General features: G+C 38.7%; 9 protein-coding genes across 11 annotated transcripts in view; 7 read left to right on the top strand and 2 right to left on the bottom strand.

Moving 5' to 3' along the window:
• The first annotated feature begins 12,492 nt into the window (after nucleotides 1–12,492).
• Nucleotides 12,493–32,382, top strand: LOC117293178 (aminoacyl tRNA synthase complex-interacting multifunctional protein 1-like). The gene is made up of 7 exons (XM_033775397.1): nucleotides 12,493–12,567; nucleotides 14,621–14,766; nucleotides 20,003–20,110; nucleotides 21,702–21,869; nucleotides 22,812–23,011; nucleotides 27,896–28,064; nucleotides 31,456–32,382. Coding segments are annotated over exons 1-7 (963 nt in total). The 5' UTR covers nucleotides 12,493–12,565; the 3' UTR covers nucleotides 31,626–32,382.
• Nucleotides 32,383–36,603: 4,221 nt separating this feature from the next.
• On the top strand, nucleotides 36,604–50,229 carry LOC117293743 (glutathione S-transferase C-terminal domain-containing protein-like). The gene is given in 9 exon segments (XM_033776171.1): nucleotides 36,604–36,673; nucleotides 38,830–39,900; nucleotides 40,799–42,036; nucleotides 43,084–43,229; nucleotides 43,702–43,814; nucleotides 45,710–45,883; nucleotides 46,748–46,915; nucleotides 48,081–48,150; nucleotides 48,692–50,229. Coding segments are annotated over 8 exon segments (2,838 nt in total). The 5' UTR covers nucleotides 36,604–36,673; nucleotides 38,830–39,114; the 3' UTR covers nucleotides 48,835–50,229.
• Nucleotides 50,230–50,326: 97 nt separating this feature from the next.
• LOC117293469 (phthioceranic/hydroxyphthioceranic acid synthase-like) lies at nucleotides 50,327–62,151 on the bottom strand. The gene is made up of 4 exons (XM_033775818.1): nucleotides 61,734–62,151; nucleotides 59,833–61,331; nucleotides 58,692–58,785; nucleotides 50,327–58,074 (listed from the first exon to the last, which is right to left on the bottom strand). Exons 1-4 carry the CDS (start codon nucleotides 62,149–62,151, stop codon nucleotides 52,265–52,267), a joined length of 7,821 nt encoding a protein of 2,606 aa, XP_033631709.1. The 3' UTR covers nucleotides 50,327–52,264.
• Nucleotides 62,152–75,758: 13,607 nt separating this feature from the next.
• LOC117293780 (leucine--tRNA ligase, cytoplasmic-like) lies at nucleotides 75,759–107,231 on the top strand. Its single transcript, XM_033776219.1, has 23 exons — nucleotides 75,759–75,852; nucleotides 77,381–77,549; nucleotides 78,199–78,286; nucleotides 79,556–79,636; nucleotides 80,235–80,384; nucleotides 81,374–81,535; nucleotides 82,381–82,625; nucleotides 83,824–84,049; nucleotides 84,607–84,771; nucleotides 85,370–85,564; nucleotides 87,686–87,915; nucleotides 89,023–89,105; nucleotides 89,730–89,868; nucleotides 91,951–92,288; nucleotides 95,713–95,990; nucleotides 96,354–96,494; nucleotides 98,077–98,217; nucleotides 99,021–99,128; nucleotides 100,675–100,785; nucleotides 101,996–102,100; nucleotides 104,424–104,519; nucleotides 105,393–105,525; nucleotides 106,856–107,231. The coding sequence occupies exons 2-23, from the start codon at nucleotides 77,407–77,409 to the stop codon at nucleotides 107,059–107,061; spliced, it is 3,564 nt and encodes a 1,187-aa protein (XP_033632110.1). The 5' UTR covers nucleotides 75,759–75,852; nucleotides 77,381–77,406; the 3' UTR covers nucleotides 107,062–107,231.
• Nucleotides 107,232–112,678: 5,447 nt separating this feature from the next.
• LOC117293829 (serine/threonine-protein phosphatase with EF-hands 2-like) lies at nucleotides 112,679–207,268 on the top strand. Its single transcript, XM_033776285.1, has 16 exons — nucleotides 112,679–112,843; nucleotides 136,552–136,851; nucleotides 143,321–143,496; nucleotides 164,224–164,351; nucleotides 180,345–180,435; nucleotides 180,882–181,148; nucleotides 183,144–183,190; nucleotides 189,939–190,105; nucleotides 196,102–196,141; nucleotides 197,251–197,412; nucleotides 200,516–200,803; nucleotides 202,777–202,919; nucleotides 203,499–203,605; nucleotides 204,077–204,180; nucleotides 205,999–206,140; nucleotides 206,738–207,268. Exons 3-16 carry the CDS (start codon nucleotides 143,442–143,444, stop codon nucleotides 207,004–207,006), a joined length of 2,010 nt encoding a protein of 669 aa, XP_033632176.1. The 5' UTR covers nucleotides 112,679–112,843; nucleotides 136,552–136,851; nucleotides 143,321–143,441; the 3' UTR covers nucleotides 207,007–207,268.
• Nucleotides 207,269–217,434: 10,166 nt separating this feature from the next.
• LOC117293844 (mitochondrial import inner membrane translocase subunit Tim10 B-like) lies at nucleotides 217,435–220,038 on the bottom strand. Its single transcript, XM_033776302.1, has 3 exons — nucleotides 219,850–220,038; nucleotides 219,449–219,544; nucleotides 217,435–217,958 (listed from the first exon to the last, which is right to left on the bottom strand). The coding sequence occupies exons 1-3, from the start codon at nucleotides 219,871–219,873 to the stop codon at nucleotides 217,566–217,568; spliced, it is 513 nt and encodes a 170-aa protein (XP_033632193.1). The 5' UTR covers nucleotides 219,874–220,038; the 3' UTR covers nucleotides 217,435–217,565.
• A 165-nt stretch (nucleotides 220,039–220,203) lies between these two features.
• On the top strand, nucleotides 220,204–251,667 carry LOC117293615 (arfaptin-2-like). Of its 3 annotated transcripts, none has more exons than XM_033775976.1 (8): nucleotides 220,204–220,384; nucleotides 226,091–226,277; nucleotides 231,965–231,997; nucleotides 238,372–238,550; nucleotides 243,185–243,376; nucleotides 247,024–247,250; nucleotides 248,653–248,827; nucleotides 249,644–251,667. In XM_033775976.1, exons 2-8 carry the CDS (start codon nucleotides 226,127–226,129, stop codon nucleotides 249,794–249,796), a joined length of 1,110 nt encoding a protein of 369 aa, XP_033631867.1. In that variant the 5' UTR covers nucleotides 220,204–220,384; nucleotides 226,091–226,126; the 3' UTR covers nucleotides 249,797–251,667. The 3 variants fall into 3 exon arrangements, with proteins under 3 accessions (XP_033631867.1, XP_033631865.1, XP_033631866.1); XM_033775974.1 differs by having other exon boundaries at nucleotides 226,091–226,400; XM_033775975.1 differs by lacking the exon at nucleotides 231,965–231,997 and having other exon boundaries at nucleotides 226,091–226,400.
• Nucleotides 251,668–257,609: 5,942 nt separating this feature from the next.
• Nucleotides 257,610–277,747, top strand: LOC117294064 (telomeric repeat-binding factor 2-interacting protein 1-like). The gene is made up of 15 exons (XM_033776582.1): nucleotides 257,610–257,797; nucleotides 259,469–259,524; nucleotides 261,164–261,271; nucleotides 262,101–262,169; nucleotides 263,429–263,540; nucleotides 265,408–265,846; nucleotides 267,099–267,256; nucleotides 268,176–268,300; nucleotides 268,604–268,833; nucleotides 270,654–270,793; nucleotides 271,427–271,542; nucleotides 272,467–272,642; nucleotides 275,184–275,266; nucleotides 276,361–276,475; nucleotides 277,503–277,747. The coding sequence occupies exons 1-15, from the start codon at nucleotides 257,675–257,677 to the stop codon at nucleotides 277,628–277,630; spliced, it is 2,178 nt and encodes a 725-aa protein (XP_033632473.1). The 5' UTR covers nucleotides 257,610–257,674; the 3' UTR covers nucleotides 277,631–277,747.
• A 5,960-nt stretch (nucleotides 277,748–283,707) lies between these two features.
• Nucleotides 283,708–288,358, top strand: part of LOC117293407 (ATP-dependent (S)-NAD(P)H-hydrate dehydratase-like) — a 22,606-nt gene continuing 17,955 nt past the window's right edge. Inside the window, exons 1-4 of the mRNA XM_033775728.1 lie at nucleotides 283,708–283,874; nucleotides 285,828–286,027; nucleotides 286,868–286,956; nucleotides 288,092–288,200. Coding sequence (XP_033631619.1) covers nucleotides 283,751–283,874; nucleotides 285,828–286,027; nucleotides 286,868–286,956; nucleotides 288,092–288,200 — 522 coding nt within the window. The 5' untranslated portion in view covers nucleotides 283,708–283,750. The remainder of the gene's footprint in view (nucleotides 283,875–285,827; nucleotides 286,028–286,867; nucleotides 286,957–288,091; nucleotides 288,201–288,358) is intronic.

Below are 288,358 nucleotides of genomic sequence, written 5' to 3'. Positions count from 1 at the left end.
ATCGGTCATCGAACTTGCGAGATAATAATGAAAGAAAAAAACACCCTTGTCACACGAAGTTGTGTGCGTTTAGATGGTTGATTTCGAGACCTCAAGTTCTAAACTTGAGGTCTCGAAATCAAATTCGTGGAAAATTACTTCTTTCTCGAAAACTATGGCACTTCAGAGGGAGCCGTTTCCCACAAGGTTTTATACCATCAACCTCTCCCCATTACTCGTCACCAAGACAGGTTTTATGCTAATAATTATTTTGAGTAATTACCAATAGTGTCCACTGCCTTTAAACATAATATTATATTCGTGTGCAATAATCTCATGTTAATTACACAACCCATGGTATCAAAGCATAGGTGCAAGAACAAGATAAAGCAAGTAAATGAACTCTTTAAAACACAAAAATAATGTCTTACATTATTCCCTTTAAGGTACGAAACCAGCGCGTGTGGACGTATGAAACTAAACACATTTTGATGTGCAATTATAATCTCGTGTAATGGACACAACACGTGGAATCAAAGTGTGTGCAAAAAAGCGAGCGAATTGAAGTCAATGAACTCTTCAACACCACAAAATAATGCTAAATGTCTTACACATTGTTTTACTAAACCAGTGTCTGTAAGTATGAAAACGACGTAGAGGTGCAAAACAAGAGAATGGCAGTCAATGAAGGCTAAATATTACATCATTATCTTTCTGTAATGAGGCTCTGGGAAATTTGCAATTGTAATCGCAAATTCCTTCACCAATTATGTTAGGTAATTGCTGCGAATGAAGTTTTCCAGGCTCCATCTGACGTAGTTCTCAAGAAAGAAGTAATTGTCCACGAATTTGATTTCGAGACCTCATAATTAGATTTCCGGTCCCGAAATCAAGCATCTGAAAGCACACAACTTCGTGTAACAAGGGTGTTTTATCTTTCATTATTATCTCGCAAGTTCGACGACCAATTGAGTTCAAATTTTCACAGGTTTGTTATTTTATGCATATGTTGAGATACACCAAGTGAGAAGACTGGTCTTTGACAATTACCAATAGTGTCCAGTGTCTTGAAACATTGCGAAAATTGGGGAAACATGGAAACACATTCTTTGAAATCTGTGCGTAAAATGTTGTGTTGGTGCACCTGCGACTTACACTTTTGTTAATGTGTTCCCAGCAACCCACGTTTCAAAAACGAATATTCGGATGCGGTGCATGTGTGGTTGGTCTTTAAACAACATACCTGACTTCGAGACTACACCGGCTCTTTCCAGAGCTACCACTTCCGCAAAAGAGATGTACACATGGTTGTACCCGCACGTTTACTATTTATTTATAGTTTCTTCCAATTTATCCACACCATGCAAGCTTCAAACAAAACATACCTGGCTTGATTCAGGGATATCCAGTGAAGTCCTTATACTGTCTCCATAGATTGAAAAGGCACCACAAATTGCTGTTCCTTAAACTCACTCCTCCAATTCCATACGTTCCATCGTCACAGATCCAAGCCTAAGACTAAAATAAACCAACTGGTTGTTGCACATCGTCTTTTAAACCAAACTGCGAGACTTCTTTCGCCAGTTACTTCCAATCTGACTCTTCCATAGGAATGATAGCTCCCCGCTCTCCGTGTTGCTCTGTTCAGCGACCAAGCCATTTCATCACTCCTGCTCATGCGCGTTGCATGACAATTTTCCTTGCAATGTCAGAAAGTGCAATTTATTATTCATGCTTAAAAACCATTACAAAATGCGTTTAGGTGTTTATGTTCAAAACAATCCTGCCAGTATAACTTTGGTATTGGTATAAGTTATTATGACCAAAATATATCGCAAGAAATGTGCACCCTAAAGAAGTTTTGTAATGTACATCTAAGACTGTTTTTTGTTTTTTTTGTGGGGGTTTCCCCTAAATGTGCTCCTAAAAGCTAACAAAACAGTGACCTAACTTTAACCTGACGAAAGTTTATTCAACATTAAAAAAAAATGATACCTCCCGAACTAGGCCATGGAGGTTTCCCTTGTTTGCATGACCCACAAAAAGATAATCAATTTCCAAAGGGGTTGCATGTTTACATTTTCGTTTGTCGTCAATGACTTGGGGCGTTCCACTCAAAAAATTCAAATGCAAATCGGCTGGATAGCACGTTATACAAAGGTATCCAGCACGAATACCTTAGAAGCACTCACCACTATTGGTAACCAGCAATGGAGTGCTGTTGATAGTATAAAACACTGTGAGAAACGGCTACCTCTGAAGTAAAGTAGTTTTAAACTTGTGCCAGAGTAATGAAGTTGTATGTCCTATGTCTTATAATTAGGGATTTAGTTTTGGATAATTCCATTTCATCACCGTCGGTAATATCACTTTGGGGAGTTGATGGTGTTTGGTGCAGTTATTCAGTCTATTTTCGTTCGAGCCATAATACTAAACGCACAGTACATGTTGACAAAGAAAACATAATCGACGACATGGTGCTGATGCGGATAAATTTATTATGGCATTACGTATATATCATGCCCTGTCGACTTTATTTGTCAAACAACCCATGATTATTGGTACAAGGGGAGAATACTCGTATAAACAAAAAGCCAGCACGCAACACAAAGATGAAATAGGGACAGGGGTTCACTTCAGGGCAGAGGAAGTATTTTGGAGATAACCGTGCTCTCTGTGTGCCCAATTTCATAGAGCTGCTTAAGCACAAAAAGTAGCTAAGCACAACAAAATTATGCTTACCCGAATAAGGTTACCAGCCTAAGATTGCATGTCTAGATGACAAATCGTGCGTGGTTCCTGCACAATTCTGTACAGCAAACAATGTTAAGCTATTATTTCCCCTGAACAGGGTTAAATATTTCCTGGGAATAAGTTTTTTCCAAAGAAATTCCCGGTAGCTTTTTTTTTATTGTAGTGACCAAAAGTTCCCGGGAATTTCCCAAATTTACTCAGGTTTGTTATTTAATGCATATGTTGGGATACACCAAGTGAAAATACCGCCTTTGGACAATAACAAAAGGTGTCCACACACAGAGGAAAGATTACACAACTTGTGTAAAATATTACCTGTTTTAGATGTAGTGGGCGAACACCATAACTATTAGGTAAAACTTTACCCAACAGGCGTTGGGTAATATCTTGCTTAATAGCTGTGTAAAAGTTTACATAAATATTGGGTAGTTTTCTTTACTGAATTGTTGGGTAAACCCACTCATGTAAAATATTACTTAATTGTGACGTAAGACTTTACCGCTTTACAATGTAAATAGTTGTGTAAAACTTTACATCAATATTGGGTATTTTTTTTACTGAATTGCTGGGTATAAATCCACTCATGTAAAATAATTACTCAATTTTGAAGTATAGATTTTACCGATTTTTAATGTAAACTGTGTGCCTTTAAAACTGGTAATAATATACACAATGCTTGTGTTGAATACTAGCAAAGTGTTATTTCATGGAGTTTAGGGCTGTAATAAATGGACACATCATAAATACTGAGACTTGGCGACTACAACATGAATTTCAAGATAACAACTTTTTAATAAAAATTTAATGGTAATAATATTAACAATCCAAAACATCACATGTGCAAAAATGGGTTTTCTGTATGTTTCATAATCAGTCAACAATTTCAGTGAATTTAAAAAATTACAAAAAATCTACCTAATTGGCAAGGTCAGAATAAATACTTCCAGGCTAACACAGTTTAAACTGTAAGGTTGTTCCATAAATCAAAACTATCACAACTATCACATCTCTTATGATTTTGATACTTTATTGCAAACAATTTGTGCAAGAACTTCTTTAACTACAATGCTTCTGGAATGGTCAAATTACATTAATTGGCAAGGTCAGAATAAATACTTCCAGGCTAACACAGCTTAAAGAAGAACTCCAAGGTCAAATTCAATTTTGGGTTTGAACAATTTGTATGGGGAATTATTGGTTTATCCTAATTGTCGCTAAGCAATCAAAACGGTGTTGAATTTGACATTTTGACAAATTTGACAAAAACTGGAAGGGTATTGAATACAAATTTGAATTTGACCTTTGAGTTCCTATTTAAACTGTAAGGTTGTTCCATAAATCCAAACTATCACAACTATCACATCTCTTATGATTTTGATACGTATTTGCAAACATTTTGTGCAAGAACTTTCACTGCACCACCCGAGTTTCTGAAAACCAATTTTTCAAGATTCTTGCAGTAAACAACTGGAATCGTAGTTCAATTTTTAACAGATAGCTTAATATTTATGCACAATTTTTTACCCTTTTGGTAATGTTTGTATAAAAGTACAAGCTCCCATTGGGAACAATAATCAGCTCTCGAATATTTTTTTGTAAGGATAAAATGGACACAATAGCTTTTCAAGGCTTTTATCTGGCTCAATGCTCATACTAATTAAATGCGAAGGCGTTAGTTTTCGACAATATCATCAATCATTAATGATGAATAAATACAGTTTCCTTTGTGCTTACTAATTAGTATGAGCTAAATTATTTCATCGAAGCTAATGACGATGAAATAATTTAGCTCATACCAATTAGTAAACACAAAGGAAACTGTATTTATTCATCATTAATATTGATATTGTCGAAAACTAACGCCTTCGCATTTAATTAGTTTGAGCATTGAGTCAGATTAAAGCCTTGAAAAGCTATTGTGTCCATTTTATCCTTCCAAAAAAATATTCGAGAGCCGATTATTGTTCCCAATGGGAGCTTGTACTTTTATACAAACATTACCGAAAGGGTAAAAAATTGTGCATAAATATTAAGCTATCTTTTAAAAATTGAACTACGATTCCAGTTATTTACTGCAAGAATCTTGAAAAATTGGTTTTCAGAAACTCGGGCGGTGCAGGGACTAGAGGGTTAACTACAATGCTTCTGGAATGGTCAAATTACATTAATTGGCAAGGTCAGAATAAATACTTCCAGGCTAACACAGCTTAAAGAAGAACTCCAAGGTAAAAATTCAATTTTGGGTTTGAACAATTTGTATGGGGAATTATTGGTTTATCCTCATTGTCGCTAAGCAATCAAAACGGCGTTGAATTTGACATTTTGACAAATTTGACAAAACTGGAAGGGTGTTGAATACAAATTTGAATTTGACCTTTGAGTTCCTATTTAAACTGTAAGGTTGTTCCATAAATCCAAACTATCACAACTATCACATCTCTTATGATTTTGATACGTATTTGCAAACATTTTGTGCAAGAACTTTCACTGCACCACCCGAGTTTCTGAAAACCAATTTTTCAAGATTCTTGCAGTAAACAACTGGAATCGTAGTTCAATTTTTAACAGATAGCTTAATATTTATGCACAATTTTTTACCCTTTTGGTAATGTTTGTATAAAAGTACAAGCTCCCATTGGGAACAATAATCAGCTCTCGAATATTTTTTTGTAAGGATAAAATGGACACAATAGCTTTTCAAGGCTTTTATCTGGCTCAATGCTCATACTAATTAAATGCGAAGGCGTTAGTTTTCGACAATATCATCAATCATTAATGATGAATAAATACAGTTTCCTTTGTGCTTACTAATTAGTATGAGCTAAATTATTTCATCGAAGCTAATGACGATGAAATAATTTAGCTCATACCAATTAGTAAACACAAAGGAAACTGTATTTATTCATCATTAATATTGATATTGTCGAAAACTAACGCCTTCGCATTTAATTAGTTTGAGCATTGAGTCAGATTAAAGCCTTGAAAAGCTATTGTGTCCATTTTATCCTTCCAAAAAAATATTCGAGAGCCGATTATTGTTCCCAATGGGAGCTTGTACTTTTATACAAACATTACCGAAAGGGTAAAAAATTGTGCATAAATATTAAGCTATCTTTTAAAAATTGAACTACGATTCCAGTTATTTACTGCAAGAATCTTGAAAAATTGGTTTTCAGAAACTCGGGCGGTGCAGGGACTAGAGGGTTAACTACAATGCTTCTGGAATGGTCAAATTACATTAATTGGCAAGGTCAGAATAAATACTTCCAGGCTAACACAGCTTAAAGAAGAACTCCAAGGTAAAAATTCAATTTTGGGTTTGAACAATTTGTATGGGGAATTATTGGTTTATCCTCATTGTCGCTAAGCAATCAAAACGGCGTTGAATTTGACATTTTGACAAATTTGACAAAACTGGAAGGGTGTTGAATACAAATTTGAATTTGACCTTTGAGTTCCTATTTAAACTGTAAGGTTGTTCCATAAATCCAAACTATCACAACTATCACATCTCTTATGATTTTGATACGTATTTGCAAACATTTTGTGCAAGAACTTTCACTGCACCACCCGAGTTTCTGAAAACCAATTTTTCAAGATTCTTGCAGTAAACAACTGGAATCGTAGTTCAATTTTTAACAGATAGCTTAATATTTATGCACAATTTTTTACCCTTTTGGTAATGTTTGTATAAAGTACAAGCTCCCATTGGGAACAATAATCAGCTCTCGAATATTTTTTTGTAAGGATAAAATGGACACAATAGCTTTTCAAGGCTTTTATCTGGCTCAATGCTCATACTAATTAAATGCGAAGGCGTTAGTTTTCGACAATATCATCAATCATTAATGATGAATAAATACAGTTTCCTTTGTGCTTACTAATTAGTATGAGCTAAATTATTTCATCGAAGCTAATGACGATGAAATAATTTAGCTCATACCAATTAGTAAACACAAAGGAAACTGTATTTATTCATCATTAATATTGATATTGTCGAAAACTAACGCCTTCGCATTTAATTAGTTTGAGCATTGAGTCAGATTAAAGCCTTGAAAAGCTATTGTGTCTTTTATTCTTCCAAAAAAATATTCGAGAGCCGATTATTGTTCCCAATGGGAGCTTGTACTTTTATACAAACATTACCGAAGGGTAAAAAATTGTGCATAAATATTAAGCTATCTTTTAAAAATTGAACTACGATTCCAGTTATTTACTGCAAGAATCTTGAAAAATTGGTTTTCAGAAACTCGGGCGGTGCAGGGACTAGAGGGTTAACTACAATGCTTCTGGAATGGTCAAATTACATTAATTGGCAAGGTCAGAATAAATACTTCCAGGCTTACACAGCTTAAAGAGGAACTCCAAGGTAAAAATTCAATTTTGGGTTTGAACAATTTGTATGGGGAATTATTGGTTTATCCTCATTGTCGCTAAGCAATCAAAACGGCGTTGAATTTGACATTTTGACAAATTTGACAAAACTGGAAGGGTGTTGAATACAAATTTGAATTTGACCTTTGAGTTCCTATTTAAACTGTAAGGTTGTTCCATAAATCCAAACTATCACATTTATCACATCTCTTATGATTTTGATACGTATTTGCAAACATTTTGTGCAAGAACTTCTTTAACTACAATGCTTATGGAATGGTCAACATTAATCAGATGCATCATGAGATGAACAGTAAGCCCTGAACTCTCGAATAGTGCTGCTCTTCACACCGCCTTTGAGTTCAAACACAACCAATTCAATGAACTCCCAAACGCCAGAACACTCCTCCTGGAAGCTCAAGTCGAAGACAAAATGTGTTTTGAAACACACATCCAGTGCTTTCACAAGGGATGACTGTTCAAATGCATTTGCTCAAAAATTACGAACACTTGCTGTGGAGCCAGTGCAGACCCACCTAATATCAGCATGGTTGCGATCTGGTGTCCCTGTTGATGTCTTTCAAATACTGGTCCAAACTTGTGTTTTCCTGCATAAAGGGGAATAATATTAAACACAATAGGTTAAATTTCAATGGGGGTGCAGTACAAATTGTATGACACGTGTATATTGTCTGTAATGAACTTAAAGTATTGTAATATTACAATTAAACCAATTTTGCTGTAAAATAATGATTTAATCTGATTGTCTTAAGGATGGGGTACACACAATGTCAGATTAAACCATTATTTTATATCAATAGTGGTTTAATTATCATATTACAACACTTCAATAGAGACAACGTTCCAGTACTGCAATGTATGTGCAATACAATTTGTACATGATGTACATGCACATAAATTTAAAAAAGTACAAATACAAATTGAAATAAAATAAAATAAATAAACAAATACATAGGGGCTTAAAAAATAAACAAATCAACAAAAGGTTCAATGATGGAGACTTGCAGTTCTGGAATAAGGTGATAGGATCCCAGGAGGAGAGATAATTTTGGTGCTATATATGCAATCCCACATAACAGTAGGCTACCTGAAAACTTTGATTTTTCTTGATCTTTATCTGATTTTTCTTTTTGTTCTTTTTCTTTCGTCCTTTTTTTTTGTGTGGGGGGGGGGGGGGGTGAGATTTCTTGAATAATTCCTTTAACAGGTTAAAATAAACAAAGGGTAGATGTGTTTGTGCGATTCCCCTCTCCCAGAATTTGCATTTTAAGTCAGTTGTATCATTTGTCAGTATCTTGTAAAGACAAAATGTTGAAAAGTTATTTGATTGTTCTTCTGAACAAATGAGAGATTAAAGTTAGCCCAATCATTGGCCTGATGCACCGTGGCTGTATGCAGTGGTGGTGCTTTAACACAGTGGCGATGTACATGTGTACAATGGTCTTCAACGATGCATGCTGTACGTGTACTATGTGCACAATACGGGGACCATTGATCAGACCTACGTATGTATTTGTGATATTCAAGTCACTGTTCAAAAGTGTTGTCAGTCAAAATATGACGTTCAACTGTCCCTTTATCTGTGTTAACTCGTGCTAACGAGTCGTGTATAGTCTATCACTACAGATAATAACATCAATACAGAAATCTGTTATAGTACTTACCTTCAAACGTCTCAACTAAATGAGGGAAGTTCCACTCAAGAAGTTTTTTCCTTCATGAGATCCATTTCGTTACGTTGTGTGTGGTTACACTGTGGTACTGCAGAGCGCGACCCCAGCAGACAAGTCACACGCTGCGTATTTTGCACAATACTTGAGTAAAATATCGTGGTTTACTATAAAACACCATGTAAACTTTTACAACCAGTTCAGTAAAATTTGCATAATATGTGTTTAAAGTTGCTAAGTTATGTAAACTATTAGTTTTACTAACTATTTGAGTAGTTTTTTATTTACACAAACATTTTGTTTAAATTTTTCATTAATTTTTTACTTATGTTAAGTATTTTTTTACTTAACACATTTAACATAACTTTTTTTTTACCATTCTTTTTCTGAGTGCAGTGCCTTTAAAGACTTGTACAATCCAAGATAGTTGCGAGAGAGCCGTTTCGTTATATCACCGCGACAGAAGTGTTAAGGACTTGTCCAATCAAATTGGGCGGGGCACATTACGACAAAGTCTTAAAGGAACACGTTGCCTTGGATCGGTCGAGTTGGTCTTTGAAAAGCGTTTGTAACCGTTTGTTATAAAATGCATATGAGTAGAAAGATGTAAAAGTAGAATACAATGATCCACACAAACATGCCTCGAAATCGCACGGTTTTCCTTTTACCTCGTCGACTAACACGGTCGGCCATTTATGGGAGTCAAATTTTTGACTCCCATAAATGGCCGACCGTGTTAGTTTGTATCAGTAAAAGGAAAACCACGCAATTTCGAGGAAAACTTGTGTGGATCATTGTATTCTACTTTTAAAACATCTTTCCAACCATATGCATTTTAAAAAAAATGGTTACAAACGCTTTATATAGACCAACTCGTCCGATCCAAGGCAACGTGTTCCTTTAAGCTTATCGTGCAAGTTAGCTTGCTTCTACAACTTGGGTGGGGGGGGGGGGGGGGTGGTGGAACCAAACTCGCGTAACTGGTGAAAGATGATCATCTACTGTAAAACTGACAGGACAGTTGCCAGTGATGTTGATGACAAATAAAGAAGATGTTTGAATCAATCACGCTGTTTTATCAGTCGATACTACTCAAACCAATCATTTTCCGGTGTTTTTCTAGAAAAAGCAATCAATTATTTTGTTATGTGGTGTATGTTTTTACTGAGATTAGAAAATGTGGGGAAATAACTCCTCAACCTCAATTATTGTATCACTCCATAAATTGTTCCTATTATACCTCCCCCAGGTATTGTTAGCAGGATTTGAAACTTTGCCAGGGAGTAAGCGTGGTCCAATTTCATGAAGCTGCTAAGCAGAAAATTCTGCTTAGCAATCTTCTTGGCTTAGCAAGAACTGATCGAGGTACCTTTCACAGCAAATGGTATCTGAATGGTGTTCTGGATGGTCATCTTTTTTTGCTAAGCAACCGTTGTTGTGCTTAGCAGGTTTTTGTGGCTTTATGAAACAAAGTAATTTTATCCATAGAAGGACAAAAATTGTCAGTATCACCATAGTGATTTGTACTGTGACATCGTACTTATTTAAGCAACTACGATTGATTTGCATTTACGATTAATATTTAGCTATTTTGTGAAATCGGCCCAGGACCGTTCTCTCCAAAACCAAGCAGTCTCCCGTATTTCAAAACCTACTCCGTGACGGTTTAAGCAAGACAAGTTCTCAGTGAACAGGCTAACAGTTGTAAGCTTTTAATTATTGTCCAATTATTTGTTATTTGTTTGTGTATAATCATATAGAAAAGAACACAGGTATAATAGAATGGGCTAAATTTAAATTATTAGCATTATTATTTACGCAAAGAGTAGATACAATACTTTGTTACTGCAAATTGAATGTAAAAAAATAATTATTTCAAAGAATAATCAATTAAAATATTAAAATTAAAGTGCATTGTTACGGACCTGTGAGTAATTTTTTTCCAGATGGATTTTTTTTTTTAATTAACAAAAACCAAGCAGGGGTGAAATTGGTTTGACTCGTTTGATGTATTTTTACTCATTAACAGCAGACAGATGTATGCTTACAGTTCATAGAACTGTAAGCACAATTATTGTTATTTAGTCAGTAAAAGTTCCAGTAAGAGGCTTCCACTGTCATTAAAGGCACTGGACACTATTGGTTATTACTCAAAATAATAGTTAGCATATTACAAAATTACTTGGTAACGAGCAATGGAGAGAAAAGCTGTTGATCTTATAAAAAATTGTGAGAAACGGCTCCCTCTGAAGTAACGTAGTTTTATGAGAAAGAAGTATGTTCTCACTAATATAATTGCATTGAATTCCAGACCTCAGCTGATGTCTCGAATTCAAGCATCTGTTTATTCTACCATTATTCTTTCGCAACTTTGACGACCAATGGATTTCAAATTTGTACAGGTTTGTTATGTGATGCATGTGTTGAGATACACCAAGTGAGGATACTGGTCTTTGATAATTACCAATAGTGTCCACTGTCTTTAAGTGAAAAAGGTGTTACTGTTAGGCTAAGCTTGAACATACAGCTACAGGGTGCGGCAATAAATCATACCCTGCTAAACCGTTGAGGCATTTCACGTGCTAGAACATGGATGTAACACACACCTCTAATGCAACGGTCGAATGTAGCGCAACACATTGATAACTTACAGCATTTCACTACAACTTGCTCAACCTTTGAAATTCGATCACTTTGATCACTTGAAGCATGGAGGAAGGATTCCTTCCTCCATGCTTGAAGCGTGGCAGATTTTTAAAGTGCAGGCCTACACTCAACGGCTGCCTTTAATGTGGTAGTCTCTTCTCAAGTGATGAAAAAGTTACATCTATAATTGTAGCTGGAATGTCTGAGAAAGTCATTGAAATGGTCTAAGCTGGGAGAGCGGTGATCTAAAATATACCTGTTTCGTTTGAGGCATCACTTAGTAATGCACTTTGGCGCTCGACATCGGGTATGGTGCCCCCCCCCCCCTTCCCTTAACGGTCTTCACTGTGCTTAAGAATCCCAGGAACTCTTCATTTTGATTTTGGGGTGGGGAGTATTCCTGCATAGGTGGAAACATCGTATTAAAGACACTGGCCACCTTTTGTAATTGTCAAAGACCAGTATTCTCACTTGGTGTACCTCAACACTATGCATAAATTAATAACAAACCTGAAATTGCTCGTCGAAGTTGCGAGAGAATAATGGAGGAAAAACACCTTTGTCGCACAAGTGTGTGCTTTCAGATGCTTGAATTCGAGACCTATAGTTGAGGTCTCGAAATCACTTCAAAACTTTTAGCGAGAATTTACTTCTTTACTTTAGAGTAGAGGGAGTGTGTTTCTCACCAACATCTCTCCATTGCTCGTTTTACCAAGTAAGTTTTTATGCTAACAACTATTTTGAGTAATTACCCAAAGTGTAGGCCTACAGTATTGTCGGGGGGGGGGGTACCCTAGTTTCGGGCATGGTATAGTCCGACACTCTTTGATGCTCTTTGCAACACTTTTAGCAGTTGTCGTAGCTTACCGCCCATTCGGAACGGCCCCAGCCTTGCCCGCTCAGTGCGGTAATTATTCCATTTAAAAAAATATTATTGCGCGAGGCATGGAAGCTGCAGCGCCACCAAGCGATGAAAATCATCACATGTCTGGTACCTAGAAATACTAAACACGTTATAACATGGTGATGATTAATAGTCTGGACCCATGGAACACGAAAGTTGCCAACACACACATGTCCCACTGCAGTTGTTGTATGATTTGAGCTGAACTTTGAGGCATATGTAAGTTGTGTATTTCAGTTTTAGAGGGAATAATATTGTCTAACCTCCACTTTATAACTGTTTATCTTCTCGATTTTCCAATTTGCTTTTGTTTTGATGATTGATGGTTCTTATTTTCCCAAAAATAAAATAGAGAGGTAGCCAACATTTATTTAGTTAATCATTCATTCATTCATTCAATTCAAACTGATATTTATTTCCATACTCCATGAAAACAGAGTACAAACAAAGTTTTTAAGGAATAACCAATAAACAAATCTATTCAATGAGGGTTAGAATCATTAGGAAGTGGGATGATTTTTTTTTAACAGAATTTCTTTTTTTTACACCAAAATATTTCGGAATGTTGGCTCCAATTTTGTTTTGACCCCACTTAATCCCCCTTATTTAGGTCAAGTTATAATTTATATCCTTACCTAATACCTGGCCAGAAAAAAAAGTTTGACAGACAGATAACAGAATTTAAGCAGAACTTGAAACTTTCCTCTTTTTTTATTTGTATAATCATGATGCATTTTTCAATCTAGTGTATATCAAATCCATCATGTCCATTATTGTATTGTATTGTTGTAGTTTAAATTTATATTTCGTTTGCAATTCTATTCTAAACTGTAGGCCTAATTCATTGTACTTTATTGTTTATTGTATTGCAATATATTGTTATTTTTTATTGTTTTCAGTTCAGTTTAATTTATTTTTTAACACTAAGACGGCGTGCGTTCGTTTATTATTATTTTTTCATTTCATGCAAAACTGCACCTTAAAAAGTTATTGTAATGTATGTTTTATGGATAACTTTCCGTATGGCGCCACCACTTTTTCACTAATTTTTACAAAAAGGGATATAACAATCAGGTAAATTAGATACTATATTATTTTATTTCGAATGAAAAGGTGGTGGCGCCATACGGAACCTTTTCCTTTTTTATTGCTATGTAATTTCATTTTAAATATTTTTTCACTTTTTTATTTTATATTTTTTATTTCAAACTAAACTCAAAATTTGCATTAGTTTTAGGGTAAAGAATATTAATTTTGGATTTACCATGTACACTGGTTTTGTTAGCACTGTATACTCAGTACTTTCCAAGACCTGTGAAAACAATCACATGCATATTACTCGGGTGGGATTTGAACCCGCTACCTTTGCAATTTCGACCTGTGCAATTCTAGAGCAGTGTCTTATGCGACTAAAATGTGGTTGGTTTTTTTTTGCATTGAATTGTTCATGTTTTTATTTTGGGTAAGGCCAAATTAATTTACTGTTGTATGTTTCATTTAATAATATTTATTTTTATTTCTTGCAACACTAGCAGTTTTTGTTTTACTCTATTGCATAGTAGGCGAAAGTACAATCAATAAATGTCAAGCAATAATAAAAGCATATAGATATTAAAAATATCATGGGTTTTGAGACATTGCATGGTGAGGTAACAATGCATTAACACCATGTGTGTATCTACTTGCCAAGGTATATTAAGGCCAAGTAAAAAAAGAAACATGTTTAGCGTCCCCGCCCGCTTCCTTTTTACAGGCCGCTTCCTTTTTTATTTTATTTTTTATTTTAATTTGTTGATGCACATTTTCTTTTTTTTTCTTTTTTGGGTATTTTAAATGATCTCAGCAAAAACAATCTGAATGTCTTGTCTGAATGCCTCGACTTAATTGTTTCATTTATGTTTTGTGTATTTCAGCAGTAGAAAAAACAATGGATATTTGACATTTTAACAGAATGGCGGCCATCTTGAAATAAAAAATAAAAAGCCCCTCTTCCTCCTTTTTTTGAAAAACCCGGACGTGAAACATGTTTTTTTTTACTCGGCCTAAATTCTTTTGAGAACTTATCTTGCTTTATATTCTACTACGCGAGGGAACTGCCCTGCATTTTAACCACTATCAGCCATTTTGAGATGGTAGCTCAATGTACAATGTAACTATAACACTATTTGGTTTGGGTTAAAAAAAACAAATCTATGTGCAGCAGCAGCAGACATAAAGTGGTAAAGTAAAATTGAACCTTAATTTTGATGTTTTTTTCTTTCTTTTGTAACAGGTTTTTGGTTCGTGGCTTCCAGTGCACTCGTCTAACCATGTCTGCAAATTCAACCATAGTCAATCGCCTACAGCAGCGAGCTCAACAAGCCGATGACATCATCGCTAGATTGAAACTTCAACTTGCAGACCTGAAGAAAACAGCTGGTAAGGTTACTCAGATTTGTTTTTTAAAAAAACTAGATGTTTCTAGCAACTGTCGTGACACCTGGGCCCAATTTCATGGCTCTGCTTACCGCCGAATTCTGGCTGGGCTTACGACGTCAATCCTCGATCGAAGATCGAAACATCGAACACACCTACGTGCAAGTACATAAAAGTCCTAGTCGTGAGTTTGTATGTTCCGAAAAAAGGTTTTTGATTGCATTTTTCCGGCAATGTCGACCAGGTGTATTGCTGCTGAAAGCAGCAAAATAACTAAAGATGGGGTCAGTTTGCAAAGTGGTCCGGTCCACTGCATTTTCCAGCGCTGTGCAGCAAACACTTTGAGCCGTCGTGCTTCGAGAATCCGGAATACATCACACATTTTTACATGAAGAGACAAGTTCTTTTCTAAAACATGACGCCATCTCAACAGTTTTTCCAGCTAGTGGGAAGTCGAAGAAGGTACCTGAAAGAAGTGACAAACCTAACGTGAAAAAAATCTGGTATTGTTTCAATTTTGAGGGCATGTTTTAAGCTTGCGCCAAGCGTCACTATCCTGTGTTGGCACTGCATGCGATTAACCGTGCTGGGTAATCCGAGTGGACCGTCCGCACAGCAGCCATACAGTGCGTGCAGTCTGCTCCGTGACTGTAGTTCCGTACATAGGCATCATACCGATCAGGTATCCAAAACGTAATGTACGGGGCCAGACTACTAATTTTCTCTTCAAATATCTCCCCTCGGTTGACGTCACGAACAGCGCTCTCTCGGGTCGGGCCTACTTTTAAATTTGTAAATAAAATGGAAACTAATTTTTTAGAACCTTAGTTAACCGTTTATTCATATTCCACTCATCAAAACACATATTTTAGTGACAAAAGCTTTGTTTTGACAAAATACCACTTCCAGATGACTTTAAGTGATTAATTTTTATGCGAAAGTGATTTGGAAGGACTTTGAATAATGAAATAAGGAGTAGCAGGGTCTGAGTCGTGTGATTAAGGAGCAATCACCTTGACTCGTGACTCATTCATAAATATCATTCAGTTAGAAACATCCAAAAGCTTTAAAAAGTTGAGAACAAATCTAAACATTTTAGCCTGAGCTCGTCTCAACACAGCGTCTATCCATGTTTCCCAAGTTTAGAACTTTATGCTTAGGTTTTAAATATCACACACAAGTTTAAATTTTTCGGCAGCCGTATGCAACCTACCAACTTAAATTGTGCCAAGACATGTGCGCACTTCACGCTAAACACTCCCCACTGTGTTTAGATTGCACGTTTAAGAATTGATGAACTTCACGCTAAACACTCCCCACTGTGTTTAGATTGCACATTTAAGAATTGATGAACTGTCTCAGATATGTTATCAAATTTATGAATGTTATTTGTTTGACTATCTAAAACAGCATATTTTTAACAGAGGGATATTTCTCTAGGGGATTGGTGCACTATTTTAGGCCTGGACTTTCTTCATCTTTTAAAGGGCTAGTCCATTTTCGTTTTGAAAAGGACAATTCCATTGGAAAATCTTAACGCCAATGGGTAACTTTTGAAGGGGCACCAAGGCCAAGACAGTGGCTTGCATGTAATTTCAGACCTGAATCTTTCCAACTCGCGGTACAATCAGCGATCTTGTTATTAAAACTGATCATTTTGTTTGTGGTTAAAGGCAGTGGACACTATTGGTAATTACTCAAAATAATTATCAGCATAACACCTCACTTGGTAACAAGTAATGGGGAGAGGTTGACAGTATAAAACATTGTGAGAAACAGCTCCTTCTGAAGCAACGTAGTTTTCGTGAAAAAAAGTATTTTTCCACGAATTTGATTTCGAGACCTCAGATTTAGAATTTGAGGTCTCAAAATCAAGCATCTGAAAGCACACAACTTCGTTTGACATGGGTGTTTCTTCTTTCATTATTATCTCGCAACTTCGATGACCGATTGAGCTGAAATTCTCATAGGTTTGTTATTTCATGCATACATGTATATGATAAGATACACCAAATGAGAAGACTGGTCTTTGACAATTACCAGTAGTGTCCTCTGTCTTGAAATACAATTACATGCCTGAGACTTACGTGACTCAGTTGGAAATTCCTCCCACCCACCTTCCCCCGCTTAAGGTACTTTATGTGTGTACAGTTGCTTGTAAACTGTGTCTGTGTAAATATATTTTTGCCGATAGGCTTCTGGCACCAGAGCATATGCATTTAAAATGGCATTCTTAACTGTGGCATAATCAGATGACTGATCTTCTGAGAGAACTGCGAAAACCTCCTGAGCTTTACCAATAAAAATACTCTGTAGCACATTTCTCAATCAGGAAAAAAACTGTTCACCAACTTGGGCACAGTGTTGAAGCCTGCTTTCTGCCTTGACTTAAAGGAACAGTACAGAATTGGTTTTGCAAACACAATCAGTTGCTGGCAGTGTAAGAACTTTTTGTAATCCACCATATTACATAAACTGACAAACCTGTAGAAGTTTGAGATCGATCGGCCATCTGGGTCTCAAGAAAATTGTACCTCAGGTCTCTGCAGTGCGTGGCCAATTAAAGTGAAGGTGACTCCGGGTGGTTGTTACAGGTGTTGCACATGGTGGCCTAGTTAAAAATGGCCAGTAGGCATTTTTTGGAAATGACAAATGAGAAAATATGTGTTGACAATTCGATGGTAGAGAGGCGGTGGTAATAAGAGGCTTGACTTTCAAGTACAAGTAAAATGATAATTTTCTGAACTGCAGTGGAGTGGTAATCATGGTGACATCGTCATGGTGACATCATCATGTTGTTCAGTGCCTACCTGTGCATTGTAACGAGTTCCAGTTGGTTTCCATTGTTGAGCATTTTGAGTTGCGTGTCACTCTTGCATTGCAGCGTGTTCTGAGCATCGTTAAGTTGGTCCCATGTTCACAGAGTTGTTTTGTTCTTATCACGGTAGAACGTCCACGGAGGAACTGTTTTGAATTGATTAAAGCCCTGTAGTCTAATGGAATATGATTTGAGACAAAAGAGACCCCCCCTTGGTAATTACACCTGCGTGTGACTGCATCTGGTTTGGGTTTCACATTCCAGCTGATTTCCCTGTGGATTTTTGCCCAAAACCTCATGATTAGATATAAAACCAACCAGTCACGGCAGATGTGTCAGCCTGCACTTTTTCCCTGCCCTAGAAATATTGACATGTTTCAGTGAAAGTTCGGATCACAACCCTAAAAGCATGTTTATATTTAAAGGCACTGCAGCCGAATTTCACACTAGGATTAATACTATCTCGAGTAAGGACGAGTAACTAATCCTAACTTAGGATAGGTTTAATACGTCCTAATGTCTAAGGATACAGAACTTAACTCGTCATAAGTCCTAAGATTAATCCTAAGTTAGGAAGAGTTTTGTGAGCTTTACGCCTTGGGTAATTGTCAAAGACCAGTATTCTCACTTGGTGTATCCCAACATATGCTCAAAATAACAAATCTGTGAAAATTTGACCGATTGGTCATCAATGTTGCGAGTTAATAATGGAAGAACCCCCCTGTTCCACAAATTTGTGTGCTTTCGGATGCCTAAATGCCTAAAAAAGACTTCAGGTCTGAAGTCTTTTAATATTGTGAGAGAAATTACCTCTTCTCAAAAACCATGTTACTTCAGATGGAGCAGACTCTCACAATTTTGTGATACTGTCAACAGCTCCCAATTGCTTGTTACCAAGTAGGTTTTTATGCTAACATTTATTTTGAGTAATTACCAACAGTGTCCAGTGCCTTTAACCCACAAAATAAAAAAAGCTCTCACAACTGTGATGTGTTGACTCCTCAATTATCGCTTCAAATTCCACCTAATTTCCCCCTCTGGCTCCCTCCCCCTTCCTCCCAAAACTCCTCCAGATTTATGTGTATAAAGTACCCAGTCATTTTAGTGCACGTCTATGTTTTAGAAATTTACATGGTTCAATGAAAGATCAAACGCCTCCAGGCTCCAAGAACTCTGAATGCATAGACCAAATCGCAAATAATCAGTCCATGCCTTCGAGGCTATTAATGTGGTGCATGCTGGTCTAGCTAGCGCTGGTCTAGGCAGCTAATATACAAATATTGTCTGCTTCGAGTGCTATGGTTAAAACTACTACCCCCAAGTTGATCCCTGGAGCATGCGCAGAGGGAAAATGGAACAGTCTGGGGATCACCGAGGGAGTCAGAGTTTTAACCATAGCACGAGTAAAAGCAGTCAATATTTGTTTTAATAACACCCCAACAGACTATTTATCATCATCGTACACATAACGATCGTACGCGCGTTTCAGATACACAGATGCACAACTGATTGGAGAACTGGGTACTGCACGCCGCGTGATAGTCGTCGGACTATCACACGGCAACTGATGCACTATCACACGGCCGCCGTTTCTAGTAAAGCTAAGACATCATGTGACGCGCTCTAAACCAATGAAAAGGCAATATTTGTAAGGGGTGTTATAAAACACGTCATTCAACAGTTAACGATTGTGCAGGCCTGATACTTCACAGAGGCCACAAAGACGATTGCCTCCATGCCCCCTGGTCATTGCCTTGGTGCCCCTTTACCAAGGAGAAAATGCCTTGGTGCCCAATTTGCCCTTTCAAAAACGAAGCAGTCAGTCCTGGAAATGTTCATATTTAGCGCAGAGCATACATGTGCATGAAGTATGCCCTCACAAATATTCCAATATCATGTATTTCCACAACTTGAATTTTCACACCGGGGTGCAGGCCCGACGCCAGAGATTTTACTATCGGGCCAGTAATCTTGTTAAAGGACAAGTCCGGCTGTGTTGTGTTTTTCATTTCAATAATCAATATCTTGCTGTGTAACATTTTAAGAACCAGAAACTTGTTCTTCAGGAGTTGACTTTGAGTCCCATAAATACCTTTCAATCGGAGACTTTCTGGGACGATAGAGGGCAGCAGACTTACCGGGTAAGTCCATTGTTCTCAGAATTATGCGCATGTTCAGAACTACGTAAACAATGGAAATTTACTGCCACCTAGCGTTGGAAAGTCTCCTATTGGAGACTATTAGATGGTCCTTTTTCACAGTTCTCGCCTACATGTATGCGTGCATTACTGAGCATGCGTGTACCCGCTCAGAGCCGCAAACGCAAAAGTTTGCTCACCATTATAAAGCTGTGAGATTTTGCTCTGGCCATGGGCTTTGTGTTTATTGTAATGTTCCTTTTCTCTTTTCTATCTGTTGCAGCTGGTGGTGGAAATGACGCTACCGTCCTGCAAGCTGAAAATACCAAACTGCAGGCGGACATTAAAAATGCCCTGAACAAGCTGGTTGCACTGGAAAACAGTCATGGAAGTAAGTGATGGATGAGCATTCAGGCCCTATTTCTCAAAGACACTGGACACTATTGGTAATTGTCAAAGACCAGTCTTCTCACTTGGTGTATCTCAACAATGCATAAAATAGCAAACCTGTGAAAATTCTAGCTCAATTGGTCGTCGAAGTTGCGAGATATCTATGAAAGAAAAAACACCCTTGTCACACGAAGTTGTGTGCTTTCATTCAGATGCTTGATTTCGAGGCTTAAAATCTAATTCTGAGGTCTCGAAAATTACTTCTTTCTCGAAAACTACATTGCTTCAGAGGGAGCCGTTTCTCACAATGTTTTATACTATCAACGGCTTCCCATTACTCGTTACCAAGTTTTAAGGTTTTATGCTAATTTTGAGTAATTATCAATAGTGTCCACTGCCTTTAAAGCTGCTAAGCAGAAAAAAAACCTTCTTAGCAAATTTGAGTGGGGCGCCAGTCACAACAATTTAAACTAAGCAGCAGTTTGGCTGGTAACTTGTGCTGAGTAAGATTCATCTGTTCAAAGCAAATGTTTTGAATACAGGTTGTAACCAGGGCCCAATATCATAAAGCGTTTTGCAGAAAAGACCGCTTGATGAATTTCTTTGCCGATCAGCGGGGCACCAGTCACAACAATAACCTTCACTACCGTGGAGTGAGTTCTTAATTGGTCTCTCAACGTTTCAACCAGCTTGCTCTCTAGCCATCAACAGAAGACGACAGTTGTTGTTATAATTTGTTTTGGAGAAGACATCTTTATTAAAAAACATGTACATTGCTTTTACATAATTCCCAAGCTGATTGATCAATCTCTACCTTCAAATCAAGATGTTCATTTTCAGGCCTGGAATTTCACCTTTGAAAGGGCAAGGCCATTTTCGTTTTGCAAAGGGGCTTCCATTGGAAAATAATTAAGTTAATGGGAATATTTTAAGGGGCACCAATGCTAAGACCAGGGGCAACAAAGGGCAAGGCCATTTTTATTTTGCAAAGGGCACATCCATTGGAAATACTTAAATTCAAAGGGAATCTTTTGAATCGCACCAAGGCTAAAGACCAGGGTCAACAAAGGGCAAGGCTATTTTTGTTTTGCAAAGGGCACATCCATTGGAAATACTTAAATTCAAAGGGAATCTTTTGAATCGCACCAAGGCTAAGACCAGGGGCAACAAAGGGCAAGGCTATTTTTGTTTTGCAAAGGGCACATCCATTGGAAATACTTAAATTCAAAGGGAATCTTTTGAATCGCACCAAGGCTAAAGACCAGGGTCAACAAAGGGCAAGGCCATTTTCATTTTACAAAGGGCACTTCCAGTGGAAAATCTTAAAGTCAATGGGAATCTTTTGAAGGGACACCAAGGCCAAGACCAAGGGCAATGGAGGCCATTGCCTCTGTGACCTTAGTGTACATCCGGGCATGTATTTGACTGGGAATCTATTTGTTTGGTTTGTCTACAGTTTTTCGGAATTCTTTGCCAAACTCTAGTACCAACCCGGCCAGTGCACCGTGCAACAGAATTCTGGTTGATCAATCTCTACCTTCAAATCAAGATGTTTTTTTGACAGTGAATCTATTTGTTTGATTTCTTTACAGTTCTTCAAATTCCTTTGCCAAACGCAAGTCCCAGCCCGGCCACCAACGTGTCATGCAACAACATTCCAAAACAAGAGATCGCAGCCAGTGTCAAAGGTCAGACGATGGATGATGATCAGTCTAAGCCGAAGCAGGCCAAAAAGAAACAGGCCAAAGCGGAGAAAAAAGGTAAAGAAACACCTGGTTGATGGATTTGAGTTACGGACTGATGAGCTCGTGTACTCTATCGAGGCCTTTGGCCGGTGTCTTATTCAACAGCTGCACGCTAGGACAAATATTTCAATAGATACTGGGGTGCTATCTGAATGTGTGCGGAACATTCCTGCTGGCCGTGAACCTCGTTCTTAAAAAGATGAGACAAAATGTCCCCCAATTAAAGGAAAACTTCAGTAGTTTCTAGTGGAGCATTTATGAAAATTGCTCTCAATTGTTGTAGTAATTACAGGCTACTAGTTGAGTTGCCATGTAATTTATATTGTGTGAGACTGTTTCCTTGCTTGGTCGTTACATGATGAATTTGCTAAGCAATTTTGTTATCAGGATGGCAATTTGGAGGCAGAACCATTCCTTATAGTCCCAATTCAGTTTATATTACAAGGTCAAGCATTCCAATCTTAAATTAAAGACACTGGACACTATTAGTAATCACTCAAAATAACTGTACGTATAAAAACTTACTTAGTAATGTGGAGAAACGGCTCCCTCTGAAGTAGTACAGTTTTTGAGAAAGGGGTAATTTTCCACAAATTTGTAGAAGGCAATATAGTCTCATTTTACCACCGAGTTGGTTCAGGCCTTCCAGCAACCTGTAGTGAATAACCTGCTTTAAATTAAAGGCGCTGGACACTATTGGTAATTACTCAAAATAATTGTAAGCATAAAAACTTACTTGGTAATGAGCAATTGAGAGCTGTTGATAGTTTAAAACATTGTGAGAGCCCGGCAAAGTACTGAATATACAGTGCTAACACACATCGGTGTATACGGGTAATACCAAAAATGATCATTCATTATCCCCCGTGCAAGTTACCATCTATTGCGATACCGGCTGCTAAAAATAGGATTCAAACTGTCCATCTTCTCTAACATGTCGTTCACTTGTTTCAATAGAGAAGAAAGAGGGCGCTGGTCCCCCGGGTGCACCGGTAGCCGAGCCTGATATCACCGCGGTGGATCTCCGGATTGGTCGTATACTGGAGGTGAAGAGACACCCCGATGCGGACACGCTTTACATCGAGCAGATTGAACTGGGCGAGGGCTCTCCGAGGACCGTCGTCTCAGGATTGGTTAATCATGTCAAGATCGAAGAGGTAAGTCAGTTTCGGTTAGAAATTAACTAAAACTTACCTGAGCCAAATTTCACTGGGCTGCTTAAGCATAACATGCAGCTAAGCACAGCAAAATTATGCTTACCAGGATAAGGTTACCACCCACAGTAACATTACATTTCATGTGTACAATTTCTGATTGGTATCCTGCTTCATTTTTGCTAAGCAAAAAATATTTGGACAATAAAGTCAGCTAAAGCAGCTCTATGAAATTTGGCCCTGATCAGTTTTCCCTTTGGCTTATTACTTTTTATTGTGTGACATTTCTTAACACTTCTGTCCTTAAAGGCAGTGGACACTGTTGGTAATTACTCAAAATAGTTGTTGGCATGAAAACTTACTTGGCAACGAGTAATAGGGAGAGGTTGATAGTATAAAACATAGTGAGAAACTGCTCCCTCTGAATTGATGTAGTTTTCGAGAATTTTTTTTTTTCGACGTAATTGACTTTGAGACCTCAGATTTAGAATATGAGGTTTCGAAATCAAGCATCTGAAAGCACACAACTTCGTGTGACAAGGGTATTTTTTCTTTCATTATTTTAACGCAACTTCAATGCCTATTGAGCTAATATTTTCACAGGTTTGTTATTTTGTGCATATTTTGAGATACACCAAAGGAGAAGACTGGTCTATGACAATTACCAATTGCCACAGTGTCCAGTGTCTTTAAATTAAGCGAGACATTTAATCATGATTGCTGCGTTCTTTGGGTGGGGCATAAAGCTGAAGGTCCTGTGTGTTGTGTAATGCAATGTAAAATAACTTTCTCAAGATGACTTTAATAGCATACTGATCAAAACGTCGAGTTTAAACCAGCGGTTCTTTTCAGAACCACCCCAACTCATTTACAGATAGTCATTACATGGTGTTACCGCAAACCTTTCCATATCGTATTTCCACCATGCAAAGTTTCAGAGCCTACGTAAAATAACTTGTTGTATAAGGAAGGGGTTCCTGGTTTGATTGGCTGCATATTTCATATTCTTAAGACTTCATGGCAGCAATAAATCCTAAGACTTGAGGGCAGCAATAACTCTAAGACTTAATAAGGGCAGCAATAATTCCTTGGACTTGAGGGCAGCAATATTTCCTAAGACTGGAGGGCAGCAATATTTCCTAAGACTGAAGGGCAGCAATAATTCATAAGACTTGATTAATTTATATTTAAAGTCTATGTGTAATTTTTGACCAACGACCAGGGGCAACAGAGGTCATAGTCTTTTTTGAAGGAGGTGGGAGTCTTTTTATTCAGTTTGCACAATTTTTTATTGTATTTACCTGCAACTGCAAGTCATGCAATTGGTGTTCTTCAGAGATATTGTATTGTGACTCGCGTACTGTTGTTAATTGCTGTGTACAAAATCAATCATTTTTAATGGTCGATAATTTTTTAGCTAGGTGAATTTTCTTGTGAAGCTCTTAAAAAGGTAAACTTTACAAACATTTAAAAAAAAAAAAAATTTGCCCAAATCCATCAGTTTTTGCTAGATTGTATTCTCAAATCACATACTCTTTTCTTTAGAATGAGGCCCTAAAGACCACGGAAGAGAGACCCCTGAACTTTTTTAACCCCATGGTAGACTGGGCTTAAGACAGGTACCTGCCATTCAGGTCTAATGATTCCATTGGATACAATGATATCATTGGCTAAACGTGCAATGACATGAGCTTTCCATAAATGCCCAAATAGTACACTCCTATCACATCCGCCATAGAATTTGACTGCGAATCTCCATGTGAAAGGAATGTAGGTCAAAGGTGCATGTACACACAGGCTGTAGGCCAGTCTCTGGCATTATTTAGGACCCTCAAAGTGTGACATCAGATGTTCAGGCTCACCCCATGGTTCCCTGGCGTACTTTTTCAATTTTTTTTATTCATTTTATTTATTCCATAATGCAACAAAGACATACAAATACAATAAATCACAGAAAAAGCAACCAACATAATTAAAAACACCTCAAGGGCAGTATACAAGAAAACCACCGACAGAAGACAAACAGAAAGGGACAACAAAAAGACCAAGGACTTAAGACAGTACCAACTAGACATCTAAACATCATATAAACCGGGCAGAAAACTGTAATTAAAGCCAGTGGACACTATTGGTAATTGTCAAAGACTAGCCTTCAGAGTTGGTGTATCTCAAAATATGCATAAAATAACAAACCTGTGAAAATTTGAGCTCAATCGGTCATCGAACTTGCGAGATAATAATGAAAGAAAAAACACCCTTGTTGCACGAAGTTCTGTGCGTTTAGATGGTTGATTTTGAGACCTCAAGTTCTAAACTTGAGGTCTCGAAATCAAATTCGTGGAAAATTGCTTCTTTCTCGAAAAACTATAGCACTTCAGAGGGAGCCGTTTCTCACTATGTTTTATACCATCAACCTCTCCCCATTACTCGTCACCAAGAAAGGTTTTATGCTAATAAATATTTTGAGTAATTACCAGTAGTGGCCACTGCCTTTAAAACATATTAACCCATATAACCCTTGCATACTTTTACACTGTATCCCTATTTGATGGGATACCTGATCAGGGGTGACTATGATTCCCATGGTATGTGCCCATTTGCCGGGGCAGATAGGGGCGAAAGCGATCTTAGTGTGAAAAGGCCAAACGTTATTCCCTGTGAGGAAACACTGGGGAATACGGTAGTGTGAAAAAAATACGGCTGGCTAGTCACCAACAAAAATTTAGGGCAAACCCTGATGGACAGTAGGGTTAAAAATAGCTAGGGTTATACATGTAATGTTGGTAATTGTAGATTTTTCATAACTACCAATACTTTGTTAATGCATTTGGGATGTGCAATACTTTGGGGAAATAGATTCTATTTAGTATTATGCTAGTGCATGTACACCAGCAACATTTGTTTGTTTTCCCCGCAGATTTGTTATCATAACTATCGTGTGCACTTTCCGTAATGGAAAACCCAGTGGCAATTGTCGAATGAAAAGACACCAGTTCTAAGATACATTTGTGAGAAGGGCTTGTCTTTCTGTCCCCGCTTTGATCTCCAAGATTATAATATTGCTTCCGATATGGAGGAGAAATTTAAATCAAACAGAGTGGATGGTTATTATCGAGAGATTCAGCAGGCTACAACAGCATTCCAAAGGCTATAAATAATAGATGTTCATTATTATTATTAAAACTAGGATGTAGCACATCAATTCAAATTTTACAATTTGAATGAATGTTGCTCTGACCCTTAAAGGCACTGAATCCTTTGGTAATTGTCAAAGACCAATTTTCTCACTTGGTGTATCCCAACATGCATAAAATAACAAACCTGTGAAAACTTGGACTCAAATCAAAGTTGCAAGAAAATAATGAAGGAACAAAAACATTCTGGTTGCACAAGTTTGTGTGCTTTCAGATGCCTAATAAAAGGCTTCAGGCCTTAAGTCTTTTAATTGTTAATATTTTGGGTGAGAAATACCTCTTTCTCAACAACTACCCAGTTCATGTATTTTACTTTAGAGGGAGCTGTTCTCACACATTTGTTAACTTATGCACAGTATGTTTAGATACATGTATACCGAAGGTGTCCAGTGCCTTTAAACCATAGAACTATTTTTTCTATCTGCACTTTGGTTTTAATTCATAGGTTTTCTGGAATTATGTCGATCACTCCACCTTCGGAAATGTACAAAAATGTTGAATTGATCACGTATATTACGCATGACCCAGTTTTAGTTGAGTGGAAAGCACTGTAAGCGTCTCCACAGTCGCTGAGGAATCAATTCCCGCCTTGATGCATCATTTGCTTAACAGAACATCAGTTTGATGGAAACGCCAAATTGAAATTCATATTAATGGCTGATAACTATTCAATTGGAATTGGAGACCTCGCTTTTATAATCAACTTATACCGCTGAGAACCGTGGCACACATACTTATAAAACATCTGATCAATGCTTTACAACTCCAACCCCTTCCCCTACAACCTCATTCCCATCTTCGGTCATCCCAGGGGTACAGTTCCTATTAAGGGAAGTGCTTTCACTTTTTAGATTAAGCGGGAAGAACCACAACCTGAGAAAAATGCCAACAAATTCATTCCTGTCGGGCAAGTTCATTTTAGTGCAATCATGTTTCAGTACTGACTGTTATGCCTTAAAGGAACATGTTGCCTTTGATCGGTCGAGTGGGTCTCAAAAGAGCGTATCAAACCGTTTGGTTATGGATTGCATATGGTCAGAAAGATGTATTAAAAGTAAAATATAACAATCCACACAAGTATGCCTCGAAGTTGCACGGTTTTCCTTTTGCGTCGCGAACTAACACTGTCGGCCATTTACGGGAGTCAAAAATTTGACTCCCATGAATGGCCGACCGTGTTAGTCGATGACGTAAAAGGAAAACCATGCAATTTCGAGGCATGTTTGTGTGTATCATTATATTCTACTTTTAAAATATCTTTCTAATCATGCATTCTATAACAAACGGTTTCGAACGCTTTTCAAAGACCAACTCGACCGATCCAAGGCAACATGTTCCTAAAGTTTAGTGCAATTATATTTCAGTAAGGCATAACACACTGGAGTTTCTAAAGTAATTTAGGTATCTTAATGTGATCATGAGTTCCGTCAATGTTGTTGTTCATAATAATAAAAGTAGAAAATAATAAAAATATTTATAGGCCCCTATAGCGCCAAAACCTGTAAAAGACAAATGCTTACATAAAATTGACATAAAATAATGTTTTTAAAAACTTCTTTTTTGGGGGGGGGGAAATTTTTAGAATTTACTTTAAAATCATCAGTAAGTGCCAAAGGGGTTCAGTGCCTTTCAAACTGCTGTTTGTGTACTCATGTCCAACTTTGGTTTCCTGTATTTCTATTCTTGTCTTCAGATGGAGAATCGTATGGTGATCCTATGCTGTAATCTAAAACCAGCTAAGATGAGGGGCGTTCTCAGCCAGGCAATGGTCATGTGTGCTGCCACGCCCGATAAGGTGGAGCTATTGATACCTCCCAAGGGTGTGGAGCCGGGAGATCGAGTCAGCTGCGAGGGATATGAACGTAAGCTAACATCATACAAAACTAAGATTTTGTTTCAATTCCTTTGTTAAATTTTGTTAGTCTTTTTAACATACATGGTTTATCTCAAATTGGCAATTTTAAAAAGGCACATACTTAGTTAGTAGAATTTGAAACTTTGCATGGTGGAAATACGAGACCTCCATGAATATAGTAAGGTTTATGTAATGATAATCTCAAAATGATTTGGGGTGGTTCAACTCGGCACTATGATCAGTATGCTCTGATCGTCTTTAAGACTTTCTCCTGAGGGAAAGAAGGCCTCGACTGTCCTATGCCTCAACCATCTTATGAGGAAAAACACAGTTACTATGTCATTTTCATTTGTAGGATGATTGAGGAAATGCCTCAACCATCTTAGAAAAAAACAGTAAATATGTTTTTTTCATTCCCAGGATGGTTAAGGAAATGCCTCGACCATCCTAGGAGGAAAACACAGTTACAGTTATTTTTTTATTCCTAGGATAGTTAAGGAAATGCCTCAACCACCCTATGAGGAAAAACACAGTTCCATGTATTTTTGTATTCCTAAGATACATGTAGTTAGGGAAATGCCTCAACCATCATATGAGAAAAAAGGCATAATTACCTTGTACTTTTTAACCCTATGACAGTAAAGGAAATGCTTATATTATCCTAGAAAAAATACTTTGACTACATGTTTCTATGAATCCTAGCTAATTTCAGGAAAACCTCAAGCTTATTAGGAGAAGAATTTGATGCACTTTTTTGTTTAGTTTGAGGAGAAAAAATCGCAAACAAAAAGAAGACTTTTTTTTGGTATTATTTTTGAAAATATACTATACTTTCTTTTAATTTAATGTTTTCGTACTTTACTTAGATAGACCCATGCAAACTTGAAATCGCTGCTAAATTGTTTTTTTCTTTTCTTGGTGGATGGCAGTGCTATGATCAGTCTTTTTCATAAACCGTAATTTTTTTGCTTATAATGTGTACTGTATCACTACCAGGCATAAGAAAGCTGAACCACCTTTTTCACTGTTGCCCCCATATTACCCAATTCACCTTAAGGCCGAGTTATAGTCGGTCGCGCGATGGTCGGGCGTCGGAAATCTAGACGCGCGATCATAAAAAGACACGGTTTTTAGGCCTCAATCTTAGGATTGCGCGCAAGATTTTTTTCTGCGCGCGACCATCGCACGACCGACTATAAACCGGCCTTAATGTCATCGTCACAATAATGTCGGTTGCACCATATTGTGGTAGTCAATACGTGTTTGACAGTGTAGTAGTCCTTATTTTAGGCGACTTGGCATTTACACGCTAAATCATAGAATCATTTCTTTTTAGATTGTTCAATTTTAAGCTTTGCATGGTGTGGAGAATAGGAGTAACTATATGAATAGTAGACTTGCGGAGTACAACCATGTGTAAAATCTCTTGTTTGGGGAGTGTTGGCTCTGAAAAGAGCCGGTTTTGGTCTCTGCGTTTCGAAATAAGAAATTACCCCCTTTCTCAAAACTATGTTACTTCAGAGGGAGCCGTTTTTCACAATGTTTTATACAATCAACAGCTCTTCATTGCTCATTACCAATTAAGTTTTTATGCTAACAATTATTTTGATCAGAACCAAACGTCGTGTCCAGTGCCCTTTGAAACCAGGAGTGCTCTTTGGTGTAGGGCTAAAATAATACAGGAGCGCAATGTCTCTGAAGAGTCAACAGGTGTTTTCAAGTGCAATCAGAGTTCCCGACAAACGACCCCAACAAATGGCTCAAGTGGCACTGATATAAATCCCCCCTCCCCCCCCCCAACACTTTTCCTTTTCATGGCAATCTTGTCAAGTAAGGCACTCATAGGCCGTCCTTACGGGGATTACAGATCCAGTTAACGCTGGTCAAGTGGTATTAGGAGGTGGTGAAAAACCAACACTGGGGCGTCCCCTAAGATGGCATAGGGAAATCACTGATGATGCCTGATTGCTGCCAATGGAGATATTAGATCGGTGTAGATTTTGTGCATGTACTGGGTTAAAGGAACACGTTGCCTTGGATCGGTCGAGTTGGTCTTTGAAAAGCAATAGTAATCATTTGTTCTAAATTTCGGAGTCGGGAGAAAATAACGGGAAAACCTACCCTTGTTTCCGTACGTTTCGCCGTGTCATGACATGTGTTTAAAATAAATTTGCAATTCTCGATATCGAGAATTGATAATTGTTTTAATGTTTTTTCAAAAAGTAAAGCATTTCATAGAATAGTATTTCAAGAGAAGTCTTTCACCTTTACATTTACCTTCTGTAAACCCTGTAAGTTATTTGTAAATCTGTGATTTTTTTAATGATTTTTTTTCTGTACCGAAAGTGTCCAATGGCTTTAAACTGTTTCTGTGATGCCACTGTATTGTTGAAATTATTTTTACGAATCTTACGAAGCATTTCATAGAATAGTATTTCAAGAGAAGTCTTTGGTAACTGTGTCACTTTAGTAACACAATTTATTGTTAGCTAAGCAAACTGAGTTGCAAGCACTATATAATGCCTCTATATTTTGTAAAATAATTATAAAATGTGACTAACCGTCTTTTGTTAACGTACACATGTATGCAATTAGATAAACACACTGGTGTTGTTACTATTGAGAAACCCAATTCATTGTACTCGCCTTCAGCTCGTACATTCTATTCACGAATCTACACTTTCTCGCCCATTCTCCTTAACATAATCATCACAAAATTCAAATGCGTTTATAATATAATACCAAATTTTGGCAGTAAAAATGTCAACAGAAATAACCTGAAACAGAACATTTAGTTTTGTTTTTAGAAATAAGGATACTGTGTTTTAAGACAGTGGACACTATTGGTAATTGTCAAAGACTAGTCTTCACAGTTTGTGTATCTCAACATATGCATAAAATAACAAACCTGTGAAAATTTGAGCTCAATCGGTCATCGAACTTGTGAGATAATGATGAAAGAAAAAAACACCCTTGTCACAAGAAGTTGTGTGCGTTTAGATGGTTGATTTTGAGACCTCAAGTTCTAAACTTGAGGTCTCGAAATCAAATTCGTGGAAAATTACTTCTTTCTCGAAAACTATGGCACTTCAGAGGGAGCCGTTTCCCACAATGTTTTATACCGTCAACCTCTCCCCATTACTACTCGTCACCAAGAAAGGTTTTATGCTAATAATTATTTTGAGTAATTACCAATAGTGTCCACTGCCTTTAACATACTGCATTTGAAAATTTCATATCCGGACATGACCTTTACTTTGACCGGGTCTCACGCCTATGCATACAACTGCAAACATTGAGCGAAGTAAACACTTTAGGTTATTAACAATACAATCAGTATCTCATGTAAATAGAACTTTGTTCACTGACTAAACAATGTTAACGTAAATTTCTTTCAGTGGGTGCCTTTCCGCCCCAGATGAATCCCAAGAAGAAGATATTTGAGCAGATTAAGCCACATCTACGGACCAACGCCAGCAAGGTGGCATGCTATAAGGGAGGACCCTTCAAGGTAGAAGGCAAGGGTGTTTGCGTCGCCCCAAGCCTTATTGATGCAGAGGTGCGCTGAGGAGCGACAAAGTTCTTTCTTGTCAAAGTCTTCTCCAGAGAAATCTTTAAAAGAAAAAAGTAAGACCTTCCAAATAGACCTGGGCGACTAGTGAAATTTACTACTCGACTAATTTCTTATTTCCAAGATGCAGTGCAGTTTAATGTTTGCCACGGGCGCAATAGTAAAATTCATGCTGAAAGGATTGTGTCACTGATGTATGATTGTGTTTCGTAAGTGAATTATTTTGACGTGAATAGTCATGAGCGACACATTTGAATCTCAAACAGGTAGTCGCAACTATTTTTGTAGTAGTCATGGTGGCATGATTAATCGAGTAATTGAATAACAAAATCCTGAATAGTCTAGTAACAATAATGAAAGCATTTATACAGTGCTCTTACTTTACACAAAGGTATCGGGAGCTTTACACAAACCTGAAGCAGAAAAACATTGCAGAACTCAAAACATTCCGACTCATTCTTTCAGAGAGTACCCCGGGGAGAAAGGAAAAGAAAACAGAAATAACTGTATATAACTGTATTGACCCAATTCACCTGACGTGATCATCAGAATAATCTTGCATGCACCTTATTGGTGGGCAATGTCACTGTCCATTGACATTTTCCAATAGTTTTTAAAGTCTGCCATCTTGAAACCAAGCCTAACCGAGCCAACAAGTCGGTTAATGTTTTAGTCAGAACAGCCCATAGAGTTATATATAAGAACTAGAGGCTGCACTGGCCTATATACGCGACCCGGCATGCGCGCAGGCGGCCATTTTGTAAGTTGACAAAACAGGCATCGCACAGCGTGTGTTTATGCGGCCATTTTGTAAGTTGACAAAACAGCATCGCGTAGCGTCAATAAACATAAACTTCATTGTGTGTTTCATATTCACCGCGTTTACAGAATGGCGTGGGCGTGTCTCCTTGCGGTCCCGTCGCGTTTGTGCAAGAGGCATCACCGGTGCGCCCTCTAGTTCTTATATATAACTCTACGGAACAGCCTTGTCACTGCAGTTCAACTGAACACGCAGAAACTCTCAGCCAAAATTCACTCCTGCTTCTTGGTCAAATATATCTGTGTTTTAAACACGAGATCCAATTAATTTAGTTTAATTACGCAAACATATATTCCATTTTTTGTCTGTCTAACTGGGTTAATGAATAAACGAGAGAAGACACTGAATTTAAAATCAGACATTTTGGATGTTTTATTCAGTGGTTTTTGTCTCTCTGGGATTGAACCAACTGGCTCAGGGAAAAATAAATTGTCCGGAAAGGAAATTGCGTTTTTGGCAATTTAATTGCTGATCCATATTTAAGAGGTAACCAGTCAACACTGGGTGTTTGGCTGGTAAATAATAAAGGCACTGGATACGTTTGGTAATTGTCAAAGACCATTATCTCACTTGGTGTGCATAAAATAACCTATCTGTGACCATTTGGGCTCGATCAGTCATCAAAGTTTGAAGAAAATAATGAAAGAAAAAAAAACCTTGTTATACAAATTTGTGTGCTTTCATTCGCCTAAGAAATGCTTTAGGCCTGAAGTCTTTCTCAGATTCAAATATTGAGTGAGAAATTACCTCTTTCTCAAAAAACTAAGTTATTTCGGAGGGAGCCGTTTCTCACAATGTTTTAAACTGTCAACAGCTCTCAATTGCTCGTTACCAAATGAGTTTGTATGCTTATGTTGAATGTTGCCTCTGAGAAGAGCTAGTGTTTTTCACTCGCATTACTCTGGTTGTCTCGCAATGTGAATGCATCAGTAGACAAAACTACACGCTTCACCGGTCAAGCATAACTCAGTTCCTCCCAGTGTAAACTTGGATTCATTCAACAGTGCTTAATCCCAAGCATGACTGAGCAGCCAATCCAGCATCCTCACAAGAACGAGTCAAGCAAATTGTTCAAAACATTTTTCAGAACGGCCCAACACCTCTCAAGGCGTCCACTCAATCCGAAAGAGATTTTTGTTTTTTCTGCATGGTTGCACCTAAAAGTGTTACTAGAAATAGTTTAATTTCTCAGACATGACTACATGATGTGTTGATGCCCATTTAATTTTGACAGGTTGGAGAATGGGAATGGATGTGTAGTCTTCCATAGACGTATCCTTTCAGGGAAATTGTTGCTAAAATTAATCTATTTCTCCGAAAGAGATTTTTGTTTTTTCTGCATGGTTGCACCTAAAAGTGTTACTAGAAATAGTTTAATTTCTCAGACATGACTACATGATGTGTTGATGCCCATTTAATTTTGACAGGTTGGAGAATGGGAATGGATGTGTAGTCTTCCATAGACGTATCCTTTCAGGGAAATTGTTGCTAAATTAATCTATTTCTCCGAAAGAGATTTTTGTTTTTTCTGCATGGTTGCACCTAAAAGTGTTACTAGAAATAGTTTAATTTCTCAGACATGACTACATGATGTGTTGATGCCCATTTAATTTTGACAGGTTGGAGAATGGGAATGGATGTGTAGTCTTCCATAGACGTATCCTTTCAGGGAAATTGTTGCTAAAATTAATCTATTTCTCCAAGTGGCCATGTTCATCTAGATGTACCCCAGAGAGCATAATGTCAATGGCAATCCTGCTTGCTGGTAATCCTGTGGGATTTCGTTTGACGCGTACACTTTTATTAATTGTCTCATTACGTAACGCCAAATCAATCAGCCTGGGGTAAAATAACAAACTTTTTGACTCCCCGTGGAGTTGGAGCCAGAAAGTACTTTCATCTCTGGTTCGATTTCATTAAGCTTGCTTTGCAAATTGATTTGCCCAGTGAAAATAAAAGGTGACCAGTTACAAGTAATGGATGGTAACATGTTTTCGTAAGCAAGATTGCTTAGCACACCTGTGTGCTAAGCAGCTCTATGAACCTCATAGAGCCGCTATAGCGGAAAATACCAGGGCCTAATTTCATAAAGACCATGTGAACTTTGTTAACAATTAGTGTGACCTTGTACATTCTTTGGGTATTCTGGCAGGCTAGATACTGCACTGGTCATATGGAAAAATTGACATTTTGTGTCATAGTTTGCACATAAATACCAGTATTAGGAAAGTAAAAGATTGACAAGATTTTAGATGTGCCCCCTTTCATCATATCAAAAGTTGATAAGAATCAGACAGAACAATCTCCATAAACTATAAGATCGCATGTTTTCTTCCATTAGGCTGTGTACAAATCGTGCCTGTCCAGGCTCTAGTGGCACAGTCACAGGTCACATCGTCTATATAAACTTGTTAAGCACAGAAAAATCTTGCTCAACAGAAACTTGAACTAGCCAAAACTCCATTAAGTTTACATTGGTGCAACTAGTTCCTCTCTTCTGCTTAGCAAAGAAACTTGCTTAGCAGAACTTCCTGCTTAAAAGCTTTGTGAAACTTGGCCTTTGTCATATTGTACCTTTATTTGCAACTGGTCCTGGTTATTTTTGCTTAGCAGTAAAATGTTCATATTGTCTGCTTATAAACAGCTGTGAAATTTTGCCATTGACCCAGTTTTCTTAAAGCGTAAACAAGTCTTGCTTAGCAGACTTAAATGGGTTTCCATTCCCCAATAAATAAACAAATAAATACATATGTAAGTTATAGAAAAAAATTAAAAATAAAGTAGAAACAACGGTCATTAGGGTACAAGTCCCCCCCCCCCCCTCTAGTCAATTTATCTCTATTGAAACCCAATTTATTTAAAATTTACCAAGTTAGTTGCCATAATCAGGGATGAGATTGTTCAGACTTTTGGCTGAATTCAGACTTTTTATGTCGGCCTGGTGAAGAAAATCAGACAATATTTGTTTCCAGGAAATAAAGAAATCCTGGTATACTTCTCAAGTTCTTTGGATACTGTTTCCAAAAGCTCCGTGGAATCTATAACCCCAGGGGTTACCAAAAGGTAGAAATGTCATCATTTCAACATACCTTTGAATTTGTACCCTAGTTTCAGACTTTTTCGTTAGTAATGACTCTCACCCCTGCAAATTATTTAGTACTTCATAAGTTGTTTTTTTATGGGAGTTTTTTTCTTCAAAGTTTCCATGTATGGTATATTCAGGGGAGCCATGCCCTCATTGTACAGTCTGCTGACATTCATTTATGTTTCATTATCCCTGCACCACAACAAGTGTGCGTGATTTCCTGCTACAATTAGATTATAGAACATAGTGGGGGAAATTGTTCAGGTAAATTAACTTTAGACGCACTTTGGTTTGTGGTCAACACTTGTGTTGTTGGAAAGGCAGGTTTTTAATTCCCATGGGAATCACTTGCATAGTTTATTGTATTATCTCCGTAAGTCTATTATATTGGGAAGTAATTGAATTATTTCAACCACCCCCCCCCCTTTAGAAAAGCAAAAACAATCCAAACACATCCAACAAATTAATTAACTCAATAGTATTTATTTACTGCAAATTACTAAATAAAGTTGCAAGAAAAACAAAAACAATCCAAACACATCCAACAAATTAATTAACTCAATAGTATTTATTTACTGCAAATTACTAAATAAAGTTGCAAGAAAAACAAAAACAAATCCAAACACATCCAACAAATTAATTAACTCAACAGTATTGGTTTATGGTTCAGTGCAATGTGTGTCAAATTCCGTGATTAAAAAAAACACTATCATTGACAAAATTATTTGAACATTAAGATAGTTAATTCCCTTCTTTTTAAATGCTCAAATAATTTCTTCATTGATAGTATTTTTTTATCACAGAATTTGACACACATTGCACTGTACCATAAACCCTTATTGGGTAACATCTGGTAAAAATATCACATAATTAATTCTAATCTAGCTATTAGTGTGTAATTAACAGAGCATATGCATGGGGGTGGAGCAACCCCTTTCCCCCAACCATTCAAAAGCCTTTGGCTGTTTTGGGTTTTTGTGGGGGTTGAAAATGACCACGCCCCCTTCTTTTACACACCACAGTTGTCAATTTGATCGACTCTTGAGGGCGCTGTTCATTTTGCTGCACGTGGGAGCTGCTGCTGTGAAGAAAACAACATTGGAGTTTTGAAAACGTCGAATTCGTCAATGTTACGGTCAGGTAAGTCATTAAAAAAAGTAGAATTTCTTATTGTATTTTAGCATAGTATATTGCTACATTCTTTCTTAAGAGTTATTGGAAAGAATTCGTGAAGCAAATGTTTAGGTTGTCTGCAACGCTGCGCCGGTTGAGTGTTTCTCGACGTGCTTGTTGAAATGAAATGAAATGAAAGTTGAATTCTTCCGCCCGCCTCGCTCGTCGTGCCATTCGATCCTATGTAGCTAGCAGGTATTGCCTTACGTTACGGATTTATTGCTGTATCCTGCCACCACTTTTTCATTCGTTTTGCAATCTAATTCGAATGAGATATTCCTTTTTGTACAAATAAGCAGAAAATTGGTGGCAGAATACGAAATGTTTTCAACAACAAAAACTAAGCAATACAAATTAATTATATTCAACTTTCTTCAAGTGTTGACTGGTATAAAAACTATAATTGAATGATATAATTATCTTTCAAGTTTCAGTTACGTTCATTATTGAAATGTCCTCGAGCTCACCCATGAACCAAATAAAACGACACTTCTTGAGTAATTGGTTAAGTTTTGAAGCAGTTTAGTACTGTATGTACATGGAGCTACCTCCATGGTCTGTAGTTGTTTTAATATTGGTCCTGTAAAAATGTTGGGCCACGAGTCTTGTGGATTTTTTCATCCAAATTTGAGCCTGCCAATTGAATCATGTGTTTTTTAATCCATAGCAAATATGTCCACACAGGAAGAATAGGATAACTTTCCGTATGGCGCCACCACTTTTTCACTCATTTTTACAAAAAGGGATAAATCATTGAGGTAAATTAGATACTATTTTATTTCATATCGAATGAAAAAGTGGTGGCGCCATACGGAAACTTTTCCGAAGAATAATCTACATTCAAAAACACAATCTGAGAAACATTACTGACAGTAAAAATTCTCAGGTATATCCTTTTATAACACCACACATTGCTTTTGAAGTGAAATGTTTCTCGGAACGCTTTACTATTGTAAGCTGCTGTAGGCTTCTTACCAAAAGTTGTTATATTGCCATTAATTTTAAAGCCATTGGACACTTTCGGTAAACAGTATTGTCCAAGGCCCACACTTAGTGTATCACAACTTCTATATAAACTAACAAACCTGTGAAAATTTAGATTCAATCGGACGCCGGAGTCAGGAGAAAATAACCGGAAAATCAACCCTTGTATCCGCACGTTTCGCCGTGTCATGACATGCGTTTAAAATAAATTTGTAATTCTCTATATCGAGAATTGATATTGTTTTACTTTTTTCTCAAAAAGTAAAGCATTTCATGGAATAATATTTCAAGACTACCTTCTGTAAACCCTGTAAGTTATTTGTAAATCTGTGATTTTTTTTTCCTGTACCGAAAGGGTCCAATGGCTTTAAGAGTGATTACCGAATGTGACAGGCTCTACAAAAATGAGTCCCTTGTCGCACAACCCACTTTCCAGTACAGGGGTGTTTTAATGTGGTTTTATGATTCTTTAGGGTTTATATTTTCAGCCCTTGTTTTTGATCGATGGGGGTGAATAAAACATGTACTTGTTGTTCATCCCCTAGACATCAATAGTTGATGTTTTTATTAAACGGCTGTTTCCCCAGTATGGGTCTTTTTGAGATTGTGACATAATCAATTTTTTTAAATGTCATAACTTTTGAACCAAACACCACACAAGTGTGTAAGATATCAAACTGAAGCTTGTTGTATGTTCTTTTCAGCTTCGTGTAAAACCCAATAAGTTAATTTCCCCCATGTGACTCAATTTTGCAGAGCCCATAACAAATGTCTGTGGAAACTTAGAATCAATTTGTCATTGAAGTAGCAAGAGAATAATGAAAGAACAAACACAATTGTAGTGTTGGTTGTACACATTTATGTGTGTGCTTTCAGATGTCCATATAAAAAAAGGCTTCATGCCTGAAGTCATTTAATGTTTGAGTGAGAAATTACCTCTTTCTAAAATAATACGTTACTTCAGAGGGAGCCAATTCTCACAATGTTTCATACTTTCAACAGCTCTCCATTGCTGCTTATCAAATAGGTTTTTAAGCTAACAACTATCTTTAGTAGTTACTACAGCGTCCAGTGCCTTTAAATAAACATCTTCACGTGGTCTTTGAAATATTGATTTTCTTCTTCTTATTTAAAGGCAGGTAACGAGTTTCAAGACATTGGAATCAGAAACAACACCCTTTAATTTCAACCTGGAATGCATGACGGCTTGAGACCGTCTTTTCCCTACAACCTTGAGTTGTTCATCGTCTACAACGTTGAGTTGTTCATCGTCTACAACTTTGAGTTGTTCATCGTCTACAAAGCCACAATAAGTCTGCTACAATTGTACAAATTACATCACAGGCTGTAGTGAGTGCTACTTGTAAAAACATGTTCTCATAAAGTCTCATATTTTCTCAAAAACATTGTGAATAACTCAAATTATGCAATTGGATAGCCAGGAGGACAAAATGGCAGCAATCCAGAAAGAAAAGCTGTATATTCCTATGGTTGGAAGCGACCTGCCACCACAGAGCAGAACCGTGATATTTTTAAGTCAGTATTGCGGGTATGATTCCTTTGATGTAGTTCTTGTCCAGACTGCTACCCCTAAAAAGTCTAGCAAGGATGAAGAAGATTTTACTAAAGATAAAACAAAATCTGATTCTTGGGACGGACCCACCAATGATGTTGATGGCTCTTCTGTGTGGGAAAAGGCTATTGAAGAGCCTTCTGGTGGAATTTTAGAGGCTGTTGGGGAGCCTTCTTCTGGGATGTCAAAGACTTCTGACTGTTTGGGTGGATCTGCCAAGGCTGTTGAAGAGCCTTCTTGTGGAATTTCAGAGGCTGTTGGGGAGCCTTCCTCTGGGCTGTCCAAGACTGCTGAATGTTCTCCTGGACCTGCCAATGCTGTTGAAGAGCCTTCTGCTACACCTATGCTTGGACATACTTTCAGCCCTCCATCAGGAGATGACTTCCAAGACTACATGATCAAAGACGTGGCCAGGAAGTTTTCAGAAGTCTCGTTGAAACCAACCTGTTCCGCTCTAAACCTGGAATACACTTTGAAGGATATCAAGGACGTTGATTGGCTTGTGCAGCAGTGTCAGCTACCAGCAATTGTGGGAGCCGGAAGCTTGACGTGCTACTCTGGACTGTGTGCTGTACTGAGGTGAATAGTTCATAAAGGACATGAACGTCACCAAGATAAGAACCTAGATGCCCTATTGGTAAGATAAGATATTATGCTATAAATGTACAACTACATAAGTAAAGTCTTGTTTTATTTTCTTGGAATTGACTAAATAATTTTCCCTTTAGAGTATAACCCGATTCATACTTCCCGCGAATTGTGAATGTAGTAGGAATTGTGACTTCACAAATTCGCAACAGACAATTTGCAACAGTTGAAATGTGCTATACTCCTGCGAAAAATTCGCTGCGGAAACAACCCTGTGACGTCACAATTCGCTTCGTACTCGGAAGTATGAACCGGGCTAAACTGCTGGCCCAAAGAAACCCTGACTTAACAAGGCCAATTTAAAGGAACACTACAGACTTGGTTTTGCTAGCAAAACAGTTGCTGGCAGTGTAAGCACTTTATGTAATCCACCATATACATAAACTGACAAACCTGTAGAAGTTTGAGATCGATCGGCCATCTGGGTCACGAGAGAACAGTGAAAAACCGATTACAATTTTGCATTGCATCGATGCCAAAACAAAACTGAGCGATAAACTCCAAACGCGAAACTGGATTATTTATTTATAATCAAATATGAAATTTCAGACAGAAATATTTCAAGGGATGTTTTCTACTATCATCATCATTAGACTGTGTAAGTTTTATGTAAATTTGTGATCTTCACGATTTTGTTTTCTTACCAATTCTGTAACGTTCCTTTAAGAGAGCAAAGATTCCCTTTGAAGCACCAAAAAAATAACTGCTTTGTGAAAGTTTTAACTTTCTCTAAATGGCTGTTGCGTAAATGTGCGATTCCTCCCCAAAGTATGTGTAGTCCTTTTACATCCAACTGCCATGTTACCAACTGTTCTACTGATTGTTTTTCACAGGGTTTGACTTTGAGAGTACTATCACCAACTGTTCTATTTGTTGCTTTTTTGCAGGGTTTCAGACAGTCTTCCCTGAAGAAGTGCAGCGAGGTCAGTCCATGGACCAAACTCTGTGAGATAGACATCTATCAAAATCCCACAGCTGAAGATGCCACCCCTGAAGGAATCCTTCAGCTGGAGCACAGACTTGCAAGTTCCCCTGTACTGTCTTGTAAACTGACTAAGCTCATCGGTAAGAAGAAACGTAAACTCAAGACCCCTCAAGATAGTAAGGTAAGGCTGGAGGAAATGCCAGACTCTGTCTTTCAAAGTGGAACTCTGAACTTGATTGACAAGCGGAAAATGAAAACGGCCAAGCAGTTGCACAAGGAACGAGTCCGTCAAAGTAAGAAACTTTTGGGGCAATCGGAAAATCCCAACAATCGGAAAAATGATCCTGGTTTGAAAGATAAGGAGAGTGAATCGAGGGCGGAGTCTGCTGGTGACAGAGCCTGCGCATCGTTGAATGATCGTCAGACTCCTACTGATGATAGAAAGGTTGACAACGAGAAGGGAACAACTCTGGTTGCATCACACAGTCGAACTAAAGAACTTGAACATCATGCAACCCAAGAACATTGTGGCTCTTCATCAAATGAGACACCTTGCACTGTGGAAAAACAACCTAGCACTGATCAGCTAGCAGCTGGCGTTAGAACAATGACTCAAGAGCAACCCTATGACCAAGATAAAGAACAACTACTTGAAATTCTCACACCATCTGAACAAATTGGTTCTGCAACGTGTAAATCAGAAAAATCTTCTGTGGAATTACAAGCGGCGACAAGAACAGATGCGACAAGTCATCAAACACGTAACAAACAGGAAAAAGCTCAAGATTCCTCAGATGGCCAAACTGCAGAGTCTCTACTCAGAGTTCTTTCAGCTAAAGAACGAAGTGCCACTATTTCAGATAAGACGAGTCCGGGTGCAGAATTGCCACATGCTGCTGTTGAGCCTCGGTTTGCTGAGGGTCCGTATGTCACCCTTACAGACTTTGCACTCCTCCACTCCGTCCACTCTTACCTGCACGGTCGATTGGATAAGGTCAAAGGTGGTGACATCTCCTGGGATATTCCATTAGTGTTTAGGTGGTATCGGAGGATGTGGGAGGTGCCAGGTGTGAGGGACTGTGCAGAGAGGTGTGGAATGAAGGAGGTCATGGTTGCTGATGGATTGAGGCTGGTCGATTGTATAGCAGTGAAGACAACAGAGAGCAAAGTGGAGGAAGTTAAACCGGCCAAAATAAATAGGTATGAGTTATTAGAATAGGTGACAAATTTAATTTTCCTACTTGAACTTCTGAAAGCGTTGCGGTACCCCGCTTCTAAAACACAGGATTCTAACTGGCTATCGGGTAATTTAGGTGGTCTAGTTTGTAAGACACTGCTCTAGAATTGCAAAGGTTGTAGGTTCAAATCCCAACCGAGATGCCTGTGGGTTTTTTTTTTCACAGGACTCCGAAAAGTACTGATCCTACAGTGCTAACACACATCGTTAAACCAAAATTAATATGTAAAATACCCCTTTGCTTAGTCTGCCATTAATAATAATAACTAGCTCCTATATTGCACATTCATAAATACCTAAGACAGTTTATCCATTCTGATTGGTCGAGAGGGCATCACGAGGGGTTGTTTGAACGGATGATATAACACCAGTAAAAAGTGTTATAACATGGGCGTGACACGCGCGCTTGCACCTGTGCGTATAAGACAGTTTCTTCATTCCTATTGGTCGAGAGCAACGGCTGAAACAGTTGTGTAACATCACGCGATACGCGAGACGCGCACAGCATCTCCTTATAAGGAGTTGTTTACCCGAGGGCCTAACCATTTCATAGCTGGAGGGGTGTTGTGTTGAAAGAAATCATTGAATAATTATAATTTTTGCATTTATTTTACCTTTTGACCAAAAAGTGTTTAAACCACTAGTTGAAAACCTCTTCACCACACATTGATTCCCTTATTTTATGTTACCTTCTCATTGCGCTTTACATAAGTGTCTTGGTCATTGGGCCATTAACATTCCTGTAATCTTTCTCAGCCCCCTGGGGAGCATACAGCTAAACAAAGATATTGACAAAATAGGGAGACCACTAAGGTCAGGGCTTGACAGCTCAGTTGGTAGAGTGCTGGCTTGTAAGTTGCTTCCAATCATTGAATCTTTGTTCAACAAAAAATTGTAATAATATAGTTTTAAAATCAAGGAGCTTTCATACTGAAAATAATCGTCTTTTTGTTTTCGTGGTAATTACTGAATCTTATGTTTTGTCGATAATTGGGTTTCTGTTCTCACAGTTCTACTCCTCATGCGAAGTCCAATCTCAAAGCTGTCGGGGAGAAACTGGAGTCATGTGAGATTAAGATCGTTGTTGAGGAATTCCCGTGCGATGACATCCATCTACCCTGGGACGCATTCCCAGCTGACATAAACCCCTCCCAAGGTATGCAATCATAATATGACATTGCTATTTATTGCTATTTATTGTTATTAACTGCATTTGTGATGTAATCAAGCAAAATGAGTCGTTTGTCGACCGCGGTATATTTTAAATCTTTTGGTACATTTGAAAATAATTGTAATGGCTTCTGAAGGCCGAGTTATAGCCGGTCGTGCAATGGTCGGGCGATGGAAATCTTGATGCACGATAAAAAAGGACACAGTTTTTAGGCCTCAGCGACGACTATAAACTAGGATAGCGCGTTAAGATTTCCATCGGGCGACAGACTATAAACCGGCCTTTACAATAGCGCTCTTGATGTGATTATAACTCAACAAAATTGAAAGTCAGTATTTTAACATAATTTGTTTCTTCCACAATGCGAAGTTTCAAATCGTAACATTTTTTCTTGTGAGATACCTTACATGTATCAGGTACAAATTAATCTGGGAAGTTTGTGTGCAATTTGTTGTAGATGTTTCTGAGGATAGAGCAAGGCACAAACGGGAGCAGATTGAGAGCTTGGTAGCAGCAGTCAAGACTCTTAGTAAACCAGGAGACATCATTGTTGACTTCTGCAGTGGTGGGGTAAGTTAAAACTGCTTGCCATATCTACCCATCAGACCAAGGCCAAGTCATGGGTATCAGATTGGCTAGTCGGTGGTTACTTTCACTGCCTTTCACCTCTGTGGACCCAGGTTCGAATCCCACCTCAGGCCCACTCTTGATTATCTACCAATCAGATTAAGGCCACGCATTCTAGTAATGGCACTTCAGTGGGTTTTTCTCTGCCTTCCACCTCTGCCAACCCCCCCATTCGATTCCAAACTCATACCCCCGAACAATTTATGCTGATTGGCTAACTGAAAGTGACTGCTCTGCGCATACGGCTGTTGAAACTTTCAAATGCTTGGAGGGCCCAGTCTAATTGGCAATTCACTTCAAATGAGGCCGTGTCCGAAACGACGACTTCGGCTACAGCTACGTCTAGATCAGCGTGTCTACCAGTGTTGAAGAATAGCAGACGCGGGCGATCTAGCCGTAGCTGTAGCCGAAGTCGCCGTTTCGGACACGGCCTAAATCTTATTTTTACATGTTTTTACACCGCTTTGACTAGTATCTTGCTCATTTGTGCTGAGCAGAAAGTTGCTCAGCAGTTTTACCTGGGCCCCATTTTATGGAGCTGCTTAAAGCCAGTGGACACTTTTGGTAAATGTCAAACATATGCATAAAATAACAAACCTTTGAAAATTTGAGCTTGATTGGTCGTCGGAGTTGCGAGATAACTATGAAAGAAAAAAGCACCCTTGTCACACCAAGTTGTGTGCTTTCAAATGCTTGATTTCGGGACCTCAAATTCTAAACTCGAGGTCTCAAAATCAAATTCGTGGAAAATTACTTCTTTGTCGAAAACTACTCCATTTCAAAGGGAGCCGTTTCTCACAATGTTTTATACTACCAACCTCTCCCCTTTACTCGTTACCAAGTAAGGTTTTATTCTAATAATTATTTTGAGCAATTACCAATAGTGTCCACTGCCTTTAAGCATAAAAAAATCTCTTAGCAATTTTCTGCTAAGTAGGGTACTAGTCACAGATGGTACATGTACATGAGCAAAAGGAGAAATTGGCTTGTAATAAAATCTGGTAAGCAGAATATTGTTGTGCTGAGCTTGTGTTTTTTGTGTGCTTGAAGCAGCGCTATGAAATTGGGCCCTGCTGTTCTTGTAATTGATGTCTAAAAACTTTGTGTATGGCCCAGTTCCATGCTTGAGGTAATCCAAAATATTGCCCCACACCTTTTTTTTTATTGAGGTGTCGGCAATTTATTTCATTTACCCATTACCCGACTTTTTCCTGGAAACCTCAGTATAGTCACTAAGGTGTTTAAAATTACTTCGTCATTCCATAATGGTGAATTCTGCTGTGGGCAATTATTGATTTTGTGCGCGTGTTTCCACACCTTTCAACAAATGGAATCTGATGTGTTCAGTCACTCATTTTTTGTTCATAATGGTTTATGGTGACTTTATTAATTGTCGGTCACAGCGCCTTTCTGTCTGAAACCATGGTTTCTTGGTGTTAGGATTAAGACTTATTTGGTAACGAGCATTGGGGAGCTGTTGATAGGATACAACATTGTGAGAAATGACTCCCTTTGAAGTAACATAGTTTTAAAGTAAGAGGTAATTTCTCACTCAAATATTAAAAGACTTCAGGCATGTTTTTAGGCATCTGAAAGCACACAAACTTATGCAATAAGGGTGTTTTTTCTCTTGTTATTTCATTGCGACTTGGATGACCAATTCAGCCAAATTTTCACAGACTTGTTATTTTATGTATATATTGTGATACACCAAGTGAGGATACTGGTCTTTGATAATTACCAAAGGTGTCCAGTGTCTTTAAGGCTGCTAAAGGTCTTGAATAGGTTACACAATCTTGGGGGATAACTTATTTGTATTTTTATGTTTTATATTTCAGGGTCATGTTGGAATTGTTCTTGCTCACTGTCTACCAGACTGTCACATCATCATGGTGGAGAACAATGAGGAATCAGTGAAGCGTGCAGAGACTAGGGTACAGGGGACCAGACTGACTAACCTGTCTCTATTTCAGTGCAATTTGAATTACTACACTGGAGTGTTTAACATTGGGGTAAGTTGAAAACTCACTTTTATTGCCAAGTATTTTATAAACCATTTAAAAAGTGGCTCCAAGATCAACAAGTTCAGTTTTGTGATCCACCATTTTTCCAAAAGATTATGAGTCCTTATAAAGGTTTAAGTTAAAGGTATCTACCCACCCTCACATTAAAATTTGTCAAGTACTATTTTTGTCAAAATAAAAAAAACTTTTCTGACGTCACATTTCAAGTGGTCTGTATCTGGAGTGTTTAACATTGGGTACGTTGAAAAATAAATACATTGAATAATTATTGACGAGTACAGTCATAAACCATTAATTATAGTCCTTACTTAGGCTTTTTGGAACGGCTTAAACTCGAAACACTCTTGTTCCCTTGGGAGAACAGCTGTCACTTTCATGGCTCTACTTAACGGAAATTGAAAAATTGGTGTTTGCTGTAGAATAAAATTCTGTGCTTTGCTTTTGCGTGTATATACTTCATGTTATTTCTTTGCTTACACAGCTAGCGCTGAAATTTAGACAATCCAGTTATTGAAAGAGTTGTGACCATTTGCAACTAGAAGCCATTTTGTGTCCACAAGTTGCACTGGGGAATACAGGTTATGCAGCATTTGGTCCAGCAACCACGTCACCAAAGAAAAAGGTCCCTCTATGTCGCAACTCTTTCAATACACAGCTCTGGGGTAACCCACTCAGTGTAACTGATCATTTTGGGCCCTTATCAAGTTTATTAAAAAATAGGAATAGTACATACAAACAAAAAGATTATTTTGTTGGCAATGTAAAGAACCGTTTGTAATAGTCAGAAATGTTCCTTTCTCTTACCCTGACTTAACAAATTTATTTTAATTTTGATTCTTGTGACATGTACAGGTAGCCCTTCATGCTTGTGGAGTAGCGACAGATCTTGTCTTAGAGAAATGTCTGAAGAGTTTAGCTTCTATCGTCTGCTCTCCTTGTTGCTATGGGTCGGCACGAGACTCTCATCTTATCAAGTACCCGAGGAGTCTATGCTTCAGGAACTCACCTTTAAACTACGAGGTCAGTTTTTAAAGAAATTTAAACCTGTTTCAGACAGGTGCGCCAGAGTTGCGCCGGACAAAATAGATTAGAAGCGCCTCTAGGTCGACCCAAATAAATTGGCAAAGTTATCATAACATTGACATTGGCTCAGCTCATGACAAGATCAATGTCTGCAACCAAGGTGCTCCAGAGTCGTTCCGAACGACTATAACAGTTGACCTTTTGACTTCTAGAGTGTCCAGTCGGCTCTAACTGTTTAAGACGTCAAACTTTTCATGTACTTAATTCAGAATTTGATTCAGCACGACTCTGGAGTGCCTGTCGGTGTTACTTCTCAAAAAAGGCTAGAATCTTATCTTTATTTTTGGTATTGAGTGTGACTAGCCGGGCAAATCCTGGCTCTTTTCCTGCAAATGGAAATGTGTTGAAGGTTTGACGTCACTTGGCTGTTTTCACTGCGAATGTTTTGCAGTAGTTGAGCACATTTCAACTGATGCAAATTATTTGTTGCGGATTTGTGTATCACATCCGCAGGAACTTTGAGCCGGGCTTTACCAGGCATTGTCCTGGGGGGGGGGGGGGGGGGGGGGTGCATGTGTGGGCTGATATTTTGATCTCATTTGGGGGGGGGGGGGCAAGAGGGGGGAAGGGTTTGTATGGGTCGTAATTTTCTTTTCCCCCGCTCTCTATATATATTTTTTTAAATGGTATTGTATATTTTATTGCTCCTTCATTGCTTTTGGTATTCTTCTGTGTATTTTTAGTTCCAATGTTTTATGTGATTTTAATGGTTAACTTGTAATTGTTCATTGCGCCTTTGATCTGTGTTGCATTCCCACACTTTTGAGCCTTTAATTTTGGTTGTCTCTTTTTCTAATTTGTATGGCTCTCTGCATTTTAAACTGTGTATTTTTATATTTTATTGTTTACTTCCTAGATGATTTAATGCTTTAATATTTTTATTGTTCTTTATCATGCGCCTTTGAACGGGTTTGCCTTGAATTGCCGCAGTATAAATAAATGGTTATTATTATATTATTATTTTATGATTGGGGGGGGGGGGGGGTGGTTGCACCGCTTAGTGTGACGTAAGTTCTATTCTAAACCACCTGGGCCAGATTTCATGTAACAATTGTTTGATTTTGTTCAAGTGTTTGATTGTTTGATTGTGTTTTGATTCTAGGATCATTTGTTAGTTGGTCACACTGCTGAGCAAACTTCCAGGAACTTTCAAACTGAAATGGCTAAACAAGGTGAGTGGAAAGCTTAAAAATTCAGGGAAGGAATTTGATGGGTCATTCGCTAATAGTTTCAGTTTTAGGCTGTATCTGATTTGGCAGCCACAGCCCTGGCTGTGATTATAAAAGGCAGCTGGCCTTAAAGGCACTGGACACTATTGGTCATTGTTAAAAATAACTGTTAGCTTAAAAACTAACTTGGTAATGAGCAATGGGGAGCTGTTTATAGTATAAAACATTGTGAGAAATGGCTCCCTCTGAAGTAAACATAGTTTTTGAGATAGAGGTAATTTCTTACTCAAATAATAAAAGACTTTTTAAGGCCTTACGCAAATTTGTGCACAAGGGTGTTTTTTTTCTTCTTCATTATTCTCTTGCAACTTAGATGACCACTTGAGTCCAAGTTTTCATAGATTTGTTCTATTATGCATGTTGAGATACACCAAGTGATAATACTGGTCTTTGACAACTTGCAAAGGTGTCCAGTGTCTTTAAAGTCAAAGGTGCACATAGATGTCTTTATTGTAGTAATTTGTTTTCCTTATTGCTTTCACAGCTAAACTATGCATGTCAATAATTGACACTGATCGTGCTGAGGCAGCAAGAGAACGAGGCTATGAGGTACATCTGTGCTCACTAAGCCCTCCTACATGCTCCCCTAAGAACAACCTCCTGATCGGTAAGCCTCTACTCCATTGATGCAGCTAGACTGTGAGGCATCTACTTAGTCAGCCCATCCACACTGAGGCAGCAAGAGAACGAGACTATGAGGTACATCTCTGCTCACTAAGCTCTCCTACATGCTCCCCTAAGAACAACCTCCTGATCGGTAAGCCTCTACTGCAATGATGCTGCTAGACAGTGAGGCATCAGGCTGTGAGGTACTCAATGGTTGACATGGCCCACCTTCTTCCTAACCAAAGGGTACCCTCCTGAACAGTAAGCCTTCATAGCACTGAAGCTACAAGAGACGAGGCTGTGAGGTGCTCAATGGTTGACATGGCCCACCTACTTCCTAACCAAAGGGTACCCTCCTGAACAGTAAGCCTTCATAGTACTGAAGCTACAAGAGACGAGGCTGTGAGGTACTCAATGGTTGGCATGGCCCACCTACTTCCTAACCAAAGGGTACCCTCCTGAACAGTAAGCCTTCATAGCACTGAAGCTACAAGAGACGAGGCTGTGAGGTACTCAATGGTTGACATGGCCCACCTTCTTCCTAACCAAAGGGTACCCTCCTGAACAGTAAGCCTTCATAGCACTGAAGCTACAAGAGACGAGGCTGTGAGGTACTCAATGGCTGACATGCCCCGCCCTCTTCCGAACCAAAGGAACCTCCATAGCACTGAAGCTCAAGATCAGTTATCTTCCGGATCTCTGGTAAGCACAAATCTCATCAAATTATTGGATATATTTGTCAATAGAATTGGCTTTGTGTTCATGCTATGGGATGTGAGGTAGGTTGACCTAAATGTACATATAGGTTAGCACGAACTTAAAATTTTACATGCACACATTTGTTTTTAGCCTTCAGGGCCCAATTTCATAGAACCGCTTAAGCACACAAATTTGCTTAGCGCTACAAAATTATGCTTACCAAAATAAGGTTACCAGCCAGACTACCACGTAACATGTTCAATTTGTGAGTGGTATCCTGCTTATTTTGGCTTAGCAGAAAACCTTAATGCATTGTTGTCTGCTTAATCAGCTCTATGAAATTAAGCCCTGGTCACAAACATGTCTCCACCCCAGTTCATACTTACTGCAAAAGCGAATTGAATGCGATATAAATTTTGACGTCACAAATTATTCACAGGGAAAACGGAGCTGTGACGGCATAATTTGTATCGCATAAATTTGCAGTGTAAAGGAGTGTGAACTGGGCTTTAGATGCACGACGGCACTCAAGATTATTACACTAATTCCAAAATAAATGTTAGCATTTGAGAAAGACTCTGCTAGGGTCGGAACATCAGGCCATTAACTTTTTTTTTTGCATTTTCTCAAGATATAATAGCGTTTAGAGTTTTGGGGTTTCATGGAAAACATGTTTTGCTTTGATAATTAGGATTTGAAACTATGGATGGTAAAGATAGAATCGCCTAAGGACTAATTCATTTTCCAAGTGAAAGTAGCCAAGAAAATAAAACCTAAAGATCACAAAAGAAGTAGGAATTCATAAAACGTTCAATCTGTTTTATATTATTTTTATTGAAAAATGTTCAAAGGCTACAGCCTTTCCTTTACAATTACTCAGAGCTACGATATTTCTTTTTTCCAAACAAATGTGGTAAAAATAATTATCATTTTAAGTTGCTTGTATTGCTAAAAATATGCAAGGTCAGACATTAGCCTTGGACAATAATATATGGATAAACGTAAGCATTAATTTTTCGGAAAAGGAAAAATGGGTCATAGATAAGTGAAACAATTGCAGAGATTTTTTTCTTTTTTTCAGAGGCACAATTTTTGTCTTTCTTTTCTGAAACACTTCTTAGGTAATTTGCATGCAGCGATAATATAATTTATTAATTATAACTTACAAAAAACTTAACTATTATATAATTATTATTTAGTTTAGTATTGCACAAACTCGGCCAACCTTCTGCTCTGCACTCGTTAAAGTTAGAGCATTTACTATTTTAATTTTATTTTATATTAATTCAATTTTACTGTCTGAAAATCCATAATTATATGAGGAATCCTTAAAGACATTTTAAAAATAGAAATACAATGTACATTAATCGAGAACAAAACATTAAAATCTTGACTTAAATTGGAACATCTCATGGATCCATAAAAAAAAATTGTGGCAAATATTATTTTAATTCTTTATGACTGTACTTACTAACTTCAAATAATTAAATATGAGCTGATTCAACACATCCAAATCACAAAACCTTTATAAACCTTTATTTTATAACTCCAATTAAAACTAGCTTGCCCTCAAGGCTGCGATGTATTTGCTCTCAACATTTTTCATGCTCGGAGATCTAGTGGTTAAGATATTTGGTGTAGAATGTGACAGTTCTGGGTTTGAATCCCATCCAAGAAGTATTCCATTGTTTTGTTTTTTCGGCTGGACTGAGCGCACTGAGAATACAGCGTTAGGATAAAACACACTTAAACAAATAAATTTTAAACAGCCGGATCGACCAACATCTTCCACAGGCCAGCCAATCCCAGAAATCTTGCTTTCTCATAAGATGGTGATTCCACTGGTCTACCTTTTAAATCATGTTTCTTTGGAATTACATTCTGTGATATGTGTAAGACAGTTTTCGTGGTACAATTACTTTGGAATGTATGCATAATATCATGTCTCTGAAAAGCTTGATTTTTTTAGACTGGTTTATAACATAGTTATAGTTAATTGGACACTAAGTGTTTTTCGTAACGCAGGCAGTATAACATGTACTTAAAAATAATTTCTCACATTTTTTTTCTGATTTTAGGATTTTTCTTAGAAGAAGAAAAGCAGTAACCAAAGGGAAAAAGACATCGTCCACATAGTGTCAAAATTTTGTTAATGTAATCCTATTTCTGATGGTGCGCATATTCTACAAAACTCCTGAATTGTAACATCTCAGGGGTTTTATGTCTAGAATAAGGGGAACCCAGCTCAGCAAGCCTTTTTTAGGAATGTTCATGTACGTCATGTGTGATCCCCATAACAAATATTATCCTGTAACAAATATCTGCCAAGGAATCATACATGTAGGCAGTGAATCAGGCCGTTTCTAAATATGGCTGTGGCCGTTGCTATGGCTGAATCCACATTTTAACCTGCGTTGAAAGATAGGCTGCCCTTAGCAACAGCCTCAGCCGAATCTGACACAGCCTCAGTCACAAACAGTACACATAACTTTTTTCTTTGGTTTGTAGTCTTATTCTTGTAAGCTAAAATGTTTTAGGCATGGTTAGTTTGTGCTTTACGGTGTGCTCATGGAACTGAAGATGCATGCATTATACTAGCATTGTTTTTGTCAGCCTTAGGCCACAGAGGTTTTGAAGTGCGTTAACAAATCTTTAAATAAGACTGTCCGATGCTATTTAATTTAAGTAGCCTTGGCCATAACAAGCAACCTAATATGCTTTGTGTTGTTTGTTTTCAATACTGTAAAGATTACTAACTGAAACTTGATCGTGGTTTTGGCACTGGTTTACCAACGTGGTATGAGGACGCACTGGCAGAAGCCCCGTCGGATGGTCCTGCCTCTGAAGCCTCTGCATCCACACCAAGGGAGTAGCTCCGCACCTTCTTTTTCTCAGGCGGAGAATCCTGTTTCTGGGGCTGACTCAGGGTACTGGCAATCTCCTTAAGAATAGTCTTTCCCGCGGTGAGGATGTACATATGCTTCCCTGGGAGGATCAACTTCTTGAAGTTGCTCTCGCTGGTGATCTGCTTAGTCCATTCGTCCAAGAGAGTTGGATTGACGAAAGGGTCATTCTTGCCTCCGAAGATGGTCATGTTGCATGGTAAGCGATCTCGATGGCGGCATCTGTACTTCTTGCAAGTCATAATAGAAGCCTCAATGCTAGGAACCAGACGCATCATCAGGCGTGGGTTGCTGATGGTGCTCTGGTCCAGGAAGCTGAACCGTACCGGGAAAGGCTCTGTGATCTTCATTGGGTCCCCTCTGGAAGAGATCATTCGCTGCATCTTACGGAAGGCCGAGCTGGAGATATTAAGCTCTTCAGGATGTGGATAGGATTGAGTCGGTGCATACCAAGCACTAATGAAGAGATGGTTTGGAAGCATATCATGGTTCTTCCACAGAAGCTGTGCAAGCTCAAAGGCAGTGAGACCTCCCAAGCTGTGGCCGAAGAATGAAAAATTTCCCTTGTGCAAATGAGGCAAGAGTGCATCTGCGAGACGTTGGACGACATCAGACAAGTTATGTGATGGTTTCTCATTCTCACGGCCCTCCCAACCAGGCATCTGCAGGGAGATAATCTGCACATTGTTCTGGCTGAGGTGTTGCTGCCATGCTGCAAACATGGATGGTCCACCACCAACAGAAGGAAAGCAGACGAGCTGATGTGAAGGCTTCTGAACCTTGTCGTCTATTCTGAACCACAACTGATGACTAGCAGTTCCCATTGTGTCCTCGCTGGATGCCGCTTGTTGTTCTTCTGTTGCACTGCTCATTACTTTAGTGTAGACATTCTGCGTTAAGTCCTTCACTGTTAGAGTGTCGTTCAGCAACTCCATGGCTGTCATGGTCACTCCAAAGCTCTCTTGAATTACCGCACTTAGTTCAGTTGACATATGGGAATCCAACCCAATGGAAAGAAGAGTAGCTTCTTGACAGACATCTGCACTGAGACCAAGACGCTGGACAAGATGATCCGACAATGTCTTGAAAATCAACTCATGAGCCTCTACTCTGGAAAGCAGGCGGATTCTAATCTGGATATCATTATCTGTTGCCAGGAAGCTCTCCCGATTTGGGAAAAGAGACTTTAGGACCGAGAAGGTACCAGCTGGTTCACTGAAGTGGTGTGATAACATGGGACTGTTTGCTTTTGCATATTCCTTCTTGTTCACTGCGCCAGTGAGACCAAGTTGTGGGTAGTCCGTTGCAAGAATGCACCCAAGACCCTTCAGTATCTCTGAGGGTGGTAGGCTCTGCATGCCCATTTTCTCCCAGTGGCTGACAAAGCCAGCCCTAGCCGCGTGGCCAGCAGTGTTGATGATACCAGGACAGATGACAGTGGCTGGAAGGCCTAACTTTCGCCTCATGCTGCAAAGACTCGCCAAGAATGTATTAGCAGCGCAGTAAGCCCCTTGTCCCTCATTTCCCAACATCTCCACTATCGAAGACATCATGACAAAGTAGCGAACCGAAAAACCCATTTTCAGCGTGAGTTGATGCAGAACTAAAGCACCATATGCTTTGGGGATCATCACCTTGTTCCAAGTCTCTGTTGTGACTTGTCTCAAATGGCAGTCGTTATATACCACTGCACAGTGAAAGATTCCCTCTAGTGGCAGATCTTCATTGTCACGTATAGCAGCGAGAGCTTTCTCTACTTCGTGATCTTTAGACATATCAACTTTGAGGTGAGTTATACGGGCCCCTGTATCCCGGAATGACTTGAATTTCAGCACAGCTTCCTCCTCTGGAGTGGATCTCGATATGATGTAAATGTGACGGGCACCAGACTTAACTAACCACTCAACAGTCATCAGCCCGAAGCCTCTTGACCCACCTGTTACCAAGTAAGCTGCATCACCGTTGGCTGTGAAATTGATGTCATCAAAGTCTAGGGTAGTGGGGATGCTTTCCTCATCAATGCACACAGTCATGTCCTCTATGGTGGCATGTGGAGAACGAGAAAGCTTAGATATTGGAGCAGTTGGGACTGTGAGAGTCTTGAGTGCCTGGAAGCCGTTATGGACACTAAACATCTGTAGTAGACGAATCATTGAGTCCTGAAGTCTAGGTTTCATTTGGTCAAAGCGACCCAGCCCCATGTCGATGGATAGGAAGTATATATTTGGTGGCATAACATTGAGGCGAGACTCTGATGGGCCATTTCGGCCGTGGATGTGTACTATTGTACCAAAAGGGCTAAGTTTGCCGACAAGCTTCTTGAGGTTGTTACTGTCTTGTGGCATCTCACCTGCAAACAGGAGAACATCAACAGAACCATCATTGATAAGGGTATGGAAGTTATCCCCTGATGTGATGACCACACGAGAGTCACCCAGGATACCAAGGAGCTTCTCCACAGGGAGGATGTTGTCATCGTCAGTCTCCACATGAAGAAACACATTGGCACCTTGCTCCAGAGCGAGATGCGTGGTGGCCAATCCAACCCTGTCTCGTAGAGATGAGAGACATATGATCACTGAGCCATTCTCGTTAAGCTTCAGTGTATCATGGAAGGCAACAAATGCTGGCAGGTAGTCCCTGACGATATTAATCGCCTCAACAGGGGTCAGGTTTGCTGGGATGGGTACAAGTTCACTGGCGTTCGCCCAGATTGTAGCCTTTATCTTGCCACCAGATCGTAGACCAAGCACATTGTGTCTCATTCTGAACAGTACCTGAAGCTCTTCGCTGCAGTTGTTGATCTTCCCAGCAAACAGATAGCTGAGACCTGTTGATTTTTCCGGAGCATCCTTTTGCTGTTGGACAGAGAATGCTGAGAGCCTGACTGCAATGTCCTCTGAGCTTGTCACCTTAGGTGCTTCTTGGTTTTGCTTCACCACGAGCCGCTTCTGCTTGAGTGTGTCGTCCACATCCACTTGCCAGTTTGAAGAGAGAGTAGGTGCTGAGAAGCTAGACTGAGGTTGCATGACAATTCGTAGAGCCTGTGCTTCAAATGCCAGTTCTTTCGTATGATCAACAGCTTGCATTGGCATTTTGCGTCGTAGAGCCACAAAGTTTTCATCTGTTGGTGCTGATCGCATATATTGGTACAACCATTCAGCAGACTCCTCTGGATCAAGCAAAGAGGGCAAATCAACAGTTACCAAGGGAAACTCTGGGTCTTCGTGCATGAGGGTGAGATTAACGGCACTTGCAGGCGCCATCATTGGGTCTGCTATGTCAGTGTCATGGACAGCGTGTGCTGCCCGTGTGACCATCCACAATCTTGGCTTCACCTTGGCATCATGTTTGACAATGGCTCGGTAAAGACTTATTGGAGATGTAGCTGTCATAGTCTGGGCCTCCTCAAAGTTGTCTATGTTAATGCTTGACAGGGATCCAAGTTGTTTTGTGTCAAGTGTTGAGAGCATGATGAGATCAGTTACTTGACCTAGTGACCGTAGAACACGTCTGAACCTCTCGTCCCCGTCAACAAGGATTCTTGGGTCCAGCACGCTTACAACACTTTCCATCTCCATTCGCCTCTTGAGTTCGGTGGAAACCCCTTGCTTGTCTTTGATGATGATGATCGCCCCAGGGTTCTCCGACCCAATAGCGCTGAGAGGCCGAGAATGCATTCGCTTCATGGGTATTTGGTGGAGGGCTGTCTCTGAGAAATCAACATGGATTGGTGCCCACTCTCGCCTCCAAAGCTGCACTTTCTCATCGGGCTCATTGGAGTGAACATTCTCAAAGGCCAGTCTGTCAACTTGAGCAAAAACCCACTGGTTGGTGGCATCCGCTGCTACAACATCCCCAACTGTTTCCCCTTTCTCAACATGGGTCATCCGAACATGGAATGCTACCTGTGAGGGAGCAGTACCTTTCACTCGTACCTTCTGAACAGACCTTGGTACCTGGAACCATGTCTTGAAAACATTGTGGTTGTTTCGAGCCTTCTCTTGTTCCAGAAACATCTGACAAATTCCAATCCCTTGAAACATGCTGTCTAACAAGGCCGGATGGAAGACATACTGACGGAATTCCTTCTCAAGTGCTTCTGGAATAGATGCGTACAGCAAGGCCTCGCTGTAGTCTGGACTGAAGTATGCTGTGTTGACACATCTGAAGGTATCCCCCAAATGAAACCCACCCTTCCAAAGTCTGGCGTAGAACTCTTCTTGTTGGACCTCGTAAGGGCACTTGCGCCGTATGTCATCAATAGCCAATTTCAGACAGTGGAACTGGTCTTCAAGTTGATGGTAGGACAATCTAGACTTCCCAGGTATGTCGATGCTGGCTTTACCATGCAGAGTCCATTTCTCATCGGCCTGATTGAAGCTTCGGAGTGCAAACTGAGCTTCCCTTGGCTTTGTGACCACAGTGCTCTCGAGCATGCCCTTCATATCAGATGGGAAAATGAACCTTTCAAACGAGGCATCTCTGAGTGTGATGGTCTCACTATCGGGATACATGGCCTTGGAAGCCGCAAGCATGATTTCAGTCTGTCCTGCAGCTGGGATAACAATGTTACCCTGGAGTTTGTGATCTCGTAGCCATGGCACTGTGGCCATGCTGTACTTGGCACACCACACCCGAGGCCCATTATCGGTGCTGAAATGAGACAGGCTCTGTGATTTCCCTAACAGGGGATGATTCTTAGCGGGGAAACGGAACATCTTCAGACTCTTCTCAGTGGTTCCAGAGCACAGGACTCTCTGCCAGGGATATGTAGGCAGAGACATGACTTTGAAATCGCCATCCCTGAATAACAAGTTCAGGTCGATGGGATAGCCTTCCACGTGGAGCCTTGCCAGAGACCGGAGAATATTCACCTTGTCGTCTGCTACATCCCTAATATCAGATGGCCGTCTCAATGAGCCTGTTACAAAGCGTTTGTTGGATGCTGGGTTAGCTGATAGGCAATCCCGTATGGCTGGCGACAGGGATGGATGGGGGCTGACTTCCAAAAAGCTGGTGTATCCCTCCTTCAGGAGCTTCTCACATGCCCCACGGAAGAGGACGCTCTGCCTGATGTTCTTCCACCAGTACTCTGGACTGTTTGCCGTCTCCCGGTCTAGATACTCGTTGGTAACAGTTGACATCATGGGAATAACAGGGTTGTTGATAATGCTGTCCTTATTAGAGGTCTCTAGAAACTTTGCCTTCTTCAGGAAGTCCTTCTTGATGTCGTCTTGTTGGTAGCTGTGGTAGGCATTCTGGACTTTGAGGGTCACGCATCGGATACCATCTCTCTTAAGAGTATCAACAAACCTGGCCACTGACTCACAATCCCCAGACAGAACAACCTGCGTTGGGCTGTTCACTGCGGCAACGTCGATGACACTTAAAAACTCACTGTTCTCTAAACGAGCCTGGACCTCCTCAACGGCATGTAGAACGGCCACCATTGCGCCAAGACCGCTTGTCTTGCGGAGTTGTCTGCCACGTATGTAAATTAACTTAACGGCGTCCTCCAATGAAATGAGAGCAGCGGCGTAAGCAGCTGCTACCTCGCCGATACTTTGGCCAATGATTGCGTCCGGTGTCACACCACGCATTCGGAAGAGCTCAGCCAAGGCAATTTGAACAGAGCAGATGCAGGGCTGTGCGATTTCTATGGAAGACAAAATACAAAGCAAAAGTATACGTTGAGTATTTGCAGTCTAAAATAAATAATAAATTTTAAAGAGATAACCTAAACTTGAGATAATGTCGTTCGAGGCATATGGCTGCGAGATCTAGTTTGCCGAATTCAAGTTCTGGTGGCTGAATCACTACAATGTGGGTTTGAATCTTTGTACAGGCAAATTGTGTTCTTCAACAAGACACTTCTAAAACTTATTGAATCTGGCGAGTAATGAAGTACAAGTGCAAGTGCGTAGTCTTTTTACTACAATTTGAAAAGAATCTTGTTGAATGTTTTGGGCAGTATGGCTCGTTTGATATATGTTTTTTTTCTTTCTTTTTTCTTGTGTAATTCATGTTTTGTTAGGCGGTGTTATTGTTTGTTTTGATGTTTGTACCACCAGTACTCACTTGGAATTTTTTTGAACACGATTAAGTAGGTGTTTTTATAATATTTAATAGTCTTTAACTACTATCATATAGTTCTTTTTTTTCATCTATTAGACTAACACGGCTATCCTCATTATATGTACCATCAGTGGCACCAAATGTAGGCGTCTTTAGTTCAGCAATTTCTTGATATTGGTAAAAAGGAAAAGCACAAACCTGTTTGTTTGATTTTTTCGCGGTCTGTTTCTTTGCTCAGCATGTGGAGTAGGGACCACTTGGCACCACACTTGATTAGAATCTTGTCAATCCTCTGTAGTAAAAAAATAAAAAAAATAATTCATTTTACTTTTGGAAAAGATGGTGAAGAATATGAATCCATTTGTAAACAAAGCACACATATTTAATAATTTTATCGGTATCCTTGATGCACATTTTCATCTATTAGAGCACATACAGAAATTATTTTTGTATTTATTTATTTATATAGACAGGGTAACAGATTTGCAACTGCTACCCCTTGAAGGATTCTATGTACAAACAGTAAAAAAGAAAATGGTCAAATACAGAGCAATAAGAAAATCCATAAAAAGTTAATTTAACTAATTGAGAAGCAAACATGTAAGAACGAAGACTACTTTAAAACTAACATAAACAAAAGCATGTGAATGTAAAAAGAGCAAAATTCAGGCTAAACAATACGGACAGTACTCTTTGTCAGGTTACAGACAGTTTTGAAACACGATGTCTGAACCCAAATAGGCCAGCAACCGTTTTCACGAAATGCTATGATTAATCCTATCTTGAGTTAGGACGTGTTCAATACGACCTAACATCTATGGTTACGGAACACTTGTTTTAAAGGCAGTGGACACTATTGGTAATTACTCAAAATAATTATTAGCATTTAAAACCTTACTTGGTGACGAGTAATGGGGAGAGGTTGGTGGTATAAAACATTTTGAGAACTGGCTCCCTCTGAAGTGACGCAGTTTTCGAGAAAGAAGTAATTTTCCACGAATTTGATTTCGAAACCTCAGATTTAGAATTTGAGGTCTCGAAATCAACCATCTAAACGCACACAACTTTGTGTGACAAGGGTGTTTTTTCTTTCATTATTATCTCACAACTTTGACGACTAATTGAGCTCAAATTTTCACAGATTTGTTATTTTATGCATATGTTGAGATACACCAAGTGAGAAGACTGGTCTTTGACAATTACCAATAGTGTCCACTGTCTTTAAGTCCTAAGATTAATCCTAAGTTAGGAAGAGTGTGGTGAAATCGATGGCAGGATGATGTACAAACCAACACTTATATGGAATTTAATTAAAATATATATTTTTCGATATACTCACCCTGATAACACTCCTGAACTGCGGCTCGTCTTCCATGAGCTGCCTGGCCATTCCCCACCACTGTGTCCCCATTCCACTGAAGACAAACACCAGCCTGTGCCCGTTGTGGCCTTCCGGTGTCTTCCCCTCAATCACGTTATATGCAACTCTGGGATCATGCTCAACCTTCAGGCGGATTTGCTCGGCTGCTTCCCGAGCCGTCCTGGCAATGACACCAATCCTATACTGATGATGGGTGGAACGTACTGCCCCCGTGCAAAGGGCATTGCTGAACGCCCTGGAGTCATTCCCGATGATGTTGTTTAGGTAGCTGATCCAGTCTTGCATCCGCTGTCGTAGAGCATCCTTACTAGCGGCAGACAGGAAGAGTATCATGGGCACGATTGTCTCTCGCTCAGGCTGCACCTGTGGTTGTGGAGGGGATGAACTCGACCCTCGGTCTCCTTTCGTTGGTGATTGGGCAGGACCTTCGAGGACAAGATGAGCATTCGCTCCACCGAAGCCAAAGGAGCTACAACCAGCAAGTTTCTTGGCTCCTTTCGGCCAGCGAGTCAGCTCAGCTGGTACTCGCATATTCAACCCTTCAAAGTCAACATTTTCGTTTCCCTGTCTGAAATGAACAACTTTAGGGATCTGTCCGTAGTATACGCTCAGGGCTGTCTTTATGATTCCCGCTACACCAGCGGCCCCTTCAGCATGACCAATGTTGGACTTGACGGAGCCAATGTAGAGTGGAGGGTGCTCAGGCTTGCGGTTAAGACTCATTGCCTCGCCCAGTGCATTAGCTTCAGTCCTGTCCCCGATCTGTGTGCCAGTGCCGTGTGCCTCAACGTAGGCGACATCCTCCGGGTCGGTCATGGCATGTTTATAAGCAATCTCAGCAAGGGACACTTGGGCGTCGAAGCTAGGGTTGGCGATTCCTGGTGTCCTGCCATCATTATGAAGGGCGCCACCACGTAACACTGCATAGACCCTGTCGCCATCTTCAAGTGCCTGGCGAAGTGGTTTCAGTATCACAGCCCCGGCTCCTTCACCGCGTGCGTAGCCATCAGCTGAGCGGTCAAAACTCTTGCTTTTACCGTCCGGGGACAGCATCCCTGCCTGGCAGAATCCAATACTCGTCACAGGAAGGAGGGAGATGTTGACACCACCTGCAACGGCCATGTCGCAGTCCCCGTTACGAATCGCCTCGCAGGCTGTGTGTATCGAATACAGTGATGAAGAGCACGCGGTATCGATAATGAAGCTTGGCCCGCGGAAGTCAAACTCGTATGAGATCCGATTGGCAGCCATACAGGAGTTGGTCCCGGAGTTAGTGTACTGGTTGATGTTCTCGTTTGGCATGGCCACGAGGACGCCATACTCGCTGGCGGTGACACCCATGTAGACCCCGGTCTTGGACCCTCGAACTGTAGCTACAGGAATACCTGCGTCTTCAAGACCCTCCCAGACGACCTCAAGCATCAGACGGACCTGGGGATCCAGTTGGTTGGCTTCCTCTGTTTCAATACAAAAAAGGACACATAATGTTATGCGGATAATACCAAAGTATCCAAACAGCTTGATCACTAATTTTTACTGAAAGGGGATAATGATAACGCTATATTTGTTGAATATTCTTTTCGAAACGTTGAGATCATACCGGTTCTTTTCAAAGCCAATACTCCAGTACATGGTTGTACCGGCAAGGTTACTACTATTTATTTATAGTTTCTTCCTATATGTCGGTTGAAGTTATGAGTAAGAGAATAGGTAACTTTGTCTTCTGCATTGAAATATAACCCAAGTGAAATCAGTTGCCCTTGGGATTCAACACAATGAAAACAACATATAATTTATTTTTTGCACATAATGTTTCTAAAGATTCTATAAACAACGAGTTATCTACTTTGATCACTCACCTGGTGAAATCTTGAAGAACTGTCTGTCAAACATCTCAGGATTGTTGGCCAAGTACCCAGCACACTTGTTGAACATCTTCCCGGGCAACTTTTTACCTGGATACAGGAAGAAGGAGCTGTCAAAACGATCAGCTGGAGGAGGCGTTGTGCAGTCCAACCCCTTTGCCAACACCTCCCAGAACTTCCGGACGCAGTCGATGCCGTTGGCATAGCGGCAGCCTATACCCACAATCGCCACTTTGCGGTCTATGGGCATTGATGGGTCATCGTTGCCGACATGTGCTCGCCGACTCTGCTTGAGGGACGCCTCTTGCTCGACTGGTAGCCCGCCTGGGAGTTTGGTGTTTTTGCGGATCTTGAATGAGCGGCGCATGTGTCTTGGTTTCTTGGTGTAGTTGGCTTTAGCTGTTTCTTCCATTTTGAATTCTTTAAGTGTACACTGATATCTGTGGAAAGAAGTGACAAGTAGTTTGTAATTGAGTGAAGTTTTATCCTGGAGGTATAACCAGTACCACATTTCATAGTAATTTATTCGCTTAGTATTCTCCAAGTAATAAATAGTTCTTATTTAGCACATTTCACAATAACGTCTCGATGCGCTTTACATAAGTGCCCTGGATCCAATTTCATAGAGCTGCTAAGCACAAAAATTTGCTGAGCATGAAATTTCTTCCTTGATAAAAATAGGATTGACAACCAAATTTTCATGTGATGCATATTGCCTGTCACTGGTATTCAGCTGTTGTTTGCTTATCCTGAAAATCACGTGGAAATTTTGTTGGTAATCCTGTTTTTGTCAAGGCAAAAGTTTCATCATCATTGGGCCAATAACATTCATTTTTATTCTTTCTCAGCTCCCTGGGGAGTATACAGCCCTGAGCTGTTTCATGCCCAGGATTCAAACTCACTCTGATGTTATGGGACAATGTGTGAACTTTATAGCTGAAACGTGTGTATAAGCAAAATACCACATTTCATAAACGACTAAGAAGATTCGGCAGTGTTTGCTTAGCAAATAATTCGCTAAGCATTCTCCAAGTGTGACCAATCACTGTCTTGCATAAAGCGGGCCAATGTGTGAGCTTTATATCAGAAAAGTTTGTGAAAGCAGTCAAGAAGGTTTGGCAGTACTTGTTAAGCAATTTATTTGCTCAGCATTCTATTAGTGTGACAAGCAGTCTAGAGTTATGAGCCAACATTCAGGCATGGTGTTCTTCCTACTTTTTAGCCCTTGAAATTTGTGATTACATGAATTCTATGTAAGAGCATACATGTGTGCATGTAGGTCAGCCCTTGAACTCCATAAGAAATTCCTTCTTTTTTCCAAGGGCCAAATATCATGCCTAAACATTATAAGTAACCCGCCCTGTTTTGGAAAGTTTTCAACTTGGGCTTTGTGGTATGTCTTGGCACAGAGCTTTCTTCGCCAAGAAGGTACCTATTAACACTGGAAGGGACCCCGTACATGATTAACTCGTACTTGATTGCGTATTTGATCTATATGTGTCCATATCTTGGCAGTTGTTTTTGACTTAATGACGGATATCAGTTACTTACATATGGTGTTGATTTCCTTTGAGGACAAAATAGTAAACATGTCAGGAATCAAAGGAGTAGATGAGGATTGACTGACGTCAACCTGTGATGACTTTTGTGGTTTTAAAGGTGTACTTTATCTTGGTTTTTTGGCAGAGTCAATCCATTCTAATATTTTGATACATTTTTTTGACCGAAGTCAACTTGTGATGACTTTTGTGGTTTTAAAGGTGTACTTTATCTGGTTTTTTGGCAGAGTCAATCCATTCTAATATTTTGATACATTTTTTTGACCGAAGTCAACTTGTGATGACTTTTGTGGTTTTAAAGGTGTACTTTATCTGGTTTTTGGCAGAGTCAATCCATTCTGATATTTTTATTTATTAGTTTGTTTATTTATTTATTTTTATTTTTTTTTCTCTTGCTTTGAAGCTATACAGCTTCATTTATTCACCACCAACAACGACAAAACAAACCATTATATACATCAATATTGCAAGAACAAAGTCCACACAAAATGCTATTGTACAGAAGTTGATGATAAATACCACTTTTTCCACTTTCATAGTTCACTTTCTGTACGGGTTCTGTTGTTTAAAAGGGTTTTGAGATGAATGTGTAGTCCTTGTTAATAATTGCTTTACCCTTTGTTTAATATTTCCTGTTAGCTGCCGTAATAATACACTTGTAACGAACCCCAGGTCCTAGGACTCTTTAGAAGTTATTCAAATCTTGAAGTTATAAGTAAGTACAAGTAACTTGAGATAAGACTAGTCTCAACTCTTCTTTAATTCCACCCAGTACCAACTCATTGAAAATTAGTTTAAGTATTTGCAATGCATCACAACCAATAGTCATGTCTTAATGCCAAACTTCCTGGAGCTATTTCAAACCGCTGATGATTTCAATCATCCACGTCCATAACCTCAACATTTCTTTTTTTTTTCTTTTTTTCCTGTGATTTTTTTCGCCGAGCACAAGCAAGATTCATTTCATATTAGAAACAGGTTTGTTAGAAACAAATTACCTGCCTAAATTCCTGTGATTTATATGTTGTTTTTAATAGTTTCCCCATATGACTTTAATTACAGGAACTGATGGACACTACTGTTAATTACTCAAAATAATTGTTAGCATAAAACCTTACTTGGTAACTAGCAAGGGAGAACTGTTGATAGTATAAAACCTTGTGAGAAATGGCTCCCTCTGAAGTAACATAGTTTTTGATAAAGAGGTAATTCCTCACTCAAATAGTAAAATACTTTGGGCCTGAAGTCTTTAACTAGGCATCTAAATGCACACAGATTTGTGCATAAAGGGTGGTTTTTTTTTTTCATTATTATCTTGCAACTTGATGACCAATTGAGTCCAAATGTTCACAAGATTTGATGTTGGGATACACCAAGTGAGAATACTGGACTTGACAATTACCAAAGTTGTCTAGTGCCTTTCTTATATGAACTTTTTATCATGCAATTTGAATTTGGTTTATCCATGAGTCTATGATCTAGACAGACGGCAGTAGCCGTTTCTATTTTTGTACACCGTCTCAGGATGACTGTGTACATGAAGTTTAAAGCCATTGGACCCTTTCGGTAAACACTTTTGTCCAAGGCCCACACTTCGTGAATCACAACTTCTATATCAAATAACAAACCTGTGAAAATTAAGGCTCAATCGGTCATCGGAGTCTGGAGAAAATAACGGGAAAACCCACCCGTGTATCCGCGATTTTCGCCGTGTCATGACATGTGTTTAAAATAACTCCGTAATTCTCGCTAACGAGAATTTATATTGTTTTACTGTTTTCTCAAAAAGTAAAGCATTTCATGGAATAATATTTCAAGGGAAGTCTTTCACCACTACCTTCTGTAAACCCTGTAAGTTATTTGTAAATCTGTGAACTTTTTTTTTTTTTTCTGTACCAAAAGGGTCCAATGGCTTTAAACCAACAATTTTTAGCCGGTACTGCCATCTAGGTTTAGAGATACATGTACTGAGCCCTGAGCTTTTTGTATTTACCGAAAGATGTTGAATTTGCATCGGTATAGAATATTCATTTTGGTTTCACCCAGTTACACCGATGTGTGTTAGCACTGTATACTCGGTACTTTCCCGAATTCTGTGTCAACAAATCTCAGGCATATTACTTGGGTGGGATTCGAACCCATGACCTTTGCAATTCTAGAGCAGTGTCTTACCAACTTGACCACCGAGGTTGCCTGGTAGCTGAGGCAGCTTGAATAAAATTCATGATTGAAGTCGCTTTGACAGACTTAGGATAAAAGTAACTACTTAAACTATGTTAAAGGGGGTCATTTCAAGTTCATACTGCCATACGTATATCTTAAAGGCACTGGACACCTTTGGTAATTGTCAAAGACCAGTATTCTCACTTTGTGTATCCCAACATATGCCACCATACAATAACAAATCTGTGAACACTTTGGTTCAATTGGTCATCAAAGTTGCATGAAATTAATGAAAGAAAAAACACCCTTGTTGCACAAATCCGTTTACTTTCAGATGCCTCAGATTTTAGTTCAAGAAATAACCTCTTTTTTCAAAAACTACATTACTTCAGAGGGAGTCTTTTCTCACAATGTTTTATACTATCAACAGCTCTCCATTTCTCGTTACCAAGTAAGTTTTTATGCTAGTATATAATTTGAGTATATACCAATAGTGGCTGGTGCCTTTAAGGAACTTGAGATCCCTGACGGGAAATATCCCCAAAGCACCACATGAAACTAAGCTCCCCTACACTGCGCCCCTGTTTCGTTGTTTCTATAAGAGGTGCAGTGACTCACTGAGCCCCCTACACCAGGCAGGAAACGCTGAAAATTTCACGGCAAGGTTCCTCGACTTTTTCACGGCACATTAACTGCCAGGGATTTTTGTCGTGTATCCCTTGTTAGATCAGCAGACAAGATATGCTACTGAAGTTGAACTGGCACAGTCTTTTATCATGTTGCCTTTAGTCCTATTCACACGACAGCACTTTAACTGGGGTCCCTGGCTTAATTTTAGCATGGTTGTAAAACATTGCAATGTTTGATAATATTGTACAAGGAAACTTGGACAGTAAAAACTGTTCTTCCTTTCACACAAGGTAACATTTTCTATCATGCTACTATTTAGCAAGGGACCCTTGCTAACTTACTCTCGTGTGAAAGGGGCTTTTCACTTCAGGCAAAAAGAGTCCAACCTTGCAAGCTATGTATTACATATTTCTTAGAAGAAAAATTGCAAGATAAACCAAACAAAATCTACCTGGCAAGTAGATACACACATGGTGTTACTGCAAACCAAATATATATTGATACCTCACACCAAATATATATTGATACCTCACCATGCAATGCCTCAAATTTCATAAACCATTTTTCTGATGACTATTTAGAAAAAAGGGTTTTATTTTATTGTATTGCATTGTACTATGGGTCACTATTGCCCAGTTTCATAGAGCTGCTTAAGCAGAAACCATTTCTCAACAATCTGCTCAGCAAAATAAGCAGGACACCAGTAACAGATTGTACATGTCACATGCTATTTTGGTTGGTAACCCTGATCTGGTTAGAACAAGTGTTTGTGCTTAGCTTCTTTGTGTGTCTAAGCAGCAGCTGCATCCCATGAAATTGGGTCCAGTAACCAATTCCACAGAGCTGCTTTTAAGCACAGCAATATCATGGTTACCAGAATATGGTTACCGGCCAAAACATTTGTTACCGGTGACTGGTATTCTGCTCATTTTTGCTAAGCAGAAAACAGTTAAGCATGTTCTGCTCAAGCTCTTTAAACTTGGGCTTTGGTAGGTCTACCAATGAATAGTGTCCAAATATAGGCTTATAGTATTATGCCAACGTTTTAATATTATGACAGCTCACTGATGTAATGCTCATATCATTTATTCCTCCAGGGAATTATAACAAACTGAATTACTGTCAAAGATTTACTGTCAAAGACTTACTGTCAAAGGCAAAGAGTTTTTGAAGACCCCCCCCCCCCCGAAAAAACAAATAATACTAATAGAAATAAAAAATCACTATTAATCAATTGCATCATAAATTCTTCACCCAACCACAAAGTTGGTTTGATGTTATTTACATCGCAAACTAGAGGATACCAAACCAAAGACTTGTATCTCTTCCCAAAACCAATGATGTCAAACTTATGTAACATTTCTTTATTTCTCCATGGAATTTGTGATTGGTATTCACTTTTGACCCAGTCTTCTTCTTAGCGTGTCCACACACAGTAGATATTGTGTTTCAGCCAGAACTGGGCCCAATTTCATGGCTCTGCTTACCGTAAGCACAGATCGGGGCTTTCGGAAGCAGGGAATTCTGTGCTTACGGCAAGCATATTTCATTGGTTAGCGGCGAATTTTTGCTTCTGCATGTTTACTAGGCACTCCGTGTTACTACTAGGCATTCTACGCTTACAAGGCTAGCGTAGAAATTCGGCGCTTTCATGTAAGCAGGGAATCGTGATCGTAAGCGCAGAATTCGGCGGTAAGCAGAGCCATGAGATTGAGCCCTGGACACAGTTCCTAGCAAACAAGGGCCCCAGTCTTCAATATATTGACCCAATTTGTAAATGCTATCATCACAATAATCCTGGATGTGACATGTTATGAGTTTGATGGCATGTAGGCCTATGTTGCAAACTAGAGGAAACTAAATACGTGTACTCTTCCAAAACTTTTGATGCAAATCTTACGTAACATTCCTTTATTTCTCAACTGAACTTTAGTGAATGATTACTTACTTATTGACCATATTCTCCGAGGCTGATGTTATCATCACAAAAAGCTTGGTTTTTTTTTAGTCACAAGTTGGTTTGATGGCATGAACCATACAAACTATATGATACCAAAGACATGTACTCTTCCAAAAACCAACGTAAAACTTAAAGTACTCCTTTATTTCTCCACAGAACTCGTGATTGGTAATTTACTTATTGACCCAGTTCACCTGGGCCCAATTTCATGGAGCTGCTAAGCACAAAAATTTGCTTAGGATGACATTTCTTCCTTGATAAAAACAGTATTACCAACCAAACTTACATTTGTTGCATGCATTGTTGCTTTCTAACTGGTATTCAGCTGCTGTTTGCTTGTCCTGAAAATCACTTGGGAGATTTGGTTGGCATTCCTGTTTTTATCAAGGGAGAAATTTAATGCTAAGCATGTTTTTGTGCTTAGCAGCGCTATGAAATTGAGTCCTGATATCATCATCACATACAAATCTTGGTTGTGACATTTTAGGAGTCAATGTCCTCTTGTTTGTGTAGTTAACCTGCTTACCATAATAGACCTTATCGCAAATACCAATGCGCAAGCGCAGACTGTTGAATGAGGTGCATTGTGGGATAGATATGGATCAAATTTGGATACCAGCTAGACCACAATGCACCTAATTCCAAGCTTTACGCGCGCGCCCCAGTATTTGCGGAAAGGTCTATGTTCAAACGTAGTTTTGGCGCGCAGTTGTACTGGCAAAATGGCGAGCATGGCAAGCAGTTTTGACTTTTCCATTGTTGATGATAAACGATGGTTGCTTTGTTTCCAAAGGTATTTTTGAACAGTTTTGTTGTTTGCAATGGTTTTTTGAACAGTTTTGTGACATTGTTATACAAACTGTGGCCATCATCTGTTTTTGTTTTGCATTGATGGCTTTCCAGAGTTGTTCAACCTCGGTTGGCGAAAACTCTTGCTGTGACGTCACGATAGGATTGTTGGTGCAGTAATTGTTGCAGGGTTACACTCCAAAAAAACGTTTATATACTAATTTGATCAGTTTCGAATGATTGATTATAACTAACATAAAGCAATCCCCACTCCTCCCTAAATAACGCCACAACGCAATTGTCTTAAGGGTATAATTTAATGATAAAGCAATGAGGTCGAGTTGTCTATTGTATTGGATTATGTTTTCTCTACAAAGCAGTGAACATTGATTACCCTTTTTCCCCTTAATGATTGAAAAACCTTCCCGATATCAATCTCCTATCATTGAATAACCAAAATTGAATCTTCTCTCTTGTTTTTTTTTTTTAATCATTAAATAAATACAACTGATAAGTTTATGTTCTAGATTAAACCAACCAACCCAATAATAGTGTAGGTGGTAACGACGTTAACTGTGCCCCATGTCAACGACCGGAAAGTGTTTGGTACCAAACCTACGTAAACTCTCAAAAGTTTACTAACAAAGAGTCATTTTAACAGTTTTACTCAAAGTACTGCATCTCTTTGGCTCCTTGTCTGGTGGATGTTCCCCGTCCTATCATCTGAACTGTTTTAAGAGGCCGAATATAAATTCCTGCCTCCAGCTCTCCTGAGTTATTTTCATGTTTAAAGGCAGAGGACACTATTGGTAATTGTCAAAGACTAGCCTTCACAGTTGGTGTATCTCAACATATGCATAAAATAACTAACCTGTGAAAATTTGTGCTCAATCGGTCATCAAAGTTGCGAGATAATAATGAAAGAAGAAAACACCCTTGTCACACGAAGTTGTGTGCGTTTAGATGGTTGATTTCGAGACCTCAAATTCTAAATCTGAGGTCTCGAAATCAAATTCGTTGAAAATGACTTCTTTCTCGAAAACTATGGCACTTCAGAGGGAGCCGTTTCTCACAATGTTTTATACTATCAACCTCTCCCTATCAATCGTAATCAAGAAAGGTTTTATGCTAATAATTATTTTGAGTAATTACCGATAGTGTCCACTGCCTTTAATCATTTTCTTCTTGTAGGCCCCTTACCTAGAGTTGCTTTAGCCTTATTTGGGGCGAACTTGCATACATTTTTAAACACAACTTTGAAGGTCCCAATACATCAGAGCTGAACCCCTTTTAGTTTAACCTCCTTTTAGGTTTTTTCTCGAGGAAGGAAAAGGTAGGTTTCTGTTTTACCGGGGAGCCTGTAAATTGATTGATGAAGTTCGCATGTTTCTAAATTTGCCTTTATAGTTAAATTGTCTAATCATCTTAGTTAACACCTGTTCCTCCTAAATGCCTTCTACAATATTTTGTAGATATGAATGCCGTAATTTGACATCTATCCCCCTGTAACTTAAATAGCTCCCTCACCTTTTACTGCCATCAAACTGGCAATATATATCTTGTTCTTTCAATTTTCTTGTCCCCTTTCGTTATTCAACCTATCTCGAGGATTACAAACCTTCAATCTTTCTCCCTAAACATTTTCTTTAATCGTAGTTTGCCTTGATTGTTTCCCAAATCACTAATTGTTGTGATCACAAGTTGTTCACACGAGTGTTTATCCCCACTCGTACTTTCAAACCTGTTTCATGGGTACTTTGCTATTCACCTTTAAATCACTTCATTATAGTGTTTACAAGTCTACCGGAAAAATGATTTTTGAATGTACATGTATACTACTCTTAGCATTATATAACATTTTCAGATCTGAATTATTGAACATAGGCGATAACGTTTTAGCATAAGCATTTCTAACTACGGTCACCGGTAGTAAGTCTAGGTTGTTTGCAGCCGCCATTACATTTTTCTTTCTTATAGACGACTTCACTGATGTGCCAAATCGGCAATGTTAGTTCCACGTGAATTTTAAGTCAATTTTTATTCATGAACATCGTTGGATATTCATGAACATCGTTGAATAATCATGAACAAGGTGCGTCTTACGTGTATAATAATTCAGTGTAACTTACCTGTTGTTTGGAATTGATAGAGAATCAGTTTTCAATCCTGGTCATCTCAGCTCAGACAGAACCCTTGAACCAAATCCATGTATGTCGTTCCAAAACAAAGTCAACTTTTAGGTCTCAGAGACGATAGCGAAGCTACGGCACCGAACAATCCGACCAGCGGAAAACAGGACGGCAAGAACCCGAGAGAAACTGTCTATTCTCCGGGTGGTTGTCGGCAACCTCTTGACTCGACTTCCAAAGAACACGGTGTCTTTGTACCCCCGGTGCCTAAAGTAGTCCCCAACACTCAGCCCTCGTGATCTACCGAACAGTGGCTGAAGCACCGACAGAAAAATTAATCTAATTTCTGGCTTTGATGTTCCTTCCACACTGCAGTGTCTGGGTACACACACTATGGCTTGGTGTATTAAGTAGAGTTGAGTGACTTTCCGATGACTAAGTTCCGAAGGGGTATTACGTGTTGCCTGCTTTACTTGTTGATGCTACTGTAAAGTTGTAAGTGCATCCGTGTCTGTAGGATGTACACAACAAACAGTCATTAACAACCTGTTTAACCTTTCTACTACTCTTTAGCCCCCGTTTGAGGGTGTGGTTTGATACAGGCCAACTCGTACCCATTGTTTGGCAGGCCATGCCCCACCCTTTTTAGGGACTCCTGTCACCCTAGTTTACCCCCCCCCACCCCATTCACTTTCATGTTCCCATTCTATTGTTCACATCTTTACTCTGTATTAAACGTGTCGCAGAAAAAAGCCGGACTCTAATTTTCCTTTGCGGTCTCAACTTTATTTCATTATTTTTTGCATGAACAATCGCAATAAACGTATTTAGATATTTGATCGTGTTTGTTGTGCTGTCATTATAAGCCTTGAAGAAAAGCTCTGCTAGGGTTGACACGTCGGGTCATTTACGATTTGTGAACAAGAAGTCCTTTAGGTTGATAAGTGAGTTTTTTGCAACGGCTAATTCTACTTGCTGCCTTTTTTCCCTGCCAAATCAATTATGATAGACTTATGGTAATGCCTCTGTTGTGTCGGTAACTTTAAAGGAAGGGTCATACTTTGGTAATGACCTCGTAAAAATGTTTGTATGATTGTGTATCCTTTTTGGGGATTATTTTTCCTGCATGGACTTTCTCTCTGGATTTTCAGCAATATCTGAAAATGCGACCACCTTTAAATGAACTTTTCAGGTTTTAGTTTTATATACATATTTATAAAGGATTATACAATCAAACTGTTTCAAAAACAAAGGTATACTTTGCCTTTAAAGGAACATTACAGAAGTTGCTGGCGGTGTAAGCACTTTATGTAATCCACCATAATTTACACAAACATGTAGAAGTTTGAGATCGATCAGCCATCTGGGTCACGAGAAAATAGTGAAAAACCGACTTCAAATTTTGCATTGCATCAATGCCATACAAAAATTAATAAAAACGCTTACTGAGCAATTAACTCCAAACGCGAAATTAGATTATTTATTTCTCATTAAATATGACATTCCAGACAGAAATATTTCAAGGGATGTTTTCTACTATCACCATCATTAGACTTTGTAAGTTTTATGTAAATCTGTGATCCTCACGATTTTTGTTTCTTACCAATTTTGTAGCGTGCGTATCTTCCACCTTACTTTGGGTAGTTCTTAAATATACATTTTTGCGAAGCAGTTCGTTCTACCCGTGCCAAACTCGTGTTTATTTATCTGAATCAAGAATTATGGACGTCAGTTTTTATAGCCACTCAGATAATGCGAATTTCCCCTTTGCTTTAAAGTTATTTGAAAGTTAAAAGCAGCTTAAGTGTGGCGGTTATCCTCATTTCTGGGTGTCTCAATTGTGTAAACGCCACATCAATTTACAATCAACTCCAAACTTTAAGTGCTAAAGAAGCCAATATTGTTTCTTTTTGTTTCTTTTGAGTACACTTTGATCGTGAAATTCACCTGAAGAGTTTACCTTTAACTTTGGTATAAATGCAAAATTTCCTGTGATAGGATAGGCGTTTCTTAAGGCACAACTTGGAAATCACAAACATATGGGTTTGTTCCCACATGGGCATAGTCCACAGGTGGGCTTTTTAAAACTGTGATTTGGGATTAGACTGTTAACAAGTTCTCACAAGAAATCACAAACATGTGGGGTGCGTTCCAACATGGGTGCTATCCACAGGTGGGCTTTTTAAAACCTTGATTTGGGATTAAAATGTTAACTAGTGTTGTCGGTGTACTTCGCAAGAAAGCACCAATCGCGCCCGAGCACATTGAATGTTCTTAAGGTAATCCCTTCATAAGATAATCACATAGGCTCAAGATTAAAGGATGGTGGGCCTGCGCTTAACCAATCATGTGATAATTGCATATACTGCTTTAGAACTAAGTGGGAGGAAGTGTGTACTTAGTAGACTGGTCTCGGGCTGGGTCTGGGACCGGAACCAGCCCATATGTGTTCCCCTATAATTGATTCTGTCCGGGATCAATGAGCTTGCGACTTGATTTACGTCTGACTTCATGTGTTTATGACTTGGGGACACAATGGCTGGGTATATATTTTTTTTATAGCAGGATAGAAACATTACATTAGGTGCTGTGGCCATCTTGGTCTGGTACCCTGTACGCAAACAAGTTTCTTCAATGTACAAAGCTACACAAACTACTGGTAAACCCAACTACTTATAGAACGATACTAAAAGAGAAATGGCAAATTGCAAAAACAGGAAGCTTGATGATTATGCAAGGCATTTAGTAGGTACAACCAATTAAATAGCCTGATGATAGGAAAGCCGGCCCTTGCTCGATAAAATATTCCTACTTTTTTCCAATGACCAAAATATTATGCCTGCCACTACTAGCCAACCACTATGCTATCCGCAAAGTCTCCAAAATTGCGTTGTTGTTTGTAGACATGCTTCAAGCTTACTAATCGTTGCTAAGCAAGTAAATTTGTTGTCGATTTAAATTATTTTACTGCAATTGCTAGTAGACCTTTAGCCAGCCACACCTTGGAGTCGGGCTTGTGTCGGACGAGCAACTACCAATATCCGTCCGGGACCAAACAGAGGCGGTGGCCCCTTCACAGATCTCCCCAATATCCGCTCCAAACAATACCCCATAAATTTCCCAAAGCATGATGGTTCCGCACTGGTATAATTTTCACAAGTATGCCGGCATGTTTCTTTTAACTTAATTTCCCCACACACAATGACCGGTGGTTATTAATTGGCTATACCAAACCCATATAGGGCGATTGTCCATTACGGTCATCATGGGTACACGCCCCAAGAGGGTTCCGGTATAATTAAATTTATTTATACAAGACCTTGTTTACTTGCAAAACTGACCACAAAACGGTCCCCAGTGATGATTAGGGACAAACAAAACAAACCCATCACGGAGTTATACGCCTGTGATTTGTTGACAGAGCTCGGGAAAGTACTGAGTTTACAGAGCTATTACACATCGGTGAAAGGGTGAAACCAAAAACAATATGGATAACAATACGCTTTTGATATTGTGCAACTTTAGAACAACTGTTCATTTTAATAATTGTCAATGTGCTGCTTCTTGCGGTTGCATTTTTATATAATAAGAGAAAGAAAACCAAGCTTTATACACTGCCGTTTTAGACCAAGACGTATTACAATTTCCTTGTTGATTGTCTTGCAGAATGTTCACAAATTTATACCGCGTTTTGTATTTTAATTTTTTAAAACACTCCCGCCAATATTATACTATCTTTTGAAAACGATTCCTGGTCGAAATATAAACCCGCGTGCTCGTGCGTTTTGGAAATAGTGAGACGGTTGTCGCCCGTGTGAGTGTGTAAGTGTCGATACAAAGCGGCAAATGTACGAAATGTCCGGCACCATAAAGTGGACATGAGAGGGCGATACGTTGCCTCACCCCAAGGATCTAGTCTAGTGTGAACGCCATGGCACTAAATCAGGACAGTCGGCAACCCCCCCCCCCCAATCCCACTCCATCTGAATGTTGGTACCCCCCCCCCCGCCCTATGCAAATGCATCTATTTTGTCAAGTACGGACGAACATCATTGAGAGCAGCTAATCCCCTAACCTTTATATTTTTTTCTCACCTGAAAGGCAAAGTGTTCAACACACCAAATTAATTGTCTTTTCCAGCGCTATTATTATATTATAAAAACAACTAACATAACCTCAGGAGAGCGTCCTTGCACGAGGCGAAGCTGAGAGACCGCTCCGATATCACCCCTTCCAACTTCAGTTATGATGCACAATATTATGAAAGTCGTAACTATACTTGTATTTTGTCATTTTGTAGCCATTATACACTTTCGGTAAACAGCATTTTCCAAGTCCCACACTTCTTGTATCACAAATAACAAACCTGTGAAAATATAGGCTCAATCGGTCATCGGAGTCGGGAGAAAATAACGGGAAAACCCACCCGTGTTTCCTCGCGTTTCGCCGTGTCATGACATGTGTTTAAAATAAATCCGAAATTCTCGCTGTCAAGAATTGATATTGTTTTAATGTTTTCTCAAAAAATAAAGCATTTCATGGAACAATATTTCAAGAGAAGTATTTCACCATTACTATACGTTCTGTAAACCCTATAAGTTGTTTGTAAATCTGTGAACTTGTTTTTTTTTTCCTGTACCGAAAGTGTATAACGTTGTATAAACTAAACTAATGAGTAAAAAATGTCCCCCCCGCCCCCCCCCCCCCCCCACGTGGGCGGGAGGCTATAAAATTAAAGACCGTGTCCAAATTGTATTCCTCTTGAGGGCGCTGTTGACATTTCATTAGATTGCATCAGGGATGCACGTCGTCGTCTTTTTCTTCACATGTTCAAGAAACTTTGTTGATTTTGCTAACATTCTTGACATTCTGAACAGCTAAAGGTAAGAAAATGCAGTGTTTATCAAACGTGGCTTTCTTACATTGGGTTATTCTTGGAATTGGATGGTCTTTAACGTTGACAAATAAATGATTGGTTCACGAAGCCAGCCTGTACGCCCAATTTACGGACAAGCAACGATGAACACGTCGAGTGTGTATTTGGATTTCCGTTTATTTAACCCATTTATTTAACAGGTACATCACGTGGATACGTTTACCCAGGGGCAAACCTTAGTAGGATGGCCGTGTGTCCATTGCACATGAGGAGTTCACCTGGGTGGGCTAACCAATTATTTAGCGCTTGTGTGCAATGCACTGGTCTGACTCTACTCTGATGTGATGCAAAACACAAGTAATCTTTACTCATTGCTGTTCAGTGTCACTGTGTACATGTATGTACAGTAACAGGGCAATGAAGAAAGGTCATTGTTTAAAAAAAGTTCCTGTAACTTTGTGACTATTTTGTTTTGTTACAAAATAGCCTACACCTTTTTAATTGAGCCATGGATGGTACCATGGAGGGATAACTTTCCGTATGGCGCCACCACTTTTTCACTCATTTTTACAAAAAGGGATATATCAATCAGGTAAATAAGTTCCTAAATTATTTTATATCGAATGAAAAAGTGGTGGCGCCATACGGAAAGGAAATGCACTTTTTTTTTTTGCAGGATAATTTTAAAATAAAGTTACAATAAATTTATAAAAATATTATAGTATCTAATTTACCTCGATGAGATATCTCCTTTTGTAAAAATTAGTGAAAAAGTGGTGGCGCCATACGGAGAGTTATCCCACATTTTCTTGTTTATTTTGTGTTTATTATGTATTTTTACTAATTTAAAACTCTTTTAAGAGAGAGCTGTAAATTCGATGTACTCATTTGTAAAAATTATATATTATTGTTTGAAAGGTCAGTATTATAGTAATACACAATTACACAGCTGCCTACAAATTCAATGCATGTAGGTAGAATTTACGAGGGAAGTAACATGAGGTCAATCACCCGGGTGAGCTTAATACAAGGTGAAGATCGTAAAAAGTAAATGTAAATTTGCTCACACAACTTTTAAATTAAACGTTCTCGAATATGACAAAAAATTATATTTCAGATTTGTTTTTATCTACAATTACAATTACACTGGACACTTTTGGTAATTGTCAAACACAAGTCTTCTCGCTCAGTGTATCTCAACCCATGCATAAAATAACAAACCTGTGAAAATTTGGTCGAAGCTTAATTGGTCGAAGTTGGGAGATAATATTGAAAGAAACAACACGCTTGCTACACAAAATTACTTCTTTCTCGAAAACTACGTTACTTCAGAGGGAGCCGTTTCTCACAATGTTTTATACTATCAACAGCTCTCCATTACTCTTTACCAAGTAAGGTTTTATGCTAATAATTATTTTGAGTAATTACCAATAGTGTCCACTGCCTTTAAGAAGATTTCAGCCTACGATTAGACAATGGCGTTTTTTATCCTTTCAAATAATGTATAAAACCTTTAATCTTTCACAATTTATCAGCAGGTTGATAACATTTCTCGTCATCCATGGCTGATGTAAGCAGCGAGGTACGGCGTAAGGGCACTGCCAAGGTCCGGGCTCTACAAGAGATTGAGAGAACCGTCCGGGAACGATGGGATCGGGAGAAGATCTTTGAGGAGGATGCACCGAGCGGGGTCAAAGGTCCTGGGTAAGATAGAACATTGCTGGGCTAAGCCTGTGCGTTTCTGATTATTTTTTTGTAAACGTGTGACTGTTTCTATAACGGCAGTTATACGTGTAACTGACAACCATTAACACAACCGCGCATGAGATCAGAAAATATTGCCTACAATAATTACACGTAGCAATAACCAGCAGAATGCTACCAGTCACAGATAGTACAAGTCATCCACTCAGGACAATAAGATATAGAAAGGTTTGCGGTAACACCATGTAATGACTATCTCTAATGAGTTGGGGTGGTTCTGAAAAGAACCGTTGGTTTCAACTCGACGTTTCAATCAGTATGCTCTGATCGTCTTCTGGATGGATTTGTATGTATGGATTTCAGCAAATTGCTTATTTTGAATAATCTTTTGCTCCTGGTAAATGGAGTTATCAAGAGTGGTCTTCAAAGTCATGAAAGTAATTGTTGGCAAAGAGAAATATTCAGCTTCTAAGAAAAAAACTAGCTTGTAGATTTTGATTGATTTATACTAATTTTTCACTAAGCGACCTATTGATTATTACGAGAATGAAATTATAATTAAGGACCTTGTAGCACTGAGCCGACACAGTGACATTATCTTTTGGCCTGGGTAGTTGTTGTTATTTACTCATAATCATTTTCTCTCCAGGAAAGATAAATACATGGTGACCTTCCCATATCCTTATATGAACGGCAGGCTTCATTTGGGCCACACGTTCTCATTGTCTAAGTGTGAGGTGAGTGTACAATTATCTTCTCTCCTAAGTTTAAGACTCATCACTTCAAATCTGCTTACATTTAGTCCCTTGCACTTGTCATTTCCAGATAAAATTCTGTGTCATAAATTTGTCTTTACTTTGTACACTATTGGTAATTGTCAAAGACTAGTCTTCTCATTCCATGTATCTCAACATATGCATAAAATAACAAACCTGTGAAAATTTGAGCTCAATTGGTTGTTGAAGTTGTGTGCTTTCAGATGCTTGATTTGGAGACCTCAAATTCTAAATCTGAGGTCTCGAAATCGAATTTGTGGAAAATTACTTCTTTCTCAAAAACTACATTACTTCAGAGGGAGCTGTTTCTCACAATGTTTTATACTATCAACCTCTCCCATTACCAAGTAAGGTTTTATGCCAATAATTATTTTGAGTAGTTACCAATAGTGTCCACTGCCTTTAAGCGCCTAGGCTACTAGAATGATGGCACTTGATTGATTATTTGTATGCAATTGCAATACATGTGCATGCAAAAGTAATGCTCCCCAAACAAAGTAAAGGCTAGGTCACACTGAACTAGTTCTCAAAACGTCTGATCCCGTCCTTAAGAAAAATCATATAAGGGGTCTTGTAAGGGGTTTGGTTTGATATAGCTTTGGTATAGCATTGGTATAGCTTTGGTATAGCTTTGGTATAGCTTTGGTATAGCTTTGATATAGCATATAGCTTTGGTCGCAAGTTGGTTTGGTTTGTTGCACGTCCTTCTTGTTTTAAGTCTGTGCTACTCTGTCTAATTGCAGGACATGATGGTTGCCCAAATTTTTTTTTGAACCGTCGATTCCACAAAACTCTTCCTAACTTAAGACTAATCTTAGGACTTAGGGCGAGTCCCAACCCTGTGCTGTAGCATGCAGACATTAATTAAGATTAATCCTAATCTAGGACGAGAGTTAGGATGAGTTACTCGTCCTAACTCGAGATAAGACGAGTCCTAACTCTTTGTGAAATCGACGGTAGGAGCACCATCTTGATCAAAATTGTCCGAGCCTGTCTAAGAAGTTCATAACAGATCGTAAAAAGTTTCTACACTGTCCACTCTCTTTGTGCACAGTTTAATTCCTTTTGGCTTCATTTTTTCCAGAACGTAGTTAGAACGAGCTCAGTGTAATGGGGGCTAACCTGAACTGTTCATTTCCAGCCTTTATTTATTTCAAACAGTAGAAAAACAACGCAATTCAACTGCATGTGTAACCATTCATAGTTTTGTGTATTCCTTTTTTCTGTCAGTTTTCTGTTGCGTACCAGCGTCTGAAGGGAAAGCGATGTCTGTTCCCGTTTGCCTTCCATTGTACTGGCATGCCAATCAAGGTAAGAAAATCACCATCAAAACATGAAACCTAAATTCGGTCACGGGCTCTTTTTTTTAGCACTTCATATTTCCCTTTTCTAAAATGACCTTCAGAGCCTCAGGTTCCGTGTAGTAAGTCGGGTTTTGTGGACTAAGTCAAGTTTCGCGGACTATTTTTATTTCCACCTTGGTCGCTCTCCCCACATCACTTTTCATAATGACAAAAATTTAGCTTTGTATGTTTTGTATTTTTCTTCCCTTCATGCCAAGTGTATTCAATGTCTAGATTTTTTTGACTAGTCGATACGCTCACTCTATGCATCTATGTTTAGTGATCCTTTAACCCTAGGTTTGTGTCTTTAACGTCTGTTACATCGTGAGATATATGTAGGGCAGTTAGACTATAGGTAAACATTTGAGCACAGGAACGCCTGCCGTTGTTATGGTTTGAATCAGCTAAAGTGACATTTTTTGCTTTTGTGAACTGACACACAAGTTGCATTTACCGTTATAATGCTTGGCACACAGAAAGCTCAAATGTCATCGGGAACTGACATCAGGAACTTCAAATGATAACTCATATTGCATGTATTGTAATATGTATAATCTTTTGTTCAGGCTTGCGCTGACAAGTTGAAGAGAGAGATGTCCGAGTTTGGTTGTCCTCCGATCTTCCCTAAGGAGATTGAGGGTGAAGATGAGATCGACAAGAAGGCATCACAACAAGAGAGTGACATCATCATCAAGGACAAGTCCAAAGGAAAAAAGGTAATTTTCTGAGAAGATCTGTCGAAAGGGTGTGGGTACTTTAAGCGTGCGCGATATCACGATATTATCGAATATCGCGATATTAATTTGGAAACGATTTCGATATCGGATGGATTTGGTTTAATCGAAATATCGATATAATCGCGATATATCGCGATATCGATTAAATATCGTGATGTGTTTGCTAGCTGAGACATCTTGCACCCCATAGGTTTGGAGTAAAACCAGAAGAATAGGTCATTAGAACACCTCTCTTATGCCATGACTGTCTCTTCTACAACTTTCACTTGGAGTTTGAAGACTGATGATGTCAAATTTAATTAATCGCGATTATATCGAATATCGCGATATATTGTCGGCGATATATCGTGAATAAAATAAATCGATATCGCCCAAGCTTTGGGTACTTTTTGTATGACATAATGTCCACTAACAAATTACACTTAAACAGTTTGTAGATAACAATGGTAGAAAGCTTCCCTTAAAATATTACCTACTGAGGTGCTGTAGTTTTTGAGAAATGAATAAAAAAAACTTTCTCCTGAAGACAATCGAAGCATACTGATCGAAACGTTGACTTGTTAACCACTGGTTCTTTTTTAGAACCAACACTACTCAAAAGAGATACTCACTTTGTGTTACCGCAAACCTCTCTTTAGTTTAATTCCACCATGCAAAGTAACAATTTCCTTGATAATTTCCGCCGCACGGCAAAAATTATTTTAGCTTGTCAACGGATTTAGGTTACTCTCTTGAAAACTTTGCTCTGTGATTAACTTGACGACTAGTGAAGCTGAAACCTTCACAGGTAAATAAAGTACATATATCTTTTTTCACAGTGAATAGGGATTCATGTCATGGCCAAAAATTTGATCAAAACGGTATCAAAACCCTATAAGTGGGGAAATTATTTTTTAAATGTGTGTTAATTGATGACCACTTCTTGAAGTATTGCTTCTAACAACTCAACGATTATGTTTCATTTACAGAGCAAACTATTAGCTAAGACCGGCCCAGCCAAGTTTCAGTGGCAGATCATGCAGTCCCTGGATATACCAGAAGAGGAGATCCCCCTGTTTGCTCACACTGACCACTGGCTGGAATACTTCCCACCATTGGCCAAGAAGGATCTGCACATGATGGGACTCAAGGTGGGTGCCACTCACAAATAAATTAGTATTTTAAAAACAAAACGGATGCTCAGTGATTTTCCTGAATTCTGTGAAAAAAATCATAGGCATATTACTCTGGTGGCATACACCGATGTGGGTTAGCACTGTATACTCAGTACTTTCCGAGTCCTGTGAAAAAATATCACATGCCCGTGATATTTTTGTGATTTTTTTTTTTCACAGGACTCGCAAAAGTACCGAGTATACAGTGCTAACACACATCGGTGTATGGGTAAAAACCAAAATTAATATTCTGTATTCCCGATGCAAATTTAACATCTATTACATCTTCTTCATGTTTCCTGTCTCCATTTGTAAAAGTTAATTCTGACTGTAACTGTTTGTGTAAGGGCCAGACTATTTTGTATTATATTACAGACTTATTTTTGTTGCATTGATTTGAATGGAAGGAAATCATAGTGTGCGTTTTTATGTGAAACATCACATAACAAGTGGGGACCTGAAAAACAAAAGTAGGCCACACAATTTAGGAATTTAAATACTGTGTGGACTTATCTCACAGTGTTTTTTTTAGAGTGTTGAAGAACAGGATTTGTCTAAAGAAATGTCCACAGAGTGTGTGCAACACAGACCTGTGTGTTTGTGTGGTAATACCTTGCGGATATCAAAACAAAATGGCAGAAACAAAAGGTCCATAATTGGGAACTCTAAAGACTGGGGTGCTCCACAATAAATCCTTTTTTATCTAAAGGTTTCCCCAGTGCTTTTGGAGTGGTGCCTAGTGCTCCAACCACCACAGGGACTACTTTAACTTTCACCCGTATTATTAGTAATATATATATATATATTTGTTTTTTTTACAGACTGACTGGAGACGTAGCTTCATCACAACCGACGCAAACCCCTACTATGATTCCTTCGTGCGGTGGCATTTCCTAACCCTAAAGAAAGCCGGCAAGGTGAAGTTTGGCAAACGCAACACCATCTACTCCCCGAAGGACGGACAGCCGTGTATGGATCACGACAGACAATCCGGAGAGGGAGTTGGACCTCAGGAATACACTCTGATTAAGATGAAGGCAATCAAACCATACCCTGAAAGACTCAAGTAAGTCTTAGGAACTATTGCTGCCCTCAAGTCTTGGGAATTATTGCTGCCCTCAAGTCTTAGGAATTTGCACTGCCCTCAAGTCTTAGGAGTTATTGCAGCCCTCAAGTCTTATGAATTATTGCTGCCCTCAAGTCTTCTGAATTATTGCTGCCCTCAAGTCTTCTGAATTATTGCTGCCCTCAAGTCTTAGGAATTATTGCTGCCCTCAAGTCTTAGGAATTATTGCTGCCCCAAGTAAGTCTTTGGAATAATTGCTGCCCTCAAGTCTTAGCAATTAGCACTGCCCCCAAGTAAGTCTTAGGAATTATTGCTGCCCTCAAGTCTTAGCAATTAGCACTGCCCTCAAGTCTTAGGAATTATTGCTGCCCCCAAGTAAGTCTTAGGAATTATTGCTGCCCCTAGTAAGTCGTATGAATTATTGCTACCCTTAAGTGTTGGGAATTATTGCTCCCCTCGGGTCTTAGGAATTATTGCTGCCCTCAAGTCTTAGGAATTATTGCTGCCCCAAGTAAGTCTTTGGAATAATTGCTGCCCTCAAGTCTTAGCAATTAGCACTGCCCCCGAGTAAGTCTTAGGAATTATTGCTGCCCTCAAGTCTTAGCAATTAGCACTGCCCTCAGGTCTTAGGAATTATTGCTGCCCCCAAGTAAGTCTTAGGAATTATTGCTGCCCCTAGTAAGTCGCAGGAATTATTGCTACCCTTAAGTGTTGGGAATTATTGCTGCCCTCAAGTCTTGGCAATTAGCACTGCCCTCAAGTCTTAGGAATTATTGCTGCCCCCAAGTAAGTCTTAGGAATTATTGCTGCCCCTAGTAAGTCGTAGGAATTATTGCTACCCTTAAGTGTTAGGAATTATTGCCCCCCTCGGGTCTTAGGAATTATTGCTGCCCCCAAGTAAGTCTTAGGAATTATTGCTTCCCTCAAGTCTTAGGAATTATTGCTGCCCACAAGTAAGTCTTAGGAATTATTGCTGCCCCTAGTAAGTCTTAGGAATTATTGCTACCCTCAAGTCTTAGGAATTATTGCTGCCCCCAAGTAAGTCTTAGGAATTATTGCTGCCCTTAAGTCTTAGGAATTATTGCTCCCGTCAGGTCTTAGGACATATTGCTGCCCTCAATATAACCCCTGAACCAGGTAAAATGACGTCACCAAAAAACTGAATTTACTGTTATCCCTGTTTCTTCAAAACACGCAGGAAACTATCAAGTAAAAGCATCTTCTTGGTGGCTGCAACCCTGAGGCCTGAAACCATGTACGGTCAGACCAACTGCTGGGTTCGACCAGACATGAAATACATTGCATATGAAACCAAGCAAGGAGAAGTGTTTATCAGTACACACCGAGCGGCAAGGAATATGTCTTACCAAGGCATCCTGAAGGAAGAGGGGAAGGTGACTGTCTTGGTAGATCTCGTTGGCCAGGTAAGATTGTTATCCATTTTAAGAAAGCCCAGCGACTGACAGGCGCTCCAGAGTCGCCCCAAACCCTGAATCAAGTACACAAAGACTTTGACGTCTGAAACAGTTAGGAGCCACTGGATGTGCTAGAAGTCAAAAGACCAACTGTTGCAGTCTTTTGGAACGACTGAGGAGCGCCTTGGTTTCAGATTTCAATCTTGTCATGAGATGAACCTAATGTTAATGTTATGTTAAGTCGCCTGTCTGAAACCAAGGTTTATTTGGGTCGACCTAGAGTCGCTCCTAATCTATTTGGTTTGGCGCAACTCTGGCGCGCTGTCTGAAACGGTTGTTAGAGCATTGAATTCAAGTTCTTGTGGTTAATCCAGCTGCGGGGGTGTGGTTTGAATTTCAGTCATGACACTTGTGTCCTTGAGCAAGATGCCTTGCTAAAATTGCTTCTCGTCGCCCAGGTATCTGTGAAGATAGAGGTTGGTATTGTGTTTGAAAAAGCCTTCGGAGCGTTGAAAAGATTAAAGAAATAATATCTAAAATTTGGGTGTATCTGTTTCTACATGTAGGATATAATGGGAATGGGACTGAGTGCTCCTTTAACCTCTTATAAAGTGATCTACACTCTGCCGATGTTGACCATCAAGGAAGGGAAAGGGTCAGGGGTCGTCACCAGCGTCCCGTCAGACTCGCCAGACGATTATGCCGCCCTCAGGGATCTCAAGAACAAGAAGGTGATTATTAGTCTTAAAAATTAAGAGCAGTATTGGCGTGTCATGGCCTTGCGGTTAAGAGCTCCGTATTTGTGATTTCTTGGTGTTTCTGATCAGCAGGTGGGTTCGAGTCCAAGTTGTGACACATGTGTCCTTAAGCAAGACACTTAACTATGACTTTCGTAGAACCATCATAAAAGTATAAGAACCCAGTGCACTTATCGAAAAGAGATGTGTTTGGTTGCATATTGCATAACAGCGCCTTGTAAGCCATTACATGGTGCTATTTACAATAATTTAGGTTATCATTAGTTTTTAAAAAATAAAAAAGCATTTTTGTTTTTAAAGTGTTTTGGGTACTTTTTGTTTGTCGCAAAACACAAAGTTCACAGATTTACATTTAACGTGCATCGTTTGAAGATAATTATAGTAGAAAGCTTCCCTTAATATATTACTTGCTGAGGTGCTGTAGCTTTTGAGAATTAATTTTAAAAAAAATCACAAAAATATTTTGTTGCTGATTGATACCAAAACTATTTACAGCATGTGTACAACGTATTTACCATAATTTTGTATACACACTGACCATGAGTTGAATTTTTGATTTTATCACTGCCAGGAGTTCCGTGCCAAGTATGGACTGAAGGACGAGGCAGTTTTGCCCTTTGACCCCATCCCGATCATCGACATCCCCGGTATGGGTAGCCTAGCTGCCGTCAAAGCTTGCGACGATCTGAAGATTAAGAGTCAGAACGATAAGGACAAGCTGGCGGAGGCCAAGGAGATGGTTTACCTCAAAGGTTTTTATGAAGGGGTAAGAACATTTTTTGTCTGTTTCCGTTTTGTTCCATCAATCTTTCTGATAATAAAACATTGTATTTCATGGGTAGAGTCAATTACTCACTCTTATCCATGCCTTCATTACCATCCGATTGGATTACTGTAATGGTCTATTCTATGGTGCCACTGCAACTCACATTGAGAAACTACAGCGAATTCAAAATGCCGCCGCCAGACTTTCCACAGGTTCATCCAAGTTCTGTCACATGAAACCTATCCTACGTCAACTGAACTGGCTACCCATCAGGTCCCAGATTGAATACCAAGTACACTTCTCGCCTTCAATTGCATCCACAGTCTAGCTCCTCCCTACCTATCTGAACTTATAACTATCATGCAACCATCCCGCTAATCCCTTCGCTCCACCCATCTCCTAAGATGCTACCCACACTTGGTGATAGAGCCTTCACTACTGCCGCTCCCAAACTGTGGAGTAATTTTCCAATACCTCTTCGTAATCAACACTCTGTCAATAGACTGTATTGAATATGACGTCACCGTTCAAAATATCTGACCTACAAGATGGCACCTGTGCGTGCGTGTTTGCGTGCATGTGCCGTAGAAATCAAACCGGGAATGTTGCCTGCTGCATGCTTCGATGGTGTACGCGTTTGGACGCGCATACGGTTTACCCTACAAGATGGCGACTTTTCATAGCAAAAAGGGGCTATTCAATACGGTCTTTATGTTCAAAACACTGCTCAAAACTCACCTGTTCTGTTAACAATATCACTGTCAGGCGCGTTTGAACTTGTGTATCATGTGTATATGGAAAATGCGCTATATAAATACATCTTTATTATTTGTTTGATCATGTTTTGCTTGTACTTGATTATCATTTACAATGTTCACCTTGACTACGTCTTGTGAGGAATTTACTGGTGTCTCAGGTAAGCTTGGGCGATATTGCTTTTATTATCCCACGATATATCGTCAAAAAAGTATCGCGATAGTCGATTAAATCGCGATTTATATTTGAAGTACAAAATTCTGACATTTTACTATGCCCAATTTTCATACTTCAAAAACTGAAACAAATCGAGGTATGGCTCTGTGAGGTGTACTGTCTAGCGACTGAAGAGCCATAGTCGGTCTTGGGTGTGGAAGAGGCCATGCTTTTAGGTCTCGCTTCAGAAACCGGAGCCTGGAGGGAGCGGTTGTAGAGCAGGGTCCAAGGTACCGGAAGCTAGAGGCCCGGAAGGCGTAGCTCCAGGACGCTTATGTGGTGTATGTTTATCCTTCCTGGGCTTTTTAATGCTTGGGTTAAAGACTGGAGGCCCTGCAGGGTCAGCCCTAACAAGCATGCCTGAAGTGCCAGTGCCCCGGAGAGCGTGTCCCCAGCAAGAGCATCATCATTAAGCATTGGGACTGGAGGCTGGAGAGGCACAGCCCTAGCATTAACATCTGAAATGTTACCAGGAGCCAGAGAAACAGAAAGCATGCCCCCGGTAAAGGAAACAGAAATATCTCTCCCAGTAGAATCTCCGAGGCCGAAGCCGTGCCAACAGCGCAGTGCGTCTCTTTTTTCTTTTTTTTTTTTTCTTTTTTTCACTCAAAGTTTCTTGTCTTACGAGTGAAGAAATCAAACGTGGTAAAGATTAATTAATAATAAAGACGATAAAAACTTTGTATACTCTTGTCCTTATAAACCTTTACAAAAGAACAGAGAATCTGGAAGCTTGTACAATACATTCGAAGACGTATACTAGAGAACACTAGAAAAAAAGAGGTCGAGTTATGCAATACATGGGGACAGGCATAGGGAATGTATGGGCTCTTGAGGGCGCTGTTGTTGTGTGGTAAAACATAATCTAGTGAAAGTTTATGGCTAGGGCAAATATGCAATTGTAGGTTTACAGGTAATTATCGTCCCTTCGTGGACTCCCCAAATCACCTTTGATTTGGGGGAGGTTATGATGAAGACTTGCTAGTTTTACATGTACTTGAATAGTTGGCGGTGTTAGTATAAATTTTGTAAAATTTTCTTGGAGAGCGACATGATCGATCCATCGAACTGAAAAATCTACCTGGCATGTAGATACACACATGGTGTTTCCACAAACCAGTTATTTATTGAAATGTTTCTGTTACAAAGGTCATGATTGTGGAAGAAGTCAAAGGTCAGAAGGTTCAAGACGTCAAGAAGGTCGTCCAGAAGAAGATGCTTGACAAAGGAGAAGCTTTGATGTACCTTGAACCCGAGAAGAAGATAATGTCTCGCTCTGGGGACGAGTGCGTGGTGGCTCTGTGTGACCAGTGGTATTTGGACTATGGAGAGGAGGTCTGGAAGAAACAGACGACCACAGCCATGGAGAAAATGGAGCTGTAAGTAATTTATGTGTGAAAGTTTACCTTTGGATTTTGGAACCATTTTATTGTTCAAAGGCAGTGGACACTATTGGTAATTACTCAAAATAATTATTAGCACAGAACCTTTCTTTTTAAAGAGTAATGGGGAGAGGTTGATAGTATTCAACATTGTGAGACACAGCTCCCTCTGAAGTGACGTAGTTTTCGAGGAAGAAGTAATTTTCCATAAATTTGATTTTGAGACCTCAGATCTAGAATTTGAGGTCTCGAAATCAAGCATCTGAAAGCACACAACTTCGTGTGACCTTGGTGCGACAAGGGTGTTTTTTCTTTCATTAATATCTCGCAATTTCGACGACAATTGAGCTCAAATTTTCACAGGTTTGTTATTTTATGCATATGTTGAGATACACCAACTGTGACAATTACCAAAAGTGTCCAGTGTCTTTAAGTAACAAGATGCAGTCAATTCTTTCTGTGTAAGTTGTGCATATCGTACTAGTACCCCTCACACACGAGCCTTTTGTTAAGGCCTTTGTGGCTTGGAGAGCTGCGATCCAAAGTGACTGGAACTGTAGACCACGCACGCCAAGCAACAACTTGTATGAAGTTTTTAATATTTTCTTTATAATCTCGATTTGTGCTCTTTATAATCTCGATTTGTGCTACACAAATGGTAGCAAAATTGCAAACCAATCATTTTGTATTTTTGTTCTTAGAAATTTCCTTAAAGCCTTTGGACCCTTTCGGTAAACAGTATTGTCCAAGGACCACACTTAGTGTACCACAACTTCTATATAAAATAACAAACCTGGGAAAATTAGGCTCAATCGGTCATCGGAGTCGGCAGAAAATAACGGGAAAACCCACCATTGTTTCCGCGCGTTTCGCCGTGTCATGACATGTGTTTAAAATAAATCCGTAATTCTCGTTAACGAGAATTGATATCGTTTTGCTGTTTTCTCAAAAAGTAAAGCATTTCATGGAATAATATTTCAAGAGAAGTCTTTCACCACTACCTTCTGTAAACCCTGTAAGTTATTTGTAAATCTGTGAACTTTTTGGTTTTTTTCTGAACCGAAAGGGTCCAATGGCTTTTAATTCTTGTTTTTTTTTGTTCAGGTACTCTGAGGATACCAGAAGGAATTTCCTAGCAACGTTTGATTGGCTGCATGAGCATGCATGTTCACGATCCTATGGACTGGGTAAGTAAGCCACCAATCCTTCCAGATAAAACTAGAATTGACCCCTTGCGTCACACGCGTGACTGATGCCACGCTCACCATTTTGGTGGTCAATAGGTTTACATGTAAACGCGGCGTCGCCTAAAATGCGCAATCTCTGAGTAACACACATTGAAATTGACCACCAAAATGGCGCATCCAAGATTATTCTGATGATGACGTCAGGTGAATTGGGTCATTAGGCATGATAATCTTTCGGATTTTCTCGTCAAAAAAATGTGGTCTTTGAGTTCAGTGTGAATTTGAATTAAAAATGGGGGGGGGGGGTTGGTCCAGGTGGTGTAAGGTGAAACTTTTGATAAAACTAAGTGTTTATTGCAAATATTGTATTGAGAAAAATGCATTGTTTATCAGATGCAGAAAGGGAATGGGTGTGCACATGTTTACTTGCATATTGCGCCACAGCACCCTGTAAACCATTACATGGTGCTATGTAGAAGGAGTAGGTTTCATAGTTCAAACCTAGTCCCACATATCTTGCAGGAAAATACTACATCTTACAGCGCCAGGAACTTCACTTATTGACAGATATAAGCGCTATATTAGAAGACACTATTATTGTTTTTATTGTGTCTTCTTGATCAGGTACTAAGATGCCTTGGGATGAGAAGTACTTGATTGAATCTTTATCTGATTCTACTATCTACATGGCTTATTACACGGTCGCTCATCTACTACAAGATGGTGTCTTTGATGGGTCCGGTACCAGCCCGCTTGCAATCAAGTAAGTGCATCACTCTTAATAGTTTCATCATAATAATTGTGACCCGCTCTGTGAAAATGAGTCAGATGTAGGCAATTTCAGGAATTGAGTTATATGCGTGGCTGGAAAGAACACATCAGCAGCAGGTATTTTGGTTTGTGTCTGAGCTTTGGGGTGTATCGCGTTGCTGAGTTACTCCCGTTTGAAATTAGCCACTACGCCTTTTTTTTATTTTATTTTTTTATACAAATTACAAGTAAAATGATATTTTAAACTACCATTGTGTGCAAAAGGATTCAAATTCGACACAAGTATAAACACAAAATTGTTGTATTCATAGCTTTATTGCCTAAAAGTAAGTGTTCTAAAGGTTAATCATGCAACTAAAGATCTTTAAAATAAAATAAAATATTGGTTTTTTTTAATAATTTTTTTAAATACATTTTCCACATTAAACTGTCCATAACTTAATATTGCATCGGGCGACATGTGACTCATTGTCACAGAGTGGATCACAATTAGTAATAATTTGGGAGGCTAATCATCCTTACGTGTTCGAGAAGCATGCATGCATGCATGCAAGGGCGCCTTTGGCAGCCAGCCACATCAACCCATTATGACCATGGAGCACAGCAGAGAACCAATGCACAACTCAACTCACATATGGCCCTGGCCGGGTATCGAACCAGGGTCACCTTGGTGAGAGGCGAGCGCTTTACGCACAAGCCAACTATGCTATTCAGATCCCGGTATTGCTGAGCAAAAGTTCACCCCAAACCATGTCAGGCCTAAGACTTCACAGAGGCAACGAAGGCGATTGCCTCCATGCCCCCTGGTCATTGCCTTGGTGCCCTTAAAATGCTCCAGTAGAAATGTACAACTTCCTCATAGGGTGCCCTTTACCAAGGAGAAAATGCCTTGGTGCCCTTGCCCTTTCAAAAACGAAGCATACAGGCCTGAATGTGACACAACAGCAGTGTCTTTAGGGCTGGGCGACTAGTGATATTTACTCCTTGACTAGTCACGCCTCAAATTGTCGTGACTTCGACACTAGTTGCGACTAAGTTTTGATTCCCAAGATGCATTGCGGCATGTTTGCCGCAGGCACAATGTAGTAAAATTCATGCTGAAAGGATTGTGTCACTGATGTCTGATTGTGTTTCAAAAGTAAATTATGTTGTTGTGACAAAATTGGTTCACCAAACAAGTAGTCGCGACTATTTTTCTAGTAGTCGTAGCAGCAAGATTAACCGGGTAGTTGAAAAATGGTAGTCTGGACTCAAATTAAGCAATCAGTAGTCGCAAGTACAACACTAGTCGCCCAGGCTTAAGTGTCTTAATTGAGAGAGATTTCAAATTAGTTGTCAAATGTTAGTGAGCAAGATGTACCCGACAGTGTTTTATTTCAGCTTAATAATAATAATAATAATAGTTTGAAATTTATTGATGTTTATTCAAAGTTTTGTCCCTAATGATTTAGACGGGTTGTTTTCCAAATATCAGAGGTATACTTTCCTTTAAATGCACTGGACACCTTGGGTATAATTGTCAAAGACCGGTACTCTAACTTGGTGTATCCCAACATATGCATAAAATAACAAACCTGTGAAAATCTGAACTCAATTGGTCTTCGAAGTTGCAAAAAATGTAAAAATATTGGAAGAAAAAAAGTCCCTTGTCGCACAAATTTGTGTGCTTTCAGATACCCTTGAGTGAGAAATTACCTCTATCTCAAAAACTACATTACTTCAGAGGGAGCCATTTCTCACAATGTTTTATACTATAAACAACTCTCCTTCGCTCATTACCAAGTACGTTTTTATGCTAACAATTATTTTGAGTAATTACCAACAGTGTTTAGTGCCTTTAAAGTGATGTCTGTAATGACATAATTGTTGTCCTACTTAAAAAGCTTCCTAATATATAACTATCTAAATCATTGTAAACTTTCATATCCTAAGATACTAAGTAATACTGTAATTTGAATATAATTCAAAATTTGAATATAATTATCAAACTTTTTAAAATGTGTAAGTGTACATATAGGCCAGCAATGAAATAAATGTGTGCAAATAAATTTATATATTTTTTGTCCATCAACAGACCAGAGCATTTAACTCCTGAAGTTTGGGACTACATCTTCCACTCCAAATCCCATTTCCCCAAATCATCAAAGATTCCACGTCCCTCCCTGGACAAGCTTCGGCAAGAGTTCCAATACTGGTACGGAGTGAACCTGCGGGTATCCGGCAAAGACCTGGTTCCCAACCACCTGACGTACTTCTTGTATAACCACTGCGCTGTCTGGCCCAAGGAGCCAGAGCGCTGGCCGGCAGCGATCCGGACTAACGGCCATCTGATGCTGAACAATGAAAAGATGTCCAAGTCAACGGGGAACTTCCTGACGCTAGCTGGTGCTTTGGAGAAATTCTCTGCCGATGGTAAGATTGAGATATAATGGACTAGCTTCATCCTATGTTAAAGACACTAGATACCTTTGGTAATTGTCAAAGACCAGTCTTCTTACAACATATGCACAAAATGACAAACCTTTTGAAAATTTGAACTCAATTGGTCGTCAAAGTTGCGAGATAATAATGAAAGAAAAAACACACTTGTCATACGAAGTTGTGTGCTTCCAGATGCTTGATTTCAGTCAAAATCAAATTCGTGGAAAATTACTTCTTTCTCAAAAAACTATGTAACTTCATAGGGAGCCGTTTCTCACAATGTTTTATACTATCAACAGCTCTCCATTGCTTGTTACCAAGTGAGGTTTTATGCTAACAATTATTTTAGTACTTACCAATAGTGTCAAGTGCCTTTAAATAACTCCAGTTGGTTCAGAATCTGTAATTCCTCGAGATACTCTCGATGTAGTCCTTTGTTAAATGAGTTACACTGGTTACTGGTTCGACAAAAAAAACATTTAAAGTTCTTTTATTAATATAATAGATGTTAAATTTGCATCGGGGATAAAGAATATTAATTTTGGTTTTTACCCATACACCGATGTGTGTTAGCACTGGAGATACTCTCGATGTAGTCCTTTGTTAAATGAGTTCACTGGTTACTGGTTCGACAAAAAAAACATTTAAAGTTCTTTTATTAATATAATAGATGTTAAATTTGCATCGGGGATAAAGAATATTAATTTTGGTTTTTACCCATACACCGATGTGTGTTAGCACTGTATACTCAGTACTTTCCCGAGTCCTGTGATAAAATATCACTGAGTATACAGTGCTAACACACATCGGTGTATGGGTAAAAACCAAAATTAATATTCTTTATCCCCGATGCAAATTTAACATCTATTATATCGTTGCGGTACCCGCTGCCAAAACATAGGATTCGAACTGCCTCTAGCTGCCGGGCAACCTTGGTAGTCTAGTTGGTAAGACACTGCTCTAGAATTGCAAGGGTCGTGGGTTCGAAGCCCACCCGAGTAACATGCCTGTGATATTTTTTCACAGGACTCGGGAAAGTACTGAGTATACAGTGCTAACACACATCGGTGTATGGGTAAAAACCAAAATTAATATTCTTTTATTAACTTATAAAGCCATTCATGGTTTAGCACCAGCGCACATTCAATAACTCATAACCATGAAATCACTCTCTCAGTTATTATCTACCTTCTCAGGAGTTTACAAGACCACTCATTGTTGTCTCACCCATCTAGGAAATCAAGGGTTACCCTAGTTAATCGGGCATTTGTGTACGCTGCTTCAAAACTATGGAGTAATCTCCCTCCTTGTTTTAGTATAGTGTAGGAGATCTGTGATGAACGAGGGATTTAACTAAAGAAATTCAGCTTTTTTTTAAACGAGATAACAACAAACAAATTCTTATATAGCACATTTCATCAATGCGCTATACATTAGTCCCCTGGTCATTGGGCAAATAACATGCATTTAATCTTTCTCAGCTCCCTATTGGGAGTATACAGCCCGAGCTGCCGTGGCGCTCCAAAGGCTTTTTCATTCACAATATCAACCTCTACCCTCGCAGGTACCCATTTATACCCCTGGGTAAAGAGAAGTAATTATAGTAAAGTATCTTGCTCAAGGACACAAGTGTCACGACCGTGATTCAAACCAACACTCCGGTGACGTAGCATCAGAACTTGATTTCAATGCTGTTAACCACTCGGCCACGATACAGAGCTACATGTTAATTTGAAACTATTGCGGTGACAAATACAAGAAACATTGAGAGTTTTATAATACAAGAAACATTGAGAGTTTTATAATACAAGAAACATCAAGAGTTTTATAATACAAGAAACATTGAGAGTTTTATAATACAAGAAACATTGAGAGTTTTATAATACAAGAAACATTGAGAGTTTTATAATACAAGCAACATTGAGAGTTTTAACATACAAGAAACATTGAGAGTTTTATAGTACAAGAAACATTGAGAGTTTTATCGTACAAGAAACATTGAGAGTTTTATAATACAAGAAACATTGAGAGTTTTATAATACAAGAAACATCAAGAGTTTTATAATACAAGAAACATTGAGAGTTTTATAATACAAGAAACATTGAGAGTTTTATAATACAAGAAACATTGAGAGTTTTATAATACAAGAAACATTGAGAGTTTTATAATACAAGCAACATTGAGAGTTTTAACATACAAGAAACATTGAGAGTTTTATAGTACAAGAAACATTGAGAGTTTTATCGTACAAGAAACATTGAGAGTTTTATAATACAAGAAACATTGAGAGTTTTATAATACAAGAAACATCAAGAGTTTTATAATACAAGCAACATTGAGAGTTTTAACATACAAGAAACATTGAGAGTTTTATAGTACAAGAAACATTGAGAGTTTTATCGTACAAGAAACATTGAGAGTTTTATAATACAAGAAACATCAAGAGTTTTATAATACAAGAAACATTGAGAGTTTTATAATACAAGAAACATTGAGAGTTTTATAGTACAAGAAACATTGAGAGTTTTATAATACAAGAAACATTGAGAGTTTTATAATACAAGAAACATCAAGAGTTTTATAATACAAGAAACATTGAGAGTTTTATAATACAAGAAACATTGAGAGTTTTATAGTACAAGAAACATTGAGAGTTTTATAATACAAGAAACATTGAGAGTTTTATAATACAAGAAACATTGAGAGTTTTATAATACAAGAAACAGTGAGAGTTTTATAATACAAGAAACAGTGAGAGTTTTATAATACAAGAAACATTGAGAGTTTTATAATACAAGAAACATTGAGAGTTTTAACATACAAGAAACATTGAGACTTTTATTATACAAGAAACAGTGAGAGTTTTATAATACAAGAAACAGTGAGAGTTTTATAATACAAGAAACAGTGAGAGTTTTATAATACAAGAAACATTGAGAGTTTTATAATACAAGAAACATTGAGAGTTTTAACATACAAGAAACATTGAGACTTTTATAATACAAGAAACAGTGAGAGTTTTATAATACAAGAAACATTGAGAGTTTTATAATACAAGAAACATTGAGAGTTTTATAATACAAGAAACATTGAGAGTTTTATAATACAAGAAACATTGAGAGTTTTAACATACAAGAAACATTGAGACTTTTATAATACAAGAAACAGTGAGAGTTTTATAATACAAGAAACATTGAGAGTTTTATAATACAAGAAACAGTGAGAGTTTTATAATACAAGAAACATTGAGAGTTTTATAGTACAAGAAACATTGAGAGTTTTATAGTACAAGAAACATTGAGAGTTTTATAATACAAGAAACATTGAGAGTTTTATAATACAAGAAACATTGAGAGTTTTATAGTACAAGAAACATTGAGAGTTTTATAATACAGACATGTTTGTTTTATGTAGGTATGCGTCTAGCGCTCGCCGACGCAGGAGATCAAGCAGTAGAAGATGCTAACTTCATCGAGTCTCTGGCTGACGCCGGCATTCTCCGTCTTTACACCTTCTTAGAGTGGACCAAGGAGATGCTCACGGAGGAGGCTGGTCTCCGTAAGGGACCCAAAGACAGCTTCCATGACCGGGTGTTCACCAGCGAGATAAATTACGGGATTATGGAAGCGGAGAAAGCGTATGAGAAGATGATGTTTAAGGAGGCGCTGAGGATCGGATTCTTTGAGTTTCAGGTCAGTCAGATTGATTAGTAACTACATGTAGTTGTGTCATGTAAGCAGAGCCATGAAATTAGGCCCTGGGCGGATGGTATAGAAATAACAAAAGAGCCTGAGTACCATAAAAACTAATGCAACATTGTTTGGGCTTAATCTGAATGCCTCATGCTCACCTTATTTTGGTTTTTTACGTAGATTAACTATTTTCCCTACCTCTTATGTGCTTATTATTTTGCTCAAATCGATGTGTATTTTGTATATGTTATACAAAATAAGTAGTATGAGATAAGCAGTATGACTATGATATATATGTTGAATTGAAATGAATTCTCTCAAAACAAGCAAATAATTCATGCCATTTTTTCCCCATCTGTCCAGGCTGCCAGAGACAGGTATCGAGAGCGAGCGACTGACGGGATGCACCATGATCTGGTTATGAAATTCATTGAATGTCAAACTCTCTTGCTTGCTCCCATCTGTCCATTTCTCTGCGATCATATATGGGGGCTGCTCAAGCATGTAAGTACATTTGCCTTAAAGACACTGGCCACTATTGGTAATTGTCAAAGACTAGTCTTCTCACTTAGTGTATCTCAACATATGCATTAAAAACAAAGATGTGAAAATTTGAGCTCAATTGGTCGTTGAAGTTCAATGGAAGAAAAAACACCCTTGTCACACGAAGTTGTGTGCTTTCATGTGCTTGATTTCTGAACCTCAAATTGTAAATCTGAGGTCTCAAAATCAAATTCTTGGAAAATTGCTCATTTCTTGAAAACTAGGTTACTTCAGAGGGGGCTGTTTCTCACAATGTTTTATACTATCAACAGCTCTCCAATGATTCTTACCAAGTAAGTTTTTTGGCTACATTTTTTTAAAATTAATTACCAATAGTGTCCACTGCCTTTAAAGGGAAGGTATACCATTGGTAATCGCTCTCAATGCCATTTTAGATGAGGCGATTTACAAGCAACCAATTTCAGGCAGTTTCATCTCCAAAAACAAACCCCCACATGTTTATTTGAATCCAACTTACTTTGGAATAAAATAAGATGTTGTTGGAAAAGTTTCTGTTGTACAGCCGAAGTGTTCCTTTTTTATTGTTATACCTTGGTAACAAACTGTAAAGTTTGATTGGTCGAGAACCAATCACATGACGTGCAACAACAACGCATGTACCATGGCTGCACAGAGCGGAGGGTAACATGAGGTTCGCTAACCGGTGTACATCACCTTGAACGTTCCCAGCGTTGGTCGATTTCCAGCGCTTAGTATGAAACAGCCGCTAGTTCGAGGGAACAGTGAAGATTTGTTTCTTTATTTGACCAACTCTTGTCTGCTTATTAAACTATGCATACTCCGTTGTAATAATGTTTGAAGATGACAACAGAACTTCGAGAAGAGGAATAATAATGTTACCAAGGTATAACAAAAAACAATGTTGAACGCTGTGATTGGGGTCCATGGGTTTTGTTCGCCTCTGGTGCCATTTCCCCCCTCGGGTGTTCAAAACGCCATGGACCCTGTCACAGCATGCAACAATTGTATAATGTAATGCAGTTGGTTGCCTCCAATTGGCCTGTAAAAATTAATCTGTTTGACTTTGCCTCTTATATTATCACAACAAAAACTTTGAGTAAGAAGCTTACAGCACCTTTCGCAAGTAAAAAGCATTTTGAGGAAACATTTCACTTGAAAGTAATGTGGTTATGTAAAAATTACTGCAGTAGCATTTCTCAGATTGTGTGTAGACCTTATGCATTGACGTCATCCAGCCACCATCTTAGAGGTAAAATATTTCATTCATTCATTCATTCATTCAATGGTTTTATTAAAATTCTATTCAATTCGCTGCCAGCAGCAGAATTACATGAACACAGAAAACAATGACGAAACACACATATTTGTACGCGCGGCACACAGTATTGAATGAACATCAACCTCCTTTTGACCTCTAGGTGAGGGCGCCCTACTGAAATGACGTCATGTGCATAAGGTTTATTCCTATTAATTATTATTCTTCCTGTGTGGACATATTCACTTTCCGCAATATCTCCCGAAATCTTCAATATGAATTTTACTTTACCTTTTTTTTCTGTAGAAAGAGTCGATCATGAAGGCTAGATGGCCAAAAGCGGGCAAAGTCGACAATAAACTGCTAAGGTCGTCTGAGTATCTGATGAACTCAGCCCACGAATTCCGTCTACGCTTCAAGAATTTCATGGTGCCTCCCAAGGGAAAGGTAAGATTTGATACAAAGCGTGTCGTACACCGAATTCAAGTTGTGATGGCTGAGTCATCACAATGTGGGTTGGTCGAATTGAATCTCAGTTCTTACAGACTTGTATTAGTAGTGGCTGGTTAATCGTAGAAAAAGGTGTAAATTTAATCCCAAATTTCCTTAGAAGTTAATCTGGGCCAACAGTAAAGAATTGTTTACATCTTAATCTCCCAACAAATGTAATATTTTATCATTAATCCTCAATGATTTTTTTACATTTTGCTTTGTGGGCCACCAAACATGCACTTGTTGGTATGTGACTGTGAAGACAATCTAAAGTGTTCTATTTTTATTACTGGTCCACATGTTCATAAAGCTCTTTAGCAGGAAAATACTGCTTGACAAATATCTTTGCAAAAATTGAGTGGGGCGCCAGCTCCACAATGTAAACTTATTGTAGCTTTGGCTGGTAACCCGTTTCTCTTGAGCAATACTTAGCAAGTTTTTGTGCTTACAGGCTTTATGAAATTGGGCCCAGCCGTCGATTTCACCAAACTCTTCCTAACTTAGGATTATTCTTAGGACTTAAGACGAGTTAAGTTCCGTATGCAGCGGCATAGGAGTCCTGTGCCTTGGATTGAACCAATCCTAAATTAGGATGGGTTACTCGTCCTATCCAGAGATAGGATTAATCCTAGCGTTTCGTGAAATTAGCTGCAGGTCTTAGATTGGGTTGGAAGTGGTATAAAAAAGGGGAACGGTTAACACAATTCGAGCTGTAATGTTTCTGCATTGACATGACTGCTAAATATTTGCTCCTACAGAAAGGTGCAGCCCCACCAGCCAGACCTACCCACGGCACTCTCTATGTGGCCAAGACATACCCCCCATGGCAACATGCTGTACTCTCAACTCTCAAGAAACTGTATGATGTAAGTACACATGATCTTTAAAGGCACTTAACACTATTGGTAATTATTAAAGACCCGTATTCTCACTTGGTGTATCTCAACATATCCATAAAATAACAAACCCGTGAAAATTTTGACTCAATTTGTCATCGAAGTTGCAAGGAAGTAATGGTGAAATAAAATAACAAACACCCTTGTTGCTCACATTTGTGTGCTTTCAGATGCCTTAAAAAGGATTCAGGCCTGAAGTCTGATAATATTTTAGTGAGAAATAACCTCTTTTGAGCTAAATTGGTCATCGAAGTTACAAGAAAATGATGAGTGAAAAAACACCCTTGTTGGACGAATTTGTGTGCTTTCGGATACGAATAAAAGGCTTCTGGCTATAAGTCTTTTATTATATTAGTGAGAAGTTCCCTCTTTCTCAAAAAATATGTTACTTCAGAGGAAGCTGTTTCTCACAATGTTTTTTACTATCAACAGCTCTCCATGGCTCGTTACCAAGTAATGTCTTGGATTTTGTCCAACACATCAATCTCTCCCAAATATTGAAGCTCTGCAAGTCTCACCATATTCAAACTTTCAGGACCTAGTTAGTCCCAACCTTAATGTGTTTTACATATGCACACTCTGTTCTTCAAATGCTTCCGTTTAACCTACAATCCTGGTCACAACTTGTTAGTGGATCGAGGGGGTCTTCTTTTTATTACTTCTCTGCCAGAAAGTTATGGAATCTTTGATCAAGTTCCTTGCTTCTACTCAATGAACCCAAGTCTCGACACTCATGGGGAGACAGGTCTTTTTCTTCAGCTGCGCCACGCAGCTGGAACTCGTTACCACTTAATCTTAGATCTTGTCCCTGTACCACAAAATTAAAATCTCTTCTCAATACTTTATCTTATGTAACAGGTTTTCAAGAACTCATTATGTTGTGTCTGTTTTTCTTTTCATTTTGTTTTTGGTTTTACTGCACCTTGAGCACCCAGCAGGGTGCGCATTACAAGTCTTTATTGTTGTTATTATAAATAAGAGAATAAAAGGGTAGCGACGAGTTCTTACATGTACATGGCCGTTTAAAGCCAGCAGGGTCGAATTGCCTTGTGATAAATGCCCGAGCTGAAGGCGAGAGCCTTTAGCGCACGGCAACGACCATGCAAGGTTTTAAATGGACGTTTAAGAATGAGTCACTACTCTTTTATTCCCATTCATAAATGCCCTTTTGTTAAAAAACGTTAACAAAATACAATTACAGACACTTTGACAGTTGAAAATTTGAGGTTTGAAATATTTTTTCAAAAACTTTGTGAAGAGTCTATTGCGCGTGGGTTGTGTGTACACGCACACGCTTAGAAATAGATTACGTGCACGCGCTTAGAAATATATTACTCGCTGTTGGCTACATGTATGAATTTCGTTCCGCATGATAATCGGAAGCCAGCCGGTTATAAACACTGGTCATTATCAACCGTTTAAACACCCCCACATGACGCGCTCTCCACCAATAGAAGTAGAGAAACTGTTTGGGGTATTTATGAATTGGGTTTTCTTGTTGTGTGTCCACTTTCAGAGTAACTCCAGCAGCTTTCCAGAGAATAAGGAGATTCTTGCCCAGCTCAAATCCAACGAGCTCCTTAAGAAGTTCATGAAGAAGGTCATGCCCTTTGTACAACACGTCAAGGTAAGAGGAGGGAAGCAATATTTCCTTTTGAGGGATGACAGAAGGGGTCAGGCTGGGGTTCCATCCAGGGTTGAATTCATCCAGAGTATTCAAAGAAACAATAATACTAAGTGCCTATTATTACAGCGTTTAAAGACTAGGTCTATGTGTTGTTGACCGCCATTTTTAAGACACTGGACACTATTGGTAATTGTCAAAGACCAGTCCTCTCAACATATGCATAAAATAACAAACCTGTGAAAATTTGAGCTCAATTGGTCATCAAAGTTGTGAGATAATAATAAAGAAAAAAACATCCTTGTCCGTCGAAGTTGTGTGCTTTTAGATGGTTGATTTCGAAACCTCAAATTCTCAATCTGAGGTCTTGAAATCAACTTCGTGGAAAATTACTTCTTTCTCGAAAACTACGTCACTTCAGAGGGAGTTGTTTCTCACAATGTTTTATACTAGCAACCTCTCCCCATTACTCGTTACCAAGTAAGGTTTTATGCTAATAATTATTTTGAGTAATTACCAATAGTGTCCACTGCCTTTAATCACAACACTAGGGGCATATCAAAGCGCTCAGTACAGTAAATTTAGTCCTGCAACGTACATGTATACTAAGCTAAGTAATTAAACCTATTCCTTTATCCCCCAGGTAATGAATTACAAGGTTTCTTGGGAAATATTGCTGCCCTCAAGTGTTTCTAAAGAAAAATTGCTATCTGAGATCTCCTTGATATCACTTGGATATCTGAAATATTGCTGCACTAAAAAATTGTAATGTTTCTTAGGAAATCTTGCTACCTTTTAAGTGTAAGGCAGGAATATTTGTTGCCCTCATATAAGTCTACCAATTTTCTTAGGAATTATAGCTGCCCTCAAATATTTCTTAGGAAATATGGCTGCTCCAAAAAATTTCTTAGGAAGTATTGGTGCCCTCCAAATATTCTTAGGAAATTCTGCTGCCTCAAACTTTTGTAAGGAAATTCTGTCAACCTCAAATTTTCTTAGGAAATTATGCTGCCTTCAAAAATTCCTTAAGAAATACTGCTGCCCTCAAGACTTGGGAAATACTGCTGCCCTCAAAATATTCTCAGGATATACTGCTGCTGTAACAATTTTCTTTGGAAATACTGCTGCCCTAAAAAAACTCTCTGGAAATACTGCTAAAACTGTTCTTACACTGTGAGAGACTAACCGAAAAGATTTGACCATTGTTTTGCAGGAAAACGTGGCAAAATCAGGAGCTAGGGCGATGGATTTGACAATGGAATTTGATGAGAAAGTCGTGTTGGAGACGAACCTTGCGTATCTGACTAGCACTCTTGAGGTAAGTACCATTATGTTAACCATTTAGCCACTGGGTCGGCCTGTTGGATTCAACAGTCACAATGTGCGTTCTGTACAGCTATTTTGAGACACGCAGAAGCCGAATGCTAGTAATTTTACTAATATGCCTTGCGGTAACACTGCTGCGTTACCAAAGACATGCACAGTGATGTTTTTACTCATCTTTTTCGTTCCATCCGAAAAGTATTATTTCGGATGGAATGAAAAAGCATGGTGAGTCATTCAGCGTGCAATTGTACTTTTATTTGCTATCCTCCAATCAAATGACAAGGATCTGCTTGGGTGTTATATAAAGGTTATTATCACCACTCCATTCTGCAATTCTGATTGGTTGATTAGCCCGTACTTGAAGATAATAATCATTATAATATCATGTAAATTATATCACTTTTCTTTGTGTGTGGTAAAAAGAAATGAAAAAAAATGTATGAATGAATTAGTGAGCACAAATACTTAAAAAACAATTGCTCTTTATTAATTTAGGCTCTGCATTCAAAATTACATTCAATACTCGGAACTTGGCAATTTCCGCTCAGGGATATATATGCACACAAAAAAGGTTGATGGTGTGTCGTTATTGTCATCAATTTGTGCTTTCAAGTTCACTGTCGCCCACTTGAACACAAAGGCCTTCAATCATGAACGAGTAATTAACGATCCCTTCCTGAGAGTAAAATGTAACAATTGATACAGTTTAACTCTTTTTTGATGTAGCCTCCTTCAAATGCATTGATATTGATGTTGTTGAGCCGCTATGAAAGGGTTGCCACGGAAACACTTTCATAAACAATCAAATATCCTGGCAACTCATGTATTGTGATAGAAAAAGGCTGCAAGCGCTGGCAACACAAGGATGCATAGTTAATGAGGCACTGATAGTTAGCTTAGTGTTAACCTTGATGACAAAGTTTCTCTGCCTCCTTAAGGATCATTGTTTAAACCACACAGCGTAATAGATGTTCAATTTGTTTGCATGCAGGTCGTGAACAATCCCCTGTTTGGTTTCCCTTCCCTTTTGTTGTTTCTGAGTTCATTGTGTTTGTTGGTCATGTGTGGGGCAGCATGCTTCCGAGCAACAGTAATTTGGTTTACTTTTGTTACCCCTGACCCGCATGATTTGTCTTTGTTTTTTATCCCTTCTGGTTGTCATTCCCATTTGGTTCTGTTTTCCTCCTGCATGCTCCGCCCTCAGCCGCCCTCTTATTGTGTTTATTTTTTGCTTTTGTTTTCTTTTTCAAATAATTTATTTAAGTTAATTTAATTTAACATTACTTATTCCTTTATTTAATTCTTTATTTATTTTCCTTACTTCTTGCTTTTTTATAATTGTTTTTTTTTCCCCCGTTAATGTTCTGTCTTGTGCTATTGTAATTTGTTTGTTGTACCTTGTATTGGTCGAATAAATAATAATAATAATAATAAAAGTTAATATTTCATACTCTAGGAAAAACAAATTGCAGAAAAATGGTCAATGGCCTGATGTTTTGACACTAGCTGAGTCTTTCTCAAAGGCTGAATAATTTTTTTGTTAATGAAAAGTAGTTCATTCCACAAACCAATGGACAGATACAGACAAAGAAATTTTAAGAAGACTAAACTACTTGGGTCTTGTGTTAAAAATTTACCCTTTAATCAGCCGGTTCACTTTGATCTTGTAAAAATTATTGATTTCAATTTCATAACTTCCATGAAAGACGCCACATTGTTTTTTAATTGGAATTTAATTTGATAACATTCTACTTTTGGATGAAAGGAACCTTGTTTGATTACATGACCATGGTTGCCTCATTGACAACGGAAACAAGGGTTTTAAAGGCACTGGAATCCTTTGGTAATTGTCAAAGACAAGTATTCTCACTTGGTTTATCTCAGCATATGCAAAAATAATAAAAAACCTGTGAAAATATGCGCTCAATTGGTCTTCAAGGTTGCAAGAAAATTGTGAGAAAAGAAAACGCCCTTGTTGCACATTAATTTGTGTGCTTTCAGATGCAAAATAACAGATTGTCGGATGTCTTTTATTATTTGAGTGCGAAATTACATCTTTCTCAAAAACTACGTTACTTCTGAGGGAGATGTTTCTCACAATGTTTCTGACAGCCTCATACTCTCTTTATTTTGGTTAACATATATTAACTATTTTCCTCCCATCCTCTATGTTATCATTTTGATTATCCTTGTAATATTTTGTATTTATGTCTTGAGAAGAGTAGTATGAAATAAATCTTTACTTTAATTGAATTGAAGCCAAAATGCAAGCCTTGACATTTGACATTTGAACTTTGACATGTTTGTTTTGACAGCTTGAGGGTCTAGAGGTCAAGTTTAGCGCAGAAGCAACCGAGAAGATTCAAGAGGAATGCTGTCCAGGGAAGCCTTTCTCTCTGTTCAGGACAGAGGTAAGATCTTGTTTTGTAAAGGGACACATTGCCTTGGATCGGGCGAGTTGGTCTATGAAAAGTGTTATAAAAGTAGTTTTAAAAGTAAAATATAATAATCCACAAAAATATGCCTTGAAATTGCACATTTTTTCTTTGCGAACTAACAAGGGCGGCCATTTTGTGCGGTCAAAAATTTGATTCATCAGATAGTTTTGTTTATTTTACATTAATATCAATTTGCATAAGAATTGTTTTTGTTTTAAAAGTTCCCTGTGTGGTGCCATTACACTGTTTTGAACTGTATGCTTTTAAAGAGGGCCTACCTCTGTGTGTTAATTGCTATGTAAATATAGTTGTATTCAATCAAAATTAATCGCGTTAATTAATTTGGTGGCGCTTTAAATATATGGCCGAAACTCTGAAGCAAATTAATTGCCACTATTTTTCAAAGTCATAACCTAACATATAGATGTACAGACCCTTTAAAGGTGCTGGAGACTATTGGTAATTACTCAAAATAATGTTTAGCACAAAAACCCACTTGGTCACCGGTCTTTGACAATTACCAAAGTTGTCCAGTGCCTTTAAGGGCAGACCTTCTATAACTCCTGCAGTCAAGTTCACAAAATCTTGAGTTAGGACGAGTTTATCGTCCTAATTTAGGATGGGTTCAATGCGTCCTAACGTCAATGGATATGGAACTTAACTCGTCCTAAGTCCTGAGGTTAACCCTAAGTTAGGAAGAGTTTGGTGAAATCGACGACAGGGGTTATCAAAAAGTGGAAATGTTATCATTACAACATACCTCCTACGATTCAAATCCAGACTTCTTCATCAACAATTTTTCTCCCCTCTGACCATTCAACACAATCAATTAATGTTTGTTTTTAGCCGAGTGTGACGATCAAGCTGGTGAACCCCCAACCACACAGCGGCCATTTCTCCCTGGATGTTCCTATAATGCAAGGAGATACTGTCGTCAAAGTCGCTAGTCGTATTGTCAAACAAGATAAAGGAATCAAAGGTAGGTAGAATAACAAATAGAAGGGGCCATTTTTCATTTTTAAAATTGTTTGTTTTCTTACCAATATTTTTCAAAGGACAATATGTTTGCCCTTTTTCTTTGCCAAATTTCTTTTTAATAACAGACTCTGACAATGTGTGCCAGATTCCTTTTTTGTATCATCAAAGGCACAATTTAACAATGCCCCTAAATATATCCCCTATCTGACTCGCTATCTTAATTTAAAAGGACAAATACTATTTGGAACCGTTTGATCATTTGAATCTTATATGAATAGATGAATATAATAAAACTAACCTGTGCACATTTTATTTTAAAAGGAGTCATAATTTTAAAGTATATTGCAAAAAATCTGGAGGGGTTATCTCAACGCAATAAAGAATAATCCTTAATTTGAGAAACATATCTGACAGTAGTGTTTCTCAGATTCAAATTTTTTGGGAATTTTTTGTTATCCTTTTCCATAACCACATGATTTTAAGAAAAAACGACTCTCAAAATATATAGCTGTTAAATTTGCTTCGTTTGGTTTGTTTTTACCCATACACCAATGGGTGTTTAATAGCACTGTGTACTCGGTATTTCCCCGAGTCCTTTGAACAAATATCACAGGCATGTTACTCGGGTGGGATTCGAACCCACGACCCTTGCAATTCTAGAGCAGTGTCTTACCAACTACACTACCGAGATTACCCGGTAGCTAGAGGCAGTTTGAATCCTATGTCTTGGCAGCGGTTACTGCAATGATAAATAAAAGATATCTCAAAATGTTTTATACTTCTATACTATTACCATTAATTTTAAGAGTTGTTATCAAACCCTTTATAAAAGCTAATTTAGTATATAATGTAGCACTAGTCATTCATGCATTTAAAGGAACACGTTGCCTTGGATCGCGGACGAGTTGGTCTATAAAAAGCGCTTGTAACCATTTTTTATAAAATGCATATGGTTGGAAAGATGAATACATAGTAGAATACAATGATCCACATAGGTTTGCCTCGAAATTGCGTGGTTTTCCTTTTACTGTGCGAACTAACATGGTCGGCCATTTATGGGAGTCAAATATTTGACTCCCATAAATGGCCGACCGTGTTAGTCGACGAGGTAAAAGGAAAACCGTGCAATTTCGAGGCATGTTTGTGTGGATCATTGTATTCTACTTTTACAACATCTTTCTACCCATATGCATTTTATAAAAAACGGTTACAAACACTTTTCAAAGACCAACTCGACCGATCCAAGGCAACGTGTTCCTTTAAGGTAGATTTTAAACAAAAAATGGGCGAACCAATAATTTGTTTTCTATATTTTTGTTTGCAATCACCAGACGTCAACAGGGTGAAGATCCTTCGGTACACAGATCCAGAGCTGGGACCAAGAAAAGTTCCCAAGTTCCAGCAATTCACAGACGGAAAGACAAGTATAGCTGCAAACGCTACTTTCAGTATTTCTCTCGACACCAAACGAGTATCGGTGTCGGAAAACGGCAAGAGTGCGGATGCTGGAGTTGCGTTGGTCTATATGGTGGAGTAAATCATGTACATTTATTCAGCATTTTCAAAGTAACATGGAGAGATTCAGCCTGCAAGGTTTACGAAGAGTCTGAATTCTTGGCTCAATTTGTCAAGTTTAAGGCACTATCAGTAATTTCTCAAAATAATTATTAGCATAAAACCTTACTTGGTTGCGAGTAATGGGGAGAGGTTGATAGTATAAAACATTGTGAGAAACTGCTCTTTCTGAAGTTATGTAGTTTTCCAGAAAGAAGTAATTTCCCACGAATTTGATTTTGAAACCTCAGATTTAGAATTTGAGGTCTCGAAATCAAGCATCTGAAAGCACACAACTTCGTGTGACAAGGGTGTTTTTTTTCCTTTCATTATTATCTCGTAACTTCGATGACCAATTTTCACAGGTTTGTTATTTTATGCATATGTTGAGATACACCAAGTGAGAAGACTGGTCTTTGACATCAAGTTTCGGAAAATCAAATATCCAATTTACAGGGACGGAGAGCAAACACAATACTTTACATTATTCTTAGTTACCTGTTCATGTTTGTTGTGTTGTCATTTAGCCTTCAAGAAAGTCAGGCCATTAACTTTTTTTTGCACTGATACCATGGGTCCTTTTCATAACACTGATAGTACATCACACCTTGAAGAAAATGCCTCAACTATCATATAAAGGGAAAACATGCCTCAACTATCCTATGAGGAAAAACAACGTGACTTCACCTGTCTTCTTCCCAGGATAGTTAAGGAAATGCCTCAACCATCCTAGGAGAAAAAAACACATCAATGTGTCTTTTTTATTCCTATGATGGTTAAGGAAATGCCTCAACCATCCTAGGAGGAAAAACAGAGTTACAATGTAATTTTATTACTAGGATAGTTAAGGAAATGCCCCAACCATCCTAGGAATAAAGAACACTCTGTTTGTTAATGTGTTTTTTATTCCTAGGATAGGAATTAACTGTCATTATTTTGAGATTTGTAAAACAAATTGTTTAGTTGCTTCACGTTTCGACCCTGGCAGAGCCTGGTCCTGGACACTACTGGTAATTACTCAAAATTATAATTTGCATAAAAACTTTCTTGGTAACGAGCAATGGAGAGCTGTTGATAGTATAAAACATTGTGAAGTAACGCTAGTTTTTGAGAAAGAAGTAATTTGTCACTCAAACATTGAAAGAATACAAACCTTTTATTAGGCATCTGATACAAGGGTGTTTTTCGTTCATTATTCTCATGCAACTTTGATGACCAATTGAGCCCAAATTTTCACATATTTGTTATTTTATGCTTGTTGAGATACACCAAGTGCGAATACTTGTCTTTGACAATTACCGAAGGTGTCCAGTGACTTTAAAGGCAGTGGACACTGTTGGTAATTACTGAAAATAATTATTAGCATAAAACCTTACTTGGTAACGAGCAATGGGGAGAGGTTGATAGTATAAAAACATTGTGAGAAGCGGTTCCCTCTGCAGTAATGTAGTTTTCGAGAAAGAAGTAATTTTCAATGAATTTGATTTCGCGAACTCGGATTTAGATTTTGAGGTCTCAAAATCAAGCATCTGAAAGCGCACAACTTCGGGTAACAAGGGTGTTTTTTTTTCATAGTTATCTCACAACTTTGACAACCACCAATCGTGCTCAAATTTTCACAGGTTTGTTATTTTATGCATATGTTGAGACACACCACGTGAGAAGACTGGTCTTTGACAATTACCAGTGTCCAGTGCCATTAATGTTAGGAACAAGCGCTTAAGAAGCATATAACACTTAAAACCAGATATTTCAAAACTTATGGTATTATCCATTTTGTAAGTTATTGGTGATATTAAAGGGACACTGTCATCATAATCAAAGCTGGACTGTGGCTGTACATGGTATTGTGAACAATAGAGAGTTCATGATTTCATGAACAGCAAATGTCCTTCAATCACGACGATAATGCATCTTTAATTTTTCCTAGATTCCTGATGAAATTTTGATATGAGAGACATAGAGCATTGATTTTCCAGAAACGAGTAAAAAAAAATTATTTCTTCTGGTAAAAAATAGTGAGAAAATTGCTTTTAAGAGAATTTTGTTACAAACTATAAATTACACCAGTTTTACATGATCAATAAGAGGACCAACGTGTAATAATATCTACCTAACTAAAATGGTTGATTGGTTATAAATAATGCAAAGGCTAACTGCTACACAACAGCAAATGACATTGTCATCCAGTATGAGCCGAAACAATGGAAATGACGTTGGGTCAATGAAGTTGATGCTTTCACAAGTCTGTTTACAAACAGACCTCTTTGTTTATTTTGGGTGGTGGATAGATTTTCAAACATTTTGATCAAGAGACTTTTCTTTCTAACCTGGAATGTGATATGGGAAACCCTTCCAATTGTGAAATTGCTTATGTTGTGTCACTGTCATACACACCAATCTGTTTGGCAACACAGAACTCTTTGTCAAACTGTTAAGCACAAAAATCCTGTGATGTCTTCGTTTTCACGAGGAGCAACTCCCTGACAAAATTGTGTGGACTGCCCTGAGCTAATTGAGCAGGGGTCGGGTTGGCTCAAAGGTTTTTTCGACCCCAGTTCAAACCCCACTTCAGACCAGGGCCCAAGTTCATAAAGGATGAAAGCACAAAAGCTTGCTAAGCACAGAAAACTCTTGCTTACCAAGAATATGTAACAAGCCAAAATATGGTACATTTACCATTGCTGTGTAGTGGTACCTCATCAATTTCTTGCTTATCAAAGGAATTTTTAAGCAGAATTTTCTGCTAAACAGCTGTATGAAATTGAGCCCAGAGCTTTGCATGTGGATTAGGGTTTTTTCAGTCCTTTACCTGCCTGATGCGTTTTCCACTTGGGTTTTCCTTCTACATCTAAAACAGAGTATTTCTTCTCATTTCCTAAATTGATTTTAAGGCAGTGAACACTATTGGTAATTACTCAAAATAATTATTAGCATAAAACCTTACTTGGTAACGAGTAATGGGGAGAGGTTGATGGTATAGAACAGCTTCCTCTGGAGTGACGTAGTGTTATGAGAAAAAATTTCTTTTTCATGAATTTGATTTTTCATGATTTTGAGACCTCAGATTTAAAATTTGAGGTCTCGAAATCAAGCATCTGAAAGCTCACAACTTCCGACGACCAATTGAGCCCAAATTTTCACAGGTTTGTTTTTTTTATGCATGTGTTGAGATACACCAAGTGAGAAGACTGGTCTTTGACAAGTACCTATAGTGTCCAGTGTCTTTAATGTAGCTGAAGTAATTATTTCCGCAATTTGGTTTCCCTGTATCAAGTTAAAGCCATTGGACCCTTTCGGTACAGAAACAAACAAAAAATCACAGATTTACAAATAACTTACAGGGTTTACAGAAGGTAATGGTGAAAGACTTCTCTTGAAATATTATTCCATGAAATGCTTTACTTTTTGAAAAAAACAGTAAAACAATATCAATTCTCGATAGCGAGAATTACGGATTTATTTTAAACACATGTCATGACACGGCGAAACGCGCGGATACACGGGTGGGTTTTCCCGTTATTTTCTCCCGACTCCAATGACCGATTTAGCCTAAATTTTCACAGATTTGTTATTTGATATAGAAGTTGTGATACACGAAGTGTGGGCCTTGGACAATACTGTTTACCGAAAGGGTCCAATGGCTTTAAATATTCTGAGATTATATTTTAAAGGAACATTTACATTTCCAAATGTACTTTAAACTTGTGTCTTTTTCTTTCTTTGGGGTTTTGTGGATGTTGATAATCAAGTATTTTAAATTGATTACAATTTGTTATTGCCTTGATTGACGGTTATTGTTATAAGATGGTCACAATATGAAATAAAAACATGATAGTCAAATAATACACTAGATATCAACAATGTTTATGGTTTGTGTTCATTCTGTTTGTGTTTCTGTTTTAGGAAAATTTGTTTGGAAATAGATGTTAAAAATGCAGTTTACACGTGAAGTGATAACCAGGACAGAAATACCAAACTTTGTTTAAACCGTTTAGTGCCGTACAAGTTGAACTTGTGCCCCCCCCCCTTCCAAACCCCCAACAAATACAAAAATATCACTCAATTCTTGTGAGTTAAGCGAAATCTAAATAAAAACACAATTATCTGCAAAGAAATGTTTTTATGAAACACTTGTGTTTACTTTTGAAATTTCCATTTATTGGTCGCAATGTATGAATGTTAAAAACTAGTGGAACTGACACAAAGGAATATGTTTCCTGAAACTACAGACTAGTATTCAGTTTGTTTAAGAAAAGGCACAAAATTCTTGACTTCACAAAGTATTGGTTGGTTTTCACTCAAATTGGATAATCTATTTATAAGATAGAATAGGCACCGTGTAACCAGCACATCAAACCCAGTCATCAAACTTCCGGTAGCTATAATCTTAGGGTCTCTCATTTGAATTGTATTAAATCTGCCATGTACGTTATTAATGGTTCTATTGCTTTAAATATTGTTGTTTGAGTAAAATAAGTTATCATCGTGAATATAATCGCTGGTTTAGGTTTCACTCTTCCTTGTCAAATGTCTCTGTCGTGCCTTAGTTCCTTTTTGACATTGTAATGAATTAGGCGCACGTAACAAGCCATATTAATGTTTGGATGATAATAATTGTAGTACCTATAAACTCTTTAAAAAAAATATATACAATATATTGCAATACTATTGTTGTCTCGCAATTCGAATATTTTCGAGACGCGCAAGAGCTTAACAGAAACTTCTAATTAAGTAATTCCAACAAATTTGATTTCAGTAATAAGAACATAGTTATTTTTTGAGGGGGCACAACGGGCTGCACCATTTTAACAATCTTTTTTTGGACAATATTAAAGCAAAATGTAGCGCTCTACTAAAAAAATTAGTTTTCCAATGGGGGCACTCGCATAAAAAGCATTTAGGTACAGGTGTACAAAATATATATGCTGAAAATTTAAAAATTGATTATTCATTATTTCGCTTTAATCAAAAGGAAGGGAATAGGTCCCCTAATACATAGGCATACATCAGAAAGCTAAGACGAAGCTATTTCTGTACATTATTTGAAGAATGAAACAATAATTTAATCTTGTAAACTAAAACACCTCATTTCAACAGAGGGGGTCACATCCATGGTCACATTATTAAAAGACACCGCGAAAAACTTGATTTCAACCTCGTATTCAAATGAATTTATCGTCCCATTATTTATCAACCCCGTGTATTAAAGTATACACAATTGAGTAGATGAGAGTACAAGGTTGACACGTGCCCCTCCCCCCCCCAATCGCCCGTCACTTTGTTACGGCCTAGTCGATTATATTAAATAGGGGTAATTAGTTGCAAAGTAATTTAATATATACTTTTATAGTTCTTTTTCTTTGTCATAAGGCATTTTAAACCACGTAGGTATATTTAAAGACTTGGATAAAGAAATAAAGATACTCAGATATGCTTAATTTTACCTAAACTACTCAAAACAATACTTTACATTTGTTTTATTAGTGTAGCTCCCCTACAAATAATGGTATAGTCCGAGTAACTGTGCACGCAAGGTGCGTAAACAAGATGCTTGTTGTGATTTTCAGCATACCTCCACAGTGTTTCGTAGTGGAAGGACGTACGGCTCTTACATTGAAGACGTCCAAAACGTCCGTGAAATTGCTCTAAAACCAAGAGAAACTTTGTGATAGTACGACGAGGGACTGGATAACTTGACTGCCCTACATAAAAGAGAGGAAGAATACGTATTAGACGAAGAGGAATTCAGTTAAAATAAAAAGGTAAGCCACATGTTCATTCTTTTTTGGCCGAGTGACACTCCGCCACACACCACACCAAAATTGCCTTGCCTTTTTACCGTCTGCTGTCAACCAAACACAACTTCAATGCAGCCAGTGTAAATGTGTAGCGTTTCTCCACGGTCTTGCTCCCCTATATGGTGCTTTGGTGAGTGTTGTGCACAAATTATTTGCAATTACACTGAGATTTAGTCATGTAAGCACATGTTAATTCCTTTTTGGCTGATTCGGCTGAACGTCTACCGGCGACACTCCGCCACACCACACCAAAATTGCCATGCCCTTTTTACCGTCTGCTGTCTGACCGTCCGTCAAAAAACCAAACACAACCTCATTGCAGTCAGTGACCTCGGGTGTAAAATGTATAGCGTTTCTCCGTAGTGGTGGTGCTGTGGTGGGTGAGTGTTGCTGTTGTGCACAAATTATTTACAAGGATAACTTTCCGTATGGCGCCACCACTTTTTCACTTATTTTTACAAAAATGGATATATCAATGAGGTAAATTAGATACTATAATTATATTATTTCATATCGAATGAAAAAGTGGTGGCGCCATGCGGAAACTTTTCCATTTACAATTACACAGCATTTTACTCGTGTATTGTTAGTTAACCATGTAAACCCCTCTAGCTACGTGTAAAAGTAGGCGCACAGTGGTAGTGTAGCCAAACAAGTGTTCACTTGCCAGGTGGTAAATGAGATTGCCTTTTTGTTGTGTAGTTGTATAATGTACGCCAGTGTAAATATGGAACGACATTCTGAAAAACTGTCTGCACATTTTCACTAATTTTTACAATATTTCATAACAAAGGAAAAAATTGGTGGCAGGATACGGAAACTTGTCCACCCCTTCCTTTTTTTTATTGATTTAAAATTGAATAGTTACAACAAGATTTTTTTCTCTTTTTTTTTCTGTACTTTTTTTATGACAACTTCCCCAAAAATATTTTTGAAATAAATATTAAAAATATTCCATGTGTTCCATTGCAGACAGCCACAAATCTTTCAAATGTTTCAAATGTTTTGACTTGACTTGAGAACAAATTATTTACAAAAATAAACAGAATATTGCCTGAAATTATATGTTGGTTGACCCTTCAGTTTCTTACAACTAAATTTATAACACACATGTGTGGAATATAATAGTGCAGTGCTCAGTAAAAAAAAAAAGGTGCAGAATGGTTGACCCATACATATTCTTTTTACTTCAATCTGTTTTTCCTTTTGATTACCCTCGGAAGAGATCAGTAAAATTCTAAATAGCCTAGAAAAAAATCTATCAAAGCCCATACAACCATTAATAAGTCAGCCCTCATACTTTAACATGGAATTGTCCTACTTTTTTTTCCCAAAGGCTTCAAAGAATCAATCATGCCAAATAAGTTTACTGCCATGTAGAAAATAAAATATATAGAAAAGCCCATACATGTACCTTACAAAAGCCAGCCCTGTACTTTAAACATAATGTTCTACTTTTTTCCCCCAAAGGCTAAGATAGCTTAATAAGTTTACACTCATAAACATGCGATTCCAGGTTTTTTTTTAGGGGAAAACATTACTTGTAATTTACATTTTTTTAAAGGGTGTGTGTAACTTTTGTAGGACAAAAAACACAATGTCCACAGATTAACACTAACTTACACAGTTTTAAATGATAGTAGAAAGCTTCCCTGAAAATATTACGTGCTGAGGTGCTGTAGTTTTGGGGAAATGAGTAAAACAATATCATAAAAATAATTTTTGTCTCATGAGAGTATGAGACGAAAATTATTTTAAGCATTTACAAACGTTTTTTTCATGACATTGTTTTACTCATTTCTCAAAACCTACAGCACCTCAGTAAGTTATATTTGAAGGAAAGCTTTCCACTATCATTATCTTCAAACCCTGTAAGTTTAATGTAAATCTATGGACATTTTGAAAAGGTACCCAAATCCTTTAAAGAAACTTTGTACCCAGGCAACAGTGGCTGTGCAATGGAGACTGACGTCCGTCAATCTCTAACACTATTTAGTGGTATTACAATACTAAACAAGACATACCTCTATGAGTTCAGTTTTCTGTCAACATTTGGAGGTTGTTTGTGGATGTGTAACGCTAGAGTTACCACACTAGTAGTATTAGGGAATGTTTGTAGCCACAGTTATAAAAAGAAACAAAAATGAAGATTGCTCAGCAATTAAAGGTGCGGTCTAGTTCACACACACACTAGTCAGTTATTGGTTCTCATTTTGATTATCCTTAGAAAAAATCAATATCATTCTAAATTAGCCTAGAAAAATCGTTAAAGCCCCATGGACAAACGAACCAAAATATAGGTCAGCCCCTGTACTTAACAGAGTTGTCTTAGTTTGTTTCCAAAGGCTAAGTACCATTCCCAATAAAGTAACTACCGTGTGAGTGCAATTGCAGCACGCAAATTTAACAACCGAGCACTAATTTAGCCTGGGAAGTTTTGAAATGGGCACTTCAAATATTGCGCTTGACTAATCGCAAACAATGCATTTGGGCTCAAGTGCAGAGAGAAATATCACACTGAGAGTACTTTTTTTAATGTATGGGACAATTTATACAAAAAGCAATTATTTTAAAATAGACTTTTAGCTTCTAATATCAGCTGAACAATAGGGGAAAACAACTTGGAGAAGCTTGATAAAATATCCAGGATGTCAGTGGCAGTGCAGTAAAGACTGGCGTCCAACAATATCTAGAAAACAATTTAGCCATTATTACAACACTAAAAATGTTTTTACCTAATTCAGTATTTTTGAGCAGTCACCGTTTGGATGTTGATTTGAAAAAAACTGTTTAGTGATTGCCTACTACTACAGTACTAGACTAGTAGTATAAGGGAATGTAAAAATTTATTCACTAGGTAGCACTAACAATGATCAAAATTATACGCCACGTGAATTGTAATTTCTTTGCTTCACAATCATAGGAAAACATCATGTCTGATAATTTGAAACACGATATTCACTTTTGTGTGAAGTATACTGTATGAACTGGCAGGCTGTGTGATGTGGAGCTTATAAATTTAGACACTGGGTGATGCTGCACCCAACTCAATTGTGCTTGATTGATTTGAAATCTCATTTGACTTGGTATGCTGTATTCTCAACAACCTTGTAAGCAACATATTTTGTCAGCATTTGTACGTATTTTGCACACTGTACAATTGTCAACAGTATCCATTCAGATTAGTTTGCAATACTAATGTTTAAAGACTAATGTTTAAAACCATTTAATGGCGCAGGTTTATGGTCGTAAACCAGAGAGTTATGATGGACCGTGGGCTAAATTAAGGTTAAAATTAGCTCAACATTTGGTTCACCCAAACTGCTTTAATGTTCCCAACTATAGGTGTAGCCCCCCCCTTATCATTTATAAATAGGTCGTACTCATAATTAATTTGTATTAAAAAATAACTGTAAACATACACAATTTAAAATAGTACATCATACATAGTACGTACCTTTCCAAGTATTCAATCAATGCAGTTCTGTCCCAGTGGATTTGAACATGGCACATGCATACACTTGGACCGGCTGGCAGGACCAATCATTTACCACTGAGCAATGTAGTTCTTTAGTCCAACTCTTCAGATTTAAAACAAAACAATTGCAAAGTTTTAACACACTTTGTCCACTGTACAGCTGTATGTAGTCTTACATTAGTTCCAGGGAACATGAACATGAACATTGAAGAATGTGTAGTGTACAACCTGATGCTGTGTATAGCATCAACTACATATACAGGCTAGCTAAGTGCATCCCAATGTGGTATTGGTAGTATTGAATGGTCAGTGGTAGTGTAGTGTACACTTGCAGTGTGGTTGCACTGTGCACACATGCAGTGAAAAAACAAATATCAAATTGAATCAAGAAAAAGTTGCTACTGTTAACAAGGCATTGTTCAAAGGGTTGTGGCTTAGTTAGAATGTTTTGTAATCTTTAGGCACATCAACCATACGGAAGAAACCACTGAGAAACCCATGACTTTCCTGCCTTATTAAACTTGCAAAATAATTGTTTTCTGGATCATCCACATTAACACAACAGCAACAATAACTTGCCTTAACAGTCTTACTTTGGGAAAAAGAGTGTGGAATCTAACCACCAGTGACTTTTTAACTAAAAAAATGTTGTACGCTCCGGTAAGAACGCAAAATTTAAATTTGTGTTCAGTTTCAGGTTTTTTTCCCGGTAGGTTTTCCTCCTAAATGTTTTTGCCATAGTTTAAACCCTACATGTATGATGTAGTTTGCGTTTAGAGTATGGATGCCAAGTCATGGTAAGGCCAAATATAATTATAGTTGATCGTCCCCGCCCCCATCCTTTTTGGGGGCCGCATTTTTTTTGGTGCTATTTTTTCGATTCTTTGTAAAAAAATACAGGAAAAAAAACCAACTTTTTAAATTTGTATTTATTTATTTATTTTAACTCCATCCAAATACGACCCTGTAAATACTAATACAGTAATAGTGTTAACACAGGTTCAAACTGAAGAATTGGTGGCCTGTTTGATTTGAAATAAAAGTAAATAAAAAGACCCTCATCCTCCTCTTTTTTGAAAAATCCGGACGATCAACTGGTATTTGTTTTATTTGGCCTAAGAGCCACCAGTGATAAATTATCCCTTGAGGACAATGTGGTTAATTCATCCTCTTTTGAGTTACTCAGTAGATCACCTCAATGGGGGTGCTTTATGATAGTAATACCCCATTATAGGAATAGAAACACCAGGGTTCCATGGTTCATCCTTGTCTGAGAACTAAGTGGATCACCCCAATGGGGGTGCTTATTATACCTGATACCTAGGAAGCACTAGGGTTCCATTTAACATTGTGAATTACACTGGTATAAGTACATTGTAAATCATGTAGACAATCATGTTTTGTTATCATAGCAACAACGCAAACACTTTTCTTAGAAATTTTTTAGAATTTGAGAACATTGATCCATTACAAATAAGGACTAATTATAAGTTGTTGTTTTCCTGAGTTGTACAAATGTTTCACTAGCGGATGGTTCAATGAACATTTTGTAAATTTTCAGCATGTAGCTATGAGACCCAACTTGGTTCAGGATGGTTTCATGCATAATGTGTACAAATCTATAAATGGAGAAATCTTTAAATTTGTGGAGCAGAATTGTTTTGTGTTTTTCATAAATAATTGGGGCATTTATTTCAAATGTACCACAGCTATAATGCCCAAACAACAATAATTGATGTTGAAATATTTGGGAATTAGCAGAGCAAATTAAATCATTTCACTTAAAAACGCCCAGTCACAGCATTTGTATCCTGCCAGGTTTCAGTCTGTAAATAGAAATAGTGTGTCGGCAGTTTTTGTAAATTTTAAAATAGGGCTCTCAAAATTCAGGCACATTGTTGTGTAAACAAAACAAATGGGGTGTGTCCCCACTGGTAACAATAGCAAGGAAAATTCTCTTGTTTACATCTGTTTGGTTTGCTGTTTATAGTTACCAAGTACACACTCATGTAATTCATGAATGATCAAGTGAATAATTGCCAAAAGACAAGGGCAACAATGATACTGGTAAATGTAAAATAATGAATTGAATATGAAGCCCAATTCATACATGTACTAAATGCTAACGCAAAGCAAATTTGACGCCATAGTTCCATATTCGCAGGGAATGTTTCACCTGCTGATAACACATAGACTAGTTTCTATTTTTCTGCTTACCCTGCTAATTTGCCAAATGAACAAAATTGCTAAGCGCCAACTTTTGGAATTTCTGCTTATAAATGAAAGTGGGCAAAATGTGTCTTTTAAAATGTTCACGACAGCTTCGCATTAAATGTAATATTTGTGCATCTGAAAAACATGCCTTGAGAAACATGTTTTGGGATAATGTACTGTTGATGACAATAAGGCCTGCACTCTGAAGACTTACTTTGTCTCCAGTTGTAATGCTATGCACAGTACATTATCCATAGTCCGAAATGCTGAATACAACCAAGCCTTACCAAGAATTGATAAATAATACACCATACTTCTTAATATTTATTGAATCACCATGTTGATAGACTGCATAATGTACAAAATGGTCCCACTACTGTCTTACAATGTAGCACCATTGTGCAACTAAAACATAATATCGATTGTCTTAGACTTTAAACTGAAGCCTTTGTCTGAATGAATTCATCCATGTTGGCAAAGTTGATTAAATTCTAATTAACTGCAGACTTTATTGAAATGGTTTACGCTGTATGTTTTAATTAATATTGATAAAAAATACAGTGTAGTTTGGTGTGTAATGCAGTTTTGTTTACAGTCCGTTTCTGTGTGGGTTTAGATCTAGGCCTATACCATATCAAAATATTCTGTAGCTTTTGTTACAGAAATAGAGGTATGATCAAGAATAAGTTGTCATTGGTGGCTTTTTGGATTAAAGCATTGTTTCATGGTGCGCCCATCATTGTTTTGTTTTGTCATTTGCTGGGCTATGTGTTCTGTGTCTTACAAAAAGTACCCAAATCCTTTAATAACAAAATTGAATGGTTTTGTACATAATTGGCAGTGACATACAGTGTAAAAGATCACAAGACACTTATCTTGGAAGACTGTAGGTTGACTGTAGGAATTACTGTTTTACAAGCACTCTTGTTTACATGTTTCCACGCTGTAGGAGGCATCCTTGGTCTTATTACAATGAATATGTAATAATAAAAATGAAAAAATCTGGTTACGTCACTGAACAGATCTTATGTCTGCTTGGCAACGACTGATTGTTGATTGTTGATTGTCATAAAAATTAATGCAGCGATGTACCAATTTTTTTTAATGTACATTATGTACTCAACACATAAATGATGCTGATAGTGGATCTTATCTGGAATTTGTAAACTTCTGCATCTAAGTAAAAACACGTTTAGAATTGGGTCTCAATTAATGGTCTATTCAAGCCTGCATACGCACTTCCTTTTATAACATTTGGTTGTTATGGTAATCTGAGAGTTTAAACAGCACACACAACAGATTTAAAAATGGCTAAACGAATTGAGTTGCCAGGCCTTAATATTAAGCTTGGGCGATATCACAATATTATCGAATATCGCAATATTAATTTGGACACAATTTCGATATCGGATGGATTTGGTTTTAATCGAAATATCGATATATCGCGATGTATCGCGATAAATCGATATATCGATTAAATATCGCGATGTATTTGCTAGCTGAGACATCTTGCACCCCATAGGTTTGGAGTAAAACCAGAAGAATAGGTCATTAGAACACCTCTCTTATGCTAGGACTGTCTCTTCTACAACTTTCACTTGGAAGTTTAAGACTGATGATGTCAAATTTCATTAATCGCGATTATATCGAATATCGCGATATATTGTCGGCGATATATCGTGAATAAAATAAATCGATATCGCCCAAGCTTACTTAATATAAGGCACGCTGCAGGAAGAAAAGGAAGACCCAGCTCCAAGGATTCTATTATAATATTAAAATAAAATAACAAATTTCTCCTCAAAATCCTTACCCTCAATTTATATGGCACAATTGTATGTTTTTTTCTTGTTTGGCAGGGTATATATTGTTTGGCTAAGTAATTTGCTACGTATAATCTGGGAACTTGTGATTACTTGTCAAGCAAAAAGCATTCATTGTTTCTGATGTTGTTTCTATGTGGAAAACCTGTCCGCAAATTAAATTACACACCTGAAGCATTAACTGCTCTCGCAGTAATGTCATTCAGTGGGGAGTACCTGTAGCGTCTTCGCATTCCAATTGACTGCTACACAGAGAATTATCTCAGTTTAAAACTTTTGTAAATTTATTCAACAAAAATCAATACCTTCTCTGGAGGATAAATGTCAGCAGTACCATGTAGGATTTTGAACTCTGTTCTTGATCAATGAAGGAGTACCATGTAGGATTTTGAACTCTGTTCTTGATCAATGAAGGAGTACCATGTAGGATTTTGAACTCTGTTCTTGATCAATGAAGGAGTACCATGTAGGATTTTGAACTCTGTTCTTGTTAAATGATGAAGTACCATGTAGGATTTTAAACTCTGTTCTTGATCAATGAAGGAGTACCATGTAGGATTTTGAACTCTGTTCTTGATCAATGAAGGAGTACCATGTAGGATTTTGAACTCTGTTCTTGATCAATGAAGGAGTACCATGTAGGATTTTGAACTCTGTTCTTGATCAATGAAGGAGTACCATGTAGGATTTTGAGCTCTGTTCTTGATCAATGAAGGAGTACCATGTAGGATTTTGAACTCTGTTCTTGATCAATGAAGGAGTACCATGTAGGATTTTGAACTCTGTTCTTGATCAATGAAGGAGTACCATGTAGGATTTTGAACTCTGTTCTTGTTAAATGAAGGAGTACCATGTAGGATTTTGAACTCTGTTCTTGATCAATGAAGGAGTACCATGTAGGATTTTGAACTCTGTTCTTGATCAATGAAGGAGTACCATGTAGGATTTTGAACTCTGTTCTTGATCAATGAAGGAGTACCATGTAGGATTTTGAACTCTGTTCTTGATCAATGAAGGAGTACCATGTAGGATTTTGAACTCTGTTCTTGATCAATGAAGGAGTACCATGTAGGATTTTGAGCTCTGTTCTTGATCAATGAAGGAGTACCATGTAGGATTTTGAACTCTGTTCTTGATCAATGAAGGAGTACCATGTAGGATTTTGAACTCTGTTCTTGATCAATGAAGGAGTACCATGTAGGATTTTGAACTCTGTTCTTGTTAAATGAAGGAGTACCATGTAGGATTTTGAACTCTGTTCTTGATCAATGAAGGAGTACCATGTAGGATTTTGAACTCTGTTCTTGATCAATGAAGGAGTACCATGTAGGATTTTGAACTCTGTTCTTGTTAAATGAAGGAGTACCATGTAGGATTTTGAACTCTGTTCTTGATCAATGAAGGAGTACCATGTAGGATTTTGAGCTCTGTTCTTATTAAATGAAGGAGTACCATGTAGGATTTTGAACTCTGTTGTTGATCAATGTTAGTAGCACCATGGAGGATTTTGTAACATTGAAGAAGCACCTTGTGGGATTGTCTCAAAATGGATTATTGAAAGCAGTCGAAATAAGCTTGGGACATGAATGTGCGCAAATCCCTGAAAAAATGTTGTTGTTTTCCCCCCTGAAGTTTAAACACTAAATTCAAATTACAATCACTCAAGTCAAATTAAGTCCAGACGACCAGGCCCAGCATGCAGGAACATAACTCCTCAGTGCTTGCCTAGCCAGTGTTCTGTTTCATCATGTCCACACAAGACACATCTTTTACCAAGGTTGGGAATTATAGATGCTTCTTTTATGGTTTGTTAATTGAAAACTACTTTTGACAATTTGGGATTAATTGACTCTTCCGAACAACAATGATGTACCTTCCCTAGTGTGTGAATGACCTGAACCTCGTTGTACTGTTTCACCAGTAATGGTTTCTCCCGCTAATGCATTAGTTTCCCATGGGAACGACGTTCAACGATATTTATGACTGTTCTTTTTTGTTTATATGTAGCCATTTAGATCATTTATGCGAGAGCATGGCACCAATGACATGTATGAAGAATGGAAAAAATCAAGAATGCCTCAAAAGTACATTGGTTTATTTAGCGCAAGGCTTAAAAGCTCACAGAGTGTGTTTTATGCTAACCTTCAAGTGATGTTGCTTTGTGGAACTCATTCTTTGATTAGGTTTGATAAGGTTGCTGGTTAAATATTGCAAATGATTTCACAATTTTTATTATTATTAACAGCTTACAATTGCTACCTTTCCACGGATTTTTCATTATTTAACATAATTAAAAGGTTACGATTTGAACATAACTCGTTTTTGTTCATTATAATACATTGGAGGTAATATATAACTGAAAAAGACAAGACTGTTGGACTTGTCCAGTCATGAGTTTACTGGCTAGATGCTCAAAACACTGGCCTCGGACCTGTCATGCTTGTTGGTCAGTGTAAAATTTGAGCCTTTTTTTTCCCTTAGGGCTAAGTAAGTGTACCATGCCTGTATTGTGCACACTGAATGCTAGTATTAACCAGCGATTCATAAATACCTCAGACAGTTTCGCTATTCCTATTGGTGGAGAGCGCGTCATGTGGGTGTGTATAAACCTTTGTTTATGACCGGTAAAAAATGTTAATTCATGGGTTTGAAACGTGACCTCGCACCTGTTCTTATAAGACAGTTTTTTCATTCCTATTGGTCGAGAGCAACGGTGAAACAGTTGTGCCACATCACGCGATACGTGCGATGTGCACAACATTCCCTTTTAAGGAGTTGTTTACCCGAGGGCGGCGGAGGGCTTTACCATTTCATAGCTGGAGGGGTGTTGTGTTGAAAGAAATCATTTAGCAATATTATAGTTTTTGCATTTATTTTTACTTTTTGACCAAAAAGTGATGATGTTTTTGACCGTAAAGGTATTTATGAATGGGAATCAAAGTGTGATGAATCGGTTTTCAACTAGTGGTTTAAACCCGCCAAGGCCTGGTTCTTGATTATTTACCTTGATTTCGTCTCGGTAAAATTATGAAGAACCAGGCCTCGTTAGGATTAAACCACTAGTTGAGAACCTCTTCACCACACATTGATTCCCTCAATTATGAGTTTTGAGCAGCAAAACTGATAGATTTTTGTGTATTATTTTACAATGCCACGCAAAAGAAATCTACCACTGGGTAAAAACAAGCTGTTTATAATACATGGTACGCTTACAAATGCACATCTAGGTAGAAATGGCTAAAAATAGCTTTGCCAAGCACCCCACCCTCAAGGAGATCATGATCCTAACAAGTGTGTCAGTCACTCACTTCATGTTTGCAGCAAATGTCACTGGGCGCCTTAACCTGTCTACACTGAGGGTCATGCTACCTTGGCAACACATGAGCTCAATAAACACTGCCCTGGATAATGAATTTGTGTGTAAACAATGTCCCATATACACCTCAGGGAGACAATGTTGCAGTTGAAGCAATAAAGTACGTAATATGTATAATTGTGAAAAAGAATATTCATTTTGGTTTTACCCTTACACCAAATACTGTATACTCAGTACCCCCCCAGTTTTCCCAAGTTATGTGAACAAAACTCACTAAGCAGACAATGTTGCAGTTGAAGCAATAAAATACATCGTATTGAATGTGAAAAAGAATATTAATTTTGGTTTCCCCTTACACTTCTGTGTATTAGCACTGTATACTCTATACTTTCTTGAGTAGGTAAAGAGTATTTTTCTGTATACTTTCTTGAGTTCTGTGAACAAAATCACAGGCATTTTACTCAAGTGGGATTCGAACCCACAACCTTTGCAATTCTAGAGCAGTATCTTACAACTAAACTGCTCACAAAAAGTAAGGAAACTTTTTTGAATACAGTAAATTTGTTACTATTTAATACTCTCTTTGTATATATGGTATATATCAATGGAAAGCTGAACTGTTCCTCTTTAAAATGATACCACATTTGCAATGATTACATGTTGCTGAACTTGGCTACACGAATAACAATGAGGCAAAGTCACAAATCAAATGTGCCAAAACAGTTCAGCTTTGCATTGATATATACCATATACAAAGAGAGTATTAAACAATAACAAATATACTGGTTTCAAAAAGTTTCCTTACTTTTTGTGAGCAGTTTAGATCGCCGAGATTACCTTGCCAACACATGACCTCAATAAATACTACCCTGGATTATGAATTTGTGTGTAAACATTACTACAGAGCCCTCAGAGAGACAATGTTGCAGTTAAAGGAATATGAACAAGAATATTAATGTTGGTTTTACCTGTACACCTATTTTTATACCCAGTACTTTTCCTGAATACTCTTTACTTTCTTGAGTAGGTTTAGAGTATTTTTCTGTATACTTTCTCAAGTTCTGTGAAAACAAAATCACTGGCATATTACTCTGTGTGATTCGAACCCATGACCTTTCTAATTCTAGATCAGTGTTTCACTAACTAGACCACCGAGATTGTCCGGTAGCTAGAGGCAGTACGAATCCTATATTTTAGCAGCGGATACTTGTATGAACTTGATTAAATACCAGAATTGGATATTATGTGAGATGTACTTTTTGTACTCTGTGACTCTCATCGACTGCTTATTGGATGCATTGTATCATAGCAGGGTAACCTTTTGGTAAATGTCAAAGACCAGGGCGACTTGGTCTATCCCAACACAATAACGCATTCAATAACAAATCTGTGGCAAATTTGGTCTCAACTAGTTATTGAAGGTCCCAGAAACGACTATAAGAAAAAAGAAAAAATCCACACCCTTCTTGCATAGAACTGTGTGCTTTCAGATGTTTGAGAAACTGGCTTTATGCTTATGCTTGGGGTTGAAAATTACCTCTTTCTCTAAACTATATTATTTCAAAGGGATGATTATTAACAATGTTTTATAATATCAACAGATCTCAAGTACTTTTTACCAAGTTTTATGTTCATTAACGTTTAGAGTAATTACCAAAGGTATACCCTTCCTTTAAAAACTAAGATTTACCTTTAAGATGAGTTCTTATTATTGTCATATTGATTTAGGTTATGATATCACACTTTGCTTAGCAATTAAGATTGATACAGTTAAGATAATTTTCACTAGGTATACAACAATTTTCATGAAATTCCACCTTTATATTTTTATACGTCATTTTGTCTTTGCATGCATTACTGAGAACATAAGTCATTTTATGACAAAAATTACAAAAGCTTTTTGTCAGGAACTTAATTCAAATACATTAATATCGGGGGAACAAAGAGAAATTCCTGCATCAGGTAAGATCCCAAATATAGATAGGATTGCTTAATGTGTGTAAAGTCCATCTCTGTGCTTCCTTAGAGATGTTCTTAATTTGTGTACCCAGTCTTTTTGCCGCAATTTCCATTCCGCTAGAGTATGCAATATCTGATCTCCAGGATGATGTACAATAAATCAGGTCGAAAGTCCACAATTTTTCCCCCAGGGTGGCTATTTTTTGTTGTTCACCAGTAGCAAGTACAGGTCCCGCTGAGAGACTCTGAAGGATTTCCTCTTTTCGATATCACCGTAATTTGTCAACTGTGCCTGGCAGACCGGGGTGCCTGGGCAGAGTCCATTCATTGAGTACATTGGTCATCACGGATGACAAGTTGACACAGGTTACACAAATGAGCACACTTCACTTTTCGGTCGGCCTATTTGTTTTAAATATCTTGCTTTTGAAATTCGCTGGCTGAAGTCCTGCTGTGTGTATTAATAATAACAGCATTTAATAGGGCGCACTTTCCCTGTTGAATTTTGCTCTGGTGAAGTAGCCAGAGAAACTTTTAGCAAGTTCTTTGCGAGACGCATGAGTTGGGAGTTATGGGTTTATTTCCTGTGCATGGCAGGCCTGGAATTTCATCTTTGAAAGGGCAAGACCATTTTCATTATGCAAAGAGCACTTCCATTGGAAAATATTGAAGTCAATATGAAACTTTTAGGGGCATCAAGGCAATTTTTACTTGTATTATGGAAATCTGTGTCTGGTTCCAGCACTGTACCATTTAAGAGTCCAACATAACGTACACTGTATGTAGTTAACATCTCCTGAAATGAAGAATTTCTGGAGACATTTAAGATAATTTGTTTAGTCTCCAATATTAACAGCCTTTGAATTTGGTGCAATAACTCCTTGGCCACAACACTTTATAGCTGATTGAAGATTTGAGCAATGTTGGCTGCCTGATACTTCATTCCTGTTAGGGAAAGGACAATGTGTTGTTGACCGCCATTTTTAAGACACTGGACACTATTGGTAATTGTCAAAGACCAGTCTTCTCACGTGGTGTATCTCAACATATGCATGAAATAACAAACCTGTGAAAATTTGAGTTCAATTGGTCGTCGAAGTTGTGAGATAGAAATGAACGAATTTGTGTGCGATTAGTTGGTTGATTTCGAGACCTCAAATTCTAAATCTCAGGTCTCAAAATCAAATTCGTGAAAAAATTACTTCTTTCTCGAAAACTAAGTCACATCAGAGGGAGCCGTTTCTCACAATGTTTTATACCATCAACCTCTCCCCATTACTCGTCACCAAGTAAGGTTTTATGCTAGTTATTTTGAGTAATTACCAAAAGTGTCCACTGCCTTTTAAACCACCCACAAACACCTGAGATGTGCGTTCGCCTATGGTTGGCAACGTTTGCACAAGTTGAATGCAGCCCTGGCCTGTGGTTGTGTCAGTCAGAGGTGTTCTATTAGTTTCAAAAATTGTTGTCATTGAATAAGTCAGCCATTTTGTTTTCTTCAAATGTTGTATAATGGGTTGTGTAATGTTCATGCTTTATGGCGGATACCAACGTGATATAAAACTTTTCAGTACCTGGCCTGGATTTCACTTCTGCCATTATTGTCAGAGTAATTTGTATTGTGACAGCACACTTTGCTTTGCAATCAAATTGATTCGCAGCTAAAATTAATCTTAGCTCTTTCAGAAAGGTACACACATTGTAAAGGTTTTCTAAAGATCTGAAAACAGCTGAAATTTCAGTGATGTTTTGACTACGTGCATTACCGCATGTTTATAGCCAGCCCGCATCAATTACTTTATCTCAGTTGATTGGTCTAGACAGTAACAGTGAATGAAGAAGCTCACTTAGAGTTGAACCCACACGGCCTCATCCTATGGCTCTATCTCCTAAACTGATTGGACAGTCAGACAGTGTTTAAGATGTTATACACAAGACAAGGCAGTGAAGTCTGCTCCTCTGTAGGAAATATAGCTGCTTAGCGTAGCTAAGGTCTTAGCTCATTTGAAGATGCAACATTAAAGTCACATGGAAGTGGTATTTTGTCAAAATAAAGCTTTTGTCACTAAATTATGTGTTTTGATGAGTAAAATATGAATAAACAAAATAACAATAATAATGTTATTTACAAATTTGAAAATAAGCCCGACCCGAGAGGGCGCTGTTCGTGACGTCAATCGAGGCACGATGAATCGCATGCAGTGCCAACACAAGATAGTAACGCTTGGCGCAAGCTAAAAACATGCAGTCAAAGTTGAAACAATACCTTTAGGTTCGTTACGTCTTTCAGGTACCTTCTTCCACTTCCCCACTAGCTGGAAAAATTGTTGGGATTGCGTCATGTTTTAGAAATAACTTTTCTCTTCATGTCAAAATGTGTAGTGTATTCCAGAATCTCGAAGCACGACGGCTCGAAGTGTTTTCTGCACAGCGCTGGAAAATACTTGCAAACCGACCCCATCTTTAGTTGTTTTGCTGCATCAAGCAGCAATACACTGGTCGCCTTGCACGTACGTGTGTTCAATGTTTGATCGAGGTAAAGTCTGCCTCGATTGACGTCACAGAAGGGGTAGGCGGAGTCACCCCAACACAAATTGTTTTTGTTTTTAAACATATAAATCGTTAAAAACAATTACTCAAAAAATTATTTTATTGTTCAGTAACATATACTCTAATGTTCGAAGAACAACAAATTCTATTTCCAGGTGACTTTAAGGTCATACTGCTTGTGCTTGATATTTGTAATTGCCTGTCCATTTAGCTTGATGCTGGCTGTAAAATTACATGTTTATTGTATTATTATTATTGGTTTATTAAAAAAGCAAACATGGCGGCCAAAAAGCTGAATTGTGGATGCATATTATACAAATAGTAAAAATACAAAAGTTATTACTATAAATATATTAAAAGTTGAGAAAAAAGCATTAAAGTTAAACAGAAACAATCCTGCTTATTAATCCCGCTTAAAAAGGTACAATCCTGCTTATTAAGAAGAAAGGATTGATAAATGTGTCAAACCTGAATCCTGACGATGACTAGAGCAAGCTAGTTGAAACATTGAGACCAATTGAAGAACTGACACCACGTTAGTGTAGTTAATTACAATCCTATTTAAACTAAAGTAGTAGTCCCAGCCTATTTTCTAACCCTCCGGCCCGGATAGTAGCTAAAAAGCAGGACAGTTCTTATCAGAACTGAGAAGTCTCCCGAACATCAGATAAATCTACTCCGCGGTAGAATAAAGAAAGACAGTTCTCTAAGAACAAAGTTTACCTGGCCAGTAGATACACACATGGTATTACTGCAAACCTAATATACAAACCCAAATTCAGTTTTTGAGTGTAAATATTTTTTAATTCGGGCTTGTAGCAAACCCTCATCAGGTTATATGCTTAAAGACACTGGACACTATTCGTAATTATTCAAAAGAATGGTTTTACCGGAAAAACTTACTTGAATGAGCAACGGTGAGCTGTTAAAGACATGGACACTTTTGGTATATGTCATAGTCCAGTCTTCTCACTTGGTGTATCTCAACATATGCACAAAATAACAAACCTGTGAAAATTTGAACTCAATTGGTCGTAAGTTGCGAGGTAATAGGCCTAATGGAAAAAAAAACACCCTTGGTACAGAAAGTTGTGTGCTTTCAGATGCTTGATTTCAGGACATCAATCTTATTCTGAGGTCTCCAATTCAAATTCAAATATTTTAGTGAAAAATAACTTCTTTCTCGAAAACTACGTTACTTCAGAGGGAGTTGTTTCTCACATTGTTTTATACTATCAACAGCTCTCCATTGCTTGTTACCAATTAAAGGCAGTGGACACTATTGGTAATTACTCAAAATATTTATTAGCATAAAACCTTTCTTGGTGATGAGTAATGGGGCGAGGTTGATGGTATAAAATATTGTGAGAAACGGCTCCCTCTGAAGTGCCATAGTTTTCGAGAAAGAAGTAATTTTCCACGAATTTGATTTCGAGACCTCAGGTTTAGAACTTGAGGTCTCGAAATCAACCATCTAAACGCACACAACTTCGTGTGACAAGGGTGTTTTTTCTTTCATTATTATCTCACAAGTTCGATGGCCGATTGAGCTCAAATTTTCACAGGTTTGTTATTTTATGGATATGTTGAGATACACCAACTGTGAAGGCTAGTCTTTGACAATTACCAATAGTCTCCACTGCCTTTAGTTTTTTTTGCTAACAATTATTTTGAGTAATTACTAATAGTGTCCAGTGCCTTTAAACATTGTGAGAAACGGCTTCCTCTAAAGTAACGTAGTATTTGGAAAAAAAAAAAGGTAATTTCTCACTTAAATATTAAAAGACTTTGTTGCTAATCTAGGAGCTTCGTTAGACTGACAACCACGTCCATACGAACCATAAATTCATGATTTTATCAACAATCCAGATGGGCGATTCCATGGTTAGTCGCATTACACTTTTTAGTGTCATTTCTTGATCTTGGTGCTAGTAGTTCTATGTGAGATATTATTTCCACTAAGTTTATAGACTGATTTGTACTTGACACCCAAGGCATTGAAGTGATGATATTAAAAATGTTGTGGGCGTTGTACTCTGGATGTTATAGCTTTGTAAAAAGCGGTTAGTCGCATTACACAAAAAGGACATGATAAAAAATACACTTGTCTCAATTCAAAAGTTTCCTCAAACTAAAAAACTTGCAAAGGTTTTACTACATTTAGCACACATCTCTTATACATTAGTATCCAACAGGATACTTTATAGTCAGCAACTTGAACTTTTAGGTTTACGTGGCAAAACCATGGTTAGTCGCATTACGGTTAGTCGCATTACAGTTTGTCCGGCCACTTAAGCCAAGCCCAATGGAGCCCAAACTGAGTTCTTGTTTGGCAAAATTGGGTTAATTCCTTATCAACAAACAAAATAAATTAATTTCACTTGTTTTTTCTAAAATAATAACGCCTTTTCTCTTAAAAATCATAGAAACACGGCTGAAATGTGTATTTTTAGAAAAGCAAACTTACATTCTTCAGAAATATTATTATTTCCCATTTTACTGACCACCTTTATTTTCAGAGTTGTGCATTCAACATAAAATGTTAAATATCTTGCCGAGTATGTAGGAATTGAACAAAAATAAAATCGCAGATTTAAAGTGACTTACATACATGTTGCCATGTCCCTGAAAAATCAAAGTTTGGGTTATTGTTTAAAAGTGGACTGTGAATTTAAAATGGCCTTGTTGGTTATCACAGGTTCCTCAATGCAACAAACAATTTGTTTTGTGTCGAAAAAGTGTGTAAAACAAACAAAAAACCTTCTTGATCACCCATCTCCTCGACTTTACCTGGATACATTTCACTGCATGTTACACCACACACCACTGACCATGCATTGCTACCCTTGCATCACTACCCTGGTTTGTAAGGCAGCATTTTGTAGTTATCATGTTTCTTCTTTCTGAAGGAAAATGGTAGCAAGAGGACATCAGCTTTTTGCTTTTGTTTGCTCTTTTGGGAGATTTTTCTGTGCTCTTCTTGATTTCCTTGTATTTTAACATCATTCTGCTTTTTCAGCCTAGGCAATGGTACAACATGTACATATGTCCACAGTTTTTTGAGTAAATTAGTTCCATTACTTCACTTTTCTACTCAAAATTCTCAGAAATGTTGCTTTTCTTTATTTTGTTTCATATGGTAATGATGAAACTAGATTGGAGTGGCACATGTACAACACATGGTATAGTTTTAACTTTTACGTGGAAAAAAAGGTGTTACACAATTTGTATTTTTTGGTGTCATGTCCATGTTTGCTTGGAATTTGAGAAATATTCATATTGTGCTACGTACTGTTTTATTGCTGTTATTATTATTATTATTATTATTATTATTTCAGTGCCTGTTTTTATACAAGATTCCTTCATAGTGGATACTTTTGATTGGTGGATCAATTTCCCGGGTTTATAATGTGTCAATTGAATTATATTCTACCTACTATTACACTTAGAAGTTTGAGTTTAATTTTGCTATTACCGTGAAAGGAATGGATTTATTGGAAAGATTAAAAGGCGTGTTGTTACCTTGGTCACCAGCAGAATTTGTCATGTGACCTTGGAGGCAAAGAAGGTGGGGAAAATTACTGCGTTGTCAAGGGAATGGACTGAATTCTGAAGCTTCGTATTACTCAAAATAATGTGTACATGTTCGTTATTGAAGAAATGTACCGCTAGGTTCAGAATGTAAAAGATTGACAGTATTTCTAAAAAAAGTAAAAATTTACCCTTCTAGATATATTGCAAAGAATTTTCTTTTATGCTACTTTCTAAATGTAAAAGAGTGAAAAACACCACTCTTTACATTTCGAGCTGTCCTCCATACGGCTCTTCTAAAAGAGTGGTGGTTATTTCACTCTTAGAGGGGTTTCACTCAAGGACAGAGTGAAAAATCACTAAAAAACATGCAAAATTCAATCTAAAAGAGTGGAAGACCACTCGAAAAAGGGTTGTCATTCATATGGCTCTTCAAAGAGTGCTTTTTCACTCATTTTTAAAGGAACACGTTGCCTTGGATCGGACGAGTTGGTCTTTAAAAAGCATCTGAAACCGTTTGTTATGAAATGCATTGGTTAGAAAGATGTTTTAAAAGTAGAATATAATGATCCACACAAGTATCACTCAAAATTGCACGGTTTTCATTTTACGTCGCGAACTAACACGGTCAGCCATTTATGGGAGTCAAAAATTTGACTCCCATAAATGGCCGACCGTGTTAGTCGACGAGGTAAAAAGAAAACCACGCAATTTCTAGGCATATTTGTGTAGATCATTGTATTCTACTTTGACAACATCTTTCTACCCATATACATTTTATAACAAACGGTTACAGAACGCTTTTCAAAGACCAACTCGACCGATCCAACCGTTCATAATCCAACTGCATGTTTTATTTGATTTTGTTTGACAACAATAAGGTCTGCTTTGGCAATTCATCGTCATGCTTCACATGGGAGGATCATTCATTCCATTTTAATCAGACTTTGACAGTTTGGTTGGCATTGACTACATTGACCAGTTAGGGTTTTAATGTAGGAATCATTTCAAGTTGCCAGCGTTAACGTTGCCATGGAAAGCATGTAATGGGCAGTAAACCCCTTTTCACAAAAAACTTGTTTCCTTGCAATGAAATTTACGAGCGTGTATTGTTCACATAAGTACTTGCTCATTTCACGCTTGCGCGCTTTCACGCTTTCACGACCTATTTTAAAATTTTCTATTGTACAAATTATATTCTTTATCTCCAATGCAAAACTAACATGTATGCCTTTTATGTGAAGAATTTATGTCCTTTCATTTTGTTATATTTCACAAAATTTTGAACATTTTGTCGAGAATGTTTTTTTCTTTTGCCAAGAATTTTTTTTTTCTTTTTCTTTTTCTTGTAATGTGAAAAGGGATGAAGGGTTATTATCTGGTAAGCATCTCTGAGAATTTGCCCTCATAGGTCTTACAACAAACTGCTGTGATCTTGTGGAAATGTCGGTATAATTTTAAACATTTTTGTATCATATTTTATTGTGATTTTTGGGGTTGAACAAAGAATTTACTAGAGTGGGATTCGAACCAACGACCTCCGGATTAACGTGCCGCAGGTCGTTGTTTCGAATTCCACTCTAGTCAATTCTTTGTTCAACCTCAAAAATCATTTCAAAATTTACCCATTCAGTTTCCCTTGTGGTTTATATTCATATTTTATTGATTTACCACCAAATAATGCCTAGTAATGTGGAGTGCGCTTGACATAAGCGCAGAATTCCCTGCTTCCTAAAGCGCCAATTCTTTGCTTATGATAAGCAGATCCATAAAAACTGGGCCCCATTATCTACACTTGAATAGTTTGGGCTATCTTTTTTCTACATAATAACACATTACAACTACATTAGCTGGCTTGATGGGTTGTTTTGTACATTGTAAACATACACAGAGTAAAACGAATTCGGGTCATCTCGTACCCAAGTCAACCCGTACCCAATTCAACTCGTACCCAAGTCAACCCGTACCCAATTCAACTCGTACCCAAGTCAACTTGTACCCAAGTCAACCCGTACCCAAGTCAACTCGTACCCAAGTCAACTCGTACCCAAGTCAACTCGTACCTAAGTCAACTTGTACCCAAGTCAACCCGTACCCAAGTCAACTCGTACCCAAGTCAACCCGTACCCAAGTCAACTCGTACCCAAGTCAACCCGTACCCAAGTCAACACGTACCCAAGTCAACCCGTACCCAAGTCAACTCGTACCCAAGTCAACTCGTACCCAAGTCAACCCGTACCCAAGTCAACCCGTACCCAAGTCAACTCGTACCCAAGTCAACTCGTACCCAAGTCAACTCGTACCCAAGTCAACCCGTACCCAAGTCAACTCGTACCCAAGTCAACTCGTACCCAAGTCAACCCGTACCCAAGTCAACTCGTACCCAAGTCAACTCGTACCCAAGTCAACTCGTACCCAAGTCAACTCGTACCCAAGTCAACTCGTACCCAAGTCAACTCGTACCTAAGTCAACTTGTACCCAAGTCAACTCGTACCTGAGTCAACTTGTACCCAAGTCAACTCGCACCCAAATAAATGTTTAAAAAATTTTTTTACTCGTACTGATAAATATTGTAGTTTAATTTATTTATTTATATTGTTAATCATACATTTAGCTATTCATTGTTGCAATGATTTTGTTTTCTTGTTTTTTTTCATGTTGCAGGTTTTTTTTTACTTAGGCCCTCTGGTGGGGAAAATTAATCAGAGAACTTTTTTTTAATATAGGCTTGTTAGAATGAATTTGTTGGGTTTTTTTATTCGGAAAAAGATAATAAGAACTTACCCAAAGTGTTTTGGTTGGAAAAAGTGGAACAGTATATTTGTTAAAATGTACTTGTTATCGGAAAACGATAATCAGAACATAACGCAAATGAATGAATTGAATGAATTCTTACCATGAAATTTTCTTTTGGGAACACTTTAACAGGAAAAACACCAAGGTAAACATGAAGGGTTGCGTTTTATACATAGTATATTTTTTCATTGAAAATAATTGGTCTCATATGAATATGGAGGTCGAAATATACGAAGAACTAGTGTGCATCTGATCTGCTCAACGCCTTTCACGGAGACCCTTCAACACGGGAATTTAAAAGAAACCACAATGGATCTGAATGAATATCCTAGCGGAACAAAGGCAGAAATGAGATGAACAAACATTATTAAAAACGAAATTCGTGAGATTATTATTAATAAAAGTGAGCTCCATATGATGGTAGAACATCATTTTTATTTCCTATCGCTTACAAAATCACGCCGCACGGAAATTCTCCATTTCGGTATACAACGTACGTTGTACGGTACGAGTTGACTTGGGTACGAGTTGACCTGGGTACGAGTTGACCTAGGTACGAGTTGACTTTGGTACGAGTTGACTTGGGTACAATATTTTGGGTACGAGTTGACTTGGGTACGAGTTGACTTGGGTACGAGTTGACCTGTTTCGAGTAAAACCACTGCTACAAATAAAAAAAAAATACAATTATGTGTATTTGTAATCATGCCCATTGTGGCCTCAAGTACCTATTCTTTCGCTACTGTGTATTGCCATGGCAACCCAGAACACGGGGCCGTCAACAATAAACGCTCTTTGATTCCTCATCCACAGAGTTGTGTGACACGCTATTTATCTTCATTTTCCTCGTTGAGGACTATGTAATTTTGTTTTGGAGGACATTGGTATGGGCACACTGTTCTGTTATCACACTGAGAGCGCTGTGGTACTAATTGATGCAAGGGCAGCGCTATACCTGTTGCTATGGCTTTCATACAAATGCTCTCTTTTGTCCTCAGCACTTTTTTCCCTCATACTTTTTTTATTTTTAATTTTTTTTAAATTTTTTTTATATTTGCAATGCTCAAGTTTACACATACAGTTCCCTCATACTTAAAGGCAGTGGACACTATCGGTAAATACTCTAAACCATTATTAGCAAAAAACCTTACTTGGTAACGAGTAATGAGGAGAGGTTGATAGTATAAACCATTGTGAGAAACGGCTCCCTCTGAAGTGACGTAGTTCTCGAGAAAGAAGTAATTTTCATTGAACTTGATTTAGAATTTGAGGTCTCAAAATCAAGCATCTGAAAGCACACAACTCCGTGTGACAAGGGTGTTTTTTCCTTTCACTATTATCTCCCAACTTTGATGACCGATTGAGCTCAAATGTTTACAGGTTTGTTATTTTATGCATGCAATTAGATAAATAAAGTGAGAAGACTGGTTTTTGACAATTACAAATAGTGTCCAGTGTCTTCAATTGAGTCTAGGCAAAAAAAGTCTCTTCTGACAGTAAATTGATGGTGACCTGTCTTGATTTTGTGTTCAGTAAAACCAGTTCAGAGTAAAACGTATTTTCAAATAAAAATGGCGTTTTAATTATTGTGTTGTAAGCAGGGCCCAATTTCATGGCTCTGCTTACCGCCGAATTCTGCACTACACTATCAAAATTCCCGCGTACGTGTAAGTGCCAAATTTCTGCGCTGTCCTTGTAAGCGTAGAATGCCTAGTAACGCATTGTACGCACGCGCAGAAGCAAAAGATTTTGTGGAAAATAACTGAAAGTTACTTCAGAGGGAGACGTTTCTCACAATGTTTTATACTATCAACAGCTCTCCATTGCTTGTTACCAAGTAAGTTTTTATGCTAACAATTATTTTGAGTAAATACCAATAGTGTCCAGTGCTTTTAACCAGTTTGTTTCAGAGTTTGGTTTTGAAAACATTTATCCAACCTTTTTTTTTTAATCAGCAGGATTCTGCCTGTAAAATAACCATTTATCGTCTGTGTGTTTTTACAGACAGCATCTAGATAAACATCAGTGCATGGACAGCATTTACTAAGGGGTCAATCAGAAGCAGTATGACCGTAATGTTGCATCTTCCGCTGAGCTAAGACCTTAGCTACGCCAAGCAGCTATATCCCTACAGAGGAGCAGACATCACTGCCTCGTCTTGTGTATTACATCTTAAACACTGTCTGGAGTGTCCAATCAGTTTAGGAGATAGATCCATAGGATGAAGCTGTGTGGGTTCAACTCTGCATGTAAGTGAGCTTCTTCGTTCACCGTTACACTCTGGAATCAACAACTATCAAAGAGGTAAGAGACTGATGGGTGATGCATGTGTCGTAGTCATAATAGATTAACTGAGTTTTCAGCTGGATTTTGACGCGTCAGTTCAAAAGCATTGTATCTCACACAGAAATGCTTGGTGCCAAAATCTCGGAGCATGCTTAATTTGTGTGTACAATCCGGCAATCTTGGGCAATCTTAAAGACACGGACACCTTTGGTTATTGTCAAAGACCAGTTTTCTCACTTGGTGTATTTCAACAATATGCACAAAATAACAAACCTGTGAAAATTTAAACTCAATTGGTTATCGAAGTTGCAAGAGAATAATGAAACAAATTTGTTTTCTCTTAGATGCATAATAAAGGCCTGAGGTCTTTTGTTATTTGAGTGAGAAATTACCCCTTTCTCAAAAACTATGTTACTTCAGAGGGAGCCTTTTCTCACAATGTTTTATACTATCAACAGGCTATTTTAGGAGATACAGCGTTTTTGCACTGACACATAGATTTGATCCCAAGTGGCGAGTGCTCCATTTGTGTGAAAGAATATCATCATGAAATTTGTATTGTGCGTATTTGTGAAAGATGTTTCATTGAGTTTTATTAAAGGCACTGGACACCTTTGTTAATTGTCAAAGACCAGTATTCTCACTTGGTGTATCCCAACATATGCGTAAAATAACAAATCTGTGAAAATTTATTTTATTTTAAATAATAACCGATAGCCTCTAAAGGTCGGAGTGTTGATGGCGCATGAACCGTTTGTTCCCTTGTGTTTTAACATTGTTTTGATGTGTGTGATAGAAACAAAACTATGCATTTTAACTTTTTCAATGTTGGAACACGCGCTAGACTTGCTTAATCGACAGGTATCATTTGGCTGTTATTTCATTCTTAATTTTAAACCATCTTTAGCACTCTGAGGAGTATGCCATTTTGCTTTTAAAGGCAGTGGACACTATTGGTAATTGTCAAAGACTAGCCTTCACAGTTGATGTATGAACATATGCATAAAATAACAAACCCATGAAAGAGCTCGATCGGTCATCGAACTTGCGAGATAATAATGAAAGAAAAAAACACCCTTGTCACACGAAGTTGTGTGCGTTTAGATGGTTGATTTCGAGACCAGTTCTAAATCTGAGGTCTCGAAATCAAATTCGTGGAAAATTACTTCTTTCTCGAAAACTATGTCACTTCAGAGGGTGCCGTTTCTCAGAATGTTTTATACCATCAACCTCTCCCCATTACTCGTTACCAAGTAAAGTTTTATGATAATAATTATTTTGAGTAATTACCAATAGTGTCCACTGCCTTTAAAGTGGGGAGTGTGCCATGCTACACTGATCACAAAAACCATTTCCCCACTTAATATCAAATATTACCAGTGGCATGGAGATGCAGGTATATTACAAAAAAACAAACTCATGATCGGAAACTGGTTCCAGTTGAATGAGCTCAAACAGTGAAACCTTGAAAGGCCATTAATTCCTTTATGCGTTAGTTGACAGACTCAAAACTTTAATGCAGGGTTTAACAAAGATAAATTTTACTCAAGTGGGATTTAATCCAATGACATCCGGATTAACATGCCAGCACTCTACCGACTGAGTGTTGGCAGTCTCCATATTTTGTCATATTTGTTGGGGGGGGGGGGGGGGGGGGGTGGGGGATGCCACTTAGGAGCCATACAACCTGTAATTGCTGTGATCACACATAGGTTTTGGGTACATGTACAACCTGGGAAGCAGCAGCCAGGGGATTACTTTAAAGGGGATGTGACTTTTTATTTCAGATATCAAGTAATCAACCACAAGGGAAACTGACTTTGGTGAATATTAAAATTTGATGCAGAGTTATTATAGGTTTTAATAGATGTAGCAATTATATCGAGAAAAAGAAGTGTTTAGATTTTTACCCATGACTAAGGGAAGGGGTTCGAACTCACATCTTTTTAGAGCAGGTTTTTATATGGTTTTAATAGAGGTAGTAATTACATCGGGATTTTGAATATGGTTCAGATTTGTACCCATTCACCAATGTGCGATAAACACTGTAAACTTAGGGAGGGGGTTCAAACTTTTTAGACAAGATGTCTTACCACTAGACCACTGAGCTTGCCTTGTGACAAAAGGCCAATCCAAATAATTTAACAATAATTAGCAGTGGGTAATGCCAACAATTCAAACATAAGTAGATGGAATAACTGCATTGAGTCTGGACTACTATTTTGGTTTATAACTCTACACTGAGGCACTGTTATAACTGTACTCAGTGGTTTTCCAACGAGTCATGTGGGGGTAAAAACAAAATACCGGCCTAGAACTCCAGTAGGATTCAAACCCATCACCCACACCATTCTAGAGCAGATGGTATAGACCATATTGAATAACCCCTTTGCTGCTATAAGAGTCGCAATCTTGAATTTTGTCAGAGTGAGAAAAGATAGTTGTAACTCACTCTTTTGAGAGTTGAGGTTTATTACTCAAAATAATTGTCAGTATAACAACTCACTTGGTAATGAGCAATGGAGAGCTGTTGATAGTATAAAACTTTGTGAGAAACAGCTCCTTCTGAAGTAACCTAGTTTTTGAGAAAGAGGTAATTTCTCACTCAAATTTTTTAAAGATTTCAGGCCGCCTTTTATTGGACATCTGAAAGCACACAAATTTGTGCAACAAAGGTGTTTTTTCTTTCATTATCCTCTTGCAACTTCGATGAGCAATTGAGCCAAAATTTTCACAGATTTGTTATTTCAAATTGCATGGGACATAATACTAAGTGAGAATACTGTTTTTTATATATTTTTTTTACAATTACCAAAGGGTGTCCAGTGCCTTTAAACACAGGGGATACCTGTATTGGACTTGTCTATCTGGATTGATGGATGGTTGTTTACGCAAGGCACACTTGCTTCTCTGAAATTGCAAGTGTGAAGAAAATTACCTGGCATTGAAAACAGGTGCATATGACAGCAATTAGGATAAGTGATAAAGCCCACCTTGATATAAATGTCAATGGATACTAATTGAGAGCAACTATTGGTGACAGTTCATGCAACACCATGAACACTGTTGATGAAGCCATGTAGCACAGGTAAAAATGTACAATGTCGAGATGTCAGACGAAATTAAAGCATGGCATTTGTAATGTCATATTCAAAACCAAGTTGCACACAAAGTTTTCATTTAAAAGAAAGGTACATAATAATTTTGTATTTCTTAAAGAATTGCGAGCCTTCTTTTAAGACACTGGACACTATTGGTAATTGTCAAAGACCAGTCTTCTCAATTGGTGTATCTCAACATATGCATAAAATAACAAACCGGTGAAAATTTGTGCTTAATTGGTCGTTGAAGTTGCAAGATAACTATGAAAGGGGAAAAAAACCTTGTCACACGAAGTTGTGTGCCTTCAGATGCTTGATTTTAAGACCTCAATTCTAAACCTGAGGTCTCAAAATCAAATTCGAGGAAAATTACTTCTTTCTCAAAAACTACATCACTTCAGAGGGAGCTGTTTCTCACATTGTTTTATATTATATAACTGACATACAGATCCTTGTCATTTGATTGGTTGAACTTACTTCAAGTAACATTCACTAATCCGCACCGGTGATCAAAAAGACCTATTCGCCCATGGGGAATAGCATTTCCCGATCAAGAGTTGGGATCATCCTTGTTCCCAATGTTTTTGAGCAGTACAGGGCCGCTGCTAAAACAAATGAGCACTTGTGCAAAAGGTTGTGATCCGATTTGCGCATTGTTGCCGCTACCGCGGCGCTATATGATTTTTGGTTGTCAGTAATTTGTGTGATTTTTCATAATGTTATGCTTTTAAAATACATCAAATGACAAGGATATATAATATCAGTTAAGTATAAAACAAATATTGAGTGGCTTTAATTCGTGGAATGGAATGACTATTATCACTCGGTAACATTTGGACTGTTCCATTTCACTCGGCTTCGCCTCGTCAAATGGAACAGTCCAAATTTTACCTTGCGATAATATTCCTCCCATTCCACTCTGAGCCACTCAATATTTGTTACCAATTAAGGTTTTATGCTAATAATTATTTTGAGTATTTACCAATAGTGTCCACTGCCTTTTTTAAGAGTGGCTTTAAGGTTTTGAGGCTTGCATGGGGAGGTATACAGGTAAATGTATTCACTTTGCAGTAATACCATGCATGTTTTATATCTACTAAGCTGTAGAGACCTTTCTTTTGTAACAAACCGCCTTGGTTGGCATGGACGGCCGAATGTTAGTAAAACACTCAATCGTATTAACAGCTTGTTCCCAAATTCAATATTTGTTCTGCAAACTTTCAATTAAATAAAATATCCCTGATAATTAGTTGTTTTGTTTTCAACACAATCAACACAATGTTTGAATATTTTTTGTCACATTGTTACAAACAGTAGCGATCTATTTTTGATTTGCATTTTCCATAGTTTTTTAACCTGGGTTGGCGTTGTAAAAGAAAGCTCTATAGAAATTTTGAGAACAGCAACAATTCCCAAGACATAATGGCAGCAATATTTACTAAGGCCCCTTTTCAAAACCACGGCTTTGGATTAGGCTTGAGGCTTCGTTCTCTCGTCTGAAGCCCTGAGCACACATACGCAAAGCACCCAAAGCCGTTTTTTTTTTAAAGTGCCTAAAACTTGAGAGCAGCAACTTTTCCTAAGACTTAATGGCAGCAATATTTACTTTACTAAGACTTGAGGGCAGCAATAATTCCTAAGACTTGAGGGCAGCAATAATTCCTAAGACTTAAGTGTAGCAATAATTCCTAAGGCCGTGTCCGAAACGGCGACTTCGGCTACAGCTACGGCTAGATCGCGCACGTCTGCCTATTCTTCAACACTGGTAGACGCGCTGATCTAGACGTAGCTGGAGCCGAAGTCGTCGTTTCGGACACGGCCTAAGACTTACTGGGGGCAGCAATAATTCCTAAGACTTACTAAGGGGCAGCAATAATTCCTAAGACTTGAGGGCAGCAATATCTCCTAAGACTTGAGGGCAGCAATAATTCATTTGAGGCAGTGAGTGCACACAATGACAGCAAAATAAACCAATGGGAAAATTTGTTACATATGCTTTGTAGGTATCAAACAGCCAATACAAACATTTGTTTCACAATAAGTAAAATAGACAGGTGAGTCTGTGTCTGGTTAAAAAAAGCCTAACATGTCCTGTTGACACATTTTATTTACAATAAATTGTGTAGATAGTCAGGAGCCCTAGATGCAATTGTTATCTCGCAACTTCGACAACCAATTGAGCTCAAATTTTCACAGGTTTGTTATTTTGTGCATATCTTGAGATACACCAAGTGAGAAGACTGGTCTTTGACTATTATCACTAGTGTACAAAATGGTTGCAAGAGGAAAACAAAAACCACTATACTTCATGTTATACCCTGTCTGACAGGCATGGGAATGAATGCTCTGGTAATGTCTGGTAATGTCGACTAAACTTCAGTAATGAGTTTTGAGAGCGATTTTGAAAGAGCTGATTGAATAGATTGATTATTGATGGGGAGACTGTTCCACAGACAAGTGCAGCTAGATAAAAAGATCTATCTCTGTCAAGAGGGACCAAACCTGCGTCAAACGATGGAGCAAGAACGAAAATGTTTAAAAAAAGTAACCACATCATGGTCTGATGACGAACACATGGGCGTACGTATGCATTAAAACCAGGAACCTGATGAAAGCTATTATGCTGTCACAGGCTCACATTACAGATCGCGCATTTACATTCGCAGCGTAACGGTTATTATTTCTTTGTTGTACAATTTAGTACTGTTTATCCTGTTTTGTTTTTGTATTGTTGAAACAGGCACATTCTTCACAAGCCTTTTATGATGGCTCATGTGCAAGTGGTAATATGATGCATAGAAAGACTAATTTTTGTCTCACGGAGACGAAGATTATTTTGTGACTTGTTTTACTCATTTCTCAAAAACAACAGCACCTGAGTAAGTAACATTTTAATGGAAGGTTTCTGCTATCATTATCTTCAAACCGTATAATTTAAATGTAAATATGTGGCCATTTTGTTTTGTGTTACAAAAAGTACCCAAATCCTTTAATGCAAACAGCCGTACCAATTTTCAAGCTTTTACTTAGGTTTGTACACCCGACGACGCACGGCAAGTTAGTGCTGTATCACACCCTATGCCTCTATGATGCTACATGTAATGGCCTTCATTCCAATATGTGTTGAACTTAACAGAACGCCTTTTTGAAGTGAGCCTTGGTGTCAAATGCAGCGTTTTGTCTTCTTTGAAGAGACCAAATTAGTCTGATCGCAAGATCTAGTCAAATAACACCCTTAGAGTGCGAATACAGACACTTAAAAGTGTGTCAAAACAAAAAATTCAATGCTACAAATCATTTGTTGCATATTTACAATGTAAACAATTTGCGTCGATTCTGCAACGAGGCATTAATCTGGTCGTAATTTTTAATTCTCACTAATGCAGGAGCAGTCAGGGACTCAGATTATTTTCACTGGTGACAGGAGCTGACGAGGTACCGATGGGTGGCCACATCTCATAGGATCATATCACCCTGCAGCATCGCCATAGCAACAGATTAAGCATCATGGGCTGTGGAGGATCAAGCCAACCTCGCTATGAGATGAGCAAATCGGAGAAATGTAAGTTGATTCAAGATGTTTGATTGAAATTAAACGAAATTGTTTGCTTAGCACATCTTCATCTGATAACATATTGTACTGAACAAAAATAAAGCATGGACAAAATTGGTATTTGTCACAGACTACATATCTGCACTTTATATGTACACGTATGACCCAACGTACATGGAATAACAAACCCGTCAAGATTTTAACCCCAAAGGGTTCATTGGAGTCACGACAAATGTGTGTTCCCTTGTTTCAAAGATTGAGTTTTGGTCGTCAAAACTAAATTGTTTTACTCAAAAACACTCTAGCATTTCAGGCAAACATATTTCAAGGGAGGTTTTCCGCCTTTTAAAGGGGACTACTGTGTAAGTTGTGTGCAAATCTGTGAACAGTAATTTGTTTCAGCCTTACCAATGTTATGCACTGCGTTAAACGTGATCCAGGGCTTAGAATCAATCCGTTTCTGTGTATTACCATGCATGTACAATCCAGGGAGAGATACCTTAATTTTAGTCAGGAATCAATTTGTATCTGTGCATGACCATGCATGTACATTCTAGGGAGGGATACCTTAATTTTAGTCAGGAATCAATTTGTACTGTACATGACCATGCATTTACAGTCTAGGGAGGGATACCTTAATTTTAGTCAGGAATCAATTTGTACTGTACATGACCATGCATGTACAGTCTATACCTTAATTTTGCTCAGTACTGTATTTTAGCACTGATAATGGACTGTCAAAGATCCGGCATTATCTGTGATGCATGAATAACAACCGTACAAATCGCTCAGCAAGATAAAATCCTTAACCTTTTGCTGCAGTTAACCCTTGTGTTAATGCTAAGGTAATCCCTCTGCTGCCGCTTCTCATGTTGTATAACAAACTTGGTTGTGATTACTGGCTGTACAGGAGTGAGATGTTGTATGGTTTCTGACTGGAATAGAATGGCATGCTTAACCAAACTAGGCATATTTTGCTTAGCGCAGAAATTCAGTGCTTACCCTGCGGTGGAATAATGGTGATCACAAACGTCGAATTCGGTAGTAAATAAGGCAATGAAGTTTTGCTCGGCCGTGGTCTTTGAGACCGCATCTTCTCAGAGCCTACACTCCTCCCAAAAGAGTTTTGTACATGGTTACGCTCGCAGCTCTCTAGTTTGCTAACTCTAGTGTTTTTTTTTTTAATGATCCACACCATGTAGGCTTAAATCTTCAATTCAAATATCGCTTGTTCATTATTTTGATGGCTTCTGACTGGTACCCTTGTACAAAGATATTGACAAAGTAGGGAGACCGCCAACATAGGGCTAGATGTAACTCAGGCACAATCCGGAGGTCATTGGTTCAAATCCCGCTCTAGGCAATGTGTCGTCAACCCAAAATCATTACTTGTAATTACATCAATCCAAAATCTTTTTCGAGTCTTAGTTTCTGGAATTACAAGCAGGCCATGGCCTCTGTTGCCCCATGTCTTGGCCTTGGTGCCCTTGGTGCCCATGTATTGGCCTTGAATTATAAGCAGGCCATGTAGCCAATGGGCCTGTTGTCCTTGTCTTGGCCTTGGTGCCCCTTCAAAAGTTCCCATTGACTTTAAGACATTCAAATGGAAGTGCCCTTTGCAAAATGAAAATGGAAATGGCCTTGCCCTCTCAATGAAATTCCAGGACTGGAGTCTGTGAATTTTTACTGATTGCTCATTGTATCTAGTGTTTGAATAGAAGACACATATTATGTACACTAACAAGGTCCACTGACCACTCGATAATATTTGATGTTCAATCATTGCACTTTACAGTCTGCTCTGCCATTATGTGCAAACAGCTTAATTTCCAGTCATCAGTCTTTGACAAATGATCCAACATCTCTTTCCCATCACTGTGTCTCAGTCTTGTTTACTCAGTGTCACTCAGTCCCAGACACACAATGCTTGTGATGTGTCCTACAGCAGGCTATAGCTCCGATCGGTGTGTACGCAGGATAGATCAAATCTTGAAAATAGTCTGAAAGCCACGTTCGTATTGGATTAATATTTAACTGAGATCATAGGTGACATTTCAATGGGTACATCTTGTTGGTGTGCGCACTTAAAGCCATTATAAATACGCTTTTGGTACAGAAAAAAAAACATAAAAAAAAAAAACAACACAGATTTACAAATAATTTACAGGGTTTACAGAAGGTAATGGTGAAAGACTTCTCTTGAAATATTGTTCCATGAAATGCTTTACTTTTTGAGAAAACATTAAAACAATATCAATTCTCGATAACGAGATTTACGGTTTTATTTTAAACACATGTCATGACACGGCGAAACATGCAGAAACACGGTATGGGTTTTCCCGTTATTTTCTCCCGACTCCGATGGCTGATTGAGCCTAAATTTTCACCCGAAAGTGTATATTGGCGTAGATAAAACTAACTGAGACGCTCATGAGACCATAGAGGTAGAAGTATGGTGAGACAAACTGACTGTCTAAATGTAAGCACATGACGGCGCTATACCAGTACCTTTAATCGGATGTGACAAAAAACATTACTTACCATGGCAACAGTTGTTAAATCATAAAGAGAAGCACAGCCAATAAAAATGAAAAAAAAAAAAAAAACAAGCAAAGGGATGCAATTTCTGAGTTTTGTTCTGTAAACACTGTTCAACTCTCGGCCAATAACAAGTAAATGTACAATGTAATGTGTACTTTTTGGACTGCTTAGCTGCCAGTGTCTGTTCTTTTGTGGTTTTTCTTTTAATTTTGTGGTTTTTCTTTCAATTTTGTGGTTTTTCTTTCAATTTTGTAAACAAATACATATATTTTTGTTACGTATTATGAACTATTCTTACTTGTAAATTTACTTGTCAGTGCAGTTAATAAATAAACAAGAATATAAAGGAAGCACTCTCTCTCTATGAGGTAAGATAAAGTAGACAAGATAAGAACTTTAGTAGGTCAAGAGACAACCTCATTCCCAGGGGGGATCGATCTTGCCGCGCCATTTTTTCCCAGCATGCCTTGCTCGATCATAACCCCTGGAATTGGCAAATTTAAATGTGCTATATGCTAGCACATTTAAATTAGACATGTGATCAAACCTTTCTATGCGCGCACGCACGTCTTTCGTCTTAAAGAATGTTGTTGTTTTTGTTTTTAAAAAACGTGTTTGTGTCATAAAAAACTCGGGCATGAAACATGTAATATCTTAAAACTACGCGCGCACGCACTTGGCATCTAATGCATAACCAACTTACTGAGCCAATCAGCGATGTTTCTCAGCACATCCCTCCCAGGGGTTAGTGACGAGAGGTATCGATACGGCGCGCTGCACATGGTAGCGAGGCTGGTCAAGAGAGACTTGCACTTCTGACATTGTATTTCATATGTAAAGGGTCCATGAGTGGCCAAGTTTTCTGTAAATAAAAAAACTTTAAATTATATTCTTCCTATTTTATTCTGAGAAAAATCTTTTGTCTTATAAGCAGCCTTAAAAAAACTAGGTCCATGAAATTTCGTTTTGAACTGTCAAATGTGTGTTATGCTTGCCAAGGGGTTGAATCAACCTCAACCCATCTAAATCACACTGCATTGTTTGTTGTAAACATTTACAATATTTTATTTGAACAGAGGACTGTAGTGGTTTAATGAATATGCTTTGATTGAGAGCAGGCCAGAGCCCGTCAGTTTTAGTGTTGAGTTACAATAATGTGTTGGATTGTTATTCATACACATGTACCTTACCAAAGGGAGTTGCACAATGTAATGAGAAAGTATGGCGTCAACATTTATAAATTTGGGTCCCAAAAGATGCTTGGATATTAACAAGGGAACATAAGAGTGGTGACAAGGTCTAGAACAGACAGGTTTGTTGGGTTTGGTACAGTGAGTGGTGCTTAGCTGGAATTTTCATTGGTGTATAGCTGGAATTTTGACTGATCCTTAGCAGGAATGTTTTAATTGCCCCTTCTAAGCTAGAAAATTTAAGCAGTACTTGTTGGAGTTTTGAGTGGTGCCAAGCGGAAAACTTTGCTGGTCCTTAGCTCAGATTTGGACTGACCCTCAGCAGGAATTTTGACTGCTCCTTCTAAGCTGGAAATTTGAGTGGCTTAGCTGGAATTTTAAGTGATGCTTAGCTGGAATTTTGAGTGGTGGTAAGCTGAAATTTTGGCATGTCCTCAGCTGGAACGTGACTGCTCCTTTAAAGCTGGCACTTTGAGTGGTGCTTAGCTGTAATTTTGAGCGGTGCTTTGGGGAAATTTTGGCAGGTCCTTAGCTGGAATTTTGACCAGCCCTTAGCTGGAATTTTTACCAGTCCTTAGCTGGAATTTTGACCAGTCCATAGCTGGAATTTTGACCAGTCCTTAGCTGGAATTTTGACCAGTCCATAGCTGGAATTTTGACCAGTCCATAGCTGGAATTTGGACCAGTCCTTGGCTGGAATTTGGACCAGTCCTTGGCTGGAATTTGGACCAGTCCTTAGCTGGAATTTGGACCAGTCCTTAGCTGGAATTTGGACTTGTCCTCAGCTGGAATTAAGACTGCTCCTTTAAAGCTGGAAATTTGAGATGTGATCAGCTGGCAATTTAAGCGGTCTTTAGCTGGAAAGTTGGCAGGTATTGAGCTGGAATTTTGACTGGCCCTTAGCAGGAATTCTGACTGCTCCTCCTAAGCTGGAAATTTAAGCAGTGCTTAGCTGAAATTTTGAGTAGTCAGGTAGTACTATCAGAAAGTTTGGCTGGTCCATAGCTCAAACTTTTACTGGTCCGTAGTAGGAATGTTGACTGCATTCATGAATGTTGACTGCTCCTTCTAAGCTGGAATTTTGAGTAGTGCTTAGCAGAAACTTTTGCAGGTCCTCAGCTGGAATGTTGGCAGGTCTTTAGCTGGAATTTTTGCAGGTCTTTAGCTGGAATGACCAGTGGATGAGAGAATACTGTGTTTAATGCAGTCAAAGCTGCACATTTTTTTCACAACCGTGATTGTCACACTTAGCCTTTCCAACCACACGTTTTGGATGTGCAGTGTACAATATAAATTGGTCAACCACACACCTTGTCAATGTTTAATTTTGTAAACTACATTGACATCGCTGTCATTGCTTGCAAACAGTTTCATTTTTTATCCATCGTCGCTCAGTGCGCTAAAATCCAATACACGTATCGCGCTGTTTTGTTTACCGAGTCCCTGTTACATGTACCCAACGGTGTCCTGATTTACTCTATATTGGCTGTCCAAGGTGTGAATGGTTGACCTGTGTATAGGCAGTTCATAAGTAGCACGAACAAGGTTGTTTTATGTAGAAAAAAGGTGTCAGAAGATGCTAGGCTAATTTGGAGAAGGCTCATTCATGCTCAGTGCGCCCGATGATCCTGTAAGCCACAAGGCCGATGAGTTACATTTACATGGCAGAGCAAAATATAACACAGAATGTGTCAGTTGCGACTCAAAAATAATCATTTGGCACTACTCAATATCATATATCAATTTGCACAAAATATGTGTCCCTGTCAGGGAACGATTTCATGTAAAGGACAATTAAAATACTAATCGAAACTCGCAGATTTAATGTTGTTCAAGATATCGTTGCAATACCCTTTTCTTTACCACCCTGGATAAATAAGGGAATAAAATGGTATCAACGAGTTCTTCAACGGCTGTTTAAAGCCGGCAGGGTCGGCAGCCGTGTGATTTTGATGCGCGTGGGTTGTGTGTACGCGCGCGCTTAGATTACGCACTGTTACTATAGCTATGAATTGTGTTCCGCGTGTTAATCTTGCGCACCCGACACGCGAAAGCCAGCTTGTTTTAAACAGCTCCAACTGGTCATTATCAAAGGTTTAAACAACGTCCCCCACGTGACGCGCCAATAGGAGTAGAGAAACTGTCTGGGGTATTTATGAATGACATTTTGAGGATATTTTTTGTGTGATATAAACAAGACTACAAGTGTTTAAGCATCAGGCTTGCAAAAAGTTTCATTTTTTAAACTATCGTCAGGCAGGCAGTGCGCTAAAATCAAATACACGTACCATGCTGTTTGTTTACCGAGTCCATGTTACCCACTGGTGTCTTGATTTACGTTTTATTAGCTGTCCATACATGCCATAACAGGATGCAAGAGGTGTAATTGGCTGACGTGCAGTTCATAAGTAGCACGAACAAGGTTGTTTTATATAGAGAAAAGGTGTCAGAAGATGCTAGGTTTATTTGGACCATAGAGAAACGATCACAGATTTATGTTTGGACAATGCTGATGTCCATTTGGCCACAAGGCTGGTACATACACAGGCAGAGAACAATTTCCCTTTTAGCGGAGCAAAATACTAAACAAAATATGTCAATTGCTACTAAAAAAATAATCATTTGCTACTCAATATCAGGGTTCAGTTTGCACAAAATCTGTGTCCCTGTCATGACACTAAAATACACAGGTTATCAATGTACAACTAACAGTGCGCGCTTGTACTCAAAGCTGTTAAGCGCCGATTGCATTGACGCTTCGCAAAACAGAGCATAAGATCTTGACAAGAAATGAAAATTTACATCATATTTTTGAATAAAAAAAAGTGCCGACTCGATCTTGAACTTTTGCTTAAAACCTTGAAGGGTCGCGGCCAAGGGACAAGGGACTCACCTTTCTCACCTTTGTGCCACTCTTTTATTCCTGTATTGAAATCCACATACAGTATGCAATGTAAGGTATTACACATATATACACATTCACTGAAGTTAACCAGTAGTGAAATTAATAGCCATTAGAGTAAATATTGACAATTGTTACTGTCGTGGCCGAGTGGATAAGAACACCGAACTCAAGCTCTGGTGCTTCTGTTCAGCAGAGTGTGGGTTCGAATCCCGGTCATGACACTTGTGTCCCTGAGCAAGACACTTCACTATAATTGCTTCTCTCCACCCAGGGGGTAAATGGGTACCTGTGAGGGCAGAGATGGTTCTTGTGATTGATTTTAGCCGAGCAGCGCATATTAATGTTGCACAAGGCTGTATACTCCCCACAAGGGAGCTGAGATGGTTTAAGGAGTGATTTAAGGCCCAGTGACCAGGGGTAATAATGTGAAGCGCTTTGGGACGCCCTCCGGGTGTGAAAAGCGCTATATAAAAACGGGTTATTATTATTTACTGTGTTTGCTAAACCTATTCTACTCAACCATTGGTAGTAAATTGCAATCAAGATGAATCAATACACAGTACAAGCATGCACAGTACAAAGTGTGTTTATAAACCTCAGTTGAGGCTCATTAGTTTTTTTTGTCAACGTAATAAGGGAATCAATGTGTGGTGAAGAGGTTTTCAACTAGTGGTTTAATCCCAACGAGGCCTGGTTCTTGATAATTTTACCAAGACGAAGTCGAGGTAAATTATAAAGAACCAGGTCTCGGCGGGTTTAAACCACTAGTTGAAAACCGATTAAATACCTTTTCGGTCAAAAACATCACTTTTTAGTCAAAAAAGAAAATAAATGCAAAAATTATAATTGTTAAATGATTTCTTTCAACACAACACCCCTCCAGCTATGAAATGGTAAAGCCCTCCGCCGCCCTTGGGTAAACAGCTCCTTATAAGGGAATGCTGTGCGCGCCACGCGTATCGCGTGATGTGGCACAACTGTTTCAGCCGTTGCTCTCAACCAATAGGAATGAAGAAACTGTCTGGTCGCGTGTCACGCCCATGAATTAAAACTTTTTACTGGTCATGAACAAAGGTTTATACACACCCACGTGACGCGCTCTCCACCAATAGGAATAGCGAAACTGTCTGAGTTAGTTATGAATGCTGATTTATAGGCCAGAGTTTCAATTAAGATACAATTTAAGTCACTTGTGAAAGTTTCAGCTGAAAATGACAAAAGAAAACAACCCTGTCACAATATTTTCATTTAGAGCGTCAATGCTTTAATAGCGAGGTGACAGCAAGTACTGACTGCTTCTTCTCAGGTTGCATCATTTACAAACAGACACCTTGGGAAATTGAATCTCAAATTTGTTGTCATACGTTGGTTGATTTCTAATCAAAGGGGCCATTTCAAATAATTTCTTTAGATGCTTACTACTAATAATGTCTTTTGTAGGCTTTTGAATTTTTTTTACACATTTTTGCCCTGGGGTCATTACCAAAAGTATGACCTTCCATTTAAAAACAAAGGCTTGATGCCTCAAATTTAGACCCATATTCCATAAAAACATAGAATTTTCATTTTGTGCGCTGTCAGGTTTTAAAGACAGTTGTAGTTTTAATACACTCTTCCTTTCAGGCTCTGTTTGGTTCCTACTCTAGATGGTCTAATAAAGCATTTGAAAAGAGAAGACAAACCTGTGCATGTAATTAGTAATATATCAGTCCATTCCTTTGCATTTGCGATTTTAAAAAGATTGTATATCAAGGACTTTGCCGAGAATACTGTAAAGCATTTGATTGTCTTTTCTGGCATATATGGTCTCATAATAACTTGTTTCTTTGAGAAAAGGAAGGGGACAAATAATGGCACTCAAAGAAGACTAACGTGTGCATGGAAAAAGTACTATTTCAGTCCAGACCATTCTTAAGCGGATGTGAATTTCAAAAGAGTGTAGCATCAAGGACTTTACTGGGAACACTATAGCATTTGATCGTCTTACTTGCATTGATGGTCTCATAATGCATTGTTTCTTTGAAAAGAGAAGACAAGAAAATTGGCATATAAAAAAAAAGAAACGTGTTCATGTAAACAGTACTATTTCAGTACATTTCTTTGCGGAAGTGAATTTCAAACAAGTGCATAACATCAAGGCCTTTACAAAGAATACTATAACGAATTTGATTCTCTTTTCTGTCATAGATGGTCTCACAATGCATTGTTTCTTTGAAAAGAGAAGACAAAAAAATGTGGACTAAAAGAAAACAAACGTGTGCATGTAAAAGGTACTATTTCAGTCCAGAGACCATTCCTGAGCGGATGCGAATTTCAATAGAGTGTATTTATATCAAGGCCTTTACAGAGAATAATATCAGCATTTGCATTGATGGTCTTGTAGTTCATTGTTTCTTAGAAAAAGTAAGACTATTAAATTTGCATTAAAAGAAGACAAACGTGTACAATAACTATTTCAGTCCATTCCTTTACAGATGTAATTACAATGAGTGTATAATATCAAGGCCTTTACAGAGACTAATATATGCATTTGATTGTCTTTCTTGCATTGTACGTAATTGCTTGGCATTTTTATTGCCGCACGGATAGCTATACTCGGTAGTTGTATGTCAATCATACACGTACTAGTCACACAATCACGGACTCCACGGGGCATTCAGAACCAATTACATCAGCTTCATTGAGCTAGTTAGTGTCCACTGCGTAGTATATTCTATACGTATCACTATCCCTAAACTGTGTACACAACCCGGGCGTTTCCGATATTTTGCGATCATCGCGTGTAATAAACTGCGAAACACGGCATCCCCAAGGACCTGCCAATCCGCGTGCAATTATTATTATGTGAGAATTGGATGTGCATTTTGACGCGTTGAGAAAAATGTCATTTGTATTTTGCACCTGAACTACTCTGTACATAAATAAGCATTATGCAAATATTATTCATTGACAATTTTTAGCTCTTAAAGGCAGTGGACGCGTTTGGTAATTGTCAAAGACTGGTCAGTAGAAAATAACAAACCTGTGAAAATTTTGGCTCATATGGTCATCGAATTTGCAAGAGAATAATGAAAGAAAAACCACCTGAGTAACATGCCTGTGATATTTTTTCACAGGACTCGGGGGAAGTACTGAGTATACAGTGCTAACACACATCGGTATATGGGTAAAAAACAAAATTAATATTCTTTATCCCCCGATGCAAATTTAACATCTCTTAAAATCAACCTTGTTGTACAAATTTGTATGCTTTTTAAAAATGCATAATAAAAAGACTCCAGCTGAAGTCTTTTAATACTTTAACTGAGAAATTACCTCTTTCTCAAAAACTGTGCTACTTCAGATGGAGCCGTTTCTTATAACGCCTTATACTATCAACCTCTCCCCATTACTAATCCCCAAGTAAGGTTTTATGCTAATAATTATTTTGAGTAATCACCAATTGTGTCCAGTACCTTAATATGTCCATGCTGACAGACTCTCTGCAATCATGATGATGTAGGAAATATTGATATTTCCAGGCAACAATCATAAGCAGACGTCGGATATAAGGAGCACCTTGGGATACAAAATAAATCAATGTATATTTTTGACCAATTAGGCATGCTGCAGATATGGATGGTTTACGGGAAGGTTTGAAATAGGCACATGTCTGCGTTTTAATTTGTGTAAAAGCCTTAAAATTTTCTAATTTAAAAATACGTAAAGTAATGAGGCGATTTTTTGCATCTCATATTCTATGGTATGTAGCAAGTTGAGGCCTGTATGCTTCGTTTTTGAATGGGCAAGGGCACCAAGGCAATTTCTCCTTGGTTTGGTAAAGGGCACCCTATAAGAAAATTGTAAAGTTCTACTGAAAGCATTTCAAGGGCACCAATGCAAGGACCATGGGGCAATACATGGAGACGGTCACCTTCGTTGCCTCTGTGGTACAAATGGATAAAGACATGAGAACATATTGTGTCCCAAAAATAATTAACAAATAGGGGCCTGCACTTCTGAACCCCCCCCCCCTACAAATAGTGTACAGTTCATACAATCATACATACAAAAAAATAATAAATAATGGTCAAACCAAAATGTATCATACATTAAAAGACCATGCAGTATGAATGGGGGTGACCTCCAGAGAAGGACTGACCTTTTGTAACGGAGCACCCGAGACTGCAGTCAAATAAATAAAGTTTGAATAATACAAGCAATGAGTTCCCAGATAGGGTTGTAAAAGTAGTAAATTCGCACCCTTGCCACACAAAGTTGTGTGCTTTCTGATGCTTGATTTCGAGACCTCAAATTCTAAGCTTGAGGTTTCGAAATCAAATTTGTGGAAAATTACTTCTTTCTCGAAAACTATGTCACTTCAGAGTGAGCCGTTTCTCACAATGTTTCATTCTGTTAACCTCTCCCCATTACTCATAATCAAGAAATGTTTTATGCTGATAATTATTTTGGGTAATTACCAATAGTGTCCACTGTCTTTAACAAAGATCTTTTAAAGAGGGGCTCCAAGGTCAAATTCAATTTGTGATGCACTCATCTTTCAATACATGTAGATCTAGGTTCCTCTTGAAAGTGGGGCGAAAAATTACAAGTCTCAAACTTCACTATAAATGGTGTTAATTTCCATTTTTATTTGATATTCTATCTGAGTGAAAAGTTGGAACATGTCGTCATTGGCATTATAAAAAAAACCAGGTCTGTATATTTTATAGATGAGTTTTGGCGGAACTCATGCTATTTTTTATTGAATATCATCAGTATTCAGGAATGAACTGAGAATTCTTTGTACACAAATGTAAAGACCATATTTTTAATGTGGCATCATCAAATTTTAAGCGGATTGATAAAAATTTCAATTCAATTAAGGGGTAACCCATGCTCCCTTGCATCTTACGACAGTTGTGTTTCAGCTACAATTTACTTAGTATTCCTTATGACAAGAGGCCAGTTTGAATTTTCAAATAGCAAACTAGTTGTTGCTATGGAAGTTATGCATTTTTTTTACTGTAACATAATTAGTTAGTCGTTAGGTTGCTGGTCGTTAGATTATTGCTTCCAATAAATTCCTTGTTTTGTTTCTATCAGAGTAACACGATCATTTGTATTTACAATTGACATTTTGTACAATTTTGTTTGTATATTATTATTGTGTACACTGTAACTACAAATTGTAATTTGGGGAAAAGTCACCCTCCCTGTACCTTATACATGTAAGATGCCATCCTACAATCACCTCTACCCCAAATCAATTTGTTTTAGTTACCAAACAAAAGTTATAAAAACAAATTGAAAACATTTGCAAGGATTGACAGCGGTTCGAGGTAAATTGTTATAGGTCCTTTTGGTTGGTAATCACTTTCCAACAGCTAACTCTATTTTCTCTATTGAATTATTTGAACTTACAAGTGTTCTTCTGATAGTTTTACATGTGTATACAAAAAATGCAAACAAGGCTTTTAAGCCACTCATGTTAAGGGTCTACAACAACTTAATCATCTTCAGTTAAAACAAAACACAGCATGCCTAATTACACGTCCTCAACGCTCTTCACATGTTACCTCAATTATATCAAATTTTCACTGGCTTCCAATAAAATATAGAATTGTCTACAAACTCAGGAAGAAACTAATTTTATAAAAGAAGACAACATTAAGAACTAGAGACCAATTAAGAACACACTCCGTGGCAGTGCAGTTAAAAAATGGATGTTAGACAACTTATCCATACATTACTTGGCAGTCTTAAAGACACTAGACACTAATGGTAACTACTCAAAATCGGTCATCGAAGTGGCGAGATAATAAGGAAAGAAAAAAAAACACCCTTGTCACACAAAGTTGTGTGCTTTCAGATGCTTGATTTCGAGACCTCAAATTCTAAATCTGAGGTCTCGAAATCAAATTCATGGAAAATTACTTCTTTCTCAAAAACTACTCCACTTCAGAGTGAGCCGTTTGTCACAATGTTTTATACTACCAACCTCTCCCCATTACTCATTACCAAGTAAGGTTTTATGCTAATAATTATGTTGAGCAACTACCGATAGTGTCCACTGCCTTTAAAGCAATCTAACGATTAAAAAAAACCAAAGGTATACTTTGCCTTTAAGGCAAACCATCCCTTGATGAATTCATACAGTAAAAGCTCACCTTCATGGACAAAGCAGGGCACTGTAATGGACATTTTCAAGAGAAGCAGAAAACAAAATGCAGTACACAAAGATGTTTGGCTAAAACTAATCACTTTAATGAGTTGTAATTGATTACCTGGGGTATAGGAATACTGAATAAAGTACGTGTAACTGTACTTTAACCACTCGCACAGTATTCAAAGATATATTTCATGCGTCCCTTACACACAAAAAACCTATAAGAAGTGACGAAAAATCTATAGGATTCCTCAGGTATTTCATGCGTGGTATTATTTTTTAAAGAATTTGTTGGAGCTTTCAGGGTAATTGTTTATAGCTTTGAAAATATTGTTCAGGCCTGATACTGCACTGAGTCAACGAAGGCTTCCGTGTCCCCTGGTCATTGCCGCCCTTGAAATGCTCCAGTAGAAATTTACAATTTCTTTGTAGGGTGCCCTTTACCAAGGATAAAATGCCTTGGTGTCCTTGCCCTTTTAAAAACGAAGCATACAGGTCTGATTAATGTCATGGTGAAATCCTGACTTGATAAATGTTCGACGACAAAAGTCTCATAATATAAGCACCATTGTTCTCTTTTGAGGAAAATGTGAATACGCATTCGCAGTGAAACCTTGGCCATAAGCTATGTAGTAGGGAGGTTAATCTGACATTTTACGCTGGAATCCTGAACTTAACTCCCATTGTAAGCAAGATTTGTGTAGAGCGGCGGCACGTTTATCTGGAGGTTACAGGTTTAAATCCCACTCTAGTAAAGTTTGTCTTTGTTCAACCAAACTGTATTTCAAATTTACCCTGCATGAGGTAATGAATTTGATCTCAGAGCCCCTCTGTAAACAATAAACTGCTAGGTTAAAACATGTGCAAAGATGAAATAATCCTCTCTCTTGAAAAGAAGTGAGATATATCAACTAGTTGTACATTTGTGAAGCAATTTTGTTAATTCTGCATTTGCTGAACATCATTGTTTGCTTTTTGAACAAAATAAATAAATTGGTACAGCTTTGTTTAGTGGACAGACTGGACACATACACTCAATCATTCCCCCCCCCCCCCCTGGCCTGAAGTAATTGCATGTCGGACTTGATGAAAGCGAAGTATGTTTTGAGTGGTTGAAATGTCAAATTTGAGTAGCCTGGGCATAGTGGACACTCAAAAGCAAACAGCCTAAATGGCTTTAGTCGAGCCTTAATGGTTGTCCAAACATCGTGGCGTCCTCTGTAGGGCTTAGTTGAGTCAAAGGAGTGACTGTCTACACAAATAGAAGTATCAATTGCTGACGTGATCATTTCTGTAATTTTCAGTTCCTTTCCTGTTTTTTTGTGACATGTGTTTTCTGCAGAATAATTAGTGAGACTTTCAAAGCGCATTTTCCAATCGGAGAACGATTTCCCTTGAATAGCAGAGCAAAATGCTAAGCAAAATGTGTCGGTTGCTACTCAAAAATCATCATTTGGTTAGTCAAAATATTTTACTATGCCAAATTGACGAATGAAATCGTTCCCTGCCATTGATACCATGCTGCTATGAAGAATGCTGAAGAATGCTACAAATAAACAGTTTATGGAGGAGAAGGGCTCAGCTGTATTAGTTTCTAAATTAGACTGTTTTTAAGGGAAAACCTGAGTGAGTACTTCACAGCTTAGTTGCTAGAGCATCTGCCCGGAATATCAGGGGTCTTGGGTTCAAATCCCCAAAATTATCATTTGATTTTTCTCGCATCCCATGTTTGGTTAAATTTCACTTTACATGGATATTAGGCACCATACCAAATATTGTGTTTGATAATTTAGACTTGCCAGTTGAGATGAGTTGATGTTGCGAATGTGATTTGGTACAGAGTTCCAGCATCAGGAGTGAATAATAATACTAATAATAACATTTCTTATATAGCACAATTCACAATAACCGTATCAATGCGCCTTACATTAGTGCCCTGGTCATAGGGCCAATAACATCCCCTTTTTAATGTTTCTCAGCTCCCTTGGGAGGATACAACCTGGATACAACCTGGATACAACCTGGTCATAGTGCCCTGGTCATAGGGCCAATAACATCCCCTTTTTAATGTTTCTCAGCTCCCTTGGGAGGATACAACCTGGGCAACCGTTTATATCGCTCCAAAGGCTTTTTCATACACAATATCAACCTCTACCCTCGCAGGTACCCATTTATACCCCTGGGTGAAGAGAGGCAGTTATAGTGAAGTATTTTTCTCTAAGTGTCACAACCGGGATTTTAACCCACACTCGGGTGACTTGGCACCAGAACTTGAATTCCTAAAAAAAATGTTTATAATGTAAACCCACTTTGACTTAAAAATGCTACTTGCACATAAATGAAATGTGTCACTACTGACAGGACCTGCTTGTCTTTTCTTATTTACTTGTGAATGAAAGTCAACAAATCATTTTAACCAGACATGGACTCGCCTGTTTTTATTGGCTGTTGGATACCTATAAAGCGTATATGTAAACTCAATTTATTTTGGCTTGTAACCTTTTTTTTTTAAGCAACACTATTTGTGCTTATCAAGTTTCTGTGCTTACAGGCTTTATGAAATTGGACCCAGGCCTGACTTTTGACATTGAGCGTCGGATTAAAATCCATAATCCAATTTTGAGAAGAGCTGTGGGTTCAATTGATTTATTCTTCTTTGTAAAACACGTCGTGCAATGTTTGACACCTCAGCCTGGACAACAAATTTACCACAAAGCTGTATACTGTACACTCCGATCCCAATATAGACTGCATCAAAGGTGGTGAGCAAGTCTAAGCTCCACTCAAAAAGACTGTGTTTAAATATGGATTTTCTTTTATCTTAAGTTCCTGCGAAATCTGAAGGTCGTCATCGGACTAATTTGATAAAGGTCAGTCGGATGAGGAATTTATCAATCGCGTCCCTCAATACGTCCTCAACTGTCGAAGCATAACCATGGGTAGCAACAAATGCAATTTGGCCCTTCATGAAAATCACATAAATCCTGCGCATGTCATCTGTCACTAACATCAGCTAGTTCTTCTTCCTATACAAGTACAAGCCTCACATCTGAGTTATATCGTACTATGAAGTACAAAAGTTAAGCAGGCCGCGGGAACATGTCAGTAAAAAAACTCACAGAAATACGTCAAATAAGGTGTATTTATACAGATGCAGGTAGGCTGCTAGTGCAAGTAAAAGAAAGCTGGCGCCTTAAAGGCAGTGGACACTATTGGTAATTATTAGCATAAAACTTTTATTGGTGACGAGTAATGGGGAGTGGTTGATGGTATAAAACATTGTGAGAAACGGCTCCCTCTGAAGTGCCATCGTTTTCGAGAAAGAAGTAATTTTCAACGAATTTGATTTCGAGACCTCATATTTAAAACTTGAGGTCTCGAAATCAACCATCTAAATGCACACAACTTCGTGTGACTAGGTTGTTTTCTTCTTTCATTATTATCTCGCAACTTTGATGACTGATTGAGCTCAAATTTTCACAGGTTTGTTATTTTATGCATATGTTGAGATACACCAACTGTGGAGGCTAGTTTTTGACAATTACCAATAGTGTCCACTGCCTTTAACGGAGCCATAGGCTGGACAGCCGATTCCGGAACTGGTCCAGTGATGGAGCTTTTACAACAGTAGTTTGTAAGCCAAGGTGGATAAAATATATTTTAAAGGACAGGAAACTGTTTGTTCGGCTCTTTACCACAGTACTTTTTAGCAGATTTCAATTTCTATAAATCATTGAAACAATAAAACACAATTGCTTGAATGTTTTACATGTACACTTTTGAAACTTTGTTTGAAAAGGGTGTTTTTTCTTCCATTATTATCTCACAACTGCGACGCCCATTTTCACAGGTGTGTTATTTTCTGCATATGTTGAGATACACCAAGTGAGAAGCCTCGTCTTTGACAATTTACCAAAGGTGTCCAGTGTCTTTAAAGAGCACAAATAGTGGGAATGATAAAACAAAAGTAAATTTGTTGTTATCCAAATCATCTTTTTTTTTAAATCAAGAACTCATTATTTATACCCCCTAAAATACCCCCAAATATCATTGAGTTAAAAAAAAAAAAAAAAAAAAAAAACAGTGCAAAAAGAAATGTTGAAGACCAACAAGTTTCCTTCTTTACAAGTTGTCCATTAGCTAAATGAACAATCTTTAATCGATAATAAATCACTCTATGCACTAGGCCTGGGCAAATTATTTGAATATCCAGTTAATGGCGAATAGGTTTTCCTATCCGTAACCGCGAATGCCTTTTTTTTCTTAACCGGATATCCGCAATGGGCGCGAATACCTATTTATAAACCGGATAGTTCTGTAATTACAACCAAGTAACCGGATATTCTTTTAATATCCGAATATCCGCGGACGTCGGGCGACAACTGATAGGAATGTTTGTCTGAATCCTTATGAAACTTCTATTAAGACAGCATAAAACAGCATAAATTAAGTATTTAACTATGCTCACCTCCGTGAAGAGTTAAACAATGACATTTCTGACGTAATTTGTTCAAAGATTACGAAAGTTTTCCTTCACGTAGAGTCAATCACGATCAAAAGAAAAAGCAAATCGCCATCTTTAAATTAGATCCGGTTATTTTTATGAATGAACCGCGTGACACTGTCTAAAACTAATATCAATCCGCCCATAAGATCTCATTCACAAACGAACAGCGCCCTCTAGCAGCAATTTTTTTATCCGAATACCAAAATTTCACTATTCGCCCAGCACTACTATGCACTGATATGTAAACTGTTGAAAGAAAAAAGCTGGAGGCTCAGTTCGATTATGAGGCCAGCAATATAGTTCCTAAGACTTGAGGGCAGCAATAATTTTTAAAGGCCTGGTCACACAGGCCTCGATAACGAGAACAAGAAAAAAAAACGTGTCAATGCACGCCGTCGATTGGTTGAATAAGCTTGGGCAAATTCTGTGCGAAGCAATACAACCAATGCCTTCTCTTTGCGTCGTTATCGTTATCGTTCTTGTTATCGCTGCATACTTACTTAAGTTACTTGAGTAACATGCCTGTGATAATTTTTCACAGGACTCGGGAAAGTACTGCGTATACAGTGCTAACACACATCGGTGTATGGGTACAAACCAAAAATAACACTTGAGGGCAGTAATAATTCCTAAAACTTGGGGGGCAGCAATAACTCCTAAGATTTCAGGGCAGCAGCATTTCTTAAGACAGGGCAGCTTTAATTCCTCAAACATAAAAAGCTATTGTTATCAATAATCAACCTTTCACTGATACAAATTTTCAGGTTTAATGGCCACTCAGTAAATTTGACTTTGAAATTAAATGGAAACCTTTTTGCGATTTATGAGCGTTGGTAATCTTAGACTTCCTTTCTGTCAAAGTCCCATCACGTACGAACGTTAAAGATACGCTCCAGGCCTACCAATCAACAAACTGCTTCGATGAGGCTAGGATGAGGCTAGGACGTTTCTACAATGCTCAGAGATACAACTGTAAATCACTTTTTACATGTACACTGCGGCGCGTAGTATGCATGTAAAGTATATACAGTTTTAATAGCCCTATGACACAAACTGAGAGGTTCATGTGAATGCAGTGTTTATAAAACAAAACAGAGAAGTCCGATTTCCTAACACTGCTCACCATAAACAAATAATTGGCACTTGTGGGAGTGGTGCTTATTTATAACAGCAATAAAAAGGCGCCCAAGGCGCTTCACATAAACAGTAAAAGTAAGAAGTTAAAAATGCACAATGCATTAATTAAAACTATACTGAGGGAATAAATTTTACTTTATAGTACAGTAATCCGTAAACTACAAGCAGTAACAAGAGGATGTTTACATCGTACTTCATAAAACTACTGACGAACTAAGCAAGACATAAAAGTACAGTAATGTAAAGAAAATAAAATTGTAAGATACTATTAAAAGACCAACTGTCGAAAAATTATTGATAAAATGATAAATAGATCTGTTTAAGGGTATTTTGAATCGCTCAATCTTGACTGCGAAATACGCTTGACGCTCTGCAGAATTCCCTGCTTCCGTATGTGCAGATTCTTTTCCTCTTGATAAGCAGATCCACAGAATGGGGTTCTGGTATTGAAATTCAGAGTTAAAGGAACACGTTGCCTTGGATCGGTCGAGTTGGTCTTTGAAAAGCGTTTGTAACCGTTTGTTATAAAATGCATATGATTAGAAAGATATTTTAAAAGGAGAATATAATGATCCACACAAGTGTCACTCGACATTGCGTGGTTTTCCTTTTACCTCGTCGACTAACACGGTCGGCCAATTATGGGAGACAAACAAATTTTTTTACTCCCATAAATGGCCGACAGTGTTAGTTCGCACAGTAGAAGGAAAACCACGCATTTTCGAGGCAAACTTGTGTGGATTATTGTATTCTACTTTTAAATAATCTTTCTAACCATATGCATTTTATAACAACTGTTACAAACGCTTTTCAAAGACCAACTCAAACGATCCCAGGCAACGTGTCTCTTTAACCCTGTAAATAATGGTAAAGCAGAATCACTTTTAACTGCAACCTGGCACAAAGGAGAAGTGAACCAGTTATCAGACAGATTAAACGACAAGGCACCTTGGCTGGCGACCTAATTAATCCATGGTAGCAACAAACGATTCTGTATTGATTAAATTTAAGCATGCAGTGGGGTCCAATTTCATAGGGCTGGTTACCATGGAATTCTATCAATACGATCCCTAGAATTACACGCTTCACAGAGAACCGTAACCACAGAATCCCCTGGTAAACTGAGCCATGAAATTGTAGCAAGCTTCAGCAATAAAAAAAACGCTCGGTGTGGCGTACTGTATGCATGATTTGAAGCTCGGGGCGTAAAAAAGAGTTCAAGTCTGCATGAACTTATGTTTAATCTGTACTTCACCAGTTGTACTTTTTGTCTATCTTTTTTTCCTTTTGCAGTTGCTCCTCATCTGTGATACTTACATATACTTGCCTTATTAATTATGGTTACTAATTATATTTCTGATTTGTATTGTATCTTGCTTTTGTTTCTTGCTTTTGTTCATACTTTAAAGGTGTGGTCATATTTTGGTAATGACCCCCCCCCCCCCCCCCCCCCCCACCACCAAAGAATGAAATGGTGTAATTTTTATCCAAAAGCCTCCTTGTTTTCCGCATGGTAATGGTAGTGAGCACCTGTGAGGTTATTGCGTCTGAAATGGCTAAATTGAATCTCCAAAGATAAACATTTTGGAAATTGCCACGGTATCCGTTTGAATGATGTTCTCAATGTAGTTGGTTGTACCAGGGGTCGAAATTGCCACTAGCCCGCTAGCCCGGGACTACGAGATTTACAGTCTGGCTAATCATTTTTCCAGTTTGATAGACCGACGGGCTGGTGGAAATATAATGCAAAATTCAACATCACAAAAAATAATGATCTGTGACGATGGTATTGTAAAATGAAATACTTTCAGTGACCAATTTGTGCCATGACTAAACACATAAAGTGTTTTTTGGGCTACCAAACTCTCATCAGGGGTACTAAAAATTCTGAGTTACTAGCCCTACTGACCACCTTGAAGATACTCTTAATTTCGACCCCTGTTGTCTTTGCTGTCACAGTGCTATAGACTCCTTGCACAGAGCTACAGGGACAGGGAGGTAACGCGCACGTTTTTATGCACAAAGAACAGCTATCGTTCAATCATTTGACCCCAGTGAGGGTGACTTTCGACCCCAGAGTGAGAGTGCTTTTTTTTGAGCGTGTGACGTCACATGCAAGGGGTCTAATAAAAAGTGGACGGTTTTAACCATTCTTGCTGAAAATACTATTGTTTTGTTTTGTTAACAAGTTTAAATAAGTAAGTAGAAACTATTTTCGAATGAAACTTTCACAGATGACCTGTTGTCTCTTTCTTGATGATTTTGTCTAATGGAATTAACTTGTGTTCTTTGTTTGATTTGATTGCAGCTTTGAAAGCAGCGTTATTAATCCAACGATGGTATCGTCGCTACCAGGCAAGGTTAGAAGCAAGACGACGGTGTACGTGGAACATCTTTCAGAGTATAGAATATTCAGGAGAGCAAGATCAACTCAAGGTACGTGTATGTAGTAATATCAAAGACTTATATAGCGCACATATCTACCAAACAAGGTACTCAAGGCGCTGAGTATATACAAACTTTCAGAGAGATAGGTTATTGCAGTGATGAATTCTGAGACCCAATTATTTAGCACCTTATAAGGGTTTACAACGTGCTACGGCGCATTAAGCAGCCACAACCAGGAACACCGGGGCAAACCCCTTCTCTTTTCAATAACTGCACTGGGTTCTTTTACATGCGTTACACAACACATGGGACCAACAGCTTTATGTCCCATCCGAAGGACGAAGCAATGCTTGAGTGTCTTGCTCAAGGACACAAGTGTCATGGCTGGGGATTCGAAGCCACACTCTGCTGATCAGAAACACCAGAGTTTGAATTCGTTAGCACTTTCTGTGGTGAAGTTCCACAAAACCACAGGGCTTTTAGCTCCACAGGGCTTTTAGCTCCTAATATTTGCCTGTTAATGACCAGGTCCCAATTCCATTGAGCTGCTTAAAGACCCTGGACACTATTGGTAATTGTTATAGACCAGTCTTCTCACTTGATGTATCTCAATATATGCATAAAATAACAAACCTGTGAAAGTTTGAGCTCAATTGGTCGTCGAAGTTGTGAGATATCAATGAGAGAAAAAAAAAAAACCTTGTCACACGAAGTTGTGTGCGTTTAGATGGTTGATTTTGAGACCTCAAATTCTAAATCTGAGGTCTCGAAATCAAATTTGTGGAAAATTACTTCTTTCTCGAAAACTATGTCACTTGAGAGGGAACCGTTTCTCACAATGTTTTATACTATCAACCTCTCCCCATTACTTGTCACCAAGTAAGGTTTTATGCTAATAACTATTTTGAGTAATTACCAATAGTGTCCACTGCCTTTAATTTATAGTAGATTTAATTAATTGACTATGTACATTGGCTAGAGGATAAGTATAGTTTAATGAATCTACACTTCAGAGTCTATTCTCCGACTTAAACTATTTCACATAAGCCATTGTTAATGAAATAAATTAAATGATTTTGGTATCTCAATAATAAGTGTAGAATCCTAAGATTACCCACGCATGCATTTGAAGTTTTACATACCAATGAGGTAAAGATCTGAAATAATTTAAATTCCTTTTAATAGTTTGTCTAAAACAGTTTGGTAAAAGAGTGTTCATTAAATTTAAAAACAAATCGCCTCTTCCTGGCTGTAAAGTTGTGTGAAGTTTTTGGCTGTTTTTTCATATTTTTGGCTTTTTGTGAAATTACTGATGATTATAGTCAAATGCTTAACTTAGCTACGTCAACATTCATTTCACAAAACTCTTCCTCACCTAAGATTAATCTTAGGACTTAGGATAAGTCCCAGCCTTGCACTGTAGCATGTAAAACTTAAGATTAATCCTAAGTTAGGACGACTCGTCCTAACTCGAGATAAGCTCCTTGTGAAATCGACCCCATCAAGACACTTTTGTAACTGCAAAGACCAGTATTCTCACTTGGTATATCCCAACATATGCATAAAATAACAAATCGTTGAACGTTTTCACTCAATTGGTCATTGAAGTTGCAACAGAGAAGTGAACAAACAAACAAAAAACACCCTTGTTGCACAGATGCCTGATAAAAAGGCTTCATGCCTGAAGTTGTAATATTTTAGTGAGAAATTACCTCTTTCTCAAAAACTACTTTACTTCAGAGGGAGCCCTTTCTAACATTATTTTATACTATCAACAGCTCTCCATTGCTCGTTACCAAGTAAGTTTTTATGCTAACAACTGGGCCCTGAATCTAAATAAGAAAGAAGTCTATACAAACTCTAACATGCAAACTATTTTTTTATTGGCTTAAATGCATTAGTTTATTTGGAAGTAAAACAAAATGTGGTTACCATGTCTATTAGGTCTTTTATCATCGCAACAATCAGTACATTATGTTATCGGACAGACTTAATTAAATTATAGCCACGTTTGGCTTGAAGCTCTTTCACACATGCATACGTGTTGTTCTTCTCGACAATACTCATGTTCATTAGAAATGGACCAAGGTTAGCGTTTCACCATCGGAAAATTAAACCGAAAGAGAAAGTCTTGTGTAATGAAGCAGCGTCACAGCAGCATGCAGTTTATCAATACTATCTTGCATTATACAGGAAACTATTAGGGGATCGCTCGGCTAGTAATAAATGATTCAGCATTGAGATTATCATGCTTTTATGAAGTAGGCCATTACAGGGTTAGAAATAAATATAATAATATTCAGTTATTATATAGTGTTTTTGCACACCCGGAAGGGCGTCCCAAAGCGCTTCAAATTATTACCCCTGGTCACTGGGCCTTAAATCATTCCTTAAACCATCTCAGCTCCCTGGGGAGTATACAGCCTTGTGCAAAAGGCGCTATTCTGCAAAATGCGCTATTCTGCAAAATGCGCTATTCTGCAAATGCGAGTGAAGACAGTGGCAGGCGAAATCCTTCTTTACTAGTCCGCCGGGCAAGTCAAAGGGTTCAAAATTAGCAGTTGCCAAATGCAATTAAAAACAGCGCCATGCTAAACCCGCCCGCCGGGCAAGTCAAAAGGTTTGAAATTAGTGGTCGCCCGGTGGCAAAATGCGGGTGAAAACAGCGGTGGGCGAAACCCTTCTTTATTAGTAGTCCCCCGGGCAAGTCTAATGGTTTGAAATTAGCGCTCTCCCGGTTGACAAATGCGAATAAAAACAGCGGTGGGCGAAACCCCTTCTTTACTAGTCGGCTGGGCAAGGCTAAGGGTTTGAAATTAGCGGTCCCCTGGTTGCTAAATGCAAGTGAAAACAGCGGTGGGCGAATGCCCTTCTTTACTAGTCGGCTGGGCAAGGCTAAGGGTTTGAAATTAGCGGTCCCCTGGTTGCTAAATGCAAGTGAAAACAGCGGTGGGCGAATGCCCTTCTTTACTAGTCTGCCGGGCAAGTCTAAGGGTTTGAAATTAGCGGCCGCCTCGTTGCCAAATGCAAGTGAAAACAGCGGTGTGCGAAACTCTTCTTTATTGGTAGTCCGCCGGGCAAGGCTAAGGGTTTGAAATTAGCGGTCGCCTGGTTGCCAAATGCAAGTGAAAACAGCGGTGGGCGAATGCCCTTCTTTACTAGTAGTCCGCCGGGCAATTCTAAGGGTTTGAAATTATTGCTCTACCGGTTGACAAATGCGAATAAAAACAGCGGTGGGCAAAACCCCTTCTTTACTAGTCTGCCGGGCAAGTCAAAGAGTACAAGTCGAGGAGCACTTGCATGTTAGAGCTCTTTTAGTTATGGATACAATGACGGAGTAAGCAGTGTTGTACTCCAGAGAACTTCCAGTACTTACTTACAAAGTGCAAGTACTGCTGAGTACTAGTGGAATAGTACATGAGTACTATTACTCGGGCCATCAAGTACCAAGTATTTTGATATCTGAGTACCAAGTCTAACAGCCAAGCATACGTATGTACGGAGTACTTGAATCTCGGAGTGTTATAAGAAGTGCTGCACTTTAAAGGCAGTGGACACTATTGGTAATTACTAAAAATAATGATTAGCATAAAATCTTTATTGGTGACATGTAATGGGGAGAGGTTCATAGTATAAAACATTGTGAGAAACGGCTCCCTCTGAAATGCCATAGTTTTCGAGAAAGAAGTATTTTTCCACAAATTTTATTAGGAGACCTCAGATTTAGAACTTGAGGTCTTGAAATCAACCATATAAACGCACACAACTTCGTGTGACAAGGGTGTTTTTTTCTTTCATTATTATCTCGCAACTTCGATGACCGATTGAGCTCAATTTTTTACAGGTTTGTTATTTTATGCATATGTTGAGATACACCAACTGTGAAGGCAAGTCTTTGACAATTACCAATAGTGTCCACTGCCTTTAAAAAAATCCTTAATCCTTTTTTAATGATCGCATGCTTTGGATGGAAAGGAAAGTGATACTGGACCACACGTACTTAAAATTGGGGTCCAAGTAAATTTTCAGTTGAGTATCGAGATGTCTTTGAGTACTGTACAAATTATTTTCAGTTGAGTATCCAGTATAGACCTCGAGTAATGAGCTAATCTGGAGCAATATCTGGAGCACTGTGGTTTATTGATTTGTAGCACTATATTTGGAGCCAGTGTAATTGTGTTGGCAGTGGTGAAGGTGTGGAAGTGTTTTGTGATCTGACGTATTGGCCTATCACATCAACAAACAACATGTACAATCCTAGATGTTAGACGCCTTTGATCATTCGATTCTTCGTTATTATTTAGTCGTCCCCCTAGGATGCAGTTTTTGGGGGATAGATCCTTTTCTCATGCCGGCCCTTACCAGGCGTGGTTTTTCATCTTTGAACATGTTAAAAAGGCAACCAAGGCCATTTTTATTTAGCAAAGGGCACTTCCCTTAAAGTCAATAGGAAACTTTTGAAGACCAGGGGCAATATTCTCATGCTGGGCCATACCTTTGGAATCAGGTCCCACTCAGAATACATAGCATATCCGCCCTTAAGGATTTCAAACTTGCTCTCAAAACCCATCTCTTCCAGATACAATAGTTTGGCTTAGTTTCTGATACTGTTTTTTATTTATAGTTGTTTAATGCTGTTTTGATATGTTGCTATACATTATTTTCTAGTTTATATTGGGGTCAACGTCACAACCTCTTTCCCATCGTAGGTCTGTAGTCGGCCCAGGGCTGTCTTTACTACAGATATTTTCATGGTAAATGTTCCACCAGTATGTCTGACCTAGTGTCTGCTATTAGGTTGTTTGAGCGTGAAACCAAACTTTCTGCTTCTTCTTATCCATACACTCTTGATTTGTTGAGATGTAGAACAAAGAGTCATTCCAACAGCTTTATTCCATGCACTGCATCTCTTTGGAACTCCTTGCCTGGTGGATGTTTCCCTCCATCCTACACTCTAGACTGTTTTAAGAGGAATTACCAATTCCTGCCTTCAGCTCTCCTGAGTAATTTTTCATGTTTAATTGTGTTCTTCTTGTAGCCCCTTACCTAGAGTGGCTTTTAGCCTTGTTTGGGGCAAACTTGTATTTAAAAATAACAATAATAATTGAGCATTAAGACTTGATGGATACCCTCACTATATATAACTATGTGGTCTGCATTGCAGCCCAGTGGCCTACTAAAATGTTCCAAAAGCAAAGACAATTTCCCGAGCACAATTTTCTGTTTATAAACGGCTTTCTGAGGGCCCTAGCCTTTAAGTAGGGGATGCTGTCATAGTAAAGTCTCTTTCAGTGAAAATGCTAATTTAATTAGATAGATATTGTGGCATAGTGAATGTGTAAATCCTTGGAACAGCACTGTATATAGAAAATGATTAAGTCATTGGAGACAATTACAGTATGTAGGACAATGGAACACTCAAATGAACAATGATGTGTTGGGTAGATGTATTCAGTTGAGACTTGAGAGCACAGAATATGTCACAATAGAAACCTTAAAAAAAGATACGTCTTTTGTACATTACCAGGCTTGGATGCAAATATAATTAAAAAAATCACTGGCAGGAAGCGGCCAAAATAAGATGTTTTTTAGAAGTAGGACTGGAGTTTAAATTTTGAAAGGCTAAGGCCATTTTCATTTTGCAAAGGGCAAAATTGGAAAATCGTTGGAAGACCTTAAAGCCATTGGACCCTTTCGGTTCAGAAAAAAAATTAAAAGTTCACAGATTTACAAATAACTTACAGAGTTTACAGAAGGCAATGGGGAAAGACTTCTCTTGAAATATTATTCCATGAAATGCTTGACTTTTTGAGAAAACAGCAAAACAATATAAATTCTCGTTAACGAGAATTACGGATTTATTTTAAACACATGTCATGACACGGCGAAACGCGCGGAAACAAGGGTGGGTTTTTCCGTTGTTTTCTCCCGACTCCGATGACCGATTGAGCCTTAATTTTCACAGGTTTGTTATTTGATATAGAAGTTGTGGTACACAAAGTGTGGGCCTTGGAAAACACTGTTTACTGAAAGGGTCCAATGGCTTTAAAGTCAATTGAAAATTTTGAAGGGGCACCAAGGCCAAGATCAGTGGCAATGAAGGCCATGGGCTTCTTGACTGGCCTGTGTGTAATTCCAGGCCAATTGACCCAATTCACCGGAAATCATCATCAAATAATCTTGAATGCACCATATTGGTGGGCAATGTCACTGTGCGTTAATCAGTGAAGTGCGCATTTTAGGCGATGCAGCATTTACACGTAAACCTAATTCCAACCAAAATGGTAAGCGTGGCGCAGTCGCCGCGTGTGACGTGAGTGCAAGGGGTCAATAGAGGAGGCTTTACTTTGTGTGAAAATTACAGGAACATTCATTACAAGAATGATTTATTATTAATATTACTGTCATTCTTGAAGCTTAGGTTGACAGTGGCACCTTGTAAAATCTCTTGGGAGCTGTGGTGGTTCTGATGGCAACCTTCGGCTATTTTAAGCTTTTTGTTGTCTTAGGATCGTGCTCTATCTACATGTACTGTTTGCTGGGTTTTATACACATGTTTAGAACTCAAAATACAACATACAGTTGTAGGGGGTATACGGAATAATAGGGCAGACTCCAATCGGTATGCGCGCTAAAATGTTAAACCAAATGAGAAACCAACTTTTTATTTAATTAGACCAAATCAAATGAACAATTAACACTGTGTACATCTACATTTGAGCACAGGAATGGAAACAGAAAAGTTAGAAAGCTCACAATTTATCCTGTGAGCTATTTATTTTGGTCATTTATTTATTTGATTTAAAAAAAAAAAATAATAACAAAAAGCACCATCAACAAAAACTACCAACAAAAATAACAGTACAAGTTGGAGTGAGTGGAAGTCAAATAAAAACGAAACATAAACAAAAACCACTGTGAAGTATGACTGGCCTCTTTAAACGAAATGTATTTGACGCACCTTGTTTGCTTAAAAAATGTAGGAGCACCGTCTGGGTTTAAATTTGTACCACTTGTAGATGTCATTCAGCCTCCGAGAAAGACTCTTTCTATTCTCGAAACCTCAGTCCACTATTTATATTTGTTGCACTTGTACATGTCCATACATAATCATTGACATGCATTTTGGAAAGCACTCCTCAAAGTGTCAGGCTAAACCAATTATGCTCCGACTTGCCCTGAAAGGTACTTAGCCTTCAAGAGATTCTATCTCGACCTGTTTGTACAACTATAACATTTAGTCGATAACTGTCAGATGTTGAAAGTTTTTTGCAGTGAGATTGTAAATCTTTCAATTCGGAAATAAATTTACACATCCCTTTATTACTGCTTGTGGGAGCACCCACTAAATAAACTTCCATAACATACAGTGCAAAATGCTATAAATATGAAAAAATACACAAACAGTACTTGGAATTCTCACAGCTTTTAACAGTATAAAGGGGAAACTATTCATTGACTTTTGAACTTTTATCTAGCTGCTAAATTTTATATTGGGAGTTTCGGGGCCCGTCAAGTGAACGACAATACTAGTTACCAAATGTCCGAGCATCAATCTTGAAAATGTCCCTACACTTCTCAGCAAATAGGACCAACTTTTTTAAGGCCCATAAAATGTTGTCCCAAATACCTGATATTGGAAGTCAACAACCCCCAGGTTACAATTGGGCAATTTTGTTACACTGTATCCATTTTCCTGGGCTCTCAAATTTGTCTAGAATAGAATATTTTGAGGGTCTACAAGAAAGACTCTAATGGTTGAAACTATTTTTTGTACTTGTACATGTCCATACATAATCATTGACACACAATTTAAATAGAAGATTGGATGGAAAGCACTCCTGAAAGTGTCAGAAACCAATTATACTCCGACTTGCCCTGAAAGGTACTTACCCTTCAAGAGATAACTGTGAGAAGTTGACAGTTTTTTTTTGCAATGAGGTTGGAATTTATTCCGCCTCGAAAATGAATCTACAATTCCCTGTTTGAAAACTCTTGAGTCTACTTCACTCTACTTACCGGTAGAGTCGAATTACTAATTTGCATATTCCCTATGCCGCCAGGCAATATTGCTGAGACTTTACACACAATAGCGCTCTCCACCGTCCTACCCACAATGCCCCACGACATGCTTGCCACGAAGTCGTCCTCTTTTCTCTTAGCCACAGTTGGGTGAGGACGTAAATAATTCTGTGTCCAACAGTTTACCGTTTTTAAAATGAAATAAAAACACCTTACCTTTATTGCTGAGATTTGAAATAAAGACTGAGATTGAAGATAGTTGAGTTGTTGTTTAGTTGAAGTGTTTTAGATAAAGATCGTTATAAATGAGAAGTTCAATGGAAATTGGGGAGGGCTTCGACTGTTGGAACTGGGGGTACGCCCATTCCCCCGGGACAGTCGGAGGGCTGCGCCGGTGACACTCCGTCGCTGGGCTCGCCCTTCAACCGGCCCCCGCAGCCTCAGTCGGCTGCGTCGGCTGGGGGACCTACTGACCAAGGAGGGAGCCTTCCCGCTCTCCCTCTTCGGTCAGCGTACGTGGGTCCACCCAATCTAAGGTCAAGCGCCCCGGCAAGTCCAAGAAAACTAGTGCCGGGGCGGCGACCAAGAGAGGTAGGGCTAAAGGTGACTCCGTTCCGGAGCGCACCGCGCCCTCTCTCGAGCCTCGGGGTCACTGCAGCCGGAGGGATTCCCCCCCTCCACACGGCTCAGTGAACCCGGCCCTCGCCGACCACGTGGGTTCCCCCACGACGGTCGTTGATGGGCCTTCGCGAGGCCATCCTACCCGATCGTCACCCGCCCACGCCATAGGCGGTGGTGCGCTTGAGATGGGTAGAAGGACTGGTGACGTGGAGTCGGGTAGCTGGGAGTCCCCTGGCACACCCCGCTCACAGGGCCCGCCCTCCTCTTCGGGTTATACCCGTTACTCGGGTGTCCCGGTCGCCCAGATTTCCTCCGAGAGGGCCTCAGATTCGACCCGGGACCGATATTTGCACAAGAGACAGAATACCAAGAAAGACCGTCACGCCCGACATTCACCGTCAAGCGATCTGACGCGTCTATGTCTGGCTCCCAGAAAGGCAAGCCATTCAACCGGCTGGCGGACCTCCCAAGGAGGGGAGACTTCCGTTCCACTTCTCTGGTCACCAGTGTGCGTGGGTCTACCCATGGAGAAAGATTAATTCCTAATTATTCCTCCATGGTCTACCCAATCGAAGGTTAAACGCCCAAGCAAGACAAAGAAAGCTGGTGCTGGGGCGATAACTAGAAGAAGTAGGGCTAGGGGTGGCTCCAATCCGGAGCGCACCGTGCCCTCTCTCGACCCGGCCTCGGGGTTGCTGCAGCCGGAGGGCATCCCCCTCTCCACACGGCTCGGCTTACCCGGCCCTCGCTGACCACGTGGGTTCCCCCACGACGGTCGTTGACGGGCTTTTGCAGGGCCGCCTTACCCGATTAACACCCACCCACGCCATGGGCTGTGGGGCGCTTGCAATGTAATGGGTTGAAGGATTGTTTACATGGAGCAGGGTAGCTGGGAGTCCCCCATGGTCACTCAACCATGAACCACATTCTTGCACGTCGCTGTCCTTCATGGGCCGTACCACTCGAGTCTTGCTGGTGTTGGTATTGCGGATGGGGCTTTTAGGTCTGACAATGACACAGCGGTGATCACTAAGACCAAGAGGGGAGCTGATTTCTACAGGATTGTAGAATGATGATAGGTTGGTGATGATCTTGTCTAAAATGGCATCTTCACGAGTTGGCTTGTCCACAATTTGAATAAAGTTATTTGACAAAAGAGGGTCCAGTTCTAGCCGGTTAAAATCACCCATGACAATAATGCCGGAATCGGGCTGCCGTGTGAGAATTTGATCAACAGTGGAACTGATGTGATCAAGCAGAGGTTGAGCAATAATGCTTTTGGGAGGGTAGTAAACAGTTCCAATCACAATGTTTGAAATTGAACGTGGTAAGCGCCGGCCTCCCCTCACAGCCACTGCTCCGCACCTACCACACACTTCTTACGTGGGGTGGCGCGAGGCAGGATGGACAGTCCCGCACTTTAGTACAAGGGCACCATCCCCGCCGGGGATCAGCCTGCACCCTTCGGGGTCCTTCGTGTCCGATAGGGGTCGGACCATCATGGTTTGGGCACAGCTCTGCCATTTGGTGGCACGCCTTTGCTGGGTGCCTCCGACCCTTTTTTGAGTCCGGCTAGCTACTCGTCCCTGGAAAAGGACGAGTTGGCCACTAGCATTCAGCGGTCGTCAATTACCGAAACTAAATTGCGCCTTGTCAAGCGGGACAGGACTCGGATGCCGGGCCTTCCCGTCGAGAAATCTGAGGATCCTCCTGCTGAACGACAATCATTCAAGTGGAGGACAGGCCCGACTCTGCGGAGCGGAAATAATTTTCCAGCTATGCCACTCGATCGTGTCTGCAGTGACCGTATATCGAGGGCATTATGCTGGCGACCATTTGGGAATACTTACTCCAAGTGGGTGGAGACTTATTATCGATTCCCCACGGTGGACTTCGATATATATTTTTTGTGAACCCAGTTCTACCAGTTCTACCGATAGGGGGACAGCTCCTTCCAAATTTCCCTTTGCAGACAAAGCCCAAGGGAAAATGGAAGAGGTAGTCGGGAAGAGGGACTCAGCGTCACACTTTGGCATGGGCACGTCGTCCTTCCGACTCCTTCTATCTGAGTTCCTCACACTAGCTGGTGTTGAGGACTCAGCGGTTCCGGCAGTCATGTTGGTAGCTTCCATCCATTTACTGACAGCAGGCTGCATACCGATCTGGACCAGTTTGCAAGGGTTTTGACCCTAGCAACATCGGCCTAACGGCTGCGCGTCTAAGATGCGTTTTTTGTCTCCCGTCCGCGGGGCACGACAAGCGTATCAACGCGCTCCCTCTGATGGGGGAAAGTCCTGTTTGCGGGTAATTTTCAGGAGTCCATGGAGTCCGAGGCTAAACGCCTTAAGGCCACGGACGAGATGGACCTGAGGACACCACAGGCCTCCACGCCACAGGCGAAGTAGCTAAGGCTGATTGGGCAGCACTTTGGAGACGAGGGGTGATGATTTTCCATCACCTCGACGATTGGTTAATCGTGGGTCGGTCCAGGGAGGCGACGGCAGCAACGCTCAAGATAACTTGACACCTCACGCCCAACCTGGGGTTCTTGGTGACAGACGAGAAGTCGCACCCAATCCCCTCTCAGGTGCCCATCTTCATCGGTGTGGCCCCCGACTTTCAGAAGGAGCTGGCCCGCCCATCAGTGGACCAGGTGTTGAACTTGCGTCAATGCGTGCCCCCCCCCCCTTTTTCCTCGGGCAGGCCTATTCAGCTTCGTCTCCTCACCTACTTCCGGCCTAGTCGCCATTCGATCCACCCCTGTGAAGCTGTGAAGCCTGAAGAAGCTCCACCTCGTTAGGGATCACGCTTGTATGTGATTTTCCCATATAATAGAGGGCTAACATTACAATAAGTTCTGTTCACCCATGGAGACGAAACCTCCATTCATTCGGGCATGGACCTTAATCGGGCCTAGGGTCCGCGAGGCGTTCTCTGAACTTTGGAGCACGCCTGGGTCCTACGCCCTTAAAGACATGCAGTAGCACCGCGTATACCCACCGCCTTTCCTCGGTGCGAGTCTATGCAAATTAGTAATTCGACTCTACCAGTAAGTATTCGTTCGTAGACCCCATCCACACTTCTGTGGGGGGGGGGGGGGGATTATTCCTTGTGGGTGCACCCCATGTCACCTTAGTTGCAAGACTTGCAGTTTCAAGGTTGTTGGTTCGAATCCCCTAAGCTAATAATAATAATAATAATAATAAGACTTGTAATGCGCACATATCCACCCTGCTGGGTGTTCAAGGCGCAGTAAAACCAAAACAAAAACAAAACACAAAGAAAAACAGACACAACAAAATTAGTCATTGAAAACCTGTGACATAAGATAAGTTTTGAGAAGAGACTTGAATTTTGCGGTACAAACACAAGATCGAAGATTAAGTGGTAGAGAGTTCCAGATGCGTGGCGCGGCTGAAGAAAAAGACCTGTCACCCCATGAGTGTCGAGACTTGGGTTCAATGAGGAGAAGCATGGAACTTGATCAGCTTGAAGATGATTCGTTGAGAGATAGGGAGCCAGTGTAGTTGTTTCAGAATGGGGGTGATAGAACAGGATTTTCTAGACAGTGTCACAATGCGGGCAGCAGTATTTTGGAGCCGTTGAAGTCGGGAAATCTGGTTGTTAGGCAGACTGTATAGAAGAGCATTGCCGTTGTCAAGACGAGAAGTAACAAATGCGTGAATGACCTTTTCAGTGGCACTTTTATCCAAGTACTTGCGAATCTTACCTATATTCCTGATGTGATATGATGATAAACGAACAATATTGTTGATGTGTGGCTGAAGTGTCATCGATGAATCAAAAATAACCCCCAAGTTCCGAGCTTTTAGCGAGGGAGCTATCCGAGCATCACCGATGGAGATGTATGGCACTGAAACCTTAGTTAACTGTTGACGTGACCCAAATAAAAGGAACTCTGTCTTATCATCATTTAACTTCAGGAAGTTTTGTTGTGTCCAACGTCGAATCTCTTGGATGCATTTCTCAAGTCTTGCAATAGATGCATTGGCGTTTTCTTGAGAAGATTTAAACGTGATGTATAGCTGAGTGTCGTCTGCGTACACATGGTAATTCAGATTAAATTTGAGGATGATGTCACGAATCGGTAAAGTGTACAGCGTAAACCACTGCGGGCCGAGTACCGACCCCTGTGGCACAGAGTAGTTCAAAACAACAGGGTCGGATATCGCAGTGCCAATACATACATGCTGAGTTCTATTGTGGAGATACGATTTGCACCATGCTAGGGCTGTGTCCTCTATGCCAAGGTGATTCTGGAGCCGAGAGAGAAGGATGTTATGATCAACAGTGTCAAAAGCAGCACTCAGGTCTAGCAGGACTAGTGCTGTAAGGTTACCATTGTCCATAGAAGAGAGAATATCGTTGCTCACACGGACTAGTGCAGCCTCGGTCCCATGGAAAGGCTTGTATGCTGACTGGAACACGTCGGACAGGTTGAAAGTATGAATGTGATCAGAAATACGTGATGACACTACTCGTTCGATGACTTTTCCAAGATATTTTAAGTTTGCAACCGGTCTGTAGTTTTTTTTTAGCTAATGACTATTGTCGACTGATTACTGAATTACAACTTTGTTTTTGTGCAATTCATAATCATTAGACGCTAAACCAATTTTTATGAGACAGATTGACTATTTTCATATGGACTTTAAAATGGGGTAACCCTATTTCAGCCCTGGGAATAGTTTGCAATGGCTCCTGGAAAAATAGTTGATTGTAGCCCACTCCTTGAAGTGGCCTTCAGGCCTTGTGTGTCAGGCGACTTGCATAAAAATAATGTGCCTCCCTTAGTTACGCCACTTATTGTACGAGACCATGCTAACCATGCTTCATAAACGTCACTATGGCATTTCGTGAACATAGAATCGACAATAGACAAAGTCTAATGACAATCGATCACTCTCAAACACACTTGGCCACACAACAAACCCATGTATTTCTTTAACCTTAAAGCACTCCGTAATCAACAGCTAGTGAATAGAGTGCCGTCTTGAAATAGTGTGCAAATAAAGCTGGCTAGCCAATAATCCCACCATCGGTCTCACAAAACTAATATCTCCCATGTGTAATTTGAGGGTGTCAGAAGTATAATTTATCTGCATGGCGCGCCTTGTCGCAAAACATCAATTGTGCTGGCCGTCTGGTAAAAATGAACACTAGAAGGAGTCTCGGGAGTGTAAGTGTGCAGTTTTACTGCTTCTCTGATGAAAATAGTTTGTAGCCAGCCTCTCTTTGTTTGTTTCTACAAATATCTTTGGAGCATTGGGCATTGGAGATTAGCCTTAGGTTACCATGACCCCATGTCGACCTCTACTTCCGGGTCAACCGGAAGTGGCACCATAACTCATTCAGCATTTTCGTCTTTTTTTCAATTATTTACTCCTTGGTCATTTTAGCTCATAATCCAAGCAAAAGAACACGGAACAGCTTTGTGTTTGTTCAAAAACACCTAATGTCTAGTTGTTATATAGCCGCTCTATATAATGGCACAAATTCTCTGTTCACATCAGAGTCTCTACTACCATTCAGATATTCAAACAACTTCTCAACACCTTCTTCTTTTCTCTGTCTGTTTAACTTCTGTTAAACTCTTTCTAGGTTTGCTCTAAAGCGCTTTAACAATGTTTAATCTTGTTAAAGGGCACCATATTTTGTCCACGGTATTACATCTTTAGAAATTTCCATTCAACTCATGAATGTAAATTTAGCAGTTGATCAAATAAAAAACAAAACACTACCCCACCATTATCTTTGGAGATGCAAACTGATTGACATACATAATCTACTTTTATAGATTTCTAACCAACATCTTCACTTCAGACAAAATAATTTGTACAGGATTCTTACTACATGAATCATTACCATCTTTATAACAAGTAAGCTTTCAGAATTTCTTTTTTTTACAACATTTATTTTCAATATAAACCACAAGGGAAACTGACTGGGTAAATTTTGAAATGAGTTTTGGGGTTGAACAAAGAATTGGCTAGAGTGAGATTCGAAACCAAGGACCTCCCGATTTACGTGCCGGCGCTCTACCAACTTAGCTATCTAGCCCTATGTTGGCGGTGTCCCTATTTTGTCAATATCTTTGTTCGGGGGTGCCAGGGACATCGCCAATATAGGGCTAGATAGCTCAGTTGGTAGAGCGCCGGCACGTTAATCCGGAGGTCGTTGGTTAGAATCCTACTCTAGTCAATTCTTTGTTCAACCCCAAAAAACATTTAATTTCCTTTGATCATTTCCATTGTATGACCCTACTTGTTTAGAGCCATTGGACACTGTTGGTAATTGTCAAAGACCAGTCTTCTCACATGGTGTATATCAACATATGCATACAATAATAAACCTGTAGAAATTTGAGCTAGATTGGTCGTCGGAGTTGCGAGATAAATATGAAAGAAAAAACACCCTTGTCACACGAAGTTGTGTGCTTTAATATATGCTTGATTTTGAGACCTCAAATTCTAAACTTGAGGTCACAAAATCAAATTCGTGGAAAATTACTTCTTTCTAGAAAACTACGTTACTTCAGAGGGAGCCGTTCCTCACAATGTTTTACATTATCAACCTCTCCCCATCACTCGTTGGACCCTTTCGGTTCAGAAAAAAAAAAAAAAAAAGTTCACAGATTTACAAATAACTTACAGGGTTTACAGAAGTTAATGGTGAAAGACTTGTCTTGAAATATTATTCCATGAAATGCTTTACTTTTTGAGAAAACATTAAAACAATATCAATTCTCGATATAGATTTGTTTTAAACACATGTCATGACACGGCAAAACGTGCGGAAACAAGGGTGGGTTTTCCCGTTATTTTCTCCTGACTCCGATGACCGATTGAGCCTAGATTTTCACAGGTTTGTTATTTTATATATAAGTTGTGATACACAAAGTGTGGGCCTAGGATAATACTGTTTACCGAAAATGTCCAATGGCTTTAATCTACTTGGTAGTTGTCCTCCTGAAACTTCTGCTGGGGAACTTTACAAGGAGGTCAGGAGAGCGTCGTCTAATTTGTTTTGTGGTTTAGGCCTAAGATGTGAATGTAATTGCTTTCAAAGATTTGGTGGGATTTGGAATCTATGGGAGATTGTTGAAGATTATTCCATAATTTCAGTGTTCTTGGAAAAAAAATTGTTCGTAGATGTTAGATGAGATGTTGTGTATTTTGAACTGATTGTCGTTGCCCTTTCTTGTTGTTATAGATGACTTCAGTTATAGATGACAGATATTCCAACCGTCTAAGACGACACAGTTAAATCCATTTTGATACGTCTCCTTTTCAAACCAAAAGGAATATTTAACTTTTGTTATTCAGTTCTACATTGATTAATTATATCCTTCCGTTTGTTTCTTTTTCATCCTTACAGCTCTATAACTTCTTCAATGACATGATTGCGTCCATCGGGGACTCGCCCAAGGCCAGCTTTCTCCAGCCTCAGAATCAAATATCAGATGAAGGTACAATTTTAATATTTTTTTCATTTTCTCTACAACCCCTCATGGCCATCCTTTACCTTTTATGTTCATAAAGTTGTAATACATTTTATTACCTCTATTAATAAATATTATTACTCATGTTTTGTCCTCATAAATTTGGGATGGGACCTAAATGAACGCATGTAAAATGACCCAGTGCACTCGTCAAAAAGAGAAGGGGTTCGCCAAGGTGTTCCTACATGAAGATGTGGCTGTTGAATGCGCCGTAGCACATTGTAAACCCTTAAAATAAGGGTCTCAGAATTCATCACTGTAATAGCCTATCTTTCTGAAAGTTTGTGTATGTATATACTCAGCGCATTGAGTACCTTTTTGGTAGATGCGTGCGCTATATAAGACTTCAATATTGTTATTATTATAAATATTGTTATTTTACTATTATTGTTTTATTTTGCCTTTTCCATCAGAAGAGAACCCCCACGTTATCCGAGACGATAAGCTGGACAATCTGGATGGCAACCAGATCCCTGTGGAAGCATCGTACGACGGGGTTCACCTGACGTTACCTCTTAACCCCAAGCAACTCCAGGATCTCATAGAGAGTCTTAAAGAAGGTCACCCTCTACACGCAAAGTACTGCATTCAGGTCTTACTGGAAGCGCGCAAGCTGCTCATGACCAAGCCCAACGTCAACCAGGCCACGACGGCACTTGCAAAACAAATAACCGTTTGTGGTAAGTGAGATTTAATCTAATGATGGATTGCACATGCCGTCATTGACCACCATCTTTGATGAAATGTGCTTGCGTGAAAAGGCTATCATTGGCTGAGCGTTGTGCTCAGTGCAGTATGCGTGCATACGTGTGCACTTTTCCATTGTTAATCATCAAATATGGCGGCTGATGACGCTATGTGCGATCCATCTGTATAAAGGACGGGTTATGCCCACAAGTTCATCTTTTGAAAATTGTTTTTGGGAATCGGTTTTTCGAAACGTTGCAAGGTTTTTTCGCGCTTAGGAGAATTATTTTATACAAAAGTTATGCTCATACATAGGAGCCTTTAAATACTGATAAATGGACTACTTAAAGCCGTTTTTAGTGTAAGTGTCGTGGCCGAGCGGTTAAGACCACGAGATTCAAACTCTGGTGTTTCTGATCAGCAGAGAGTGGGTTCGAATCCCCAGCTGTAACACTTGTGTCCATAAGCAAGACACTTAAACCATTGCTTCATCCTTCGGATGGGACGTAAAGCTGTTGGTCCCATGTATTGTGTAATGCACATAAAATAACCCAGTGCACTTATCTTATAGAGCAGGGGTTTGCCCCAGAGTTCCTGGTTTGCATAAAGCGCCACAGTACCTTATAAACTATTACATAGTGCTATGTAAAAGAATATGTATCAGGTTTCCTCAGGCTTGCGAGCTACAGTGATTAAATTCACTTACGAGGTATTCTTGGTTTCATTATGAGAAACATTGAGGAATTCCTGTACATCATAAATTTCAATAATGATCTATGTGCGTGTCGTTGCCACAAAGTAGTGTATACACATTTCCTGTTGCTTAATGCAAAGTCACTTTGAGTACGAGCGTTGTGATTACACAGCTGACAGTGGCGTCTTATAACAACTTCTCTCAATCATTCCAATGCAATCTAATCACATTACTTTTGACGCTGGAAAGCATTTCGCTAATGTTCGAAAGATATTATGAAAAAAGAAAACTGGGAAAAATAATAAGCTGCACGTCAAGTTTGCTTGAAGATAAATCACATGGGCGCTCATTAAACATACAATAAATTGTAGGGTCCACTATTCAACTGGGCCACTCACTTCATTGGATACGTGACATGTTTCTGGTTGGTTTCTGTTCAGCAGAGTGTGGGTTCGAGTCCCAGTTGTGAAATCTGTGTCCTTAAGCAAGACACGTAACCATGATGCTTAGTCTTTCGGATGGGGCGTAAAGACGTTGGTCTCGTGTGTTGTGTAACGCACGTAGAGAAAAGAGAAGGGAACCCCCCATGTGCTCATAATTCAAACGTAGTCCTACATACCTTGCAGGAAAATATAAAGGGAATAAAAGGGTAGCGACGAGTTCTTAAACGGCCGTTTAAAACCGTCAGGGTCGTTGCCGTATGATTAAGGCCCAAGCCGAAGGTGAGGGCCTTTATCGCATGGCAACGACCCTGCAAGAATTTAAACGGGCGTTTAAGAACGAGCCACTAATCTTTTATTCCCATTCATAAATGCCTTATTGTTTAAAAAATACAATTATAGACACTTTGACAATTGAAAATTCGAGGTTTGAAATATTTTCTTCAAAAACTTAGTGAAGAATCTGTTTAGAATATGCGCTGTTACTAATAGCTATGAATTATGTTCTGCGTTATAATATTGGCGCGCGTTAGCTTGCGCGCCAGACACGTGAAAGCCAGTCGGTTATAAACAGTACCAGCTGGTCATAATAAACCGTTTAAACACCCCCACGTGACGCGCTCTCAACCAATAGGAGTAGCAAAACTGTCTGGGGTATTTATGAATGTATGTTAAAGCGCCTTGAGTGTCACTGAGTGACGGATGTGCTTTCTATATAAGAAACCACTGTTATTATTGTTAATAGTAGTAGTATAGTATTATTAATATGGGAATCAGAAGCACAGTATTTGCCCACCCTCGCTTTTATTGTTGTTAAATTATTTTTGTTTTGTTGTTACTGTTTTCGCTTACAGGTGACTTGCATGGAAAGTTGGATGATTTATTAATTATATTCTACAAGGTAAGTTCATTTACTCAGGGCTTCCATATGAATTATAATTTCTTACAGTGAGAGAAATTCAATTTAATATTTAATGGATGTAATTCATGTAAGTGCATCAAGGGAAAAAAGATTAGCCTGGTGATCTCATGTTGTCTCTGAGGTGAGTGCTTTCAGTACAAATCAGTACCATCAGTATGCAGGGTTTTTCCTATAAGTTTTCAATGACTGGGGAGCGGGACCAGTGAGCTTGTCTTTTTACTAGTCCATCAGTTTTTTTTCTCACTTTTTCATATTTGAAGTAAAGAACAACATGGGGAAACTACTTATGCAATATAGTTTACCCGTAGAAGTTTCAGCTTTAGTAGTCATCGAGAAAAAATTGAAAATCACAGAGCAATGTCTTCAGGAGAGTCACAAAAAATACATTGTTCATGCTACCAGAGATAGGAAATTATTTTTGTGACATTGTTTTACTCATTTCTCAAAAATAATAGCACCTAGTTTTATTTTGACCATCATTATCTTCAAAACCGTGTTAGTTTTATGTAAATCTCTGGACATTGTGTTTTGTGTGGTACAAAAAGTACCCAAACCCCTTAAGAGAAGACTTTGTACCTTCGCAAGAAGGTGCGATTTTTTAGTACTACATGTACTTACCTCAGTGTTATTGACATATTTTTGGTTATACATCGTGGCGTGTCATAGTCGAGCGTTTAAGAGCACCGGATTCAAGCTCTGGTGTTTGATCAGCAGAGTGTGGGTTCAAATCCTGGGTGTGACACTTGCAACATAAAATTGGGGAGGTAGTGCTTTCTGCTCAACCGGCCAGGCTACGTACTGATGATACCCAAGCCTACATCCGTATGGACTGTAAAGGGGGTAACCCTGTTTCAGCCCAAAGAGTAGGTGGCATGCAACGGCCTCTGGACAAAAATAATTGTAGCCCACACCTTGAAGCGGCCTTCAGGCCTTGTGTGTCTGGCAACTTGCATACAAAAATAAAAAAATACAAACAAAAAAACATTTAAAGGAATCTACTCTCATGGAGGGTTAGTTTAACTATCCAAAGACAGTGATAGAAAAACAAATAAATTAACAATCTGCAATTAGGTTTGCCAGCAGAATAAAGGCTTGTTGAGGAGGAAGTGTGTCGAGGCCAAACTTGGACACAAAAGTCTTCTCATTTTCCATTTATCTGTTGGTTGTTTTTTCTTGCCTCAGTGAATTTTGTCGGCGTTGATTGGCATTTCTTTTCGATTAGCCCCAGGGGAGTTCATACGGTACATTTGAGGATTTCACGGATGGGGGCATTGTTTTTTATTCTGCATACTCGGCGTTAGATTTGTTTACACTCTAGTTTACAATGTTTCGGCCTAACACAGTTAACTTGTTAAAATGCACTGGACACTATTCGTAACTACTAAAAATAATTATTAGAATGAAAACTTACTTGGTTACTGCTGAGAGTATAAACATAGAAAAGGCTCCATCTGAAGTCACATAGTTTTTGAGAAAGAGGTGATGTCTCACTCAAATATTTGAATCTAATAAAAGACTTCAGGCCTGAAGCCTTTTTTAGGCATCTGAAAGCACACAAATTTGTGCAACAAGGATGTTTGTTCTTTCATTATTCTCTTGCCAACTTCGATGACCAATTGAGTCCACATTTTCACAGACTTTCTTTATGGTCACACACAGTCATTTTTACAGCCACCTTGGGAGCAACCAACTGCACTGCATGCAACGAAAACCCCATTGGGAACAAGTCATTTATTTAACCTTTACCAATCACTTTGGAATGAACTCCCCTCTCATCAATCGATACAGGGTTTGTATGTTTATAAGACTAAGCATTGGGTATGTTCAGACAGCGTACTAAGTTAGACCCGAACCGGTTTAACTTTTACGAGCAGCAGGGGGTGATCGTAAAAATAAAACCCCTTTGCGTTCAGACAGCACTGAGTTAAACCTGATCCGGTTTATCTTTGGTTTTAAGAGGTCAAAGAAAACGCGACCCCGTTACTCTAACATCCTGTTCATTGTCCTGTTCATTGGTCACCGTGTGTTTACAGAACGATTACGGAGGTCAATGGGTCGCCTGTTGTGAGTTAAACCGGATGTGGTCTTTTTTATTCTGTTCACACACAGTGTTAAAAGATAAACCCGAAGCGGTCTAAAGATAAACCCCCTCCCTGGACGGTTTATCTTTTGTGGGTTGAACTCAATTCGGACTAACTTTAGATCCGTTCAGACACACTGAGTTGAACTCGATCGAGTTGAACCATGAGTTAAACCAACTTTTGTACCGTGTCTGAACGCACCCTTAAAGAGGCTGGGTACTTTTTGTTGGATACGAAACACAATGTCCAAATATTTACATTAAACTTACACCGTTTGATGATGATGATAGTAGAAAGCTTCCCTTGAAATATTACTTGATGAGGTGCTGTAGTTTTTGAGAAATAAGTAAAACAAAATCACCAAAATATGTTTTTACATACTGAAATAATTTTTGTCTAATTGAGACGAAAACTATTTTTGTGACTTGTGGCGAATTTTGTTTTATTTGTTTGTGAAGCAAGCGTTGTTTTTAATCTGCTATTTTATTCCATTGTGATGACTTACCAAAACTGCATCTTATTGTTGTAATGAGCTCTTGCACATGTATCACCGCTGCTTACTCGCTGACAGTTAGTTTTGCGCATGTACGAAATTGTTGACGAGCGCCCTCTTGTGTAAAAATTGTAAACAAAACATAGCCTTTCAACCGTTGAAAACGATTCGGGGTCATCGCGATTTTCGACCAATTAAAAGCCAAGATGGAAAACTAAACATGAATATGCAATGAAGTAAGTTGCGATGGTCGGATTTTGAGTCGAATTGATCCTTCAAAATCTACGTAATGTGAATTTTCTTGTTGAGAAATAGACCTCACACATAATAAATATATAACAACTAATGTTTTCCACTCAAAATTGAGAAAGCAAACCCTTTGAAAACAATTCCGTGTTTATTTTTGTAACACATGACGACGCTCTGGTGAAGCATTTTTATCAAGAGTAATGTACACAGCCATTGGGCAATTGTCGCTTTTTGTGGGGTGTGCAAATTGTAATGAACATTGTGCATTGTATGCGTTTGTTTAGTCTGTATGTGAAACATGTGGGCCGCGTCAGAGAAACGTCGGGGGGATCCCACTGATTTTGATTAATCCAGAGGGTTTGCTGCTACTTGTATATAAACGGAATAATTTGATAGAATAATAATTTTCTTCTACAACAACCATTGTTTTAATATCAGGGAAATTCAATTTTACTCACAAACGCCAACAAAACTCATCGTTGACGTCATTCGGTCTCAGTTTAAAGTCATAGAAACATGCACAAAACAGCAATGGGGTCACTGCTATGAATAATTCATCTCATGTTGAACTTTCTGAAAATCTCGCGCATGCGCAATACTATTAGGCACTCGATGTAGAGAACAGCGGTGGTATAGACAATGACATTGAACGGACTAGTCGAAACGATAAATAACGGTTTAAGTTAATAGTTAGTCCCCTCGCTCCACTAAGCAGAAGTACATGTAGTAGCCCTGGCCAATTTCTTACCTCCCCACTCGCTTACTAAGCAGGGCAGTTCTTTTTAGAACTAAGTAGTCTCCTTAGTTCTGAAATCTATTCCGTGGCAGTAGAATAAATAGCAAGACAAGTTCTCAAAAATAATCTACACAGCAAAGAAGATAGATGTTATCATAACACACCTCTTGCGTGTTCTGTATTCTTGTTGGCTAAAACACGGTCACGAGGGATGAACTAATATAGTCTAGTGATCACGCGCGCGTGTTTTGCGGGAATTAGTCCCCAAGCGGGAACAAGTCTTTGAAAATAGTGCCCGGTTGCAGCGCCCTCTCTTGACTTGAACTGTGAACAACAACCACAAAACTTCCTTTCGTTTCCAGATTTCTGTTCTTATTTGACATTTAAGACCGAGCTGTGTTATAAAACACATATTGACTGGCATAGTTCTGTAACTAGTGTACGTCTATTCCCCCTCGGGCCTGTGAGTGACCAGAATAGCAACCTATTTCCCTCGGCTTTCGGCCTCGGGGCTTTCGGCCTCGGGAAATAGGTCGCTCTTCTGGTTATTAAAATCCCTCGGGGGAATAGACGTACACTAGTTACCTCAATGCCAGTCAATATGGGTATATTAAGAACTCACTCTGTGGTAGTGAAGTTAGTAATAAAAGCTAAAGTACACATGTAGTAGTTCCAGTCGATTTTCTACCTGCCGCCCAGGTAGTAGTTTTCTTTTCAGAACTGAGAAGTCTCTCAAATTATGAAAATCTACTCTGCGGAAGTAGAATATAAAGCAAGACAGTTCTCTAAAGAACAAAATCTACCTGGCAAGTAGATACATACATGGTGTTACCACAAACCTAATATATATTGATACCTCACCATCTACACAGAATCTACATGTTTTTGGTGAAAATGTGCAAAATAATTGTGGTATTGATATTACTATGTAAACATTAAAAAGAAAATTCAATCAAAATCACAATTTTCAATGCACAAAGATAATAATCTCCGGTCATTTCCAGTCATCCTTTGTACATTAACCCACTGAAATGCCAGTGGAGTGTTGCCAGTGGAGTGTTTATAAATTATGTATATATTGCCATGGCAACTGTTATTTTTTTTTACCAACACTGTGCGTTTTATAAATAGACAAAAGCAGCAATTTTATACAAAGGCTTTGTGCTGGCTGACGTCTATCTAATTTACTATTTGATTTCAACGCTTGACGAATTAACAATGAATTATTCGGTATCTAGAGGAGTACGCAAAAAAGAACAACTCAATAGCCGCGGTTGCCAAAGAAAGAGACGAGTTTTAGTTTTGAGTATTGATAAGACGGTTTTTATTGAAATGATTCCACTTTAATGGGAAGTTACACCTTTGGTAATCATTCTGAAAGGGTTTGGGTGCTTTTTGTAGGACACGAAACAACACAATGTCCACAGATTTGCGATAAATTACACAGTTTGAAAATAATGATGGTAGAAAGCTTTCCTTAACACCTTACATGGTAACGAGTAATGGGGAGAGGTTGATATTATCAAACATTGTGAGAAACGGCTCCCTCTGAAGTGACAGAGTTTTCGAGAAAGAAGTAATTTTCCACGAATTTGATTTTGAGATCTCAGATTTAGAAATTGAGGTCTCGAAATCAAGCATCTTAAAGCACACAACTTCATGTGACCATGGTGCGACAAGGGTGTTTTTCCGCCATTAATATCTTGCAACTTCGACGACCAATTGAGCTCAAATTTCCACAGGTTTGTTATTTTATGTACAGTGTATATGTTGAGATACACCAACTGTGAAGACTAGTCTTTGACAATTACCAATAGTGTCCAATGTCTTTAAAACATTACTCGCTGAGGTGTTGTAGTTTTTGAGAAACAAGTAAAACAAGTCACAAAAATTATTAGTAAAACTAATTTTCGTGACATAGTTTTACTATGCAGCACCTTAGCAAGTAATATTTTAAGGGTAGCTTTCTACCATCTTCAAATGGTGTAAGTTTGAGGTAAATCTGTGGACTTACATGCATAAGGGAAGATGTTCCTTTGGTAATCACTCTTAAAATTAATGCTGTGAAAAACTTTTGGTTAGAAACCTACAGCAGCTTTCGATAGTAGCTTTTGAGTTTCAAGTAACGTGGCTCTGTAAAAAAAAAAAAAAAAAAAATAGTTTTTACGCTGCAAAATTTTATTCTGAGAAGCGATGCTATCAGTAATGTTTCTCAATTTGTGTTTTCCTATTAAAGACAGTCATTCCATATAATGTTTAAACATGTAAACAACTGAAAACTATTCTTAAAGGCAGTGGACACTATTGGTATTTGTCAAAGACAAGCCTTCACCATGTTCACAGTTGAAAAACTATCTAAACCATATTACTTTAAGGGGAATGGTTTTTGGTTGTCTTAACTTAAAGGCAGTGGACACTATTGGTAATTGTCAAAGACTAGCCTTCACAGTTAGTGTATCTCAACATATGCATAAAATAACAAACCTGTGAAAATTTGAGCTCAATCGGTCATCAAAGTTGCGAGATAATAATGAAAGAAAAATAACTCGTGTCACACGAAGTTGTGTGCGTTTAGTTGGTTGATTTCGAGACCTCAAGTTCTAAATCTGAGGTCTTGAAATCAAATTCATGGAAAATTACTTCTTTCTCGAAAACTATGGCACTTCAGAGGGAGCCGTTTCTCACAGTGTTTTATACCATCAACCTCTCCCCATTGCTCGTAATCAAGAAAGGTTTTATGCTAATAATTATTTTGAGTAATTAACCAACACTGCCTTTAAAAAGTGGTTTGTACACAATGTGTCAACACTGACGTCAGTGATGATTTTAACTGAAAAATAATTTTGTAATGTGCAGCCTCATACTTAAATAACTAACATTGTATTAGGAATTAATGAAGATGAAATGGTCCACCTTTCCATAAACAAGCTTTCAATTTCCATATTTCCTTTTTAACCAAAGTCTAATCACGCTGTTTTTGATTCGTCTAAACATATAATGACTCATTTTCTGGCTTATTCTTAGAAATAGTTCTTAATTCTAGAAAAATAAGAGATAATTAGTCACGGAATTCTGAACAGGAAATGGCTCAAAATAATTCCGTCGTAGCCTTGCGTCTAATGAAGTGTAATTAGATAATTTTTCTCTCTTTTTCTTCTCCTGTTTCAGAACGGTCTACCATCAAAGGAAAACCCGTACATCTTCAATGGTGACTTTGTTGACAGGGGGCCACACTCTGTAGAAATTGCGGTCTTACTCTTTGCCTTCTTACTTGTCTACCCTAATGAGGTCTACTTGAATAGAGGGAACCATGAAGACCACATTATGAATCTGAGGTGGGTTCCCCTCATTTTTCTTGAATCACTAACTTCGATAGTTTAGAGCATCTTGATAATAATTTCACTTCAAAGTAATGTGGTTATGGGAAAAAATACCAATTTTACTCCTCCCAATTGAATCGAGAAACATTAAACCTGATTCACACTTACAGCCATTGGACACTTTCGGAACAAAAAAAATAAAATAAAAGTGTATACAGACTTACAAATAACTTACAGGGTTTACAGAAGGTAGTGGTGAAAGGCTTCTCTTGAAATATTATTCCATGAAATGTTATACTTTTTGAGAAAACATTAAATCAATTCTTGATAACGAGAATTACGAACAAATTGTAAACACATGTCATGACACGGCGAAACTTGCGGAAACAAGGGTGGGTTTTCCCCTTATTTTCTCCCGACTCCGATGACCGATTGAGCCTAAATTTTCACAGGTTTGTTATTTTATATATAAGTTGTGATACATGAAGTGTTGGCCTTTGGACAACACTGTTTACCGAAAGTGTCCAAAGGCTTATGTAAATAGATTTTGACGTCCCAAACAAATGACTTGCAACAGATAAACTGTCTTCAACTCCTGCGAAAATATTCGCTGCGAAATAAGCCGTGTGACGTCTAAATTGGCTTCTCAATCGCTTTTGAATAACGTGTGAATGGTTGCCTCCAAATTGCCGTACAAATTCACCCCGTGTGACATGGCGCTATGAACCCAGCCTGAGTACAACGATTAAAGCCGTAAAGTCATTAGACACTTTTGGTAGCATAAAAACTTACTTGGTAACGAGCAATGGAGAGCTGTTGATAGTATAAAACATTGTGAGAAACGGCTCCATCTGAAGTAACAGTTTTCGAGAAAAGAAACAATTTTCCGCGAGACCTCAGAATTGGATTTGGAGGTCTTGAAATCAAGCATCTGAAAGCACACAACTTCGTGTGACAAGGGTGATTTTTTTCCCCATTATTATCTCGTAACTTTGACGACCAATTGAGTTCAAATTTTCACAGGTTTGTTTTGTATGCATATGTTAAGATACACCAAGTGAGAAGACTGGTCTTCGACAATTATCAATAGTGTCCACTGTCTTTAAAAAACAGTTGTAACTAATAGATTTAGCTTTTGCATACAATTTGTTTTGACCCATACACCAATATGTATTACGAACTGTATACTCGGTACTTTCCCAATTTCTGTGAAAAAAATTCCACAGGCATCTCACTCGGGTGGGATTCGAACCTGGAGCATTTATCTTACCCATACACCAATTCTTACCCATACACATTGGTGTATGGGTAACAACAACAAATGTATACATTCTATGTATCGGTGCGCTAGTGCAGAAACATTGTATCTCCGCCACAAAAAAAAGGACATAAAAAAAACCTGAAAAACGACCATATCTCACATGAAAATTCTCTGTGCAAAGATTTTGTTTCTAGGTACATACTTGTTATTGTGTGAACATTATATAAGATGAGATTAGTTGCTATTTATATAAAAGTATACAATAGAAATAGCCTTGGCTCTCTCGTGATTAAAACACATAATATAAAAAATAGACAAATAGTAAAAAGAACATCCAGTCTCTTTTAAGCGAGCTACATGTACATTCCGAAAATTTGCATATTGTAAGTACTGTCATGCGGTTAGGTTGGCATTGTAGTGTGCCTCATCTCCCACCTTTGGGACCCCAGTTCGAATCCCACCAGGTGCACAATGTGGACTGGTTTTTTGGTTCCTACCCGACGGCGTGGGTTTTCCCCCAGATTAACCCACACCTGGGACCTCATGCTACTGTTAAAATCGCTCCATTATTTTGCACGAATGGCGCGATATTGTTTAATTTTTAAGTCAATTGTTTGTATGTATTACGTAAGCTTGTTCGCTTCAGTGAACAACCGGTGGTGCATGAACATGGTACATGGACGAATACAAACTTTTAGGAAATACGCTCGTTCCTTCGATAGTGGCATCATAGATCGGGAGCGAAAACGGCAGCAGATAATTGATTTTGTTTTCCTGACTCAAAGTCAACTTAGACAAGTTAGTAATAGAAAGTGACTATGACGTAGATGATGTTTAGCCAACTTGCTCAGTCTACAAAAAAACAAAAGGTGAAGATAAAAGAAGTGACCTACCCGCATACAAGCCTGTAGTTTCAGATATTTCTGACATTTGTTTTTGATAATCAAATTTAAGCTAACTTTATGATCAACAATTTCAGTTGAATTCTTGTTATTTTATAATGGTATTGAAAGAAGTAACTATGCAAACTAAGTTTTGAGGGGGGTTAACTCACTTACCATTTTTGTGTATGATAAATGAGATAAACATTAATTTGAATTACTTTTAAAAAGTACTGGTTAAAAGAAGTGACCTTACGTACACCAGCCGGTAGTTTCAGATATTTCGGACAAAGCTTTGTAGTTCTACAATTTTTCAACATCTTAGCTAAATAATAATTTAATAATGTAGCTGTTCACTTCTTTGGAGAGTCTTAACGATCATGTTACAATACATGCATAGCTCTATTAACCTGTGTTAAAAACAAAATAATATGGTCCAAGGCGTCATTTACTTTATTCCCTGACACTTTTCTGATGCACAATGGGTGAATAGATGTACCTATCGCGCCATTCGTGCAAAATAATGGAGCAATTTAACAATAGCATGACGCCCTCGGTGAACGAGCCATTCGTGGGTACCCACGAATGGCTCGCACCTCGGGCATTATCCTATACATCATTATCTAGGACTTCACATTCAGTATCAATAAATGAAATGAAATGAACGAAAAAGTGATATCTTAGGAGAAACAACGTTTTAAGCACTGACACAACAACAATTGTGATCAATGGACAGACTTTGGTTAAGGACCGATTTGGGTAATGATGATGCAGTTACTCAAACGCCAAGGGAGCTGCGGCGATTTGGGTAATGATGATGCAGTTACTCAAATACCAAGGGAGCTGCGGCGATTTGGGTAATGATGATGCAGTTACTCAAATACCAAGGGAGCTGCGACGATTTGGGTAATGATGATGCAGTTACTCAAATGCCAAGGGAGCTGCGGCGATTTGGGTAATGATGATGCAATTACTCAAATGCCATGGGAGCTGCGGCGATTTGGGTAATGATGATGCAATTACTCAAATGGCAAGGGAGCTGCGGCGATTTGGGTAATGATGATGCAATTACTCAAATGCCATGGGAGCTGCGGCGATTTGGGTAATGATGATGCAATTACTCAAATGCCATGGGAGCTGCGGCGATTTGGGTAATGATGATGCAGTTACTCAAATGCCATGGGAGCTGCGGCGATTTGGGTAATGATGATGCAATTACTCAAATGCCATGGGAGCTGCGGCGATTTGGGTAATGATGATGCAATTACTCAAATGCCAAGGGAGCTGCAGCGATTTGGTTAATGATGATGCAATTACTCAAATGCCAAGGGAGCTGCGGCGATTTGGGTAATGATGATGCAGTTACTCAAATGCCAAGGGAGCTGCGGCGATTTGGGTAATGATGATGCAATTACTCAAATGCCATGGGAGCTGCGGCGATTTGGGTAATGATGATGCAGTTACTCAAATGCCAAGGGAGCTGCGGCGATTTGGGTAATGATGATGCAATTACTCAAATGCCAAGGGAGCTGCGGCGATTTGGGTAATGATGATGCAGTTACTCAAATGCCAAGGGAGCTGCGGCAATTTGGGTAATGATGATGCAGTTACTCAAATGCCAAGGGAGCTGCGGCGATTTGGGTAATGATGATGCAGTTACTCAAATGCCAAGGGAGCTGCGGCGATTTGGGTAATGATGATGCAGTTACTCAAATGCCAAGGGAGCTGCGGCGATTTGGGTAATGATGATGCAGTTACTCAAATGCCAAGGGAGCTGCGGCGATTTGGGTAATGATGATGCAGTTACTCAAACGCCAAGGGAGCTGCAGCGATTTGGGTAATGATGATGCAATTACTCAAATGGCAAGGGAGCTGCGGCGATTTGGGTAATGATGATGCAGTTACTCAAACGCCAAGGGAGCTGCAGCGATTTGGGTAATGATGATGCAATTACTCAAATGGCAAGGGAGCTGCGGCGATTTGGGTAATGATGATGCAGTTACTCAAACGCCAAGGGAGCTGCGGCGATTTGGGTAATGATGATGCAATTACTCAAACGCCAAGGGAGCTGCGGCGATTTGGGTAATGATGATGCAATTACTCAAACGCCAAGGGAGCTGCAGCGATTTGGGTAATGATGATGCAATTACTCAAACGCCAAGGGAGCTGCAGCGATTTGGGTAATGATGATGCAATTACTCAAATGGCAAGGGAGCTGCGGCGATTTGGGTAATGATGATGCAGTTACTCAAACGCCAAGGGAGCTGCAGCGATTTGGGTAATGATGATGCAATTACTCAAATGGCAAGGGAGCTGCGGCGATTTGGGTAATGATGATGCAATTACTCAAACGCCAAGGGAGCTGCAGCGATTTGGGTAATGATGATGCAATTACTCAAATGCCAAGGGAGCTGCGGCGATTTGGGTAATGATGATGCAATGCCCCTTATTTTTGACCGCGCGAGGGCGCTATAAATAGTATTTTGATCACTTCCGGGGGTACACGCGATTCGCCCTGCACAAATTAATAGGCGTTCTGTCACTTTTGTTGCGCCGTAGTTTCAATTTGCTTTAGAGGTGGATTATAACGGCTCCTTTAAAAGTCTTATTGTCTGTGATGGATTAGATGTCTGTGGTTATAATGTGTTCCAATCTTTAAAAACTGTTTTGGATATGAATGAATATACCCCCGGAAGTGATTGAGAGCGCCCTCACGCGGTCAAAAATATGGCCCATTACTCAAATACCAAGGGAGCTGCGGCTGTCTGCGTCTGTGGGCAAGTTGATCTTTTAAAAGGTTTCTTCCTTTCTACACCGTATCATTCAAGAATCGTCCTTACATGTATTGCTGTGACCTTTAATCTATGATGATAGTCGAAACCTTAAAGGCAAACTTATTTTTTATCTTAAACATTTTTTTCATGTTGCCCCTTACCAAAAGTAAGAGTTGCTTATAAAGCCTTGTTTAGCTCAAGCTTGCACCCCCATCCCCAGCCCCCCCCCCCCCAAAAAAAAAGTAATTGTGCTGCCCTCAAGTTTTAGGAATTATTGCTGCCCCCAAGTCTTAGGAATTATTGCTGCCCTCAAGTCTTAGGAACTATTGCTGCCCTCAAGCCTTAGGAACTATTGCTGCCCTCAAGCCTTAAGAACTATTGCTGCCCTCAAGCCTTAGGAATTATTGCTGCCCTCAAGCCTTAAGAACTATTGCTGAGGAATTATTGTTGCACACAAATTCTTAGGGATTAATGCTTAACCTCAAAGTTTCAGTAAATTATGCTGTCCTTAAGTCTTAGGAAATTTTGAGGCCCTCAAGTCTTAGGAATTATCGCTGCCCTCAAGTAAGTCTTACAAATTATTGCTGAAAGAAATGTAATGGGTGGTGTCGAAGCCCCGCCCCCAACCTCGGGTGCACCCTTTTGTATGCTCCCATGGGGTGTACAACATAATGACTTGGTGCTCTTCATTTATTAGTGTCAAAGACCAGTCTTCTCACTTGGTGTATCTCAACATATGCATAAAATAACGAACCTTTGAAAATTTGAGCTCAATCGGTCATCGAACTTGCGACATAATAATGAAAGAAACAAAAACACCCTTGTCACACGAAGTTGTGTGCGTTTAGATGGTTGATTTCGAGACATCAAACTCTAAACCTGAGGTCTCGAACTCAAATTCATGGAAAATTACTTCTTTCTCGAAAACTATGGAAGTTCAGAGCGAGCCGTTTCTCACAATGTTTTTATACTATCAACCTCTCCCCATTACTCGTTACCAAGTAAGGTTTTATGCTAATAATTATTTTGAGTAATTACCAATAGTGTCCACTGCCTTTAAAAGTTTTGAATATTTTTCATTCTTCTCTGATACAGATATGGTTTCAACAGGGAAGTCCAAATGAAATATGGAAAGGCAAGTCTAACACATTCTCCCTTTGGGAACGTATTCAACTTGTTTAATATTAAAACCAGTAAAATAACAAAATAGACAGGTGCTTGACCCTATTGAGTGACCTTTTCTGTTTAAAGAAGTCAAGGTTGTGTCTCTGGGAAAATATCTTTTCAAGAAAATATTTTTTTTCAAGAACATAATTATAACAATTTTCAAGATGGTAAAGGTCACAGTAAGAAATCTCTCCATGGTAGTTGTTTCACTGGGCCTTTTCATTCCTTAAAGGATTCGGGTACTTTCTCAAAATGTCCACAGATTTACACTAAACTTACACGGTTTGAAGATAATGATAGTAGAAAGCTTCCCTGAAAATATTACTTACTGAGGTGCTATACACATGTACATGGTAGTTTTTGAGAAATGAGTAAAACAAGTCACAAAATAATTTTCGCCTCAGCTAGCCCTGCTTGGGAGTAATAAGTTACCCCATAATCCAAACGTAGTGCAGAAACACTGTGTTTAAGCGCTTTAAAGGAACACGTTGCCTTAGATCGGTCGAGTTGGTCTTTGAAAAGCGTTTGTAACCGTTTGTAATAAAATGCATATGATTAGAAAGATATTTTAAAAGTAGAATATAATGATCCACCCAAGTATTGCTCGAAATTGCGTGGTTTTCCTTTTACCTCTTTGACAAACACAGCTGCCATTTATGAGAGTCAAATTTTTGACTCCCATAGTTTGCAAAGTAAAAGGAAAACCACGCAATTTCGAGGCAAATTTGTGTGGATCATTGTATTCTACTTTCAAATCATCTTTCTAACCATATGCAGTTCATAAGAAACGTAACAAACGGTTACAAACGCTTTTCAAAGACCAACTCGACCGATCCAAGGCAAAAAATAGCATATTAAAAGTATTTCAGGGATTCTGCATGGCATTGGTAAAAAAGAAACTTATTTTGGTTTGTTACTTAAAGGTACTGGACACTATTGTTAATTACTCAAAGTAATTGTTAGCATAAAAACTAACTTGGTAACGAGCAATGGAGAGCTGTTGATAGTATAAAACATTGTTAGAAACGGCTCCCTCTGATTGATTGATGTGATGATTTCTTGATTTTCTCCCCACAGCCCAATTGCAAGCAAGAAGCGCAGTGGCTCATCCCACTCTTTAAAGACATCTTCTCCTGGTTGCCCCTAGCAACCATCATTGATGGCAAAATACTGGTTACCCACGGTGGCATTTCAGACAAGACGGACCTAACGTGCCTAGACAACATTGAGAGACATAAGGTATACCCCCCCCCCCTCCTTCCACCACCCACTGCCTAGACACCCATAAATGGTATCCATGAAACAGACTCTGCACTTTGTTAATGGTGTGATATATCATTGGTTATTGGAAGAGTACATTCATTCCAATCCTTTAGTTATCAAGAAACACATCATAAAGGGATGATGCATCATTGGTTATTGGAAGAGTACACCATTCCAACCCTCTAGTATTAAAGAAACATCATAAAAGGATGGTACATCATTGGTTATTGGAAGAGTACATTCATTCCAATCCTCTAGTTATCAAGAAACACATCATAAAGGGATGATGCATCATTGGTTATTGGAAGAGTACGTTCTTTCCAATCCTCTAGTATTAAAGAAAAATATCATAAAGGGATGGTACATCATTGGTTATTGGAAGAGTACATTCATTCCAATCCTCTAGTTATCAAGAAACACATCATAAAGGGATGGTACATCATTGGTTATTGGAAGAGTACATTCATTCCAATCCTCTAGTTATCAAGAAACACATCATAAAGGGATGGTACATCATTGGTTATTGGAAGAGTACTTCATTCCAATCCTCTAGTTTACAAGAAACATATCATAAAGGGATGGTTCATCATTGGTTTGTGGAAGAGTACATTCATTCTAATCCTCTAGTTTACAAGAAACATACATAAAGGGATGGTACATCATTGGTTATTGGAAGAGTACATTCATTCCAATCCTCTAGTTGTCAAGAAACATATCATAAAGGGATGGTACATCATTGGTTATTGGAAGAGTACGTTCTTTCCAATCCTCTAGTATTCAAGAAACATATCATAAAGGGATGGTGCATCATTGGTTATTGGAAGAGTACATTCATTCCAATCCTCTCGTTGTCAAGAAACATCATAAAGGGATGGTACATCACTGGTTATTGGAAGAGTACATTCATTCCAATCCTCTCGTTGTCAATTAGCTTGAAATTTGATACACAGGGAGTGCACAGTTTATGTAACATCAGGGATTGATTACACTCGCGTGTTTTACTTGTGCGAAAGTTTACTTGGGCAAAATATCTTGGAGCTGCTTAAGCACAATAATTAACACTGCCCAGCGAAACTGTGTTTACCAAAATTAATGCTACCATTCAAAGTACACACTATCATGAACAGTCTGTCACTGGTATCCTGCTAACTCTTCCAGACCAGGAAATATTTACGCAACCGTTTCTGCTGAAGTGGCCCTGCAAAATTAGGCCATGCAGAGCTGGCCAAAAAAAGGTTTGGGCAATAATTTGAAGTTTCTTCAAAATAACTGATGACAAACGAAGTTATTGTACAGCATTATTTGCTTTACAGCAAGTCCATGCTACAGTTCATTACCTACTGGACCGATTGCTTTTATGCATTGAAGATACTTTCATGAATTATTCAGTACCCTTGTCGTTTTTAGAGATACCTGGTCTTGTTTTATTCATGTGAAAGCATTCTGGCAGAGCATCATAGCCATTACATAGACATTGATGCACCAATACCTAGCAAACTCGCTCGCTTTTTCGGCAACCAGTGTGATTTATCACGTAGCAACCACAGGCCGGACTGCATACTGAGTCCACATGGTTATTTAAGATGTCGCAAATGAGGCATAAAGCATGTGGGGAAAAAAGACACCAGTAAAAAGTACGCAGGGTCGGTTCACAGAACTTACATCTGTGGAGTTTGTATGTCATTACGGTGAATATTTACCTGGCGCTTTGTATCCTTTGGCAAAAGGCGCATTATAAATACGGTTATTATTATTATTATATTTGATCAGTAGATGGAGGTGTATAAAGACCTACCTGGGCCCAATTTCATGTATCTGTTATCCATAAGCAAAGAATCAGCGCTTAAGGAAGCAGGGAATTCTGTGCTTACAGCAAGCGTATTTCACAAGTTAGCAGTAAATTTTGGCTTGTGCCCGTTCATATCCTTCCAAGATTGGAGCCTTGCATGTGATTTGAGCTTTCAGTTCCTACCTGAGCCCAATTGGAGACTTTTGAGCGCTAGGTGGCAGCAGACTTACCAGGTAATTCTAATTGTTTATGTAGTTCTGAGCATGCACACATTGCCGAGAAAAATGGATTTTACCTGGTAAGTCTGCTGCCACCAAGTGTCCCAAAAGTCCCCCATTTCATGGCTCTGTCTACTGTAAGCAAAGTTGGTGCATGCAAAAGCAGGGAATTCTGCGCTTATGTCAAGCGTATTTCACAGGCTAGCGGGGAATTTTCGCTTGTGTGCATGCGTACTCCACATTACTGGGCATTCTTCGTTTATACAGCTATCGCAGAAATTTGGCATTTGCACATAAGCGGAGAATGGTGATCGTAAGCGCAGAATTTGGCAGTAAGCAGAGCCATACAATTGGACCAATGTTGTCTTGTGCTGTGACTGCATCTCTTCAACAGCAGAGCAGGGCCCAATTTCATGGCTCTGCTTTCCGTAAGCACAGAATCGGCGCTTACGGAAGCAGGGAATTCTGTGCTTACAGCAAGCGTATTTCACAGGTTAGCGGCGAATTTCGGCTTCTGCGCGTGCGTACTCCCCGTTACCAGGCATTCTACGCAGAAATTTGGCGCTTGCACGTAAGCGGGGAATCGTGATTGTAAGCGCAGATAACTTCCTGATTCTTCAGAAAGTTCCCTGAAAATAAACCTATCTTTCCAGGTTTTAATGGACGAATTTGAAAATCTCCATTATTATGGAAACTTTGTCCCTATTATGTTGAATGTAAATCTAAATATCACTTTGATTGTTGAACAACATTTCTTTGATTGCAAGATGCAAATGTCGGCAGCTCTGGAACAGCAAAGTCAAAGAATCAACCCTTAAAAAGCAATGACACTGTAGTTTGGCAGATGAGAAACTTGAAAAAGCGAAAATGTCCAATAAAAGAGTAGGATTAAAATAAAGACCTTCTAGATCCGAGGGCCAATGTCACGCAGGGTAACGTTTACAGGCAACAAACTGCAGTGCATGCGAGGAGTTACTGGCACAAAGGAAAATGTGATCTTTTGCAAGATGTGATAAAATGAAATATTAACAATAATTTGTTATCTTCATGGGCTTTTTTCTTTTCCTTGCAGTACAAGTCGGTTCTCAAACCGCCCCTCAAAGAAGGAGCGGAAGAAATCACTGGAGACGAAGATGACCTCTCAGACAAGGTCAACTTCTCGGAATGGCGTCAGATTCTAGACGTTTTATGGAGTGACCCTAAGATAGTCGACGGCTGCACGCCCAACTTGTTCCGTGGAGGCGGGAGCTACTTTGGACCGGACGTCAGCCGGAAGGTCTTGAAGAAACACAACTTAGATTTGCTGATTCGGTCGCATGAGTGCAAGCCAGAGGGCTATGAGTACACACATGATGGACTGGTAGGTTATTCATTGAGTAATAATTCGTTGGCTCCTTAAGGTCATTCACTGTAATTTCACATCCATGCGACTTCACATCCGATCATTAAAGACACTGGACACTATTGGTAATTGACAAAGACCAGTCTTCTCACTTGGTGTATCTCCACATATGCATAAAATAACAAACCTGCAAAAATTTGAACTCAATTGGTCGCCGAAGTTGCGAGAGAATAATGGAAGTAAAAACACCCTTGTTGCACAAGTTGTGTGCTTTCCAGATGTCTTGGCTGAGGTCTCGAATTCAATTCAAATATTTTAGTTAGAAATTACTTCTTTCTCAAAAACTACATTACTTCAGAGGGAGCCGTTTCTCACAGTGTTTTATACCATCAACAGCTCTCCATTGCACGTTACCAAACCAGTTTTTATGCGAACAATTATTTTGAGTATACTACCAATAGTGTCCAGTGCCTTTAAAGATAATATCGGTAGAAGGCTTCCCTTAAAGGGGATGTACACGTTTGGTAATTGTCAAAGACCAGTCTTCTCACTTGGTGTATCCATCGTAACCATAAAATAGCAAGCCTGTGAAAATTTGGGCTCAATTGGTCATCGAAGTTGCAAGAAAATGATGAAAGAAAAAACACCCTTGATGGAAGAATTTGTGTGCTTTCAGATAAGAATAAAAGACTTCTAGCTAGTGAGAAATTACCTTTTTCTCAAAAACTACGTTACTTCAGAGGGAACCGTTCCCCACAATGTTTTATACTATCCACAGCTCTCCAATGCTCATTACCAAGTCAGTTTTTAAGTTAATATTTGTTTTGAATAATTACCAAACGTGTACCTTCCCTTTTATAAAATATTACTCGCTTATCGAGGTGCTGTACTGTTTGAGAAATGAGAAAAACAATTTCACAAAAATAACATGAACATTATTTTAGCATGTACAACGTTACACGACCCTCCTGAAACATTGCTCTGTGATTTTCACTATTTTTCTTAAAAACTTGACGACTAATGAGGGTGAAACCTCTACAGAAAAATTATATTACGATAATTAATTGAAAAAACGATGGTGCTGTCCAATTTTGTGACACTTCAACACTGTTGATTTGAGATTAACAAAACTATAAATTAAGTTTTACAAGTTTTATGGGTAGGGTCTATGTCTGGGTATTATGTTCGTAGTTTTGTCAGGTTGACAGGGGTTGTTGACGATTGCAAAGAGGATCAGGAGAACTGGTTGACAAATAATTAAGGGAATCAATGTGTGGTGAAGAGGTTTTCAACTAGTGGTTAAATCCCAACGAGGCCTGGTTCTTGATAATTTTACCGAGACAAAATCAAGGTAAATTATAAGGAACCAGGCCTCGGCGAGTTTAAACCACTAGTTGAAAACCGATTCAACACACTTTGATTCCCATTCATAAATACCTTTTCGGTCAAAAACATCATCACTTTTTGGTCAAAAAGTAAAATAAATGCAAAAATTATAATTGTTAAATGATTTCTTTCAACACAACACCCCTCCAGCTATGAAATGGTAAAGCCCTCTGCCGCCCTCGGGGTAACAACTCCTTTTAAGGGAATGCTGTGCGCGTATCGCGTGATGTGGCACGACTGTTTCAGCCGTTGCTCTCGACCAATAGGAATGAAGAAACTGTCTTATAAAAACAGGTGCAAGGTCGCCTGTCACACCCATGGAATAACACTTTTTACCGGTCATAACCAAAGGTTTATACACACCCACGTGATGCGCTCTCCACCAATAGGAATAGCGAAACTGTCTGAGGTATTTATGAAGGGATTTTTAGGAGAGACCGCGAGGATATTTTTTTCTGATTTTTTTTATTTGTAGCAAAACCAAGTTTTTATGTTTCTTGGCAATCATCAGTTTCATGTTGGTGATTCTGAAACAATTCAGAGTAATCATCAATGGAACACTGCTAACCATTTGTTTCTGCTTGATTTGTTCTCGCCACGCTCAGGTGCTGACAGTCTTCTCTGCATCCAACTACTATGAGATGGGAAGCAACAAGGGGGCGTACGTCAAACTGGGTACAGACCTCAAACCACGCTGTGTCCAGTACATGGCCTCAAAGTCGCATCAGAAACTCTCCATGGCTCAGAGGTACATGTGTGCAATATACAAAAATAGAAGGTGTTCGCCCTGGTGGTCTTGGTTTGGTGGGCTGCATATAGACCATGTGAACTTTGTTTACAATAAGTGTGACCTTGCACATTCTTTGGGTATTCTGGCAGGCAAGATACTGCACTGGTCATAATGGGAAAGTTGACATTTTGTGTCATAATTTCCACATAAATCCAAGAGTTATGAAAGTAAAAGCTGGACAAGTTTTGAGATGTGCCCATATTAAAAGTTGATAAGAATAAGACAGCAAAATCTCCATAAAATATAAGATTTCATGTTTTCTTCCATTAGGCTGTGTACATATCGTGCCTCTAGGAAGTCCAGGCTTGGTGGCTCTTTTGTAAACATGTGATGTCACTGGTCACATCGTCTATTATGACACGGTGCTATGTAAAAGAAGTAGTTCTCATTATTCAAACGAAGTCCCACATACCTTGCAGAAAAATCTTAAATGTTGAAGTGCCTTGAGCGTCACTGAGTGATGGATATTAGATCTTTATAAGAAGTCCCTATATATTTAAACTTGTGACTACGTTTTGATTCCTTCCCGTGTTGTAGGTTAAGCATTGTGGAGGAGTCGGCTATACGAGATCTAAGAGAGAAAATGGCGTCTAGCAAGTCAAGTCTAAAGCAGGGATTCCAACAGTTTGATCCAAGCAGTACAGGTAATATTCCTTGAGTCATTTGTTTGCCTCTAAACTGCCCTCTGTTGAAATTCTGCCTGTCGGTGTAAGCCCCTGCATTATGGGTTTGTCACAGTCATGACTGATAAAGTGATAAAGGCCTGAGCCGAAGTGGCTTGGGCCTTTATCACACGGCAACGACCCTGCAAGGTTTTAAACGGCCTTTAAAGAACGAGTCACTACTCTTTTATTCCCATTCATAAATGCCTTTTTGGTTAAAAGGCATAATAAAGTAAGAAACTCTGTAGGAAACGCCCGCATCGCCCGTAACAAGAAACGTCTTGCACCAAGAGTATCCGCTCACAACCGGTTATAAACACTGGTCATTATTAAAGGTTTAAACACCCCTATGTGACGCGCTCTCCACCAATAGGAATAGCAAAACTGTCTGAGGTATTTATGAATGTCAATATTATTATTGTTATTATTACTATTATTATTTGTTTGTTTCAGGGTATATAACACTAACGCAATGGGCCCATGTAATGGAAGAAGTACTGGAGTTAACTATTCCTTGGCGTACATTGAGGGATAAACTCATACGAGTCAACGATCAGGTAAAACCAAGGAAGAGTAGACTTACATGTAGACCCTAGCTAGTATACAAATAATGAATGTTTATGAGTGCAAAGGTGCGAATATGTTCGTGAGTTGAAAGATGGAATCAACGAGGCGGAGACGAGTTGAATGGAACATTTCATGTTTCAACAAATGAACATATATGCCCTATTGCACGAATGAAAAACATTCATTATTTGTTTTATATAACATCCAAGTAGATCATTGTAATTTTGATTGGAGGAGACAACTTTCAAAATAAACAAAGCGTAGGCCTACAGTTTCTAATTATGAAATTACACCCGTTTCTTTTGGGTCGGCCTGTTTGACAATGTGCGTTCTGTACAGCTATTTTGAGACACGCAGTTGCCGAATGCTAGTATGTGCATTGTAGTAACACTGTTGCGTTACCAAAGACACGCGCACGCAGTGATGTTTTTTGCTCAGTGTGCAATAGTACTTTTAGGACGGAACGAAAAATGCACGCTGAGTGACGTAGCGTGCCATAGTACTTTTATTTGCTAACACGTGATGGACAATCCTCCAATCAAATGGCAAGGATCTGCTTGGGTGTTATATAATACCAGTCAATGCATACTTTATCCAAGCAAAGTTTACAGATTTACCTCATCTTCAAAGTAGCATCTATAGCTTTTACCAATGATGTTGCTATTGGCAGCCTTTACTTCAACCAGTGTACTTGTTTAGATATCCAGGGCTCAATTCAAAAAGCTGCTTAAAGCCATCGGACACTTTCGGTAAACAGTATTGTCCAAGGCCCACACTTCGTGTATCACAACCTATATATAAAATAACAAACCTGTGAAAATTTAGGCTCAATTGGTCATCGGAGTCGGGAGAAAATAACAGGGAAAACCCACCCGTGTTTCCGCACGTTTCGCCGTGTCATGACATGTGTTTAAAATAAATCCTTAATTCTCGATATCGAGAATTGATATTGTTTTAATGTTTTCTCAAAAAGTAAAGCATTTCATATAATAATATTTTAACTTCTGTAAACACTTTTAAGCTAATTGTAAATCTGTGAACTTTTAACTTTTTTTCTATTCCGAAAGTGTCCAATGGCTTTAAGCAGAAAAAGTGCTCAAAGACTTTCTGTTATACATGTAGATGTTAATTTGCGCGGGGATAAAGAATGTTAATTTTTAAAAAATTTTGTTTTTAAACCCATACACCGATGTGTGTTAGCACTGTATACTCAGTACTTTCCGAGTCCTGTGAAAAAATATCACAGGCATGTTACTCGGGTGGGATTCAAACCCACGACCCTTGCAATTCTAGAGCAGTGTCTTACCAACTAGACTACCGAGGTTGCCCGGCAGCTAGAGGCAGTTCGAATCCTATGTATACAAAATAGTTATTACTTGGTGACGAGTGATGGGGAGAGGTTGATATTATAAAACATTGAGAGAAACAGCTCCCTCTGAAGTGACATAGTTTTTGAGAAAGAAGTAATTTTCCACGAATTTGATTTCGAGACCTCAGGTTTAGAATTTGAGGTCTCGAAATCAACCATCTAAAAGCACACAACTTCGTGTGACAAGGGTGTTTTTTTCTTTCATTATCATGTCGCAACTCCGACGACCAATTGAGCTCAAATTCTCACAGGTTTGTTATTTTATGCATATGTTGAGATACACCAAGTGAGAGAACTATTCTTTGACAGTTACTAATAGTGTCCAGTGTCTTTAAAGTATCTTTGCGATCATCAAGATATTAAACTTGGCTAGAATATCTCCTTAGAAAATGGGTCTTAATTACTTTTTGGATAACTCTATCTTTGTTGTGATCATCAGGGTATGGTTGAATACGAGTCGTGTATGGAGGTGGAACTAATGATAGGAGGACTGAGTGAGGGACCCAGCGTCACTGAGGTGCTGTATAGAAACAAGAACAGCCTGGAGACGATATTCAGAGCTATGGACAAAGATCACTCAGGTAAAATATAAATAATATCAAAGTCTTATATAGTGCACGTATCCACCAAACAAGGTACTCAAGACGCAGAGTATATACAAACTTTCAGAAAGATAGGTAATCACAGTGATTAATTTTGAGACCCAATTATTTAGCATCTTGTAAGGGTCTACAAGGTGCTACAGCGCATTAAGCAGCCACTGCCAGGAACACCGGGGCGAACCCCTTCTCTTTTCAATAAGTGCACTGGGTTCTTTTACATGCGTTACACATCACATGGCACCAACGGCTTTACGTCCCATCCGAAGGACGGAGCAATGGTTAAATGTCTTACTTAAGGACACAAGTGTCACGGCTGGGGATTCAAACCCACACTCTGCTGATCAGAAACGCCAGAGTTTGAGTTCCTTGCTCTTAACCACTCAGCCACGACACTACCACAAGTCCGTTTATTTCTTCTGAATTGTATATTTTTTGTCATTTTTCTTGTCATGTATGTCTAACTGTTCCCTCTTCCCTGTAGTCCTTTTATTCTTTTCATGCGCTTTGAGCTCCTTTTTAAGTGGATATTGCACTACATAAACATTCATTATATTTATTGTTATTATTATTACTCAGGCACGATAACGATGGATGAGTTTGAAGAAGCCTGCAGCCTGCTCAGCAAGCACGTCGGCTCGGACATTTCAAAGAAATCGGTGCAAGACATGGCGCGCAGTATCGACATCAACAAAGATGGCTACATAGACTTCAATGAGTTCCTGGAGGCGTTCCGATTAGTGGACACACAGGTCAAACAGGAAGAACTGAAAAGTAACGGATCAAAAGCTGACATCAAACTGAGTAGTAACGGAGCCACGGAGATCGATGGCAACACTGTGCTATGATCTATGGGTGTCTCAGTTAGGGGGAACGATAGCGCTGGACATTTCTAATGTGCTCATGTTTCCTAAGTATGACTTTAGGAGTATTTTGATGGTATTCAAAACTGATTTTCTAAGCAGTAACTGTTTTTCTAAGCAGTAAAGGAGCCCAGGAGATTGAAGGTGGCACTGTGCTATGATCTGTTGGTGACTCTTCTAGGGGGAATGATAGCACTGCAGCCAATTTCACAAAATGCTAGGATTAATCCAGACTAACTTAAGATGGGTTCAATGCGTCCTAATGTTTTGGTTACGGAACTTAACTCGTCCTAAGTCCTAGGATTAATAATAATAACAATAATTTGGGTGGCTAATCATCCTTACTCGCAGCTAAGAGCTGAATTGTTAAGGATGCAGCTACAACGTGTTTGAGAAGCAGGCATGCAAGGGCGCCTTTGGCAGCCAGCCATGTCAACCCATTATGACCACGGAGCACAGCCAGACATCAAAAGTGTTTGATTTTTCCCGAGGGAGGAAACTGGATGGTCTGGAAAACCCTCGTGGCACAGCAGAGAACCAACGCACAACTCAACTCACATATGGCCCTGGCTGGGTATCGAACCAGGGTCACCTTGGTGAGAGGCGAGCGCTTTACGCACAAGCCAGCCATGCCCCCCATTAATAATTTAGGAAGACTTTGGTGAAGTATGTTTTTCCACTGAAAAATGTTTTTCCACTGCACACTACGCACTCTTTTTTTTTTACTGCATAAAGAAGGATTTTCCTCCCGGATGTTCGCAAGACAGATGACAACTCTGGACATGCCTTTCTATTATTTGCTGTACCAACCCAGGAACTCATTCAAAATATATATTTTTAGCTGTGAGAATTTGTTTCGAATGGCAGAACTACACATGAAAGCATGCCATCTTTGGAGCCCGAAGCATAAACAAAAACCCAAGTGTAATGCCATCTGTGGGCGTTCATACTGCATATGACACTTTGGCTAAGGGGGCCTTCACAATAGTCCAGGACAACCACAGGAAAAGTACCATCTTCTACATGCAGTACGCAAGATAACTACGGCTTAAGGCTCGTCCCAGCAAGTAGGACTAAGTATATTGCTCTAGGATACAAGTGTCACGACTGGGACTTGAACCACACTCTGGTGATCAGAAACACCAGAGTTTGAATAGGTGTAGTGCAACCTACGGGCGTCCATACTGCATATGGGACTTTGGCTTAGTGACCTTGTCAGAATTAGTCCAGGACAACCTGTGGATAAGTACCATCATTTATGTGCAGTACGCAACACAACCACATCTTAACGTCTCCTCCAAGCAAGTGTCTTACCCAAGGACCCAAATGCAACCAGGAGATCAGAAATAAGACTATGCCAGCATGAGAACTTGAGTCCTGTGCACGAAACCACTTGGCCACAACACGCCCATACTCAACAGATCATCAGCCACAAAGACTGAGGTGGAGAGAAGAAACCTTGATCATGTGTCATCTTAAGATCACCTACACGTAGATGGTGATTAGGATTGTAGCTACAACCTCGGCCATATCTTTTTAGGCCCCCCCCTGCCCACTTTCAATAACATTGTTATTCCTCTTCTCGAAGTTCTGTTGTCATCTTCAAACATTATAAAGACGAAGCAATGCATAGTTTAATCATGGTTGAATGAGTAGACGAACAGTTCATAATTCAAATTAGAAACAATTCTTCACCTGTTCCCTCGAACCCGCGTGTGTTTCGTACAGCGCTGGAAATCGACCAACGCTGGGAACGATCAAGGTGATGTACACCGGTGCACATCACTTTTCATGTTACCCGGCGCGCTGTGCATTACGCATAGCGCCCATATTTAGTCATGATACATGCGGATTTGTTGCACGGTATTGAGCGGGGGGACGAGGGACGGGGGGAGAGAATGTTTCTTGTCGGGGGGAAGTGGACAGGGAATGTTAATTGTAACGTTAGGAATGGGTGGCGCAAGCATTTTGGCCTGGATTGTTGACCAATTTTAGTCGTGGGCTATAAATAAATCCAATTTGTAGATGAAGTCCACCAAGGGCGAGCGGATCAACAAATTTATTCATGTTAAATTATAGGCATCATTGCTGAAGTGCAGGCTTCATGCATGACGCAAGGTTTCCAAACTGTTCATGTTTAATATGCAGAAATGCAATAAGTTGAATGGCATTTTGACTGTGCTATTTCTCTGTGAAAATTTGATACTCCATCGTTAGTTGTGTCTTAGATCAATGGACAGTGGACAATATTTTGATTTATTCTGGAGAAAAACCTGGGCCCAATTTCATAGAGCTGCATAAGCACAAAAAGTTGCTTAAGCAAAAAATTCATTGCTTAGTAAAATCAGATTACCGGCCAAGACTCCGCTCAATTGTGATGCTAAGTAAACAACAGCTAAATACTAGTCATAAGCAATGTATATGGCATGAAATTTTTGCCAGTAACATGTGAAAAATAACCAAGCTATTTTTGTGCTTAAGCAATTTTTGTGCTTAAGCAGCTCTATGAAATTGGCCCCTGTTCTGGGATGGGCGGTACAATGTATTTTGCTCAGAGTGCTGGGCAAAAATGTTGAGTTCTGGGCAGGCCTGCCCAGCACAGCCCAACTGATGGTGATGCTGACGTTGCTAGTGAGGAATGAATTTCTTGCCTTTACAGATGTCAGGAGTTTTCATCAAGAAGACGCCTATCATTGTGGCGAAAATGTACGTCAAAAGTAAAAGTAGTTGTAAAAATGTTGTTAAAAAATATGTAAAAATACATAACTTGAAAAAAATTGGTATTCTTTGCACACTTTATAAAAACAAAATATAAAGAAACTTTTGATACGGGTTTCAGCTTTGTTTTTCCATTCGCATAGGTTTTAAAGAAATTGTTTAATTTATTTGAAATGCCCGTCCATATTTCTCAAAGCCAGCTTATACTCATTCAAAAATAAACGTTAAAACTTCAGAGGTAGTTGGTATTTGAAAGAGACTGCGCTGTTTATAATGAGTGCGCGGTTGTTATTTTGCGCATTTGGCTGAATGGTATTAAGTTTTTTTCGCAACAGAATTATATATGCTTTTTATTTTTTATGTTTGTGCCGTGCTCACTTGTAAATATTACCTGTACTGATAAAAAGGAAACTTTTCAAACATATTTTTTATATCTGCTGCATATTTTTGGATGTACATGTAGATATTTATTTTGTTCACTTTGAACATGAATGAGTTGTGCGTGTGTCGTGTGAATCTTATTCATTGGTAAAAAGTTAACATGATGGTGAATGTAAAGCGAATGTGACATAAAGTCTAGTAAAAAAGTTTGTCTGAGGCCCCTTTTGAATCCACGGCTTCGGCTTTGGATTCGGCTTCAGGCTCCATTCTCTCGTCTGAAGCCCTGAGCGTGTATACGCAAAGCATGCATAATTGCCAAAACAAGTGCGAGCGCCAAGCTAGCCTGAGCCGAATCTGGAGCCAAAGCTGTGGTTTTATAAAGGGTCATCGTAGAACTTTCTCAGCTTTTCGTCAGTCTGTGTTTCGACATTTGACATTTTCTCACGTGTTTTTAAATGGCCTTACAATTGTGTGTGTGTGTGTGTGTGTGTGTTAACAAAATAGAATCAAAGCATAAGCTTTATGTTATATAGTTGTACAAACATTATTTTGATAATAAATATTTAGCAAATATTTAATAATTATAACTATTGGCACAGTTTGGGTATTCATTATTAAGTAGGATTTGAAACTTTGCATGGTGGAAGTATAACTAAGAGAGGTTTGCGATAACATCATGTGAATATATCTTTTGATGTTAACTACTCTGAGTCTTGAATGTACTTGAATGTTTTTTGGTGGGGATAATGATATTTAAACTTGTTTATAATGTGTTTGTTTACATTACCATTGAAATGTAATATTGACTTTTGTACAGTTCTTAATTTTTCGGAATTGTTGATCAAAAAACGAGGCACCAACCTCATGGTATTGAAAAACTAGAGACACTTCTGCCGTTGACGGTGTTTGTCAAAAACGACAATACTTTGACATCATGTGTGGGATTTTACTTTGTTATATACCTCCACGCTGCAACAACGCGGCTATATAAATGGAGCTCCCAGGTATGACGTAACATGAGTGATGACGTTACAGAGCTTTTCTAGAATCTTTCTGAAAAGCACTGGATAAGGTATTCAAAATGCTTATTTTATGCAACTAAAATCCATTTACAAAATGTATACTCATTCATGTGAACTCATTTTTTGTATTGATTGAACAATATTTTAAAGGAACGCTACAGAATTGGTAAGAACAAAAATGATGAAGATCACAGATTTACATCAAGCTTACACGGTCTAATGATGATCATAGTAGAAAACATCCCTTGAAATATTTCTGTCTGAAATATCATATTCGCGTTTGGAGTTTATCGCTTAGTGAGCGTTTTATTCATTTTTGTTTTGGCATCGATGCAATGCAAAATGTGTCTTCAGTTTTTCACTACCTTCTCGTGACCCAGATGGTCGATCTCAAACTTCTACAGGTTTGTCAGTTTATGTATATGATGGATTACATAAAGTGATTACACTGCCAGCAACTGTTTTGTAAACAAAAACCAATTCTGTAATGTTCCTTTAACCACTACATGTAGTTCTTTTCAGAACCAACACTACCCATAAGAGATATTCACACGGTGTTACCGCAAACCTCTTTTAGTAATCATTATTCATCAGTCAGTGTTGGATAGGCAAAATTTAGAAAACTGTTGCCTTTTGTTTTCAAGGGAGCTAAGGAGATTTCTGTATTTAAAGTAGTTACAGATATATTTTAGAGACATAGCTTTATATACTCAAATGATATTTATACCGTACACTATTAACTCATTTTCACCTTGATGATACATTGTACAAATTAACTAGATGTTGCTTTCTTAATTAATATTCTTGAAGCGTTATTCTTATTTTATAGAAATGATATTTCATTTGAAGGGATACCACAAACAACCTCCTTCCCTTTCAATAGATATCTCACAACTTTGGAACAATATACCCACTCACATCAGATCATTCAAAACAAACTTAAAGGCACTGGACACTATTGGTAATGAGTCCATATTTTCACAGCTCTGTAATTATACGTGTACTTCTGATGGGATACACTAATAATAATAATAATAATAATAATAATAATAATAATAATAATAATAATAACCACAATAACCGTATTTGTAACGTGCCTTTCGCCAAGGGATACAAAGCGCCAAGTATTATTACTGCAAGGAGTTGGGGCGAATTTTGAGATATAAGACCTAATCCTTAAGCACCATGTAATGGTTTACAAGGTGCTATGGCGCAATATGCTGCCAATCCAGCCAGGAACACCGGGGCGAACCCCTTCTCTTTTCGATAAGTGCACTGGGTTCTCTTACAGGTGTTTACACAACACATGGGACCAACGGCTTTACGTCCCATCCGAAGGACGAAGCAATGGTTTTGTGTCTTGCTTAAGGACACAAGTGTCACGGCTGGGGATTCGAACCCACACTCTGCTGATCAGAAACACCAGAGTTTGAATTCGGTGCTCTTAACCGCTCGGCCACGACACTGCCACTACACAAAAGAGATTTACACATGGTGCTACCTCATGTGATATTCATGATGAGTTGATACTGTTTAGTAACGTGGTTTTTGAATTTGAGTTACGATTGCTTAAATCTGCAATGTTTAAGGGTGTGATAGGAGTGCCAAAAACATCATCCCTTTCAGTGTGTAGAACAAGGTTAGGCATTGATAATTGATCACAAAAGACCAATAATTTTGATGCTGGCTCAAAACGTTGGTTTATTAAGGGAGGTTACAAGTATTAGGCCCTTTTCAAAACTACCGATTAGCTTGAGCTGCGGCTTAGGCTGACTGTTTGAAGCCCCATACCCAACGCACACATTTTCAAAACAGCTGACATAGCCTCAGCTGGAGCACAACCCCAATCCATGGTTTCGCAAAGGCTCTTAAGCTTTTTGTGGTACTCGTAGAAGAATCAGTGTTTTTTACTTAAGTAGTTTACACATTGCTTTCACTGCTGAGGGGGACATTTTTTATTTGTATTTATTTATTTATTTATATAAAATTTGTTGAGACAAAGGTGCATTTATTTGAGTGTGCTAATCTGTGGAGGTGAATATCATGATTATGGCAATATGGTGCGACCATCTTGTTTTTCGTCCATCCAAATCAGTAAACCCAAACTAAAGCCAAATGGAAGCTGGAAGTACAGAGTCTGGGGTCGATTTCACAAAGATATTAAAAACTAAAGGCTAGTCCTAACTAAGTTAGGAGATAAGTCTTAACTCTTATCTGCAATAGTGGATAATAACAATACATAGTTGTTATGTAGCACTTTATCACTTGGGACGGGCATCATTGATTTACAACTGGTATTTGAATTATGAGATGCACTTATGGGAAAAATCAAATTTGATTTTGCCTTGGAGGAAATCATTAACTCTTTTTCAGTAATTATCCCACAGACCAGGTGACTGAGACGTTTTTTTTTTTTTTTTTTTAGAGAAGTAATTTCTCACTCAAACATCAAAAGACTTCAGAACTAGGGCGTTTTTAAGGCACTTGAAGTATTTTTTAAGTACACAAATTTGTGCCACAAGGGTGTTTTTCTTTCATTATTCTCTTGCAACTTCAATGACCATTTTCACACGTTTGTTATTCTATGCATATGTTGGGATACACCAAGTGAGAAGTATGGTCTTTGACAATTACCAAAGGGGGGGGGGGAGGGGCTGTACAATACTTTATAGTACCTTGTAAGGGTTTACTTGGTGATGCAGTGCAGCCCAATATTCTTGTAAGTTTACTGTAAATCTTTTCAATCACAACACAGGGGACCTATGGTTTTACACACCATGCAAAGGACAAAGAAATTCCTGTCAAGTGTCTTGCTCAAGGACACAACTGCCATGACTGGGACCCGAACCCTCACTTGAACACCAGAACTTGAGTCATGTGCAATTAGAGAGCTCGGCCAAGAAATGGAACGAGAGTTGCGAATTGTGAAAATTCCTGAAAATGTTTTGCAGGCCTTATTCTCGAACCTCCCAGACGTTACAGTTCAGGCGGTTTACAGACCCTGTGAATCACCAGAAATACAGTACTGCAGGTTTGACTCTTTCTCCCTTTGATAATTGCATTACTTTTTTTTTCAAGAAAATTTGTAGACTCAAGGAGGTTACGAGAAACAAAAAGAAACTGAATTCATTAAAAAATCCTGATGAATGGCATTTCTGAAGGTCGCTCCAACATGTTATGAAGGGGACGAGCAATTTTCCTCTGGTTAAGGGGCACTACGATGAGGAAAATTAAAACAAATTATTGAAACTTTGCACCACAGCAAAAGCACAGCAATTGCTCTGGGTGCCATGGTTTATTTTGAGGTTAGAATATTATTGGTCCCATCTCTCCAATTTGATCCAGGGTACACCACTGACCTACAGACTGAAATGAAGTTAAGCGGGAAATAGATTTAGGACAGTACTGTATTCTTGCCAACAAATGAAGTTGTTACATGTATGTAGTATTTCTTATGTAGTTTTTTACTTGAGCTACAGGAGATTTTGTAGTCGTGTTGGTACAACAGGTCGTATCTGCTACTAAGTTGGCATTTACATGAAATGCAAGTTTTCAAAAGGTGAAATAGCCAGGATATACACTCAAAGATTAGAAGTTTCACATAGTGTGTTCACACGAGATACAAATTTGTGCAAAATCAAGTTAAGACCTTGTAGTACCAACACGCCATTTTATACAAACTTGTATGTGCTAAATACGGCAGAGTACTTCTTTTGTACTATGTAGGTATCCCCTTAGTACAAGTCTTGGGATGTTCAACCATGGAGGAAGGAAGAGAAGGAGCTCGAACAACCCGCAAAACCGCAGAGTAAAAAAAAAATACCCTGACAATGCCCCTGTCTGACCAGTGGAAAAAGATAGGAGACCTCCAGCTGGACGGCCGATTAACGAGCAGGATTAGATCTCTTTGTACAGAACGTGCGGTACCGCCACTCTGCACCGTTGCCTTCGTGTAAAGTTGAATCATTGGAGACAATAACTGTGAATATACACGTTTTCATATACCGTTTGTGGTGTTTCACTGAAACATCATGGCTTATTTTTACATTTTTTGTGACTTTCCGGTCACTAGCGGTGGATCAAAATTTGGGCATAGGCACAGTAGGGTGGTTGGTATTCAATTGTTGGTATTCAAAAATGTTATCGCGTCTCAAAAAAAGTAGTTTTTCCTATATTATATCCATACGACATACGGCGCCATAGTTTAGCAAAGAACCAAGTGCGCACGCGCAAATTCACAAACGCCAGATCGCCCATTGTTTGTGTAAGGTATGTGGGTGATTACGAGGTGTCGTTAAACGATGCGGTACCACGGGTTCGACTTTTGAAGTCCATTCGTTCGAGCTCCTTCTCTTCCTTCCTCCATGGTTCAACCAAAGTTAAGAGTACTAATCAACCTCTAAGTATTCTGAACTATTTTGAGAAATACAAAGATTGTCGCGTACATGTAGGCGGTAGTTACTAAAACAAATCCTCTTTTTCCCCCAAAAGTGACTGCCTTTGTTCACCTTTGCAAGATAACATTTCCCAAAGTTCCTAATCACCTTTGAGTTTCGGGTGTGCATTGTTAGTTTTTCTGAAAAATTTATTTAAAAAAAGAAAAAAGGGGATAAAAGTACAAAGCATTTTATTTTTGTATTGCTTTCCACTTGTCATCGTGTAAATATTTTATGTCACCAATGTCGTAATTTTGAAATATTCAGCAAAACCTTATTGTAATTATTGCCTTTTTAATTAAGTTATGTATTCTTGCAGCACATCAAATATTTGTATAAATGGAGGCCTTTAAAAGAAGAACAAAAAAAAGAGAAAGTTGTGAGTGATAATGTTTTATTTAAATGCTTTTTCTATAATTGCATATTCTACCCACAGGTGTGCTTAGAGGCACTGGACACGTTTGGTAATTACTAAACAATATGTATTGACCCCTTGAACGCGCGTCACACGCGGCCACTGATCCGCGCTCACCATGTTGTGTGGGCAAGTTAGGTTTACGTGTATTAATGCCGCGTCGCCTAAAACGCGCACTTTCACTGCATAAACGCACATCATAGAGTTATATAGAAAAACGTACAGTGAAATTGCCCACCAGTATGGCGCATTCAAAATTTTTTTGATGTTGACGTCATCAGGCATCTGAGAGCACACAAATTTTTGCAACAAAGGTGTTTTTTCTTGTATTTTCTAGGAACTTTGATGCCAAATTGAGCCCAAATTTTCACATTATTTGTTATTTGATGCATATATGTTGGGATACACAGAGTGAGAATACACTTACCAAATGTGTCCAGTGCCCTTAAATGTGTAAACCTAAACCTGCAAGACCTTTCCCTCGGCATATTCTTAATCTACCTACAGAATATATCTCTACTTTTTGGTGATAGAGGGCTCTCTTTAAACTTGCTATATTGTGACAATAGACCTTATCGCAAATACTTGGTAGGTGCGCGTAAGATGTGGAATGAGGTGCATGCTGGTCTAGCACCTCACTCAACAGTTAGCGCTTGCGCAATGGGTATTTGCGAAAAGGTCTATGAGAGCTCCAATTTTAAATGAGAGTTGTTATTTCCTATGCAAGTACAGTAAAAGGTAATCCTGGTTTGTATTGTTGTGCAGTACTGAATCCTCAAACTCTTGAACAAAACTAGTGAACAAATTTCACTAAGTTTTGAAATGAGTGTGTTATTCCTTCTCTGACACATTATTACACCGGTGTGAGGGATGCATCAATACACAGAGTAGATTGTTACTGTGGCTAATGTATTGTGAAGTTATTAAACTGATAACAGGGCCAAATTTCATAGCGTTGCTAATCGGTAAGAAAATTTACCAAGGTGTAGGCGTTCACCATGGATTTGCACTGTGGTGACATTCATTTTCATGCGATAAGCACCGGAAGGTAGCATGCCTTTTCGTGTGCTTACTGTTAGCAGCGCTATAAACGAATCGGTTGTTTAAAGGCAGTGGACACTATTGGTAATTACTCAAAATAATTATTAGCACAAAACCTTACTTGGTGACGAGTAATGGGGAGAGGTTGATGGTATAAAACATTGTGAGAAACTGCTCCCTCTGAAGTGCCATAGTTTTCAAGAAAGGAGTAATTTTCCATGAATTTGATTTCAAGACCTCGGATTTAGAACTTGAGGTCTCCAAATCAACCATCTAAACGGACACAACTTCGTTTTACAAGGTTTATTTTTCTTTCATTATTATCTTGCAAGTTCGATGACCGAATGAGCTCAAATTTTCACAGGTTTGTTATTTCATGCATATGATGAGATACAGCAAGTGAGAAGACTGGTCTCTTACAATTACCAATAGTGTCCACTATCTTTAAAAGCAGCTCTATGAAATTGTGCCCAGATGTATGCTTTAACCAAGCAGCATCTCCTTTTGAAAACCCCCACAAATGTCCATGTGCTATGACATTGCACTTTGCTCTGTACTGTCACTACTAATGTTCAGGCCACTGTTCTCGAGACTGGTCCCTTGATTTGTATTCACACCTTGTAGGTTACTGTCCACGGGATTCATGACATCGTTTGCAATATCAAGCACTGGGGGTGAACTATCGGTTACAATGGTGTCTGACCCAAACACAGCTTCCACCTGCCCGGCGAGGTTGAGCGAGGGGGTGTCTGGTGGGGCTGTTGTGTCTTGAGTAGCTGCCTCGGCGGTCTGGGCTGCTTCTATGGCCTGGGATGCTTCTAGGGCCGCTGCTTGTTTATGTAATGGATTGATCTCCATGTAGACAGATATGAGTCGGTGGTTGACATTGATTAGTTTCTCGGCGCATCTGTTTGCACATGATGTCTGTAAAAACAAATTGAAATCAACGCTGATGAAAAATTCCAAAAAGATTACGCAGAATAATTTAGTACCGGTAGGCGCAAATTTGCATCGGGGATAAATATTATTTTTGTATTTTACCCATATACACACCGACATGTGTTAGCACTGTATTCTCGGTACTCAGTGAAAAAAATCACAGGCATATTACTCTGGTGGGATTCGAACCCTCGACATTTATACAATTTTAAAGAGAATTTCGCTTGCTATATTATCAAAGCTTTTCACTTCACAAATGCAGGTAATGTCGCCCAAGGCTTTCCCAATCAAGGTATCTGTTTTAAGAAGAAGCCCCAATCAAGGTAAAAGTTTACAATAACTATTTGAGAAATTACCGCTGATGAAAAATTAAAAAAAGATCATGCAGAATAATTTTTTTCAGAGAAATTAGTTTGCTAAGTTATCAAAGCTTTCCACTTCACAAATGCAGATTTTTTACCCAAGGATTTCCAAATTCAAGACATTGGTGTATAAAGGACAAGAAGCCCAAATCAAGGTAAAAGTTAACAAATACTCTTTGAATCATCATTAGTTTTAATACTAATAAACGGCACTTGTAAAATAAAGCGCACAGTATACAGTATTTGACAACAAAATGCCATTCAAGGGCACCGGTTCGCAAAGTCGAAGTAAAGAGTCCAGGATTTCAAATGCCCACTTGAGGTGCATTTGAGCTGTCTTTTGAATATTGATGGGTTATTCTGTGTTCTGTGGTCAAAAGCGGCCATGAATTCCATAGACGAGTCGCAATGTAGAGAAAGCTACATGGCAAAACTCACCTCAAGTGGGCGTTTGAAATGCTGGACTTTTTACTCTTAACCCCAAGTCCTAAACCACTGTCAAGTGACACACAACTTTAATCGTCCAAGACAGCATATTTTTGTCTAGCACACGTGCAAACTATCGTCTAAAATTTTGTAGCGCACTGGCCTCGTATAAAAGCTTGCTAACTTGCCTGCTGTGGTGTTTTTTTTTCTGGAGGTAAGTAATTTCTTTAATAAGTGAGTAGGTTTAGTATTTGACTAAATTAACCTTCCTACTGTGTGACCATTAAATGTCACCATCAAATCAATCGATCCAGTTATTTATAGGGCACCAAAACAATTTTAATGCGAGGTTGGAAACTATAAACCCCCTCCCCCCCCCCCCACTTTCAATAATAAAGACCATATCTATTTGAAAATGAGTGAATCACAAAACTTAATTTGACCTTGGAGTTGGAGACCCTAAAATCCTGGCCAACATGCTTGGGCCACCCATTCCCAATGTTACAAGAAACATTCCCTGTCCACTTCCCCCTGACAATAAACATTCTCTCCCCTAGTACTCAATGTTGATGGGAGCGCCGAAGACCGCACAAGGAGAGCCAACATTGAAAGGGGGCACGGGGGTCGAGGTGCAGGGGGCCCAACAAGAAATGACCAGGATTTTAGCTAATTGGGGACCATATTCACCTCCTCGGGTATCATGTGTCTGTAGTTGAAGTTCTGCACACAGTGGTTGAAACAGACCTCCGTAAACTGGTTGTACATCGATAAGAAATCCTTCAGCTGAAGATTAAGAAGATTTGTTAGATTAGTGTTTATTTGTCATAATCATAATTTTGGGTTGGCTTGACTGGAGTGGGATTTGAACCACTGACATCTGGTCGTCAGATTATTGTTTAGGGTTTCTGCGAACGATTTTTTGAAATCTCGGCTGTGTTGTCTGAATAATACTTCACAAACACAGCAGTGTCACAGAGAGAGAGAGTGCAGTGCAAGCAAGTCAACGGGTTTGTTAATTCATCATCTGACTGTGACATCAGTTCATCATCATTCAATTTCATCTAGAAATTTTAATTCTAACTACTCACATTTCGTCTGGCATAATCCTCCATCTTTAATTGATTTCTATTACCCTTTCACGTTCACAGTTGTTTCACTAAAAATTACTTAGATCAAACAATACAGCTTTCAGTTAAATAAATAACTAAAGAAAAACGAATTCAGGAGGAAGAGCACAGTTTCATATCTTGTCGTCTGCTTTTCTTAGCTCACATGCATTTGTGTGTACATAAACTATAGCTAGCATTGTATACGTTATCTTTACACGTGTTTGAGACAGGGAACCAGACACAGTCTTGACTGGTCCCATGCATGCACTGTAACAGCGTATAAATGTGGTTACCAGTGAAAATAAAACCGCAGCAGACAAGAGAGTTCCCGGATGTTGACAACATCTCACACGTCACTTCTGCCGAAAACCCAGGGAGTCTGGAAAGAAATTATTTTGGGATGAATTAAAAAGCGTATTTCCAGAGTTTGCAATTCTTTCTCCAAGCGGCAAAAGTCCAGCCAGCTCTTTGGACTACGTGCTAGTACATTTACCTCAAAGTGTACGCAATATTGGTAAGCATAATGTGGAAAACATTGTCGTATAAAACCCCCAGCCCAAGATCTTCCGTTTTACTTCACCGTTATATTCACGGTACATTGCTGCATGTACTCAGTCAGGTGTGTACTGCACTAAATTTAGCCGGCCAAGGTTCCTCTCTGTTGCCTACATTACAACGCGCCGGAGTCCGACACCGTTCCCAAAACTTTTCTACAACAAAATGTTTTTTAATTATATTTATGCCTTTTGAAGGAAGCTACCTACATCCAAGACTAACCTAAAAAGGCAGCTTCGTTATTAATTTCATGCCTGCTGGATTCAGAATTAATTATTAATTCTATTATTTTTTAATATTATTATTAAATAATTTGTTCATGGACTGGAGCTAGTTTGTTGAATGATAAGAATAATGAGTAATGACAACATGATTATTTTGGGGAAATGAAACTGAAATTGTTTCCTTTAGTCTGACTGTGACTGTCACTGGTTGTTATTGAAGTATTTATCTGCTGTAGGCCTACTGGCTACTGACTTGGTTATTTGGTACGGTACAACTGTACAATGTTGTATGTGAAAACTTGCACACACATGGGCGCGCCCACAGTACAACGTAGCAAGTCAACGCCACACTCGCACATGGTGCAAGATTTTGTTTTGATTTGTCGTTTGTGCTTTTCCTGCAAGAGGGCATTAAAATAGCCAATTAACAATTAATAAAAACACAGATAGAGTCAAGCATTCTGCAATCCCACAAACACAACACAACCTGCAGGACTCCTGCAGATTGTGTAAATCCGTAACTAAAATGCATTTTAAAATAAATAAAGACGAGCGCCACGCCCACACAGCAGTTAAGTTTACTACGTGCCTTTGGTTCTCTGACATAATAAATAAGGTCGGTCTTGGTAACTTTTTTTCCCTTTTTTCTTCAAGTACTTTCTCAATTATGTTTTTAAATGATAGGCCTACTTACATGTACAGTACAAGTATCCTTAGTTGACTCAAACACATTGATGATCAACCCGTATTCTTAGATAGGCCTGTTGTGTGTCTTGATTTTTGAAAGTGGTGATTTATTTTACTGTAGGCCTATGTAGTCCTCTTTTGAACATTATCTCCTTTTTATATTGTAAAATTATATTTTATCGTTGGCAGGGGTGTGGTTTTACACATCTTTAAATTATAATAATGTCTTGAAAATAAAATAAATAGAAAATATTAAATAAATAACGTGAACTAATTAGGTTCAACAAACTCCACCTTAATAATAATAATAATATCGAAGTCTTATATAGCGCACGTATCTACCAAACAAGGTACTCAAGGCGCTGAGTATATACAAACTTTCAGAAAGATAGGTTATTGCAGTGATGAATTCTGAGACCCAATTATTTAGCACCTTATAAGGGTTTACAAGGTGCTACGGCGCATTAAGCAGCCACAACCAGGAACACCGGGACGAACCCCTTCTCTTTTCGATAAGTGCACTTGGTTCTTTTACATGCGTTACACAACACATGGGACCAACGGCTTTACGTCCCATCCGAAGGACGAAGCAATGGTTAAGTGTCTTGCTCAAGGACCAAGTGTCACGGCTGGGGATTCGAACCCACACTCTGCTGATCAGAAACACCAGAGTTTGAATTCGGTGCTCTTAACCGCTCGGCCACGACACTTCCACCTTGCTGCATTATCAACTACGAAAAATACACTTTAATTATTTTGGGGACAAGAAAATAATATTGCTACTTACCATAGGATTGTCTGCATTTTAAAACCACCCACCAATGCCTCAGAATTACGTTTGCCTATGGTTGCTCAGGCCTGATACTTCATGGAGGCAATGAAGGCCATTGCCTTCGTGCCATTGAAATGCTCTGAGAAGAAATTTAGAATTTCCTCATAGGGTGCCCTTGCCCCTTCAAAAACGAAGCATACAGGCCTGCTTGCTAACATTTGCCAAACGTTGGCGGAGCGCAACTCGTTCAAAATGTTTGGTAAACGTGCGTAATGTTGACAATGTTTGTGCAAGTGGCACACACCCCAAATTCATACTTCATGCCATGATTGCCAAATGAATGTTCATAACTTCACACAACAAACAACTCGCTTTCTGGGTTTACCACCGAGTACAGCCACTAACCCCTCTTTGCCTTGCCCAATTTCCATGACATGTTGGCCCAAATCCGGGCAAGCATTGCTTTACTCTTACATTTTGTATTCATTCACCCTCTTCCCTGGTATTGCACATCGTTAACCACTTTATGTCGGTTAACGCATGTATTTGTAAATTTGTTTAGGAGAGACTTCTGGCAGATGTTTTTTAACGCCCCCAACAACTTGGGATTTTCCTTGTACACATGTACAGTATACTTGTTATCAAGTACATATAGTTTTTGCACACATTGTTCCCACAGGAAACAACTTAAATCCTTCCAAATCAATCAGAAACAGGTTTTTTATACATTATGTAGGATCCAAACTGCCTCACTCCTCCAAAATCATAAAAGTCTTTGGTTGATTTTGAACTGTACACGTACTGAGAACAGTACGCAGTATACGTACACAGTACTTGTACACTGTAGTTGGGACAATCATCAAATTTTGGTGTAGGCCACTGTACTACTATAGACACACATGTGTTGGGTATTAAGCACTAACAGAATGAACTATGCATCACCTATTGTAAAGTAGTTGTGTGTTTCAAAATGCTTAATTTATGTTGTTGATGTAGGCTTTTTTGCAATCAGTTTGCATTAACTTTACACTTAGCATTATACCACAGTAAGCATTACACCAAAGTATGTACATAAATGACCAGTGCTTGATCATGCAAATACTGTGTACATAAGATTAAATTATTACAATGAACTACTGTGTGTTCATTATATATAAAGAGTATCGGGCTTCATGAATACTTGTGTCATGAACATTGGTATAAATGATGAATGAAATGAGGTTCTGTAATAAATATCACACCATCCCACCCCAACCATTACACCAATATGCATGCTGACTCATCCCTTCACATGTGTTATGAAGGTTCAACCATAGAGCTTTGCAAGCACAGTTCCAGTATACGCCTCTCTTAATACTTAATGCATGACGTCATAATTCTTACCCAAATTGAGGCTATGGGCGCACGTTCCCCATCACTTGCAGTGGCTGCGCCCATCGCCTCGTTTTGAGTTAGCATTGTGATGTACCTCATGCATAAATATTAAGAGATGTGTATAATGTGTACTCTGATATGCTCTGAACATGTACATAGTAGGTAAAATATTTTATACAAACTACACATTGTGTACAGTTTTGGCACATTCCATGATGTGCAGCGCACTTTACAGTACACATTCTTATCCTGTCCACATTTTGGGAGTGAAAATGTACACAAAGGAATTGATTCCCAAACTGGCAGCAATGGCAGACACGTTTTGCTGAGGTGTCTTCCACATTGTGTAAATGGTTAATGCACAGATTTTTAAATATCCACTAGACCACAAGCAAGCCTGTATGCTTTGTTTTTGAAAGGGCAACTTGGGCACCGAGGCATTAGTTCCTTGGTAAAGGGCACCTTATGAGGAAGTTATAAATTTCCATACCATTTCAGTTGCACTGAGACAATGACCAGCTGGGGGCATCAAGGCAATCGCCTTTGTTGCCTCCGTGGAGTACAAACCTCATCCTGACAGTTCAGCAAGGGACATACAGTGCAACCAAAGACTGTTATGTTGTCTTGTACAATTTTGGGACTTTGTTAAAAAATGCATTTGTCCAGTGACAATTCTCAGTTGCAAAACCCGATTGGAGATTTCCTCGTAATTTAAGCCCTGATACAACATGAGGGATAGAATTTCAAAGCACATTGTACAATGTTGTATAGTACATAGGGAATGGCAAAGGGCACAGGCGAATCTTAGAGATCAGTGATGAGGCGTTGCCTCTATGCCTCTTCAAAATGTTCCCCTTAAGCAGTTGGGTTTCCGTGATTGAAGTGTTGCAAAACAAGTCACTGTGTTACATTTAGCTATCTAAATTTATTGCCAGATGTCCGTAGTAGGTGAAAATGTGCAAGCAAGAGGTTCAGTTAATTGAATATCTTATTTCTTTAAAATTACAAGTAAATCGGGTGGCCTTAATTTTTGAACAGCCTCTGAAGAGATGCACATCCCTCCCTCTTGAAATGGAAAATAGTACCACATCAAGTATGTTGGAAATAAAGTTAACAATTCCCTGTAATTGTATCAGGACTGCATATTTTACTTGTAATGTAAACATTTACAAACATGTCCGTGTAGGTGATTACACTGCGCATTAAAGTCATGTGAAATAAGTATGTATTTGAAGCATGTTTATTCTTCGTGTGACTAATGGGTTAAAGTTTTAAAACGCTATTAACTGAACTTACAATCAAGGTTGTGATTTCACAATGACTATAATTAAGTATTCTCGTCTAGTTACTAAATCACATAATCATGACATTAAACCAATGTTTATATGAGAGAGATTGGCTGTTGCCAGCTTTGTGGAAGTTTGCAGAGTTTCCTTGACAGGACGAACATCTAAACAAACAACCCTCTTTAAAGTACTCGTACATTATAATATTTACATCCTTTAACTATTGAATAATGTTAAAAGAAATCTGTGTACAACTAGTAGAAATAATTCATGTAGCTATTCAGGAATTCAGAAAGCTGATTTTCTTTGCATTGGTGCTATATTGGAGACGTCAGAGTCGTTGCCTTTTGAGCTATTCAAATTTCTTTCCCTTCATGAATAAAATGTCTGACTTGATCATTGATTCATCATCAGATTCTGCAACACCTGTCACCTTGAGTAAAGCTAGGACTGCCGTCAGAGTGATTTTCATGCTTAAAGGAACACGTTTCCGGTCAAGTTGGTCTATAAAAAGCGTTTGTAACCATTTGTTATAAAATGCATATGGTTAGAAAGATGTTGTAAAAGTAGAATACAATGATCCACACAAACATGCCTCGAAATTGCATGGTTTTCCTTTTACCTTGTCGACTAACACGATCGGCCATCCATAAATGGCCAACCGTGTTAGTTCACAAAGTAAAAGGAAAACCACTCAGTTTCGAGGCATATTTGTGTTGATCATTGTATTCTACTTTTAAAACATCTTTCTAATCATGCATTTTATAACAAACGGTTACAAACGCTTTTCAAAGACCAACTCGACCGATCAAAGGCAACGTGTTCGTTTAAGGGTGGGTCACATCAAAATAGTTCTCAAACCCATCCTAAAAATATTGCAATATGGTTTGGTCTGGGTGGAACGTATAGCTTTGGCCGGACAATGTCTATAATGTGACCCTAGTCAGTTAAATTCGACCCTAGTACAATCCAAGTACGGCAATTCCTTCTCGCTTTAAGTACGTTGCCAGTCTGTCTAATTAATTGCAGGACAGGAGCCCATTCCTGATCAAGCCTGTCCATGAAGGTTGTAAACAGACCGTAAAAAGTTGCTACTAGGTCCACTCTGTTTGCACACAGTTTGAGCTCATTCGGCTTCATTTTTTGTGTTGAATTCAATTCAATTCAATTCAATAAAACAATCGTATTGAGAATCAGTTTGGTGTGATGAAAGCTTTAGCAAAAAGCGTGATTCCAGCAAGGAAAACGATTCTGACTTTGGTTCAATTTGAATTTGTTTTCAACTGATGTTTATTTATTTATTTATTTATTTTTTTCTTCAGGTGAAGATCAGCTTCTAGGAAGCATCCATTCAAGCAATGACCACAGAGAACGGCAACTACCAGCCTGAGGACGACCTAGACGACACCTTCGAGCAAGACCTCCGTGACATGCTGAGAGACGGCCCGTCCTTATCAGACGCAGCAGCAACCATACAGAGCGGCACCTCGGCCAAGGGCGGCAGTGGCGGTCAGTTTACAGGCGTTGACCTGTCTAGTCCCCAGAAGTCACCCATGTCATCACCACCTCAACCCAGAGTCATCCAAAACCCATCCGTAGGCAGCCGCCTCGCTCACCCAGCAGGAGGAGCGGGTAGGTTGTCCTCACTTCCATCCATTACCCCTAAATATTTCAAAGCAGATTTTTGTGTGAGTTTTTCATACATGGAGATGACACTAAAAAAGGATTATATGCCTTTGGTGTTTGGAACCCACTGTTTGATTCAATTATATTAGTTGTAGTACCATAAAACTAACCTGTGAAAATTTCATTTCAAAATGTGGTACTATGTATAAGCCCTGCTGTCCTATGCATATTTCCCTCCAAATTCAAGCCCTGTATAACAAATTTTGAATGTTTTTAAAGAACTGCAATAATCCTGGATTAATCAAATGTACAGTGTTGGTATTTTGGGTTGTTGATTCATATCATTAAAGGGAAGGTACACATTTGGTTTTTACTCAAAACAAATATTAACTTAAAAACAGGCTTGGTAACAAGCATTGGAGAGCTGGTGATAGTATAAAACATTGTGGGAAACGACTCCCTCGGAAGTAATGTATTTTTTGAGAAAGAGGTAAGTTCTCACTAAAATAATAAAAGACTTCTAGCTAGAAGTCTTTTATTCCTATCTGAAAGCACATAATTTCGTCCAACAAGGGTGTTTTTTCTTTCCTCATTTTCTTGCAACTTCGATAACCAATTGAGCCAAAATTTCCACAGGCTTGTTATTTTATGGTTATGATGGGATACACCAAGTGAGAGGACTGGTCTTTGACAATTACCAAATGTGTACCTTCCCTTTAAAGAAGCATCTCTTGACTTTGAAGTTGAGATTGGGGCAAATTTATTGTTACTTAAGTTTGCCAGCCGTAACACACAAGCGTGTACAGTGTATTGTAGATTTATCATTCAATATATTGAATTGCTGTTACGATGACTGATGATCACTCGGAGTTGTGTACGTAAATAGCTCTTGAGAAAGTCAACACACAGCCTTGTGTACACTTACTTTCATGTACACAATGTACACGTGTAGGTTTCTACTTGTATAGTTTCTTTCCTTTTACTTCCATTACATGTTATATGTAGAAAAGTCTCATCTGTGACCAATTTTATTGACCAGCTTTACCAGCTTAAAGGCATTTTTATGGTGATTTATTTTTGGAGTAATTACCAAGGGACTATACCCTTGCTTTAAACTGCGCATAGATTAATTTCCATTAGTGCATAAATTAATTTCCAAAGGTATACCTGCCCTTTGAACACCACAATTAAATCCCATTATCCTAAAAATGAATTTCCACAGGAGTATCCTCCCCTTAAACTGCGTGTAAATTAATTCCCATTAGCATGCACTTCAAAGGAATACCCTCCCTCTAAGCTGTGCATAGATTAATTTCCAATAGTGCATCAATTATTTTCATAGGAATATACCCTCCATTTAAACTGCGCATAAATTAATTCCCATTAGCATGTATTTCAAATGAATACCCTCCCTCTAAACTGTGCATAGATTAATTTCCAGTAGCGCATAAATTATTTTCATAGGAATATACCCTCCCTTTAAACTGTGCATAAATTAATTCCATTAGCATGCATTCCAAATGAATACCCTCCCTTTAAACAGCGCATAAATTAATTTCCATTAGCACACAGTGCATTCTACATTGGGGCAGACGACACTTGGTTTGTTTTCACAAATCACAATCCATTAGATAACGTCTTACGACGCGGCATGTGTTTACCCTTTCCCCTCTTGCTTGTTCGCCGCGATCAATTGCGATTATTTCAAGATCCCAGCGGACTTATCATCGGCAGCATAGCGCGATGCCAACAGTGATCCTGCGGAGAAATCAGTTGTGTGGTAATTACAGCACAACCAGCGAGTGTGGCATCCCTCATGTACACGACAGTGTAATTTGTACATTCAAACATTCACCAGTGATGATTGTTTAAAGGGTTTGGAGATTTTTTTATGACGACACAAAACACATTTGTCCACATTTACATTAAACTTACACAGTTTAAAGATAATAAAAGTAGAAAGCTTCCCTTAAAATATAATTTGCTGAGGCGATGTAATTTTTGAAGATAGAGTAAAACAATTTGGTGAAAATAGTTTTTAACTCAGTGAGACGAAAATTATTTTAAAAGCATGTACACTGTTCAATGGATTTACGCCACGCTCCCGAAAACATTGCTCTAAGATTTTTACTTTGTTCTCAAAAACTTAACGACTAATGAAGCTGAAACTTCTACAGGTAAATTATATTACATTATATAATATTCATTCAGTGAGTATGTGATTCAGTGAGTATGAATTTGTGTCATGGCCAAAAACTTGCTCTACAAAAGGTATCAAAATCCCTTAAAGGGCAACACACAAAGTAAAGCTCGACGGAAGTGTACACTTAAATAATGCCAGCATGTTTCTTTGCCTTTTTTATAACAATAATAATAATATGTATATAGCGCCTTTAGCACAGATCAAAGCGTTGAACAATAAATAAAACAAGAACAAAGCAAGGAAAGAAAGTTAAACAAAACAGCAAAGGATTATTGGCGAGGCTGACTGAAGAAGTAGGTTTTGAGGTTTTTTTTTAAAATGGCAGTTGAAGATGATTCCCTGATGAGTTTGGGTAATTTGTTCCATTCCTTGGCCCACCTAGAGAAAAAGACTCCAATGTTTTTTGCTAATTTTATAATAACAACTTCAATCTGAAAGCATGCCTAAAAACCTTCCTGACTTAAATTACACAAGCTTCAGTTCACGGAGTGACAGCAATATTGATTTCTTCCCCTAGCATTACACATTCTACATAAAGTGATTGAAACTTGAATCTCTTCGTGAATCCTTGTGTAATATTTCAAAGCTACAGAATACTTAGATGTTGATTTGGTGTTGTCTGCCAACTCAGCAGGCCCAATAGAACTGCTTAGCAGCCAATTTAAGCTAACTGCGCAATTTCCATTTCATATTACTTATAACCAAAACCAGTGGAAAGGGCAACCTTCCGTGAATTTCACTGTAGGCAGATGACTGATTATCAAACCACAGCTGCCTTATTTTCTTGCTAACCTTCGAAACACTTTGGGCTTTTAAAGCAATTTTTTTTCAGTTAAAAGAGAAATGTGTTTACTGTGTAAGGCAGTGGACACTATTGGTAATTACTCAAAATAATTATTAGCATAAAACTTTACTTGGGAACGAGTAATGGGGAGAGGTTGGTAGTATAAAACATTGTGAGAAACAGCTCCCTCTGAAGTGGAGTAGTTTTCGAGAAAGAAGTAATTTTCCACGAATTTGGTTTCGAGACCATAGATTTAGAATTTGAGGTCTCCAAATCAAGTATCTGAAAGCACACAACTTGGTGTGACAAGGGTGTTTTGTTTCACATTATTATCTTGCAACTTCGATGACCGATTGAGACCAAATTTTCACAGTTTTGTTATTGTATGCATATGTTGAGATACACCGACTGTGAAAGCTAGTCTTTAACAATAACCAATAGTGTCCAGTGTCTTAAAAAGAGAAATGTGTTTACTGTTCAGCAGCTCTATAAAATTGGCCTCTGTGTCTGTCATTAACGACCCATGTCTTTTTCATAACATTAACATTCATGACATTGTTTCCAGTACATACATGTAACATCCTCATTTGTTTCTATCATACTTTATTCCTTGCCTTAGATCTAAAGGCATAACATCTTTAATCCTCTTCATAGAGTTAATTTGAAAGTTTTTTTTCTCACCAACAACTATTTCAACACTCTTTGATAACTCAACACCAAAACTGTTAGACTCGATTTCAAAGAGCTACCTAACGACCGATTTTGTGCTTGCTGTACTATTTTCATACCGCTGCTAATTGCAAGCACACAAAAAGGCATGCTAACTTTCCAGCGCTTACTACACGAAAGTGAATGACGTCACAATGCAAACTATGGTGAATGTGCAAGCTGGCTCCCTATTTTTCTTGCTCACCTGGGAAATAGGTTTAAACCTTGGCAAATATACAGTAAGCACGAAAATTCGCTTATCGTCAAGCAGCACGATTATTTTTATATTTTACTCAATTAAATGTTCCTACATGTACTTTTCCCCCAAGAGCCAAGTATCATACATGTCATATTTGTGGAGTTTGATAATTCATTTATTGTTTCCAAATCTATAATTGTTTTAAATTTAACATTACAATTGATGACCTTATAACACTGAACCAATGAAGTCACATTATAATCATATGCCTGTGTTTTTGACAGCAATCTAAACACGGAAAGAACTGAAAAAGTGCTGTATGCACTTCATGTCTGGCCATGATATAGGTTATGTCCCAACCTTGTCCCCAGGGTGTGTCTAGTGGTTACAAGGTTGACCGCTCTCTCACCCTGGTATTGGATCATTTGCATATCCAAAATTTTTGGATACGTATGCAAATTACAATAGTCTGGCTACTTTTCAAAATTCACATCTTCGTCATAATCTCGTAGTACGGTACCAGGTTTAATAGCTTGTTTGTACATTGTTGGTTGCCGGCGGCTGGCTGTATCTATGGAACATATTCTAATATTGTAAAGTCATTGTCCAATCAGGGTCCAATTAAGGAGATTCCATCCCAGGGTTTACTTTAGTAAACATGGTTGAAAATAAAGTAAACCATGGGGATGAGGTTGGGTTTTGTCCATGCTGCATCATCATGATAATGTAGTACCGGTATAGCAGTTTACTTAGGAACAGTATCTGCTGGATACACTAGTGCTAAAAGCTTGTTATGTCTGGACAAATTTTAAGGGGATTTTGCCACACCATGTTTTTTGTTAAAGGAGTTTAGTACATGAGTTCCAGTGTTTACATTTTGCCTGTCCTGTAACTTACAGTTGGTATACTTATCAGTAAATATTGTAGTCTTGGTGCAAGACGTTTCTCATATCAATTCAGGCGCTATGCATTTCACGTACATTTCTCATTTCAATATTCGTTACTAGCGGCTTTGTTTATTGACAGAATTGGGAGTTGTAATCACTATGATTGCTTGAAATAAGGACTGCAAAAAAAAATCCTGCACCAAAACAAATTTTTCTAATGCATTTTGGCCTGCCGGACGCAACTCCTTTTGTTTCTGCCATCACACAGATGCTTTTCCAGTGTCTGGAGTGTTGTATGTAGAGACCTACATCATACATCAATAAAAATAACCTACATGTACCTTCAATGTCAAAATTATTATCTTCAAGCAAACTTGAATCATTGATTTTCAATTGGTCGACCCATAGCAACAAGAGGGGTGATATAAACCTATATTCTCACACCCTGCGTATCACTCTGTTCTAACTCCACGTATTCTGCTGTTTTAAAAGCTCTAGGCAAAATGTACAGACTGCGCATCAAGTCTGTTTTAAGAACAATTATGGCGCGTAGACGAAGACCTGCGTCCCATATCAAACTCAGCCTTGCATCTGAATGTATATAATGTTAGTCGCAAAGGCGCTATATTTTTCCGTATTCCAGTCACACTTGTGTGATATCCAATAATATTAACATTTATGTTTGTCAAGATTTTGGAAATGGATGTTGATTAACTTTTCTCTTTCTAACTAACTCATATTCTTGTTTCTCTCTCTCTTTCCTTCACATCGTCTTCTTCCTGACTGTAGATGAGAACGATCAAGCTCTAGCTACTGACCAATGTAAGCATTTCAGTATCTTGTAAAATAGTTTTATCAAGTGCTGCATGCAAATAGGTTAACAACAGACCCTTCCCATGAAATATGTTAATTGCACAGAGGGCGTGCACACATTTTGGTTGGCAAAATGAGGGAACATCGTGCTGTTTAGTACTCGGCTAATGGCTGCGTGGCGCAGACACGATTGCGTGTCTGCTTATTGCACGACTCTATGGCGTTTGCCAACCAATAAGGTCTGTACGCATGCGTGAATGTAATTAGCATATTTCATTGGAAGGGTCCATTGTGAGGCTGTGTCCATTGTGAGGCTGTGTCCAAGCTTGCTAATTGTGTGTTGGATTTTGGACGGTCCAGTGACTTGCCTGGTCACCAATTTGTAGTCATTGAACTAAAGACAGTGTTGCTGTTTCATGAGGTTGGGGCAAGCTTTACATGTAGTGTACACACAAGAAACTTGTGTCAGTGCAACAAGGTTGTATTGATGATGAGTTAAAGGTAAGGTACACGTTTGGTAATTACTAAACAACTTTAAAAACTGACTTGGTAACAGCATTGTTTTGTTGTGCTTAGCAAATTTCTAGCAACTTTTTTTCGATACCAGGCATTGCTTTGTTATCTGACCTTACAGCTGCTGCTGCAGGATCACTATGTTAACATGCTGTCATTGGCAACTGCGCTGCCTAAGGCCTTTGATGCAATAAGCTCACTCATAACAAGTGATACAGTAATGCAGTTTTTAGTGACGTTCAACATGACCAGTTAACTGCAGTTGTTCTAATTACTTCTAGGATGGTTGGGGCATTTCCTTAACTATCCTGGGAAGTAAACAATATACAGGTAACTGTGTTTTTCCTCAAAGGGTGGTTGAGGCATTTCCTTAACTATCCTAGGAAAACAAAAACATGTAACTGTGTTTTTCCTGCTAGGGTGGTTGAGGTATTTCCTTAACTATCCTAGGAATAAAAAATACATAGTAAATGTGGTTTTCATCCTAGGGTGGTTGAGGCATTTCCTTAACTATCCTAGGAATAAAAAATACGTAGTTACTGTGTTTTTCCTCCTGGGATGGTTGAGGCAAATCCTATTATTTTTTTAAATATTTTTGTTTTCTTCTTTCTTCTCGCTTGAGGGCACAGTTCGTTTGTGGTCGTTCATTTGTGATGGGATCTCATGGGCGGATTGATATTAGTTTTAGACTGTCACCCTGTTCATTCATGAAAATAACTGGATCTAATTTAAAGATGGCGATTTGCTTTTTCTTTTGATCTTGTGATTGACTCTACGTGAAGGAAAACTTTGTAATCTTTCAACTAAAACGTCCGAAATGTCATTGTTTTAACTCTTTACGGAGGTGAGCTTAGTTAAATACTTATTTTATGCTGTTTTATGCTGACTTTATAGAAGTTTCATTAGGATTCAGACAAAGCGTTCCTCTCGGTCGTCGCTCCGACAATCGCGGATAATAGGAATCCGGTTTCTTTGTTGTAATTAGAGGACTTTCCAGTTTATTAAATGGTATCGGTAAGGTCGAAAACGGTTTTGGCGGTTACGATTAGGAAAAACTATTCGCCATTAACCGGATATTCAAATTATTCGCCCAGGCCTAATTAGGATTATTCCTTTTTGTAGAAAACTGTCTGAATACTGTATGGTTTTGTGTAATCAAGAATAATTGACTAAAAAAAATTGAAAATCTCAAAAAGTGCCAATTGCAGTATCATGTGCAGCGTTTGATACTGTAGTATGTACAGTGAGATCATACCGTAATGTACTATTGAGTTGAAAACACAGTCAGTGTAATATGAGTAACAAGATTCACTTTATTAAGAGTCAGTGTAATGTGAATAACAAGAGCAAGTGTTACATATAAGAGTCGGTGTAATGTGAGTAACAATAGTCAGTGTAATGTGAGTAACCTAACTGGAGTAAGTGTAATATACCATGATTCATTATAATTTGAGTAATAAGAGTCGGTGTAATGTGAGTAACAAGAGGTTATGTGAGTAACCTAACTGGAGTAAGTGTAATATACCATGATTCATTATAATTTGAGTAATAAGAGTCGGTGTAATGTGAGTAACAAGAGGTTATGTGAGTAACCTAACTGGAGTAAGTGTAATATACCATGATTCATTATAATTTGAGTAATAAGAGTCAGTGTAATGTGAGTAACAAGAGGTAATGTGAGTAACCTAACTGGAGTAAGTGTAATATATACCAATATTCTTTATAATTTGAGTAATAAGAGTCGGTGTAATGTGAGTAACAAGAGGTTATGTGAGTAACCTAACTGGAGTAAGTGTAATATACCATGATTCATTATAATTTGAGTAATAAGAGTCAGTGTAATGTGAGTAACAAGAGGTAATGTGAGTAACCTAACTGGAGTAAGTGTAATATATACCATGATTCATTATAATTTGAGTAATAAGAGTCGGTGTAATGTGAGTAACAAGAGGTAATGTGAGTAACCTAACTGGAGTAAGTGTAATATATACCAATATTCTTTATAATTTGAGTAATAAGAGTCGGTGTAATGTGAGTAACAAGAGGTAATGTGAGTAACCTAACTGGAGTAAGTGTAATATACCATGATTCATTATAATTTGAGTAATAAGAGTCGGTGTAATGTGAGTAACAAGAGGTAATGTGAGTAACCTAACTGGAGTAAGTGTAATATATACCAATATTCTTTATAATTTGAGTAATAAGAGTCGGTGTAATGTGAGTAACAAGAGGTTATGTGAGTAACCTAACTGGAGTAAGTGTAATATACCATGATTCATTATAATTTGAGTAATAAGAGTCGGTGTAATGTGAGTAACAAGAGGTAATGTGAGTAACCTAACTGGAGTAAGTGTAATATATACCAATATTCTTTATAATTTGAGTAATAAGAGTCGGTGTAATGTGAGTAACAGGAGTGTTTATAAGGCGAGTTACTATGAGTAATACAGGTAAAATTTTATGCATGGAATTGTACATGGAAAGCAAGAGGAGCAAACATTGAAATTGAATGCAGCCACTGTGTTCACTGCAGTATGTGCTTCTAAGATGCGGTACAGTGAGATCATTCCTACATACACTGATCCCATCTCATTCATCATAACATTCCCTGGAGAAGTCTAGCCCAGCAAAACAGCAGTTGAGAACACATTCACGTTTAGCATTTGCAATACAGCCTTGCGTTGATTGATGAATGGCAATGCACAAACTGTGAACTTTGTACGCATGTATTGCATACTGTGCAGTGATGATAATTTGCCGATGACAGGAAGCAATCTCAGGTTGTTGGACCCAATTTAATCAGGTAACTTCCTTGTTACAAGGCTGTATAGTAGTTTGTGGAATGAAGGTGAAATTGTCAAAATTATTGAAATTGTTGACTAGTTTAAAGGCAGTAGACACTATTGGTAATTACTCAAAATAATTGTTAGCATGAAAACTTAATTGGTAACAAGCGATGAAGAGCTGTTGGTAGTAAAACACATTTTGAGAAACATCTCTTTCTGAAGCAACATAGTTTTTCGAGAAAGGAGTATCTTTCCACTGATTTAAAAATTAGTTGAATTTGAATTCGAGGCATCATAATTAGGTTTTGAGGTCTCGAAATCAAGCACCTGAAAGCACACAACTTTGGTTTTTTCTTACATTATTATCTTGTTACTTTCTCGACGAATTGAGTTCAAATTTTCATAGGTTTGTTAGTTTGTGCATATAAAAGTGAGAAGACTAATCTTTGACAATTACTAAAGGTGTCTAGGTTCTTCACTCCAGAAAAAAGGTCCCTCTCATACAATGTATCCAAAGAGCTACTTGTGTGTGATACCATGGTGATACTGACTTAAGTGCAATTTGGCTGTTGTGATAATGGACTTGAGCTCTGGTGATGTCTGAGCAGCGGAGTGCGAGTTTGAGTCTTGTCTTGACATTGTGTCATTAAGCAAGACACTTTTTAGCTTTGTCCTTCCGATGGATTGTAAAGCCAAAGGTTCTGTGTGTTGTGTAATCTTGTAAAAGAACCCAGTGCACTTATCAAAAAGAATAGGGGGTTTCTCCTGGTGTTTTGGCAGTGGCTGCTGAATGTGCTGCAGCACCTAAAAAACCTTAGAAGATTCTACATAAATTGGTCTCTAAGATTCATAATTCAAACTATTCAAAAACCTGTCTTAAAATATTCCTTTGCTCCAACGTGTTAACTACCAGGAAGTGTCGTTGCGGAGCGGTTAAGAGCACCAAATTCAAACTATGGTGTTTCTGATCAGCAGAGTGTGGGTTCGAATCCCCAGCCGTGACACTTGTGTCCTTTAAGCAACACACTTAATCATTGCTTTTTCCTTCGGATGGGACGTAAAGCCGTTGGCCCCACGTGTTGTGTAGCGCATGTAAAAGAACCCAGTGCACTTATTGAAAACAGAAGGGGTTCGCCCTGGTGTTCCTGGCCGTGGCTGCTGTATGCGCCAGAGCATCTTGTAAACCCGTATAAGGTGCTAAATAATTGGGTCTCAGAATTCATCACTGCAATAACCTATCTTTCTGAAAGTTTGTATTATATACTCAGCGCCTTGAGTACTTTGTTTGGTAGATACGTGCGCTATATAAGACTTAGATATTATTACCTTATTGGTAGTATGTTTCCAGATATTGCTCCCAGACACCTACACTGTATATCATAGCTCTATGAGTGTAACTTATAATTCATTAGTTAACCCAAAATGACTCTCACAAAAGCTGATAATGATGGTGTAGAATAAGAAATCTGACTGAAACCCATTACACAAAAAACTTTCAAAAGTGAAATTATTCTCACATTCAAATTTCTGTAGTACTTTCAAAAAGTTAAAATTATTCTCACACTAAATTTCTGTAGTGTAAAAACCTTTTAAAAGTATGTGGCTCCAATTAGTTTATTCTTTAATAATGCCCTGTGAAAACACAACAAAAGAGACTAATATTCTATTACATCTATTAATATTCTGTTACATGTAATACAAATGAAACCACGCAAGGAGTAATAATGTCAATTGTATTTATAACTCAGTCATCCAGCTTTTTGTTTGCAAAACCTGAAACGTGGTCCAGCTTCTAGAAACACATGAACAGCTGCAGAGCTAGTCTTCATTTCTCATGGGTTCATAAAAGTGTTTGTTTGTTTTTATAACGTCAGGCGCACTCCCACGACTGTAGCCATCATAACGCATTTGGGACCATCCCATTTGTTTGGTTTGGGTGATTTCATTCACGCTTTACTGCATTCAGATAGGCTGTACACTAACGGCAGATGTACCAGTACACTACACATAGTGCAGTTACAATACTAAATAGCTAAACGACCCAGTCTTTAACATAATTTATTTATTCATACACAATCAACTGGTGTGTCCTACATGTGTGTATGGGAATTTCAAGGTAGTGCACGTAGGTAATTAGTTGAATTATTGTCCATTTTGTCAGTAATTTGTGATGCTAAAAGGTTACAGGTACGTTTATAGAGAGTTGTGTTTGATTTGGTCTTTTGGTGTATTTCATATGTAAACCATTACATGTGGTACATCAGGTACATTGCTATCTAACCATTGAAATTGATTATATATGCATTTTTGCACTTCAATCTTTCAATTAAATTTCTTAAGGTGATGAATGAATGCATACATGTGATCTCTCCGTAAAACCAATTATGTAGCATGTAAATGCATATCTTTAGGGTAATAATATAATGTAACAAATCAAGTTATGTGCAGTAAGGTATCTTATGGTGCTTATTGATTCAATTCACCGACGATCATGTCGATTGTGCCATTTTGGGAGTGAATTTTCCAATGTTTTACTGTATTGCACTATTTAGCAAGGGGGCATGCATGTGGAGAGAGCCAGATGCAATTGGACTCTTGATACAATGGACTATGTGTGAAGCCATGTGTGAAGTCAGTGTTTGTAGTCTAAGTCACAAACCACCAGGGCCCAATTTTTTGGCTCTGCTATACAGTGAATTATGCGCTTACGATTACCATTCTCTGCTCAGAGCAAGCGCCAAATTTCTGCACTAGCTGTGTAAGCCTAGTATGCCTTGTAACGTGGAGTACGCACGCACGCGAGCCAAAATCTCTCGCTAACCCGTGACATACGCTTGATGTAAGCACAGAATTCCCTGCTTCTGTAAGCGCCAATTATTTGCTAACAGTAAGCAAGGCCGTGAAAGTGGGCCCAGGATTTGTCTTAAAAGATTATGCGTTGATATTGCCATACTGATTTGTATTATGACACATTTCTTCACACTTAGTTGTCAATTCAATGCAAGTTACCATTGAGTTGCCCAGAGCATTCAAAACGTAATATTGTACCTAATCTACACCTATCATTGTCTGATTTCTTTGCAGCTGTACGGCCCACATTTCCCCCTACAGGTCAACCAATGGCGCAGCCAGTGGCCACGATGCCCACAGCGCAGACTACATCCATCGGTAAACCAATGACCGGGATTGGAGGCACTCCGATGGCCCCGGTAGTCGGCCAGACCGGTGAACAGGTGTCCACGTCAGTCATTGCTAAGGCTAAGGTAATAACATTGTTTCATTCTTGGTTTTTTTAAATATTCTAACTTCGGAGCCTAACACTGAATTGTGTTTAAACTACATTTTTTTTTCCAATAGATTTTAAAAAGTACAACAAATAATTCCTGCGGTTTTAAGGTCGTTGTCCAGTCTGTTCTAGGTTGGCTTATAACTACACAATTAAGAAATTAAAAACTATTCAGAATCACAAAATAAAATTATAACACAAATATAGGTATATTGGCTTGGGCCAATGACTCTAATATAACAAATAATACAATACTGTCCACTAAACAGGCATGATACTCTTCCATCTATACTCTGATTTCGCTTTTTTACAAGTGAAAAACAAATAGAAACACACACAACAACTACACTAAGAACAAGAAAGTGAGAGGCAAGTAAAAAATGTAAGTAGTAATTGTACCCCCAAAAAGGAGTAAAAGGGAGGGTTTTAAAACACAATACAATCAGCATAGTAAAACAGACTGTCTGAAACATTTAAAAACACAAAGTTAGGGATATATTTAAAGCAGTCAACTTTTGTAGGTTCATACTTTGGTGATGACCCGAAAAAGATTGTGTAATTTTTTTTCCGAAAGTGTACTTACATGTATTATGGTAGTTTATAAGCATCCTGCAAAACAATTTTTTTTCTAAAATGCCCCGTTGATTAGCAATCAATAAAATTTCATTTCAAAAGCTGCTTGTGATTTTCTAGACTTTGCCGAAAATCTGGAGCCGTTATGTCCACGCAGGAAGAATAATTCAGAATTAGAATGCACAATCTGAAAAAGCTTTAGGTCAAAAATGCTAAAACTCAGATTCAAATTTGTGTAACCACAAGTTAATTTTCCATAACCACATTAGTCCAAAGTGAAATGATACCGTAAAATGTTTACTAACCAAAAGTTGTTATCGACATTAATTTTAAGAGTGATTAACCAAACGTATACCTCCCCTTTTCAAAACAAGTTGTTTTGTTGCACCTTTTCTTCTATGGTTGTCCAAGCCCACCACAGAAACAAATGGGTCTGTAACATTTAGATAATGAAAAAAGACAAACATAAGGAGGAAAGACCATTCCTTAAACCATTAAAACCCCCTTCTACTGTGTCTTGCGGATATTTAGGTGTTTTTTTTCCTACTGAGAGCAGCTGGCAGCCTCCAGTCATGCTTTATGTTATGATCATCGGCGTGGAAACACACCAGAATCCTCATCGCTATTTAAGTGGTTGCAATTTAGAGCTGTTTCAGCCCCCGGGGCTCACGGGTGTCATTTCTGCGTTGATCAAATGAAGATGACGACTGGTGCATAATTTCCTGATGGGCTGCATGGCTCCAACCAATGCCAGATTTTGTGTCAAACTTCAATTACATATGCAGTGGATTTGTGGTTTATCGCTTAGATTTGCTTGAGTCCTTAAAAAAAATTGTTCATTAATTCATTTTTTTGACCGCAATGTAGCTGAAAATTCCAATAGTCTGTCTCCGACAAATTTGAAACAAAAGGATTTGATTTTCCTTTTGAAATTCCAAATGTAACTGTTCATATTCCCAGAGGATCCACTGTCCTTACATCGGGCATGTTTAGTGTATTTTCTTTTATTAGTTATTAATATTTTATTGTTCAGCGCATTTGAGCAAAATTGTTTTGAAACTTACACTACACACATAAATGAATAAATTACTATTTTTTCCTAAAAACGGTAAATTCAACAAAAAGGGCTCCCCAAAAGATCTGGGTAAAAAATGCCCCAACAACGGCTTCCGTAAAAACAGGGCTTCCCTAAGACAGGGTAATATGCAACAATGAAGGGCTTCCCCCCAAAACAGGGTAAAGGCCACAACAAGTACCTCCCTAAAAACTGGTTAAATGCCAGGCTAAGAAAACTTGCATTGAGCAAATAGTGTTCAGTCACTTAAATGAACAAATTTTAAATAAAACTAGTAGGGGAGAGATTTCCTTAGCTTTCAATCCAAACCAGACATTCATCAGAGTCACAAACCAAACAGTATCCATTTATAGAAAAGAGCATAGCAAGGAACCTAATCTTGTACTTCAAACTAACTATGCTCAATTGTTGCGATTTGACTTTTATTTGAGAAAATAAAACTTAACTGTTGCATACTGCTTACTAACCAAAAAGACCAATGGTATAAATGCACAAAAAAAAGGGTAATTGGGCTGACGTTTCGACCTTAGCAGAGTCTTTCTAGAAAGCTAAATATTCATTTATAAATACCTCAGACAGTTTCGCTATTCCAAATGGTTGAGAGCGCGTCACGTGGGTGTGTATAAACCTTTGTTTATGACCAGAAAAAAGTGTTGAAACGTTGGCGTGACACGCGAGCTTGCACCTGTGATTATATATTTCTTTATTCCTATTGGCCGAGAGCAACGGCTGAAACAGTTGTGCCACATCACGTGATACGCGCATAAGCACAGCATCTCCTTATAATGAGTTGTTTACCCGAGGGCCTTACCGTTTCAGTAGCTGGAGGGGTGTTGTGTTTATTTGACCAAAAAGTGTGGTTTTTTGACCGAAAAGGTATTTATGAATGGGAATCAAAGTGTGTTGAATCGGTTTTCAACTAGTGGTTTAAACCCCCCGAGGCCTGGTTCTTGATGATTTACCTCAACTTCGTCTCGGTAAAATTATCAATCACCAGGCCTCGTTTGGTAAACCACTAGTTGAAAACTCTTGACCACACATTGATTCCCTTGTTAATGAACATCAAGGATACGTCCCTCAACATAACATTTAGTATAATCTCTTCACAGGTTTCTGCAGGCTTACAATCTACAATGCATCAGGTACATTTTAATAAAATGGTCACTCCAGTTTCATCACCACAAACATTACCATAAAGAAATCTTGTTTTCAGGAACCAAGAGACATTTCCACACTGTTTTACATTTAAGCATGTTCTGATCAGGCTATATTTGTGGGGGTTTTAAATGTTGGTAGCACATTACACACTACTTTCTACTATATTGGTGGTAACAAGGAATGCCACAAAAATTAACAGCTGAATTGAGTATAGAATGTTGCCTTGTACATGTATGCCATATTCATAAATAACAGGGCCTTATTTCATGGCTCTGCTTGCTGCCAAATTCTGTGCTTCGATCACCATTCTTCGCTTCCTGAGTAAGCGCCAAATTTTCTGCGCTAGCTGTGTAAATGAATAATGCCTAGAATGGGGAGAATATATGCGTAGAAGCAAAAGTTCCCTGCTAACTCGTGAAATATGTATGCCATAAGAATTCTGTGCTTCTGTAATCGCAGATTCTTTGCTTACGGTGAGCAGAGCCGTGACATTGGGTCCTGGACAATTCATGCATTCTGATTGGTCGAGAGGAGATCATGTGGCCATGATTAAACATGTGATGTAAACATGGTGAGGAGTGTTTGAACATGGGCTGAGGAAATTTCGCGGAGCTTGCAATTTCACTGCCCAAATTGGTTGCATATTAAGTTTTCCTAAGTTTTACTGTAGCAGGAGATATTGCTGCCCACAAATGTCTATGGAATTATTGCTGCCTTCAAGTCCCAGGAAATATTGCTGCCCTCAAGTCTTAGGAATTGTTACTGCCCTCAAATCTAAGGCCGTGTCCGAAACGACGACTTCGGCTACAGCTAAGTCTAGATCAGCGCGTCTACCAGTGTTGAAGAATAGGCAGACGCGCGCGATCTAGCCGTAGCTGTAGCCGAAGTCGCCGTTTCGGACACGGCCTAAGGAAACATTGCTGCCCTCAGGTCTTAGGAAACATTGCTGCCCTCAAGTCTTAGGAACTATTGCTGCCCTCTATAAGTCTTGGGAAATATTGCTGCCCGCCATAAGTCTTGGAAATATTGCTGCCCTCGTGTCGTAGGAAATATCGCTGCCCTCAAGTTTTGCAGAAGTTTGAGTACATTTTGAAGACTTTGTGCTTTCATCAGTCACAATTCAGATAGGAGTTTTGGCTGTGTACTTGGTTTAGTGGTGCATGATAGAACCCCAAGTGTTAATCATGGGCGAGTAGAGGTGTGATACTAATTTATATACATTTCCTGCTTTATATCAAGCCATCAATCTTTTTATTGACACACATTGTTAAGTGTAAAATAACACCAAATAAACTTCATATTATACATGTAATTTATAGAGTAGGCCAACACATCAAACAAAGCTCATGTACATGTAATTCATAAGTTTACAGATAAATTACCCTGATCTGCTGCCCAACATGTCCTTTATTTCAGTAGTAGTGCAATGTAGTGCACTCATTTATTCTTCAATGTTTTAAGTACATGTAAGCTAACTGACCGATGTTGTTTAAACCTGACTAATCAGGGCCAAATTTCATGGCTCTGCTTACCGCTGAATTCTGCACACTGACCATCACCATTCTCTGCCTACTGTGCAAGCGCCGAATTTCAACGCTAGCCTTGTAAGCGTAAGAATACCTAGCAACGTGGAGTACGCACGCGGTAGTAGAATGAAGAAAGACAGTTCCCTAAGAACTAACTCTACCTGGCAAGTAGATACACACATGGTGTTATACTGCAAACCAAATACACTGATACCTCACCATGCAATGCCTCAAATCCTATATTAAATAATTTGATTCCCATTCTCTTGTTTTCAACAGTTGGACAGTCTGAAGAGCTGGAGTATCTCCACCTACAAGTGTACCCGTCAATTGGTTCAAGAGAAACTCGGCAAGGCCTCTCGGACTGTGGACTTGCAGCTGGAGGCTCAGATTGAGGTATTGAGGGACACGCAGCGGAAGTATGGAAACATCATGAAGCTTGCACGGACATTGACAAATCACTTCTATCAGGTATGCTGTGGTTCTAAACCAACATGAAAAGTAACTGCCCATTCCTAATGCCCGGTTCATACTCCCTGCCAATGAGAATGCAGTACAAATTTGTATGTCACATGGCTGTTTTCTCAGCGAATGTTATGCGGGAGTTGAGCGCAAGTCAACTGACGCAAATTATTCGTTGCGATTTTGTGACATCAAAGTTTGTTTCGCAATCGCATTCACAGGAAGAATGAACAGGGCCTAATTTCAACGTGCTGCAACGGTAAGCAAATTTGTGTGCTTACTGTAGCAGAAAAATTTGTTCAAGCCTTAGCGTATTTTACAGGTTAGCAGAAAAATTGGGCCGCCATATTGCGTGTTTACCGTGGATTTGCATTGTGACGTCATTTATTTTTGTGCTGTAAGCACCGGAAGGTTAGCATGCCTTTTTGTGTGCATACGGTTAGCAGCACTATGAAATAGAAATTGCACAGTAAGCACAAAATCGGCCGCTTAGCAGCGCTATGAAATTGGGCCCTGGGCTATTTTTCAGATAGGCGATGGTTCTAAACCAATATGAAGAATAACTGGCCATCTCTAATCCAACTTTCATTCATGATTTCACTTTGCCTTAAAGACACTGGACATTATCGGTAATTGTCAAAGACCAGTCTTCTCACTTGGTGTATCTCAACAGATGCATAAAATAACAAACCTGTGAAAATTTGAGCTCAATCGGTCGTTGAGTTTGCGAGATAATAATGAAAGAAAAAATACCCTTGTCACACAAAGTTGTGTGCTTTCCGATGCTTGATTTCGAGACCTCAAATTCTAAACTTGAGGTCTCGAAATCAAATTCGTGGAAAATTACTTCTTTCTCGAAAACTGCGTAACTTCAGAGGGAGGTGTTTCCCACAATGTTTTATACTATCAACCTCTCCCCATTACTCGTAATCAAGAAAGGTTTTATGATGACAATTATTTTGAGTAATTACCAATAGTGTCCACTGCCTTTAACATGAAGGGAAGGTGTAATAATACACCACTGGAAGAGTGCCTTAGTCCAAACCTTAACAAGAAATAAATCAAATTTCTAGCTATAATTTGATTGAATGGTCAGTGCCAATTACATATATTTTGTAAAATAACATGTTATGTAGAAAATATTTTGGTAGTACAATTTTTGTAACATTTTGTTAATCAGTTTTGTACCTGTTACACATTTTCTGAAGGGTACACATTAGTAAAAGTACACTATATCGATATCTGAAACAAAAAGTCGCATCCCCTTTAAGAAGGTGATCCCCTGGCTGCCGCTTCCAAGGTTTTATCGTAATTTGGGTGTGATCCCTGGCTACACGGCAGCTAACGGTTGAATGGCTTCTGACTGGCACCCCTGAACCAAAGATATTGACAAAATAGGAACACCGCCAACATAGTGCTAGATAGCTCAGTTGGTAGAGCGCTGGCACGTTAATCCGGAGGTCGTTGGTTCGAATCCCACTCTAGTCAATTCTTTGTTCAATCGCAAAAATCACTTATATGAGTAGTTGCACATTCAAAGTGTAGATCTTGTAAAAAATGGTTTGGTCAGTAACAGTATGGAGTTTTAAGACCTGTTGGCCAAATGAAGATTTTTACTAGAATTTGAGTCATGGGAAGGGAGAAAGTACAGTCAGAAAAAAAAAATAAAAAATATTGTTTCCCCTGGGACTGTTGTTAGTGTTTGAAATAGAGTAGAGTTCAAATACATGTACGGAAGCTTGACCCTAATCAGGATTATTTTCAGCTGAGGATTAGCCCGAATAAGGATAAAACCTGCATAATTGGGGATCACTCAATCAAGTTAATCCAGTTTATCTATGTACTATTCCAGTGTAATCCAATACTTTGGAATCCTTTCTCTTTGTAATACCGAAGACAGTTGAGGGGGCTTGAGCCAACTGCTACCCTTAAAGTGACCTGTGTTCTTATTTAAACTGGATCAAATGTTGAAATTGGGTTCGACTGCTTCATTTTGTGTTCAGCTTTGAATCGCTCGATTTATCTGTCTGAAGTTCAAACAATCCTTAAAATAGGGTCATAGATTGGGAAATACAAAAAAAAAAAAAATTAATGTCCATAAGCACTGCAGCTGTTGATAGTACGTGTATAAACATTTTGAGAAAGAATTTCCTTGGAAGTAACATGGTTTGGAAATTTTTCACCCCAAAGCTTTTGAAGTTAAGCAGGATTTTCTGCTTAGAGACACTTGACATGTTTGGTAATTGTCAAAGACAAGTATTTTAACTTGGTGTACATCTTAACATACGTGACATCAATAAAATAACAAACCTGTGAAAATGTGGGCTCAATTTGTCATCGAAGTTGCAAGAAAATAATTAAACAAACAACCCCAATTTGCACAAATTTATGTGCTTTCAAATGCCTGAGAAAGACTTCAGGTCTGTGGTCTTTCTCAGATTCAAATATTTCAGTGAGTAAAATCACCTCTTTCTCAAAACTACATTACTTCAGAGGGAGCCATTTCTGAAAATGTTTTATACTATCAACAGCTCTCCATTGCTCATTACCAAAGCGTTATGCTAATATATATTTTGAGTAATTACCAAACGTGTCCAGTGCCTTTAAGCAGCTTAAGGAAATTGGGCCCTGATGTGGTTATAGTGCCTAGTCATTAGTGTGTTTGGATAAACGTAGACCACCACTGGAAGAGTTTGGCAATTAATTAATCTGCCCTCTAGTGTCAGATTATCTCACACCATTGAACGAGAGATTTTCTTAAATAGATGGCTTAGGCATGGTGATCTTCAGTCAGGAAATTTCTCTTTATAATAAATACTTGTATGTTGGTTTTAATATAACCGGAAGGGAATTTACTTTGTAGGTCTAAAAGGCACTGGACACGTTTGGTAATTACTCAAAATATACAAGGAACGGCGAGCTGTTGAATGTATAAAACGTTGTGAGAAATGACTCCCTCTGAAGTAACTGGTTTTTAAGAAAGAGGTAATTTCTCACTCAAATGATAACATACTTCAGGCCTGAAGCCCTTTATTAGGCATCTAAAAGCACAACAAGTTTGCAATAAGGGTGTTTTTACTGTAAATTATTTTCTTGCAATTTATGCGATGACCAATTGAGTAAAAATTTTTTACAGATTTGTTATTGTATGCTTATGTTGGGATACACCTGCACCAAGTGAGCATACTGGTCTCTGACAATTACCAAACGTATCCAGTGCTTTTAAGGACACATGTGTCTTTAAGGACACATTTGTCATGATTGGGACTCAAACTCGTACTCTGCGGATGAGAAACACCCAGAGCTTGAGTCCAGTGCTCTTAACCGCTAAGCCATGACACGAAGAGCGAGGTATTACATGTAGGTCGCATTGCTATCTTCTTGACTTTCACATGTTTTACATGGACGATAGACCCTTTTCATGAAATATGCTAATTACAATCATGCATGCGAAGCAGACTCACAATCGTGATTTTCCCTCATTTTTGCCAACCAAAATGTTAGTGCGCACACATATTTCATGAAAAGGGTCCATTTACTATGAGGTTTGAACTTATTGATTTTCATTTGTGTCCAGTACTTTTAAAGCTTGATCCCTGTTTGCGATCTAGTTACTTTCCCTGACCTCAGAGTCTTCTCTCATCTATCCCCTCCAGGTGGTTCAGACACAGCGCTCTCTAGGCGATGCCTTCGGAGAGCTGGCCCAGAAATCAACGGAGCTGTCGGAGGAGTTCAGCTACAACGCTGAGACGCAGAAATCGTTGTGCGGGAACGGCGAGACGCTCCTGGGTGCTCTGACCTTCTTCACATCCAGCGTGAGCACGCTGTGCAATAAGACGATGGAGGACACTTTGCTTACTGTCAAACAGTATGAATCAGCGAGGTAAGATAATAATAGTATACACATAATGAATGTTTATGAGTGCAATGGTGCGAATATGTTCATGAGTTGAAAGATGGAATGTTCTATTCAACGAGGCGGAGCCGAGTTGAATGGAACATTCCAGCTTTCAACGAATGAACATATTCACACCATTGCACGAATGAAAAACATTCATTATTTGTTTTATATAACATCCAAGTAGAACCTTGTAATTTTGATTGAAAGATACAACTTTCAAAACAAACAATTTCAACTGTAGAAGCCGAATGCTAGTAATTTTACTATGCCTTCTTGCAGAACACCTGCTGCGTTACCAAAGACACGCGCACGCAGTGATGTTTTTACTCAGCTTTTTCGTTCCATCCGAAAAGTACCATTGCACGCTGCCAGCGTGCAATGGTACTTTTCGGATGGAACGAAAAAGCACGGTGAGTGACTCAGCGTGCAATGGTACTTTTATTTGCTATCACGTGACGGACAATCCTCCAATCAAATGGCAAGGATCTGCTTGGGTGTTATATAATATAGAACATTTATAAATCCCTACCAAATATAGAGCAAAATATATCATGAAAAGAAAAGCAACAGCATAGAATGAGCATAATTTACACATGACTCTGGCCTTAAGCGGTTTACTTTAGAAGTGTTTTCAGCCTATTATTGAAAGCCTCAAGTGATAAAGAAGTCATACATGTATGATTTGGAAGTGAGTTCCATAACCGGGGAAATGCTACGAGGAGAAAGCTCTGTCACCCCAGATGATTTAGTAGGATTTGACATGATGTAGGTTTTGCTGAGAAGATTTTTTGCAGCTGATCACAAACCAGATCGGGATGTGGGAATGTAAATTTCAAGTAGTTCTGACATGTATGATGGAGCTTGGTTATTGACAGCACGGTAGGTTAGAAGCAACAACTTTGACTCAATCCTAAGATGAACAGAGAGTCGGTGTAACTCACAAAGAACAGGGGTTATGTGCATGGAAGGCCTGGAGTGCATGATAAGGCAAGCCACCATGTTTTAGTTGCTGTTGAGCAGAGTTCAATCGCAAGGCCCTCTGCTCGCCAAGTGACAACGAAAGAAGTGGTTTATAAATAAGGCAAAACACTTCTATTTGTAGTCTGCCTGAGCAGTGGAATAATTGTTTAATATTGAGACCAGAGCAGTCAGGAAACAGCCTGTACCAACATGCCCTGAGCAGCCGTCAACAGCCACAAATCTGACATACTTTTCCACTTGACCCCCAAAAAGTCATAGTAATGGTTATTGACTTAAATTGACAATTTCTCAATGTTGTCTATGTCATGTATGTTAACATAGGAGCTATAATAACATTTTACATAATTTGATAAATTAAAGCATCACACTAAGTTTCAACCACTCTGCTCTGATTCCTCATTAGAGTGGAGTATGACGCTTACCGGGCGGACCTGGAAAGTCTACAATTGGCACCCAAGGATGCCACTACTCAAGCCAGATTACATGACGCCCGTATCAAGTACGAAACGCAGAAGGAGAGATTCGACAAGCTGAGGCAAGACGTCGCGGTCAAACTCAGATTCCTGGAAGAGAATAAGGTGAGACATTCTGATGGCCTCTCAACAGGGCTTGCGTCTCAAATGTTGACTGAATTCTTTTTTTCGTAATGTACCGCTTACATTTGGATTCTACAGACAATATCAACAGTTGCTATGTCACATGAATCGGGGCAAGCTTTTGTAAGGCAACCTCCAGATGAGCAGACCCTGGTACCATTGTTGACTGAATTCTTTTTTTTGCAATGTACCGCTTACATTTGGATTCTACAGACAATATCAACAGTTGCTATGTCACATGAATCGGGGCAAGCTTTTGTAAGGCAACCTCCAGATGAACAGGCCCTGGTACCATTGTGTGATATACATCCATTCATAAATGTGTATGGGAGTTCACCGTCTCTTACGTAACTATGCAAAAGCTTCCCCCTAATCATGTGACAAAGCAACTGTCCTGATAGTCTGAGGAATTCGAATTCAAGAAAATGATCAAAACATACCTATTTATTTAATTAAATTTCCTGTACTTAATCATTTTTGTGTAAGCGCTGTGATTTAGTTTTATTAGTAGAGCATATTTAATCCAACGGTTTTTTTCAGAACCACCCCAACTCATTTAGAGATAGTCATTACATGGTGTTACCGCAAACTCTTCTATATCTTATTTCCACCATGCAAAGTTTCAAATCCTACTTGGTAACTTGTTATCAAGCATGTCATTTTACCAGACAATTTTCAAATCTAACATGCAAATGGCTAACTGATGTGGGTGGTGTGGGCTATTCCGAGGCCTGGATTCACCCACATTTCCACTTCTAAATGTCTGTACTTGTTCGTTTCATCTCTCTAATCAACTAGGTGAAGGTCATGCACAAGCAGTTACTACTCTTCCACAATGCCATCTCCGCTTACTTCTCTGGGAACCAGCAGGCCCTCGACGCCACCCTCAAACAGTTCAACATTCGACCAAAGTCTGGTAACGAGCTTACACCCTCCTTCTTGGAGCAGTGAGGGGGGGAGTCCAACGGACAGAAAGGCAAGGACAAACAAACTCTTAAAGGACAATCAGTGCTACCCCTCCCCCAATTTAATTTTGTTTGTTTTACTGTACAAAAATATCTAAGCTAGTTTGGAGGGGTACAAATACACTAGCGGACAATTTCTCAGATATAAAAAAAAGAAAACTATTATTTTTACTACAGAAAACTATTTAGTTTATCTGCTAGGCAAAATGTTAGCAGGGAGCGAATGTACAGTATAAGCAATGTTCTAGAAGCGGGAACTAGACACTAGTAATACATACATTCATGCTAGTTTAGGGGGGTTGGTTACCTCTTCTGCTAAGCATAGTTTTTGTGCTTAGCGGGTCTTAGATTTTGATTCTTCCGTTCGCTGAAAAAAAAATGATGATTTGTGGTTGAACAATGTGGGAGTCGAACCAACGACCTCCGGATTACAATTTTGCTTTGATTTTTCATTTTTGTTTTTGAAGCTCAAACCATTTTTCCTGTATAGAAACTTCCTGATTGTCCTTTTGCTGAGGTGGATTTGTCTACAGAAATAACTAATAAAAATCTGGTAAATAGATATGCTTTTATGTACTATTATTAATCTTTAAATGATCAATCAGTGATTGCTATAAGCAGACGTATTGATCAACAGTATTTATCTGAGGTCATCGGATTAAAATTAGTCACAGTAATTTTATATTCGATAAGACAGCTAAAGACAAGAGACTGCTTCAACTGTTCAATTACACAACAAACCGTCAGGATAGTATGGTGTATTTTATTTGAGTTGTCAGAAAATGGTACTTGCAGTACCACCGTTTTAAATTCTCGTATTAATTTTAAAGGGAATGTTCCCTTCTCTTAGTGTAATCGTTCTGGGAAAAAAAGCAGTCGACTTCACTCTACTTACCGGTGAAGTCAAATTACTTATTTGCTAGTCCCTATGCCGCGAGGCTATAATGCGTGATCATAAAGCGTTTTTGTCTAGGCCTTTATCAGGGTATTGTGCGAGATGTTTTGGTACACTCAAGTTTTTTCTTCTGCTATTCAAATGATTGGCTGCATAACTTACTACTTTCAGCAGCCGCCTCAATCATATCCCAGTGATCAATTTTTTCTACCTTAACGTCCCTTCCTATCTGCTTCAATATCTCTGCCCAAACATCTGTACCTCGCTGCCGCAATATCTCTGCCCCAAGATCCCTGCCTTACTGCCTCTATACATGTACATGTATCTCTGCCCCAAGATACCTGCCTCTCTGCCGCCACATCCCTGCCACGCTGCCCCAACATCCCTGCCTTGCTGTAGCTAAGCACAACAAAATTGTGGTTATCGACTTAAGGTTACCAGTCAAAATACCATGCTACATGTACAACTTGTGACTGATATCCTGCTTGTGACTAAAGGAAAATCACTCTCTTTTGGCCATTTTGCATTTAGTATGAGCTGAGGTGTTTGCCAACTTTTTAATATTCACCAAAGTGTGAATGCTCAAAGGGTTTTATCCGAAGTGTGGAGACAAGCCCTGACTGTTCGGAAGCGTCTTCAACGTACCCTTGAAATCCCTGTGGCTGCCTTGCAAATTTTTACGGTTGTGTAAAAAGTTTCACATTTCTGCGATACTTTGGATTTCCGTAACGAGAATTCAAATTGTGGAAGTGTACGCGGAATCCTTTACTTTGAGCACATGGCGGAGGCCCAAAGTTTTGACGCTGCGTCAAAACAATTTTTAACAATGCTTTCATCTTGCTGCCAGAGGAAATTCTGGTGCTCACTCAACAAAGATTTAATAAAATGCTAAAATTAATTTGAATGTACAAACATTAGGGAAAAATGTTAAGGAATAAAGACTTCAATAGTGATAATTACAATCTGAGCTTTTCTTTGTTTCTCATTTGTTATGTTTTGTGTGGTGGCTTTTATTTTTGATACCATGTTTACTTCTTTCCAGTGCTGGAAAGCTCATCTTGCTCATTGCGGTGGTTTGCTACTACACAGGCGCCGGTAATTCTCTCACCAAATCATTCAGATCAAAGTGGTGCCAGAGAGGTGTCTGGGTAGACTTGTGGACGAATCATTTGATGTCCGCGCGGTGATAGCATTCCAACTCTCTTCTCGATTCCTGCGACACTGGCAATGTTTTTGTCAGACTGCTGACCCCCCCGAGACTACTGCTCTCGCACTGTCAATCTCACTTAAGTAGGGGAGTAGTCAGCAGCCAATAAGCCTTTTTGAGACATGGCGAACACAATGCTACAACACTGTAAAGTTGTGGTAAATTGTGCGTATTGACCATAGAAATAGAACGTATGTTATTCAGTGAAGTGCGCATTTTAGGCGACGCGGCGTTTACACGTAAACCTAATGACCACAAACATGGTGAGCGTGGCATCAGTGTGACGCGCGCGTATCACGTCTGCCATACCTCAAAAAAGGTTATAGCTTTGCGCGAGTACAGTGATCTACAGAGAGCAGTATTCAAGACCTGAATCATTACGTCGCCAACACCGGCGACAAACCATAAACGACTTGTCCACAAGTCTAGTGTATGGGTGTCTTTTGGTAACCCCGTTTTAAATTTGAACACCTTGTGTTTTTCGTCATTTACATGTAAATGTAATGTAAGCGAAAAATTTTGATACCGATTTTTAAGTTTCAAGCGAAAAATTTGAAACACTTTTTACCAAATCCTGGCTAAAACCTTGATTCAGAAGAATGGTTGTTGACATTAAGTCTCTGTTCTTTAACCCAAACGCAATAACTACATCACTTGTATTGTTTAAAGGCACTGTACACGTTTGGTAATTGTCAAAGACCAGTGTTCTCACTTGGTGTATCCCATCATAAGCACAGAATAACAACCCTGTGAAAATGTTGGCTCAATTGGTTATCAAAGTTTTGCCAAATAAATGTGACAGTTGTATTATACTTAATATTGCACACCTTACGACCCATGCTAGAAATGGCATGTGACTTCCGCATTCTATTGCACCTTTACTTGTTCTCATTTTATTGGGTAAGTGGCCTGACGATTCGACCCTAGCAAAGTCTTTTTCAAAAGCTGACTAAGACTTTGCAAGGGTCGAACCGTCAGGCCACTAACTTTAATTTCTTCATTTATACCATTGGTCATTTTGGTTTGAAAGCAGTTTGTTACAGCTAATACTATTTTTCAGTTTATCATTTAAGAACACTTGTTGTCAAAGTTTAAGGGCCAGACAATTTACAAACATAACATGATTTGAGGGTGGACCTATGATATTAGCTTCATGAGCTGACAGCACTAGTTCCTAAGGCAAAGCAGAGAAAACTAGTTTGACAACTTCAAATACTGAGGGGAGCTAATAGCGACTGTCCACCCCAAATCATGTTGTATTTGTTTTACTAAACCTCGTACATATTCAGTTGCATCTCCACTATAATGCACAGGAGATTTTGAGCTTTCCCTTTTTCCATGGTGCTATTTTAGACAAAGTGCTCTCTGACATTGCAAAACACAATCCATGTGAACACTGGCAGGCAGATAATATCAAAGTCTTATTATAGCGCCTGCATCTACCAAACAAGGTACTCAAGGCGCTGAGTATATATACAAACTTTCAGAAAGATATGTTATTGCAGTGATGAATTCTGAGACCCAATTAGTTTGCACCTTATAAGGGTTTACAAGGTGCTACGGCGCATACAACAGCTACAGCCAGGAACACTGGGGGAAAACCCCTTCTTTTTTGATAAGTGCACTGGGTTCTTTTACATGCGTTACACAACACATGGGACCAACGGCTTTATGTCCCATCCGAAGTACGAAGCAATGGTTATGTGTCTTGCTTAAGGACACAAGTGTCACGGCTGAGGATGTGTTATTCACAAGGTTTATAAATTTAAACCCTAGACTTTCACATGAACTAGATTGTGTTTCTTTGTATGCAAAGAAACTGGAAGGAGCTTAGCTTGACAAGTTTGCGGTCATTGCTTCCTATTGCAGTTTGGCTTGTTCTTGCGCATGTTGGTCCCTTCATGCGCATTTTGGCTTCTTCTTGCGCATTTTGGTCCCTTCTTGTGCATTTTGGCCCCTTCATGCACATTTTGGCCCTGCTTGCACAATTTGGCAACTCCTTGCAGTGAATAAGTGTTTGGGCAAAGTACATGAACCAGTCACAACAAATTGGTGTGGGCAAGTTGGTTCTGCAAAAACTACAAAAAAAAATCACTGTTGTTGCAACCCTTTAACTTAGTTTTATATTCATTAGCAAAACATGTTTAATTGTAAATATCTTTAAACACATTAATGGATTTAGCTAATCAACATTCCATTTGTTTGTTCTTTATTTTGATCAGTTATATATACTGCTTTATTTTTTAGATAATTATTGTTTATAATAATAACTATATGTTGATGTTTTGCAAAACCATTGAGTTAGTGTATGATCTTTTGATAGACGATTGTAGACAGCAGTGTGACGTTTTTTGAAGTAGGATATCATTGTTTGTGGCTCAGGGAACAGCCTGAATAATTGACTCCATAGACCTAGAATAATACACCAATCCATTAGGCTCCGCCCACAGCGCACGTGTGAGCAAGAACACGTGAGCCTCTCCAATGCCATTATGCACAACTCTGTTGCGCGCGCCAAGCATACGCGCACGCATGTCAGACTTTGGTTTTTGCAATGGGTTGAGATTGGTCAATACGCAATGGGGCGGAGCTTAATGAATCGGTCTATTGTCTCCTTACCCCAGGGCCCAATTTCATATAGCTACTTAGCGGTCGATGTTGTGCTAACTGCGATTTCCATTTCATAGCGATGCTAACCGTAATCACACGAAAAGGTGAAATACAGCTACAGTAAGCACGTACATTTGCTTACCGCTAAGCAGCGCTATAAAATTGGGCCCAGAATAATTTGTTCCTTACACCCTGAAAAATTGTCTCCTCACACCCAGAATAATTGTCTCCTTCCACTTAGTCTTGCTCAAGGCAGTCGAATTATCGACTCCGAAAAAAGACCGCCGTTCACAACCCACCCGTATACACTGTGCGTTATGTACATACACAACCGCATGCGTTGGCCTCATGCGGTTAGTGGTACGAGTGCGGATGACTTGTGCACAGTAGTCGTACGACAGGTATTCAGCGATGCGACAGTGTATACGGGTGGGTCGTGCGGTGTGATCACACACACACTACGCACAGTGTATACGGATGGGTTTACAACGGCGTCTTTTTCGAAGTGAATAATGCAACTGCCTTGCGCAAGGCTACCTTCCACCCAGAATAATTTAACACCCAGAAAATTGTCTCCTAACACCCAGAAAATTGTCTCATTACACCCAGGTACTATTTTGTTATTGAACCCGCAAGATATTTGAGTGAGTGATACTTACATATGTGTACATTGTATGTTATTCATTTTAAATAATGTATAAGTTATGGACTGAGGTGGTTCATATGTAGATTCTGAATATTTTGTGTCGCCCCATTCCTTTAAAGGCAGTGGCCACTATTGGTAATTACTCAAAATAATTATTAGCATGAAACATTACTTGGAAATGAGTAATGGAGAGCTGTTGATAGTTTAAAACATTGTGAGAAACGGCTCCCTCTGAAGTCACATAGTTTTCAAGAATGAAATAATTTTCCATGAGTTTGATTTCGAGACCTCAGAATTAGATTTTGAGGTCTCGAAATCAAGCATCTGAAAGCACACAACTCCGTGTGACAAGGGCGTTTTTTCTTTCATTATCTCGCAACTCCAACGGCTAATCGAGCTCAAATTTTCACAGGTTTGTTATTTTATGCATCTGTTGAAATACAGCAAGGGAGAAGACTAGTCTTTAACAATTACCAATAGTGTCCAGTGTCTTTAATGTAGTCAGGGTTAAAATAAATGAGTGTAACAAAGCAACTTGAACAGAGACGAAGCTTGACTTCAACAAACGGAATGGAAACTTAAATAAAGCAAGATAACAAATAATGAACTCTTGTTTGAAATAATATTTTTATTTGCATGAATGCTTTATAATATAACAACATAAAAACCAAGGTCAGGTAGAATCAACTCAAGAATAGAAACAGAAGACAGTTCTACTTTCAGGAGTTTTTTCTCATCACTCGATGGAAACAGAAGAGAGAAAATTCTGCAAACACAATTTGGAAGGGTGAGTGCATATTACTGTATTCTATTCCATACCTGATACTTTTTAGTTGCCTTCATGCCCCTTTTCATTGCCTTGGTGCCCCTTTTCATTGCCTTGGTGCCCCTTGAAATGCCAAAACAACAAAGATCTGAACTTCAATTAATGTCAAGAAGTAGAAGGCTGTCTTGCATATTGAACATGAATTTGTGTTGTGACATCATTTATTTGTGTGCAGTAAGCACCGGAACGACGTGTCGTTTAATGTCTCCGTCTGTTCAAAATGTTAAAATTTGCCTTCTTTCCCTTAGTGTCGCAATGGATTTGCGCCCTCTTTTCAATGTGAGACTTTCTTAGTTCTTGCGTGTGCTCAGACCTATGCACTCTATACTGAGCATGTGTACGCATGCTCAGAGCCGTAAAAAAAGGAACGTGAAGTCTGCTGCCGCCAGCATCTCAAAAGTCTCCAGTAACTCAGTTGTTGGGGGGGGGGGGGGGGGGTTGAGGTTCCTTGATTGTCCGTTAACGGTAAGCGAGACTCATAAGTTCATATCAAGACCCCCTCTGCCTGACGAGCCCCTTGACGGTTGGGTCTCCAGTCTCTTCACAATTAAATTTGTAGTGTCTATGAACCGTTCGACGCAGTTAACAAAACATGTCTCCATCTTGGTCTCGAGGCGGGCACCAGGCCGAGCGTCCGCAAAGCATTTCTCCCAGCATGTGTCTGTCAACTTGTAGACAAGTTGTTGGAAGGTTTGGCGTTGGCCCTGTACTGTGATGAAATGGGCTAGTTCGGGATCTGTATCAGCCATGGCTGTGGTTGTTGTGTACTAAACTGCAGGCCCTGTTTGTAGTAGAAGGAAAGAAAAGAAGTTTCTAATTATTATTTCAATTTGACAATTTGTCATAAATCAAATTGACAGTAAGGGCCCACTTTAAAGCTGGTAAGCAGCAAATTATGCTTAGCAATTTAACTGGCTAGGCAAGAATTGACAAAGGTACCAGTCCATGCAATAGTGCTCAGCTCTCCGGCTGTTATTGCCAAGTTAAACATAAAATTACAAGAGAAACTGACTCGGTGACTTGGTAGGGTAAATTTACGAATTTACCCCACAAATATTAATTTAAAAAAAAACTACAAACAAACTAAATTATTTCATTATTATAATATTATATTAAATTAAAGAATTTTTCAGTGGATAAAAAGTTATAAAACAAAATAGAACACAGACCGCAGTCAAACCTTTCAAACAAGTAATTAAAAAAATATCCCATACATGAGTATTTGTAAAGTTATGAAAGAACGGTCAAATTTCAATCACTGAAGTCGGGATGGCCCCCCCCCCCCCACACTACACTAGCACACTACGGCCGAAAGTCCACACCGTTTTACCGCCTGGCTATTTTGGTCGCCGTGACTCTCATCATTGCTCTATTTAATCAGAATAAATCAGCCTGCCTTCATTTTTTTGTCCCCAAAATATTAAACTGCAAGTGGAACAATAGTAAACTGACCTTTTATGTGAAAAATAATATTATTAATTGCGAACGTTGTGAGAGAAACCGAACCCGTGCATATTCTGCAGTGTAGTCTGCCCCAGTCGTCCTCCTATATATACGTGGTTAAAATGTACACTGTTCAGACAACTCGTCCGATAGACAACTCGACCGTTCATTCAAATGTACGTTTGAGACAACTCGACTGAGGTTTTTGATGAGGCTGAAACCAGACATACACACAACATGGCGTCAGATGCAGAAAACGACAAGACTTCGTCTTATCTTTTCACCAATGAAGACGGCGAACCCCTGAAGTTCTTTATTAGACCGTCAGAAACTAAAGTGAGATTAAAACCATTGGTTGAGGTGAGTAGAATTTTGATTTTAACTGAATTTTGTTTTTTTAAATAGTTTAAAGAGTTTGTTTTAGCGGGAAGTTTGAAATGTTAATTTTGTAAACAACCGAAGTCAAAACACAGCATAAAGACGTGTAATTCCGACAGCCGGATTTTGTTGGTGTGGTAATTTTCGAAGGAAGAGCCATCTTGATATTGATAACACTAACAGCAATGACACAGCCTAGACTACTGTTATTTAAATACTTTTCGAATAGACACAGGGTCGAAGCTGTGGCTCTGGCTGTATGTCCTCATTTATTTTATATATAATTTGTTTTTATAAGAAATTCTTTCGAAAATAAAAATGTCAAAATTTCCATGATATTATTTTAACAATCAATAGGCCTGGTATGGTGGCAAATACATATAAGATGAGTTGTTGAGTACAGAGAGCCCCAGTTACTGGGAAGTAATCAAAATTATCCAATGAAAGGTTTAGTAGGCCGTTGCACTTTTGCTGTGTATATTGGCTTTTATTGCGACAAACTGCAGCAAGTTGTAAGTAGGCCCTACAGTACAATTCTACATGTTAAACAAATCTATTCATTAAAATATTGGATAACTTTCCGTATGGCGCCACCACTTTTCACTCATTTTAACAAAAAGGGATATCTCATTGGAGGTAAATTAGATACCATGTTATTTCATATTGAATGAAAAAGTGGTGGCGCCATACGGAAACTTTTCCCTTATTTAAAATGGCGACGCGGGAAAATCGTTGGAATAAAACTTTAAAGAGTCATATGATAAGTATAATAATGTGTTCGTTTTTTTTGAACAAAAATTTAAGCTAGGCCTACTCAATATGTTTGTTCAAATCAGTCTTCCAAATAGCACCGCCCAACTAGAAAAATTTGATCCGACATGGCAAGAGCGCTAAACTTCTTTTGCGCTAAATTTTTTAATTGTTTGAGTTTGACATGGCAACGGTGCAACGTTTAGGTTCCTTTGCCATTTCTGTCTGCCCGGTGCCCAGCTTGGTGCCTGGTTTGACCACTTCCATATTTTCCTTTAAATGCGCCTAATAAATCTATATTATAATAGCGCTTATATCGCATGGGCGCCGCCATGTTGTTTACACGTCAAGTGGTGCCCGCACCCTGCTGAAATGATGTGTCCTGGGGCCAATTTCGGGGTACCCAAGGGTTAGGGGGTTGTGTTTTTTGTGACGTCACAGTCAAAGCGCGAGCGTGTAGTAACCTTTGGGATTGAGGGTTCCTTTGTGATGTCACAGTCACAGCGCGAGCGTCCAGTAACTTCGCGCGTACATACAGTATAGAACAATGTATCGAGGCACGACGACAAGACGAAGACTGGTAGGGTGTTATTAGAGCACGTTGTGGGACAGGGAGAAGGAAGGGGTATGCAGTGTGGTACGTCTGTGTGAAGGGGCGGGTAACGGCAAAAAAAGAAGGGAACATAGTAATAAAAATGCTGGTAAAATAATACGGAAAGGGGAAAAGGAAAAAGGGACTAATGATGACATTGGACATGGAAAAAATAAACTGGACAGAGAAAAATACACGAAACGGAGAACCGTTGCCACCTGGGGCTGAAACAGGGTTACAACCCCTTTATAGTCAATATACGGATGTAGGCATAAATGATTAAATATTTGTTTTTCTTGCATACTCTGTAGGCTCATGGTGGCGTTGTGAGCAGTAAGCTTGTGGGATCTGAAGCAGACTGGATCAAGTAAGATATTAAAACCACTCAGTTTAAAGGCACTGTACACGTTTGGTAATTGCTCCAAAATATTAGCATAAAACATTACTTGGTAATGAGCAACAGAGAGCTGTTGATAGTATAAAACATTGTGAGAAACGGCTCCCTCTGAAGTAACATAGTTTTCGTGGAAGAAGTAATTTTCCACGATATTGTTTTCGAGACCTCAGAATTAGATTTTGAGGTCACGAAATCAAGCATCTGAAAGCACACAGTTTCGTGTGACAAGGGTGTTTTTTCTTCCATTATTATCTCGCAACTTCCATGACCAATTGAGCTCAAATTTTCTCCGGTTTGTTATTGTATGCATATGTTGAGATACACCAAGTGAGAAGACTGTTGTTTGACAATTACCAAAGGTTTACAGTGTATTTTCAAAGAGCAACATTTGAAACATGATGCCGTTAGATATCAACAACAAAGTAGTCTAAATTGATTGCCTTTTTTATTTAACATTATCAACGTTAAGGGATGCACTAACATACCTGTATGCAGGCTGGTATATTCTCCTTTGTAAAGGGCTCTATGAGGAAATTGTTAATTGTAAATTTCTACCGGAGCATTTCAAGGGCAACCAAGGCAATGACCAGGGGGCATGGAAGCAATCGTCTTTGTTGCCTCCGTGAAGTATCAGGCCTGCACTAAAATAAATTGACAAACATGTACAGAATATTACAAAGTATGTATTTGAAATTTGACAGCATGGGGGCACAACGTGGATTGTTCAATCCCATAGAGTTATATATAAGAACTAGAGCAGGCGGCCATTTTGTAAGTTGACAAATCAGCATCTCACAGTTTGGGTGGCCATTTTGTAAGTTGACAAAACAGCATCTCACAGCGTGTGTTTGTGCGGCCATTTTGTAAGTTGACAAAACAGCATCTCACAGCGTGTGTTTGTGCGGCCATTTTGTAAGAATGGCGCCCGTGTCTCCTTGCGGTCGTCCCGTCGCGTTTGTGCAAGCAGCATCACCAGTGCGCCCTCTAGTTCTTATATATACATGTAACTCTATGTTCAGTCCCCTACATGGCTGCTTGGGTTTTCCCGGAATAATTTTCTGGGGTTTTCTCTCCCATGTTGAAAACTGAAACTTCCTTGCTTGTTTTTTTCTTTTGGGTTTTTGACTAGCATGGTGATAACATGCACTTTTTCGGACAGTCCTTGGCTTCACAACCAAAATAAGTTAAATTAACTGCAGGCCCGATTGCATCCCTACCCCCTTAGCCCAATTTCATAAAACCTGTAAGCACACAAACTTGCTAAGCCTTGCTAAAAACTATTGCTTAACAGAAACAGGTTACCAGCCAAAATAACATTAAGTTTACATTGTTGTGACTGGTGCCTCACTCATTGTTTGCTTTTAAAACAAATACATTTTCAAGCAGCATTTTTTGCTAAAAAGCTTTATGAAACTGAGCCCAGGAAAGCTCCATTTGAAATACACAATTGCCTCATAGGGTGCACAGGCCCCCTTTACCAAGGAGAAAATGCCTTGGTGCCCTCGCCCTTTCAATAGCAAAACATATAGGCCTGTGAATTGAATTAAATAATGAATATTGTTATCTAATTTGTTAAGTGGTATGCATTATTGTTTTTCGATGTTGACAGATTAAAAGCTGAAGGGGATCGAGTCCTAACAAATAATGACTACTTTAGAGCCAAATACATTGATGACTGCCTTGACGAAGGTGTAATCCTTCCAATGGACTTATACAGGTAATAATAATAGTGGCTTCCTGTGTATCACTCATACAATGTGTATTACACAAATATTGAGTGGCTCAGAGTGGAATGGGAGGAATATTATCGCAAGGTCAAATTTGGACTGTTCCATTTCAAGAGGCGAAGCCAAGTGAAATGGAACAGTCCAAATTTTACCGAGCGATAATATTCCTTCCATTCCACGAATTAAAGCCACTCAATATTTGTTTTATATAACTGACATATAGATCCTTGTCATTTGATGTATTTTTAAAGTATAACATTATGAAAAATCACACAAATTACTGACAACCAAAAATCATATAGCGCCGCGTAGCGGCAACAATGCACAAATCGGATCGAAACCTTTTGCACAGGTGATATTTGTTTTAGCAGCGGCGCGGCGGCGCTGTACTGCTCAAAAACATTGGGAACAAGGATGATCCTAACTGTTGAATGGGAAATGCTATTCCCCATGGGCGAATAGGTCTTTTTGATCGCCGGTGCGGATGGGAGTAATAGTGAATGTCACGTCAAGTAAGTTCCACCAATCAAATGACAAGGATCTGTATGTCAGTTATAAAAACTTTTTTTATTTTTTATGCAAGTCGCCAGATACTCAAGGCCACTTCAACGTGGGCTACAATTGATTTTCGCCAGGGGCCGTTGCCACCTACTCCTGGGGCTGAAACAGTGTTACCCCTTTACACTCCATGTAGGCTTGGGTATCATCCATCTTAAGATGGGTTGCTTCTGCTTGCCACAGTGATTTGTATAGTGACTCTTATTGCTTCCCTCCACTTAATTTGGTTGTTTTCTTCTTTTTAACATGTTCTTTCCCCAGAGTACAGCCAAGACAAGGTAGATCACCATCCCCGACAAACACAATAATAACCGATGTCAGCACACAAGGGTGAGTTTAAAGGCAGTGGCCATTATTGGTAATTACTCAAAATAAATACAGTATAAAACCTTAGTTGGAGTAATGGGGAGCTGTTGGTAGTATAAAACGTTGTGAGAAACAGCTCCCTCTGATGTAATATAGTTTTCAAGAAAGAAGTAATTTTTCATGAATTTTATTTTGAGACCTTGGATTTAGATTTTGAGGTCTCGAAATCAAGCATGTGAAAGCACACCACTAAGTGTGACAAGGGTGTTTTTTTCTTTCATTAATATCTCACAACTTCGACGACCGATTGAGCTCAAATTTTCACAGGTTTGTTATTTTATGCATATGTTGAGATACACCAAGTGAGAAGACTGGTCTTTGACAATTACCAATAGTCTCCAGTGTCTTTAACATGATGTAAGGCCATGTTTTGAGTTAGCAGGGCCCAATTTCATGGCTCTGCCTACCCTAATGAAGAGTCAGCGCTTGGGGAAACAGGGAATTCTGCACTTACGTCAAGCGTATTTCACAGATTAGCGGTTAATTTTGCTTTGTGCGCAGGCATACTTAACGTTACTAGGCATTCTTCACATATGCGCTTACACAGCTAGTGGTAATTTTGCGTTTGCCATGCAGGCGAAGGATTGTAATTATAAGTGCATAATTCAGCGCTAAGCGGAGCCATAAAATTTGGCCCAGATCTGCGGGTTTTGGTAAGGGTGTGTGGACAGCTGGTAAGGATATTTTTGTTGTGCTTAGCTACTTTTGTGAAGCAGCGCTTTGAAGTTGGGCCGAGTAAAGGGGAAGTAGGCAGTATGTTTGGATCAATACACCGATCCAGTAAGCTCTGCCCATGACGTACGTTTGAGCAAGAACACGTGGGGCTTTCCAATGCCTTTCTGCACAACTTTGCCGCGCGCGCCAAGATACGCGCACGCATGTCGGACCTAATTTGTCGGACCTTCGTTGCGTTGTGATTGGTCAATACGCAATGGGGCGGCGCTTAATGGATCGAACCATTGTAAACATTGTGCTGTTTTCATTAGGGGATTAACTGACGACCTTTGATCTCTGACCTTTGGACCTGATCTTTTCACCTTTCAAGATTCATGGGACAATTTTTGACGACACTTGTGGCCAATGCTTATTTCATGGTCAAACTCAGCAAAAAGGATCGACAAAGTTTAGCTTCATTCAACACTGGGTTTTTGACATCATGTTTTAACATCATAAATCTTGGTCAACTTAGTTTTGGCTCAACCTGTATGTTCAATTTATTGAAGGAGAAATTACTACACTAAGAATGACGACTTGGCCATACTGACCTACACTTCCAAACACACAGACAGCAAATTCTCCGGCAATCAAATCTGGAAGAAGATGGAAATGCTGAAGGTAACCAAATGTTAATTTATTTTGATACTTTCATCTTTACTCTTTGGACAATGCAATAATTATAACAAGCAGAGACAGTCCAAGGAAAGGGAAAAGTTTAAAAAAAACTGTCATCAAAGGTCCCACTTTGCATACAGACTAGAAAAAGTAATACATTGTTTGTTTAGATGATCTTCCCGTCAAGGGAACTTGGCAAACTCAAATAAAAAATGGATATACATTATGTAAACGCCAAGCTGGCAACAGCCAATCTCTCTCATACAAACATTGGTTTAACGTCTATGATTATGAATTGCAAGAATCAAGAAGTTGTGATTTGGTAACTTGACGACAATACTTATTCTAAATGGTGTTTGAAGCTTTGCATGGTGTGGGGAATCAGCAACTATAAATGTGACCCGCTCTGTGAAAATGAGTCAGATGTAGGCAATTTTAGGAGTTGAGTTATATGCATGGCTGGAAAGAACACATCAGCAGCAGTAATTTGGTATGTGTCTCAGCTTTGGGGTGAATCACGTTGCTGAGTTACTCCCGTTTGAAATTAGCCACTACACCATTTTTTGTGGCAAAACGAATTACAAGTAAAATGATATTTTAAACAACCATTGTGTGCAAGGATACAAATTAGACATAAAGTATGATCACAAAATTGTTGTATTCATAGCTTTTTTGCCTAAAAGTAAGTGTTCTAAAGGTTTACCATGCAATTTTATTTTTTATTTTTTGCATTTTCCAAATTAAACTGTCCATAACTTAGTATTGCATTGGGCGACATCTGACTCATTTTCACAGAGTGGGTCACAAATATAAATACAACCGGGTACAACCATGAGTGAAATATCTTTTGAAGGAGTGGTGGCTCTGAAAAGAGCCGGTTTGGTCTTGACGTTTCAAACAGTATACTCTGCTCGTCTTCAGGAGAATGCTCGTCTCCAGGAGAATGCTCGTCTCCAGGAGAATGCTCGTCTCCAGGAGAATGCTCGTCTCCAGGAGAATGCTCGTCTCCAGGAGAATGCTCGTCTCCAGGAGAATGCTCGTCTCCAGGAGAATGCATGATCCTGAAAACAAGCAGAGTATACTGTTTGAAACGTCGAGACCAAACCGGCTCTTTTCAGAGCCAGTACTCATTCAAAAGATATTTTACTCATGGTTGTACCCGCAAGTTTGACTATTCATATTTATATTCATAGTTACTCTTATACTCATTGTAGGCCAATGTTAGCTGGGTATTCAAACCCACAACCTTGTGATTGCAAGTCCTGCAGTCATTAAGGGACTTTCACTATCCACATACTGTACAGCACATGCACATACTTAAAGTTTTATGACCTTGCATGTAGTGCAGCCCTGATACTTCACGACGACAACGACGGCAATTGCCGTCGTTGCCCCTACCGATTGCCTCAATGCCCTTCAAAAACCCAATTGTTACTGGCAACTAGGAGTTGTTTTTTTTTATCAAACTGCTGTCGTGCCCTTTACAACTTTTTATGGTTGCCTTGATGCCCTTTGAAATTTTTGAAAACTGCCTTGGTGCCCTTAATTTTAACAAAAAGTCAAGGCAAAACTGCCTTGCCCCTTAAAAGCTGAAGTATCATACTTTTAGTTTTATGACCTTGCATGTTGTGTAGTGTACGCACACTCAGTCCAGTCTGCTGTGGTTACATAAAAATCGAACACAGTACATTCTTAAATCAAGAAGTTGTTTCTTTTTCAATCAATGTTTGGAGCTATACTTGATATAGGATCCTCAACATTTTCTCCTATATACTCAACAAATTTTCCTGCTTTGTTTCAAGGACCAAGTATCATGTTTGATTGTGTAACAATAAATTAACTTTGACCTATGAACCTTTAACCCCTACAGATAACTGAGCACTCTTGGCAATCGATGCGAGATCGTTTCCTGAAGAAACTGGAAAGACACCTTGTTGACTTCATTGCAGACCAGAAGAGAGCCAAGGAAGCAACTATGAACGGTAAATCATCTGTAAGCGAAGAAGCAGGCTGGAAATCTACCTTAACGGCGCCGTGGAAGGAATCACCGAGAGCGAAAACCTCCTTGAAGTTTAAGAACCCACCCGCCATAGTTCCTAAAGTTGCGGTGAAAAGAACCACTGCCACCAAAGCTGTCTGGGCAAATAGCTCGGACTTTGCTGCGGAAGATGACGTAATTGTGACAGTACAGAGTGCAACTAGTGAAGCGAATGAAACGGTTGCAGGTGAAGTGTCAACGTCAACGAGCAAAACAAAGGTGACCGATACAGCCAAAGAGGTCTCAGGAGGTGCTGTCGAAGAGCCAACAGGTTAGCGGGTTTTTATTTAAAGGCTTTTGATACCTTTCGTAAATCAAGTTTTGGGCCATGACATGAATGAGATGAAGATGAATGAGATAATTTACCTATAAGGAGTTTCAGCTTCGTTAGTCGTCAAGTTTGTGAGCAAAAAGGTGAAACCACAGAGCAATGTTTTCAGAAGAGTCTAAATGAGTTATACATGCTAAAATAATGTTTGCGATATCATTTTACCCATATCTCTCAAAAACTAAAGCACCTCAGTGAGTAATACTTTTGGGAAGCTTTCTACCATCATTTACCTCGAACCGTGAAAGGTTTTTTTCTGTGGACATCAGGTGGTGGACATTTTGTTTTGTCTCATAAAAGAAGTACCTAAGCTCTTTTTAAAAAGTGTGGTTGATCAAAGAAAAATTTACTGCAGCGGGATTTGAACCATCGACCTCCAGCTAAAATGCTGGCACTCTTACTACTAACTGAGCTATCTACTCCTTTGTTGGCAGTCTCACTGAGCGTTCTAGTTCACTAAACGCAAGCTCTGGTGTTGCCAGCAGCAGAGTGTGGGTTCGAATCCTGGTCATGATTCTTATGCACTTGAGAGAGGCATTTGACCATATTTGCTTTGTAAAAAGTCTGGAAGGATATTGCGCCACATTGATTGGCAGCATATTGCCCCACAACACCTTGTTAACCATTACGTGGTGCTATGTAAAATGGGTAGATCTCATAATTTAAACTTAGTCTCTTATACTCTGCATGAAAATACTCTATGTTAAAGCGCCTTGACTGCACTGAGTGACGGATATGCATGCTATATAAGAAGCTACAATTTGTTTATTTATTTATTTAGTGCACTCTGCTCTACCATGCAGCCAGGCTCCTGGTGGATGATACCCATGCCTACACATCCTTACGAACTGTAAGGGCCGGTTTATAGTCGGTCGCGCGATGGAAATCTTGACACAGTTTATAGCAATCGCTGAGGCCTGAAAACTGTATTTTTTTGATCGCGCGTCAATATTTCCATCGCTCGACCATTGCACCACCGGCCTTCAAGGTGGTAACCGTGTTTCAGCCCCGGGAGCAGGTGGCAACTTGCCCCTCATGCCAGTTGATTTGGTTCAAGAGCCCCCATATCAGTAAAGTGCGGCCTTGTGAAGTTTGGTGATGTCTCATTTTGATTTTTGATTTTTTTTTTTAAGATTTAAAAATCATTTAAACTTTGATTTTTATTTGGAATGAACAAATTCCTTTTCACTCACAGATCCTATGGATTCTTCACTTAACAAGTCGACTGAAACTGACTTCCCCGAAGAAGACAACACAGCAATAGAAGGTGATCAAAGCAATTCCAGTAGTGACTCGGACTTTGACAAATATCTCATGGAGGAAGCAGAGCAAACCTTCGTACAGAAGGCAAAGGTAAAACAAAAATACAACTCCTCTTTTTCATCCATGAGCAAGTTCGAGTGGGCACAAATAGTCTACCCGTGGTTGACTACTGACCAGCAACAGACATGCGCAGTGACGTACTCTCCCGAACGACTCATTTGGAAGTCTAGTCAACCTTCCGCCTTTTCGCTACAGTGTCACTGGTTCCCCTCCGCGCTTTACACATGCTAGAATGGAACATGCTGTTGGGACCAGTGAAGAAACCATGGGCTCGAGGCTGGTTCCAAATGGTCGACCACAGTAGTCCACCAATGGTCGACTTGCCTGGGTTCGAGTGCAAATGGTCAACGTTTAGTTAAACATTGTGCTCCATATAAAAGACATTTTATAGATCATGACACTTCAAAGGTATAAGGAGCGTTTCCATCAAGATCATAGTGCACACAATTACTGTGTCGTGGCTGAGCGGTTAAGAGCACCGGATTCAAACTCTGGTGTTTCTGATCAACAGAGCAATATACAAACATTATAGGTCATTTGTATAGTGCCACTACGCCAAGGACGCAGCGCATTAGATTTGATACAGATAATGTTTGATCTTGAAGGATATCCTCTCTCTAATCGGCAGCCAGTGAAGATCTTGTAAGTATGGTCATGCTTTTGGGTATGACAGACAAGTTTAGCAGCCCAGTTTTGTAGCCGTTGGAGTCGTTGTATGTCTGTTGAGTTGGACCCAAACTGCAAGGCATTGCCATAGTCAAGCTTGGTAAGAATCAGAACACGGACAACAAGATGACAAGTGTCCTTATGGAGGAATATTCTATTGTTACCTACCAAGCAATACATCCTGGGTACGAGGCAAAATTCCCCAAACGTTGACTTTAGTCCCTCCCTCGAACTTGAATTTGGCTGTGTTTGCATCTCTGAAATAATGGCATTTTGAATTCAGCCCAAACAGGCCGAGATGGAGACTATAACGATTCTTGACTCTCAAGAAACTGAGAATGCAGGAAGGACTACTGGCCAAGATAAACCCCTTACTGATCAGAATGTTTCCAAGAAGAGCCCTTTTTGGTGAGTGATGAATTATGGAGTGGCATGTCCAAGTGCTTAAAGGAACACGTTGCCTTGGATCGGTTGAGTTGGTCTTTAAAAAGCGTTTGTAATTGTTATAAAATGCATATGGGCAGAAAAATGTTGTAAAAGTAGAATACATGTACATTGATGCAAACAAACATGCCTCAAAATTACACGGTTTTCCTTTAAACTTGTCGACTAACACGTTCGGCCATTTATTGGAGTAAAATTGTTGACTCATATAAATGGCCGACTGTTAGTTCGCAAAGTAAAAGGAAAACTTTAACATTACACTTTAAGGACTCCAAGGCGATCACCCCGGAAGCGAACTTTGAAAGGAGACCTTGTGGTCGACATAAACAGAAGAGTTTTGTCAGCGTCAAAAAGGAAAACAAAGACGATCAATACAGCCAAAGATGTCTCAGGAGGTACTGTCTCAGAGCCAGCGTCAGCGTCAGCGTCAACGAGCAAAACAAAGAAGCCCAATACAGCCAAAGATTTCTCAGGAGGTACTGTCGAGGAGCCAACAGGTTCGTGTGTATTTATTTATTTTATTTTTTGAGGGGGGGGGGGGGAGGTTTATTGGTTTATTAAAAACATTTCAAAAGTCACAGCAAAAAGCCAAATTGCATTTGAATTACAAACAAAACATTACAATAAACATGTAAAAAATATATATTTATTTAAAAAAAACGGCACAAAAGACCTACGATAAAAACATGGAACACCAAGAAAAATCATAAATAAAATAAAAAAATTAAAAAACCTGAATGAATTATTTAATGAATTTGTGGCTGAACAACGACAAATTTGAACCAACGACCTCCGGCTAGCGTGCCAGCGCTCTTACTACCAACTGAGCTATCTAGTTCTTTGTTGATAGTCCCCTAGGTGTTTCAGTTCACCGAACCCATGCTCTGGGCCAAATTGCTTAGAGCTGCTTAGCGTAACAACAAATATGCTTACCAGAATATGGTTACATATGATTGAGGCATTGCATGGTGAGGTATCAATGTATATTTGGTTTCTGGTAACACTGTGTGTGTGTATCTACTTGCCAGGTAGAGTTTGTTCTTTAGAAAACTGTCTTGCTTTAGAAGATCGTTGATATAACTTAACAAGTCCATCGGTGCAAGTTACAAGTTACCAGCAAAACAACAATTGCACTTATACAATTTCTGACTGGTATCTTGCTCATTTCTGCTTAGCAGACAAATGTTAATCAAAATTTTTGCTTAAGCAGCTCTGTTAAATTGGACCCCATGTTGTTAGCAGCAGAGTAGACCCTACGGGTTCGAATCCTGATCATGATTCTTGTGCCCTTGATAAAAAAGCACTTGGTTCGTAAAAAGTTGGGATGACACCCATCCATGCCTGTACATCCTTATGGAATTTGAAGGGGGTAAGCGTGTTTCAGCCCCAGCAGTAGGTGGCAACGTACCTGGTGGCAGTTTATATAGGTTATCCGCCCAAATCAAAGGTGTAGGCATCACCTTTTAGTGGCCGTGTGGCCCTGTGATGTTTAGGCAATATCTAATATTATAAGTTATCACACAAGTGCGAGTGGACTACGCAGAAATATAGCGCTTCTGCGTCCCATATCCAACGAGGCCTAAGGCCGAATTTATCTTCCAGTCTCACTTGCAATGTGCAAAATTTAAATGTGCAAAATTTAAAACTTCAAAGCGTTAGTTCACGCACACAAAGTTTAGAATGTAATTTGTTCACTGTCCGTATACGGAGCTTGACAAAATGACATTTCACAATACGCACGGTGTCATAAAAAAAGTAGGATATAAAACAGAGGTCGTAGCATATATGTTTTTATCCCCCTAGTAGTTCAAGCTTCTGATTGGTGGATTAGCGCGTACTGGAAGATACATTTTTTTAAAGGTAAAACATTGATTTTGGAAGTGTTTAAAGACAGTGGACACTATTGGTAATTACTCAAAATAATTATCAGCATAAAACCTCACTTGGTAACGAGAAATGGGGAGAGGTTGATAGTATAACACATTGTGAGAAATGGCTCCCTCTGAAGTGGAGTAGTTTTTTCGAGAAAGAAGTCATTTCCCACGAATTTGATTTCGAGACATCAAGTTTAGAATTTGAGGTCTCGAAATCAAGCATCTGAAAGCACACAACTTCGTGTGACAAGGGTGTTTTTTCTTTCATTATTATCTCGCAACCCGACGACCAATTCAGCTCAAATTTTCACAGGTTTGTTATTTTAAGCATATGTTAAGATACACCAAGTGAGAAGACTGGTCTTTGACAATTACCAACAGTGTCCAGTGTCTTTAACTCTCTCGCTACTATTTTGAATGAACCAAATCTCTTCTTCTCACAGATCTGATGGATTCTTCTGCAGCTAAGTCGACTGAAACTAACTTTCACTTAGATGGCGACCAAAGTGGCTCCAATAGTGACTATGACTATGACAAATACCTTACCATAGCAGCAGAACAAAACTCAAGAGAGATGGCAAAGGTAAAACAAAAATACAAATCGCCTTTTCAATCCATTTTTTATATACATGTATCACGACAGTTAAAATTTAAAAAGCCCTATTTCATCAAGATCATAGTGCGCATAATAGAAATGGATATAGGATATAGGAGAATCTTAAAGGACACGTATTCTTGGAACTGCTTAATTGCTTTAATAATGTATTTAATACAGATATATGTGGTGTGTCATGGCTGAGCGGTTAAGAGCACCGAATTCAAGCTCTGGTGTTTCTTATCAGCAGAGTGTGGGTTCAAGTCCTGGTCGTTGACACTCCTACGTAAAGTTGGGAAGGTACATGTAGTTCTTTCTGCTCTACCAGCCAGGCTTTGGACTGATGATACCCAAGCCTATCCGTATGGACTGTAAAAGTGGTAACCCTGTTTCAGCCCTAGGAGTAGGTGGCAACGGCCTCTGAAAAAAACAAATTGTAGCCCACACCTTGAAGTGGCCTTCAGGCCCTGTGTGTCTGGCGACTTGCATAATTCTTTTGTTTTAACCCAATAAAACTAACCTGTGAAAATTTCATTTTAAACGGTGTCACACCCATGCAAGTGCTTGCCTGGCTGTGTTTGCATCTGTGAAAAATTGGCATTTTGAATTCAATCCAAACAGACTGAGATGGAGACTATAACGATTATTGACTCTCAAGAAACCGAGGATGATGGAGGGACTACCAGCCAAGATGAAGACCTTATTGATCAGAGTCCTCCCAAGAAGAGCCCTTTCAGGTCAGTATTGTATGTCATTGGATAGGTTTTTTAAACCTTGGATTTTTTTACAAAAACAATTGGCCGTGGGGTTTATTTATTCTAACTCTTCTTAACTGAGGATCGGTCCTTAGATTTAGGACAAGTCCCAGCCGTAAGATCGATCCTGAATAACATCAATTTCACAAACCTGTCCTTGTTAGCAAAAACAAATCCTGTAATGTTCCTTTAAAGACACTATTGGTAATTGTCAAAGCCCAGTCTTCTTACTTGCTGTATCTCAACATATGCATAAAATAACAAACCTGTGAAAATTTGAGCTCGATTGGTCGGAGTTGCGAGATAACTATGAAAGAAAAAATCACCCTTGTCACACGAAGTTGTGTGCTTTCAGATGCTTAAATTCGAGACCTCAAATTCTAAACTTGAGGTCTCGAAATCAAATTTGTGGAAAATTACTTCTTTCTCGAAAACTACTCCACTTCAGATGGAGCTGTTTCTCACAATGTTTTGTACCACCAACCTCTCCCCATTACTTGTTACAAAGTAAGGTTTTATGCTAATAATTATTTTGAATAATTACCAATAGTGTCCACTGCCTTTAAGTTATAAAGATTTCCGAGCCATATCAAGGAGTCGTCAAATTCATCTTTTTTTTGTTTTAATTGTTCCTAAGATCCTAATTTGAGATGGACATGTCGCACCCGTGCTCACTCAAGATAAGATGAAATTGAGCTCTGGGGTGGATTTCACAAAGAGTTAAGACTTATCCCGAGTTAGGATGAGTTACTTGTCCTAACTAATAGGACTAGCCTTAAAGACACTGGATACATTTGGTAATTGTCACGGACCAGTCCTCTCGCTTGGTGTACCTCAACATGCACAAAATAACAAACCTCAGGTTACGTAAAGTCTTATAATGTATCTTTGATATTTCACATCAAGGGCTCCAAGGCGAACATCGCCCCGGAAAAGAACGTTAAAACTAGACTTTTCAGACGACACTGACAGCTCCTCTGAAGACGGCAAGATTCATCCCTCTCCAAGAGCCAAACATAAATACAAGAGGCAAGTCATCCTGGATGATGACAGTGAGGATGAGCAAGATCTTAATGATTCCGGTAAGAGTTCATTGCTTTTTTTCCGTTTTGTAAATGTCAGGCATGCAACTTTTCCGCAGAATTCCGCGGGAAAAAAAGAAAGATTGGCGCTAAATTTTGTTTAGCCTAGTTTATGCCTGGCACCAACAATGTACAACTACAATAATGTAAAATAAGCCTAGTACATGCTAACAATGCACTGTAGAGCATAATAAACCTCAACATTTTTTAGGGTTCCATTGTGGGTATCATGTCCCGTGGCGTTTCGGCTGCCTCGCTCTGCACTTGCCTTGTGCCTTCGAAATTTTCCTCTTTTTTGTTCTACGGGCAGTTGCGTGCCTGAAATGTGACGGGGTCGTCAGATCAAAAATATGGAAACTAACAAGGAACAACTAGGTGAAATATGAAGGTTTATTCTGAAAGCAAAGAAGACGCAGAAACTGAAGTTGGTTACATCTTCGTATACAGAAAATAATCAAACTTTATACAATAAGATATTAATGAAGACAAAATATAAAAGAACTTTCAAAGTGAACTATTTACAACCACTGGCAAAAAAATGAACCTTTCCCATGAAATATGCTAACCACATTCACGCATGCATACAGACCCTGTTGGTTGGCAAACGCCATAGAGTTGTGCACTAAGCAGACGCGCAATCGCGTCTGCGTCATGCACCCATTAGCCGTGTACAAAACAGCGCGATGTTCCCTCATTTTGCCAACCAAAACGTTAGTGCGCACGCGCTATGTGTAATTTACATATTTCATGGGAAGGGTCTATGAATCCCCCAAAAAGAGCTTGAGGTGTATGGTCTGGTCACGGTAGCCTTTACTGACACGCTAACGCTCGTGGGGGACGGAGCGCCGCTGGCCCCCACGAGCCACCTCTGCCACGGTTGCCTCCTACTCTGCACTTTGCCGTGCACCCAGAACACCGTCTTTCCACCAAGTACGTTTATATCTATGCTCAGAAACTAGCAAATTATTCCTTCAAATGGTACAACTTCATGAACAATCCTTAATCCATAAATCCAGCTGTGATTAGTCTTAATCTAGGTCATAAATAAAAACTTAATCACTAGTACGCTAAGTCATCAAAGTAAACGCAAATGAATTGTGGGGGGGGGGGGGGTATTCATTAAAATTTTAGTTGATAGTATTGATAATAATAATAACCAGTTCTTATATAGCGCTTTTTCATACCCTAAGGGCATCTGAAAGCGCTTCCGCATTGATGCCCCCAGATCAATTTATCAATCAATCATTCGACATGCTTACTATCACTCAATCAAACAGTATTACATACATGGTTAAATACTGTATAGAAGGTGGGGGTCTCAAAAGTAAAGCTTGTCGAGTAGAGACCCCCATGACATGTGTAGCTTAGAGATATCAATTGCGTGAAGAATTTTAGTTTGTATATACCACACTTAAGGAAAAAATGTAACAAGATACACAAACAAGGAAAATAAGACACAAACGTTGGCCTACTGGACAGCAGTAAGTATTGGTTGAGAAGATCAGTCGACTGATTGTTCATGGTTCATTTTTAAATATCAAGTAATAAATCATAGAGAAACTGAATCGTGTTAAATAAATTTAGCACCCGTTTAAGACAGGCGCACCAGAGTCATATTTCTCAAAGAGTATTTTGCAAGTTTTGTGCTTACATGCTTTATGAATTTGGGCCATGGTTGTTTGACTCGTCTCCTTATTCTGGTAAGCATACTTTTATTGTGCTTAGCTACTTTTTGTGCTTAAGCAGCTCTATGAAATTGGGCCCAGGATTGGAACCGGCACTGGTATTAAGTGACATAACAGTGCAAATTCATTGTGACCTGGATTCAAACCCGCACTTTGCTGACTGGGCCAACAATCTTGTTTGTTTGTTTGTTTGTTATATTTACATTGTGGCGTGTCATGGCCGAGACATTAACAGCACCGGATTCAAGCTCTGGTGTTTGACCAGCAGAGTGTGGGTTCGAATCCCGGTCGTGACACTTGCTGCGTAAAATTGGGGAGGTAGTGCTTTCTGCTCTACCGGCCAGGCTTTCGAACTGATGAAACCCAAGCCTACATACATGTACTTCATCCGTATGGACTGTAAAAGGGGTAACCCTGTTTCAGCACCTTGAGTAGGTGGCAACGGCCCCTTGAAAAAGAATTTAACCCACACCTTAAAGTGGCCTTCAGGCCTTGTGTGTCTGGCGACTAAAAAAATAATAAATAAATAAAAAATTCATACAACAACTAATTTCAATTAATAGTATACAAGGCGATAGACTAAAATAAATATACTTTTAAAACCAAGTTATACACATGTCGAGTCAAAAATTGAGTAAATATGTATGATGGGGGTGTCATCAGAGAGAAGGACAGGGCCTTCTGTAGTGGAGCACCCAAGACTGCTGTCAAATTACAAACAAATAGATTATACTATAAACTACTTTTTAAAGTTAAAAGTAAACAGTTCATTTCAGTAGAAAAAAAAATCCCAATACAGTATAATTCTTTCAATGACATACCTTCTATAAATAATAACGCGTATTTTCTTGCTCAGATTTTTCAAGTGCTCTGGATGTGAATGATAACCACGTCTATCTTGCCAGCAAAGACATCCATGATTTGTCAGTAACCATAAAGGTATGTTTGAAATATTCACTGGTTTTTCCCCTTCTGTGAAGAAGAAAAAAAGGCACGGGTCGATTTCTAGCAGTGTCTTACCAACTAGACCACCGAGATTGCCCGCTAGCGAGATGCAGTTCGAAACCTATATTTTCTAAACAATTTGATAGATGTTGAATTTGCATCAAGGATAAACAAAATTAGTTTGGTTTTACCCTTACACAGATGTGAGTAGGTATAGACATTCAAACCGGGGACCTATAACAAAAGAGGACAGTTGGGTCCAACGTTCGGGAAAGGTCCACAGCTGGAAAATGTGTACATAAAAGGATAATAATAATAATTTGGGGGGGGGGCTAATCATCCTTACTTGCAGCTAAGAGCTGAATTGCGAAGGACGTGGCTACATCGTGTTCGAGAAGCAGGCATGCAAGGGCACCTTTGGCTGCCAGCCACATCAACCCATTATGACCACGGAGCACAGCCAAGATCAAAAATGTTTGATTTTTCCCGAGGGAGGAAAACCAGATGTTCTGGAAAACCCTTGTGGCACAGCAGAGAACCAACGCACAACTCAACTCACATATGGCCCCATCCGGGAATCGAACTGGGGTCACCTTGATGAGAGGCGAGCACTTTACGCACTTGCAACCATGCCACCAAATAGGAGGTCCAAGGTTGCAGGCGTATACAAGCTTGTGTGTGTGTTGGTACTGTATACTCAGTACTTTCCTGAGTTCTGTGAAAATAATTACTGTGCAAGGGTAAAACCAAAGTAGTATTCTTTACCCTCGATGCAAATTTAATATCACATTGTGTCATTTGAGTTGCCATTGAATACATTTTTACAGCAGAACCAATAAAACCAATAGACCGATCCATTAAGCTGCGCCCCATTGCGTATTGATCAATTACAACGCAACGAAGGTCCGACGCTAAGGTCCGACATGCGTGCGCGTATGCTTGGCACACGCGGCAGAGTTGTGCATAAAGGCATTGGAGAGCCCCACGTGTTCTTGCTCACACGTGCGTCGTGGGCGGAGCCTACTGGATCGGTATATTATTACAGTACTAAAACATATATTTTGTCTTCTTTCCATCTTTGTGCACAGAGAATCATGGAGAAATATTCTGTGTCTAAAAAGAAAGTAGTTAGTCTTCTCTACATACACAGTGGAGACGTTAGTCAGGCCGAGAAAGATCTGGAGGCTTGGGGGTTGCAAGAAGGTATAATAATAATGATAAAACCATTCTTATATAATGCATATCACCATGGGGTCCCTATGCGCTGTAAAAGGAAATCAACAATTATTGTACAAAGTCAACAGTAATGTTTTTAAACGGGTTTTGAATTGTTTTGATGTCGCAGCCTGTTTAACAACCTCTGGAAGACTCTTCCATAACTGAACTGCTGCATATTGGAAAGAGCGGGCACCGTACGACTTGGTTTTGATAATTGGGTATTGTAGGCAAATTCAATTCAATTCAACTTATTGGTCCTATCATGGAGGAAAAATACCTTGCATACTTGCAATACACAAAATAGTTACAAATATACTGAATATATATAGGATCAATTTAAAGGCAATGGGGTCGATTTCACAAAGAGTTAGGACTAAAGTCCTAACTAGTCCTAGGAGATATTAAAAGTGTTTGGCTAGTTCTAAGTTAGGACTAGTAACTCGTGACTAGTCTTAACTCTTTGTGAAATCCACCCCAGGGTTGGTACTTGTTACTTGGTAGCGATCAATGGAGAGCTGCTGATAGTATAAACATTGTGAGAAACGACTCCCTCTGAAGTATCATAGTTTTTGAGAAAGAGGTAATTGCTCACTAAAATAATAAAATAATTCAGCTGAAACCTTTATGTTATTCATCTGAAAGTGCACAAAGTAATGCAACAAGGGCGTTGTTTTGTTCGTTATACTCTTGCAACTTTTGATAACCAACTGAGTCCACATTTTAAGAGATTTGTTGCATATGTTGAGAATTCCGGTCTTTGACAATTACCAACTGTGTTCAGGGGTGGATTTCACAAAGAGTTAGGACTAGTGTTATCTCGAGTTAGGACCAGTTACTCGTCCTAACTTAGGACTATCCATGCTATGTGTATATCTCCTAGGACTAGTCCTAAGTTAGGACTAGTCCTAACTCGTTGTGAAATCGACCCCAGTGCCTTTCAGCACAAGGTACTTACCGGTATAAAACTTGAACTTATAGGAATGCTCTTGTTTATGTCCCCTGTTTGTTTTAGGTCAAATGATTTGGTCCGTAGAGGATGATGAATCATTGAACAGTACGGACCCACAAGAGATTACCAGAATCATCGAAAAGTTTGGACAGCCAGAGGTCATGAGGCGTCAAGCGTTTGTTTCTTTATAGTCGAGGTGAGCCAGTTTCTGACAACAATGGTTTGAGTTTGGAAGCAACCTGCCAGCTTAAGCCCAGCCGTCGATTTCACAAAACTCTTCCTAACTTAGGATTAATCTTATGACTTAGGACAAGTCCCAACCTGCACTTTAGCATGCAGACCTTAAGATTAATCCTACGTTAGGACGAGTTACTCGTCCTAACTCGAGATAAGACGAGTCTTAACTCTTTGTGAAATCGACGGTCGTTCATACTACATGCGAATGCGGTATGAATGTCGACATCACAAGTTCCCAACAAAATTTGCATCGAGTTTAGAGTTGTGTTCAACTCTCTTGCGAATATCGCTGCGAAAAGGGAGTTGTGACGTCAAATTCACGTCAAATTCGCATTGCATTATCATTTGCAGGAAATATGAACTGGGGTTTATATAATAGTCATACAAATTTTGTTAATTATCAACTCTCAATAAGCCATTTGCGTGTTAGATGTGAATATTGTCTGGTACAATGACGTGCTTGAAAGTTACCACTCTACAATTTTTCGGTCGTACCACGGACTGACCTAACTGACTAAAATCACACATTTATGCAAATATTTTTGTTAAAACAAATTATTGACATACTCAATTCTTGATCTATACAGTCGTGATTTTCTCCGAACACGTTTTTAAAACTGTGAACGAATTAGGTCAGTTCGTGGTAAGCGCGACGAATTGTTGCACGCTGGGGTGGGGTCCATGGTGTTTTGTACGCCGAGGGTGGAAAATTACACCCTCAGCTTGAAGTGCCTTTGTTGTAGGGACATTTACAATACTGGTGTGGCGTGGCCGAGAGCACCAAACTCGGGCTCTGGTGTTTCTGATCAGCAGAGTGTGGGTTCGAGTCCTGGTTGTGACATGTGTGTCCTTACCGGCACAGGACACTATTGGTAATTTCTCAAAAAATAATTGTTTGCATAAAATCTTACTTGGTAACGAGTAATGGGGAGAGGTTGATAGTTTAAAACATTGTGAGAAACGGCTCTCTCTCAAGTAACGTAGTTTTCTCACTCAAATAATAAAATACTTCAGCTGAAGCCTTTTATTATGCATCTGAAAGCAAACACATTTCTGCAACAAGGGTGTTTTTCATTCATTATTCTCTTGCAAATTTGATGACCAATTGAGCCCAAATTTTCACAGAGGTTGGTTGTTTTATGCTATGTGTGAATACATAAAGTGAGCATACTGTCTTTGACAATTACCAAATGTGTTCAGTGCCTTTAAGCAAGGTGAACCATTATTCCATTGGATTGGACGTAAAGTCGTATGTCCCGTATTTAGTAAGCATGTAAAACAACCCAGCTACACATATTGCTACGAGAAGGGGTTTGGCCCTGTGTTTCTGGCAGTGGCTGCTACATGTGCTCAACACCTAGTAAACTCATAACCGTTTAAAGGCAGTAGACACTATTGGTAATTTCTCAAAATATTTATTAGCATAAAATCTTACTTGGTAACAAGTAATGGGGAAAGGTTGATAGTATAAAACATTGTGAGAAACGGCTCCCTCTGAAGTTACATAGTTTTCAAGAAAATAGTAATTTTCCACGAATTTGATTTAGAGACCTCAGATTTAGAATTTGAGGTCTCGAAATCAAGCATCTGAAAGCACACAACTTCGTGTGACAAGGATGCTTTTTTCTTTCATAGTTATCTCGCAACTTCAACGACCAATTGAGCTCAAATTTTCACAGGTTCGTTATTTTATGTATATGTTGAGATACACCAACTGTGAAGACTGGTCTTTGACAATTACCAATAGTATCCACTGTCTTTAAGGTGCTGCATCAATTTGAAAAATTTAAATATCTGTCAACAAGTTTGTTTGTTTGTTTGTTTGAGTGCCTCAAGTAGCTTATTGGTTGATACATGCGCTATTACACAAATGATTATAAGTGCAATGGTGTAAATATTTTGTTGAAAGAGTTGAAAGATGGAATGTTCTTTTCATTGAGGCAGAGCCAAGTTGAATGTAACATTCCATCTTTCGACGAATGAAAGTATTCTCACTATTGCAAAAACGAAAAACATTCATTATTTTTTTTTATATAACATCTTTGTCATTTTTATTGGAGGATACAACTTCCAAAACAAACAAAGTGTACAGTATTTAATTGTGACACTACATCTATTTCTTTTGTTTCGGCTCGTTTGGATTCAACAGCAACTTCGAGCGTCCGGTTCTGCTACATTGAGACACGCAGGCGTTGTATGTAGTATATGCCTGCAGTCATTATAAGTTATCACACAAGCGCGAGTGGAATACAGAAGCGCAATTTCCAATTTCCACGAGCGCGCGTGTAATACATGTAACCTACTTATCTTCAAGCAAACTTGGCGCGTAACCATAGAACACACAAGACGCAGGTAGTGATATTAGCCGTGCGATATAGGTTTTTATCACCACTCCATTATGCGAATCTGATTGGAGGATTAGCGCATACTTGAAGATAAGATGCATTAACAAAAACATGCGCCTGCATTGATGTGGTGTGTGCACGGTGTGGCACCATGTAGTAGAACAAGTCATATAGAACCAAAATTGCACGGGGAGTGGAACAAAAAATGCATGGTTAGTGACGAAGCGTGCAATGGTATGTTAATTCGCTATCACAATCCTCCAATCAAATGGCAAGGATCTGCTTGAACGTTATAGACAAAAATACTATTTCATATCAGTGGTTTAGTTTATGTTTCTTTCTGTTATTTATTACTTATTTCTTGTTATCATTTTTTATGAGAGATCACAAGGCCTCAGACGGCCATTTTAAGGTAAGGGCTACACACTTTGGCTATCGACCCAAATCAACTGCCACCAGGGGCATGTTGCCACCTACTCCCGGGCTGAGACAGGGTTACCCCCCCTTCACAATCCCCAAGGATGTAGGCATGGGTATCATTAACTATAGGATGGTATACACATAATGAATGGTTATGAGTGCAATGGTGCGAATATGTTCATGAGTTGAAAGGTGGAATGTTCTATTCAACGAGGCGGAGCCGAGTTGAATGGAACATTCCAGCTTTCAACGAATGAACATATTCGCACCATTGCACGAATGAAAAACATTCATTATTTGTTTTATATAACATCCAAGTAGATCTTTATCATTTTGATTGAAAGATACAACTTTCAAAACAAACAATTTCAACTGTAGAAGCTGAATGCTAGTAATTTTACTATGCCCCCTTGCAGTAACACCTGCTGCGTTACCAAAGACACGCGCACGCAGTGATGTTTTTACTCAGCTTTTTCGTTCCATCCGAAAAGTACCATTGCACGCTGCCAGCGTGCAATGGTACTTTTCGGATGGAACGAAAAAGCACAGTGAGTGACTCAGCGTGCAATGGTACTTTTATTTGCTATCACGTGACGGACAATCCTCCAATCAAATGGCAAGGATCTGCTTGGGTGTTATATAATAGAGAATAATGCACTACATTTCCAACACGTGGTTCATCTACCAATAAGCAACTCCTTCATAAAAAGGTTTTTTTAAATGTTTTAAAGGATTTGGGAATGTCCATAGATTTACATTAAACTTACAGGGTTTGAAGATAATGATAGTGGAAAGCTTCCCTTCAAACATAACTTACTGAGGTGCTGTAGGTTTTGAGAAATTAGTAAAACAATGTCATGAAAATACGCCTGTAAATGATTAAAATAATGAGACGAAAATTATTTTCATGACATTGTTTTACTCATTTCCCCAAAACTACAGCACCTCAACCGTAGTATTTTCAGGGAAGCTTTCTACTATCATTATCTTCAAACTGTGTAAGTTTAGTGCAAATCTGTGGACATTGTGTTTTTTGTCCTACAAACGTTACATGGACCATTTAAAGCAAATTGACAGATTTGTGCCAACCCATTTATCCATTTTGTGCCTTCCATATATATAATTGTCAGTGTTTGCAAACCAAAGAAAAGGCAATAAGCCTTCATTGATAGGATGTGTTGTTAAAGGCTCTGGATACACTTGGTAATTACTCAAAATAATTGTTAGCATAACAAGTTAATTGGTAATGAGCAATGGAGAGCTGTTGATAGTATAAAACATTGTGAGAAACGGCTCCTACTGAAGTAACGTAGTTTTTGAGAAAGAAGTAATTTCTCACAAAAATATTTGAATTGAATTCGAGACCTCAGCTGAATGGACATAACTTGTGCGTCGAGGGTGTTTTTTTCTCCATTATTCTCTTGAAACTTTGACGAGGGACACCAAGTGAGAAGACTGGTCTTTGACAATTACCTAAGTGTCCAGTGCCTTTAAGTACAGTATCCATCAAATTTGACCAAAACCACCGTTGTTGTCTAATATTTTATATTGACCATCCATTCTGTATTATAGATTTGTACATTCTTTACAAAACAAATAAATCAACAGATATTGAATTTTAGTTATTTTTGATTCAACCATTGTTTTATTTTGTCTTTTAACTTTTATTTATTCATGTATCAAATCATTTTGAGTAAGTAATAACGAAGACATCATTTCTGTGTAAGTATAAAATGTTGATGCAAATAACTAAACTACTATTGACAAAAAACAAAAAGCAAAGTTACCGATTTTAATGAATCTTCAGACAATCGTTATCTATGATAATTTATTTGATTGCGAGTGTAAAGTTTCAAGAACATCAACCATTGTTTGTGTTTATAATTACCAATCAAGTTCTATGTCTTAACTCTTTTAGTGCCAAACTGCGTACATGTACAATCTATTTGACACCCGTTTTAGACAGGCGTTTCAGAGTTGCGCCAAACCAACTTCTGATTTAAGTACATGACAAGTTTGACATCTAAAACAGTTAAAAGCGGTAGAATGCGCTACAAGTCAAAAGATCGACTGTTGCATGCATTCGGAACAACTCTTGAGCATCAAGAGTTTCAGACGCCGATCTTGTCATGAGCCGAGCCAATGTAAATGTAATGTTATGTGTACCATTTGTCGTACATGTCGATTGATGACACTTTTTGAGTACACAAAACAGATTGTATATGTGGGACCTTGGCACTAAACAAGTTATTTCTTAGAATTCCTTTGTCGAGACCTTTTATTTCCCCTTTTTTTTTTGTCATCTGTCTTCATATAAAGGTACTGAATATGAGCACACTGCACTGCAGCCCCCCCCCCCATATAAAACTGACAATTTTTTCACCTATTTTTAATAGGACTTTGTAAATAAATTGGGTAAAGATTTCAGGTTTCTGTTTTGTATTGAATTACACAAATTTAAAACACCCACATCTATCGGGGAACAATTAGATCCAACACTTCTGCACAGCAAACTGTTTTGATTGAATATAATTTGTGCACACAGAATGCTATTGAGTTGCAAGTGATGGTTTTTGAGTAGCAAGTAATAAACCACAACATAAACTGATGGTAATAATTTGTCGAGTTGGAAAAAAAAAATTGCTGTGAACGATCAGCCATTTATAATGCGTACTTTTTCTCATTATAGGAATTCTTGAAACCTCGAGCCTTCAAATTTTCTAGAAAGACGAAAAACAGTCACCAAATGAAAAGGAAAAAAACAGGTAAATGTTATCTGTAAACAAAAATTCTTCCCTTCAACAATGTTTTTGCTATAGATAGATTGTTCTTTTTAGATTTTGTCTTGCGTTATACTACAATTATTCTACAGTTCTTGAACAAACTGTGAACAGTCACTAACATTTAAACTTTCAACATTTTTAAATCCCCCTTCTTATTTCTAAGATCAAATGATGGATCTAGAATTTATTGCCCCATAGTACTGATGAGCTAAAAAAAGAAAATAATACATAAGACAACCAAAAGCAGACAACCAAAAGTAAGCTTTTATTTCCATGTGTTTTGATTAGATATAAAAAGCTTACGTCACTGCACGTTTATCCAATGAAATCATCGTATCAAATTAAATCACTGATTCTAAAACAATACCTACCTTACCTTGCGCATAAAAACAGGGGACCAGCTATGGGGGCGGGGCGTCTGATTTGAAAGAAACTTTAAAAATCTATAGAGGGCGCCCTTCAGTTGTTGTTTTCTCGCTCGCACGTACACCACGCACTACGTTTTGCATTTTTAACTGATACTTTAATGCCAGTTTTTGCTGTTTTGTCGAGGTTTTCATCACATTCGAGAATGCTGAGTATACCTACATTGATTGCGACTATCACGGGTATGGCAAAGCGGTCTGCATGCTCTACTTCTGGTTCACTCGGTAAGTAAACGTAGGGGTAAATTTCGTTTGGTTCACGGCACGGAGAGTTGCCCGGCCGGTGGTTGTTAATAATGTTAGCGGACTTCTTGACCTTGGTTGGGGGTCCTTGCATTGCCGTCTGACGGGAGTACGTGCTGGTGAAGGACACGGTCGGTGGTCGGCTAGATATAGGGTGCACCCTCGATTCAACTAAACTATTCTCTTCATGTTTACACAAATATACACTGCCTATAAGTGTCATGGGTTTTCAGTAGGATAACGTAACACAGTCCGCGCAAAGTGCAGATAAGGCAACGTTGCATTATTGTGCAACGTTGAGTAGCAGAATTGAGAAACGTTGACGAATTGCACTACTTCAAAGTTGCACTATTCTGCAACTCTTGCATTTAAACACAAAAAGGGAATCGAAAAAGGCTTTGTTGGAATAGTTAAAATCATATAATAGTATTGCACAGTTCCTTACCCAACTTTATATCTGTGAAAATCAAAAAGTTATCTGTGCGTTTTCGCGCAAATGGCTTTTGAAAATCATCACTCCACACTTGCCGTTCAGGAAAACCACGACGCCATTTTACTGTGTCAGATTGTATCCTCGTCCAGCGGTGTTAATTTATGCAAGTTTGAAAACCACTCTTATTTTAAAAATAACATTGTTTATAGTCAATAAAAAAATGATATTACAATTTTAAATTAAACTTAATATTTGTTATTGTTAAAATTTAATAAAATAAAAACTTTATTGATGTTAAGTTTTTAGATGTATTGACGTGCCTGACCATTCATGAATTGCGCGAAACATAAACAGATGGCGGGAAACTTGGAAGAGCCTTGTAATAGTAATAACTATTTTAGTAACTTTGCTCCTTGCCTTGGCTGAAGAAGTTTGGATAACAAATTTTGTATGTAGACGAGAATTTAATATTAAAGCAGGGAACCTAAGTAAATATAGTGACAACTTTGGCAAGAGTAGGCCTGTCTATGTCCAAGGGACCGTGGTTTGAAACTTGAGACCGGCCCAATGCCGGAATTTTTCATTTACGCCAGACAAGTTTGTTGTTTTGGACCCAAAATAGTTTGGAGGTTGAGAGAGGGGGAGATGTGCAGGCGGGTCTCTAACTTAGCCATCCCGGCCCGTCCCATTGACATAATTGATTTATAACAGTAGATTGCAACCAAATGTAAACAAGTAAAAAGGAAGGTACTGTAATTATTTCGGAAATAAATAATCATTAATAAGTAATTGTTTTAATTGTGCAATCTTAAGTATGGCTACAAATTAAACATCAGTGATATAAATCCTAGGTTGTACTTGTGACGATGTATTTTGGCTGGTAACCTTATTCTGATTTATAAGCATAATTTTCAGGCATGATATTCATCCTACTTAAGGCTGTTCTTCCATTTGTTTGCCCTTAGAAATTGTTATTAACAGACCTGAAAAGTCTATATGTTTGACTAAGCTTGGGCGATATCACGATATTATCGAACATCGCGATACTAATTTGGAAACGATTTCGATATCGGATCGATTTGGTTTTAATCGAAATATCGATATCGATTAAATATCGCAATATCGCGATGTATTTCCTAGCTGAGATATCTTGCACCCCATAGGTTTGGAGTAAAACCAGAAGAATAGGTCATTAGAACACCTCTCTAATGCTATGTCTGTCTCTTCTACAACTTTCACTAGGAGTTTGTAGACTGATGATGTCAAATTTACTTAATCGCGATTATATCGAATATCACGATATATTGTCGGCGATATATCGTGAATAAAATAAATCGATATCGCCCAAGCTTAGGTCTGGCCTAAATCTTGTGTATTGCAAGTCAGCCATTGTACTTGATAAATTTGGTTGTACTTTTGTGCGCAGCTCGACACAATTGGGCTTAGGTTAAGATTGATATACAATCGTTCATGAGTGTTTTTCTATATGTTTCTAATGACAGGTCTTGGGGCCGAGTTCTCAGAGCATAATGTAGTGACGACATTAACAGACAGTGGAGATGTTCTCCGTATGGTCAAATCAGTCATTCCTGAGCTACGACGTGGTAAACACAAGGGACAAGATGGTCGCCTTGCCACTATAGGAGGGTGCAAGGAATACACTGGGGCACCTTTCTTTGCTGCGATGTCCGCTTTGAAAACAGTGAGTATAATTAGATTTTAGGTATGAGAGGCTGCAAATATTATACAGAAATTTGTTATATTATGCCAGTAATAAATTGATTTTCTGTTACTTTTCAGTTGGTCTTATATTTGTCGGTGTGTAATGTTTTGTTTGGATTATTTATTTTTAATAATTCTTAAGATGTGAGGGCAGCAACAATTCCTAAGACCTGAGGGCAGAAACAATTCCTAAGATTTGAGGGCAGCAATAATTCCTTCAACTTGAGGACAGCAATAATTCTTAAGACCTTGATGGCAGCAATAATTCCTAAGACCTGAGGGCAGCAACAATTCCTAAGACTTGAGGGAAGCAATACTTCCTGAGACTTGAGGGCAGCAATAATTCCTACGACTTTCTTTGAGGGCAGCAATAATTCCTAAGACTTTCATGAGAGCAGCAATACTTCCCAAGACTTTCTTTGAGGGCAGCAATAATTCATAAGACTTTCATGAGGGCAGCAGTAATTCCTAAGACTTGAGGGCAGCAATACTTCCTGAGACTTGAGGGCAGCAATAATTCCTAAGACTTTCTTTGAGGGCAGCAATAATTCCTAAGACTTGAGGAAAGCAATACTTCCTAAGACTTGATGTGTTGTGTCAAGGTGCCGTGTGACCTCTTAAAACCGAAGATAAACCCTATCAGGTTTAACTCTTAGCTCTCTGAGCACACTTGAGGTAGTTTTATTTTTAAGACTACCCTTACTGCTCAGAACGTTAAAACCATTCGTGTTTAACACTAGTACGCTGTCTGAACATGGCTGATGTGTTCACAATGTCAAATTTCATCATGTTTGATATTTGATGCTGTTGTTGCTTCCAGGGTTGTGATCTGTCGCATGTTTTCTGCACTAAAGATGCTGCTGTGGCAATCAAGTCTTACTCACCGGAACTCATAGTACATCCAGTTCTGTAAGTATAAACCTCTATGTTTTATTCAAAGTGCATTAAAGACACTGGACACCTTTGGTAATTGTCAAAGACCAGAATTCTCAATTGATGTAGCTCATAAATGCACAAAATACCAAACCTGTGAAAACTTGGACTCAATTGGTCATCAAAGTTGCAAGACAATATTAATGAAAGAAAAACACCCTTGTTGCACAAATGTGTGTGCTTTCAGATGCATAAAAAGGCTTCAGGCTGAAATCTGTTATCAGACTCAAATATTTTGAGTGAGAAATGACCTCTTTATTAAAGACTACTCCAGAGGGAGCCATTTCTCACAATGTTTTATACTATCAACAGCTCTCCATTGCTCATTTACCAAGTAAGTTATTTTGGGTAATTAGGCCTACCAATTAGTCCAGTGCCTTTTAAAACTATCAAACCTATGTAATGTTTAAATACAAATTCTGGCGTGATTTGGAATTCTAAAAAATCAACATCCCTGTCTCAGTTTTTAAGTTGAGTTTCAAGTACTGGTAATTGTACCAAATTGTTTGTTATTTTTCTGTGGGTTACACAACACACGAACCAATGGCTTTCAGCCCATCTGAAGGACGAAACATCATGATTAAGTGTCTTGCTTAAAGCCAGTGGACACTATTGGTAATTGTCAAAGACCAGTCTCCTCACTTGCTGTATCTCAACATATGCATCAAATAACAAACCTGTGAAAATTTTAGCTAGATTGGTCGTCGGAGTTGCGAGATAACTAAGAAAGGAAAAAAAACACCCTTGTCACACGAAGTTGTGTTCTTTCAGATGCTTGATTTTGAGACCTCAAATTCTAAACTTGAGGTCTCAAAATCAAATTCGTGGAAAATTACTTCTCTTGAAAACTACTCCACTTCAGAGGGAGCCGTTTCTCACAATGTTTTATACTATCAACCTCTCCCCATTACTTGTTACCAAGTAAGGTTTTATGCTGATAATTATTATGAGTAATTACCAATAGTGTCCACTGCCTTTAAGGACACAGTGTCACAACTGGGACTCGAACCCACACTCTGCTGATAAGAAACACCAGAGTTTGAATCCTGTGCTCTTAACTGCTAGGCCATGAGGTTTTCTAATTGTTTTGTTGATTGATTTCTATTTGTAGGGACAGCCAGGAAGCTGTTGAAGAGACCTGTGCCTGGCTTCCTAGAATGCATACCCTCATCATAGGACCAGGACTTGGTAGAGATGAAGCCCTCTTGAAGAATGTTGCGGTAAGAAATTTAAACCAACCATTTTGCAATATTGCTTAACACATTTTCTGCTAAGTAAAAAACAGAATACCAGAAAAATTCATATTGACCCATTTCACCTGAGGTCATCATCAGAAAAATCTTGAATGCGCCATACTGGGTGGCAATTTCACTGTGCG

The sequence above is a fragment of the Asterias rubens genome, chromosome 8 (assembly GCF_902459465.1).
Source record: "Asterias rubens chromosome 8, eAstRub1.3, whole genome shotgun sequence".
NCBI classification, from domain to species: Eukaryota; Metazoa; Echinodermata; class Asteroidea; order Forcipulatida; family Asteriidae; genus Asterias; species Asterias rubens.
The sequence above is the reverse complement of the archived record's forward strand: the minus strand, read 5'-3'. Positions and strand labels throughout refer to the sequence as shown.

Excerpts from the sequence above, each read along its gene's own strand:
- LOC117293178 (XM_033775397.1), top strand. Across the intron at positions 23,012-27,895 it reads ATCATGTCAAGATCGAAGAG|ATGGAGAATCGTATGGTGAT; the intron begins GTAAGTCAGTTT and ends TCTTGTCTTCAG. Across the intron at positions 28,065-31,455 it reads CAGCTGCGAGGGATATGAAC|TGGGTGCCTTTCCGCCCCAG; the intron begins GTAAGCTAACAT and ends AATTTCTTTCAG.
- LOC117293469 (XM_033775818.1), bottom strand. The coding sequence starts at position 62,151 with ATGGAAGAAACAGCTAAAGCCAACTACACCAAGAAACCAAGACACATG. Across the intron at positions 58,786-59,832 it reads AGTTCAGGAGTGTTATCAGG|AGGATTGACAAGATTCTAAT; the intron begins GTGAGTATATCG and ends TTTTTACTACAG. Across the intron at positions 58,075-58,691 it reads CGAAAAAATCAAACAAACAG|AAATCGCACAGCCCTGCATC; the intron begins GTTTGTGCTTTT and ends TGTCTTCCATAG.
- LOC117293780 (XM_033776219.1), top strand. The coding sequence starts at position 77,407 with ATGGCTGATGTAAGCAGCGAGGTACGGCGTAAGGGCACTGCCAAGGTC. Across the intron at positions 84,050-84,606 it reads TGGTAGATCTCGTTGGCCAG|GATATAATGGGAATGGGACT; the intron begins GTAAGATTGTTA and ends TTCTACATGTAG. Across the intron at positions 98,218-99,020 it reads TGGTGCCTCCCAAGGGAAAG|AAAGGTGCAGCCCCACCAGC; the intron begins GTAAGATTTGAT and ends TTGCTCCTACAG.
- LOC117293829 (XM_033776285.1), top strand. The coding sequence starts at position 143,442 with ATGGGCTGTGGAGGATCAAGCCAACCTCGCTATGAGATGAGCAAATCG. Across the intron at positions 196,142-197,250 it reads TCCAAATGAAATATGGAAAG|CCCAATTGCAAGCAAGAAGC; the intron begins GCAAGTCTAACA and ends TTCTCCCCACAG. Across the intron at positions 204,181-205,998 it reads TCATACGAGTCAACGATCAG|GGTATGGTTGAATACGAGTC; the intron begins GTAAAACCAAGG and ends TGTGATCATCAG.
- LOC117293844 (XM_033776302.1), bottom strand. The coding sequence starts at position 219,873 with ATGGAGGATTATGCCAGACGAAAT. Across the intron at positions 219,545-219,849 it reads AGGATTATGCCAGACGAAAT|CTGAAGGATTTCTTATCGAT; the intron begins GTGAGTAGTTAG and ends CTTAATCTTCAG. Across the intron at positions 217,959-219,448 it reads GACACATGATACCCGAGGAG|ACATCATGTGCAAACAGATG; the intron begins GTGAATATGGTC and ends TTGTTTTTACAG.
- LOC117293615 (XM_033775974.1), top strand. The coding sequence starts at position 226,127 with ATGACCACAGAGAACGGCAACTACCAGCCTGAGGACGACCTAGACGAC. Across the intron at positions 247,251-248,652 it reads AAACAGTATGAATCAGCGAG|AGTGGAGTATGACGCTTACC; the intron begins GTAAGATAATAA and ends ATTCCTCATTAG. Across the intron at positions 248,828-249,643 it reads GATTCCTGGAAGAGAATAAG|GTGAAGGTCATGCACAAGCA; the intron begins GTGAGACATTCT and ends CTAATCAACTAG.
- LOC117294064 (XM_033776582.1), top strand. The coding sequence starts at position 257,675 with ATGGCGTCAGATGCAGAAAACGACAAGACTTCGTCTTATCTTTTCACC. Across the intron at positions 262,170-263,428 it reads ACCGATGTCAGCACACAAGG|GAGAAATTACTACACTAAGA; the intron begins GTGAGTTTAAAG and ends AATTTATTGAAG. Across the intron at positions 268,301-268,603 it reads TCCAAGAAGAGCCCTTTTTG|GACTCCAAGGCGATCACCCC; the intron begins GTGAGTGATGAA and ends TTACACTTTAAG.